General features: G+C 40.0%; 11 protein-coding genes across 29 annotated transcripts in view; 4 read left to right on the forward strand and 7 right to left on the reverse strand.

Moving 5' to 3' along the window:
- The window catches only part of magi3a (membrane associated guanylate kinase, WW and PDZ domain containing 3a), a 139,534-nt gene extending 118,711 nt beyond the window's left edge, over positions 1–20,823 (reverse strand). For all 4 annotated transcript variants that reach the window (XM_060895027.1, XM_060895028.1, XM_060895026.1 and 1 more), the window contains exon 1: positions 19,708–20,823. In XM_060895027.1, coding sequence (XP_060751010.1) covers positions 19,708–20,020 — 313 coding nt within the window. In that variant the 5' untranslated portion in view covers positions 20,021–20,823. The remainder of the gene's footprint in view (positions 1–19,707) is intronic.
- Positions 20,824–23,567: 2,744 nt separating this feature from the next.
- Positions 23,568–28,472, forward strand: si:ch73-206d17.1 (tyrosine-protein kinase STYK1). 2 transcript variants are annotated; one of them, XM_060895072.1, is made up of 10 exons: positions 23,568–23,677; positions 23,831–23,910; positions 24,370–24,504; positions 24,703–24,864; positions 25,945–26,126; positions 26,202–26,285; positions 26,381–26,607; positions 26,847–26,887; positions 28,089–28,185; positions 28,301–28,472. In XM_060895072.1, exons 2-10 carry the CDS (start codon positions 23,868–23,870, stop codon positions 28,470–28,472), a joined length of 1,143 nt encoding a protein of 380 aa, XP_060751055.1. In that variant the 5' UTR covers positions 23,568–23,677; positions 23,831–23,867. The 2 variants fall into 2 exon arrangements, with proteins under 2 accessions (XP_060751055.1, XP_060751056.1); XM_060895073.1 differs by having other exon boundaries at positions 23,597–23,677; positions 23,834–23,910.
- On the reverse strand, positions 27,829–47,258 carry tmem269 (transmembrane protein 269). Of its 7 annotated transcripts, none has more exons than XM_060895088.1 (8): positions 47,049–47,258; positions 44,589–44,648; positions 43,661–43,819; positions 33,911–34,058; positions 33,549–33,646; positions 32,548–32,691; positions 32,071–32,271; positions 27,829–30,653 (listed from the first exon to the last, which is right to left on the reverse strand). In XM_060895088.1, exons 3-8 carry the CDS (start codon positions 43,737–43,739, stop codon positions 30,544–30,546), a joined length of 780 nt encoding a protein of 259 aa, XP_060751071.1. In that variant the 5' UTR covers positions 43,740–43,819; positions 44,589–44,648; positions 47,049–47,258; the 3' UTR covers positions 27,829–30,543. The 7 variants fall into 7 exon arrangements, with proteins under 7 accessions (XP_060751071.1, XP_060751072.1, XP_060751076.1 ...); XM_060895089.1 differs by having other exon boundaries at positions 43,661–43,868; XM_060895093.1 differs by lacking the exon at positions 43,661–43,819 and adding an exon at positions 39,086–39,150 and having other exon boundaries at positions 47,049–47,256.
- A 102-nt stretch (positions 47,259–47,360) lies between these two features.
- LOC132862815 (uncharacterized) lies at positions 47,361–50,033 on the forward strand. 3 transcript variants are annotated; one of them, XM_060895103.1, is made up of 5 exons: positions 47,361–47,475; positions 48,046–48,119; positions 48,809–48,986; positions 49,174–49,358; positions 49,470–50,033. In XM_060895103.1, exons 2-5 carry the CDS (start codon positions 48,057–48,059, stop codon positions 49,566–49,568), a joined length of 525 nt encoding a protein of 174 aa, XP_060751086.1. In that variant the 5' UTR covers positions 47,361–47,475; positions 48,046–48,056; the 3' UTR covers positions 49,569–50,033. The 3 variants fall into 3 exon arrangements, with proteins under 3 accessions (XP_060751086.1, XP_060751087.1, XP_060751085.1); XM_060895104.1 differs by having other exon boundaries at positions 49,507–50,033; XM_060895102.1 differs by having other exon boundaries at positions 49,174–50,033.
- A 4,345-nt stretch (positions 50,034–54,378) lies between these two features.
- On the reverse strand, positions 54,379–165,580 carry hspg2 (heparan sulfate proteoglycan 2). 2 transcript variants are annotated; one of them, XM_060895024.1, is made up of 92 exons: positions 165,219–165,580; positions 136,244–136,370; positions 135,975–136,037; positions 124,637–124,746; positions 124,389–124,447; positions 124,058–124,218; positions 122,574–122,612; positions 121,997–122,125; positions 120,833–121,015; positions 120,101–120,220; positions 119,857–119,988; positions 119,002–119,146; positions 117,603–117,754; positions 117,269–117,409; positions 116,991–117,157; positions 116,704–116,883; positions 116,380–116,576; positions 116,080–116,227; positions 115,775–115,902; positions 115,310–115,396; positions 115,145–115,209; positions 114,962–115,023; positions 114,713–114,853; positions 114,237–114,410; positions 112,850–113,029; positions 112,586–112,704; positions 111,652–111,763; positions 111,454–111,567; positions 110,759–110,886; positions 110,598–110,681; positions 107,235–107,293; positions 106,982–107,049; positions 106,741–106,881; positions 106,455–106,646; positions 101,989–102,081; positions 101,810–101,899; positions 101,470–101,700; positions 101,254–101,367; positions 100,491–100,618; positions 100,114–100,200; positions 99,968–100,026; positions 99,637–99,798; positions 99,374–99,484; positions 98,931–99,031; positions 98,639–98,819; positions 94,901–94,960; positions 93,053–93,175; positions 91,849–92,010; positions 91,526–91,648; positions 91,280–91,441; positions 90,959–91,081; positions 90,674–90,835; positions 90,354–90,476; positions 90,084–90,245; positions 89,763–89,885; positions 89,526–89,678; positions 89,216–89,358; positions 88,937–89,014; positions 86,669–86,804; positions 84,590–84,744; positions 84,248–84,377; positions 83,571–83,714; positions 83,164–83,298; positions 82,901–83,082; positions 82,604–82,799; positions 80,806–80,985; positions 80,419–80,679; positions 80,166–80,328; positions 79,353–79,450; positions 78,928–79,194; positions 77,199–77,311; positions 76,943–77,090; positions 76,101–76,217; positions 75,944–75,961; positions 74,817–74,901; positions 73,630–73,774; positions 73,429–73,531; positions 73,222–73,331; positions 72,049–72,157; positions 71,634–71,732; positions 71,310–71,531; positions 70,907–71,151; positions 70,620–70,791; positions 70,110–70,232; positions 69,636–69,692; positions 66,992–67,067; positions 66,802–66,880; positions 66,209–66,289; positions 58,629–58,699; positions 57,554–57,637; positions 56,346–56,449; positions 54,379–55,722 (listed from the first exon to the last, which is right to left on the reverse strand). In XM_060895024.1, exons 1-92 carry the CDS (start codon positions 165,288–165,290, stop codon positions 55,550–55,552), a joined length of 11,814 nt encoding a protein of 3,937 aa, XP_060751007.1. In that variant the 5' UTR covers positions 165,291–165,580; the 3' UTR covers positions 54,379–55,549. The 2 variants fall into 2 exon arrangements, with proteins under 2 accessions (XP_060751007.1, XP_060751008.1); XM_060895025.1 differs by lacking the exon at positions 122,574–122,612.
- Positions 165,581–169,165: 3,585 nt separating this feature from the next.
- zgc:158263 (ceramide kinase family protein) lies at positions 169,166–176,956 on the forward strand. Its single transcript, XM_060895131.1, has 13 exons — positions 169,166–169,679; positions 170,598–170,693; positions 170,789–170,926; positions 171,952–172,080; positions 172,409–172,472; positions 172,707–172,852; positions 173,335–173,409; positions 173,791–173,943; positions 174,106–174,211; positions 174,962–175,065; positions 175,821–176,017; positions 176,289–176,623; positions 176,793–176,956. Exons 1-13 carry the CDS (start codon positions 169,553–169,555, stop codon positions 176,905–176,907), a joined length of 1,785 nt encoding a protein of 594 aa, XP_060751114.1. The 5' UTR covers positions 169,166–169,552; the 3' UTR covers positions 176,908–176,956.
- Positions 176,957–177,017: 61 nt separating this feature from the next.
- On the reverse strand, positions 177,018–185,208 carry LOC132862832 (glucose-6-phosphate 1-dehydrogenase-like). Of its 3 annotated transcripts, none has more exons than XM_060895135.1 (13): positions 184,802–185,207; positions 182,559–182,596; positions 182,376–182,484; positions 181,856–182,073; positions 181,260–181,418; positions 180,796–180,921; positions 180,520–180,613; positions 180,187–180,373; positions 179,872–180,107; positions 178,465–178,541; positions 178,278–178,370; positions 178,121–178,186; positions 177,018–177,189 (listed from the first exon to the last, which is right to left on the reverse strand). In XM_060895135.1, the coding sequence occupies exons 1-13, from the start codon at positions 184,913–184,915 to the stop codon at positions 177,177–177,179; spliced, it is 1,530 nt and encodes a 509-aa protein (XP_060751118.1). In that variant the 5' UTR covers positions 184,916–185,207; the 3' UTR covers positions 177,018–177,176. The 3 variants fall into 3 exon arrangements, with proteins under 3 accessions (XP_060751118.1, XP_060751115.1, XP_060751116.1); XM_060895132.1 differs by lacking the exon at positions 177,018–177,189 and adding an exon at positions 177,206–177,296 and having other exon boundaries at positions 184,802–185,208; XM_060895133.1 differs by lacking the exon at positions 177,018–177,189 and having other exon boundaries at positions 177,313–178,186.
- Positions 185,209–185,767: 559 nt separating this feature from the next.
- galnt6 (UDP-N-acetyl-alpha-D-galactosamine:polypeptide N-acetylgalactosaminyltransferase 6 (GalNAc-T6)) lies at positions 185,768–202,896 on the reverse strand. Its single transcript, XM_060895130.1, has 11 exons — positions 202,675–202,896; positions 197,785–198,268; positions 195,872–196,044; positions 193,110–193,259; positions 191,976–192,210; positions 189,828–189,945; positions 189,531–189,731; positions 187,775–187,906; positions 187,579–187,680; positions 187,294–187,452; positions 185,768–186,576 (listed from the first exon to the last, which is right to left on the reverse strand). Exons 2-11 carry the CDS (start codon positions 198,258–198,260, stop codon positions 186,463–186,465), a joined length of 1,860 nt encoding a protein of 619 aa, XP_060751113.1. The 5' UTR covers positions 198,261–198,268; positions 202,675–202,896; the 3' UTR covers positions 185,768–186,462.
- Positions 202,897–205,429: 2,533 nt separating this feature from the next.
- On the reverse strand, positions 205,430–214,857 carry nol9 (nucleolar protein 9). Of its 2 annotated transcripts, none has more exons than XM_060894951.1 (13): positions 214,728–214,857; positions 212,490–213,009; positions 211,441–211,663; positions 211,233–211,363; positions 210,561–210,705; positions 210,109–210,205; positions 209,088–209,185; positions 208,776–208,937; positions 208,383–208,635; positions 208,051–208,165; positions 207,223–207,397; positions 206,601–206,734; positions 205,430–205,961 (listed from the first exon to the last, which is right to left on the reverse strand). In XM_060894951.1, exons 2-13 carry the CDS (start codon positions 212,964–212,966, stop codon positions 205,833–205,835), a joined length of 2,139 nt encoding a protein of 712 aa, XP_060750934.1. In that variant the 5' UTR covers positions 212,967–213,009; positions 214,728–214,857; the 3' UTR covers positions 205,430–205,832. The 2 variants fall into 2 exon arrangements, with proteins under 2 accessions (XP_060750934.1, XP_060750933.1); XM_060894950.1 differs by lacking the exon at positions 214,728–214,857 and adding an exon at positions 214,059–214,377.
- zbtb48 (zinc finger and BTB domain containing 48) lies at positions 213,952–223,808 on the forward strand. 2 transcript variants are annotated; one of them, XM_060894949.1, is made up of 10 exons: positions 213,952–214,076; positions 215,756–216,487; positions 218,958–219,341; positions 220,046–220,138; positions 220,513–220,599; positions 221,187–221,341; positions 221,437–221,573; positions 221,885–222,049; positions 222,276–222,364; positions 222,789–223,808. In XM_060894949.1, the coding sequence occupies exons 2-10, from the start codon at positions 215,765–215,767 to the stop codon at positions 223,113–223,115; spliced, it is 2,160 nt and encodes a 719-aa protein (XP_060750932.1). In that variant the 5' UTR covers positions 213,952–214,076; positions 215,756–215,764; the 3' UTR covers positions 223,116–223,808. The 2 variants fall into 2 exon arrangements, with proteins under 2 accessions (XP_060750932.1, XP_060750931.1); XM_060894948.1 differs by lacking the exon at positions 213,952–214,076 and adding an exon at positions 214,645–214,794.
- Positions 223,805–233,357, reverse strand: klhl21 (kelch-like family member 21). 2 transcript variants are annotated; one of them, XM_060894952.1, is made up of 5 exons: positions 233,154–233,357; positions 227,698–228,787; positions 226,575–226,980; positions 226,171–226,243; positions 223,805–225,044 (listed from the first exon to the last, which is right to left on the reverse strand). In XM_060894952.1, exons 2-5 carry the CDS (start codon positions 228,722–228,724, stop codon positions 224,703–224,705), a joined length of 1,848 nt encoding a protein of 615 aa, XP_060750935.1. In that variant the 5' UTR covers positions 228,725–228,787; positions 233,154–233,357; the 3' UTR covers positions 223,805–224,702. The 2 variants fall into 2 exon arrangements, with proteins under 2 accessions (XP_060750935.1, XP_060750936.1); XM_060894953.1 differs by lacking the exon at positions 233,154–233,357 and adding an exon at positions 229,054–229,321.
- Positions 233,358–277,163: the final 43,806 nt, after the last annotated feature.

Raw genomic sequence — 277,163 nt, forward strand, 5'->3', positions numbered from 1 at the left:
TACACACACAACTGAGCGCTAAACTAAAGAACTTCTGAACTTTCACCTGCTAGTGTAATAACAAGAAAGACCAGAGCTCAGACCTGAGACTACCTCTAAGACACTAATTTTATGTTCTGGTGATGAGTAAAAGAAAAAAAAAAAAGGATAGACGTGTGCAGTAATTCAGATTTTAAGCTTTGAAGACAAAATGAACAGATACGCAAGATGCGTTAATTCGAGTCAGACTTTTAACGGCTTTGAGGCACGATTCTCAACTCATGCGTTCACGTAGTTGAGGTTGGACAATCTCGAGTCAGAACAACAGCTTTGAGATGTGATTATCTCGACATTAAATCATTTAGAGAGAGAGAGAAAGAGAGAGAGAGACTCGTTCTGGAAAGACTGGCTCCACCATGTAACAAAACACTTACAGTAACTCCCCGAAACCTGCAAACTTGCAAAGCTTGTTTTCAGTCAGAGTAACTTTACCCCTCTCAATCTCAGCAGGAAGGACTCCTCGCCTTGCACGTGTGCAACCACAGATGACCCATGAGACGAGTGCGAGCTTGGAAACTGCACAACACGAGGGAATCGTGCTGCGTGTGAAACGAACACAGCAGACGTGAAGAAACGTTCATGTTTCCCGAATCCACTCGCTCTCTCTGGCTCCCTGGTATTAAAGAGTGATAGAGATGATGCGCCAGAGGACAGAAAGCTGGAGTCATGTACAGCATGCCTGCCAAATCACAGCAAGGGGCATGGGATGATGACCAGAAACCCAATAAACCTGTACAACTGTCCAAACTAGGTTGGCGAGCGAGTCGCTCTGGCCTCAGCAGGGTCAAGCCCATGGGGAGCTACAAGAGCTACACGGGTGCCATTACTTTACTCAAGATCACAAGCACAATTATTATGATGCTCCTCTGTTAATTCAGCAAAAGTAACCCGGGACAAGCAGCTGTCGTATCCTGACTGAGGAGCTTTTTATCTGCTGTAGCAAGAAGACAAAAGAAAGGAAAAAGAAAATAAAACTTCGTGCTGGCATTAATTCGTCCGCTATAACGCTTCACTGGAACGTAAACACAAAGGAAATAAAAACGCCATCTGAAGCCATTCAAATCGTATGAGATCCGAACAGCTCGCAGTCTTTTGTCATAATGCGCTACATCAAAAAGCTTAAAGGATTAGTGTTACGGCTACACAGTCGTCCCGTCTATGGGAATTCTTCATCTCCTTCACTTCACTTCCCTCGGACTGTAGTGTATTTAACTAACTAACTAGCTGAAAGAAAGATTTATCTAAAATGTGGCCAATTTAACCCCAGGATTCGAACACTTTGTTGAAATTAAAATAAATAAGTAAATAAATAAATAAACAAACAAACACACACAACCTTAGGGTACAGGCAAGCTTCAGCTCGGGTAAAGCTAATTAAGTTCATTTGATTTTTAGTTTATTTTCCCCTTTACGGTTTATTTTAGTTTCTCTTGAAGCTTTTCAAATTGAAAATAAATAAATAAACAAGCGTTACCAGCACTCTTTACTCACCCACAAACAGTCTAAATAGTAATAAAACAAATACAACACATTATCTCTTTAACTTTAACTAAGGCAAGCAAGATTGTGTCTCAGTGCTCGCAGAAGCGAGCTGCTCACTCGCGCGACAGTTTCTCTGCCCTGTCAGATCGCTGCAGTTCGCAGCACCGTGCAATTTCAAATCATACGGGTGAAACGAACGATTGTGTAAATTAAAATGTGCCTTCACTGGGGGGCTGTTACCATGGTAACCCCAAGTTAGCGACCAGTGTCTTTCGCTGAAATAAATGTCTAAAACGGACAACTTTTGTTGTTTGTTTGGGTGTTAAAGTGTAAAAAAAGTCGTCCGTCGCTGTGGCTGGGGTGGTTGGGGGTGGCTGCTGCTTGCTGTTACCATGGCAACTTGATTAGCCATCTCCGCACAGGCACAGCTAGTTGGAGTATGATGCGTGATGACTTAAGCAGACACACGACCAGTAAGCATGATGTAAATTAATATCCAATTAACTGCCCAGAATGCACCAGTGTTTGTAACGGCATGAATTACTGCCTCAAAAAGCTCCAGGTTGCATACAGTGATTATAGATACAGATCACTACAGAGCAGGAATAAGGTGTGAAAATGAAGGCAATCCCTCGAAACACCTCGAGTCCCTGGGAAACTCTCCTGGGCAAACACACTAAAGCTGGTCACATATTTGCATAATACAGAGCTTCCTGAAGCAACAGGATTTAAACTAGATAAATAAATCTGGACAGATAAACGGTTCCCTGTACGCGCAGACAAAACCTGGTACACGTGCGCCGCTCTAACGTGTCCAGATTAACAGAAGAAAAGAAGAAAAAAACAAACAAACAAACAAAAAAAAAAAACGTGCTGTTAGGAGAATCTTAGGGCTTTTTTACACCTGGACACTTCATGTGTTTTCATGTGTTTTCTCTGATCCGATAGCTGTCTGATTTGTTAAAACTGTCCCATTTACATTAGGCCGCATAAATGCATCTTGGTGAATCGGATATCGATCCGATCTTTCTACCCCCGCCCAAAATGCTAATATATTTTACCTCATTTCCGGGGTAATTGAAAGGGAACACGCTTTGGTGTACAGTATGCGGTTGATACAAAAAACAGCATTTACTGTTTGCTGCATTTTCGCTGGCAGCAGCAGTGCATTTTAAGGCCCAACAAGACACCTGGGTGAAAGATCGGAGCAGCACTGATGGGAAAACATGTTTGTTTCTGGCACGATACACGACTTGCAAGTGACGTACTTCCGTTTAGGAGGAGTACAGCGCTGACGTATGTGGCTTGAACAACCACATTCATTTACACCTGTCCAGTTTCATCTGAAATGCGTCCCAGACCACCTCCTGAAATGGTCTGAACGATCGGATTTATATCCGTATCGAAAACATTTCGGAGGGCATTTAGACCTGGTCTTTTTAACATCGGATAGCGGATCACAGAAAACACATGAAGTGACCAGGTGTAAAAACCCCCCTTAAAGACATGCTAAAAAGAAAGAAAGTTATGTTAGTAGGTCACTAGCAGAAATGTCCTTGAGGAGATCGTTCAAGCTTGCCAGCAAAAATACTGCTAAATTACCGCAAAGTTATGCACCTAGCGCTAAACTAGGCGAAATACACTAAAGGACTGCGTCGACCTCCTCAGACCTGATGATCTAAAATTCTAAAATAAATAAGCTTAGGAACCGCACGCCTTCCAAACTATAACTTGTCCTTTTAAATACAGATGTGGTTGTGATGGAAGAAAAAAAAACCTTCACATGCTCAGATATGGATAAATCTTATCTACTAGCGCTGAAAAACAGCGAAATTGGTAGTAAATCTATATTTTCAGACATATTGACAGGTGGAATCTGATTAAAGGCCAAACTGTAAAGGTTTATGTCTATCGTGCTCTTTTCCAACAGTCTGTTATTAAACCGGCTCCTAATAACATGATCTATACGTGACGTTAAACTAGTTTATTAGCAGAAACACTGAAACCTCTTCTTTTTTTTTTTTTAAAGGATAGCAAATGTGAGCTAAAATATTGCCTGAAAACTCACTACTAAGATTAGGCTAGAATATCATATGAAGAAAATGAGTGTACAAAATGCGTGCCATAATACAAAGGTTCGCTAGTTGTAGGGTTTTGTAAAATGTTTGACTCACACATCTGGGATATGGGGGTCGATTCGCTGGTCTGTGTGCACGAAATGTACATTTTTTCCCCCCGTGCTTCAGGGGATTCATCAGGGTTCTCCAGGGTTCTTTAGGCTGACTGGCATCTCTTGGTTGTCTATATTGTGTGAATGGGTGTGAGATTGTGCCATGCAATGGGTTGGCACCCAGGCTAGGGTGTCTCCCATCTGGTGCCCAGAGTCCATTAAATTGGGATGGATGGATTGGATTGGCATGGATGGATTGGATTGAATTAGATTAGTATGGATGGATGGATTGGATTAGATTGGTATGGATGGATGGATTGGATTAGATTGGTATGGATGGATAGATGGATTTTACGTTTTTCACAGTTTAAAAAAGTCCTATCCCTATTACCTCATCATACTGCCCATCCCTATTTACTACAAAGTGCACTCTGTTAAAAGACAACTGTGGTGTTTTGATCAACACCACCCTCTAATTAGCACTGGGTAAACTTTGAGCTGGTCTTAAAAGCAATTCAATTACTGTACTATAGAAAAAAAAGTTTACAGCCTTAACATGGGGGAAAAAACCCTTACTGTAACATTCTCGTCCTTATAGAAAAGATAAAACACAGTAAATAATGTAGAGGAAAAGGAAAGAGAGACACTGAAATGTTTGCTGTATCATGTCCATGTCCTGTCTTTCAGACTTAAGCATGGATCTCAAACTGCCAGATGTGGCCCTGTTGTCTGCAGACAGCAATAAATTAGAACCGGTGGCAGTCTGGAGTCGTGACGGAGACGTCAAGGCCAGGCGAGATGCAGCATCCACTTCTGCCACATTAAAAAGCCCTAGCCTGGGGTGACAGGCTGCAGGGCGTCTGCTGATGAAGAGCTGGCATCTAGACAGGCTCGAGCGGAACCGTAAGATCACAGAGCACCTCAACCTCACTCGCATGCTCTTCTTAGAAAATTCACTCAGTAAGAGTTTGCAAGAAAAGCCCAAAACAACAACAACAACAACAACAACAACAACAACAACGTGTTACCCAATTCAACCTGGATTTTTTTATTGATTTTATTTTTCAATTTTATACAAAATTGGCTATGGGGCCAAAAGCTATAACTGATAAAAAGCACCAAAACATTCTTTATTAACCTCGACAGGAAGCAAGGACATTGTGAGAAATCGAGGATGGGCGAGACCGCTGACCAAATGCGACTAAGGTGAGACAGAGGAAAGGGGCGGAGCTTTCAACTGAGTGTCCGCTTATACTAATGAGAGCCAGATGCTAACGCGGATTAGAACCGTTTTTCCAGACGCACCTGACCTTTTGCCATATTTTTCAGTAAGAACTCGTAACGTATACAACCTTGATACAAACATCTAGCACAACCAAATGTGTGAACGTTATCAGGAGCTTTACGATCGTCACACAAACAAACCGGGAAGAACTTTCAAAAGCAAACATTTGGACATACAGAAAGATTCCTGATAACTGGTTGCAGGTTTGTATCCAAATACATGTGATCAACAAGTGAGATGCTTTTACTGTCCAAGATCGTGTTGCACGTTTTGATTTCGTTTTTTTCTTTTCCATTTATTTATTTAATACTTTCTTTTTTCCCCCTGACTTTTAGTATTTAGCTCCAGGTTCGAAAGAAAGTGCCAGAACATTTAAGGGAGAGGTGTGCGTGCCTCCACAAGAGCCAGGCTTTAACAAAACACCAAAAACAAGGCCAGAAAATATATTGCATCAAGATTCACTAATTTAAAAAAAAAAAAAAAAAAAAAAAAAAAAAAAAAAGATTAAAATAAAAACGGCAGTAAAAAATTTTTTTTTTTAAAAATTAAAAAAAAAAAAAAAAAAAATCAATACAATAAAGTGCTGCAGTCCATCACATTTAGCTTACAAGATCACTTTAGATTTCCTTTTAAGCGAGAAAACTCGAAGCAAGCAGCTTTTCCTACTTATGAGCTGCAGTGTGTGACCCTGAGGGCAAAATTGCTTCAAATAAAAAAAAGAAAAAAATACAAATACAAAAACTATTAAACGATACACACCCAAGGTTACCAGAGATTTGGTTTTGTTTGATATTCCCTAAAAGTTTACACAGCAAAAGAAAGCTAGCTGCGCTTAAAAACAGCAACAATAGAGTGGATTAAGGATACTGAATCACACCGATATCCATTTCTCTCTATATAAAGCTATTAAAGCTATATAATCCCTGTAGAAAACAATTGCAGGGAGCTAGAAAGCGACTCGCAGCATAAGCACCTGTTAACAATATAATATTTAATGCGTGACATCTCAGAGGAACACCGAGTACCGACGGACATTCTCCACATTCCTTGGCTATCTCTGATCCTAAAACACAAACACATGGAGAGAGAGAGAGCGCGAGCGCGAGTGCGAGCGAGAGAGAGAGAGAGAGAGAGAGAGAGATTACTCGCAATTTGTACTCGGCTGTGTAATCGGCTTCGCTTGTTTACTTGTAAGTGTATAACCTTATTATGGAAAGTGTTAAGCATGTTTGTCTGCTCTGAGAACGCCTTTTTCTAATAAACAACCCAAATAAATGACATTTTACTTGCTACAGAAGCGAATTTTCGAATAAGACGATTAAATAAAACCTTTTGTATCAGAAAAGTCTATTAAATGTGTTGTGTTGCAAGTTATTTTCCATCTACTAACTAGTTCTGGAAATATAACGTACGACGTAAAGCGCTATACACCATGCCCATGATTGGCTAGTGGTTTGGTGTGGTTTCCTCTGAACCCTTGACGTCTGGGCGTCTGAGGGAGTCGAGCGCTCTGGGGTATCCTGTCGTCCCCGTGTCGATCAGAGTTACTCTGCAATTTTGTCCCTGCCACCAACGGTAGAGGCATCGATGGGATTCAAACTTCTGCTCTTCCGGTGCTTTTCTAGTGCACCACTTGAGAGCATCCTTGTCTTTTTAGAAAAGGAAGCCGAACACGCTTGGATGCTCCTTGGCGCACTTGGATGCTAATAGGAACACACGATAAGAGTAACAGCAGGAAACCGGGGCGATTTTGCCGTCACGGACTAGCAACCCTTCGCTCGTCCGACCGAAGAGATCAGATCCTCTTGTTCTCTTACGGCTCACAAGATAAGAAGTCAAATTTCACCTAAAGTTAGAACATAAAATTAGCCTGTAGAAGTAAAACTTGTCACTCGTGCCCTGTGTCCTTTCTCAGGCTGAACAAAGAATCGAAATCGAGTCTATACCTTAGACAGCACATGTGCACCAATGGCATCATGGACACTTAACTACCTCTGCGCTCGACGACGACGTGTCAATAAGAAGAAATTCATCCTTGTGGCCATGATCTTCTACTCATCCACACACAGCATATGCTAATTCCTCTTCCAAGAGATTATTGGAGAGCCTTTGGAATGGAATGAAGTGCATGTGAAGTGGATCTGGGAGGCAATGTGAGTCAATGTGAGTCAACGGAGGAAGCAGTAAAGAACGAGGCTGGAATAAAATCATTTTAAAAAAAAAAAACGCACGCTGTTGGTTCACAAAAAGACAGTAAGAGTGACGCCACTGGGAAAGAACAGACTTTCAGGCCACACGTTAGGTCACGTGATCCATCTCCTCCTTCTGCGGATGCTCCTGTATAGATATCCTAGGAGTTTTCTAATCCTAGTCTTCAGAGGATAATAAGCTCACCTGGCTATTGTAGACTCTGTAGACCTATGAAATGATCAGGAGTTTTACATTACATCGCCGTTGTGTACTTGCGGGACCGATCGGCACCACGGTCGCGGTTGTTAAGCTTACGGAATCGTAAGATCGGAAGGACGACGATGGTCGTTTTCGATTAGACGAGTTTCCTCCTGGATTGTAGAAAGCAAAGCAATCAGCAGGGCATCAGGAATGAGCTTATCAGCGCTGCGAGGGAAACCATGTACACGAGGGGAATATAGAGAGGTCTTCTGTTACTAGGCTAATGTATACACACACACACACACACACACACACACACACACACACACCCCAAAAGAATAGAAAAACCATGTACCGTGTACAGCAGCCAATCAGCAACGAGCATGTCAGGTTCCGTTTCCGATTTCAGGGTTTTTTGCTCTTATAGTAACTTTTATTTAGTTCTCATATTTACTGGGCTACTATGTTTGATTCAGTAGCTTTTTTGTCTGACAGTCATGTTTTCATGTTTTGCTGTTTGTGTCGTCTCATTTTTGGATTTACGGTCATAAATCGTTTGTTGGTTTCTTTTGCAATTTGATTTGTTATGTTTATTTATTGGTTTCTATATGTCGTTTTATGTTTTGTCTTTTTTCTGTGCGTGCTTTGTTTTGTTGTTATTTGTGTTATTTGTGGGGGGCACGGTGGCTTAGTGGTTAGCATGTTCGCCTCACACCTCCAGGGTTGGGGGTTTGATTGCCGCCTCCGCCTTGTGTGTGTGGAGTTTGCATGTTCTCCCCGTTCCTCGGGGGTTTCCTCCGGGTACTCCGGTTTCCTCCCCTGGTCCAAAGACATGGATGGTAGGTTGATTGGCATCTCTGGAAAATTGTCCGTAGTGTGTGATTGCGTGAGTGAACGAGAGTGTGTGTGTGTGTGTGTGCCCTGTGATGGGTTGGCACTCTGTCCAGGGTGTATGCTGCCTTGATGCCCAATGATGCCTGAGATCACAGGCTCCCCGTGACCCGAGGTAGTTCGGATAAGCGGTAGAAGATGAATGAATGAATGAATGAATGAATGAATGAATGAATGAATGAATGTGTTATTTGTGGTTTTAGTATGTATTTGTTTTTTATATTTTCAGATTCTGTATTTCCTTTTTTTTGTTCTTCTATCTTGTCGTGGTGCTTTTTTGCTGCTGCTGGTTTTTCTGTCGTGATTTTTTGTAGCTGTTTTGTATTGTTTTTTTACTTCGTCGTCATTGGTTTGCTTCATTAACGCGCTCTGCGCTTCGGCACCGCTGGAATTCCAGACCAGCGTGGATGCTGAAGAACACAGCAATGATGCGCTCACTTACAGGATTCGCTCATCCACAGAAGCCATGGTGACAGCTCAGGGGTTATAAACATCTTCTACATACCTCCGTCTGCGCCTCATTCAGAATGCTCGATTACATGAATGAGACACTCGATCGATAAGCTGTTAACAAATCCTGAAGAAGAAAAATAAATAAATAAATAAAATAAATAAATAAATAAATAAATAAACGAGGGTCTATGTAGAGACACTGAGCGCTGTGCATTCTGATAACGACTCTGCATGCTGCTCGTGTGAAGCTACAGACACAGAGAAGTTGAGCAGTAAGTAAGAGTCCTCTGGCAAAAAGGCGGACATTAAAATAAATCATACAATGTCGTGTAAAGCCAGTGATGAAAGCCAATGTGTTTTTGTGCCACGGCCATTTGTTCCCATGTGTAACGATGTATCGGTGTAACGATATTTCTGGACCAGTACAATATTTCGTGACGCTAGATGGGGAAAATCCTTCCAAAGGAAAACAAAACTCAACCCAAACCTGCTTTAAAGCACCGAGAGCCAAGAGCCACACTATAACTGAGTCAACTCTGAGAGCGACACTGGTGCAGAGCGACTCAGCCGGAACAAAAGAGCCGAGTATCAAGTCACCCACTTCAAAAGCCCAGAGATGATGAGGGTGCATATGGTGTGTACACAAGGCCGGGTGTGTCCTTTCCACCTGTGCCTCCTGTGTTACTACGCAACACACACACACACACACACACACACACACACACACACACACACACACACACACACACACACACACACACACACACACACACACACACACACACACACACACACACACACACACACACACACACACACACACACACACACACACAACCGTACGCAAGGCTGTGGGATCTCGAGAGAGCCGGTCGCAAGATGGCAAAAGAACGTAATGACAACTGAGAGAGCTGTGCCGGTGTGATGCAACACACTTCCACACAACCAGTGTATATAGAGGTGAACGATTCAATTCTTGCACAAAATATGACGACACTAAATAGACGTCGCTGCCTGCGCCGCTATGAAACGACCCGTGGGGTAAGAGCAGGCTGGGGATGAATTTCTATCCACAGATACAGGAAAATGAGCCTATACTATACAACATTAACCGCTTTCACTTATCAGCATCCTAATGTCTAAACATAAGATTAAACTGGAAATAAATCACAAATCTTTGATCTCACAATTGATTCAGAATCCATTCGGGTAAATTATGAACGATTCACTGCTCTGAACGACGAGTCAAGCTTCTAATGAAATATTGTACTGCACTACTTCTTTAGAGACCTTTTGTTATTTGTCAATATACACTGACTGGCCACTTTAATAGGAACGGCCGTACTTCTGCTCAACCAGGCACGTGTCCAGTGGCAGCTCTTCATATTAAAAGTTTTCATGAAATGTGGCATGGAGGTCAGCGCAGCTGGGCTGGTTTGAGTATTTCAGACCCTTTGGCCGAGAACGCTTGCCCGACTCAGTGTAGTCCTACATCATCGAATCTTCAGGCACCTGAGCTACAAACAGAGAAAGACCACAACAGATTCCACTCCTTCCTGCCAGGAACAGGAGGCTACAGTGTGGCCAGGATCTCCTTTAAACAGACAGTTACAGACTGATCGTTGTGTAAATAATACATCAGAGTTATACTGGCTGATTTTGAATATATAACTCAAACAAATGCTAATTCTGGACATATCCCTTCAGTAGCCCTAGCGTGTGGCAGAAGAACTCGCCGGTGGAGCCGCTGCTTGAAATAACTGAGGAAAGTCGAATCGAGGAGGCATGTCAAAAAAAAAAACCAAGAAGTGTGCCAAGCACCTGTGAACCAGCACCGAGGACCAGCATGCAACATCTGTGGCCGTGTGAATAATTACAGTGCGAGTGCAGCCTTTGGGAGCGCACCGATCACGCTGACAATGATTACATCTCATCTCAGAAAGGGCAATAGAGGACGAGAACAATCCATATTCCTGCCCAAATTTCTCATTCTTATTCATGTGCACACCCGCCACATACAACACGCGCGCAAACAGGTCGCTCGAGAGGAGGCCGAGGAGCTGAGTGTTGTGATCGACGGCTAAAACCGAGTCGTATTTCTATTAACTAACGTTATAATCATGTAAATGCAACCGATGGTCAATTTTTTGTTTTAAAACATGTATTATTGTTTAGGTTGTGAACATTCCACTGCATTTACAAACCTAATACTGTACCAAAGCAGATACTCTGCAGAGCTGAGTGGGCGGGGCTACAGCAGTAATGTTTACAATCAAAACGTCAGGAGTAAACCAATCAAAACGCTCTTTAAGGGGATATTTTTTCGTTCGTAGAATAGGGTTCGACAGAAAAAAAAAGTGAAAAAGAAAATGACGGGGAAAAAAAAAAAAAAAAAAAAGCTTAAATACAATAAAATAACTAAAAAATCTGATTGGTCATGCTGCGTTCCAAGAGCGCCAATATTTCCTGTAACTACACAGGGATGTTTCATTGCTGTTTCCCTGTTTTCTTCAAATCAATCAATCCATTTATTTGTTTGTTCATTTTACAGTAGTGTTGGTGGAGTCACACTGCAAAGAAAAAGTGTCCAGTCAGATTTAAGAAAAAAAAAAAACTACATAATATTACCTCGCTCAACAAAACTCGAGTTCATTGGTTATTTTTATTTCATGGTTTATTTCCTATATCAAAAGTTTCTCGATGACTAGATTGATTTTATTCACGGCTCTGAAAATACGCGTTTACGTTCAAGACGGTTGTACAAAAACTAATTGTGTTAATTGTTCCTCAGTTCAATAACGTGGGACTGATGTACACCTTCGAATTAAGTCAATTCAACAATTTCGTTTCCGTCGGTGCGCTAGCAGATACGGCAAAATGATGTACTTCTGAATACGACATCTGATTTCGAGTAAAATCAACAAAAAATAAAAAAGAGCCTATTTTGCTTTCACAGAACAAACATCCTCTGCTCTCCTGCTGCTTGCCATGTTTATGCCATTAAATCGGTGCTTATCAGGAGGTAAAATCCAAAACCTGGCTGTTTGGAAGCAGCGGCTAGCTCGAGATGTGTGTAAACGAGCGTATGATGTTAGCATGAAGAGCCGCAGGTCATCGTATCAGCTGGCTTTCGTCTCCTGGCTGGATTAGAGTGCCTTTTATCATTGTGTTGTCTACACCTTGAAATATCAGCCGTGCTCAATCTAATGACCTTCATTCTGCTTTGTTTATTCAGGCCACAGCATCGGATCTGACGCTCATAAATACCAGGAATGAAGCTGTGTCGCTGACGGCTAATCGATTCCAGGAACTGGGGCACGGGCTTCTTTTAAGAAAAGATGCTCAGCCGTTGTGTGTCAATTCTGCATTTCATAGAAAAATCTCTCTTTCATCTCAGGGTGCTTTTAGTCTTCACATTAACAATGATCAGGAACCAGCTGATTTTGTGATTTATCCTTTAATATCATCATCACAGTCAAGGCCAAAAGCTTGAAGCAGCAGCTTGTTTCTATAGCAAAAGCTCATTTTCTCTAAAAATAAATAAATAAACAAAAAACACACACATTAACGCTCAACCAACAATCCACTGATGAAGTCTGGTTAATGAACGAAGAGAAGAAGAGACAAACACAAGCCTCAGGTCAAGCCCAAATCTGGGATCTCCTGCCACAGCCTCCCACGGGCACTCGTCCACTGGCACATTATTGCTTGGCGTGAACGGCGTTCTGGTGTGTGATAGCAGTGTTTGTGGCACTTCGTAAGGAACGACAAGCGTCATATCAACAGAGTGGCTCAGCTCATGCCAGAAGAAGAAAGGTGTGTGAAAGAGGGAGAGAGAGAGAGCGAGAGAGACTCTTTAATGTTCATAATAAAGGAAATCAGAAATGACTCAATAGGAAGATAATCAGTGGTTTAATCTTTTACACCTCCCTTGATTTGAAGTTACTGATACTTGTGATCAAGGTCTCCAACATAACCTCTGACCTCAAAGGCCACAAATCATAAGGCGGCAGTGGCGGCTCAACCAAGGGGGCAGAGGCGGCTCAACCAAGGGGGCAGAGGCGGCTCAACCAAGGGGGCAGAGGCGGCTCAACCAAGGGGGCAGAGGCGGCTCAACCAAGGGGGCAGAGGCGGCTCAAGTGGTTAACCCTCTCTGCTCCATGGGTGCTGTATCATGACCTGTAACTTAACCTCCAAAGCTGGGATATGCAAAGAATTTTACTGTGCTGTAATGTATACGTGAGAAAATAAAGGTTTCTTTCCGGTTCTCATTCTTAGCAGTGCAGGTATCACTTGCAACCTTTGATTACTGATGCAATAATTTAAATGATGTAGCCTTTAATATTTTTACAATTAGCTAGAGACATCTGACATCATAAAACTGAGCACTGTTTATCTACAAATAAGTGTAGAAAGGAGAAAAATAAACAAATTCCAATATTTTATGTAGACTTAGAGAGCAAAATTTTGATTAACTTATAGATTGAAAAAGCAAAAAAAAAAATTATAAAAACACGTCTTGTGACATCACAAAGTTCTAAAAATATTGACATTATTTTGTCATAACGACCCGCTCTAAAACCACCGGCACTTCGTAAAAGGAAAACTCCCTGAAACACGTTAAACACATCCGTACTGAATTATATGTGACGTGCTCAGCATGCTACCACGTTGGCTGCTTCGTTCGGCTGGATTCTTCCATTAAATCCCTTGATAAATGTGTAAAATCAGCTTTATATCACTGCAGCTGTTTCAAAAACACACACACAAGCAAGGCCTGTTTATTTCATTGTGGTAGAACTAATGAAAACAGGGGGTTCAGGGAAAGGTTGATAGAGACATCCTTATTGCGTCGTCCCTGTAAAGCTCACTGGAGCTGTTTATGAGGGAAACTCCAGAGCTGGCTGACTTTATCTTAATATTTATGTAAAGATCAGTGCCTGCGTATAAAGCTTGGATTATATACGCCAAGTGTGGCAGCAGCGCTAAAATGTGAGCCTGAGGCCTACAGCTATTGCAGGAGTAACGGTGTGGTTTTTTAAAGCCGTATTTCTAAACCTTTTTACAAGTAAGCTTCTACGGCTAAAGCAGCTGGCAACGGCAGACTGTCTATAAACCGCAGAGTCTTAAAGGAAGCCACATTAAAGCCGTCTCCTGTGCTCCGCAAAGCTCGCATAAACCCCCGTCTGCTCCTTAAACCTCTGAAATCAACAGCAAACACAAACAGTCTGGGCTTTCTAAAAACTCGCCCCAAATAGTAGGAAGTGGACTGAACCGTCTGATGCACCGTGGAAATGATTTTCCAATGAGCGATGGAGGAGAAAAAAAGCCTTCGATTTGGAGATTCACAAACTGTAAGAGTCACAATCTGAATGCTTAAGCCAAGAACAAAGCTGGTCTTGGGGTGATTAGTTGTGAAAAGGCAGAGAAAAAGAATGGGGATGGGGATGGGGTTCTTCCTTGGAACATTCAGGGAGCATTGCCTCCTCGAGGCTTTGGGGTCGCTGGTTCGAACCAGAGCTTGATTACCACCTATGTGGAGTTTTGCATGTTTTTCCCCCCCAAGTCCGTGTTTATTTCCACTCAGGTTTCCAAAAACGTAAAAGTGGAACAGCTAAACAATTTCGAAAAATAACTGAATATAAATGAATGTGCGACTGTGTATGTGCGTATGGTACCACGCAACGACGGCGTTCCAATCAGTCCGTATTCCTGTTACGTACCCAAATTTCTCCACCGTCACCGGGACCCTGACCGAGAAGAACTGCTTACTAAATACGAATAAATAAATCGTTTGGGTTGAAGACGACTTCAGTACTCGTTTGAAATCAGTGGTCAAATGCAACTGAACAAAAGCTCAGATCAGATCCCAGGACAGTTGCCCCCAAGAGAGCTAATCTGCTAAAGACGATAACAGTGGTTTGGATAACATATGATCTTAGGAAACAGTGCTGCTGCTGCTGCTTGTCTGTGATAAGACCTACAAAAGGTGTCGCCATAGGAACACCACAACATCTCTTGGAATGACATCATCCCTACTGTAACTTGATTCATTTCTCAGCAGTAATCCTCGTTTTCTTCGCACACTCCTGCCACACTTCCTTTGTTCTCCAACTAGTACAATACCTGGAAGCTAGCCCGCTACGGGAGCATCGAGCCGAGGAACAGGAGTAGGAACGTGTTGATTAACAAGGCGTGCACACCTGCAATATGATGGAAATCCACATCTGGCTCTGCTACACCATCAGAATACTTTGTTTTGTGACTATAATCCTAAAACATACCTTTTGACCCCAAAGATGCATAATGTATTATGATTGTAGTCCTGTCACAGATTGTCTGAGGTATAAACTTGAGCGTTTGTGTGTACAGGGTTTTACTACCAAGGTAACCAAGTTGCCAAAGCGCTTGGGGAGGTTGGGGTGGATCTGCCAATCATCTTTAGCGAAGCTGTAGACACTTGAAAGATTTAAACGTACTTCAACATCAGTTTTTTAATAAATTAAAATTCAGCATGTAATCAACCTTTGAAGATAAAGTGTTTACTCATCGCTGAGGGGTGCAACTAACAGAGGTTTTAATTGCTTTCCTTTCACTTTCTGTAGCACATGTCCTGGGGATACAAGGGGACTCGGGGCACTTGGATAATTTAGAGATGCTAATCAGTCTACAATGCTTTCTTTGGTCTGGGGTAGGAAATCTGAGAACCCTGAGGAAACCCCTGAAGCATAGGGAGAAAATACACACTTCACACACACAATGCGGAGGCAAAAACCAAACTCCCATGAGACTTTCCAATAAGCCACTGTGCCCAACGTTAGCAACGTTACACAACGTTAGTGTGTGTGTGTGTGTGTGTGATGTTATGTAGGTAGAATATGCATCAAAAGATTTTTCTTTCTCATTAATGAAATCAAAACTTTCCCCATGTACTATGATGAATATGAGCCTCCATCGTTCACATGGAAACTTGAGTCAACACAAGAGCACCAGATAAAAGGTTAATAATATCAGTTAAGTTAGTTCAAAACATCTATTCAACTGTCAATCAAACCTGATTTGTATGTGGATTGGATAACCTGCTGTTTTTGGGTGTGGGGAAGAAAAAGAAGACTTCTTTGGATATTTTTGAGTTATACATTCCTAAAGGCGTACGCCAGAGTAAAGATTTCAGAGCTCCTGCCTAAAGGTTGACGAGTCTGATGATAATTCTGATGCTGAAACAGCGGTGCTAATAGGCTGCCTCTCCACAGGAGACCTGCCTCGATGGCAACAGAAGTGATTTAATCCTACAACGCTGCTCCCAGCGCTCTGCGTATATCTCATACTCCATAAACCACATGCAGAACGACTTCTATTGATCTTAATAACTTGTTGAAGGGTATGTCAGGAAATTAGCCGCGAGTGTGAGCAAAAAAAAAAGCGAGAGAGACACGAATGGTGAGGACAAGAACAGAAGAAGATAAGGGATCCAAATTAATGTGGGGGATGGGGGGTATTAAAGGGTGTGCAGAGGGACCTTTAAAATTAAGGACACCAAAAAAAAAAAACCGTAACAGTGAAGCAGAGCGCTGAATGTACTGGAAGATGACACGACTAATCGTAACGAAGTATTGCCGGGAAGCAAGAGACATGATGCATGGGTCACAAAACTGCAAGTGAGAGGAGAAGAAGAAAAACCACACACACACACACACACACACACACACACACACACACACACACACACACACACACACACACGGCAGTAGGCTTGTTAGCCTAGGGCACTGTCTTACCAAAGTTTTGGTCATAAAATTTTGATACAGAAGCAACTCATCACGTCAATGACAAAAGATTTTCAAGAAGATAGAAGGATGTTACAGAAAATAAATTAAAACCAGGAAAAATAAAATCACAGGAGATGTGCAAAAACAGGGGATATTGTGTTCATACTAATTAACACCCTGATTCATTTGGAGATTGTTGGATGTGTTTCAGAGTCTAACAAGATATTTCCTCGTATGCTTTAATTGTCAGATAGTGTATTGCCTCAGAAGTCACACAACTAAAGTGCAACAACACCGCTTTTCCTGTTTGAGAGGGATAAATGTAGAAGATAAAGTTGTAAGTAGTAAGCAAAAGTACCAGGACATCTGCCTCAAAGTTCACATTAGCTAAGCTAAGCTAACTGCTAGCTTTATTCCTAAACCATCAAACGTTAGCTAGTGCCACACAAACTAGCTTAAGGTGAATAGCTTGCTGTCACAATACAAACCTCCTTGATAAAAAAAAAAACAAAAAAAAAAACAAACAAACAAATCACACACAATAACAGACTACAGTGAACAATATTAGATCTCGTTCTTGTGGTCCCATCTGTTAAAGGTTAGGTATGTTAGGAATTTAGATAAACTACTTCCTGCAAGCTGATGCTAAAAAAAGCAAAAAAAAAAAAAAAACAAAAAACAAAAAGCAAATAAACACCTAATCTTTTCACCACACAGAAAAGTAGTGATGAAACAGACAGAAAATGTGAAAAAGGGATCAAAGTTTTCTTCAGACATGCGGTGATTAAGTGGAAGGTAAAACTTTTCTTTCCTGTCAAGGACAGAAAAGCTAAATGCTAACAAGCTTCTAGGAGCAAAGTGACAACACCTCAGCTCATAGCTGAAATGCTTGGTGATGACTAATCACTGAATATTTTTAAAGGGTAAAACCGGTGTGCGCGCTACAGTGAACACTTTGTGAAAAGAGGATGAACATTTACAGGATATTGGTAGTGGTTCAGTCTGGACTTGCTAATTAGCGAGTCACAACATACATACATACATACATAGGGTAGCACACTGGGGATTTTTCTGGCCTGGTAGCTTATCTAATTCACTCCTGATTAGCCCACAGCTGAATCTATTTACTAGCTAGCCTTTCTGAAATGACATCCAGTACCCGAGACTACGCTTCGTAGAGATGTGATATCAAATGTACCACATGATCTGGGGCTGAGGCTTGTATAGCTCCCTAGCTCAGGTTTAAGGCATCGAGATCTCCCAGTAAACCCAGATCCTGGGACCTAACCTCTTCTAAATAACACGAAAGACTCATGAAAGATTTAGGAGGTGTGAATTAAAGATGAAACTCAGCAACAGGAAAGGAACACACACCCACAAGCACTGTGGAGGTGAATGCAAATAATAATGTGCGACAAGAGCTGGGCTTGTTTGTGGGTTCTGTGCAAACTGACCGAGCGTTCCTAAAGGATCCGGTCGTGTACAACAAGCAGCAATTATATTACTTGCAATTGTGATACGATTTTGTAAGGGATGGCAAAAGTTATACAAGCATGCCAGTGTTAATGAACAAAATATTTCGATCATGTAAATGCAGCAAAGCGTCAACACACCCAGCCTTAATGTCCACACAATAAGGGGCTCTAAACAATTGTCAGGGAAATATTCAACAAGGTCACACGTGCTAGCATTCATATGGAAGGTAGGATGATGAGGAAGCATTTTCAACACTAATACAAAATTAGCTGCGTCGTTTGCTAACACCGTAATATGCAATATATTCGATTTATTTGTTTTTAGACAGACAATGGCTCTAAACCACAGGTCTGATTGCTCCGGCACAGTCGCATTAAAACAATCAGCAGATTTCCAACCATTACTGCAAATGAAAAAAAAAAAAAAAAAAAGAGAATTCACTCCAGTTCCTGTAGCTCACACTCCAGGAAAAAGAATTAGCAATAGAAAAGAACTCAACTAATAAACGTACACAATTTCAGACGCGTCCAAGATGCTACGAAGGGAGCTAGTCTCATTAAAACCACGCATTTTTAGGATTAGCATCTTACAAGATTGGCTAATTAGCAAGACATTTTCCATATTGTGGCTAGAACTGAATTCAGGAAATTAACCAGGAACAATACGAGGGTGTTGATGAATTCTCAAATTTCACTGGCCAGAGCATGTTGATTAATTTTCTGCGACAGTAGTGCTTAGGGGAACGGTTTATACTCATGCTTTCATTCTAAAATTTGGTTATTTCTATAGAAACACAACCAAACGAATAAAGTGCCTTAAAGCATCTTTAATTAGCAACAACTAATGCAAAATATAAACATTTAGCAAAGGAGTCTCCAGTGCCAGAGCTTCCATGCACACACACCCCCACAAACACAGGTGTCTGACCTCATGCTCCTGCTTACCACACACATGCAATAAAATAAACCCAAAGGCATGCTTGCCTATGCACAAGGCTGAATGCGCGCACACACACACACACCCCTACCTCTGATCTTTCAATGTCCTAAAGGAATAGTCTGCTGTTTACAGAACCTTATTTTCAAGCCAATTGTCTCTATTAATCTAGCAGATTAAGCTCACACTCCTATTACATCACTCCCCTTTCAATCTTCAAGATACACAAGATGTGCACAAACAACAGACCATCTTATGTTGCACAACACCCATGTGTGTAAACGGATGATCTCAATTGTGAGCAAGAAGAAAAAGAAAAAAGAAAATTAAGAATTAATTTGTGCTTCCAAATCAGTTTTCTCTGACTGGCCAAAACAAAAAAAGGATGGATTGATGTGCAAGTGGAATGGACTTGTGCAAGGTCACTTTGGCAGCTTAACACACACCAGATCTGAGTAAAATATGCATCTGATCTGATTCAGTACCAACACCTGGTCGTTATAGGTTCTGATATCCAGCATCAGATCGATGCACCTGTTTGTGTCACCATGAAATGAGATAGTGTTAAAAATCAGACAACCCTAAGCTTTGTGCTGCCTGCTGAGGAGCAGACTGGCCTTTTGGAAACAAATCAACACGTTTTGATTGCAATCATCTTGAAGGCAATGAGCTGCAAACTGTTCATTAACTCTCGTGGTGTCACGACACTAGACATGAATAATGACGTTATGAACCATAAGACACGTGTTAAACGACAGTGTGTGTGAGTGGAGATGGGAGCGCGCGCGCACTCGAACACACACCGATGAACTTACCCGGTTTGACGGTCTTGAGGCGCACGGGCTCCCGGAAGTGGCGGATGACAGCGAGCGTGTCGCGGTGCGTGAGGCCGCTCACGGGCGTCCCGTTCACCTCGAGCAGCACGTCTCCTGGGCTCGGAGCTCTTCCAGCGTGCCACCGCAACGCAGCGGAAAAGCACGACGCGCCGTGACCCACGTGCGGAAACTCTCCGTGTTCGGCGCCGCCGCCGATCTCCAGCACCGAACTCAGCTCTCCAGCGCCCCAGGACACCGCGTACTCCTGCACTTTGTTCGCCCAGTGCTTCTTCTTCTTCAGCGTCTTAGACATCTTTTTCTCGGTTGTTTATTTTTCTACTAAAAAAACCACAAGAACCGGAGAGTCTCAGCGGGACCTCCGGGATGTGCTCGAGCTCAGCACGCGCGTGCACGCCGTAGCGCTTCGCTCGAGCGCGCGGTTTCCATTCGCCGCTTGACAGAAAAAAACTTTGCCGTCGACGTCGCTGGAAGTAGAAGTAGAAGAAGGAAACAGGACGGATGTTGGACAGAATTCCTTAAATATCTATCTGTGGGTTCCGGTTACTGCGATGTTTTCCAACGTAAAGCGAACTCGAGCTGCGCGAGACGAAGCGCGCGCTCTACAAGTAAAACGATACGATACTGTGTTTAAACAACATGCAAAAAATAAATAAAAACAACAGCCTGCTATAAACAATGTCTCTCTGCCTCGGAGTCAACATGCACAACAACCCCGCAAACACAAATGTGGACACGGTCCTGGTCCCCGTTAACACCGTATGTAATCGGTCGCGTGCACTCAGCGCACCTGCTCACGTGCGCTCCCGGAACACCGGGACATACCTGGCTCCTAGAAACGCGTTCGCGGAATTACCACCTAACCAGCTGTACCGCCAAGCACCGACGACTGCACTGGGAAGGGAAAGAAAAACCCTTCGCTGAAATCCCTCGTGAAGCGCCCTCTGGTGTCGTTTCACTGTGCACGCGCTGAACCCCGGACCGATTCGCCTTAAACCTCCTCGGAACGAGCAACGCTGTTAAAGTGTAAAGAAGTGCGCGAGAACTTTGTCGCTCGTGCTCCGCTTCGCCACTGTTTCCAAGCACATAACGAGTAGCGAATGACTGATGTTCAACACAACCAATAGCGAGAAAGGAGGATTAGTTTAAAAAGGGGGCGGGGTCAATCTAATGGGCGGGGCAATAAAGACGCCATAACAACACGTTAACTCTTTAATGACACGCTGTGAACAGATGACAGGAATAAAATTCTCCTTAATACTATGTCCATATTTCTTAGTTTTTATTATAAGATAAGATTTAAATCAGAAGCAAATCATTTGTACACAATTTAATGAAGCAGAGAAACTTTTTTTTAATAAATACGGCTTTAAAGTTTTCTTAATATACACTTTTGTAGAAATGTGTTCAAGGTTTTAAAATACACCATTAAACACCATTAGATTAAATACACAATTAATTACTAACAAATGGGTGGATAGACCTTCAAAAATATTAGCATATTAATATATACTATATAATGTAATATAAATATAGTTTTTTTTATTAAAATAAAAGCAAAATATCTTTAGCCAAATTATTTCAGCCAAAAAGAATAATGTTTAAACTTTTTTGGTATTTAATGATCAATAAGAGATAAAATGTTATTTTGATCATTCATTCATTCATTACATTTATTTAGATTTTTTTTTTTATTACAACTAATTATGCCTTAATGGTGTGAGTTACATTACCATCGTGTTGACCTTTATCCTGGCTGCCGTAAAACTGTTAGCAAAGCTTCTCTGTTTTTTATTTTAAATATAAATAAGGTTTATAGATATATTCTGAAAGCCTATGTGAGCATATTCCCAATGTAGCAGCAGCACCCCCTAGCGTCGCCACGTTGTACAACATCTACCTTACAATACCTGCAGTACTACAGAACACCTACCTATAATACAAAAATACAGGTACTATGTGCTGTAGCTGTATCTGAAACTTTAATAAACATGTATGTAAATGGTTGTATTAAACATTAAAGTAAAGTAAAAGTAAAGTGGTAAGTGAACTCCAAGGGCTTGTGAATCCTAACCAGGGAGTCCATGGTATTTTTGGCATTTAAAATTTAATACAAATTAAATTTATTATCAAATAAATCATTAAATATAGATATTAAATTACTGGAGGAAGATAATCAATATTTTTAGTTTTAGTACCGTCCCTGCAAGTTTAAACAGAAGAACAATTGTTACCACACCGCCATCTGCTGTTATATTGTGGTACTGTTCCACATGCTCTGTAAGAGGGCTCTAAAGGGTATCACACAGTGTCGCTCAAGACCTCAGGGGTACACTTTTTGTACCTTTAGTATTTATAAACAGTGTATTATTCAAGCTTTACTCAAATTGTTTTTAAAGATTCACATTTCCAGTAGAAGGACAAATTAAAATTCAGCACTATTTTTATCATTTTCTGTGAGTGCAGTATTATTAGCATAGTGGTTGACCTTTTCCTCATGGTCATTAAGACAGCCATTTTAACAGCCTTTCAAATACTTCAAGTAATCTCAAGTGGAATTTATTTGGACAGTGAAACCTTTTTTGGTTGACATGCTGGCTCATGGATACAGATACTTTATTAGGAATACCTATAAACATGGAGTTCTATGCAATTATATAGTCAGTCAATCATCTGGCAGCAGTGCAATGCAAACAAAAAAATAAAAGCTTCAGGTAATGGTCATATTGAATCAGAATGAAGAAATACATGCACAACAAATCAGAAACTACAGCAGAAGAGACCACTTCTGCTTCAGAATTACTACCCTCACTGGACCCCCTACAGTTCGCGTATCGTCCAAGCCGCTCCACAGACGATGCCATTGCCACGGCCCTTCATTTAGCTCTCACCCACCTGGAAAATAAAGACACGTATGAACAAAATGCTGTTCATAGACTTTAGTTCAGCATTCAATACTATCATCCCTCAGAATGATGCAACTGGATCCTGGACTTTCTGACTGGGAGACCTCAGTCATTCCGGATCGGGAACATCATCTCCAGCACCACCACACAAACTTGGAGCCCCTCAGGGCTGCGTGCTCAGTTCACTGCTGTTCACTGTGCCGACTCACGACTGTGCAGCAATGCATAGATCGAACCATATTATCAAGTTCGCCGATGACACGACCGTGGTGGGTCTCATCAGCAAGAACGACGAGTCAACATACAGATAGGAGGTGCAACATCTAACTGCCTGGTGTAGAGCCAACAACCTTTCTCTGAATGTTGATAAAACCAAAGAGACGGTTGTTGACTTCCAGGACCTACACTAAATACACACACTTCCAATATATATCCATAAATCTGTTTACATGCTGTTTTTGCACACTTTTTGCTATTTGCACATTCTGTCTGACATTTCAACTGATTGATTGCTGTTTTGCACACAACCCTGTACAATATCTCAGGTAACTGCTGCTACTGTATAACACTGTGTTCATTCCAGCGCACGTAATACTGTCTGAACATACAGTATTTACACTGGTCGGACTTACTTACTAAGTCCTTAGCTCTGTCTTTGTTTTGTGTGGCACCAGGGTCCTGGAGAAATGTTGTCTCATTTCACTATGTACTGCAACAGCTATACAGTATATGGTTGAAACGACAATAAAAGCTTCTTGACTTGACTTGACTTGAAATGTCTCAGTTTCTATTCAGTTCAGTTTGACATGACTGTGACTTGGATAAACTTCATTTTAACACCCAGCTCAAGGCTTATATGCACATATGTATCCATCCTGCTGCTGTAGCTTTCTTTAGGTAATTATTAACAGAGATAAAAATTCGTAGACCTTCATGGTCACTGCTCTCAATGTCAAAATCCAGCATTCAGCTCTGGCAGGGACTCATTGTGTCGACTTGTGAAAATAAAGCACGGATTTTCTTTGTAAGAAAAGGATATGGGCAAGGTAGGAGTTTTGGATTTGCTTAGTGTGATTTGATTCTGACCTATTTTATATGTAGACTCCTTTAAATCTCCTTTAATCGCATATATCCATATAAATAAATGTAACAGATTGTGATTCACAGTGCCTTAAAGCTTTTTGTGTCTTTCAACACAGCAGTTGTGAGAGATGCTTTAGATAAACCATCACACCAATGGATGTGCAGGTCACGTGCAACGTCTCCAGCCTTGAATGCGGTAACCATGGTCACTACGTTACATGCGACATTTATCGAGATCGCTATGTAAAAAATCAAACAGTAAAATAATTGTGTGGATAATTGGTAATCTTATTGATAACACTGAGATATATGAAGCCAATATTTTATTCACATCATTTTAAATAGATAGATAGTTAACCGTGACTCTTAATATGGTGTCTGTGAAGAATAGGCACACAATTTTTTGTCTTTTTTGTTATAGTAGTGGGAAGTGCAAGTAATTCTATTTGACTGGTGTGTAGAATTAATCCAAACCTCCTTAATAAATCAAAAACAAGTATATATCAATACGTTCAATACGTTGAATCAATACGTTTTTTAAATGAAACTTTAATTGTAATATGAATCATTAAAATAATGTGATGTGTCAGTCAAAAGGTACAGGAATAAGCGAGAGTGTGTGTGTGTGTGTGTGTGTGTGTGTGTGCGCCTGCAGGTCAATTAGCACTCATCATTATTCCCAGTCTCCTGGCTCTTAGCACACTGACCATCATATCTCGGATAATATGGAGCTTCTTAAAAAACAAATCATCAGTTCCAAAGTCCTCAGCAGTGTCTTTTGATCAAATTGGTAAGAAAAATTGCTGTTTGACATATAATTATGTATGAGAAACTGCAAACAACTAAAACAAACCTCAATACTCTTTCTTAACCTCTCTTGATCAAATCTCCCACAAGATCCTTATATTTAATGATTATAAGCCTACAATATTTCATGAGCCTTCTGCTCTATATAAGACTCTTTGACTTCTTCGGACTGTATCTGCAGGTTCTCTGCCTGGACACCGTGCGCTGAGCTCATGGGAAATGCCCACCCAGTGCATGCTGGAGGAGGTGGAGTTTGTGAAAAATGGTCGGTACGGGGTTACCTGCAAGGGCCAGTTAAAACGTGATGAAGTTACCACTGCTGTGAGAATTAAAATGTTCAGAGGTATATGGAACAATATAATAACATACGAGAAAGGTTTTATTTGCTTAAAAAATGTGTGTGGTCAGGGTTAGGGATAGGGTCCCAGGTTCAAACCCTGACCTGTGTGAAATGTCATACATGTTCTCCATGTGTTTGTGTAGGTTTCTTCCAGGTCATCAGATTTCAAACACGTCTGTACTGTAGTCGAAGTCATGACCCTAATGCTGCGTTTTAGCCAAACTTGTAATTCCCTACTTACTGTACATGTGGTAAAAGCCACCAAAACACCCTCTCAACTTGAATTTTGAAGTCACTGATATGAGTCTTTCGCAAATACCAGCACACCACAGCCATTAACGAAGTGTTGTGTAAACTCTAAACATACTTTTAACGTTCTTTACTTATAAATTAGTTTAAAGCAGTATTGGCTTTTCATGAATTAATATACAGGCACAGTACTTTGTTACATCCCTACCTGACCATATTAATCACTCTTTCGGAAATCCTCAAAATAATGCCTTTTACACCACCAACCAAGCCAGAGTTAAAGTTTCTGGAAAACAGTAAGACCTTTTCCAAAGCTTTAGACTTCATAATGAATACATGGGGGGCACGGTGTCTCAGTGGTTAGCACGTTCGCCTCACACCTCCAGGGTTGGGGGTTTGATTCCCGCCTCCGCCTTGTGTGTGTGGAGTTTGCATGTTCTCCCCGTGCCTCGGGGGTTTCCTCCGGGTACTCCGGTTTCCTCCCCCGGTCCAAAGACATGCATGGTAGGTTGATTGGCATCTCTGGAAAATTGTCCCTAGTGTGTGATTGCGTGAGTGAATGAGAGTGTGTGTGTGTGTGTGTGCCCTGCGATGGGTTGGCACTCCGTCCAGGGTGTATCCTGCCTTGATGCCCAATGACACCTGAGATAGGCACAGGCTCCCCGTGACCCGAGGTAGTTCGGATAAGCGGTAGAAGATGAATGCATGAATGAATACATTGGTTATTAATGTCATAATTAATGACATTATATACATTACACAAGTATATAAGTCAGTTGAGGTTACAATAGCTAGCAGATCGTTTCATCTGAGATTGCTATGCGTCCGTTTCAGGAAGTTCAAGCAGTCACAAGGCAAAAGAGTTTGTGGAGTTGGCCCTGTTCTACTCGACCATCTGTAAACACGACAATCTGGTCCACATGCTGTACTGCCAGACACAACGCTTTCCCATGTACTTGGTTTTTGAGATGAGCACTCCTGGAAATCTGTTGCATTTCTTATGGAACCTTCGAGAGGTAAGAATTGTAAGTAGTCAATAAATATATTGTATATTTTTAAAAATGAATAATATGTTCATTTCCAAAACACAGGGTGGACCTGGGATGTGCCATGAGGAAGAGTCTTTTTCAGAGAGATCTGTGTATTTAGTGGCTAAACAAGTGGCAACCGGGCTGGTACGTGTTTTGCAGCAGTGTAAACAATATGCATGTTGTACTTTATAAGTGCTATGTGATATACTGTGATATACACGGTGGTTTTCATGCTTCAGGATTACCTGCTGTCAGAGCACAGGCTTGTGCATGGGAACATCGCAGCATGCAACATGCTGATTGGCTCAGGGCTCCTAGTCAAAGTGTCCGGGTTGGCTTTGGCTTTCGAGTCGAGGCAGACGGAGACGGAGACAGTGGGAAAGGAGAGGACAGCGGACAGAGTTCCTCTGAAGTGGCAGGCACCAGAGAGATTACTCAGATTCCCTGTTACATCCAGGAGTGACGTGTGAGTCTACATGATTTTTCTGTTTATGAGTTATGAATGTTCTATGACTATGTTTAAATATTTATTTATTATATTACAATCTATTTAATGTTTTGACTAATGAGCATTAGATTTATGTTTGAAGCTTTCACTTGATGATGCTGAGATTCCAATTAATTTTATTTATGATTTTATATCAGAGTGCTTAATCCTTTTTTGCAATATAAATCTACATTACATTTTCTAATCCAATATCTCAGGTGGTCTTTTGGAATCCTCCTCTATGAGTTGATAACTTTAGGTAAGATAATTCAGTCAGTTTTCTACTTTTCTGCACACCTGACCATCAAAACTATGTGCTTTTTAAACATCCCATGCAAGATTTATTTCTTTTATAATCCAGTTATAATGTCCCAGTCTTTTGGGGATGGTTTTTCATTATTTTTTGGAGTGGGGATTTAATGAGATCAGGCAACGACGTCAAGTGAGGAAGACTACGGTGCATTAGGCGTTCCAGTTCATCCCAAAGGTGTTCAGTGGGGTTAAGTCAGAATCAGGGCTCTGTGCAGGACACTCGATTTCTTCCACTCCATCCTTGACAAACCATGTGCTTTGTGCACAGATGCATTGTCATGCTGGAACTCATTTGGTCTTCTCAGTTCCAGTGAAGGGAAACAGAGACATTCTATACAATTGTGTTCTTTGTTGGAGTTTGGGAAAGGATTACACATACAGTACTGTATGTTTGCATTATAGTGTATTTGGTAGCTGAGTGTATCACGTGTTGACAATTCAAATTGTTGGAGTAAAACGTTGGAGTAGTTCACATAAAGGCTGACAGAATGACTCCTGCTCTGTCATGTCATCTTTATCATCATCATCATCATCATCAACAACATAGAAGACATCTTAGATAGCAGACACACCTAATTACTCAGTGATAATTAACCCACCAAGGTTAGCATGGACAGGGATCAGTCGAGTGAAGACACAGTGAATAACTTTCACCTCGGGTGATAATCCAGAGACATGCTGTAGATGATGCTGTGGAGCAGCAGTGAGAACTCATTTCACACTGCAAATTTAGAACGTTTTTAATAAGCCCCTAATGTAATTTTCCCATAAGTAGATTAAGTTTAGAATATGAAGGTCAACATAGCCCATGAGCTTAGTATATGTAATGTTAAAAAAAATAATAATACCGGAGACAAAACAAAAATGACATCGGCATTATTAAAGACGTCAAATATAATCCTTTATAACAATATGATATCATATAGAATAAATATTCTTATTTAACATTAAAATCATGTCAGTCTATAGGTTATATCAAGAAATACATTCAATACATACATTAGATTTCACAGTCATTGTTATAACTGGTGTATTTTATTTATTATCTAGTAAATTAAATGCAAATGAAATGAAATCAATACAGTAAATAGCAGCTGTTTTTAGAAACAAACAGTCCCTACTGAGAGCCTTCATGTTTCTTCTACAAGGTGCTCCTCCGTTTCCTGAACTGGAGCCTTCAGAGACTTTCCTCCAAACATTGGCCACTTACAAACTAAAAAGACCCCCAAACTGTGGAGGAGCTCTGTGAGTCAAATCATATGTCACAAATCTGTACTTTTACTAGTGATCTAATAACAGCAAGGGAACAAGAGACTGTGGCCAGTGAGCTTGCTGAAAGAGCTTGTCATTTCTCCCACAGGTTTGACCTCATGAAACATTGCCGCATGTGGAATTTTAAGGACCGCCCGGCTTATTCTGCGATCATTAAACTGCTGGAGTCGTATATCCACCTGGCTGATACTAAACCCCTCCGTGCAATACAGTGTATGGACATTTCTGAATACAGAAGGAAGGCAGGAGTTCCTCCTTGAGCGTTTAGTGCACATACAAGGCTGTATTCAAAGCTGGTAACTTTATTCCAAATGTAATGCCAATATTTATTCTGGGAAAGTGCTACAGTGAATGTAACTGCTCAGAGAAGGTTACACGGTTGCTCAAGCCAGTTTTCTGGCCCCCAACATCTGAGACAGGGGTTTTTGCATCTAGACTTTTACCTTTAAACACAAGAGCTTGCATTTAAAGCTGATTAGTAAAGAAGGACCAAAGAGTCACTTAAAATATGATATAATATAAAAGCAAAGGACCATAGAGTCTAGTATATTACTAAAATTATTGTATATATATTCCTAGTTTCGCAAATTTGGTTTCAATATGGCGTCCACTATCATTGTTTGTCAGCTTATAGAATAGCACTTGATCCAGCACAGGATTATTATTATTATTATTTTTATTATTATTATTATTTTATTTATTTATTTTAATTTTATTTTATTATTATTTATTGCTATTATTTATTAAATAAATAACATTTATTTAATAATAACAATAATAATAATTGTTAGTTTAATCATGGCCTGACAATTCTCTTATGACTTCATTTTGAAGCCATAAGATACAAAATCGTGGTAATATGTATGTGGAGTAGAGTATTGATTCATGACTTTAATTTAAGTTGTTTTGTAGTATTACTAAAATAATGTCAGTATTTAGTAAATTCAGTCTATTCTCCACTAAAGAAAATCCACAAGCTGGAAAAATAAGCCGACTGAACTCTGATCCACTGTGTTTTCTTTTTATTTTAAGTATTGATCATCATTTTATTGATAAGCAGTGTCTTGAATTAAGATGCCGTGTTTTCGGTATTTAAAGGATGTTGCTATTTATTCATTCAATAATAATCTTAGATTATTATATTATATTAGAATTAAAATATTATAATATTACAAATATTGTATTGTCTTGTATTCATTTTATAGTTAGATGTATGTGTTTAATGTTGTTTTAATGATAATCCTATATATATTGTTGGGAATTTATAGCTCAGAACATGAATATCAGTGAAACATATCACAGCATGGTTATACTAAGACAACAGAGCTGGACTTAACAAGTTAAGCTGATATCACACAAGAGAAATGGGATTAAGGTTAGAAAGAGTTTTAAATAAACTCTGTTCTAGGCAATCTCTGAAGAGAGAAGGGAAACCAATCCTCATTTCATAGGACCACAATCTCAAATTCCCAGAATGCAAAAGATTTTACATTGTTTGCTGCACAAATTGGTCTCTATCATAGTTGAAATGTGAAAAAAAATAAAATAATTCAAAATCATAATTAATCCAGAAATCAAAAGAATGGTTATTCGATCATTAGCCTTCATAATACCATAATTGCTTCTATTATGCATCCCTGCCTACAAAGCTGACCAATAGGCACTGGCAGTAAAAAATTATTTGAATCAAATGGTTTTTAGCTGATCTTATTTTTAAAACGTCAGCGAACTAATAAAAAAAAAAAAAAACACCTTCTAACACCGTTTAGTTTTAGTTTTCCTATGATGAATACGTCAACATTTTTTCACACTCATGCTTTAGGTTCTGTTTTTAATTCCCTTTTAGTAAAATATTTTATCCACCAGTAGGAAAATCCCGATTATGATACATATATGTATACAAAACATTGTTTGCGTCAAATGATTCTCACCTATTTTCCTCATAAATAAAATTTACCAAAATACCGTCTTCCCACAGCATTTGCGATAGAATGCTTGATACATTTCCAGAGCGACTCACATCTGAAACCTCTGTGAACGCTACACATGGTTCACAGTTCACCCAAACACAAAAGTATTTTGCAGTCAGCCTTTTTTTTTTTTTTTTCTTTTAACAAACTGATCAGTCCTGTAGATCAGGCAGATTTCATCACTGCAACCCAAAGTTCATCACATCAACAATAATAATAAAAAGAAATACAGCATACAATGTCCAGAGTTTCAGGGATTGAACAGGATTTGATACTCCAATGCAGCAAAGAGCAGATGCTTCTGTTGGGCCACATGGGCTAACTTCAAGCCCGGAGTGTTTGGACAACACATCGTAGCCAGTTACACTTTACAGCTCCATAGGGACATTGGGAACAAAATGTAGGACACTGACCATAGCAGATAGTACAGACAGACAGGAGGGAATGAAGAGCAGAAGACCATAACAATACCTGGAGGAACGACAAACGATAAATGTTAAATAGCAATATGGCTGCTTTTAGCTGAATATAATGGTTATGGTTATCAGGCTTTCTACAAATTCCCTCAGTACACATGTATTTTTATTATAAGTTAACAAAATAATATTTTGTTTATTAGCTTGAGCTACAGATGTTTTCATTCCTGAACCTTCCACCAACAGAACATACATCGGCGTTGACATAGTCCTTGTCTTAGTGTTATGGAGGACTGGATTCAATTCAAGACACCAGTCAAACAGGGTAAAGGCCAGTTTACACCAGGGACATTGGCATCAAGCATCGCATGAGGGCCTGCCCATGTTTTACACTCCAAGAAGCAGAAACTCAAGCAGAAACTCCATAGAAACCCTCCACAATGTGTTACATTATGTGCCATCTGGAGTCAACATGGAGTCAATGATGGAATCGTACAAGTTGATAATGTAATATACAGACTGAATATGCACTGCTAAACAGCAGTAATCTTACCAAGCTGCTCCAGAAGTTAGCTAAAGTCACTAGCAAACTGTTATGAGCTTTATCTAGTGTTAGCTGCTTTGCTTTGTGTCATCACGTTTTTTTTTACTCTTAAAACGGCAAACAACTCTGAGCCAATGGTCTGTACAGTTTACAGCTGAACAACATATCTGTTCATGATGACCAAAACTCAATCACCTCATTAACAACAACCGTCATAAAACGTATTTATCATAAAGAAAATACCACGTTACGTCAGCGGCTTGCAAAAATAAACACATTTCCAAAAAATAAGTTGCTCAGATGTAACTTAAAATAAGTTTGCCTCATTTTCGGTTCACCCAAATGGAAATGGGCAGGTTAAAATTTGCAGAGTAGCCAGCCAGTAGAGGGCTTTAGATACAGTTTGGCTCTACTTTTTCACCCGTTATGTAATGATTTAAGTCCATCCATATATACAGCCATGGGAGTCATTGTTTTGGCGCCCTCTTCAGGACTATTTCGCAAAAACAATTATTCAGCACCTATTATGGTCTTCAATTTGTTCTTGTATCCTATTATATAATCCTGATTAGCTTTGTGAGGGACATTTATACAGAATGCTAGAAGTGGATGTTATGATCTCTTGTACTAGACTTATTCCAAAATTATGGTTAATCTCTCTCTTAAAACATACAGAGGGCTTGGCATGACTCCTTGATGCAATGCTTAGTGACACATCCAGTGTGAATTCAGGAATAGAGTTAATGCAGTAACTCTATATATATGATAACATTGACTTGATTTCCCTCATTGCGAGAACAAAAGGTGTATACAGTACAGGAAACTTGAAATAAACTTTAAATGATAGTGTGTAAGTACAACTTGAATTTGTACAAGTGCAATTTGAATTTATGTCTTGTTAAACAAAGTAGAATTTGAGCATTTGTACCTCCAGCATAGACCACCTTTTTCCAGGCCTGTGACTCCAGCACCCGGTCATGAGGGTAAAGAGTCTGGCTGCCCATGAAGACAATCATGGCCACAGCAGTGAGCCGGAGAACGGTCATGTTCCCTCCAGTCAGGAGAGACAGGCAGGCAAGAATGGCAGACGAGTAGATGCACGGCAGGCCACGATACATGAAAGGAATGCCTGCAAATCATTTTTACACATAAAAATCCAGTTCGTTTGGAAAAAACTTTTGTATCCAACAGGAATTTCTGATGTTAAGGGAACTTCCAAAACTTTTAAAACAAATGGGTGATGGGCATTTATCAGTATTTACATATAAGTATGAAGAAAATCATCAAAATCTTAGATCTGAAAACATTCAAGGGGATTTGGAATGGAACGATGTTCTGTGTTGTTATCTATTCAAATACAGAAACAATTGGCTAAGAAATAGCAGGAAATGTCAGGTTTCCTCACCGCTGGAGAAGAAACAAAGCCGAATAAACACAGACAGCATGTAGCACATGCATAGGATATTGTCCAGGATGTTGGAAGTCCTTAAAAGCAGTGATGTCGCTATTCCAAATGTTGTGAAATCTGCAAAATCATCCAGTTTGGCTCCTGTAACACAGAAGTCACAGATGACTGCATAGAAATCTTCTTTCCTCACTATGCTAAGATGGCTATTTTAATTCTCTTTTCATTACAGTAATAAACAGGAATGACAAGAATAACAGGTGCTCTGGGAAGGACTGACAGCAACAAGTCATTAATCCTCTCACTGTATTTTCTGAAGGTGTAATTTCACTTCAGTGCCTCTGACATTGAAGACTTTTTGGCAGCACCAGGTTATAGGAAATTTACAAGTCCGTCTCACACCATTTTGTACCGTTTGAAGTAGGGCATGTTTTGCTCACTGCCACATGAGTGCACTGGGATTCCAATCTGAAGGTCAACCATTTCAGCAATGTTAGATATGCTGGCAGGCCAAAGGACCGTGGATAAAGGGGACAATTGGAGTCAGAGCCTGCTGAATTAGGCAGCCTGATATGTAAATAAGTGATTGTACGACTGGCAAAAAAGGGAAGTTGGAAGAGGGCAATACAACACCTCATAGCAATGTCACACATAAAAACCAAGCTGAGATCACAAAGCATCCAAAAAGGCAGAGTACTCTGAGAGCAGCACAAAGCTATTTCAGGCATCTGTGCAAACGTGATCACAATTCCACAGGGTGAGGATCTGCCACGTTGTTTAGGCTCACAAGGTAAGAAAATAAGTATTAGCCAACAAAAAAAAAACTTGTTTAATCCTTGTTTATAAAGGAATAATTCAATTATGGACAAAGGGACAAATCTGAGGCAAATAATCATCAAAAAACCAGCATGTATAAGAAAGTAGAAGTAGGAAACTAATCTCTGCTTCAGGTTGACTTTTGCTACAACTTCTAACCAGTCCTTAAAGCACAGTTCACTCACCTAATGTGGAGCAAGCATTCAGTTGCCTGGCAACCGCGCCATCTGCCAAATCCAGCAGGTAACCAATCAGCACCAGCCAACATGCAGCATAATGGTGCCTATGTGGGAAAGGATTTAGAGGTGAAAATGCGGCACAGATTGGGTCAGAAAACAACAGCATTTTTAAAGCATGAAAATGTTTTTTTAATTCTTTATAAGTGACAGTAGAATAAATCAAATTAAACTCTGGGAATATTAATCCACTTTATGTAAATTATATAACGGTCAATGAACAAACGTCTATACTGTTAGAAGTAATAGTTGTAGTTGTATATAACACTCGGTATCAGTTTTACTTTAACTTTCGTCCACTAACACCTCACCCATTGAGACTGCTGAGAATGGAGGCCATCCCCATGACCATGTTGGCAAGAGACAGGGCATTGGCAGCATTTTTGCGAGCAAACTCTTTGAGCTGGACCCAACTGGCCCGTTCACTTAGGAACAGTTTGCTGGTGCTCTGGAAAAAGCCTGAGACCAAACAGGGGTAATGATTACACAGCGGCTGTTATTTTGACACTGTTATGCGATGAGCTTACAGTACAAAGGTGAAAAAATCAGGCACTAAGCTGATCCAGTTCAAAACAATGCACACATACATGCCCAGAAATAGTTACATTGATCTATCTAAAGCTTTGACCTATTTACACATCCCTACAACAATCCCCAAAAATATTTTCCTAGATATTTGTCTGGATATAAGATAATAAAGTGCTGTTTCTTGGAACAACAAGCTGATGGTTCACCTGCTGAAAAGTAGAGCTTCTGTCATAAACAGAAAATTGTCAGTCCATAACATTCCATTTACATACAGTGTACAGTGCATCCGAAACAAATGATTCACAGCGCTTCATTTTTTCCACATTTTGTTATCTTACAACTTTATTCCAAAATGGATTAAATTCATTACTTTCCTTAAAATTCTACAAATAATACACCATAATGACAACATGAAAGAAGTTTGTTTGAAATCATTGCAAGTTTATTAAAAATAAGAAATGAAAAAAAAAAAATCACATGAACATGAGTATTCACAGCCTTTGCGCAATACTTTGTTGAAGCACCTTTTGGCAGAAATTACAGCTGAAGTCTTGTTGAATATGAGGGTACAAGCTTGGCATATTTATTTTTGGCAGTTTCTCCCATTCTTCTTTGCAGGACCTCTCAAGCTCCATCAGGTTGGATAGGGAGTGTTGGTGCACAGACATTTTCAGATCTCTCCAGAGATGTTCAATCGGGTTCTAGTCTTGGCTCTGGCTGGGCCACTCACTGACATTCACAGAACTCTGGAGCAGGTTTTCATCAAGTATGTCTCTGTTCCTGCCACTGAAATACATCCCCACAGCATGATGCTGCCACCACCATTCTTCACTATAGGGAAGGTATTGGCCGGGTTGACGAGCGGCGCCTGGTTTCCTCCAGACATGAAGCTTGCTATTTAGGCCGAAGAGTTCAATCTTTGTTCCAGCAAATTTTGTTTCTCATGGTTTAGGAGTCCTTCAGGTGCCTTTTGGCAAACTCCAGGTCAACCATCATTAGCCTTTTACTGAGGATAGGATTCCATCTGTCCTCTCTACCATACAGGCCTGATTGGTGGAGTGCTGCAGAGATGGTGGATCTTTTGAGAGGTTCACCTCTCTCCACAGAGAAACGCTGGCGTTCCGTCAGAGTGACCATCGGGTTCTTGGACATCTCCCTGACTAAGGCCCTTTTCCCCCAATCACTCAGTTTGGCCAAGCGGCCCACTCTAGTTCTGGTTCTGGTGGTTCCAAACTTCTTCCATTAACAGATGATGGAGGACACTGTGCTCATTGGGACCTTCAATGCTACAGAAAGTTTTCTGTACCCTACGCCAGATCTGTGCCTCAATATAATTCTGTCTCTGAGGTCTACAGACAATTCCTTGGACTTGAAGGCTTGGTTTGTTCTCTGACATGCACTGTTAACTGTGCAACATTATATAGACAGGTGCGTGCCTTTCCAAATCATGTCCTATCAACTGAATTCAAGGATGATCAGTGGATACCTGGGCTCAATTCTGCGTCTCATGATAAATTCTGTGAATTCTTATGTATATGCGATTTTTTTCGTTTTTTAATTTTAATAAATTTGCAAAAATTTTATACAAACTGCTTTCACGTTGTCATTATGGGGTATTGTTTGTAGAATTTTGAGGAAAATAATGAATGTAATCCATTTTGGAATAAGGCTGTAACATAACAAAATGTAGAAAAAGTGAAGCGCTGTGACTATTTTCTGGATGCACTGTAAATATAATATTAGCTGCATAAAAAAGAAAATCACAGCTAGTCATGGGTAAAGCATCAGAAAAATAAGAAATGTTCTTGACCTGCTTGTTTCATTAACAATTACATTTAAAGAAAAAAATGATAGGTTTAACAAAAATACACAAACCACAAAGTCAAATGAGAACAGCAATCAATAACTTTACAGTAGGTCATTATGGAAAGGTATGACTGTGTTAGCCATCCAAAATTTATCTCTAAAGTCATTGAGGATCTGCTTTAGTGGTAAACAAGATCTTATATTTGAGGTGGTGGGGGTGGGGGTACAGTTAAATCACAAAGTTGATTCTTTTTCAATAACAGCATGACAAGTGTTGTATTCATTCAGTTATATTGCTTTTCTATAGAAACATTGGAGTATTAGAACCAGCGCAGTAATATGCTATGATTTGGCAGCACTAATGCCTGAGTCGCACTGTTATAGAAAAGTAATCAACAAATTCTGACCAATCAAGATGTAAGATTTTCACAGAGATGTGGTGTACTACACATTTTGAAATATTAAGGCTTGATCTTCTGAACTCAACTAATCTGTCATAACTCCCAGCTGTATAAACAGTGAAAAAAAAAGTTAAACTGAAAACTGAAAAAGAGAGAATTAGTTAGAATGAATTTTTGTAAGAACCAAGTTACAGATAAATCTGTCAATAAAAGCTGCATGGTGAGAAGAAATAAGACACTTTACGTAATATTCTAATAGTGAATTAAGACACTATTGTTTTTATTTAATATCATTCCAGTGCATTTATCCACTTCAAATTTATACACATAATGTCTTTCAACACAAACCAAAAGTAGATAACAAAAATGATCAATATTACTTTAATGTTGTCAATTTAAATAATGTTGAAGTTAAGAAGCTTTTGGAGAACTCAATTTTGGTCCATTCCTCTTAGCATATCATCTTAAATACCCCCCGGTTAATTGGACTCACAGTAGACTCAAACTTCTCTAAAAAAATTTTTTTACTGGGATTAAAGTTAAGAGATTAGAGGCATTGGTTATTTTGGCTGTACCACTGGGGCCTTTTTCTTGTTTAAACCTCTATCTACTTCCTGGATTCAGTTTCTTGGTAGTTTGGATCAAATCCTGCTCCATTATATCCAAGTACATCTCTCCATTCATGTTTCCTTTAATAATGTGTAATGCCCCAGTACTGTGTGCATAGAAACCAGCCCTGGACTGGTCTAAGAACTCTGAAGCTGTCTACAAGAAGAGCCAGAACCGACTCTACTTTCTGAGGAGGCTGAGGTCCTTCAGCATCTGCAGGACAGTGCTGAAGATGCTCTATGAGTCTTCGGTAGCCAGCAATCTTTTTTGCTGTTGCATTCTGGGGGAGCAGATTGAAGGTAGTCAACAGACTGAACAATGGATGTTTTTTATCCTTATGGCCAGTTGATGATGTGGGGATGGAGCTAGACTCTCTGACTGTAGTGTCAGAAAGAAGGATGTTGTCTAAGATACTGGCCATCTCACACAACATCTTCCGCCCACTCCATGATGTCCTGGACAGAATTATGAGCAAACTCATTCAACCGAACTGGTCCTGAGAGTGACACAGGAAATCCTTCCTACCTGTGTCCATCGGAGATTATAATTCCTCTGTGCAACAACATATCTCACTGTGCAACAATATACCTTTACCTGTATAGTTATTTAAATCCTAGTTTTATTTAAATAAAACTATGATTTACTCTGAGTTACTCTGTGTAACTGTTGATCCTGTTGCTTTCAAGTCATCCTGCAACTCTTTTCATGAGCCTCCTGGCTTTGCGTGTTGTGGCTCACATGTCCTGAGGTCATTTTTTCTCCTTCCTATGTATTTTTTTTTAATATGGCATCTGAAGATTTCAAAATGAAGTCAAAGTCAAAAGACGTGTAAAAATGAAGTGGATACATGCACTGGAACTATATTAAATAACAAAAAAGTATACAAATACAGATTTCCCCTTATTGTATGTACTGCTTTGATGATTATAGAAGCAAGATGTTTTAAGAAAATGAAAATGATCAATATTGCCATGATAATGTCCCATTAGATAGCTAATGTTATTAGTACATTATCACCACTCATGAATATGAGTTATGCACAACCACCGACCTGGGTCATACAGCCTTCTGTTAACAGAAATTTATTCCAACATTCTTTATAACTGTTGATTGTCATTTCAAGTGATTATTGCTAAGACTACCCTACTGCACATTTTGTTGTCATGCATATAAATGTGTAAAATAGGAACTATATTTACAGTACACCCTGCTCAGAAATGGCACAATTGAGAGCGCTGCATAATCACCGTCCTTCTAACAGGGAAAAAATGTTGGATCATAACTGTAAACAGCTTTGGGGGGAAAAAAGATTAGACACAATAGAGCTCTTCTTGGCATCTTAAAACTGCTAACTGACTTTGTGCCACTGAAATGCTGCAAAGGTTTTTAATGAAGAAATACAAAGATTTTTTTTGTCCTTAAGCAAATCAGTGGGTATAAAATGTAAATAGAGTTCTTTGTACGCTGGATAATCATATTTTCTTGATGGAGCACACACATACAATTAATACACGAAAAAAAACGTAGACATAATGTACATACATTTTAGTGTGAAACCTCAAATGATCATAAAAGTGATATTTTTTTACCCTAAAACATCATAAGACACAGTGACTTAAGCTCCAGACAAAAATACAGATGGGACTTTTTTTGACCCCAATGCAATTTGTATGCACTTCCAAGATTTTTGATAATGTATCCAACAATCACAGACAATGGCTATATTATAATAAAGTATGTCTGGTCAAGAAGAGCTCCATCATCAATAATTCTGTCTGGAGATTTAGCACATGAATCCAGTGTTTATCACATTATTCATTATCAGAACATATTAGAATCCTAATGTACAGCTGATCTGCAATTTTCCTTCTACACAAAACACTTAAGAGTAAAAGAAGCACAACTTTATTCCCTATCAATAACGGCATTTTTTTTAATCAGATGGGGTAGGCTGGAGGCATGCAAGGACACATGCAGAAATGGCTTTCGTTTAATAAACTCTGAATAATTCAAGTGTGACAATAGAGAACATGTAAACTAAGTGACACAATTATCTAGAATCTTGGTTTTTTTTATATATATAAATATATATAAACCTAACAGCTATACAGACATCAAGAAAGTTTAATGCAGGGTTCCTACTATTGCGTTTTGCAACCTGAACTTGACGTGATTCCAAAGCCAGTCGATTGCAAGCGACTCTTCATCTGAAAGAAAACAACCAATCAGACACAGCACAAGCCAACAGCACATCATTCACCAAAAATCTGCATGTAACGATTTTAAATTTAATTGTTTTCTTTACTTTATTGTGATCGGACCTCACCAGGCACGTGATTAGAAAGTATAACTAAAACTTTTGACTGTGGAGCTGGTGAATACTGAAATCATTATAGATGCCTTATAAGCAATAGGACAAATGTTAGCCAGGCTACATGGCATTTTTTTTTAAACAACTACATTATGTACAGCTATCATTTAATCAGTTTTGGTTGGTGAATTCAGTTGCTTGGATACATTTAATGGTAAATTCATGTAATAAACTGTGGTATACCTAGAGTAAAATTTAATTCCAAAATTTAATTCTAAAATAAAATTTAGTTACTGTTATTTACATTAAAAGTAAACAATATACTGCTTATGCATCATATTATAACATACAGCCAAATTACTATTATGTATAGAAGGAAATGTTCGGTGGCTCACCGCTCACTCACAGTGCAATAGATGACGGTGATATTGCTTTTACTTCCCTTTGTTTGAGTGTGTAAAGCCAGTGTCAGAGATATCTGTTAAATCATATTTATCATATCAAGTAGCTGTTTTACAGACTTTAACATTTTAGGAATCTTCAAAGCCCCAATAAGAAAGTACTAAATGAACACTTCTTTCATCTATTTCTATGTATACCTAAGTTATGCTAAAGCAGTTCTACTAATTTGCTAAATCCTGCTGGGTTCTGTCTTCTGTCTTCTTTATTGGAGGCTCAACAACCAGACATTTCTCACTGGGGCAATACAGTGTAATACAATGCTTTAAAAAGGCAATACAGTGTAAGTATGTATTTATTTTTTTACCCAAATGAGCAAAAAAGACATATGCACAGACAGAACATCAGTAAATACATGCTGATCTGCATAAAAACCACAAAAAAAAAAAATCATGTCCAATTAGGCAGGATTCAAGATATACAGAATGTAGAGGAGCAGTGTAAACATTAGCCAAGCATCTTACTCCTCCCCACCACCAGATGTTGCAGTCAACAGAATCCCAAACATTTATGGTTCATTTTCTGACTCCCCAGTATATAAACTTATCCAGATCATTCATTCATTGTGAAGTCTTGCCAAGCACGGCAGTATTGTAAGGGTACTGTTGTCTTACTGATTATTTACACAAAGTTTGACCCGTGCATTCTCTCATGGTTTACTGCCTTGGGTAGTCTGATTGTACATTAATGTTAATGGCAATTAAATTTGTGAGTTTAATTAATATGATTGGACTTTGTATTTTATGTACCATTGAGCAGGGATCTTCACACTGTCTGAGTTTTTTTTTTTGATACAGAAGACCAGCCTAACACCATGGACTATGTTGAAATTTGGGATCTGATTTCAGCCCTTGCTTCTAGCAGATCTTCATGGAGGAATTCATAAGCATCTGCCACAAAAAAGGTACCATTTTGTAGATAGTTTCAAAAGTGGGATTGGGGAAGAGTGTCCAGGAATACAGGTATCCCTTGTAACCAGTTAGTTCCAGTGGTTCTCCTTAGACAATAATGTCACTAATTGTGTCAAAATACTCAGTCTGGGAACAAACAAGGACCTCCTTATTTTCCACAATTTGGCTGGTATATATAGCTCTGCCAAAAATCTCCACTGCCTTAGGAATAACAAAAGTATGTTTAGGCAGGTTGACCTGTTTCTGAGAAAGTAGTGCAGATATCACACATCTTGAGAACATTCACTCAGCAACATACCATCAATGTCAGTCATTCATCCAGCTTTCATCCACAAACAAATGGTTAAAAATGTTTTAAAAAGATCACACGTTTCCAGTAACCAATACCACTAGAGCTGTTACCAAACCTAGTCAGAGTACAAGCAGAAATGCTTCACCCACCCCTCAACTGGCCTCACACACACACACACACACATTATATATATATATATATATATATATATATATATATATATATATATATATATGTTGTTAAAACACCACCGCATGCAAGTGCCACAAAAGCGCACTCCACCAATTGAATCCCGCGGTTCTGAAGAGACAGCAACACTTAAGCACTGAGGACAGTGGCTGCTGAGGGTGGCTACAAGGCGGGGCAGCCTAAAGCGCTCCAAAAAACAGGAGCTGCTTCTAACACCTCACCCTCCGGGAGTAGGCAAGCTAGGAAAGACTGGCATAGCGCTGTGAGAGATAAGAATTCAGCACTCTTGAGCGAACTAATGACGGATGTTCTTCTGTCCCTCTGTTTCCCCAGACTCACCGGAGTGAAAACAACAGACCTCTCCAGCACGCCAGCCAACCACTCCTGGGTTTACGCGCCGCTCCGGCACTGTAGCACAGCAGCAGTCCAGCACCCCAAACACCTCCCGTACTCTTTAGTGGCACTGCTTCCACCCTTACCCTGCTTTTCCACTTAAATGTAAGAGAACTTAAGTTTTCCAACCACTTCCTGATTCCATGCTTTTGTCACTGCGTCCCATCTTGCAGCACGGGTTTCTACACTGGTGGAGAATGAGGGCACCCACTAACTCTCACATGCCACTTGTTACTCCGAGGCATCCCACTCCAGAAGGCCACCTCCCAGAACGTCACCAGGAAGCTCCTCATGCTCTTCAGCCAAATGGGGATACCTAAGGACATCCTCGCCGACCAAGGCATGCCCTTTGTGTTGAAACTAATAGTGGATCTAGGTCGGTGGTTGCAGGTTAAACACCTCGGGACATCCATCTACCACCTGCAAACGGATGGACTAGTGGAGCAGTTCAACCAGACACTGAAGAGGATGTTGAAAAGGGTGGTAGACGACCGCCCTCTTCCACTCCATTGTCGACTTCGTCCAAGACATGCAAGGCCGCATCAACAAGGTGGGCCTGATGATACGAGAGCACATGGAGGCTGCTCAACAAGACCAACAGCAAGCAATTGGTCAGAGGGGCTGATCTTGTGCCGAACAGAACCCCTTCTTGGATGCTGGAATGTCAGCAGACTTATCGGGTCCAGAAGGCCCACCGTCACGCTGTAGAGGAGAAAGTGACAGAGATGCTTCAGGACAGCTTCAAAGAGGAGTCTGCTAGCCCATGGTCCAGCCCCATCGTCATTGCACCTAAGCTGGACAGGACCATCCGGCTCTGCAACAATTTCCGTAGGCTCAACCAAGTCTGGGACCTCGACAGCTACCCTCTCCCCAGATGGACGACCTAGTGGAATGACTGGGTAGGGCGTGGTACATATTCACCCTGAATCTGACGAAAGGCTATTAGCAGGTGTCACTAGCCCAGGACGCCTGGTCAAAGATGCTAGCAGACACTAGCAGTACTGAGTCTTCCCTTTTGGCCTACATGGGGCACCCGTCACGTTGCAGTGTCTGGTGGACATCGTCCTGCGGCCCTATCGGCGATTCACCGCCGCCTACGTTGATGATGTGGTCATCCACTCTCTAAGTGGTCGACTACCTGTACCACCTGGGGGAGCTCTTGGGAGCCCTCTGGAACTCCAGGTTGATGGTGAACCCCCACAAGTGCCATCTGGGGTGGGCAAAAGCCCAGCACCTGGGGTATCGGATCAGCCTCAGATCGGGTCTCCTTAAACAACAAGAGAAGTTCGAGGCAGTATAGGAATACCTCCGGCCCACTACGAAGAAATAGCTGATTTGTGGCTAACTTCTCCTCTATTTCCTTCCCTCTTTCGGACCTAACCAAGAAAGGCCAGGATATTTTAGAGTTTTGGAGACTTGTTTAAGTATGTTGTGGTCTGCTCTTGGTGTTGGATGGCCTGACCTGACCATGTTGGCAGTTTTGCACTTGTAAATGATTTTCTGGACAGTAGAATGGTTGATTACAAGTTATTTTAGATCTTTTATATCCCATACCAGACTCAACAATCTTCTTTCTGAAGGCCTCTGAGAGCTCTTTGGCTCTCACCGTGGTGATACAGCTCACTTTAACAAATAGAAGCAAACCAAACCAAATATCTGAGGTTTAAATAAGGCAAGCCTCCTTCAAAATGTTCTGTAAAAATGTTCTACTAATATTCACCTGCTGTGATACACCTGTAAGTAATTTTATCTATTTTAAGTACAAATAAATGTGGGGGTGTCCTCACATTTTCCTCACAAGAAATTGGATTTTTTTTTCAAAAACACATTTTAGAGATCACTTAAAAAAGACATTTCTTTGGTTTTATTTGTTTAGTTATAATTACTTGAATCTTCAAATATTGTTAAAATGACCAAATGCCCATATGTTTTACATGGGTCTCTCAAAAAAAAAAAGAAAAAAACCCTGACTCCAATCTCTTATCAGAAATTGCCAGCAATCCCACAAAATCACACCAAATTTCATTTTTGTCATTACTCAAATCTGTAGTGTCTTCTTTTTCTCAGGGGCATTTGTCTGGAATGAAAAGACCAGGAGTGGTCTTGCTTACCTTGTAAGGAGGGAACTCAACTACAAGTGACTGGGCCGTTGCATGCTATACCTTGTGGACTGGGAGGGTACTGCCCCGAAGAACAATCCAGGGCCAGATGACATTCAACCCAGCTGGCCATCGCGAACATCCAGACCGACCTGCTCCCAGGCTCAGGGATAGGAGAGGTGGTTTGGCTTCAGGAGCATCAGAGGCAATGTCCTGAAACGCCTGAACAGCCAACCAGCAGATGTCACAGTCCCCAGAGTTTTAATATGACCTATGTCAAACATTTCTGGTTCACTTCCTGGCTCCCATGTATAGAACATGCCAAGATCATTCATTTATTGCAAAATCTTCCCAAATGGTTATGTAGGGTCTAAACTTGGCTATCATAGTAAACATCCTTATGCTTTACTTGTTTACTTTTTTAGATTGCCCTTCGACCTTATTTCACTATGACTACTCATATTCTGGCTACTGCCTGTTCAATGCCATTGAAATGGTTTGCAAAATCACTATGACATTGTGATAGAGCACCTCTGCACATGGCTCTTCACTCCCTCCCAGGACTGGTCTGTTAAACTCAGATAAGTCAGATTAAGCTTTTTGTGCATTTCTGGAAGGCTGTCTGGTGTGGTTTCCTGGTAACAACTATTGAATTGGAACTGCATTAGTGACCAATGAGCAAGTGTGAAACACAATCCTGTTATCGACATATTCTGGAAAACACTGAAAACAAACTAGCAATATAGTTTGCATAAAATGGTTAAAATAATCACAAAATGGCTTTAACTTCTACAGACAAACAGCATAAAGATGTGGTGGAGCTGTCCACAGCACATGGCATCACATTCCCATATCCCTCCCCAACCCCCCATTCCTTTTACAGCAGTAAACAACAAACAAACCACAGAACAACCACAACTGCTACAGTATATGACACGGTAATGAACATGCTATCTAATCTTAAAGATTGGAATGTTTATGGAAACCATACCAGAGGATGGAGTTAACAGGATCATGGTGGTCTTTTTGGTCTCTATGCACAGCACAGCACCTGAAAAAGACCATATAACTTGTGTTATTATACAGTATATTTAACAGATCAGCATCTCTAGGTCTAGAAGTGATACGAATAACAAGTATGTGTTCATTAGGTGAATCAAGCAGAAAAGTCCAATTTGGTCCTGCATTTCCAAGTCATTTATTTCTCCCTTATGTTAAAACCCTAAACTAAAAAGACAGAAGAAATATGGTTAAGTGCTAGAATCTACTATTATCTTGGCAACTAGTTTCAATATAGATTCACTAAAGCACACTGAGCTCATTGTTACATTAATGGAACCAAGTTGAGCTGAAAATATCAGATTTTTTTTCTATTTCTAAGTGGCCAATTTTGGTCAGCCTGTGGCCAGTAGAACTTCAGATTCCTGTTCTTCACTGATTAAAGTGGAACCCAATGAGGTCTTTTGCTGTTGTAGCCGATCCAATGCAAGGCTCACCATGTTGTGTGTTCTTAGATGCGTTCCTGCTTGCCATCGTTGAAAAGAGTGCTTATGTGATTTACCATAGCATTTCTGTAAGCTCAGTCTGACCATTCTCCTCTGACCAAGGTTTTTCTGCCCAAAGGCCTGCCACTCACTTTATGGTGTCTACACCATTAATATTGGTATATATTCTGAATTACTAAAACTAGCCCGTCTGGCACCAGCAACTCCCAAGATCATTGGATGTGTTAGAATTTCACAGTATATCACCTAGCTGATTACTGACACATGCCTGTCAGTACATTGAATCAGGAGAAAATTGTGTAAGGTAAAATAATACAAGCAGAAATTGTGTTTCTGCTCATGACAATCATTTCATTTTTCTTTCTTATCTTGCTCAATTCTATATCTACTCTTTAGGCTGTAATAATATAAATGTCAAACCTAAGCAAATAGTTTTTAGTAATTTTTTCATATGTTGGTGACCTGAAAACTATTTGAAAGTTAAAAACTTTGAAAAAGACTTAAGCTCTACCCTCTTGTACAATCTTGTCATGCTTAATATGCATGAAAAGTATGTTTCCTGGTATAAATGAGTTATTATGTTACGTGTTATTATATCATTTCTTACCACGGTAGAAACATGCAGATTCATTTTTTTCATTCATGTTCAAACCCCAAAAATGTATTTTAAATGACCTCCATGCAATAAGATTGATATATTTCAAATAATAAGGAATAATATTCCAACAAATAGTGCAAATAGGGTTTTATAAAGCATGCACTTAACAAAGCGAGCAATCAGATAAAGCAATTAGATAAATAAAGTCTTTTTTTTAAGTCAGGTTGCAATACTTGTAATACTTGTAATACTAACACCTGTAATATCAGTGCAATCAATGAGTGCCTGTGATATTTATTCCTTAAAAAAACTTTCTTGGTCGACTGTAGCGTCTTGATTTAACTGTTCATTATTAGCTTACAGCGTTTTTAATGAACCAGCGCGGTGTGATTTATTATATATATATATATACTTTGTTACGCAGTTTAACGCGGGGACGCGCGCTTCAAGAGGGGAGTGGAGGGGGTGTGTGTGTGCGCACAGTATAAAGTTAATAAAAAGTATAAGTATAAAGTTTATATATATATATATATATATATATATATATATATATATATATATATATATATATATATATATATATATTATTAACTTTATACTCGACTCAAACAGAGCAAGATGGCGCGTGCACATACGCACACGCACACACCCCCTCCCCTCCCCTCTTGAAGCGCGCGTCCCCGCGTTAAACTGCGTAACAAAGTGCGGCGCGCGCGACCGACCTGATGTCTCGCGCTCCGCTTTCGCCATAAGTGAAACCGCGCATCAACCCCGTGCAAAAAAGCGGACCTTTATTTCCTTGTGTTACAATAAAATACGACCGACCACCTTACAGATCAAACGTTAAACAAGCACGAGAACAGATTGAACGTCTCAACGATTCCACACGAGTAGAAAGAGGGCGTGTTTCTATTATTTACACTACAAAAATAAAATAAAAAAAACACCATATTGTAAATAGCTACGGGTTTCTTTCCTCAGTAACACCATAGGTGTATATATCTATGAGGAACACAGCCAATAAATCTGTCAGTCCGTCTGTCTGTCCGTCTCCGACCTTACAGTCATTATAATAACAACAACATTATTGTAAACACATAATTCTACATTTCCTCACACCTGCTTACATTTATAACACGAAGCTACATTAAAAACCAGCCGAATAACTTAAAACTTTGATTAATACATTAAATAATATTAATGTCGACATTTAAATTAATTCATGAATATACACATATATATATATTTATATTTACATATATTTATAAATGCGACACAAGAGAGTTAGAAACACAAATTAAGACTAAGATTGTTTTATTTCAGGCTTATTTTTCTGTATAAAACTTACCAGTAAGGATAAAGTGCAGACTTTTTAAAAAATAATAATAATAGTAAAAAACACTGTCGCGTGATGTGTCTCCAGGTAGATTTTATTTCTCCAGGCCGAAAAATATCCTTTTTTTTTTTTTTTGGTTGTTTTTTTGTTGTTTTATTTTTTTTTTTTAGAAATGTTTCCTCGATGATCAATTATGTCACTTGCTCTGCTTCCATCACCTGTCAGAACCAAAGGCATGCACGATTTCAGCGCGACACTGTTTAAAGCTACAGCCCGATTTGCTGGAATATTCCACCGGAAATGACGCCCGGGTTCCTTCTAGATTTTTCTACGATGCAGGGATGACGCTCCAGAACCAAACTAAGGACAAAACTAAGTAGTGCAGCGAGATTCCGACTATTTTCCGACCGACTGTCTGTATCCGTTATCTGAAAGTCAGGCAAAAGTTCTGAGCAAACTCAAATTATTGAGCTGGACATTCATTTAAATCATATGGCAACGGTGAAAAAACAACAAGTATACACACCCCTGTTCAAATTACATTTTTTGTGTGATGAATGAATGAATTAATGAATTAGTTCATTAAAAAAAGAAAAATAAATAACACTCCCACGATCCCTGTTCCTAATTTTGCATGTTTTTCATCCCTGTGTGTTCAGTACAAGTTCTGTTTCCGAGTTCCCCGGATCGACCCTGGGCTCTGCTGAATACACTTTTTAATATTTTTTTCATTCTATGTCACCTATTTGTTATTAAGCATCTCCTGCATTGGCATTCATCTCTGGGAGTCTGTGTCATGACACTGATTGTTTAAGACATCCGTCCATCTTTAATGTCAACCGTATTCCAGTGAAAAACAAATAGAAAAGGTTTAATGATAAAAAAAACTAATGAAAATGAGAATAACCTGGTTGCACAAGCTTACACATACATTTTTTTCAGTGTTGGCTGTCTGACAGAGGTGATGCTTCCATCACCATGCTTCACCCTGGTCTTGTTTTTGTTCCAGACAAATGGATTATGCTCGAGACGTTTTATCTAGGTCTTCATCAGACCATCACGCATTTTGCCACACGGTTTAAGGTGACTTATTTTATCATTTATTATAACCACTGTTACAATGCTACAATGACTACAGTGGGTTATGGTATGGCTATACTATTTCATGTAGATGTGATTCCAAATTGATTTATGCCCACATCTGGATCTGGATTACGGTTATCACATAATAACTGGACTGAAACCTTGCTCTCTGCAGATCAGTGTATTTAGCGACCCAACAACCTGAACCATGTTTGTTAATAAATGATGATTATTATAAATGTTAAACATCAGAGAAAGTCAGTGTAATTGTATTCTGTCCCATCACAAAAATGGTTTCTTCTACTAAAATGTTTATTAGTTATATTAGCTGATAACTGATGTAATAAAGGAACTTCAAGTGTGTGTATGTGACCTCTCAGCATACCAGATCAGGTCAAGGTGACTATATTTGGACCTTTAGAGAAAATTAGTGATGGTTTATGATTGGTCTCTCAGTTGATGCACAGGACCAAATAAACCAGCAGAGGTTCAGTATCATTTAAGTTACAACAAATTTCATATAAATGTTCAGTGTCTCAATTAAATATCTGAGATATGATGTTTGTACTCTTGTAATACAGTCGCTTTTGTTTAGTGTATGGGGGAGGAGGTTTTGGCTTTCAAGAACCATGTGGGATTGAAATGTTGAACGCATTGTCTATAATCAACTGTCTGTCTATCTCTCACAGAACAACCTCCAAGATCCCAACCAGTCTGGCTTTAAAGCAGCTCATTCCACAGCTAGATCAGCCAAACTGATACGGTCAACCACAAGACTCTCTTGTCCACCCTCAGGAGTCTTGGGATTTGCAGATCAGCTTGGGAACGGTTCACTTCCCTTCCTACCTGGAAGGAGGCTCATATCAGGTAACATGGAGAGGAGTGACATCTGCTCCACACAGACTTTCCACTGGTGTCCCACAGGGTGCAGTACTTGGTCCTCTTCTTTTCTCCCTGTATACTCACTCTCTTGGTGAAGTTATTTCCTCACATGGGTTATCTTACCACTGCTGTGCTGATGATACACAACTTATCTTCTCTTTCCCACCCTCAGATTCTGATCGGATCTCAGCATGTCTGGCAGAAATATCATCATGGATGGCTGCTCATCAGTTAAAGCTCAATCCTAGCAAAACTGAACTGCTGTTCATCCAAGGTGATTCATCCCCAGGTCATGACCTTGCCATATCCCTGCACAACGATCCGATCTCCCCTTCAGCCACAGCTCGCAACCTTGGGGTAAGCACAGAAAATCAACTGTATTTTTCCTCTCATGTTGATAATGTGACCCGCTCATGTCGGTTTCTTCTCTACAACATTAGAAGGATTGAGTCATTTTTGTCCACACAGGCTGCTCATGTACTTGTTCAGTCTCTTGTCATCGCAGGACTTGATTACTGCAACGCACTGCTGGCAGGTCTACCTATGAACGCAACTCGTACTCTGTAAATGATCCAAAATGCAGCTGCACGGCTTGATTTCAACCTGCCTTTCTCGCATACCACCCCGCTGCTGCAATCCCTCCACTGGCTTCCAGTAGCTGCACATATCAGATTCAAAACACTGATGCTGGCCTACAAAGCCAAAAACGGACCAGCTCCCTCTTACCTCAAAGCCCTCATCACTCCTCACACTGCACCTCGCACCCTCTGATCTACCAGCACTGCTCGACTGGTTCCACCATCTCTCAAGATAAGAGGCAAATATATTACAAGACTCTTTTCTGTTCTGGCACCAAGGTGGTGGAATGAACTTCCCATAGGGGTCCGGACAGCTGAGTCGCTGGCTATTTTCAAATGGCGGGTAAAGACCTACTTATTTAGGAAACACTTCAACTAGCACTTCTTCCCCTATTTTTTGCATTCATTAAAAAAAAAAAAAAAAAAAAAAAACCTTTGAAACTTTTTTATTGTAACTTTGAACAATGTTTTAAACTCATGACATCTTAAGTATGTAACCTAGTGAATCAGCATTAATGTATCCAATGATAGAGATTTAAACACTTACTGTATGTACGTCACTCTGGATAAGGGCGTCTGCCAAATGCTGTAAATGTAAATGTAAATGTTGCTCTCCTGAATAGGAATTCTTAGTAACCCTTTTGGATATGTTTCCAGATAAACAATAGGAAATACATAAAGGACCTAAGAATTCTGGGTATTATTGAAGGGTAAACACTGTAATTACAATAAAAGGAAGCCCCATAGTTAGGACAAGTTTTAAGAATCCAGAATTATGGAAAAAATTATTCAAAATTTCAAGAAAAAAATAAACATTATGAACTCTTTTTAGTTCTCGAGTGGAACCACAACAGAAAACCCCCACAACAACTATGTCCAGAGGGCCATATTGACCATGTTGTCTCAGCAGGTAGGATGGCATACTCTCTCTCCCCTGTCTGTCAGAGTGACACAACGAGGTAAAAACAATAAAAGTAATAAAAACCATAAGGGCACTTATGAGCACATGAGGTCCTTGAGTAATGTTGTTTCATGTCACTAATTATTACATCCCCTGTATAGAGTCAAAAGAACAATAAAAGTTTTTGACTTGACTTGGTGTGTCTTGAAGATGGTGGTTAGTTCTTTACTCTATGTGTTATGCTGTCCTATGTGTTAAGCAGTTTAAAAAGGTGCTCTAGCTGTTCCACATGTCTGACATTCCTAGTGCATTTACATTTACAGCACTTGGCAGATGTCCTTATCTAGAGCAACTTACATTTTATCTCATTTATACTGTACAACTCAGCAATTGAGGATTAGGTGCCTTGCTCAGGGGCAGAGCGAACATGGGATTCAAACTCACAACCTTCCAGTTGGTAGGCTCCACATCCACATAGCAGCTGTCATGTGATAGGACAGAGCTGGCTAGTGGGTGGGAATTAGCAAAATATTAAAATCTGTTCATTTGGTATTCATTTTATATACAGTTAGGTCCATATATATTTGGACACAGGGACAATTTTCATAACTTTGGCTATGTATGCCGCCAGAATAAAATGAAAATGAAAAAAAAAACACGATGCATTTGAAGAGCAGATGTTCAGCTTTAATTCAAGGGGTTGCACAAAAATATCAAGTAAAAGGTTCAGGAACTGCAACCATTTTTATGCACAGTCCCCTCCATTTTCAGGGGCTCAAATGTAATTGGACAATGAATATAATTATAAATAAAATGTTCATTTTTAATATTTTGTTGAAAGTCCTTTGCAGGCAATGACTGCCTAAAGTCTGGCGCCCATGGACATCACCAGAGACTGGGTTTCCTCCTTTGTGATGCTTTACCAGGCCTTAACTGCAGCTGTCTTCAGTTGATGTTTGTTCGTCTTTGTTTGTGGGTCTTTCTACCTTTAGTGAAATACATGTTCAATCGGGCTGAGATCAGGTGATTGACTCAGCCATTGCAGAAAATTCCATTTCTTTTCCTTAAAAAAACTTTTGGTTTGCTTTTGCATAGTGTTTTAGATCAATGTCCATCTGTACTGCGAAATGCCGTCCAATCAACTTTTCCTGCATTTGGCTTAATCTGGGCAGACAGTATATTCCTATATACTTCAGAATTCATCTGGCTGCTTCTGTCTTCTGTCACATCATCAATAAACACCAGCGACCCAGTGCCACGGGAAGCCATGCATGCCCATGCCATTACACTGCCTCTACTATGTTTTACAGATGATGTTGTATGCTTTGGATCATGAGCTGTTCCAAGCCTTCTCCATACTTTTCGCTTCCTGTCATTCTGGTAAAGGTTGATCTTAGTTTCATCCATCCAAAGAACGCTTTTCCAGAACTGATCAGGCTTTTTTAGATGTTTTTTGGCAAAGTCTAATCTGACCTTTCTATTCTTGAGGCTTATGAATGGTTTGCACCTTGTTGTGAAACCTCTGTATTTGCACTCGTAAAGTCTTCTCTCGATTGTAGACTTTGACAATGACACACCTACCTCCTGGAGAGTGTCCTTCACTTGTCTGGATGTTGTGAATTGGTTTTGCTTTACCATGGAGAGTATTCTGTGATCATTTACTACTGTTGTCTTCCGTGGACAGCCAGAGCTTTTTATGTTGCTGGGCTCACCATTGCATTCTTATTTTCTCAAAATGTACCAAACTTTTGATCTGGCCACTCCTAATGTTCCTGCTATCTCTCTGATGGATTTGTTTTGTTTTTGAAGCCTAATGATGGCCTGTTTAACTTGCATGGAGAGCTCCTTTGAACGCATGATGTACAGTAGGTTCACAGCAACAGATTCCAAGTGCAAATACCACACTTTGTATCAACTCCAGACCTTTTACCTGCTTAATTGATGAAGAAATAGTGAAGGAATAGCCTACACTTACACACTTTTGGTCCCTTGAAGGGGGGTGCCCTACTCTCAAAAGCTGTAATTCCTAAACCCTTCCTCCAATTTGGATTTAAATACCCTCAAATTAAACCTGAGAGACTGATACCTAAATACCTAAAAATATTTGTGCCTGTGTCCAAATATATATGGATCTAACTGTATATTTCATAACCATTTTAAACGAATTGCAATAATACCTATTAGAGGACAAAATATTTCACATAAACTTCATAAGTGTATCATGTATAATGCTTTTTTTTTAGCGCTTAGGGTCCCTTAACCTACACAGCATTTACTGTCAACTTCACAACAATATCCATGAACTGGTAAGATGGTGGTGAGTGTGGTGTATACTGTACACTGAATGTGAAACTGTAAAAAAGCACAGCAGGCTTGTAGCTGCTTTTTAGCCAGGCAAGTTGCAAACTCAGACACCACTTTTCTCTAATTCAGCAGTCCAGTTATTGTTTCTCAAGCACTGAATTTGGCAATCCTCACACACTAATGCTCAGCTTGACGACCCAGAGAAAATGCAACCATGTAAGTGAGCAGAATGAAAACTAGGTTTGTGATGGACAAATGAATATCACTGCAGATAGAAAATCTCACTCAACTTAATATAAACAGTAAAAATGGATATCTCTTGAATAGAAGCGATCACGTTCAGTCATGAGATTGGGTTACTGCCTGTGTTGAGTTTTGTTTTTCTGTTGGATTTACCATTTTCATCCACCTACAAATAAACTGGCTATTCTACATTTTCCCTGTGTGAGTGTGTCTTGGCTTCCCATCCAAAGTGTATTCATGCATTATACCCAGTGTTCTTCAGATACCCTCCAGATCCACTGTGACAGGAAAAAAGCAGTTTCAGAAGTCGGCTGAATTTATATTTAAATGTATATTTATATGTAATCAAAAAACCAATAAAGCACCACTTCCTGACAGCTCCAGTCTTCCTGGTGCTTTTCTGATCCTCAGATACCTCCAACTTCACCTATCAAAAAAATATGATGGTGGATTATTTACTTGCCTCTAGATGTGATTGAGCATATTAATGTGTTTGGGATGTAACACAATAATAATAACACAAATAAATATGAACTGTACCTCTAAAATTCCAGCACTGTCAGTTCCTCAACCATAGCTACATCACTCAAATCCAAATCTATTATGTTGTAAATACTGTAACCACAAAGACATTTGCAGAAGTAATGCGAGAAATGAGACGCATTATATAGGAATTGTTTTCTGCATCGATTTAGTCAGAGGAAAAAATCAAACAGATTTGATTAGTTCCAGTGAAGATAATGCTACGTCATACAAAGACATTCGAAACAAGTGTGTACTTCAAACATTGTGGCAACAGTTTGGGACCACATACTGTATGGGTGTGATGGTCAGGGATTTACACACTTTTAGCCATAGACTGCACAAGCAAACTGAAAGAGTTTTATGCAGTTATAAGGAGATACAGTAGTAATAGCATGGGTCTGACTGTTTAACAGTGGTTAAGGTTCTTAGGTGGTGGTCAAAAGCTTAAACACAAGGATATAACCTTATGAGCAAGGCTTATATAAAACTATATAAATTGGTTAAAGAAAAGATCATAAAGCTCTGAGAAACTCTACTCTAGATCTTCTACTTTAAATGTTCTATATATACTGTAACCGTAACAAAACAGGTTTTTTTATGTGAGCAGAGGCGAAGTGGAAGGATTTCAGTTTACGCCACAGCAAATCCGGAACAGTTACATTCCTTTTCATTCATGTGTACTGCTATTGAACTGGGAACTCTGTGTATTTTAAAATGATTCTTAAAATGTTTTACATGAAAACATACTGTCCTTACATGCAAATGAAACACATTTTCATCTCCATCATTTTCATCAGAATAAAGAAATTTTGTGTCAGTACTTCAGTTCTAGGTTGGCATTAAGCAAAAAATACTTTTATTGCAAACTTGTGGTTTTTGCTACTTACAATACGTGTTACATTAGAAACACAGAAGCAATTCATTGGCAGAAAACAGAAGAGTATGTGCTTGCAGTATGTTTAGCACCATTGGGTTTTTCATATACACCAGTAATTTAGAGGTTAACGTATGGAAGGTTGATGGTTTCTCTTAAATATTAACCACGGGGAAAAAATCTCCCAAATAAAACGATCGCTCCGTTTCAATATTCGCAGCTTTTCTTATCTTTTGCATCATCGTCACCTGAGATGTGGAGTGTATTTGGAGTTAGGACCTTCCCAGTGTATATAAACCCAGTCCCTGCATTCTAGGGGTTTCTAAACCAGAGAAAACAGAGAGGAAACAAAAAGGATGCAGAGTCTTCAAGTATTAAACACAGCTCAGCGCACAAGCTTCAGACACATTATTAGGACCTAGAATCAACTCAAAGAAAAAAAAAAAAAAACAGGCTAGGGTTAATTAGCATCGTTCCTGACACAAATATTTAATATAGCTCCATATATTCATATGCATATAAATAAGAATTCAGTGCTGTAAAAACATCTTTTCTGACCACATATGATCTGAGCCATCAGTGAAGGCATGTCATGTATTTGTTTCTTAGATATTGTCTCTTTCTCTCTCTATTTTTTTTAATCATGGCTAAAAAAAAGCTACTGCAGGACTATGTAAACTGATATCCCGTGTTAATCATCCTTCATTACACAACACTTGGTGAAAGATGTAGTGTTTTCTTTTGGTTTATGCAGCACAGAGTAAAAAAAGAAAGAAAAAAAAAAAGATTTTTGGCAGCAGTAAGGCACCAAGAGATTATTATCAGTGTGTGAGTGTGTATGATAAAACACAAAGCAAAAACACTTTGGCTGTCTCAGAGAACCCTGTACGTCTCTTCTGTACTGTAAGTGTGTGTACGGAGGTTAAATCTGAGGTGAAATGCATTTGCGATCCGTGGGTACGTGTGTGAGAAGTCTCTTGTATTTTGTGTGTGTGTGTGTGTGTTGGTTAAAATGCAAATGAAATGCAATCTGCAGTCCTGTAGTTGTCTGAGATTCATGTCTCTCCTGCGGTATGTGTATGAGAGGTTTCTCAGTCTCTAGGTGGCGTTTTGGCATTTTTGCCTACGATGAGCAGCGCCGCACGTTTTTGCCGTCCTCAGCGTGGAGCTGCAGGTCGACTGGCCGTGACGGCTGTTCTCCTGGCCGGGCATTAAACAGAGACAGGTTCCTCACACAGCCCGTGATGCCCGAGGAGAACTTCCCACCAGTGAGAGTGGCCATGTCTGGAGCTCCACCTGTCGCCATGAACACACACACAAATAAACTAAAACTGTAAACGTCACGAAAACTGTCAGTCACTGAAGATTTTAACATCCGTCATGTTTTTTATATTAAACTATCAGACTGGGTTTCAATAAAAACAGCAATAAAAGACAAGAAACATCCATAGCATAAGTGTCACATGACTATTTATTTGCATACTGAAACCTGATTGGCTCTTCTATTTTTACTATGTAATAACACTCATTACCCCAAAGATTGCTGTACTGATATTTTAGATAATTTATCTGCAAAATTGAATATATTGAATATATAATTGAAACAATTATATATAATAGAAATAATTATTTCAATTATATATAATTGTTTCAATTATATATAATTTCGAGCAACCTGCCAGCATTTCCTTATCATATGACAAGGTGAAGACTGATTGAACACATGATTCCTCCAAGGCATGTGAAGTCAGACACCCACATCTTATTACATTTCTGCTGATGCTTAACAGGGCAAAGGAAAGTGCTATCTGCAATATTTCAAATATACGGGGTTAACATACACCCACGATTTGCTGTTATCACTGATTGACAGGAGATCATCTCACAGTATGGTGTAGTAATGTAAAGAGGATCCATACCCAGATAGATGCTGCCCTTTGTGTTTACCATGACACTCCTGCCGGGCGACTGTCCGTGCTGAGCCGTCCTGTCATCTACCTGGATGTAGCCTTGCTTTCCTGTCCTGCTCACAAGAAACCACAAGACCACACAACCATTTGTTCAGTGATTCATTCAGTTGCATTAAACGGATTAAAATCTCAACCTCAGAACAATGACTTTTTGATCCTGTCTCAGCCCCAGTCGTGTCACTGACTTGATTTCTTACTGTGTTCTGTGATCGATCTTGATTAGTTTCCCTACTGTGTCTCCCTACACTATCTTTGCCTTTGTCACACTCTTATAATGCTTTTTCTAGCTCAATGATTTCCTGTTTTTTTACCCTTGAGTATTTGATCATGATTATAAAGCTTTACTCCTGCCTGCCTGTGTTTTGACTACATATTTAAACTCATTCACTAACTAACCATAATAAAGCTTTACACACTTGTTACCTTCCTCATTCACCTTCATGTTACATTGGTCTTGTCGTGGTTGCTCTACAATCTTTGTTTCAGTCATCTGTTCTGAGATGTTACAATTTCTACTTATCATACTTTCGCAGTGTAAAGCCCAAGATTTTTTTTTTATTTTTTTTTTATTACAAATTATACAACGGATTAACAATAATACTAAAAATCCCCAACTACAAATAATCCCCAGGAAAAATGAGGTACTAATAATAAAACAATACTGTATATAAAAATGATTTGCTCTTAAAGTGTTTGTTTTGGAAATATTCATTCATTCATTCATCTTCTACCGCTTATCCGAACTACCTCGGGTCACGGGGAGCCTGTGCTTATCTCAGGTGTCATCGGGCATCAAGGCAGGATACACCCTGGATGGAGTGCCAACCCATCGCAGGGCACACACACACACACTCTCATTCACTCACACACTACGGACAATTTTCCAGAGATACCAATCAACCTACCATGCATGTCTTTGGACCGGGGGAGGAAACCGGAGTACCCGGAGGAAACCCCCGAGGCACGGGGAGAACATGCAAACTCCACACACACAAGGCGGAGGCGGGAATCGAACCCCGACCCTGGAGGTGTGAGGCGAACGTGCTAACCACTAAGCCACCATGCCCCCCGTTTTGGAAATACCACTTTCTAATTTACTAGTAAGAATGCAAAACATAGAATCTGTAAATCTCTAAATCTACATAAAGAAAAGTTACCTGACTGCAGTGATTTTGTGCCAGCGTCCATCATTAATGCGTTCCTTTGAGAGGATTTCTGCCTCCCCACTGCCCAGTTGGTAACTGTGGGGCAACGTTTGAAAAGTTTTTATGAAATTATTTTTAAAATTTTATAAAATGACAGAAAATTATATATATATATATATATATATATATATATATATATATATATATATATATATATATATATATATATGAAACATTGCAATGCAATTAAAATAAAGACAAACATGAACAGACTTAAAAAGTGACATAATTCTGTTTTGTTTTTGCATTTGACATGGTTTCTAAAGTAAAACACTTTTAATTTCAATTTTATTCCTATTATACATACGGAAATCTTAAGAGGCCATGCATTATTAATTTTATAAATTATTATCTTTCTTTTTTCCTCATGATCTCAACATAATTTTTTTTTTTTCCGTATTCGTTTGATCACGTATTCGTTTCGTACAAACTTTTTGTACGTTCTTTTGCTGTGGCTTTCATTAATTAAGTGTCGGACATTTATGTGGAAGTTGTCAATCACGTGTCCCTGATCGAAGTAAAAGCACATGCGATCATCCATGATCCTAAGTTACCTCTTTTGCTGCCTCTAAAACATGTTCTTATGCAGAGATCATGAGAAAATATATTCCTGTTCACGACAAAACGACGTTTGTTATGTCGAGATAACAAGAAAATTAAGTCATGATCATGACAAAACAACATTTATGTCAAGATAACGAGAGACCTAAGTCGTTATTACAACAAAACAGCGTGTTATGTCCAGATCACGAGAAATCGTGCTATATAAATCGTGCTAACGATAATCAAGAAAGAAAAAAAACATAATAACGCATGGCCTCTTAGGACTTCGATATATACCACACCAATTTGCCTACAATTACAATTTTACCTTCCGACCAATCAGAACAGAGAATTCAGCTTGGTGATATAATACTGCATAATAAAAGTATGAGCTACATCATATACAATCCTGAAACAAACATTTCTACCAGTCTGTGTGATTCAATTAGTCTCCAAAACAACATATAAACGATTTATGACTCACCTGAACACCAGCTGTCCATTTTGCAAGCCAAGACTTATAAAATCTTTGCCCTTTCCTTGCTCTCTTAATTCCTGTAAAGAGTTTTATAGTACAGAATAAAAGATTTTTATTTTCTATCATCTGCTCTGGTCAAGCTCAAGGTCACTTTAACATTGTGTTAACATCACTAACAAGAAGGACACACATGTATTTGGATGTATTTATGTATAACTCATAGCATGTTCATAAATGGCTAAGTTTCATAGATGCGTGTTTACAAAACAACACAATATAGTAGCATTAATGAATATATATATGTTAAGAGTTTCAGGTTTTGAGACATATTGGAAATGATGTTAAAAAATAATGAAAAATTGAAAAAAAGGATGTATGTTACTGTGTAAACAAGGTTAAACAAAAAAATTCAACAAATTTGCATGCAAAAGCTATTTAATAATTCGTTAGAGAGCAAAAATTCAACATACATTTGTGGTGATTTGTTAAAAAAAAAAAGGACCTGTTAAAAATAAAATTAATGAGTAGGACAAATAGAAACATCTGGAGTATGTGAACCATTCATTTTTTTTACTAAATATAATCAATATTATATCAACTGTAAGTTATATAATATAGGCTACTTAATATGATAATAATATGTTGTCTTTGTTTTGTTTTTTTTCTGTCTCAAACCCTGTCATGACTTTGGCTTGTTATCTTACTGTGTTCATCTGTTCTGTGATCGCTCTTGATTAGCTTGCCTATAATTTCTAAGTATCTTTGCTTTTGTCCTGCTCTTATCATGCTTTTGTTGTAAAGTTAAATCTAAGTCCTGTTTGAGATTTCTAGCTTAGGATTTCCTGTTTTTTTTTTTAGCCTCGATTGTTTATTTGATTATGGATTATACTACTTATGCTCCTGCCTGCCTGTGTTTTGACTCCATTATTGAAGTCATTCACTAACTGATCATAATAAAGCTGTACACAATTGTTTCCTATCTCAGTCACCTGCATATCACAGTGGTTTAGTCACGGTTGATCTACAACTATGTTTCAGTCATCTGTTCTTGAGATTTTATAGAATTTGTGGAATTTAAGGGCGGTTGTTGGATGGGATTTGTTGTTACTATAGAAATTATAACATATTAGAATGAATGCATTGATATAAACTTGGAATTTGACACCATCAGTGCTGCAGAGTTCTAATCAAGTGTAAGAAATTACAGATAAATGCACCCAGATTCCACTCCAAGATACACAACAAGAGAAGCTCATTTCTAAAAAAAAAAAAAAAAAAAAAGGCTTATGTATCATAAGGTAATACGTTTAGAACACTAAATGAATAAAACTTGATTAAATCATTAGTATTGGAGCGGCAGCAGGACATCAAGGATCGCCACTAACAAAGGGTCTACGTGACCGCGATAACCGTTTAAAGTGACCACTTGGTTAATAACAATTGTAACAATACTAAGCCAAGGTGTACATGGCCATGATTAACATTTAAAGACATCCGGCTAGACAACAAGGTGTATCTCAGCCACTTGGGAGACACTCAGTTCTTATGCTCAATATACATTCAAAGTGGAACCTCAATTAAACTACAAAAAGGGAAAACAGTATAAAATGCTTGAGCATGATTTGTCCGGTGGTCTTATTGACTCCGATGAACCCAAAGTACTTTATGTATTTTGTCACTGCTATACTGGAATAAACTTCTTGTTCTTCATTAAGATCTTCACCATCATCATTTTATTTTCTAACATTTTTTATTTCTTACATTGGCGAGCCATCAAAAAAGAAAAGTGGAAAAGTTCTTTTGCACTGTTTTTGATTCAGGGAACCCCCTCGTTTAAAAAAATCTAGTAAAGTGTAGCGTTTTAGTGTAGAATAGAACATAGAGTAGAGTTTATTGTTCATAAGCAGGAGGAGTTGTTAAGTCTATTCTGTACATTTCTGTTTAAGATTCTAATGGAACTGAATTAACCCTAATGCAGTGTGGTGACAGAGTTGTATGCGAATTGTTGTTTCTAAACTGTTGTAATTGAAGCAAAGTGCTTAAGTTTATAGGTTTCTTAAGTAACTGAAACTTGTTGTGTGTTTGTTATAATTCTGTTAAGATTCTAATGTAACTGAATCAGCCTGACGCAGCGTGGTGACCGGATTATAGCTAAAAGTGTTTCTAAAATAAGTGAAACAGTAATAGTGTAAAGGACCTGACGCACCGTCTACCGTCTGTAGACATCTGTATGTGGCATGTGGAGTAATCAAGTTCCTGAAATGATAGATTGTGATGAGAACTCAAAGAGATTCTCAGTCAGTCAGTAGTCAATACTCTGACTGTACAGTTAAATTCCCCATGTCTCCAATTCACTTGACTACAGCTATGCATGCTAATGAAGGAGCGGAGGAACCAATGACCTCTACTATGATCAGAGGGTTTAATCCCAATGAGCTAGAATCTGTGATAAATTGTATTGGTAAATTTGATCCTGCCAAAAGAGACCCATTAGATTTTCTTAAAGTCTTGAAGCAATATACAAACATTTACAGATTTACAGATGATGATGCGTGTGTGTTGTTAACTGTGTGTTTGCCTGACACTTTGTCTGGAGCATTAAATCAGAAAGTCAAAACTAAAACTGCCAAAAAGTTAGAGAGGAAACAGGCACTGCTTGAAGTCCTAGGTGTAATGTCAGTTGACTGGGATAAAACATCTGATGTGCACATGAGAAAAGGGGAGCATCCCGTGGCATTTTCAGGTCGATTATTGGAGACATTTAAAACTTTCAGTGGCAATCCTGACTCCGAATGATGTCAGTTTTAAATCTGCTTTTATTAACAAATGTGACCCATTTACCCATTCTGCTGTGTCTGTATGTTTGTATGTTTGAATGTTCGTAACCCATCTCTCTGATTATAATGACATCATTGCTAATATGACAGTTTTTCAACAACAATGCTAACTCAAAGAGATCCCATCCTGTGTCAGCAGTCGGTGTTAAAAATCTCAATAAGAGTAGAGCCAGCCAGGTTTCCTGGAAAAACGAGAACTACACTACTGGAGATAGAAAGGAAAGACTACCCCCTCGTAACCCTGATAACCTCCTGGTGTGTTATTCATGTGGCAAAGAGGGATATATTTCAAGGGAATTCATATTTTCCCTTAAGAGAACAGACCCCAATACAGATTTAAACCAGTTACAGGCTACAGTAAACAGACTGAGAAAGGAGCTCAAGAATCTGTGTAACATCTTGCCTGTTATTTTTCACCAAGCCATTCAACAAATTTGGCAAAGTAGGAAAAACAAAATGCATTCTGGTCAGAATGTGCACCATCACAAATTTGGAATTAGTGATGAAGTCATGGTAAAGAATTACCAACATGAGGGCCCATGGTCTGCTCACTGGGAGAGACCAGGCAGAGATTCAGTTCACAAGCTCCGTCACAAAACTAAAAACCGACAACCTGGTAAGAGGTGGTTCCACATACTGTAGATCCATTAATCATCATAAAATTTGTATATTTGTATATGTATAATTTGTATATGCTCCCAATTGGTCAAATAATGAAAAAGAACCAAATTGCTTACCACAGCTATGCAGATGACACCCAGATATACTTAGCCCTGTCCCCTAATGACTACAGCCCCATTGACTCTCTATGTAAATGCATTGATAAAATTAACAGTGGGATGTGTCAAAACTTCCTCCAGTTAAACAAAGACAAAACTGAAGTCATTGTATTTCCGAAATAAAGATGAAACTCTCAAGGTTAACACACACCTTGACTCTAGGGGTCTAAAGACACAAAATAAAGTCAGAAATCTTGGTGTAATTTTAGAGTCTGACCTTAATTTCAGTAGTCATGTGAAAGCGATAAGCAAATCAGCTTACTACCATCTCAGAAATTAGATGTTTTGTCTCAAGACAGGACTTAGAGAAACTTGTTCATGCTTTCATCACCAGCAGGGTGGATTATTGCAATGGACTCCTTACTGTAATCCCCAAAAAGACCATTAGACAGCTGCAGCTCATACAGAACGCTGCTGCCAGAATTCTGACCAGAACCAAAAAAATCTGAGCACATCACTCCAGTCCTCAGGTCCTTACACTGGCTTCCAGTTCCATTTAGAATAGATTTTAAAGTATCGTTACTCTTTTATAAATCACTTCATGGCTTAGGACCGAAATACATTACAGATATGCTAATTGATTATAAACCAAGCATACTACTGAGATCATTAGGATCAGGTCAGTTAGAGATACCAAGGGTTCAGTCAAAACAAGGTGCGTCAGCATTTAGTTATTACGCCACCTATAGCTGGAATCAGCTTCCAGAAGAGATCAGATGTGCTTCAACAGTAGACACTTTTAAATCAAGATTAAAAACTCATCTGTTTAACTCTTCATTTACTGAATGATCACTGTGCTGCTTCACACTGACTGCACTTTTTATCCAAATCACTTTTACTCCTGTTTTATTCTTTTTAACATATTTTAAACTGTTTTTATCAAAATCACATTTTTTTTTTTTTTAAAGTGTTCTTTGTTTTTATTATGATTTTATCGTGTGTCTCTTATTTTTACGTATATTATTTTTTTTTTCCTCTCTTATAAACTGTTTTCTAATTTCTATGTAAAGCACTTTGAATGACCTCTGTGTATGAAAAGTGCTATACAAATAAACTTGCCTTGCCTTGCCTAAAAAGCTGATGGCAGTCATAAAGGCCATGTAAATAGGCAAGTGTCTGTTGTATGTGTTTGTAATGTTTTTTTTGTGTTAAAAAAGTGGGGGGGGGGGGGTATTTTCATTATGTTTTCATGTGTTTTTCAGATCTAATAAAAAAAAATAAAGATGTGGGGATGGACTAGGATGGCAGCTCTTGTGACAGCAATAAAGTGCTTATCTACAATGGATCCATTCTTGGTGAACCTTACAGCATGGTCTCCAGACCCAGATGAACAGTGTATCAGAGAGTGTGACAGGAATGTATAAGGTCTTTTTGACAACAGCGTTCCTGAGGTATCACGGTGCTGTTACAACCAGTTCATCCACCTCCTTAGAGAACAGGCTTGTGAAATCAACCTAACGCATGTCGACAATAATTTTACAAGAGTAGAGTTTCAAACAGGAAAACATGCGTCACCACAACTCTTGATCACTTTTCTATCTTTGTTAATGATAACCAGACACTTTGTCAGATTAATGATACCTCATTTTGTATAATAACAGATACAGCTTGGTCAATAGGAAAATATTACTTCCCATATGTAAATATCACCCAACAAACAGTCATTGAATCGAGAGGAACAACTAGGTTTTGTGGAAGATATCCCAGAATTTGATTTTGAATGACCAAAATTGGATAATATGCTAATGTCATTAAAGGTAGGGTCTCAGATTTTTGAAAGCCAATGTTGACATATAAAATCACCAAAACAAACACGCCCCTAACTCAAATGGGTCCCACCCCTGTATTGATAGCTCCGCCCACACATACATATGCAACCCAGGCAACTAATGGAAAGAAATGTGTCTTTATCATAGCTGAAGGGAAAAACAATACGATTGCAGATAAACAAACAAGCAAAAATGACACACAAGCGTAATCATGTAAAGGACAAAGGCATATATTAGTTCTGTGAAACAAAGCAAAACCAACGTTACTCACCTATCAAGAAGGAAAAAAGCGCCTCGGCGTCTTAAGTAAAGTTGGTCACATATTCACAGATTGGAGTTTCCTGAGTCAATAACTCCTGAGCTAAACGCTGTTACTATACAAAACACGGTTGTAGCTGCGTCTCTACATTACTACGATAGAAAAGAGGTGACATGGAGGATAAAAACAAAGAAAGAAAGTGAAGAAAGGCTTACGATAAGGCAAGAAGTAGGACGTGTTAATATAGGATCAGCTTTCCAGCGCTGGAGAGAACTGAAGGAGCAGGAAGTTGGTGCATATTCACAGATTGGAGTTTCCTGAGTCAATAACTCCTGAGCTAAACACTGTTACTACACAAATAACACCTCTTTTCTATCGTAGTAATGTAGAGAGGCAGCTACAACCACGTTTTGTGTAGTAACAGCGTTATTGACTCAGGAAATTCAACTTTACTTAAGATGCCAAGGTTGTTTTTTTCCTTCTCAATAGGTGAGTAACGTTGGTTTTGCTTTGTTTCACAGAACTAATATATGCCGTCCTTTGCATGATTATGCTTGTGTGTCATTTTTGCTTGTTTGTTTATCTGCAATCGTATTGTTCTTCCCTTATTTGACTGGATTACGTATGTATGTGTTGGGCGGAGCTATCAATACAGGGGTGGGACCCATTTGGACTAGGGGTGTGTTTGTTTTGGTGATTTCAAATGTCGACATTGGCTTTCAAAAATCGGAGACCCTACCTTTAAAACCGCTTTCTGCTAATGTCACACATGCGCATTGAACGCTCTCTCCGCCCACATCGACAAGACACGCCCCTTTTTGCTCATTGGCTACACGTTTGTTTTGATTTTTGTTTTCGGCCCGACTCAGTTTTCTGAAGCATTTCTCAGAAATCGGAGTCCCTACCTTTAATGCTGAGAAAAGACGACCATATTGTCAAAGCTCAACAAGGTCTTGTGGGAAAATATAATGTTTTGACTAAACAAATGCATGATGGTGATTTGGTTATCGCCTATTCTGATCTGATTTGGGATGTAAATTTCAAAACTGCAGTTTGTGTATGCATCTTTCTCATTCTTTGTCAATGCATTATGTTATGCTGTATGTGTACCGTATTGAGACGGCAGATAATTCAATGATTTTAAGAAGAAAACCTGTGATAAGTTTGCCTTATGGAATGGAGCTATAACCAGTGTGCATGAGGTGAGGTTTCGATGACAGGTAAGATTCCTACTTTTCCTACTGGGCACCTGCCCAAGATGGGAGGTGTGACCTGTATTAAGGAAGTGAGAAATTACAGTTAACTGAACCCATATTCCACTCCAAAATACACAACGAGAAGAGCTCATTCCTAAAAAAAAAAAAAAAGGCTTATGTATCATAAGGTAATACATTTAGAACACTAAATGAATAAAACTTGATTAAATCATTAGTATTGGAGCGGCAGCAGGACATCAAGGATCGCCACTAACAAAGGGTCTACATGACCGCGATAACCGTTTAAAGTGACCACTTGGTTAATAACAATTGTAACAATACTAAGCCAAGGTGTTCGTGGCCATGATTAACATTTAAAGACATCTGGCTAGACAACAAGGTGTATCCCAGCCACTTGGGAGACACTCAGTTCTTATGCTCAATATACATTCAAAGTGGAACCTCAATTAAACTACAAAAAGGGAAAACAGTATAAAATGCTTGAGCATGATTTGTCTGGGGTTCTTACTGACTCCGATGAACACAAAAAGTACTTTATGTAGTTTGTCACTGCTATACTGGAATAAACGTATTGTTCTTCGTTAAGATCTTCACCCTCATCGTCTGATTTTCTAACATTTTTTATTTCTAACATTTGGACGGGATTTGTTGTTACTATAGAAATTACAATTAACACAACCATTCGTTGCGGCATCCGTAGTAAGCAGCTAGCTGGAGGAACGTACTTGTTTGGGTGTCTGCTTACGGAGAGCTGATGCCTTGCCGTGAGCATGTGACTTGTGCAGGATCAAGGCAGCTAAGGACTCCTGAGGTAGAACGTCCATGAGGAGTTAGTGCAGCAAGGCAACATGCAATGCATTCCAGCATTCACACACAAACACAAACACACACACAATGATTTGGCATGGTTATAAATCACAGAAATGAAGAAGTTAGTGGGAAAAGCTAACAGCTCAGCGTATCACATGCTGCTGAAATACAGGTCCAGGTTATAAAAGTCAATGAAATAGTAGATTAAATATAACAAGAGGTCAGATCATTAATCCATTCTGTCAGTCTTCTGCATCATAGAGTTTCAAAATGAACAGATGATCATCCTAAACCGCTGCAGAATATAATGAATACAACAAAAAAAATATCTGGTTGGAAAAGCCTTCTAAAAAACATTAAAATAGCTTTATTAAAATAACGATAAGTGAGGAAAATTTTACGAGATATAAATATCCTTTAACAACGTGTAACCCTGCCCTTTGCCTTAATACCTAGGGAGGATTTGTGTGTGTATTTTGTTGCTTGTGTGTGTATAGTGAGAACCTACCACCCCCTGCCACAGAATGAGGCCATCAGCAGAGAGAGTCTTTATCTCCAGCTCAATGGTCTCAGGTGTCTCAGGAGCACTGCAATAAATAAATAAATGAATAAGTGAAATGTATGAATAGTAATTTAAGATACAACTGAATGTTTTTTATCTTTAACCCTAACAAGTTAAACTAGTATGAGCTCCTGACCTGCGTGGAAACATGAGTTTGGGGAGGCTGAGGTAGCCGTCATCATGGAAATATGCAGCGTATTGTATTGGGGAATCTGCAACAGAAGCACAAGGTTTAGATTACACACAGAAAAGGAGGACAGACTACGCTTTGCTGCGACGCCACCCTGTGGATGTCCATGGAAAAACCCCGAGTATCAGATTATCGAACAAAACATGGAGGAAAATCAAGACGGTATATTTTATTGAACGGTATGTGTAAAATCAGCCTATTAATAAATACCACTGACGGATGTGGTATTCATTTATATGCACTTATGGTCATTCCTTGTACCCTTTCTGGATTTAAACCAGGTCAATACAAGTAATCAAAAAAATAACAATTCCATATTACCAAAATTTTTAATAAATGAACTGAATCTACCATGATATAATTTCTCATTTATAAAAATTTCTATTATTCAACCAAAAAAATCTAGTCTGTTTTAGGACATTTCAGGATGCAGTCACACACGCTCTGTCCTTTTATGCACAATCACACAGGAAGTTAATTAAACATGCAAAATTATAGATATTTAACGAAGTTAAATCTAATCTTATGCATTTATTCAAGGTCAAGTATAATTTCTAAAGTAATGAGTTATAGTACTGATTCACTGATCTAATCTTCTGCATTTATTTCCACCTTTTCCTACTTTATGGAGTGAAACAAACAAATAAACTACATTTTATTGTTTTTTTTGCATCAGTCATTAAAAAGAATAAACTAAAACTGGATTTCAACCACAATGCTGTTGAAAAGTAATGAACAGTAACTGGTCTTAATGTGTATATTAATTTTCGAGATTTTTTTATTTGGCTACTCACTACTGACTACTACTGGCTGCAAATCAAATTACGGTTCAATTTCTGGACATTTTTAGTCTTTACATAAAATATTATATTTAATTAATTAATTCATTCATTCATCTTCTACCGCTTATCCGAACTACCTCGGGTCATGGGGAGCCTGTGCCTATCTCAGGCGTCATCGGGCATCAAGGCAGGATACACCCTGGACGGAGTGCCAACCCATCGCAGGGCACGCACTCACACACTAGGGACAATTTTCCAGAGATGCCAATCAACCTACCATGCATGTCTTTGGCCCGGGGGAGGAAACCGGTGTACCTGGAGGAAACCCCCGAGGCACGGGGAGAACATGCAAACTCCACACACACAAGGTGGAGCTGGGAATCGAACCCCGACCCTGGAGGTGTGAGGCGAACGTGCTAACCACTAAGCCACCGTGCCCCCCTTATTATATTTAATTTTTCTATAAAATATGTGATAACAGGAAGCAAGGGTTCTAATGTATAAAAAGGACACTTTGGTACATGTTCAGTATGAGTAAGAGTGGGCCTGGTCAAGAGCCAGTCTCTGAAAGGAGGGCGGAGCCGAGGGGAGCGACTGGTAAAAGATCACTTAATTATAGTAATTATTGTTCTCTATAGTCGTGAGCTGGTGCAGAGAAAAAAGTAAGTAAGAAAGAGCCACGCTGTGTGCACGTGTGTCTGTATACGTGTACGTGTAAATGTACGTGTACGTATACGTGTGTGCGTGCATTCAGCGAAAGTAATAATAAAAAGCGTATTTTTGAGTCCACGCACCTGGATCCAATTTCCTCTGTCCTAAACCCTCCAAGCCACAACATTGCTACTGGAAAATAATCAACTTTGTGGTAAATTACAGCACACCATTTAGTGCATTGTTCCTCACATGTATACATTTTTGATGCCTAACAGATGCAGCATACAAGGAATGACCTATTTATTAGATACACAATGCTTATTTGTTTTGGTTAATAGTAAAGTAAGCTCTCGTTTGTTTAATAGTGTGTGCCGGTCACATGGCTTGTGTTGTTACAGGTGTAAACGTCTCGATTCGGATTAATCGACAACAAGAAAAAAGCACAGTGTGACAAGACAAAACATCTGATTTGCACGAGAGAGAAGAATAGTTAGGACGACACATACAGTATGACACTTAACACGGTCACCTGAGCAAGCATTTCTCAAAAAAACACATTCTCCTGATACTCCAAACAAAATGCTTACTGTAACCCCATGTCGTTTTTGGTTGATATTTGTGGTTTATTTAGTGGTTTATATTTAGTAGTTAGTAATGGATCATATGGATGATTGAGTTCGGCTGGTGGAGGTGAAGAAAAAAGGGGCACAAAATGTTGCACTGTTACTGACTGGAAACATTTTTTTTTTTTTTTACTGATTTAGAGCTTACTGATATAGAAACACTTTATTTCAGGAATCAGTTTATATGACTCCAATAACACAAAAGGATCCACTCCAAAGTAATCACTCCTCAACACTCGTTAGCAGTTTCTGAGAGAAAGTCAAGCCGACGTTTCTTTTTTAAGCCGCATGCACTGTGGTTGATGGGAAAACTGGGTTAACAGGGGTGTCACCGTTGCTGGACGTTTCTCCGAGACTGCTAACAAATGAAGAACTGGCTTATTAGAAGCATCATTTATTTGGACACCTAGAATCAGTGCAATTGGGGATTTTTTTTCCTGATAAATGTTTAGTTTTAATCAGGTTTGGGATGTTAGATGAGAGAGTTCTTCTGGTTAGTGTTGACTCAGGCAGACAGGACGGATACTGTACCGTTCACCCCGCTGCCCTCCAAATTCCACTGCGGCTCAGGGACGCTGGCTTCCTGCCCTGTGTGTGTGGAATACAGCCACGAGAGCGCACGGGTGAGACACACAGTTAGGCGTTAGGTCTGAAGTTAGGAGTGTTTACCTTCTACGAGCTCTGTTTTGTTTCAGCTCAGTGAGAAGTCGGAGGAAATGGTTAACCGTCAAACCAACCGAACAGTTTTAATAATCTCTTTAATAAGCTGTAAGGGTCAATCTGGACTGTGTGTCTTATAGTTCTATCAATAGCAGGCTTTCTAGGTGAGAAGATCATCTACATGCCAACATCATCAAATGAAAAAAGGAAGGGTTTTTAGTCATTACGGATATTTTAAATCATCAGCAGTACTTCTAGGTCAGGTGGAGGTCTAATACATATATATAATGTGTGTATAGATACACACAATGGCGTTGTGTTACAGAACCTAGAGACTGAACTCACCTTCTTTGCAGAAGACTCCTGAGTGACCTGCAGCACACACACAGTGACCGTTCACACAGCTGCCTCCGTTATGGCACTGAGACGAATACAGACACGTGTCTTTCACCACCTCACAGCGCTCTCCTACAACCAAAACCAGCACACATGGCATCCTGAGTTGTGCTTAGTTTGATCATGCTAATATACCATTAAACTAAACGTGCACTACAAAGACAAGTGGTTTTATTTTATCTGTAATACATAATATGTATAATATATTTCTTGGGCCAAGAGATGATGTCCATCCCATATAAATCCCTCGGCTCTACATCTTTTCAATACACACTGAGATCATTATTCTTTACTAAAGTATGATAAATTGTAATGAATAATATATATATATATATATATAGTTTTGTTTACGATTAAATAAACACAGGACTTGGTAGTAGACGTTTTCCCCCAGAGGCCAAATAATGGATTTCCTTTCTCATTTTAAATCAGTCTTGTGGCCATAAACTGCGATCTCACCATCATAGCCGTCCCTGCAAAGGCACTGGTACTCATACTCAGCGGTGGGCATGCAGGTGCCACCGTGTTGACATGGTCTGCGGTCACATGGGCTCACGTCAACACACTGACTGATGGCCCTGCTCTCTGTGAACGTGTAGGACAGATCGATTTTCTTCCCATTGATTGACACCTGAAGCAAAAACAGTCCAAAATGAAGTCTAATTTACAGCTGACAGAGTAGAAATAATATTAGCAGTAAACTGTTTGAAGGAAGACGTCGCTTAATTATTAACACAAATACGCACCTCTCCGACGCAGCCTTCAAAGAACATGCTGACATTGGCAGGTTTGGCCAGGATGTCCTTCGTGGGCACACCACCCAGGTACATGGGTGTGTAGACGTTGAGGCCCTGGGCCTTCCCAGGAGATGACCTCCTGACCTCGGGTGCATCATCTAGCTTCAGAAGGCCATCCTGGTTGATGCGCTCTGCTGTCACGTGGTGCCATTGTCCTATAGATACCTGCTCCTGACTGCGCAGTATGGCCTGGCCTAATGGAAATATAGATACAAACGGGTTTTACAGAGCTTAATTAACACTTACGGCACAGATGCTGGGTCACAATTTGTGGAGTTAAGTCAATTCCGACTTAGGCATGCAACTGGAAAGTTAACCTTGACGATGCATAGAGTAAACCCTGCATTCCTACCTGTGCCGAGCTCATAACGAAACTCCACATATCCGTCCACAAGTGAAAGAGTAACAAAGTCTTCCACCTTCATCTTCTTCCCACCGATGAAGAACATCATGCCATCTTCGTCCATGGGTTTGAACTCCATGTCAATGCGCAAGTCATTATGGATGTTAGTCAAAGGAGGGTACGCGATATACGACTCGTCGCTGTTGAACAGCGGCGTCGTCACCAGCGTGCCTAAAAATAAATGTAACAGAGGCGAAGATGATTGAAAGAATGTCACCAGACTTTCTATACAGTGTGTGTACTGTAGAAAAGAAACAAACAATAAATCCCTACCCTCCATGCATTTGTGTCCGTATTTGCCGAGGTGGCAGCGGCAGTCGTAGCCCACACCGTTGGGCCGGTTAATACAGGTAGCATCAGGGCCACAAGCCTCTGAGAATGGATGCAAGACACACATAAAATTAATATGAAATATGCTTTGCTACAGTATTGCGCAGAAATTTCCCTGAATCATCTGGTCAGGAGGCAAACAATGGCCATTGGATTTTATACTCTTTCTCTACTGTCAATCACAGCACCACTATTCAATCACTGGTGTCTCTTATGTCACGCCTATGGAAAAGTTTCCTTTAAATGTGTTACGATGAACAGTAGGTTGAAAAGAAGTACCCGGCTTTGCTTAACGTGTCTCAGAAAAAAGCATGTGCATTCCCACACTAACAGTGTACTTGAGTTTTTTGGGTCTTACCTGGATGGCAGTGTTCGGATGAGAGATGCTGGCAGTTGCTTCCGGTGAAGCCTCTCGGACAGCTGCACTTGTACAGACTGGCTTTTGAGTCCCTACACACTCCGCCATTCTGCACCACAAAACAGTCGTGTGTGTTTATGTATGTATACATGTATATGTGTGTATGTATATGTGTGTTTGTGTGTATGTGTATCCTCACACCATCTCACAAGGATTATTATTTGAAGAAATTAGCAGTGATGAGTGACAACGTGAGTCTGTTTTAAATATTTGTATATTTATTTTTGTTCCCACCTGTAAGTTATGTTTAGCTATTTTTATTTTAGGTAAATGTTATTTTATAGTAATTCTGAGTCAGGTTTTTTTCTTTATGACATGGACAGCAAAAAAAAAAGAGCATTTCACTATATCGTCGCTGTCAGGCGGAATCCTCGTATCTCCAAAACCGTTATTTTTCAGGTAATTAAAAAAACGCCATACCTTATCTGCAGTGCACAGGGTTTAGTCCGCGTTGCAGTGGATTGTCTTTCGCTAAATTCCTGTCCTCAGACGAGCACCAGAACTAGCGGGGGTCAAGATTTTTTTTTCTTTGAGCCCAGTGATTTGAAGACATTTACCTCAGAAGACGTGTTGATTCGTTATGACTCTTATTAAGGAGAAATATGCTGCGAAGCTCTCCCGCGGAGTGAGGAAGAGGTGGACAGCTGAAGTGTCCAATGGAGTTATGAGATTTGCGCTCAAGCTATTTTCAAGACTTTAGATTGGTTAATAACTTGTAAAAATAACAGACCCACGTGGGGACTGAACAATAGCATCGATATGTGAAAAAATATGAAATTGACCAAATTTGGACATACGAGGTTTCCGCCCGACAGCGACGATATGTTGTATTGTGTATGATTGCGTCTGTGACCAGCTGAATACGTATTCAATGTAACCAGTATATAATGTCAGGATTTCAGTGTGCCAGCTATGTAGCTTGCAGCTACATCCAGCTAGTTTGTAAGCTCCAGTATAAATAAATGTCCGTATGTCCAACGTAGCCTATCATAAAGGGACGTGGACAAGTTCATGTTAAAAACAGCACCGGAAACGCGATATATTTCTCGTAACAGGTCGTCGAGTGTAAATGAATAATTTAGAGGATGATTTGAATCATTAATGTGATCGAACCTGACAGGGGTAATCCTTGCAGGTGGGGCAGTTAGTCACACCGCTTGAACTTCTGTCCAGATCCTTGAAAATAACTTCGTCTCCTTGGATAATCAGCTGTTTAATGCAGCCTAAAGAAAGGGTTATGCAGTCAGTGGGGTAATACTGAGTAATTGCACGGAAATTTGTTCTGAACGAAAAAGACGCAGTAGAGAAGTTCTTCCTAACCAACAAAGCCGCTGTTGAGCTCCGCTGTTCTGGCGATCATGCTGTAGTTCGGATAGCCGCCTACAAACAGCTCCTCGTTCAGATCCAGCCCTTGAAATTTGCCCTGCACAGATGCACATGCAGATGCAGCAGATGTTTTCTGGATGAAATGCTTCCACATATCAGAAAATCAATCTTAGAGGATTAGCATTACAGCCGTACCTGAGAGGTGCCGTTGATGGGAGCTTCACCGTCCACTGTGATGGACCCTTGTGTGCCGTTACGGTAAAGCTGGACTGTATGGAACTCACCGAGCTTAATGGCAGTGGGGTAGCGGATGGTGGCCATGCCGGAGCCCACATCAAACCTGCACAACATGAGCAAAACAAGCCTTTTTAATTATACATACAACAATTATAAGATAGAGATGAGCCGGATACTCGGCTGAAACGAGTATCCGGTACGGATAAAGCACTTCTGCCGAGTACGAGTATTATACGAGTAATACGAGTCAATATCTGTGCTCGGATTGAATGAAAATCATCATTGTGTATTTGATTGTGTCAGCGTTCTTTGATAGACTAGTCACAGCGCCCCTCCCCTACAGTGATAGGCTAGTCACAGCGCCCCTCCCCTACAGTGATAGGCTAGTCACAGCGCCCCTCCCCTACAGTGATAGACTAGTCACAGCGCCCCTCCCCTACAGTGATAGGCTAGTCACAGCGCCCCTCCCCTACAGTGATAGACTAGTCACAGCGCCCCTCCCCTACACACATACAGATGTATTGTGTTGCTGTGTCTCGCTCTGCTCACTCACAGTCACACACAGAACAGCTCTCTGTCTCTCCCTCAGTCACTCGGGTTCGCGGGTCTTTTCCGTTAACGTTTAGGGTTTCTTCAGCTTTTTACTTCGGGTTGTAACGTTAATAATACGTACTTACTAACCAGTAGAGTTCTGGTAAACGTGGGTTTGTTCAGATGTGATGCTTGCTTGGTAGAATGCGACTCGCATTGCGTCTCTGACTGTCGGAGATTTTTTTCTTTTTTAAACCTTCAGCTGTCTCTAACCAGTAACCAGACACTGAGTGTCTGACACGTTTTTGCTGTATTTCATAAAAACATAAAGGTAGTAAGCTAGTGTTATAAATATTACAAATTAATTATTACCGGTTAAAACCCCGCCCATTTCAAGACAAGATTTTCCCCACCTACTTCCGGGTTATGCCCCACCCACTCCGAGTACGGATACAGATACAGATAATTCATATGGTTAACAGATACGGATACAGATACAGATAATGCTGTACTCGCTCATCCCTATTATAAGATAAGATAAGACAGTACTTTATTCATTTATTTGTGTGTTGTGATCAAAAAGTCTTGTCACAAGAACCCCGTGTCACATCTACCTGAACTCAGGGCGACCACCCACGAGCCCGAGAGAGATGAAATCAGCCCCCATGGTCTTCTTCTGCCCGTTATACAGGATCATCCCTGAAGGAGTGACAGAAATGTTAGAGGAGTACAAGCATCGTGTGTGTGAGCAAAAAAAAATCAGAATGTAGTGGGGCTTTGTGCCATGCTGAGGAGCAAGTGCGTGAGTGGAAGCTGAGGTACAGTCCTGTAAAGTGCTGAGATTTATGCCAGTCAGTGCCAACATGAGCAGCATGCCAGGGCACACTCTATAACTCAGACACAGGGATTGGATGGGAGGGAGATTGGGGGGTGGTGGGGGGTGGGTTTAAGGCTATGAGTGCATCACAATGTCTTTGGGAATATATATCCATGCCTTTTGCTTTAATGATTTCAAACAATTTCCCTCTCATCTCACCTCATATTAGCAGAGCCACGGAATTATTGGTTGTGCACAAAATACAAAGTTAGAATTCTATTAAATAAAGCTTTCTCCTTTTTTGTGAAATTTATGGAAGAAATCTTCAGTCTCTGTAGTTTTCAGAGATGGAAATTTTGCCGCACTCAAGACACTCAAGATTTCAAGAGAGAAAAAAGAAAAGAGAGGCTTGTACTGTAAGGGAACAACATAAATACATGCATACACATATATACCTGCTATAATGCAAGTGATAACAGGAATATGTGATGTGTCACCTTGTGTTATGGATCTTCCACGACATTAAACGTAACTATGTTGTATTTCAAGTTCACAAATTTCCAGAACACTTCAGAAAATGACTCTGCATTAAACGATTGAGAGAACTCAGCAGAAAGCTAATGCTCTTTGTACATCATGGTGGGAAACATGCAAAATCCTTCATGGCAGTGCACTGAAGCATATAAAGCATGGATGCACTGAGGAGGAACCTGAACGCTGCCATCATGCCTGCAGGTGACCGAGTGCAGCTTGTACAAGCCTGCAAACAAACCCATGCTGCACCCTGTGTACTGTGTGCTGTCAGGATAATATAGTAGCAAACAGTACAGGGGGTGGAAAAGCAGGCGGGGCATCGACAGTGCCCACGAGAGGCAGAGAGGAAGCCCTCCAGCAACGTGCTCACAATCAAGCACGACGACTCACCGGAATACAATACGAGACCTTCATACCAAAAGGTAAGAGTCAGGGCAGAACAGAAGAAAGGTTGAGTTCACAAACAAACATGAAGAATTTGATTAGATTTCAAACCAAACAAGGCCTAGTGTTGATTCTGGATAGTGTTCTGTACACAGCTGCTTACCGTCCACGTTGTCTGGTTTAAATGTGATATTAATCTTAAATGCTTTATAGGAGTTTTTGATGGTAGGAAGCTTGAGGTAGGACAGAGGCTCCTGACTGAAATATGGCATCACACGCTCTAGAAAAAAAAACAACACACAAGAATAATCAGACTCAAGCATCAGGACCTTGTGCCTCATATACTGTAGATATGACAGCTTATTCGTTTATTTTTAGTGTCTTTTCTATTATTCTATCATTTGTTAACCCACCCAAACCCTATCCAGTTCCTTTCTATGCTCTCATGACACTCAACGAAGTCAAAGTTCACCTAGATAAAGTAACCGCTATCAGAAACAAACGCACATCTTGCATGTATCGTGTCCTTTCCCATTCAGTGAACTGGCTTTTTGGAGTTATTTTTCATCTTATTTGAGTTTTAGGGCACTTTATATCCAAACTGTTGTATTAGTGCTTGCTTCAGGGCAGTTTGTTTAAAAACTATTAAATACTGTAGCTATGTAAATAGTGTTCAGCTAGTTAGAACTGGTAATCAAATGCTGGAGTTGGCAAAACCTTTGCTCTTTCTCCTGCCGGTACCTTGTACAGAAATGCTGGTTTGGACTGAGGTCCAGTGTGTGTTTGCGATTTTGTTAAGCTAAAATTTTAAATTGAGCTAAAGAGCTAAATTGTTGACGTTACAAATTCTGCATTAATGCAATCAAAAAGCCATAACTGCTACTGTGGAACTAGTCCTTCACACCACACAAATAAAACTGAAGTACTGCTTTCACTGCTGTATAATTCCAAAACACTGCAGAATTGCTTTTTTCCTCTAATAAGAAACTCGACTAAGCGACTCACCATGCACGTCGAGTTTGGTAAAGGCCTGCACTTTGCCCTGCTTGTTTGACGCCGTACACACATACGTGCCAGAATCCTCATGGGTGACGTCTGGGACAGTGAGCACATGGGCATCCTGGGTACACTTTGGTGGTAGTTCGTTCTCCAGCTAAAGGAGACATGGATATTTTAGGAAATTAAGTGTTTTAAAAGATGTATATGCATGTAACTGTTACTGAAAGTCCTTCTTTCTGTATTTAGGTGCCATAAGGTTTACCTTTGACCATGTGATGTTTGGAATGGGGTATCCAGTGGCAATACAGGGGAAAATCGCAGTCGAGCCAACGGCCACTTCCTTTGTATCAGGCTGAGCAGCAATCTGGGGCAAAGCTTTAAAAACACGAACATGTGTCATGATATAAAGACTAGTCTCACATATACATTTATACATTTTTTATTCTAGCTAACAAAAAAATAAGCAGAATTTTACCACAGAAACTGTAGCGACAACTGCATTTTTCAAGCAACAGTAATAATAAGCCTTGTAAGTCTGGTTATAAGGACATCCTCCATTTATTTGACCAATGAGAACTCAGTCCCACCTTTGAGGCTACTGTTTAAAAGAGAGCAGAATTGAATTTGCTCTTGAATTCACAGATAGTAGTTCAACGAAATAAAATGAGCACAAAGTAGAAATAACTGCTACTAGGAATGTCTCAATTTAAAGCTACTTTGTCTTCTGCCTAATTTCAGACACAATATTTAATTAAGGACTAATCAGGACCTCGTGATGTTGGCCCATATTGGACAAACGTTGGCAAGGTGAATTTAAAAAAGGATGAAAATCTGTTTTTCTTAGTGATTAAAAAATGATGTTGTCCTAAAATTGGAATCCAACCTTGACCCAACTGAATGATTAACGAAGGATACCAAACGACGTGAAAAAGTGGCTCTAGTTGTACGTTTGTACTTATATGGTGTATAGTTGCATATTGAGGTTTTGTTCTTGAACCTAGACGACAATAATAAAAGTCTAAACTAAACTAGATTTGTAAAGTTCGTCGCGACAAACTTTGATGTTGGCTTTGACGAGGCAAGTATTCGCAAAGGCCGGTGCTTTTTGAAGGTGAGAGGACATAAGGGTCAGTGTTACGTTTGGAGGCAAGCTGACAGAAAGATAGGGTGCCAAAACATTTGGAGGCAAGTGGAGACGAGCATGTGACGTCATCCGAATACTCCTGAGGAAGTTCCCCACATTGGGCTGAGTGTTTTGATATATCACATGCCCATGTTGTGCAAAATTATTTATTTTCACGTGACGTCATGTGACGTCATCAGAATACCCGTGAGGAAGTTCCCCTCATTGTTCTGAGTGTTTTGATACGTCACATGTCCATGTTGTAAAAAGTTTTTTTGATTTTGCATATTTTGGGGGCGGGGCTGCGGCACAACCGAAAGGCCAGTCGGTACACCAATTTAAACCTTTGTTCAGAGTATCACCCTAAAGGAGCTGGCCTCCAAACCTCCAAAGTGTATAATGGGAGTCTATGGGAAAAAAAGGCCATTTTGAGACCCGGTACCGGAAGTACCGGTACTCGGATCACTTAGAAAAGTAATAGCAACAAACTTCAGACCAGGGTCTACAACATATCCGAATTTGGTGCATGTGGCTCGAAAGCCCTAGGAGGAGTTACTCTTGATACATTTTTGTCTAAGCTTAAATAGGAAAACAGAATGTTGGCTTCTACAAAGCGACATAATGAGGAAATCTGCATGATATCACTAAAGCACTGGATGTGGTTTGAGGTAGTTTTTGGGTGAAACAGAAACAGAAGAAGCATTAAGGTTTATATAATAAACATATTATACAGTAGTAATCAGATCATCTGTACTGTATAGCTGAGTATTTAAAGTGTGCACTGTAATTTAAAGTAGCGTATAATATCAATTATTTATGGGAATATAATAATAATAATAATAATAATATCCAGAATATGTTCACATACACTGGATTTTAAGGACCACTTGGGACTGAACGGAGCCGACGTTGTTGGTTGCAGTGCAGCGGTACTGGCCGGCATCAACCTCAGTTACGCGCTCGATCCTCAGCATGGGACCTTTCACCTGCACATGATCAGGCAGCGGAGCTCCTACTTTACTCCAGCGCACGGTTGGAACAGGGTCGCCCTCGGCGTGGCACTCGAACTCCACCGAGGTGCCCACGGTGACCGTCTGCACCGACGTGCGCACGTTAATCATCACCTTGGGCAATGCTGTAGTGCACAGAAACACAAGTGTCAACAAAAGTCTACAGAGAATATCTACAGAAATAAAATACATAAAAAGGGTGGGCATACAAGAGGATTTGGTACTCGAGAAACGTTTAAAGTGCAATCACGTGTTCACAGCACGAGACGTGACACGGACAGACCTTGAATGGTGAGTTTAGCGGTATCCTGCGCCTGGCCAAACAGTGTGGTTGCTCTGCAGATGTACATTCCCTCATTGCTCTTTTCCAAGTTTTCAATCCTGCCAAAGAAGCCACAGAGATGAGAAACAGATTTGTGAACTTCGGTTCATTAGTAAAGAGCGTCGGAATGTGTGTAAGCTTATCCCTTTTAAAATGATCCTGGGTTAAAATCTAATACACCATCAGAACATGTTGATTAGCTGCTCGGGGAAAGTGAGAGGATGTTAATAGGAAAGGTGATAATGGTAATGGACTGGAATAAAACCAAAACTAAGATTAAAAACTGAAGCAAAAAACAAAAAAAAGTGTGGATTTTATTATAATTACAGTATAATAATTATTGGTTGTAGCAGTACAAGAATCTATGGCCTGATTTGTTTATTTATTTATTTATTTTTCAAGTAAATGGATGATCTGTTACTGTACTTCGTGTTCATTTCTATGTTAATCGTGACGTTTAGCCGTTCTGATGCACTACTTTTTTTGGATTAGAGTAACGGAGAATACAGCGTGAGCTCTCGCGTCAGTTTTTCAAATAAGTAACAGCATAGAAAGGATCGACAGCTGCTGCACATCTGGATTCACATCTGACTGGAAAACCAACTCGGGATGCTTAAAATCTTTAAATATTTATTGCATAATTTAATCATCATTTACTTTCCAGATTACAGCATATGATACAGAATGTGAAACATAGGACATAGTGGGTCGAAATATGGTTGTTTGTGTATAAAGAATCATGATTTATGTATGTGGCATGCCACCAGAGCCCACCTCAGAACTCCATCTTTAATGTGATGATTGTGTGGAAGTGGTCCTCCCTCCTTCAGCCACTCCAGAGTGATCTCTGGTCCTCCGCTGGCTGAGCATGTGAATTCCACCGCACTTCCCAAAGCCTTCACTTCCACCTGGGGTGAGACTCGGACCGACAACGATGCTACACACAGACATCACACAGCAATTGAATTTTAATAAGCATTTTAATCTGTAAGCTGTATCTTCAATGGACTGTCAATTAACTACTCACATCGTACAGACACTTTAGCTACAGCCTCGCTCCTGCCCACTTTATTGATGGCTACACACTTGTAGGTTCCCGCATCGTTTGAGGAAGCCAGGTTGATCTGTAGGTCTCCTCCCTGCACAGAAGCCTGAGCGGGCAGCCTGCCGTCCACTTTGCTCCATTCGAAACGCATCGGTGGTGTTCCGTGTGCCAGACACTGCAGTCTGATGACCTCACCGACTCGCACCGCCACGTCATCAGGCACAGTAGTGGTGTATGGCGGTGCTAAAAGAAAACCACACAATAATTCACTCATCTTCAGTAAGCACTGTAATTAATCCTTAATCCAACTAAAAGTCGTTGGGAATCCAAAGTCATCACAGTCAAAGTTTTTCAGATTTCTCAACTTACTTTCTACATCCACCATGATGGTGACTTCGCTGGTGCCCAGGTTGTTAGTGGCGTTGCAGATGTACTGCCCAGAGTCCTGTCGTCCCACACTGGGCAACACCAGACTGTTATTGACTATCTTATGTCCCCACGGAAGAGGTGCACGGAGCTTCGACCAGGTGATCGTGGGTTTTGGGAATCCTGCACACACACACACACACACACGGAGAAACATCAACACACTGAGGAACATCAACACATGGAGACTTTTGCCATCTGTTCATTCATACATCATTTGGAAAAATTCATGAGTGTAAAACACAACAACATGGTTGTTTTCAAAGAGGATAATATTTTCAGTTAATGAATTCTACCACTGCAGCTGGAGTTGTTTTTTTTTTTTTTTTTTGAGTTTGCAAAAACCATTTTAAACATGACTTGTTAAGACAATCTCTCAGTCTTCAGTAGTTAAGAAAATCAACAGAGAAATTTGAATTTTCTATCCTGTATTTTCGGGGGGCATGGTGGCTTAGTGGTTAGCACGTTCGCCTCACACCTCCAAGGTTGGGGGTTCGATTCCCACCTCCACCTTGTGTGTGTGGAGTTTGCATGTCTCCCCGTGTCTCCCCGTGCCTCGGGGGTTTCCTCCGGGTACTCCGGTTTCCTCCTCCGGTCCAAAGACATGTATGGTAGGTTGATTGGCATCTCTGGAAAATTGTCCGTAGTGTGTGAGTGTGTGAGTGAATGAGAGTGTGTGTGTGTGCCCTGCGATGGGTTGGCACTCCGTCCAGGGTGTATCCTGCCTTGATGCCCGATGACGCCTGAGATAGGCACAGGCTCCCCGTGACCCGAGGTAGTTCGGATAAGTGGTAGAAAATGAGTGAGAGAGAGAGAGTATCCTGTATTTTCATTCTGTATTTGTAAAACAGCAATCTTTGTTTGCCTGAACTTGTCAGAAGGTATCGATGTGCTTGCTTTTATATGCTATTGTTACTATAGTAACAACGTAGACAGAGCATTACGGACTATATACAGTATTTCCTCCCCATAACCTAAGACTAATAATAAACAGATTAAAAACAAAACAGTCATTGATATGATTTCAGTGTGGAGATTTTTTGATTATTCAACAATTTTGGATTGAGTCTACATTGTCAGAGCTTTGTAAACAGTCAGAGCTTCTACCAGAGCTTTCTGTAGTTTCTCTGTAACAAGCTGCAACATTATCATCTTATTTACATCAAGAGAAAGTGGATGAATGACTGGTTTTAGCTGATTTAACATATCATATCGTCGCTGTCAGGCGGAATCCTCGTATCTCCAAAACCGTTACTTTTCAGGAAATTTAAAAAACGCCGTACCTTATCTGCAGTGCACAGGGTTTAGTCCGCGTTGCAGTGGATTGTCTTGCGCTAAATTCCTGTCCTCAGACGAGCACCAGAACTAGCGGGGGTCAAGATTTTTTTTTCTTTGAGCCCAGTGATTTGAAGACATTTACCTCAGAAGACGTGTTGATTCGTTGCGACTCTTCTTGAGGATAAATATGCCGTGAAGCTCTCCCGCGGAGTGAGGAAGAGGTGGACAGTTGAAGTGTCCAATGGAGTTATGAGATTTGCGCTCAAGATATTTTCAAGACTTTAGATTGGTTAATAACTTGTAAAAATAACAGACCCACGTGGGGACTGACCAATAGCATCGATATGTGAAAAAATATGATATTGACCAAATTTGGACATATGAGGTTTCCGCCCGACAGCGACGATAAAAGGGGTAACAAGACATAACAGGATTCATAACAAGATATCATATTCATATTTACCGTGGGCATCACAGTGTAGAACTGTAGTTGCCCCCTCTACTACAACCAGCAGGGGCTCTTGGACGAAGGCAAGGGGCGCAGTCGGCACCTTGGCTCCACCGTGGACAGTCACCTCTACCCGGGTCTCTGATTTGCCCTGGCTGTTCTGAGCTGTGCATATGTATGTGCCACTGTCCTCAGGCCGTGCAACCAAAATCTGAAGGAAAAAATAAGCACAACAATAAAATTCGTTAAGATGTCTGCAATAAAGCATAAACACTGACACACAAAGAGGATGAATGCTACATCGATATGAACCTGCATGAGAGCGTTAGACTCCATGGGCACAGGGCTGCTCATTATGGTCCTGCGATTGTTATCCAGCCTGTGCCAGGTGACAGAAGGACGTGGTTCTCCAGCTGCCTGGCATTCCAGGTTAATAGGTTCACCCACGTTCACTCTGACTGGTCCTGAGGGTGTCACCGTGGCTTTGGGGAGTTCTGAAGCGGGGGCAGAGTAAAACAAGAGGAATTTTCACCATTGATAAAAGGACTAAAAATCTCTGACAATCTCTGACATACCTCTGACAATCAGAGACGCGATGCTGTGTGTGATTCCGTATAGGTTTCTGGCCACACAGCGGTATGCTCCCTGGTTTCCTGGCTGTGCACTGGAAATGGTGAGAACTGCACCGTCTTCACTTACCTTCACGTTACCTACAATAAAACAATGACTTTCAACTATCAACAGTTAACTGAATACACATACACAGCATTAGGGTCCCAAAGGACTGACTAAAATGATCTTTTTTTTTAATCATTTAACAGTAAATGGATAAAAAATACAAGAAGTCTAAAGATGCTGTAGTATAATAGGATTAAAACATAACGGCAAGCTATTGTATAATAATGTCGCTTAATAAGGCGTCATCGATTATTTACCAATAACAACACAGGTTTTATTCCTTAAGAAGATGGTGTTTATTTACCATGTAAAGGCTCGTTATTAGAGAGTTTCCATTCAAGGTGGACAGGCTGGGCTCCGGTGTGTAATCGGCACTTGAAGCTGGCCGACTCGCCCTTCTTCACTATTACGCTGTGGGGCTCGATGGAGATAATTGGGCTCTGGTGACCTTTTCCACAGGCAAAGCATAATAATTAAACAACTGGCCATAATATAATAAAACATAACATAATATACAATACCGCGTAAGGTTTAAGCGCATTACAGAAAGAAACGCTCAGATCCCAGAAGCCTTAAATCCCAGACTTTGAATTCGAACAGCTTGGACATTTCATGTAGCTCATACTCATCAGTGAGAAAGCACATCATCCTGTATTCCTTTCTTCCACCAAAATGCCTTCAGAATACCTTTAGAAACTAAAAATACCCATATAAAAATAACTGGCACCTTGTATGGCTTCTCCTAGAGCAGTTAGCATTAAGAGCCCTTTCCGACGAGACAAACAGTAGCTGTATGGAAGTTCATACCGTTCTGATTACTAGCAGAAATCCATCACTGAGGTTTTGGCTTTGGAGAAAATATATAATGTATTTTATGAGCCTGAATGTGAGCTGGAAAATATTAAACAGTTGCCTGTGTAAAAAATCCTCCGCAAAGTGCTCTAGACTGAGAGAAGTCGAAATTCAACGTGAGGTGCTTACGGACTGCCTCGGTCGTAACGGAGACGTAGACGGTTGCTTGGCGAGTGCTCGGGCCTCCGTACACCCCGCAGATGTACTCTCCAGTGTCGTCTGGAGACGCCTGAACAATGCGCAGCTTCGATCCGATAACCTAAGACGTACAACACCATCAAGGAAAAATCCAAATGGAATTTCTGATGTCTTCTTAATTATCTTCTTAATTATTATCTTTTATCCTGCTGTTAAATTATTGCTCTTTTGCTGTTGATACTGTTCACATTTATACTAATTATTAGTCATATGCAGCGTCTTAAACTGAAAAAAAACTGAAACAAAAATCGGACTTTAGTGAACGAAACAAACCTGGTGGTTCGAGGATAGGCCTAAACCATTGGGTCTGCTCCATATGACAGGAGGCGGAGGGTTTCCTTGGACGACGCAGTTCAGTTCTAGTGTCTCTCCTTGCACCACGGTGCTAGTTGTGCTTTGGATGGTGATATCAGAATGAACGGTCTCACCTGCAAGCAAATATTCCTTCATTTGAGATAGACTGTATGTTGTAATGTACATAACACCACAGCTGGTAAGTGACGTCACATACGGCTAAGTACGGTGACCCATACTCCGAATTTGTTCTCTGCGTTTAACCCATCCAAAGTGCACACACACAGCAATGAACACACACACGGAGCAGTGGGCAGCCATTTATGCTGCGGTGCCCGGGGAGCAGTTGGGGGGGTTCAGTGCCTTTCTCAAGGGCACCTCAGTTGTGGCCGACCTGAGAGTTGAACCCACAACCTTAGGGTTAGGACTCAAACTCTCTAACCATTAGGCCACGATTTCCCCCTGCATTAGAATATTAGAGTTCATGCAGTTAATACAATTTTCACTCTCATCTCACTCACTCATTTTCTACCGCTTATCCGAACTACCTCGGGTCACGGGGAGCCTGTGCCTATCTCAGGGGTCATCGGGCATCAAGGCAGGATACACCCTGGACGGAGTGCCAACCCATCGCAGGGCACACACACACACACTCTCATTCACTCACACAATCACACACTACGGACAATTTTCCAGAGATGCCAATCAACCTACCATGCATGTCTTTGGACCGGGGGAGGAAACCGGAGTACCCGGAGGAAACCCCCGAGGCACGGGGAGAACATGCAAACTCCACACACACAAGGCGGAGGCGGGAATCGAACCCCCAACCCTGGAGGTGTGAGTTGAACGTGCTAACCACTAAGCCACCGTGCCCCCCTACAATTTTCACGTTACAGTAAATTACAAACACATTACTGACCCGATTCGTTTGCAAATCTGGGTTTAATCCATGTGTTACTCATTAAATTGAGAAATCCCACAACGAGCTAACAAAGCTCTAATTTTCAGCCGTGTTAGTTTACTTATTTTACTACACATGCTTAAAACATGGCTAATAAACTCTTCACCTTCACACTGGTGGCAAAGTAATTGCCAGCAAATGTGGAAAAACCTACAAACATCCCCTAAATATATTTATTTTATTGTAGAACATCTGCATGTTATTGAATAAATTAGGAGTGTTCAAGCAGGCCTGGATTTATTTATCTACAACAGCCGGACTAATTTATGCCTCCTGTTGGCTCTGGCATAAGAGAGAGGAAACAAGCTGGAAACTTGGAGGAGAGGAGCAGTAACCTGTCCAGTCACTGCTGACCCACCAACTGGATTGTGTTGTGGTTAGGGGTCGAAAACACCCAGTGAAGGTTGGGGACCACCTGACGACCTCACCTCCAGGCCAAGGCTTCATCCATTAGAAATGGATGTATGTTAGCATCATTGATGTATTATATAACTGCTTTATTGCACAACTACTGTATATTCATTCATTCATTCATCTTCTACCGCTTATCTGAACTACCTCGGGTCACGGGGAGCCTGTGTCTATCTCAGGCGTCATCGGGCATCAAGGCAGGATACACCCTGGACGGAGTGCCAACCCATCGCAGAGCACACACACACTCATTCACTCATGCAATCACACACTATGGACAATTTTCCAGAGATGCCAATCAACCTACCATGCATGTCTTTGGACCAGGGGAGGAAACCGGAGTACCCGGAGGAAACCCCCGAGGCACAGGGAGAACATGCAAACTCCACACACAAACAAGGTGGAGGCTGGAATAGACTACAGTATATTACTTAACCAAATTAATATATTTTAGTAAATATTTAGGGCACATTTCCTTATAATAAATAGACCAATAATTGCATGAAGCAGGTCACATATTCACACCGTTTTCCCAAACAATAATACGAATGATGGGGTGCCAAAACTTTTGAAATCAGGATTTGAAAGTGCTATATTCTTCTTCTATATTTATTTTTACCATTCGCTCTGAACAACACAGCATGTAAGTCAGTGAACTGTCATCATGCTCAAACATGGTTTACTTTTTATCACGGTGACGTCGATGACTTCCTCGGAGGAGCCGACGGCGTTCGTGCCGATACACAGGTACGTGCCGGCGTCTGAGATCTTCATGTCTGGGATGATCAGGGTGCCGTAGTCAGTGCGATCCATTCGAGCCTAGTCAGGTTTAGAAGGAAACAAATTCATTCCAACACAAGAAGTATCTCTCTGTCACATTTAGTTATTAACAGATTTATTCATTTTCTATTGCGACCGATTTAGGACGTTACCTTACCTTGTATCACCTGACCGGGAATACAAACATTCACAAGACACTTTAATACACTGATTAGTGTGATAGCTGTAGAAGCAGCTCTATTATTCATGTGTACGATGGCTTTGATGTACTGTATGAGACAGAAATGTTAGGCTCTAGGCGTTGACTGAACAGTAACTATGACTAATTATGACTAATCAAGTGCGGTGATTAATAGCATCATTAATAGGAGTGATATTTATGTGAACATTAGAGCTGCACATGGTTAGAGCTGCTGGAAGAAATCCTACTCTTCCTAATTCCTAATCCTGCTCTTCTTTCAACGTGTTAACTTTTTTTTATAATCCATCTTATCCTATAAACACAGCCTTCAGCAACAATCCTTCCAAAACGACAAATATTCTCTTCTTGGAAGCTCTCAGTGAAGCATCTCTCCATGATATCAACGAAGAGTCTGTCAACTTTCAACCGAGTGTTTCAAACATTCAGCAACACTCAATCAATTAAGACAAGTGTCTAATTCTAAAAACATGAAATTCATTTGAAGTTATAGTTTGCTTTATATTGGTACGGTGGCCGGGAAGTGCAAAACACATTAACAAATCCGAAAACAAATTAACAAATCCGAAAACACATTAACAAATTAGAAAACAAATTCATTCAATACTGTTGGGATTTGTTAATGTGTTTCGTGCACCGATTCAGACAACCCGGAAGCGGTAGGTATAGTTTGTGAATGAAAACTTACCGATCATTGGACAAGACGACTGTCATTAAAGATATACAGGTGAATGAAAGGTGTCTTGTCCAATGATCGGTAAGTTTCCATTCAAAAACGATACACTACCGTTTCTGGGTTGTCTGACTTGTCGTTGTGTTTTCGGATTTGTTAATTTGTTTTGGGATTTGTTAATTTGTTTTGGGATTTGTTCATTTGTTTTGGGATTTGTTAATTTGTTTTCTGATTTGTTAATGTGTTTTCGGATTTGTTAATTTGTTTTGGGATTTGTCAATGTGTTTTGGGATTTGTTAATGTGTTTTGCACTTCCCAGCCACCGTATATTGGTGCTTCAGGTTACCGATTATAATTATCGTCATTAGTAAAAAAGTAAAAAAAACCTCTTCACTTGATGACCTGCGTTAAATATTGCAACAAAGGTCTGACATTGGATAAACTAGAGAGATTTTTTTTATTATTTTTTTTTGCAGAAAACCACAAACCCTGGTCAGCATTCTCATTTATTTATTGTCTCTTCTGCAGTGTTTTTTGTGTTGAAATACTTCACCATGTCTGGATCTGGACCTCCAGCTGATGAACCCTGGTCTAGATTTGTCGTAGTGACAAATTAGGACAAATAATAAAATAAGAATTTACTAGAGAGATGAGCACAACACGTGTTTTTATGGCACCAACAAACTGTCAGTTTTCTCCTGCTTCAGTCATTTTTAAGCGTTGAGGTGCAAAAACTCAATTAGAAATTACAAACAAGAATCTGGATGCTTCTTAAAGTACCTTGGCTGAGTATTTACCCACTTCCCTTCCTATTACCCCACAGCACCACCTGACCCCCCAATAAACATGACATTTTCCACATTTGCTACAACCGGGAACTAAAACAGACTCAATTTGGATTACACGGTACATCATGAATCTATTAACCAGCTCTTGACTAATTCTGGAGTATCTGGCAACCATTAGTCACATAATACAACAAATAGAGGCCACCTTGGTTCACTTAAAGTGTCTCAATATAAATACACTCGATCAGGGTCATTGAGAAGATAAGGAGAAGAATTATAGGTTGTATTTTGCAATCTTTTGTGTATAATCCCATTTTCAGTGTCAGGTCTTAAGGAAACTGTACACATTCCTATACTGTATATTAGCTTCTGGTTAGTAGATGATATCTGAATTACACTGAACAATTTTTTGGACTATCTGTTAAAGCATGCACTTAGAAAACAGCAAGCAAGGTGAGCAAAGTGAGTTGTGGAGGATGGATTGATGTGAGACACAGACAGATGGACAGACCTGCATCTCGTCAATACGTCTCTGCAACGCATCGAGATTGTTGGATTTAAATTGATGGAAACCGTGCGAGGGAATGGCCTGAACAGACGTCAAGACACGGGATGGAACAAACAAAACAACAACAAACCCACAAACAAACAGGGAAAGAAATGAGACTGTCAAATCCAGAGCAAGACCAAAGGCATCACCGAACAAACAGAGCTGATGCAGATGCTAGAAAAAGGGAAGGAATAAAAGGAGAATAATAGGAAATACCGTGGAGAAAAAAAAATGTCTTACCTGAGGAGGGAGGCTTCCACCTCTCTTCTTCCAAGTCAGAACCGGGCTAGGCGAGCCTCCAGCTCTGCAGTAGAGGCGTAAAGTCTCATCCTCATGAATTTCTACTCGCTGGGGGCTGACCTGCACGTGGGGTAGACTGGCACCTAAAATCAAGTCAGTGTTATTGCTTGTGCATATATACAGTACAAACTAAACAGGATTAATCTACCTAACAGAATCTAATACTTATAGCAAGAAACCCACATCCAAAAGAATTACTTCAGTAGTCATTGCAATACTCTAATATAGTTAGGATTTGTAATAAACATACTTTGGAGGGAGAGGACCGCCCGGGCTGTATGTTCTCCGTGTATGTTGACGGCTCTGCAGGTGTATTCGCCCTCGTCAGAGCGCTTCACAGAGGGGAAGGTGAGAACTCCACCTCTGATAACGGCACTTCCACTGATACGGTTTCCTGGGCCTCCTGCGAGTTACATTATAGTTACCATAAAGAGAATTTTGGTCAAATCTTCCTTGATTTTCATTGTTAGTTTCTCCAACATGTTACCTGTCCATTCTATAGAAGGAGCAGGGTTGCCAGTGGCGGTGCAGCGGAACTCAACCCGTGTGCCCTCTTGGGCTCTGAGTACCGATGGGTGAATCGTGACCGTGGGCTTTACCACTTCACCAGCTACAAGATAAAACAGTAATTAATTATTCACAGTAAAAACTGTGTTTTGATTCCAATTACTGGTCAACATTTAGGTACTGTGTTTATTCTGAGGACTAAATAACCAGACTGACTGAAGCATATAATGAATACAATGAACACAGATTAGTAAATGTAACATCTGGTAAAGACAAAGTTTACAATCGGTTCATTTTGTACCAGGTGAACTGTAGACGTAGAGGACCGCCCGGGCTGTATGTTCTCCCTGTGTGTTGACGGCTCTGCAGGTGTATTCACCCTCGTTAGAGCGCTGCACAGAGGGGAAGGTGAGAACTCCACCTCTGATAACGGCACTTCCACTGATACGGTTTCCTGGGTCTCCTGCGAGTTACAATTCAATATCAATTGTCATTTTACACAGCTTTGTTCATAATAGTTAAATAGTCAAATCTTCCTTGATTTTCATTGTTAGTTTCTCCAACATGTTACCTGTCCATTCTATAGAAGGAGCAGGGTTGCCAGTGGCGGTGCAGCGGAACTCAACCCGTGTGCCCTCTTGGGCTCTGAGTACTGATTGGTTAATCGTGACTGTGGGCTTCACCACCTCACCAGCTACAAGATAAAACAGTAATTAATTACTCACAGTAAAAACTGTATTTTGATTCCCATTACTGGTCAACATTTAAGCACTGTGTTTATTCTGAGGTCTAAATAACCAGAATGATGTAGATTGCAGCATATAATGAACACAGATTAGTAAACGTAACATCTTGTAAAAACAAAGTTTACAGTCTAGATTCATTTTGTACCAGGTGAACTGTAGACGTAGAGGACCGCCCGGGCTGTATGTTCTCCCTGTGTGTTGACGGCTCTGCAGGTGTATTCGCCCTCGTCAGAGCGCTGCACAGAGGGGAAGGTGAGAACTCCACCTCTGATAACGGCACTTCCACTGATACGGTTTCCTGGGCCTCCTGCGAGTTACAATTCAATATCAAATGTCATTTTACACAGCTTTGTTCATAATAGTTTCCATAAACAGAATTTTGGTCAAATCTTCCTTGATTTTCATTGTTAGTTTTTCTCCAACATGTTACCTGTCCATTCTATAGAAGGAGCAGGGTTGCCAGTGGCGGTGCAGCGGAACTCAACCCGTGTGCCCTCTTGGGCTCTGAGTACTGATTGGTGAATCGTGACTGTGGGCTTCACCACCTCACCAGCTACAAGATAAAACAGTAATTAATTACTCACAGTAAAAACTGTATTTTGATTACAATTACTGGTCAACATTTAGGTACTGTGTTTATTCTGAGGTCTAAATAACCAGACTGATTGAAGCATATAATGAATACAATGAACACAGATTAGTAAATGTAACATCTGGTAAAGACAAAGTTCACAATCGGTTCATTTTGTACCAGGTGAACTGTAGACGTAGAGGAACGCCCGGGCTGTATGTTCTCCCTGTGTGTTGACGGCTCTGCAGGTGTATTCGCCCTCGTCAGAGCGCTGCACAGGGGGCAAGGTGAGAACTCCACCTCTGATAACGGCACTTCCACTGATACGGTTTCCTGGGCCTCCTGCGAGTTACATTATAGTTTCCATAAACAGAATTTTGGTCAAATCTTCCTTGATTTTCATTGTTAGTTTCTCCAACATGTTACCTGTCCATTCTATAGAAGGAGCAGGGTTGCCAGTGGCGGTGCAGCGGAACTCAACCCGTGTGCCCTCTTGGGCTCTGAGTACCGATGGGTGAATCGTGACTGTGGGCTTCACCACCTCACCAGCTACAAGATAAAACAGTAATTAATTACTCACAGTAAAAACTTTATTTTGATTCCAATTACTGGTCAACATTTAGGTACTGTGTTTATTCTGAGGACTAAATAACCAGACTGACTGAAGCATATAATGAATACAATGAACACAGATTAGTAAATGTAACATCTGGTAAAGACAAAGTTTACAATCTATATTCATGTTGTACCAGATGAACTGTAGACGTAGAGGACCGCCCGGGCTGTATGTTCTCCCTGTGTGTTGACAGCTCTGCAGGTGTATTCGCCCTCGTCAGAGCGCTGCACAGAGGGGAAGGTGAGAACTCCACCTTGGATGATTGCTCTGCTGCTGATACGGTTACCCGGACCTCCTGAAAGTTACAATCTGAATTACTACTTCTTAGTGATTCAAACCTTGGACTATACACCATACCAGTTCCTTACCATCTTCCCATCTCCATCTAAATAACCACTGGATGTCAGGCTAAGCATTAAATAGCAAAACTCCCTTACTTACAGTCACTTACACCACAGTTGTGTTACAGCATGAAACATGTTAAAATTTGCAGGACAAGTGGTACACAAAAAAACAGAGTAGGAGAGTCAGACCTCATCAGTCCCAGTATCCACCAATACCATTGAGTTTATGAACCACCAGCCCCTTTCTTTTACTATTGCTTGCCTAAACTTTAAGATCCACAATACCTGGTCCACTCTTGGTGCAAGGCTTCTTTACTCCCTACTACAGTGGCAACACACATTTCTCCATCTACTTTTAAAGAAGACATCTGACTTTAGTCTAACAAAATCTACCTATTGGCTAATATCTTACATATGCTAAACCTTTCAATCCCAGTTATTAATCTTTCAGGAATTTTAAGTGACAGGCTCAACAGCTCAATAACCAGATCCAGATCATATAAACGGAGATAACCAAACATTCTTGATTTAATAAATGGCTGTTATAAATCTTAGTAAATTACAGTCAACTATCTACTTGCAGTGGTACCTGCTATCAACTATCTCCTTTTATATGCAATTTGTCCTCTACAGAGCATTCAGAATGCTGCTGCTTACCTGGCTGATAATATCCTGATGCTCTCTTAGGTGACCCCCCACTACTGAGGATCTTTCAGATCTCAATGGGTTCTGCCCCAGTTTATCTATACATTTATCTATGCATGTTGGTTCAGAACTAGAAAACTGCCACACAGTTAGTTCTCCTTGCTTCAGCATCCTGCTTCCTGTAGTAGAAAGAGCTTTCTCCACACTTTTAAACATCTTCCATTCCTTACTTAAAGAAATAACCCCACTCACTCACACCCTTGCAGACAATATCTCGAGCATTCCTATTCCAATCTTGCACCTGTTCAGTTGAATATTATGAGTATTCAACATTAGTTCCCATCTTACCTGTCCACTCAATTGAAGGTGCTGGGCTGCCGATGGCGGTGCAGCGGAACTCAGCACGTTGGCCCTGTTGGACTTTCAGGACCGTTGGGAGGATTGTGACTTTGGGCTTCATTACTTCACCAGCTAAATCAAGCAAAGACCAGTTAATCTCATAGATTAAAGCTCAATACCCAATCAGTAAGATCAGACCTAATGAGCTGTAATTCACGCTTGACCCTAGTACCGTTTGAAGGCCCTGAGAGGTGATAATTCTCTTGTTTTCATTATCATGCCTACAAGATGGCTAACTAGAATCCTAAGACTTATCCAAGGCAGAAAAATAATGATGAAAAGTGGGAAAGCTTGAGTCAAGTCTTTCTACTGAATGTAACTCTTTGCTATTTAGATGCGACACATGGTGTCTATTTCCATAACTGGTTGCTAATTGTCTAAGCAGGTGGTTTGCGTAAGTCTGCCTGACCAACAAAGCTGAATGAAGATGACCAAGATGAAAAGTGACATGCAGGATGAGGGTTTTGTTGCCATGCTGCCAGATTGCCATCTGTGCCAGCATGGCTGGGCATCGAGCCCCAGACTCCATCTGCTGGGATTCCGACATGACATAGCTAAAGAGGAAAACCTTTCACAGAAGGAGGAGTATAACTATGGGCCTGTGTAATCTCTGTGACAGCCAGTGGGTTGTTTAAAACACTTTGGCTATAGTGTTTCTTAGTAATTCTGACTTTAGAACCGTTTTTTACGGGTTATTGTGGGATAAACCAGTTTTGATGAATAGTATACACATCATAATGTACTCCCCAAATGCCAATTCCACATTTTAAAAATCCTGTTTATTCTGATCTTTGATAAGGCTGGGCTACAATCATTTGACAAAAGATTTTAACAGTAAACTTTGGAGTGTATGGACTGTTTGAGCCAAGTTCAGAGTGCTGCTTGTGTAGAAAAGTCTTGGGAAATGACAGTGAACTGTAGATGGAGACGGTAGTAAAACATGATGTTTGAAGCATGGTGGTGGATGTGCTATATTTGCATCCAATATGTATAAAACATGGTGAAGCAAGTGCAAAGTGACTGAGAGACTCCTCTTCTTTATTCAATGCAAAATGATATTTCCAAGTGTAGCATCAATGACATTCCAAGTAGATCCTTATAAAAAGCTAACATCGCTTAACTATCCAAAAATCTTCAAGAACCCCATTATTTTTCCTCGTATCTAGAAGACAGCAGGTTGTGAGTGAGTATTTATTACCATCGATAACCCATTACCACTACTTTTAAAGATCAATATCTTCAACGTTTTTACTTCAAAGTAAAAATCTTGGTAAGTAGCTGCTTAATATGTTGAATAAAACCCAACCTTATGTTAAATGCTCCACATAACTAGAAAGAAAAAAAAAAAAACAGAGAGGAATCTCCCAGTGGCAGAATCATGCAATCTTATTGGACCAATAATAGCCAAAAGATTAATAAGATCAAGTAATTACAACCTCTGCAAGCCAACAAGTCTGTCATCTTTGAGAACTATGAATGATAAACCTAGGTGCTAATGTACAGCACAGGTTGTCTACATGTATATTGTCTATAACAGCAGCTCTGGCACTAGTTCAGGCTGCAAGGCAAATGTCAGGTTTATATTAATGCACAAGTTCTAATATATCATCGTATATCACTTATTATCATCATATATCACTTATTAACCTGGATCGTACGGTGGACCGAGCTTGCGTTGGCATTACTTGAGCTAGTTTATTCATGCTAATGATGAATGATACATGCAACAGAGATGTAGAGAGACAGAGAGAAAGCCCATCACTGGAGCATGGGCTGGAGATCAGCACGGGAACTTACGCTGTCTATGTCCTTCAAACATTTCATAGGCTGTGTAAAACATCTCAGCCTTAGTTCCGTCTGTAAATGGTGGACACGTAAACACCGAGTGGTAAGTCTCCAGAGCAAGAAGGAAGAGGAAAATAAACAGGCTCTGGTGTCCTCCTAATTCATCCAAGAACATCCTGCTCACTCGCATAATATCGGATTTGTATATCTAGTCATAAAATTCATGATTTTAAATGACTGCATTGCATGCTCATACGGATGTTTTGCGACTTATCCAAAATATGACTGTGCCCGTTTTGACAGACCTCAGATTGGTTGTCATAAATTCTAATATAACTGTAATCTACCACGTAATATCTATGAACTATAGTTTATAGATCACTATGTGAATTCCATGTTCATGTCATGGACATGACATGGACATAAGGTTCTTGGATATTTACAATCACTTTACAGTTAAATTGTATGTATTTATGCTATATACAAATGTGCACACCGAGCGTGCAAGATGCATATATTACACAAGTATCTCACAGACTTGTATGCACTTTTCTCTGTCGCCAATCTACATTGCTGTAGCAAGGTTTATATTAGCTAACACGACATGTTCAAGTTATTAGCAGAAAAGACAAACAACAAAACTTACATGATTACTTAGACCACCAATGTAAAGCAGACTAGGATTTTTTAAAGTACAGGTACTTGAAGAGCTAAGTTATGCTAGCTAGCGATTTATATATGCTGTGCATATATAAATACAAACATATATATTGGTTAGCCTGCTAACAAATATATATGACTTGGATGAATACAAATCTAAATGTTAAAATGAACAATTACGAAACGGTTAGCTATTGTTAGCATTCGAAACCAACTTGCTCAGTTGGAGGGTTTTTCTAAGTGTCATGTTTTGCAACTTTCTTCTGGTGAAAAGAATTACGGGATTACTTTCGTCAAGAACGAGGCATACGTATAACATTCTTAGGCTTGTGATTGAAATAGCGGTAGTGACCATTATTCAGACATGTCGAGCATCTGAAGTCGATCATTTGGGAATAAAAGCAAGTCCTGTGGATTGGAAGTCAAATTAGATTTAAAAAAACAAACAAACAAACAAACAATATAAATAAATACATGTACATACAGAAAATACAAGCAGGAGAAAACTACCGCTAATGATGAAAGTAGAGAAAGAGCGCACATTGAATGTTCAACATTTTATAAAAAGAAAGCATGCAGGTTAGTATAAAATGCCATGTAAATCTTACACACACACAAACACACACACCTACACACACACACATACACACTTTCTCATAATACAGCTTGTGACAGACCCAAATCTATTCAAAACACAAACCTCTGACTTCACATCATTTAGTTTTATCTTTGTTTTAATAGTGTGTGCTCAGGTGGCATAATATAATTATTTATACATTTATTTCACAGATTAGATAAATAAAACACAGGATAACGAGTATTTGACTTTTTTTTTTTTTTCCATACAAAATTAAACACAATTTTTGGTGACAAATCAGTAGAAGGCAATAAAAAAAAGCACCAGACCGACTTAAAAATCAGAAAAATTGAAAACAATAATCTAAAAGAAAAATCATTTAACAAAATGTATAAAAACATTATGAATCAAAGTAACATTAAAAATAAATATGGCCCGAAATATAACTAGAGCACGTTAAAGTGTAGTATAAAAAGATAATTAGAATAGATTTACTTCCTTTTATTCATCCGTACAGTATAATGACTAGAAGATAAGAATCTGCCTCATGGTATGATCATCATCATAACATTGAAATGACAAAGAACTGAAATGTAGATATAAAAAAAGCTTCATGATACAAATAACATTGTATGAAACTGGAAAGAACGGATATGAATATTATACAGATTTAGTGGATGAATTTTTTTGTCCTACTGTTTTGGACATAGCACCATTTAAAAAAAAATATATATATAAAAAACATTCATTCCAGATTGTACAAAACAGTGATCACATGGTTTCCATTGGCGTGAGCTGAAAGAGTTGCAGTCCTCCTGGCTAGAAGATTCACACGCTGATCGTCCATCTATAAGCTATCCTTATTAATCCTCCTTAAGATAAATGACAGCTTGCAATGTCACTCCAAAAAGCCCCAGTACAAACAGCAGATAGTGAAAACCACCAACCACCACCACCACCACCACCACCACCACCAAGAACTACTCTAGCAGCAAGGAACCTGACACCATGGTTATGCCACCAAAGGCTGTGTGAGGTAATGAAGCCTTGGAGCCGTATTCAGAGTCGGCGCTTTAATAAAAAGTTCTATCGACATTTAAAGCAAAGATTCTTGTATTCAGAGTCGGAATTTCCCTGAAGCTCTGCAGTTGCCTATCCCAACAAATTTGAGTTTCTTCGCCCCATCATCTGATCTTGATCCAGTACATTTGATTATTTTCCTTTAGTTTAAAACAAGCTATTTAAATCATGATTTTAATTTGTTTCTTTTTAATTTGTCTAATTAAATAATGCTGGTGTTTTTTTTTTTTTGTTAAATCAGTAAAGCTCAAAGCTCACTTAGATTTCATTCAGAATTTGAGCCATTAAAATACAGTTCTTGAGAAAAGCTCAAGACTAACCGCCTCTAATCGAGATACCGTCTTCTTGCTGGGTAAAAAAAAAACAACAATAAATTCAAGGTCTTTTAAGGGACATTAATATTAGTGTGTATTTAATATTGGTCTCAGATGACAAGAGAAATATTAAGCTAAGAATCAAATGCAACTTACGCATCAGTATTAACTGCATTACACAATTTTAGATTAATACAAATATTTATACGAGCTCTGAATACGACCCAAAGACAGCGACGTTAAATAAAGATACCTCAAAACTGGACCCTAATAATAATAATAATAATAGATCTTGTAATGTACATATTGTAAGCTACAATTTAAGGAACAATTTTCCTAAATTGTTTATTTGTTAGAACAAATATGTGGCCTAAGACGAGTAACAGTGTGAACGGTTTATATAATACTGAATGAATTCAAACGTCTACAACAAATCTGTTCTAAAGTCCCAGAGGTTTTGTGATTTTCAAAGAATTACACACCTACGTACCAAATCTAATCACTATTATTTTAAGTCTTTCACTTTTTAGTACAAAACTGAATTAAAAAGACAAACGTAGTTCTGACTGACTTTAAATTCCTGCTTGTTCAAGTCTGTGATTCAGTTCAAGCAAAGAAAACAAAACAAAGTTGAAAAAAATGGTTGGTTTCATTTTCTTCTGTGGTATTTTTCTGTACTAGAATTTCATCGATGACATGAACCTCCCTGTTGTAATGAATCGATTTGGTAACTGATTTTTTTTCCCCTCAATCTTTCACAAGCTGTATTGATTTCAAGCGTAAAGGTTTGACGAAGGCAGAGGACGAAGCTGAAGCCGTTTGATTAGTAAGGGAACGCACAGACAAAAATACAGATCGAGATCCAATGCAGTAAAGTTATTTCTTGATGAACGTTGGTCAAAAAAGACAAGTGGAAAAAAAAAAAAGAAATAAGCCATGCTATTGCACAGAGAGATAAAACTTGACAGAAGCGCAAGCAAGCAAAAAAAAAAAAAAAAAAAAAAAAAAAATGGAGACCAGAGCGAGGACATGCAGCTGTCATGCTGGAGGATAAACTGACAGGTGAAGTGTGAGGGATCTTAGAGAACGATGACTAAGAGACCGATTCCAGTCACGAACCTTGGACAAGAAGGTGGGCGGTGCCCTCGTCCACGGCCTCCATGTTGGAGCCGGTGCACACGTATTCCCCGGCGTCTTCGGGGCGAACGTTCTGGATCGTGAGGATGCCATTGAAGTCCATAGCACGGTCGGGGAGTTTGCCGTTGCCCCGACGCGTCCACACAAGCGTGTACGCTTTGAACTGTGTAAAGGTTCAAGCATGACAAATAGAACAAATTTCTGTTTGCATTCCGTAACTAGACAAGACCCAAATCTATCTGAATGTAAAATGCAGGAAAGATGGAAGCCTTACTTGGCTCTTGGCTGTGCAGATGAAGTTCGCTGTAGCTCCGGGGTTGACACGCTGGCGTTTCGGCTCCTCGATGAACACCTCGATAGGTTTGGATGGAGAAGCTGGTAGGAAGTGTGGATGGATGGATGGATGGATTATTAGAGACAGTGGATTTATTTAGAGTTAAATTGACTTCTGCTGAATGAGAATAACGTAACAGCACAAGAATCACACAACACACAGGTTTCCTATAACTAAGTAACGTGCAGAATTTGTACATGTATGAGAAAATGACAGAGACTCTTCTAATTTAGTGCAGAATCAAACGACAACGTTGAACGAATAAATGGTTTGGAAGTGGGCGATTTTTAATGCCATCGGTGATTTTTTCCTCTCATGAAGTCCTAGAGTAATCTGAACAAAATGTCTCATTCGTGTACACCGTGTTTAACTCCCAGTCCTACTTGTTACGATGATCTCAGCCCTGCTGCGGTTGGTGTTGAGCTGGTTACGGCAGGTGCATGTGTATACGCCAGCGTCGGAAGGCAGAACGGTGGAGAAATGCAACTCTTCTCCTGTAAATCAGAACAGTTCAACACCTTAATGCAGATGTACACACTTGCTGCCAAGTGCAGAATTAATAAATGCTTATTAATCTACAACCTGAGAGTAAAAATGAACGCTTTCAGCTAGCATGATATTTTGGACCAGCTCGTGACGACAGTACCTTGTCTGCGTCTGTCGGCTGAGCTGGAGATGGGACGGCCGTCGTCACGTGTCCAGTAGAAATAGTGCGGTGGAGGTCCAGATGCCTGGCACCTGAGGGTGACCGAGCTGCCCTGAGACACCTGCACCCTTTCAGGGTACACCTTCACCACCAGAGAGGCAGCTGATGTCAAAAAAACAAGCACACCGTAAATCTCCATTATTATGTAAGATTAAGAGGTCAACAACTTGTACAACTTAAAAGGTTTGCGATGGAAGGATGGAAAAGTAATGAAGGGGTTTTTCAGCTTCATCTTGAAACTATGTTTGTTTGCTGTGAGGAACTCACTCACCGCTATAAGGCCGGCATTTTTCCCTCTGTTGTGGATTTCCAACATATCCGGGTGCACAGCTGTTTAAAATGTGACAAGTGACTTAGAGCCAAAGAAGAGCACACACACACACACGCTGCTCAGAAGTAAGAATGCATCAAGCTTACCGCTCGCAGTACTGGCCCGTGTAGCCCGGCTGACAGGCTGTACACTGGTAGTCTCCGTTACCCAGACTCTCACAAGTGGGCGAGAATCTAAACAAAATGAAAGACGTTCCATAAATTTCTCATAACAGCACTCAGTTCTATTGTCAGCTCTAACGGCAGTTTCAGTAACGGAGAGCTTCTTGCATGGCGCTAATTCTGGTTGTAATCAAAACGTCCGCAAAGCACCGACACCTCCTTTTTCAAATGGGGAGGAAAACAGATTTGAACATGTTACACCTTTATAATCAGTTTCATCAGAAAAGCCTGGTTTTATCAGGAGGTTCCCAGGTTGCACCACAAATATAATAATGTAATAGTGTTTTATTTTTAAGCCTCACTGGTTGTCAGGGTCAGTATGGGGACAGGCGCAGGGCTGACAGTCTTCTGGGGTGCCGGCGGACGCGTCTCCAAAGAAACCGGCAGCACACTGCTCACACAGCTCACCCATGGTGTTGTGCTGGCAGCTCTGTCAACACGGAGAGAGAGAGAGACAGAGAGAGAGAGAGAGAGAGAGAGAGAGAGAGAGAGAGAGAGAGAGAGAGAGAGAGAAAGAGAGAAAGATAAAGAGAGAAAGAGAAAGAGAGAAAGAGAAAGAGAGCAAGAGAGAAAGAGAGTGAGAGAGAGAAAGAGAGAGAAAGAGAGCAAGAGAGAGAGAGAGAGAGAGAGAGAAAGAGAGAAAGAGAAAGAGAGAGAAAGAGAGAAAGAGAGAGAGAGAGAGAGAAAGAGAGAGAGAGAAAGAGAGCAAGAGAGAGAGAGAGAGAGAGAGAAAGAGAGCAAGAGAGAGAGAGAGAGAGAGAGAGAGAAAGAAAGAAAGAAAGAAAGAAAGAAAGAAAGAGAGAGAGAGAGAGAGAGAGAGAGAGAGAGAGCGAGAGCGAGAGAGAGAAAGAGAAAGAGAGAGAGAGAGAAAGAGAGAGAGCAAGAGAGAAAGAGAGAGAGAAAGAGAGAGACTATACTCAGTGGAAAGAAGCAACCTAAGTTAAAACCCATTATCTATATCACTACAATGGCTCCGAAACATCTCCAAATATATCTACAAGTCTTCAGACTCTACATAACATTGTCAGATGGATGCTAGAGTAGTGATTGATGGCTGCATGGTACCGTGCAGATGCCGGTCTCTGGGTGACAGGAGTCAGAATGGCCATTACATTCACACAGCTCACAGTGGCCGAGGTAGAGTCCTCCACCTGTGCGTGTGTAGCCCAGAGCACAGTCCTAAAACACACCACACCTTGGGTCAGAGTCATGTCAAAGATTCCGCAAACTTTGCATCACACTGGTGTGGGTAATTGGGTAACTGGTGTAAACCAATCCTACCTGACAGGACAAGCCCCGATACCCAGGTGGGCAATAGCACTGCTCCACATCCACAGCTCTTTCCAGGCCGGTAAAGTACGCCACGGCGGTCTCCATGCTGACCCCTGAGATGCTGGACGAGCGCATGACCGTGTGGTAAGAGGCTCGGATCAGGATGTCATCCAGGTCAGCCAGAACCATCAGCAGGTGTTCCCGAGTGGCGGGCATGCCATCAGGACGCTGCCAGTACTCCTGCAGAGAGTAACGCACCCTCCCTGTCAGTCATTTCACCTTCAGACCTTTTTATAACAGTTGCCCCAGGAGTAAAGCTTAAGCAGCGAATGTTTTCGGTTCATCTTACCTCTCGGAAGACAAACTCAAACTGACGGGTCTCTCTCGTCCCCTGCCCCCGCCTCCAATCCCGTCGAGCCACTAGAGTGATGTCATTGCCCTTGAATTGAGAAAGCCATTGTGAGGTCAGTATTTTATTTATTTATTTATTTATTTAAATAGATGGCTTCCTTTAAAAATATGATTTACAATGATCTGGATGTCGACATCCTCTATCGGAGCACCTCTCGGCCCAGGAACGTACGAGATGGTGTATTTGAGCTTTCCTCCGTAGGCTTGAACCTGGTAAAGCAGAATAAGAAAACGATCACAGTTAAATATTAAGAACAACTGGGTCATTGCTGTCAGTCAAAATTAAAACACTGTGACTGGAGAGGATGAGAAAGTGTTACACAACATACATCAGGGATCGTCTATTATTCATGCCAATTGGGCCTTATTTAGGAACAGGTATATTCTTGAAAAATATTTATAAGCACGTTAAAATCCACTTATTCCAGCAAAACATATCCTGCATGAAACATATCCTGTCTCATGAATAGCACCACAGCACCATCATCGATCGTATGCTTTCGGCGGTGGGGATTATACATTAGAATATTTCCTCATCCACTTTGGAATGAATCGTTATATACTGTATTACAGCTGCAAAGGAGCAAACATGGTGGCAGATTAAATCAACACTGGATAAGTCTCGTTACCTGGTCCCCATGAAACCTCTCAGGAAGCTTCCAGAAGAGCACGTCGTCTGAGTGCAAGTTAAAACCTTTGTAGACTAGAGAGTACTGGAGCGCATGTAGAATGAAAGGTACCAGAACATGAACAGAGGACAGACAGGAAGAAAAAGAAAAAATGAAAAGAAAAGCTTTGCAGGACAGCAAGGCCAAGCAGATCATCAGAGAACAGGCTTTCGGTTTCCTTACGGCTAATCGACTCCAATAAAAAAAAATAAAAATTGTGTGTTAAATTACAATGCCTAAGATGTTTATTTTGTGGCTTAATACGAAATTCTACTCCTGAAAAATGTAGAGACAAGAACCACCCTAAGGTCGCCGAGACAGGGTAATCCTGGCATACCTTCTCGCACTCTGAAGGCTTGAAACTGATTAACCAAGTGTTTTACAATAATAACACATTTTGTTAATAATTAACTCATGATTCAATGGCTTGAGTGAATGTTTATAAAGACTTGGTAACCGTGCTAAGGTTCAGGATCGCTGCTCCTCCTGAGGGTGGTACTTTCCCAAGCATTTCATTATGATGATGCCACACAGATGACTACCTTGTTGGAGGAACCGGGTGGAGCAGCATTGGCAGGTTCCACTGTGTTTTTTCTGAGCTTATCCTGTCAGTAAGACCAACATGCCAAACCAGCATAAAACCAATGTAGAGCAATGTTGCATCCAATTACATAAAAGTGATAAAATGCATTAATGGGAACCAATGATGGCAACTACCATTCGGTACCTTGACTGGGATAAGGTGTGGAGAATGGCCTGGTGCACCAGGGTGGGGTCCAGAAGCCCACACTGATGACTGTAAGCCTGAAGGGAGTAAAGAAGGAATGGAGGCATGTGCACCTGAACGATCCTCTGAACTAGAGGTTCTGACTGGAACCGAGGACGTAGAACTGGAGGATGAAGAGAACAAGGAGGCAGGTGGGCCCTGCGAGAAGTTGCCGATGAGCGCCCAGATTTCCTCGTCGAGTTTACGAACGTCGTTGCTGGATGTCTTTGGGAAGGTGGGTAGAAAAACGTGAACAAAAGGAACCACGAACCAAGATAAAAAAAAAAAACAAAAACGGAAGGACTTCCCATAGTGTGCACACATCAAGACATGCAAACTGTGCTTAATCTCAGGGATTATGCATCAAGATACCAAACAACTCCATGAGTTCTCATCTGGGTCGATATAGTTGTCTGTTATACAGGCAGCTGTCTTGATTGTAATTTACCACTTTATCCATTACCTAAAGTATCTCCATGCAAAGTGTTACCAGGTTTCACTCCTGAACAACAACACATGACACTGTGCATGCTACAGTACAATTCAAGCAAGCAACAAAGACAATCATTTGGTCTCTAGCCAATCCCAGACATCATGAAGACACTGTCGCAGGTTTTGGGCTGATCTAATTTTCTTGCAACTTTATTTGCATTAAGGAAGCTCCAACTTTAAGACAAAAGAACTAGCCAAATAATCACTAATGCCCCTTTTCCCCCGAGGCAGTTTGAGTGCTGGTTCGGAGCCTAATTTAGAACCAGTTCTTTCTTTTTCGACCGCCAAAGCACCGGCTCTGAACCAGGAAAAGTGGTTCTTAAGTAGCACCAAAACGTTGCTGGTCTAGACTTAAGAACCTCTTGTGTCAGGGGCTGTGGGCGGGGCTACTGTTAGCGCTTTTGTTAATGTAACTTAAGTATACTGATGTTTAATACACTTTTACTTTACTGCAATATGATCAATTATCAGCACACATGATAGTAGGTAGCTACATGCTAAGGCTAACTTTTTTCTGTGTTAATGATAAAATAATGTTATGTACTTTCATAATTACAACCTCTGTTTATACAGATTACATGGAGCTGCACGTACACGTCGGATTCGCCGAGTTTGGATGCCAATGTAGGTTCACAAAGCCATGAGCATTAAGAGTAAAGCAACATCCGCCATTGTTGATGTTCTGTTTGTGTTTGCCGCTGCTGCGCTAACGTTGGAAAGGCAAACCAGTTCTTAGAAGGTTCACCAGTGGAACCAACTTTGAACCAGCACCAGCACTAGCTCTGAACCAGTACTCGGTTCTTTTTGGTGGAAAAGGGGTATAATATGAGACGTGGAATCCCTGTCAGTCATTCCAGAGTCACATATTAATTAGCTTAGCCATCATTTTTATTGTGGGAAATAAAAACTCTGTTGGTGTATTTTTGATTGGCATCTTCGAGTGTAGGGGGGGCACGGTGGCTTAGTGGTTAGCACGTTCGCCTCACACCTCCAGGGTCGGGGTTGGATTCCCGCCTCCACCTTGTGTGTGTGGAGTTTGCATGTTCTCCCCGTGCCTCGGGGGTTTCCTCCGGGTACTCCGGTTTCCTCCCCCAGTCCAAAGACATGCATGGTAGGTTGATCGGCATCTCTGGAAAAATTGTCCCTAGTGTGTAATTGCGTGAGTGAATGAGTGTGTGTATGTGCCCTGCGATGGGTTGGCACTCCATCCAGGGTGTATCCTGCCTTGATGCCCGATGACGCCTGAGATAGGCACAGGCTCCCCGTGACCCGAGGTAGTTCGGATAAGCGGTAGAAGATGAATGAATGAATGAATGAATCTTCGAGTGTGATGATAAAATGTGGAACTCCTTCATAAAATGTATAAAAATTGCTGTTAACGGGCTCATGAACTAATTTACTAAAGAAACGGCGTTTAACTTAACTACTGTTAGCCTGACTAGAAACTCAAAGGCGAACGACACCGCAGTATCTTACTAGTTATTTGTTTCACACACATTAGCAGAGGTGGGAGTAAGTCACACATGTGTAAGTCACAAGTAAGTCTCAAGTCATGAATGTCAAGTCAAAGTCAAGTCGAGTCTTTTTTTTAATATTTGTCAAGCAAGTCTCAAGTCTCAAATTTTGCGACTTAAGTCTGACTCGAATCAAGTCGAGTCCCCCATCTCTGAGTCATTTAACTCAAGTCCGAGTCAAGTCTCAAGTCATAAATGTCAAGTCGAGTCTTTTTTAATATTTGTCAAGCAAGTCTCAAATTTGCAACAAGTCTGACTCGAATCAAGTCGAGTCCCCATCTCTGAGTCATTTAACTCAAGTCCGAATCAAGTCTCAAGTCATAAATGTCAAGTCCAGTCTTTTTTTAATATTTGTCAAGCAAGTCTCAAGTCTCAAATATGCGACTTAAGTCTGACTCAAGTCAAGTCATATGACTCGAGTCATGAATGTCAAGTCAAGTCGAGTCTTTTTTTTTAATATTTTGTCAAGCAAGTCTCAAGTCTCAAATATGCAACTTAAGTCTGCTTCGAGTCAAGTCATATGACTCGAGTCCCCCATCTCTGCACATTAGTATAGCGTATGCCTTTGTTTAACAAAGTAACCCACTGCAACCGTATCAGAAAATACAACACCAAGTCACTGCAAAACTGAAACACGCCTTCCATTCATTCCGCTTTACCTTGGGAGAGCGTTTCATACGTTTAAAGGGAGTCTGCTTCTGAAATGAAGGTAAAGTACACAAAAATGCACAACCAAGATAAAAGATCCCACAGTTTTGTTCTTCACATTGTATCCAACGATTGGCTCTACAATGTTTGAGCGATCTTCCTTCTCAAGCAAAAAGCTCAAACTACCATTTGTATTGATTGTTTATGTCTTCACCCAGGCTTTTAGATTAGATCACAATAACCGGATTACCCAATCTAGCTCTATGAACCAGCGTTAATCTGTAGAAGACATTAGCCTAAAATGAAGCTGTTAGCACTGGTTTCCAAAAAAAATTCCAAAATAATCTGCTTTTGCCTGTAGACAAGATAAGCGAGGTTGAACGTGCAAATAAAAGCTAAGCACAAAGCATCAGAAAAGAAGAATTGCAACAGCGAGAGAGAAGACAGGTTTCTCAAAGTGTGTGGTGTGTAAAGATTAAACCCACTAGATTATACCTTATCTCCCTGGTAGCTAGATGGCAGCTGCCAGAAGTGAGGCTCCTGGCTGTGGTGTTCGAAGTTTGTGAACGAGAGCTGTGTTCCGTCTGTGGACAACTCGACCGAGAAGCCGTTGCTGATACGGTTGGTGCGTTGCCGGTTCACGAGAGCGAAGCCTTGGGCATTTCCAGGGGCAAACACGGTGGTGATCTAAGGATGAGTGAGAAATCAGATCTTAACATGTGTCCAGATATTCACTAGTTTTAAAAAGAGTGAAAGCTTAAAGCATGTCTGCAGGCCTTACCCAGTCTCTGTACAAGGACGAACTGAAGCACTTCTGAGTGACTCCCATGCAGAAGCACGGCATGCAGCCATCTTTGTTGGCAGGGCTGAGGTTGAAGGTGCCAGGCTTGCAGATGGAGCATGAAGGACCCTCTACGTTCATCTGCACATTGAGAACACACAAAGAAACGTAAAATCCCACTCTTGGCTGCACAAACGGTACATGTATGCTGAAAGGTGTTTGTATCGTTACATGTACGTGCCTTGCAGCGACAGTTCCCGTCTGAACTGCAGCCTTCGCTTCCACGCTGGTCACAGTTTTGGCATCTCCCTGCAAACAGGAACGTTCTGTTCAATCCGAGCCACGATCCAAAACAAACACGCTGGATTTTACAGTCCTAATTAATCTTTGTCCCATCTTTGAGATGAGTTAAACATGGTGAAGACAGGAACAGTGATAAAAAGTCTTTTTGCATATCTTACAATTTTAAAAAAATATGCGCAAGCAATACATACCACTTTCTGGAGTGCAAAACTGTCCACGTTCGGGATTACCAGTGTATCCAGGTGAACATCTAGATTAGATTAGATTAGATTAGATTAGATTCAACTTTATTGTCATTGTGCAAGGTACATGTACAGAGCCAATGAACTGCAGTTAGCATCTAACCAGAAGTGCATAGATGGCTTATTTACAAGTGGCAGTGTAATAAATAAGGGTATTAGGTTCTACAGAAGGTGTAGTAATATGTACATATAACTGAATAAGGGTATATATAGTGTGGTTTTTAGTATAATACAGTATGAAGTGGTACGACAGGTATAGCTGTACAAAAGGAATGTCAGTATGAATATATACATCTACATATATATATATATCGTTACTGTTGGGCGGAAACCTCGTATGTCCAAATTTGGTCAATTTCATATTTTTTCACATATCGATGCTATTGGTCAGTCCGCACGTGGGTCTGTTATTTTTACAAGTTATTAACCAATCTAAAGTCTTGAAAATAGCTTAAGCGCAAATCTCATAACTCCATTGGACACTTCAACTGTCCACCTCTTCCTCACTCCGCGGGAGAGCTTCGCGGCATATTTCTCCTTAATAAGAGTCACAACGAATCAACATGTCTTCTGAGGTAAATGTCTTCAAAACACTGGGCTCAAGGAAAAAAAAAAATCTTGACCCCCGCTAGTTCTGGTGCTCCTCTGAGGACAGGAATTTAGCGCAAGACAATCCACTGCAACGCGGACTAAACCCTGTGCACTGCAGATAAGGTACGGCTGATTGATTGAGAACTTAAAATTAAGCACTCTGACAAGAACATAAAGGGAAAAGACAACATTTGCTTCAAGTGAAAAAAGCACTTTCACCAAAATTTCTTGGAAATATTTTTTCTCTGTACAATTTGAGTGCCTTGGAACCAGGGGCGGTTCTAGACCTTTTTTAGGGTGGCTCCAGCGCCCTGTCTGTCATCTCAGCCACCCTAAAATTATAAGTATAATTTTTACATTCATAAATAAACATTAAAAATTACGTTAAAATGCAGGACATGTCGTGGATGGGAAAGAAAATTTATCAGTTTGATCCAAGAGCGATTTTTTTACTTTGCTTTTACGTGCGTGCGTTGTAGTCTTTCAAAAGTGCGTTATTTGAACGGAGAAGCACAGGTACGCGCATCGTGCACATGAAGTCAGAGCTGGATGCATTTATCTATAATGTTAAATCGCCGCAAAGACGGCAACCAAAAGCAGTGAAATTTCACTATTCTTATTACCAGAGTTATCATATAATATAAAACCCGCCTAAGCACTACTTCGCCTAATTATTGGATGGAAGTGAGCGGTTTCGGACGCAGCTGAAAGAACCCCCCCCAACTAAAAACTCTTCGGATCTACACGATTCACACAAATGACATATTTTGATTAAAAACGGCGAATTTTGCCGAAAAGCGACTAGTTTGCAGGTATGTAACCGCCCTTTAGATGTTCGTTTTGGAGCCTACTTTCCCTCTTGGGGTCTAAAAAAATGGCTTGGTAGCCTCCACATGAAGTAGTTTCCCCTTAAGACCCCTTGACTTATAACAAGCATGCATGCCAACAGTCAGGACCTGTTTCCTGTTATTTTCAGACTTTCTGATTAATTCTTCTGCTTCCTAATGCTACTCGGCCCCCACTTCCCATCTGATGTGCTGTCTTCCAATCTGCTCAGGCAGCAGTCAAAGCAGTTCATGTCTTTTGAAGCTCTTATGTCATGTTTCAGGTCAGAAAGTTTACGAAGAAAAGCCTCAAGTCTTGCCAAAAGGTTATGTTGTTTGTGACCCTGTGCTTTAAAAGAGTACTCTTCTCTCGTGAAAGATCTTGTGAGGATTTTTGTGGCAGTTTTAGGCCATAAAAGAACATCTTCCCTCTGGTTGAGACTGGAAGAGAAAGAGAGAGTGTGATACTGGCTCTTGTCCAACACCTGCCTTTTATCAGCAACGGCATAAAAGTACATGACCGCGTTCCTCTGAAAAGACTCTAGCCAGCTGTTCTTCTGGATAGAAGTCTCTGTAGTTGTTTCACTTCTTATAATGTTGACAGCCATAATCAGAGAGAGGCGTTTCACACCAAACGTTTCACACTAAACAGATCTTGGCACTCAGAAGTTCACAAAGAGGGCATTTGAAATGCTGACTTTCAACCATGCTGATAAATTCTGTTAGATACAAACCCCGAACATGTTTACGCTTTAAACCAGAGAAAAAGCATTAAAACAGAGATAATGATAATGATAAATGATAAAAGATAATGCTTTGTCCTAATTAGTCAACGATTGTAAGTTAACACAATCTGACCTTTAAAAATGTCTTAGATTAGAGATGTGAGTCTATATCGATAGAAATGTTACGTTTAACGATCATTTAGCGAAACCACACAGACATTTTGACTAGGGTTCATGAATGGATATATATGAATCTATAGTTCACAGAAAGAGAGAGAGAGAGAGAGAGAGAGAGGCAGGCAGAAAGAGAGAGGGCAGAAAGAGAGAGAGAGAGAGACGGGCAGAGAGAGAGAGACAGAAAGAGAGGCAGAGAGAGAGAGAGACAGAGAGAGTGAGAGAGATTGAGAAAGAGAGTGAGAGAAAGAGAGAGAGTGAGAGAGAGAGAGAGTGAGACAGAGAGCGTGAGCGAGACAGAGAGCGTGAGCGAGACAGAGAGAGCGTGAGCGAGACAGAGAGAGCGAGCGAGACAGAGCGAGCGAGACAGAGCGAGCGAGACAGAGCGAGCGAGACAGAGCGAGCGAGACAGAGAGAGCGAGCGAGCGAGACAGAGCGAGCGAGACAGAGAGAGCGAGACAGAGAGAGCGAGACAGAGAGAGCGAGCGAGACAGAGAGAGCGAGCGAGACAGAGAGAGCGAGCGAGACTGAGAGAGCGAGCGAGACTGAGAGAGCGAGCGAGACTGAGAGAGCGAGAGAGACTGAGAGAGCGAGAGAGACAGAGAGAGCGAGAGAGACAGAGAGAGCGAGACAGAGAGAGATGCAGGAGGTTATATCATCCATATGGGGCAGTGGTGGCTCAAGTGGTTAAGGCTCTGAGTTGTTGATTGGAGAATTGCCCCAGCACTGCCAAGCTGCCACTGTTGGTCCCTTGAACAAGGCCCTTAATCTTCACTGCTTCAGGGGTGCTGTATCACGGCAGACCCTGCGCTCTGACCCCAACCTCCAAGTTGGGATATGTGAAGAAAATGTCCCTGTGCTCTAATGTATATGTGACCAAATAAAGGCTTCTTCTTCTTCTTCATATGCAGCTTGGCCAGTCCATTATCTCCATAATGGTGGAAAACAATCCCATCATTTCCTACATACTAGATTACTACGAGAACTGGAGATCTTACCCCTCACAACGCCTTCCAGTATAACCAACAGGGCAGTTGCAAGTAGGCTGTCCATCTCTGTCCAAGTAGCAAGATTTCGTCTCGCTGTGGAAGACAGAATTGACATACATGGGAAATCTAGCACATGCTCATGTATGACAATATGGACATTTTGGACTAACCTGCTTCCAGATGTGGGTCCAAAACAAGGGCACGGCCTACACGCGTGTATACCGCCAGTCACTGGATCACCATAGAAACTAACTTGACATCTTTCACATCTGGGTCCAGCTGTGTTGTGCTGGCATTGCTGTAACAGGAAGAAGGACAGTGATCACAAGCATTGAACCTTTGGGTTTCATTCTCAATAACATGGTTTCAATATAATAGCAACAACAACAACCGTTTCCATGGCGACTGCTTATTCTCAATGACCTGTATGTCAGATGTACCTTAGAATTAAGCCTAGTAATAATACTGAACAAAAAACGTGTTATTTATCAAAGAAAAGCTTTTAATTGGTAATAATAGGTAATAAGTAAGAGGGGTTTAAATAAAAAGATAAATGCTATTTTAATTTTAATAAAAAAATAAATAAATAAATAAAGTATTTTCAATCAATTTAACATAACAATAAAACATGCTGACATCAGACATACTGATAATGGAAAAAAGTTAACTTTGGGGTTACACAAATGCATGTGTCTGCATATGCATGCATGTGTGTGTGTGTGTGTGTGTGTGTACGCGTGTTTCTCCATCTGCATATGTAGGCGTGTCTGTGTGTCTGCACGCATGTCTCCATCTGCACGAGTGTGTGTAAGAGTGAGTGAGTGAGTGAGTGAGTGTGTGTGTTTATAAAGGAACGCTTACACACCAAGCATGCGCCCGTCTCTGAGTCACAGCTGCTAGCGTGTCCATGGCACTCGCACTTCTCACAGGTGCCAAGGTAGAGTCCCGATCCCGTGCGTGTGTATCCCACATCACAATCCTGCAAACAAAGCAGACGTCACGATCGTGCTATTTGTGCTGGTTTAATGACTCGGTGTTTAAATTTAGTCCTGAGGTTTCATACCTGGCAGGACGGCCCTCTGTAGCCTTGAGGACAAGCGCACTCCTCCACTTCAAGAGCCCGTTCGTTCCCGCTGGAATGTGGCACCGCGATATCCATCTGGATGTCACCAACACTGCGCAGGACACAAGACATGACCACCAGCAATCAGAAAACAGCCTCGATATCAAAATCGAGAGAATTCTCCTGCCTGACTGGTCTAAATTCTTGTAATCGGATTGCTCGGGAATAGCAGGTTTAAATGAATGATTCGAACAGGCTACTGTTACTATAGCAACAGCTCAAGCTTAGATTTTCATACCTGATGCTCCAGGTGATCTAAACCTCTCACTCACTCACTCACTCATCTTCTACCGCTTATCCGAACTACCTCGGGTCACGGGGAGCCTGTGCCTATCTCAGGCGTCATCGGGCATCAAGGCAGGATACACCCTGGACGGAGTGCCAACCCATCGCAGGGCACACACACACTCTCTCATTCACTCACACAATCACACACTACGGACAATTTTTCCAGAGATGCCAATCAACCTACCATGCATGTCTTTGGACCGGGGAAGGAAACCGGAGTACCCGGAGGAAACCCCCGAGGCACGGGGAGAACATGCAAACTCCACACACACAAGGTGGAGGCGGGAATCGAACCCCCAACCCTGGAGGTGTGAGGCGAACGTGCTAACCACTAAGCCACCGTGCCCCGTGATCTAAACCTAATTATTAAATATCAATAACTGTTGATATAGTAAAGTCTCCAAAAATCTCCTGTGTTAGTCTACGGAAAGGTGTTTTTTGGTTATATGACTTGTCTTTTGATTTCTGAGAAAAAAAAAAAATCTTACGTGATCCATGTTTAATCTGTTTAAAAGTTGTTATAAAAAGTTGACTGAGAAATGGTTTGTGATTAAACAGATGCAGACAGAGAGCGCGGTACACGCACCTGCTCTCGGCCATGTTGTCTGCGTAAGTGGCTCTGATCATGAAGACGGAGACATCAGCCAGGGCCATCAGGAGGTGCTCTCTAGTGCACGGCTGTCCGTCAGCTCTCCTCCACGCAGACTGGAACAAATCATTTCGGATTCATCGTACGGGAAACATTACTCTTAATCCAGTTAATGGAATCAACCATATCTCCTCACAGCATGACAAAAAAATGATAAAGGTAAGTACAAATTAAATAAGCACTCGATCAGTATAGACGCACCTCCCGGAAGGGAACGACGACGGTGGTAGGGACTCGGGGCAGCGTCTTGGTCTGCGTGTAGTGCTCCAGGAAGATGCTGTTACCCTGGAGAACCACATCAGGTTTGTTTTCGATCACCACAGAGCGTCCGTGTGTCTCATAACGCACCCTGTACCGCAGCTCTCCTCCGTACGCCGTCACCTTTTCGGAGGAAAAAAAAAAAAAACCTTCATATTTCTCCATCATCTAGAGAAAGTCGTTCTTGACCCACAGATCGCTATTAGATTCGCTTATTGAAGCACACAGATTTAGCTTTGAAAGATTTTCTAATTCATTCATTTACTTTTAATGCCGTTTTTGTCTAATTTTAAAGATGGTAAACACTCCTGATGTGTCACATCTCAAAACTACACTTCATAAAAACTGAATACGTGTCACGTCTCGAATCGAATTCTTGATTCTGATTGGTCAGAATAATCCAGAATGATCCATTTTCAAAACGGCTGCACAAAAAATTAACTCACAAGCTGAAAACGAAATATATATATATATATATTTCTAATCTAATATACATCTAAAGCCATCCTTAAAAATATTTTGGTTTGCAGTAACAGTAAAAAAAAAAAAAAAAAAAAAAAGTACAATTTTGGTGATGGTGATTACGTAGGTATGAATTTAAACAAATTAGCATATCGTGACGTCACTGACTGGGTTTTCAACCCGTGCCTTCGGGCGCATCATTGCAAACCTCATTTTGACGCAGGCTATATAGACCACAAACAAATTTGTCTGAACGGTGACCGCGAACATTTTGTTTACTGCAGCCGCAGCCATCGTTACCAAGCGTGAACACGTTGACTCTGACAGTGAATGAGAGGATGAGACGACACAAACACACAGGCCGTAGTGTGACATCCGTTAAACGATAGTGTAAACATAGATGACGTCACGGATTTTTATTTAAAAGAAAGAACGTAGCCTTTGTTTGTATGTAGGCCTGGGCAATTTATATATTTACAATACTTACTAAAATATAATTAATATTATTTTATTGCTTTTGTATTAGTTGTTTGAAGAGTAAAAAAAAATTGGTCGGTCTTAACACAAATTTACAACCGGAAAGTCGGTCGGACTTAAAGCAAAAAAAAAAAAAAAAATAATTGAGTCGGTCCTAAATTGACAGGGTCGGTCAGGTTACGGCAAACAAGCATATTTTTAAGGATGGCCTAATTGTCGCTATGGTGACACTCTGTGTATTTTGTCTTTTATTCTTTAAGAGAACGGGGAAAAAAAAAGCTAGAACACGAGTGTGAACAGGAACACATATTTTTTTATGTTAGCAGATTGCTGTGAATTTCTAAGGAATAAAACAGTTCTGGATATTATAAAATAATACACAGCTTTGCACCTTGTCTCCCCGGAAGCTCTCGGGCAGCACCCAGTAGTAGATGTCGTTGGGGATGTTGGCGAACAAGCGATAGACGATCTCAGAGCCGCCCCTTTGGGTTATATCCTCTGTGATGGTGCGAGTGCTGCCTTCGTTGAGGAGAGAAAACAGCTGCCCGTTGACGCCACCTCTTACCTATAGATACAACCAGAAAAGCTCACTGACATGAGACTCGGGAGGGTCTGGAAGGGCATGCGGTGTAAAACCTGCGGCAAATCTAATACGCAGGCCAAGTGATCCGCTGTGGCGACCCCGAATAGAGAGAAACCGAAACAAGAACAACAACAATTTAAGGTAGAACCTTAAGGAGATTCCATTAAAATCTTACACAGACATAGATTTGGATGCTAGTAAGTTCTCGAACACCAATAATCCTGCTAGAAAACGCTTAAAACATGAACACCCTAGTTACAGTGTGTCAGGTTTAAGCTCGTTACCTGATCTCTGGTCCAGGTAGAGCTGGCACATTCCTTGGTCACTCCCATGCAGAAACACTGCAAACAGCCTTCTGGATTTCCAGCAGAAAGATGGAATGTTCCTGGCTTGCACTCGTCGCACAAAGCTCCAGCCACATTGGCCTGCGAGGCAAAACATTGCAGACGAAAGTCAAACAAAAGTCATTGCAAACAAGGTGAACACAGGCTGAGATTAAAAAAAAAAAAAAATCCATCAATTAAAAAGATTACCTTGCAGTTGCATGGTCTGCTGCTGGAACTGATCGTTCCTTTGTTGTCACATCGTGTATAATCTGAAAAAGGGTTAAGACGCAGCCCTGGTCATGAAATGTTTGATATAAATATATATATGAGCGAGAAACTCAGGATCAGTAAACCAAAAAGGTTTCCTAAGAAAGTAACATCATGCTGTACCTTCGCTGTATGGAATGCATTTGCCACTGGGCTGAAGAGGATTTCCAACATATCCGGATGCACACCTATGAACAACAACAACAACAAAAACATCAGCCTTCTTCATCAAATGAACCTCATTAAAGTGAGGATAAAAGAGCAGCTGGAAAAGCGTAAATTCCTCACTTCTCACAGCGGCGTCCCGTGTAGCCGGGTGCGCAAGCGTCGCATGTGGCCTGACTGTCCACATCCAGGAAGCAAGTGTCTGAAAACCTGAAAACAGAGACGGCGCCGGAACTTTTATACTCTAAATATTCAGGAGATTAAGTGTGAGTGAATGTGTGTGTGTGTGAGTGTGTGTGTGAGAGTGTGTGTGTATGTGAGTGTGTGTGTGTGAGTGTGTGTGAGTGTGTGTGTATGCGAGTGTGTGTACTGTATGTGAGTGTGTGTGAGTGTGTGAGAGAGTGTGAGTGTGTGCGTGTATGTGTGTGTATGTGAGTGTGTGTGTATGTGAGTGTGTGTGTATGTGAGTGTGTGTGTATGTGAGTGTGTGTATGTGAGTGTGTGCGTGCGTGTATGTATGTGTGTGTGTGTGCGTGTGTATGTGAGTATGTGAGTGTGAGTTGGTGGAGTGTGATAGGAAGCTCTAACCTGCGAGAAGTCTCTGTGTAAGGACAAGGACAAGGCTTACAGTCATCCGGTCGACCCCGACTGGGATCACCGAAGTAGCCGGGCCGGCATTTATCACACTGTGGACCCTCTGTATTGTGCTGACAACTCTGAGAGAGAGAAAGAAATAAAGAGAGAGAGAGAGAGTGAGTGATAGAGAGAGAAAGAGAGCGAAAGAGAGAGAGAGAGTGAGAAAGAGAGAAAAAGTTTTTTTTTAAATAAAAAGCCCTGATTATGAAAAACAAAAGCAGGTTCCAATAAAAACCAGATGTAAAGGTGTGATTTACCAGGCAGTGTCCACTGACAGGGTCACAGGCACTGGCGTGGTTGTGGCAATTACAGCCAGCACATGTGCCCAGGTAAGGACTCCCAGGTACCCGCTCAAACCCGGAAGTACATGACTCACAGGACAGGCCGGAGTAACCCGGCGGACACCTATGAAAGACGTGCGTTTTTTAAGAGCCAAAACGTTTATTTTAAAGTTACTGAAGTTAAGGTTAGGGTTAGATTTAGGATCACGCATAAACACATTGACGGTAATGACAGATAGTAAGAAGAGCCTGTGTGTGTGTGTGTGAGAGAGTTACCTGCACTCCTCCACATCTCTAGGCTGGCCATCTAGGCTGAACGCTGCGGTGGTGGTATCCATGACGATGTCACTCAGACCCACGCTGGCCATGCGGTTGTTGTAGATGGTGCGGATGCTGATGCTTTCCAGGTTAGCCAGGGTCATCAGGAGATCCGTGCGACTCACCGGTTGCCCAGACGAGTGTTGCCAGTTTTCCTGAAATAACAAACATCGACAATTTGTCAGAATCTAATCTGAGGTGCTCTGTTGTATTACACAACTACACAAATATGTAAAACCTCACTACATTTCCATTTAGCAGCATCTGTGCCTGGTGACTGACCTCAGTGAATTTGATCTCTCTCTGATTTTTAACATTGGGGATTGTGGGGGAGCCGCGGCGGTAAAGTAGTCTGTTGCCGTTACCCCTCAGCACCACGTCAGGCTTGTCCACTGGCTCGGAGCCGTCCCTCTGCAGCAAGTAGCTCACCTGATATCTCAAATATCCTCCGTAAGAGTCCACCTGCCACACACATCTCTCATCGTCATTGATTAAATCAGTTAAGAAAATTCTAATTGAGTTGAATTGATCTAACGTCGCTATGTTTTTCTGTAGAAGTGTGGACGGACCTTGCTGCCCAGGAACTGGCGTGGAAGAGTCCAGTAGGATTCCAGGTCCAAGAAACGGCGAGACAAATCCACCAGCTGGAACTCCCCCACATCTGGATTCACTATCATCTGAGTGGAGGACAGGGGCGGAGGAGTGCCTGGCCGAGACGGGAACGACACGTTGGCTCCTGAAAGGTGAGGATGAAGAGGATATAAGGAGATAAAAAAGGAAAAAGAAGTGGGACAGAAGGATACAGGTGCGTTAACACGATCCTATCCAACACCATGTTATCTGCTACCTTTAAAGTTTTCCTCCTCTGTGAAGCGAAGTGAGATCTGACTGCGGTAGCGTCCGGTGCTTTGGCAGTTCTTGGTGATGCCGGCGCAGAAGCAGGGCACGCAGCGACCGCCGACGTTAAAGTGTCCTTCGGGACAGTTACCTGAGAGGAAACACAGAGACACGGACATTTGATCGACATAATGAATAATATCCTCTTTCTCGCTTAAAGAAACCTATTACTGCAGTAGGTTTGTCAAACATTGAACACTTTTTACTGGGATTTGACCATTTTTTTTTAGACCTGTTACTTAAGTAATTAGTCATCGTAAGTGTTGGCCTGAGCTAAAGCTTACTGGGGACTCGAGACAGGGTTAACACTCCATCTGGAATGGCGAACACCAAGCCTTTAGCATTTATGGCTTCACACGTGTACGCGCCCTGGTCTCCTTCCTTCACATCACGGACTGTCAGTGTCCCATGGCCGTTCTCGCTGGTCATCGTAATCCTAGAGACACACAGAGAGAGATAAAAAGAGAGCGCGAGCGAGAGAGAGAGAGAGAGCGAGAGAGAGAGAATGGCATTTTAGGTCAGATTTAATAACTTGGCCCATTTTCTCCAATCTGAACTTTCTGATGTTAAAGGCATGTTAAAATCCAATAAAACAGAACAAACAATGGCGGCTATTTTCCATTGGGTTTCAGATGACCACTGCTGACATTTTAAGATCCCAACACAAAGATGTTGGAAAGAATGAGGAACCGAGAGTGTTAATAGATGATCATTATACAGCAGAAGCTATAGAGCATTGTCTCTGGCAGGATGACACCGCTGACCAAACGACAATTTTAGAGTCCTAAAATATCCTCCGGTCTGCTTCTAATTACCCACAAGCCTGAGTATAAAGCAACCAATTATTCTCTCCATTTTGTTTTGAGAAAGAAAGAAAGACAGACAGACAGATAAAGTCAGAAAGAACAAAAGAAAAAGACAGACAGTCAGAAACAGACAAGAAAGACAGACAGGCAAGAAAGTAAAGAAAAACAGACAGACAGGAAAGGAGTGTGTGAGTGTGTGTGTGAGTGTGTGTGTGTGTGTGTGTGAGTGTGTGAGTGTGTGAGTGTGTGTGAGTGTGTGAGTGTGTGAGTGTGTGTGAGTGTGTGAGTGTGTGTGAGTGTGTGAGTGTGTGAGTGTGTGAGTGTGTGAGTGTGTGAGTGTGTGAGAGTGTGTGAGTGTGTGAGTGTGTGAGTGTGTGAGTGTGTGTGTGAGTGTGAGTGTGTGAGTGTGTGAGTGTGTGAGTGTGTGAGTGTGTGTGTGTGTGTGTGTGTGTGTGTGTGTGTGTGTGTGTGTGTGTGTCTGTATATGGTAGCCTAGTGGGTGGTTAGGCTACTGATCAGAAGGTCATGGGTTCGAGTCCCAGGTCCACCAAAGCTGCCTTAACCCCCAATTTATTCTATTAATCTTTATATTAACCTTTTGTTCTATGTTTATGTTCTGTAAAGCTGCTTTGAGACATTGTCATTTGTAAAAAACGCTATACAAATAAACTTGAATTTGAAATTAAAAGGAAACACAGAAACAGACAGACAGGAAAGAATAAGAGAAAGAATTAATGAATGAAAGAAAGAAAGACAGGCAGAAATAATAAAAGAATGACAGACAGACAGACAGACAGACAGAAGATGATCAATGAAAAACTATTCAACCAATCAAAATCCAGTGGATCAAATTGGCTGAAGCAGGAAGGAGTCGTACCTGTTACTTGATGGAATGTGCCCCCAGTTAAGCCTCCAGGTAATGATAGGAATGGGCATGCCCATAGCGGTGCAGGTAAAGGTCACTGTCTGACCTCGTGATGCTGTAATGGACTGTTCTGGTGGACTGGTCACAACTGGAGCAGCTAAACCGATAGAAATAAGGGACACTCTCATTAGCACTCAGCCTCCTGTACGCATGAGGAAACTCAACACCACGGACAACATGCTTCTCCCAAATCAGTGATGTGGGACTGTGATGTATGTGGCTCATTTAGTGACATTTACTGATATAAATAATATATAATATATTGATCACAAATGTGTTTCAGTTCAAACATTTCAGTTATTTTAAGGTTTAAAGGATTTTAAAGTGTAAAGGTTTATTGTAAACATTCATTTTTCAGATTTCTCACAATAATCAGACTTCAGACTAAACATGTCTTTAACCCCCGTATTGCACATTTAAGGCAATTCAGCCAATGCGTAAAAAAAAAAAATAATAATAATAATTGAAAAATCAAACTGGATGAACAAAAAAAAAAAAAGTTACATTCAAAAATGTCAAAAAATGTTCAAATTTAATTACATTCACAAAAATGGTACTAAATTCCCTAAAGAAAAAAAAAATACTTCAGTTAATATATCGCATTGTATCTGAAGATATTTTTCAAACTTAATTTTAGAAGAAAAAAAAAAAAATTAAAACCTTTGAATGTATAAAGACATTAACAGGTCTAGAGAAAGACAGAGAGAAATACGAAATGAAGAGAAGAAGAAGAAATAAAGAGAGAAAAGCCATTGTGGTCGGTGATGGCTACCGAGTGGACGTTGTAAGAAGTAAAGAATGCCTTACCACAGGCGTACTCATCAGAGCGGTCAGGACAGTCAGGCTCCTCGTCACACTGGTAGCTGGCAGGAATGCAGGTCTGGTCACTCAGACACCTGAACTGCTCCGGAGCGCACACATCCCCAGGCTTTTTAGCAGCTACAGACACACAGAACGTTCATTAGGTCTTAAAAAAAGGGGGTCGTACATTAAAGGACCATATAAGGAAGTAGATTAAGGGACTGTGATAAAAAAAAGCGGCGCAACTTACGACAGTCGATCTCGTCAGAGTTGTCATGGCAATCGTTATCTCCGTCGCAGCGCCACAGTTTGAGAGCGCAGCGCCCGTTACGGCACTTAAACTCGTTGGGTTCGCAGGGTGAAGGAGTTCCTAAACACACACACACACACACACACACACACACACTTGTCGTTACTATCCAGAGGTGGGAGTAAGTCACACATGTGCAAGTCACAAGTAAGTCTCAAGTCATGAATGTCAAGTCAAAGTCGAGTCTTTTTTTAATATCTGTCAAGCAAGTCTCAAATACTGTATGTGACTTAAGTCTGACTCGAGTCAAGTTGATTTCCCCATCTCTGAGTCATTTAACTCAATTCCGAGTCAAGTCTCAAGTCATGAATTTCAAAGTCAAAGTCAAGTCAAGTCTTTTTTAATATTTGTCAGGAAAGTCTCAAGTCTCAAATATGTGACTTAAGTCTGACTCGAGTCAAGTTGATTTCCCCATCTCTGATCATTTAACTCAAGTCCGAGTCAAGTCTCAAGTCATGAATGTCAAGTCAAAGTCAAGTCGAATCTTTTTTAATATTTGTCAAGCAAGTCTCAAATTTGCGTCTGACTCGAGACAAGTCATATGACTCGAGTCCCCCATCTCTGTTACTATACCTGTGAAAACCTTCCATTCTCATAGTAAGTAATGGCGCTATGTTAAAATCTAACCTCAAGCGTACAGCTGTTCTTTCCACGCTTTAATCAAACTCTTACCGCACTTCTGCTCATCACTTCCGTCGCTGCAGTCGGGGTCTCCATCACACACGTAGTCTTGGGAGACGCACTGTCCGTTCTGACAGGTAAACTGATCGGCGCGGCACGGCCCGGGACGCGGGGGGGTTTTGATCTCTGCCGTGGTGCGTGGTATTGGAATGGGTGGAGGAGTAGCAGGAACAGCTATCAGAAATGGCATGGAGGACATCTTTAATTCGTTAATGAACCACATTTCACTTCAAAATGTTCAAATTTTAATTTCTTTAGTCGCGTACACGATCGTGCACCAATAGACGTGCGACGGAATGCTTTTTATAACTGGCCGCCTTATAAAAATAGAGTGGAATTGGATAAAAATAAAAGATAAATAAATAAAGATAAGATAAATAAAGGAGAAGATAAAATAAATAAATAAATAAATAAAATAGAAGCTATAGAGAATGAAGAAAAGATACATAGACAAAATATAAAATAAATAAATAAATAGCAGCTATAGAGAAAAAAGAGGAAGAAGAAGAAGAAGAAGAAGAAGAAGAAATAGATAAAGAGGAGGAAGAGGAAGAAGAAGAAGAAATAGATAAAGAGGAAGAAGAGGAAGAAGAAGAAGAAGAAGAAGAAGAAGAAGAGGAAGAAGAAGAAGAAGAAGAAGAAATAGATAAAGAAGAAGAAGAAATAGATAAAGAGGAAGAAGAAATAGATAAAGAGAAAGAGGAAGAAGGAATAGAAGAAAAAGAAGAAGAAAAAAATAGATGAAGAAGAAAAAGAAGAAATAGATAAAGAGGAAGAAGAGGAAGAAGAAGAAGAGGAAGAAGAAGAAGAGGAAGAAGAAGAAGAAGAAATAGATAAAGAGGAAGAAGAGGAAGAAGAAGAAGAAGAAGAAGAGGAAGAAGAAATAGATAAAGAGGAAGAAGAGGAAGAAGAAGAAGAAGAAGAAGAGGAAGAAGAAGAAGAAATAGATAAAGAGGAAGAAGAAATAGATAAAGAGAAAGAGGAAGAAGGAATAGAAGAAAAAGAAGAAGAAAAAAATAGATGAAGAAGAAAAAGAAGAAATAGATAAAGAGGAAGAGGAAGAGGAAGAAGAAGAAGAAGAAGAAGTAGAAGAAGAAGAATGAAAATAATAAGAACGTTGAACAAATAAGAACAAATTTGAACGCTTATACTTACTGCAATTAATCTCATCGCTCATGTCCAGACAGTCGGGTCTGTTGTCACAGACAAAACTCAGAGGGATACACACTCCGGTTCTACAGCTGAACTCGTCGCTGGAACAGGGCACAGGTGGACTGGGCTTCACTAACAAAAAGAGCGACAATCAGTGAGAGAAAATAAACCAGACTCGGGATACGGTTTGAATTCATCCTCATGCAAACACACCGATATTAAACGACTACAGATTCTCTCTTCGCACTAACGGCGCATTCACTTCTAGCGTTCTTTCTCTTCTCATTCGAAGAACCTGTGCTCAAACCACATGCAGTTCCTGTTTAGATATTTTATCAAGCATGTCACCGCATGAGAGCTCGAATCTTTGCGCTGAAGAAACAACATACAACGTCACAGTGTACGATCTACTGTCACACGCTGTACAGCCGTGCATGCAAAGCGTCTCATTCTTCTCGTCTGCTATGTGTGTCATGCACGTCCATGCATGAGAAGGTCCGTTCCTTGCTGGTAGGTTTCTCACGAGTGAAAACGGCCGCACTCTACAGACGCCGTGCAGCAGGCATGGCACACCACAAACCTGGAGAAGCTAGAGGTTCCACATGGACGGTCGTATCAGCTACAAACCAGACATAAAAATCATCTTTATCATCGCAGTTTGGTTGACTTGACAAATACTGGAAGGTAATAAACAGCCTAGAAGGCTACAAGCAGCAACAAACCTTATGTATGTCACGATATAATGATCAAACTGTTGAATGAAGTGTGAAAAAACCTCTAGGCATGCTAGGGGTTGCATAGACCAATAATCTGGTAATCCGTCTAGTCTCTGGACCTGCCTGATATATCCTGGTTCCACCAATCAGTTCCATCCTTTATCCATCGATTTCTCACCCCATATAGTACACAGTGACAGAAGGGAAATTATTTCTTACTATCAAGATCATGACATATGGGTTCCTGGTTCCTCTTAAAAGCTTCTTCTTAAAAGCCCTATTCGGACGGGACTAGTTTTACAGGGGGTCGTTAGAGAAATTTTAGTTTCACAGACGTACTTTGTGATTTTAATCCAGTCCGAATCTGCCATGTCTGTCTTTTTCTCACACGACCTGTGTAAAAATTCCAGCGCAAATTACCTACTGTTTTTCAGCAAAATCGGCGCTCCTCTGAGAAATCTAATCCCGTCCGAATGCGAATGTCTGTGATTGCCGAAAATGTTTTTTCCAAAACGCGTTTTCTTGTCTGTTTTGGTCAACGTGAACTACCGTATTAACCCTAGCGCACCGGTATTCAAGTTTAATGATCGGTCATATGACCATACGCAATCCACGCATCCTGGACATGTGGTTTGAGAAATGCTTCAGAAAACTGCGTTGGGGCGCCAAACAAAACATTAGTTCTTTCCATTAGTTGCCTGGGTTGCGTATGTATGTGTGGGTGGAGCTATCAAAACAGGGGTGGGACCCATTTGGGTTAGGGGCGTGTTTGTTTTAGTGATTCCAAATGTCAACATTGGCTTTCAAACAACGGAGACCCCACCTTTAATATCTCAGGGAGATTTTTCCTCATCATCGTCACCTCTGGCTTGTGCGTTAGGAATAAACTTTCGCTAAATAACCTGATGAATTAAAGCTGCTTTGTGACAATGTGACAAAAAGCGCTACACCAATGGAAACGACTCGAGTTCAATTCATGAGTCGCTGCTGTGGGATTTGTCGAGGCAGATATTAAAGAAAACATATCAGGACCAATTCAGCCAATTCTACACTCAGCTGAATGAGGCGACATTCTTTTGCTTTTCTAGACTGTTAACGGTTATTTCTATTCTCCTAACATATTTCAAATAAAACGCACTGTCGAATCCATTTCGTGTCGCGGTCAGATCGCAACGACACGAACAAAGCGTTATATTATTTCCAGACGCTGCTGCAGGCATCATAACCTCCTTCCATCTTTAAGCTACGAGTCTAGACGGCTACTTTTTATTTGTAGTCCTGCAACCCCAGTACACTAAACGTCAAAGCCGTATAAATGCATTAACATTACAATACTCAGGGATCTTACGTTCTCCCAGGCGTCTAAACTCGAAGCCCCTGACGGAGGTCACGTAGGATGCAATGGATCCATCGCTGACCACCGAGAAAAGCACACCTCGGATCTGGGATTCGTTCGAGTTGTCCTCAGAACCCACGTCCAGTTCCACGAACACGTCCTTACCGATTTGCCTTCAAACAAAACAAAACGTTAAGACGAGCTCTCGGAAAAGAAGAGTTGGTGAATCATTTGAATGAAATTGATTATTTTCCTATAACAGCATGGCTACAAATATTTCTTGCTTCTTTAATGTTATTTTTTTTTTTTAAATAATAGTTTCAGTACAGAAAGCAGTCATTACTTGATGAGCACCACATTGACCATCTGGGTTCCTGGTATCCTGAAGTACTCAGATTCAAGCTGTGGGATAGACAAACATTAATTACAAGCACACCCATGCAGCTGCCTACGTCAAGTCTGATTGTATACCCGTGCATTTCTGAGTTTAACATTAACCCAGTTCTACTCTTTAAACACACTGAGATAGATATATATATGGCATGTAGGATAAGGTTCGTTTTTAAAAACCAGATCGTTTGTAATACACACTGTGTCAACAATGGCAGCAGAGATTTCTTGGAAGGTGGCGGATTCGATGTCGTCAAGCTCAGGCCCGTATGTGAAAGAGTCCGTGAAGTTGACCAGAGCACGATAGTAAACTGCGAGTAAAGGACAATAAGAAAGAAGAAAATGTTAAATGGAGCAGGATTTTTCAAGATAAGATCTATTTTTAGGAGAAATATAAAAGTCAAAAGTACATAGACTCAAATTTTACACCAAGACAAAGACAAATAAATGTTTTTTTTTACACCAAGCAAGCTCAGGTTTTACAACAAACCTAATTTTTTTTTTTTTACAAGCCAAACGCAAGCAAGTTACATTTTAACACCTAGACCAATTTATACACTTCATAATTTACATTTTTACACCAAGCCACAAACAATTAAGCTCAAATTGTACACCAAAAAAAAAAAAAAAAGTAAATATAAAACTTTATCAGATATCATCTACATCCATACTATACATCCTTAAATGGATATATAGTAATTGTAGTACTTGCAGTAACTTGTCCCAGATCTAAACCGGGAGAAACCGTGCAGGTTATCACAGATTATCTCTACAGACTGAGCAAGCAGTTGATCTGTAAATAGCTGCAGGCTTCCATTGTCTATTCTCACTCACACACCAGCAGCTCTCTTTTGGGTGGGTATGACTCAAGTCTGGTTTCAGACTGACGCTCCAGGTTAAGCGAGCAAGTCAATATTTGTGTTATTTCCTACAGCTTACTGTTACTTCTCATGGTTGTCTTTGAGAGTCGTATTTTGTGTCTAATCTTCTGGGGTATTTCATTGTGCGGATGTGCATGATGTCTCGCTCTGAATATCGCTAAAGTTCCAGGGTGTACCGTGTGTTTGCTGATAAACAAATAAACAAACACTACTTGGTCAACAGATGATCAGTTGCATTGCTCACACAATTTCATAGTAAATTATGCCTGGGACTTGTGGGATTATTAGACGGAACAGATTTCCAAACACTGCTCAGTTTCTTTAAATATTTCTTAGAGCTTGAAGCTTTCTGCATCACCTTCTGCAGAAGGATGTCTCCATATGGATAACCTAAAGATTTCTACGTCCAAAATGGTTTATGGTCAAGTGAAAAAAAAGTGTTTTATCAAGTGTTTTATGCTTAATCCTGGACTCTTGTGCCCCTTTTCCACCAAAAAGAACCGGGTGCTGGTTCAGAGCTAGCACTGGTGCTGGTTCAAAGTTGGTTCCACTGGCGAACCTTCTAAGAACCGGTTTGCCTTTCCACCGGCTAGAGAGCCGTCACACAGAGCCGAGTCTGACGTCACCGTATACGTGTCACGTGTCCCAGCAACTTTAGTGCAGCAGCGGCAAACACATCATCAACAATGGCGGATGTTGCTTTACTGTTACTGCTCATGGCTTTTTGAACCTACATTAGCATCCAAACCTGGTGAATCCGACGTGTACGTGCAGCTCCGTATAATCTGTATAAACGGAGTTTGAATTCGAGAAAGTACATAACGTTATTTTATCATTAACACAGTAAAAAGTTAGCGTTAGCATGTAGCTACCTACTATCATGTGTGCTGATAATGTATCATATTGCGGTAAAGTAAAAGTGTATTAAACATTAGTATACTTAAGTTACATTAACAAATGTGCTAACAGTAGCCCCGCCCACAGCCCCTGACACAAGCGGTTCTTAAGTCTAGACCAGCAACGTTTTGGTGCTACTTAAGAACCACTTTTCCTGGTTCAGAGCCGGTGCTTTGGCGGTCGAAAAAGAAAGAACTGGTTCTAAATTAGGCTCCGAACCAGCACTCAAACTGCCTCGGTGGAAAAGGGGCATTACTGTTCTTAGCACCTATAAGAGCTGAACAACCTATAAAAGCAAAATAGATGTTTTCGGATGATTTTAATTAAATGAATCGAAACAGGATAAATGTTGGCACAGCAGCTTGGACTAGCAACCAAAATTGGTATGTTTGATTCACTTCCTGCCACGTGGTTGATTCAAATTCACATTGTTTCCGTCACCTTAATTGAATTGCATAAGAGTTTGGATGAAAGTGTACCAAGACCTCCATGCTCAGATTATTTCAAACTGTGTTTTTAGTACAGTCATGTGCTCCATGTTCTCAACCATCTAAAGAACCACAAACAATGTATAAGTACCTTTAACCAAAAATATCCAAAATACCATCCTTTCTCACTTAATACTGCTTGACTATTCTTAATTGTATACTGCAATGATTTCGAATCCCTCTATCCCGTTATCCAGAAGACGTTGAGTTTCCTTTAGAGCCTGGATCCTCTCCAGGTTTTATTGTCTCAATGTTTTTCCTTGCTACTGTCTCTGCCGGCCATCTCCTTATAGGAACTAAGTCTACATCTGTATTTTTCTACAGCTGCTTTATAACAATGTCTATTGTTAACAGAACTGAAATTCCATCCCACACTGGCACACGATGGCCACGTTCCACACCCTGCAGTCCAAGGGCAGCTGGTATTTCTGCAACGCCATTGTAAATCTACACAAAAATTAAACAATTAATCAAAACAATGAAGGTACAAGCAGAGAACGCGAACGAGGTCTAATCAATCCCTGCTGTGACAACACTACAAAAAATATAAGCACCCTCCAAAGGCACTAATCTCTGCTATGGACGCGGCTCAAACAGAAGCCCAGCCGCTGCTTAAATCATCACTCCATTCGATATCCTTTCCTCTCATTCACCAGCCCTACACTGCTAACATTTTCCATGTGGGAAATCCCCAGTCGAGTGGTCTTGGATGCCAAGAGTGGGGACTGGGGTAAAAACGTGGGAAAAAAAAGCATTCCAAACTTTTGATTCTCAAATGTTTTGGGTGTTAGAGCAGCATAGTCGAACTGTGGGGGCTTTATGGACCAAGATCTCAGTGGAACACATGGAGGCCTGTGTGCCAGACAAAGGACCGATTCAGGAGCACGGCTGCCTCAAGCCTTTTCCAGCATGCAACTTTCAACTCAACCTTCAGAGACCTCCTCTGTCTCTCGATGCACAGCCTTCACAGTTTGCAATAATTTAAAATGGGTAAGAGAAAAAAAAAAAAGAGAGAGAGAGAGTTGATGACTTCAGTTTTCCTCTGACATACTATTGATGCACAGTAATGTACTATAAACAGCTTTTCCTTTTCATCACATGGCGCTGGTCACTTAAAAGCTTCCTGGCATATGTTTATTTTTTTCTAAAGTACTACTAAAGTCAAATTCTAAGCTTGGAAATAGCAAATACCTTCATATCACTAATAAACCTTTAGGCCACGCCCACTTGGCGTTTAAAGCCAAATATACTACATACTACTCTAAGTGCAAATGATGGATAAGGTAATATTTGCATATGAGCAAAGGTTTGTTGAAAGCTAGGAGTCTTATGGGTGGCCTTGGAGCCATTTTTTGCAAACCAACATTTGGGCCTTAATTACTGTGTTGAACACAACAATCCAATCCTAAAGGATTTTTTTTTTCTGTTGTTTATGGCAAAACCCTAATTCAAGAATTTGCAGTAAGGATAAATAAATAAAACACCACTAAAAGTGTTCAGATACCATTAAAAATACCAAACTGTAGACAGAACGGTGCGAAAGAGAACGTATATAGACAAGCCCCGTTTCTGAGGTGTCGGATCTCCATCTGGTGATGGTGCTTCCGTAATGGGGGCACAAGTGCTTGATGATCAGTTCAACATGAAGCTTGAAATATTTTGGTCAAATAGTTAGAATGGACGAGTGGACAAGATTCACAAAGGGACACAAGCAAGAGGATGGCAGGCATGAAGTGTATACAGGATTCTTTTATAGTTTTGCTGTTTAAAACAGGTGCAAAAAGAATGCAACACAAATATGGACTTGCTTTACTTTCTACATCTTCATCCGCCACCACATCTGGAACTGATGGGGAATGGCTTTTAGAAACGGACTTAGAGGCCCAGTATAAAGTCACATTCCTCTGGTTCTGTGGTGCATTGTCAACAGGCCAGCGGTCACGTTCGGCTTAGAGTTAAGCTGAAGAGACGCAGATGGCGGATGGGGTCGATGGCGACACGTCAGCCTGAGAGGGAAAGAAATGTGCAGTCATCTGTCTCAGAGGTTCTCTTGCTGGGTCACTGCAGGCAGCAGGATATCCTTTAGTTCTGTGTATGGAACAAGCCTCTGCTTCTCACATCGTGTCTCCCACCCTCATGAGATCCACCCTCATAACAGGCAGCTTTAGTGTGACAGCTTCCTGTTTTCCAAAAAAATTCCCATAGTAATCTTCTCGTCACTGTGATAATTGGGCTAAACGGTTCTCAGCCCTTAGGAAAAATTCTGTTCCATCAGTTTGCTGACGCAGCAATGAACACACTGAAAGGAAAATATAACTAATGTAAATAAAATTGTTTCTATATGAGCAGCTCTACATAACCTAAGCCTAATAATTAAGTCCCTGTGAAAAGGCTTGAAACATCGTAGTTATTCGACATGCTGATGTAATTTCCACTGAAACAGGAAATCAGGGCAGGGTTTAGATTACCTCACAAACCGTACTTGACGGTTAGTACCATGGACGCAAGCCTAAGCAATAACGATGTTGGGTTCACTTACAAAGGATTTTTCTCAACCTCCTCTGGGAATCAAGGGGAAAAACCTGTCACAAATAATTCCTTCTTCAAACAACATACAGATGGGAAATTAATTCCAAAACACCAACTCGCAACTAAAAACCGACACATTTACATCCCGTACGAATTTTCTTGCTTTGCGGACTTTAGCAAGGTAATTGTTTTAAAAGTTGGAGGTGGGTCTTTTCTGCGAGAGAGCATTTGATAGGTTGGAAAATCTGATGAAAAGCTGCAGCGTAAAATGATGTCATCAGGACACGATCTGTATTAGTGGTAGAATGAGTGTCAATTTTGAATGCATAAACGTTCTAATTTTGTTCAGGAATTTTGTCACTGTTTTGGAAGACGCTAGCTTATAGCTTAATGCTAACGTATTCACACGGAAAGACAAAACCTCAATTTTAAAACAAAGTGGAAGGAGTCCCCAGTGTTAGCAATGAAGCCACTATAGGAAGTCATTAAGAAGGCGAGGTTTATACATTGAAGTTTCTCTACAACTATTTACAAAATGCTGCATTTTTTTTCTTAATTAAAGATCGTTTTGACAATGACACCCCCCCCACACACACACACCCAGCCCAGCCAGTCAGCTTCCATGATAACCTGCTCTAATTTGAGGCGATTATCTTCAAAGCAGTTCTTCTGTGAGATCTATATCCTCAAACAAATTACCAAAAAAAAGGACAGAATTCAAAATTGGCATTGACTGATTTTCCAACCTACAAAGCTTTCCTGCACTATCGGGCAGACCAACAAAGCATGCTTTCCCGACTACTTTAGAGATAAGGAAGCAAGAGAGACTTGGATCTTTTAAAATTTCTCGTTATCTCTGTTTCATGCTCTGGCCTCTTTTTTTTTTTTTTCTCTCAACAAAGAGCGCCGTTTGTTGGGACTGGCTGCCGGAAGTAAAGCCGTAAATAATTCTGTAAACTCCTAAAAATATTTTTTCTGATGACCGACACTCCTAGATTTTCTTCACAAAGCACAACGGAGCACTGGGTAATATTTTCTACCATAATTCACAAGATCAAGATAAAGATTAAATCTTAATGATGTGTTACAAGTTGTAAGGACAAGACGATACCATTTTAACCCGAGCTACCTCCATTAATGACTAGAAATAGACAGTGGGACAATGGTTCCTATTTTGCAATAGGAAAATACAACAGTGGAGCTGCTGTCTTTACAGCGAGTGGCAATATCTGGGTCTTTGAACAGCCGAAGTTCATGAGGAGGATTGTTTGGACAGCCGTGTGTGAGACATGAACTCTGTTCAGACAATGGGAGACATTTTGATCGCTGACTAAAGCACTAGACAGGGACCTTATGGAACTCTTTCTTCTCACTGAAAACCTAAAGCAATGAGATCAATACACTGGGTATTATCAGACCGAAACTTTATGAGAACAAGAACATAAGAAAGAGGGAATGAGAATAACTGTAGCTGCCAGGCACTAGCTCCTTCTGTACTACCCAACCACCCAACTCTCACAATACAACAAACGTCACAACTGAGAAACAAAGGGAGAGGGGGAATGGAGAGAAGGATGGCCTTTGTACTTCTTGAAAGACTTTAATGACTCTTATGCATCTCCATCAAGTGCTTTGACAACTGTTCACCATCAGGCAATTGTCATGGGAGGCATCAAGCATATGGTGTGTGTCGGTTTTGTTCAGTGTGAAATGTCTAGGATGTTCAGAGAGGTTGTGGTCATTCAAAAACGTTTAATAATTTTCGACAAAAGTTGAAAATCTATGACAGGGTAGTATGATTTGGCAACTTTTTATCTGTTTAGAGTTACCTAGTGGAATGTGCACAAAACAAGTTAGTACCCGATATCACTTATTCTGGAACAGCTATAAACTGAAGTTCCCTCAGCAGCTTGTCTTTCTTTCCTCACCTTTGTAATTAATAACAAAGAACTTATGTTGTTCAAAACACTGATACTGGAGACACCTTCCATAAGCATCTTCAGAGTGTCATCAAATCTTTTTTCCCCCGATGAGCATAAAAAAAAAAGTCATCAATGATTAAATGTATCGTATTAAATGTAAATGTATTAAATAAATCATCGTCTGCGCTATCTGCTCCGATATAAGATTACACCAATAAAAACAACCCCAAGGTCTACAGATGTGGCTTTTCTCAGCTTGGAGCTAAAATGAAGCCCAAACTAACTCTGCGGTTCTTTGCTCACTCTGAATAGCAACATTTATTTCTGTGGTTGTAAGTACTGAGATGACCTCATGCTCTAAGGCTGCATGGGAGCCTGTGAACATCACAAGTACTAGAAGATGAATCAGAGATAAGTTGGGAGATATCTCCTACTTTACAGAAACAAGACATTCTAAGAATATTTTTTTCTAAGAAAAAAGGGCAGAGATGGAGGAGTAGTTCATGGTTGGAGTTCGTATCTATGAAAGTAAAATACACTACCTTTACATTTATCTCATTTATTCAGCAATTGAAGGTTAAGGACCTGCTTGGGGGCCCAGGAGTGACAGATGGTGGCCCTGGGATTCAAACTAACTACCTTCCCGGGCAGTATTTCAATACTGTGACGCTTCCATTATTTTGCCAATGTTGGAGCCCTGAGCAAGAGCCTCAAAATATATATCAAGGACATATGAAGAAAAGCATTTCACCGTGCTGTAACGTACACGTGACAAATTAATAAAGGCTTCTTTTTCAGCTCTTAAGATAACCAAGCATTCTATTTTTTAAGCTACTTTGTATTCAATTTAGGTTTAGAAAGATATCAAATAGAATGTTTTTACTTAAAGGTGGGGTCTCCGTTGTTTGAGAAATGCTTCAGAAACGTTGGGCCGCCAAACAAAACAAAAACAAAACTAACGTGTAGCCAATGAGCAGAAAGGGGTGTCTCTCGTCAATATGGGCGGAGAGAGTGTTCAGTGCGCATGTGTGACATTAGCAGAAAGCGGTTTTAACATTGACACGGTGGATAAAAACAAAGAAAGAAAGCGAAGAAAGGCTTACGATAAGGCAAGAAGTAGGACCGTGTTAATATAGGATCAGCTTTCCAGCGCTGGAGAGAACTGAACGTCTTCCGCGTGAAACGGAGATAAACCTTTCACGGTACAACACACAGTACTACAAAAACACATTTGTATTACCATAGTATTACTTGTATTATTGTGTTCATTTATTGATAAAAATTTACCCTCGGTCAGCTGCCCCAACAGGTTCTGCCGTAATACTTGTCTGGGTTATACTTGGGTTATTCTTGTCTGGTGTATGTGTTGGGTGGAGCTATCAAAACAGGGGTGGGACCCATTTGGGTTGGGGAGTGTTTGTTTTGGTGATTTCAAATAATAACCATTTATGTATATATTTGTAAGTATGCTTCTTTGATTACTTCTTTGTAATCTCCAGAATAAGATTTCCTAGTTTGAAAACTGGTAAACATCATAATGACTGATCACGAGACCTGTGAATTTAAACATTACTGTTTTATTGATGGTTTGGATTTGAAAGCAGTTTGTTTTTGTTAGCTGCTTTATACCATTACAATTAAGCCAAACAGTAATAGTACAACTAGCTACAGCTTTCTTCAGATCATTGGTACAAAATGTACTTCCCAAGTGAGCCCTTATTTAGGTGACAAGAAGCTAAAAGCTAATGTTAGCAAGGTAACTAGGTAGAGTTGTGTTCGCTGGCTACCTTTCTCAGATCAGCTAATATTCATTTCATTTTGAAAGAGTAAGATGCTGTTTAAAGTTTATAAACACTATTTACTATTTACACATAATTTTGTGAGAAAATTTAAAAAAATGCAACATTAGCTTTCACCTCTTAGCACTTCTGGATCACACTAGCTTGATTAAGCATAGCTTTAATGATGAATACATTAAAGGTATTGTAGTAAATGCTTGTATAATGTCATCATTTTACACCAAAAATTCCCTTTTTTTGATCCAGGAGAATATTTGTAAAAATCTCTCTGAGCAATTCCTATAACTACTGTTAATGTCTAACGCGAAGAGGTGGGAAAAGGAAACATTAGACAATGTGTTATAGAAAAACAGGAAAGTCACAGTGATCATAGTAGACGGTTATCTTTTCATCACCCACAGGAAAAAGCCCACGGGAAAGCCAAAAAGACAGAAACGGGTCATCTAGACCAGTCATCACTATTGCAGGAAAAGCCATATGTTCAGTCAAAACTGCAAACAAGAACTGATCTATAAATGGTCCTTAAGGACAAGCTTCCTTTTAAACGGGGAACATGACGGACATTTTAAGCTTCTCATGAAAAGGAGAGTCTATACAAACGTCTTCATTACTGAATACATCAGCCCATAAACCGGTCAGGCTGAAAGACGTTTATCTTCAGTAACCCAAGATGCTGGAACTAATCAATTCGTCCCTCCGTGACTATTTGTCTGCTTATCAGAAAGTAGTCCCAGGATTCCTCCTTTTCAAGTAATGTTTACTTTATCCACATGTGGAATAGTCCAGCAGACAAATATATCAGTTCAGTGATCATGAGATCAGCAGCCATGTGCGAGCTCAATAATTACCCCGTTAGTCATATCCTTCAGGTGCTCGGACACAGCTGTTGGCTATTTTATATGATGATGGCATGTATATTATATCAGGAATCAGAGCAGTCTATACAGTGCCATATTGTTTAAATGATATTTCCAGCCTTGCAAGCAAAATGCAGTTCCTGTTTAAAATAGATAATAGCTTTATAAATAGAACTACAATTCTGTGCAAGATGAAATATATAGTGTGCTATAGAGCTCATATCAGTGTGGTAGTAATGGGGGTGACACGTCAAAGACAGAAAATTTACAGCGTAAAGACAAAACATAAAGACGCCGTTCAGTAAATACAATACAAGGCTTTCACAGTGTCTGCCCATGTATCCATTGTTTACTCCTGACTTCCACCTCAGCTTCTTATCGGATGAGAACAAGCATGAGGATTGTTTGAACCTCAGAGACAAATCTGGGACTGTGTTATGGAGAGGCCGTTACGAGAAGCAGTGAACGTCAGGATGTGCAGCAGACCACACTCAGGACACGACCCACACTAGACTAAGCTTGCTGCTCCCAATACGAGTCTTCTACAGTATCTTACGCACATTGGACCAACATGTGTAATCAGTTGCTTTTCGGGTGATTAGGTGACAGAAAACTGCTGATCCCTATTGTCTGGTTCATCACAGTAGCAAATTACTAATGAATTCAATGAAAGAGTGCTGTGGTAGATACAGTTCATTAAAACAAATTAATTCAATCGTTTCATTACAGAAACCAGATGACTTTTTTTTAAAAGAACTTGAAAGGATATTTCAGTAAACATGCTTATCTTCACTTATTTACATGTATTTACTTTGTGTCTTTACATACATAGCATATTTACATATTGGCTTTACTTATGTATTTTAGATCATTTTATTTATTTTAGTTAAATACTGTAATACTTTATTTATATTTACATGTTTACATTTTCTTTCAGTCTTTAATGTTTACATATTTGCTTACTTTACATAACTTGTTTTACATCTTTACTTAACATACTTGCATATTTAGTCATTTTATATATTAACCTTTTACATTTGACTTATATAACATAGTTGCGCTTACTTTTACAACATTTGTAATGTTGACACGGCTACTTTACATCTATACATTATTTATTTCACTCTGTAATTACTTAACATCTTATTTTCTTAGTTACTTCGTCTTTACTTATTAAGTGAACACATTTGCATACTTAAAGTTGGGGTGCATGATGTTTGAAAAATGCTTCAGAAAACCGAGTCGGGCCGACTAACAAAACGAACATGTAGCCAATTAGCAGAAAGGGGCGTGTCTTCTCAATATGTGGCGTAGAGAGTGTTCAGTGCGCATGTCTGGCATTAGCCGAAAGCGATTGAAAGATTGACGTGGCGGATACCTGCCGTTACGTCTGCCTCGGGTTCTAGGTGTTGAACGTTTTCTTCTGCGTGAAACGGAGCTAAACGTTTCACGGTACAACACACAGTACTACAAAAACACATTTGTATTACCATAGTATTACTCACTGAGTTCATTTATTGATAAAAAAAATCTCCCCTCGGCCAGCTGCCCCAACAGGTTCCGCCATAAAAGTTGCCTGGGTTACGTATGTATGTGTGGGGCGAAGCTATCAATACAGGGGTGACACCCATTTGGGTTAAGAGTGTGTTTGTTTTGGTGATTTCAAAATGTCAACTTTGGCTTTCGAACATCGTGCACCCCACCTTTAATACATTTACATTTTACATAACCTATTTACATTACTTACTTTAAATATTTACTTTCTATATGTATTTAGTTATTTACCGATTATTTGTACATCTCATAAGCCAGGACTAACAAATTCCGTTGTCTTCACATATTAGGAACAAACCCACATTGGTGTCCATTCACTCTCCAGACTTTATTAGGACCCATGCTCATTCAAGTGATTATCTAATTAGTCAGTCTTGCCTTGCTAATGAGAAAGGTCAGGAGAAAATGGTCAGACTGGTTCAAGCTACAGTAACTCAGATAACCATTCTCTATATTTTGGGTAAGCAGAAAAGCAACTCTAAAAAAGGAAACCATGCCAAATATTAGGTTGGAGTGTGAATATAATCTAATGCCATAAATTATATGCTTTTATCCAGAGTGACGTTACTACATATTGCAATGACCCTAACAGAAACAAAAAGCTGTCCTCACTTGTAGTCAAGTCAGCCACCGGTGGCTCTGGAGTACTTCCGTCCTCTTCTCCGCTGATTGGATCTGCAGAGAATGCAAAAAAAGACCTAATAAATCCTGCTCGTTATTAAAGCATGGCATGATCTTTTTTTTTTGGGGGGGGTTGGGCGGCATTGCTCATTAATGTAAATAAAACAAGTAATTATTAACCTTATGTATATGTTATACATGTTATTTATTAGGGTTTGTTATTATAATGATCACTATAAGAAACAGAAAACTCAACACACATCCTGAAGCCTCATCATTGGCGAAGTCTTCATCATCTTCAAGGTAGCGCCGATGCCTTGGCACGCTGGCCGCCTCGAGATCACTCGGAAACGGCACCTCGTCCCATACCTTCGAGCTCTCCGCCACCTAGAGCGAGAGAAGAAAGCTTGCTTTACAAGGGTTCATTTCTCTAATCATTTGTTCATTTTCTGTTTATTATTTCTGTAATATGCTGCATGGATTCATATTGATGTCCCACATAAACAGATAGAAAAGAGCTGCATGATCACAGATCGGGTGAGGTTTTCTCCAAGATGTTTTCAGACACTTCTTTGGAAGGAGAACCTTGTGCTATGCAATTTCCTGATACTTACTGGAATTAAACATTAGACCTGGCACTTTATAATTATAACCTTCCAAGTGAAGTAGAAAGAAATTTCTCACCATAAGAGTACTTTGTGATCGTGCACAATGACTGCATTATCACTGACCACAAACCAACCCCAGGATGTTTAATAACTACACCACAGTGAACACCTTTTCGCTTGGTGGCTCAACGTCAGATTTCATTTATATCTTTGTATACGTGCATAGCATGCCAATTCCCTTTCCCAGCCTCTCCATCAGGGCTGCTGCCCCATTTAAATGGCTCCAGCTAATAAATAACTTGATCTCCCAACCAAATCCTTTCTCTTCTCACCGAGCACCCTAAACCAACAGTCGTTTTCAAAAGAAAACCGCTGACTGGCAAAATTCTTTGAGCAAAGCTGCTCAGTGAGCCGTCGACATGATCAGCTCCTGCTCCACTATCCCTTGGGGATGGAGTCGAGCCAAAAAAAACCCTGGCACTCCATAAAGCTACACAATACGGCATGTATGATGTGATTAAAATGCAATTCAAACAGCAAAGATTGGTCAAATAAGTGGAGTACTATAAGGGATAGATATATTTCTGTCTAGGGTTAGGATTTGGACCGTCACAGGGAAACCATAAATGGAGCATGGAACATGAATGGAAAGGTCGATATTTCATTGAGTCATTGACATGAGTCTTTAGGTTGAGACAGTGCACACAGAGTATCTGAAGTCAGACCTATCCTTACTATACAAACATCTAGTCACCACACCTAGCTGAGACCAAGGTAACAAAGGAAATGATAGGAAGTGCGAGTACACATAAACACAGCAGCCGTTATTGTAGAAATCCCACTGTTTACTTTTCAAAGATGCCTTTTAACAATAGCGTTTATCCCGTATGAAAGCCAATGCGATGCAGGAAAAAAAAAAAAAGAATAAAAGAAAAATCTGGGCTCATAGTTCACAGGAGACATCTGAAACCACTGGAACATCAGCACTGTTCTGGGGCTTGCCCAGCTGTTGTTTACTGGCCTCGATCAAATCCCCAAGTCTAATGGAGTCCATGGTCGATCAATACTTGGAGAGAACAGCCAAAGAGAAAGCTGGTCTACAGCAAGAACACCAAGAATCCAGGACACATCTGCTGCAGAACGTCCCATAAGAGTAATAACAATTGGACAAATGTGGACTGTTACATGTGGATATTCTTTCCCATACACACACCCATCTATAGCAATCCCGACTCCTGCTTAAAGCTCGGTGCTATCTGGAAAGATCCAACAAGATGAAGAGTGTGAGAAGAGAGAATGTTTAGGTTTCCTTTCACCTAACAGCACAGCTGCAATATAAATTGTGACAGAAGATACCCCCAAATTATCAGCGAAACAAGGTCTTCTCTTTTCACACAGAAGTGGCCTGCTGGCACAACAACGTTTAAAGGTTCTACCAGTATGAAGACACATGAAAATTGCCTTGTCCAACAGTTTGAAGTCTGGGATCAAAGTAGGGTTGGGTAAGAAAGGCTATCCATCATCATTGAGTGCTTTCAAAGAGCTCTAGATGAACATCTAAACTCAGAAGTCTCTAAAGCACCACAGGCACCGAAAACACCTCTACATTTCATACTGCCTACTGAATGATTACATAAGGAGTGTTAGAGCATGGTAGTTGATGTTAAAGGTGATGCTTTTGTTAACGCTAATGGAGCTTTAAGTGAGCCCAAACAACTGAGCTTGAACTTCTTAGCACAATCTGGCAGAGGCTGGTCTTCCCAGGAGCAGTTGTTTAGGATCCTGCAGGATCTTGCTTTATATATATATATATATATATATATATATATATATATATATATACAGGGAGTGCAGAATTATTAGGGAAGTTGTATTTTTGAGGATTAATTTTATTATTGAACAACAACCATGTTCTCAATGAACCCAAAAAACTCATTAATAGCAAAGCTGAATATTTTTGGAAGTAGTTTTTAGTTTGTTTGTAGTTTTAGCTATTTTAGGAGGATATCTGTGTGTGCAGGTGACTATTACTGTGCATAATTATTAGGCAACTTAACAAAAAACAAATATATACCCATTTCAATTATTTATTTTCACCAGTGAAACCAATATTACATCTCAACATTCACTAATATACATTTCTGACATTCAAAAACAAAACAAAAACAAATCAGTGACCAATATAGCCACCTTTCTTTGCAAGGACACTCAAAAGCCTGCCATCCATGGATTCTGTCAGTGTTTTGATCTGTTCACCGTCAACATTGCGTGCAGCAGCAACCACAGCCTCCCAGACACTCTTCAGAGAGGTGTACTGTTTTCCCTCCTTGTAAATCTCACATTTGATGATGGACCACAGGTTCTCTATGGGGTTCAGATCAGGTGAACAAGGAGGCCATGTCATTAGTTTTTCTTCTTTTAGACCCTTTCTTGCCAGCCACGCTGTGGAGTACTTGGACGCGTGTGATGGAGCATTGTCCTGCATGAAAATCATGTTTTTCTTGAAGGATGCAGACTTCTTCCTGTACCACTGCTTGAAGAAGGTGTCTTCCAGAAACTGGCAGTAGGACTGGGAGTTGAGCTTGACCCCATCCTCAACCCGAAAAGGCCCCACAAGCTCATCTTTGATGATACCAGCCCAAACCAGTACTCCACCTCCACCTTGCTGGCGTCTCAGTCGGACTGGAGCTCTCTGCCCTTTACCGATCCAGCCACGAGCCCATCCATCTGGCCCATCAAGACTCACTCTCATTTCATCAGTCCATAAAACCTTAGAAAAATCAGTCTTCAGATATTTCTTGGCCCAGTCTTGACGTTTCAGCTTGTGTGTCTTGTTCAGTGGTGGTTGTTTTTCAGCCTTTCTTACCTTGGCCATGTCTCTGAGTATTGCACACCTTGTGCTTTTGGGCACTCCAGTGATGTTGCAGCTCTGAAATATGGCAAAACTGGTGGCAAGTGGCATCTTGGCAGCTGCACGCTTGACTTTTCTCAGTTCATGGGCAGTTATTTTGCGCCTTGGTTTTTCCACACGCTTCTTGCGACCCTGTTGACTATTTTGAATGAAACGCTTGATTGTTCGATGATCACGCTTCAGAAGCTTGGCAATTTTAAGAGTGCTGCATCCCTCTGCAAGATATCTCACTATTTTTGACTTTTCGGAGCCTGTCAAGTCCTTCTTTTGACCCATTTTGCCAAAGGAAAGGAAGTTGCCTAATAATTATGCACACCTGATATAGGGTGTAGATGTCATTAGACCACACCCCTTCTCATTACAGAGATGCACATCACCTAATATGCTTAATTGGTTGTAGGCTTTCGAGCCTATACAGCTTGGAGTAAGACAACATGCATAAAGAGGATGATGTGGTCAAAATACTCATTTGCCTAATAATTCTGCACTCCCTGTATATATATATATATATATATATATATATATATATATATATATATATATATATATATGTTAGTACACTTTCACAACTCTCTCACCTTCCAGAGAAGATGACAGAAAAGGAAGGTGGGGTCTTAAGCAGAGAGAGTGAGACATGAAATGAAATGAGAAGCTGCCCAAACATTGAGACAGTCATAGGCAAGATGACAGAAAGGTTGTTGTATGACAGAAAGGAATGCATGGAAAAAATCTCTCCCTCTCTCTCTCAAGCAAGACTATAGGAACCTGACAATGTGTATTTTTTGACAATTCCCTATAAGCGCCCTTGGGCATAACAAGCTTGATGAATGAAGCCTAAAGCAACCAGGAAGGAAGCAGATCATCTGTCAACAATTCTACACATTTCTCTCCACTGTGAGCATGTAGAATTACAGATGCTAGCTCAAACAAGCGTTAACAAGCTGTTAGGACCTGTTGTGGGGTGGGGAAGGAAAACAAGCGCTGAGGTCTGGGATGCATAACTTGCCTGGAAACTATAAATCTTTCCCCTGTGGGTCAGGCTGCTCTCCCACATGTGGATCGTGCCATGAGTTAGCCACGACTACTGCAGGCGTTCCACTGTGTACTGTCAATTTACACCACCTGAAGCTTACAGCTGTTTCCCCAAGCTGAAAAATATGCTGTGAGCTACCAGTGCTAGATGGCTCAATGACCTAGATCCATACAGTTTCATTCATAATCCATTTTCTAGAAAACATACCATTTAACCTTCTATGACTATGTCCTTTATGCATGTGCAATACATGCATGTGTCTGCATAGGAATGGCAACAAAATCAGCTGGATAGATTTTTCACCAGAGTTTAGATGTGAATCATAATTGGAATAAAATCAACAGGTCTTTACACATCATTCGAACACAGCCAGTGATTCAGTTGTCCGGACATCTAGAGAAAGTTCACTTCACCACCTAGATGCCAAAACAGTCTTGATACATACACTCACCGGCCACTTTATTAGGTACATCTGTCCAACAACTCGTTAACACAAATTTCTAAAATCAGCCAATCACATGGCAGCAACTCAATGCATTTAGGCATGTAGACATGGTCAAGACGATCTGCTGCAGGACAAACCGAGCGTCACAATGGGGAAGAAAGGTGATTTAAGTGATTTAAGACTTTGAACGTGGCATGGTTGTTGGTGCCAGACGGGCTGGTCTGAGTATTTCAGAAACTGCTGATCTACTGGGATTTTCACGCACAACCATCTCTAGGGTTTACAGAGAATGGTCCGAAAAAGAGAAAATATCCAGTGAGTGGCAGTTCTGTGGGCGCAAATGCCTTGTTGATTCCAGAGGTCAGAGGAGAATGGCCAGACTGGTTCGAGCTGATAAAAAGGCAACAGTAACTCAAATAACCACTCGTTACAACCGAGGTATGCAGAAGAGCATATCTGAATGCACAACACGTCGAACCTTGAGGCAGATGGGCTACAGCAGCAGAAGACCACACCGATACTAGTAAGGTGTACCTAATAAAGTGTCCGGTGAGTGTAGCTTCCTTATACCGTAAAACATTTAAATGTAAGGAAAGCACCTAAATGTAGTTACCCACCTATCAAAAAAGCGTGAGGCAGTTGGATTTGCTACACTAACCTGCCCCTATGTGGGAAGGGGTAAGATGTTTGACAGAGAATACTACGGTGGCCGGGAAGTGCAAAACACATTAACAAATCCGAAAACACATTAACAAATCCCAAAACACATTAACAAATTAGAAAACAAATTACCAAATCCCAAAACACATTAACAAATCCAAAAACAAATTACCAAATCCCAAAACAAATTACCAAATCCCAAAACAAATTACCAAATCCCAAAACAAATTAACAAATCCCAAAACAAATTAACAAATCAAAAAACAAAACAAATTAACAAATCCGAAAACACATTAACAAATCCGAAAACACAACGACAAGTCAGACAACCCAGAAACGGTAGTGTATCGTTTTTGAATGGAAACTTACCATCATTAGACAAGACACCTGTCACTCAAGATATACAGGTATGGAATCTTATGTGTAATGTGTAAAGTTCTCCGTTTAAATAAAGTTCTCCGTTCAAGAAAATAACAGAATTAATCCACAGTAACTCGTTCCATCCATCCATTCCAACTTTTCCCTGCGGCAGACTGTTAAACTTCATGTATACTTTAAGTGAAAGGTGTCTTGTCCAATCACAAACTATACCAACCGCTTCCGGGTTGTCTGAAATGTCGTTGTGTTTTCTGATTTGTTAATGTGTTTTCTGATTTGTTAATGTGTTTCGTGCACCGATTCAGACAACCCGGAAGCGGTCGGTATAGTTTGTGAATGGAAACTTACCGATCATTGGACAAGAGACTGTCATTCAAGATATAAAGGTGAATGAAAGCTGTCTCGTCCATTCACAAATTATACCAACCGCTTCCGGGTTGTCTGACTTGTTAATGTGTTTTCGGTTTTGTTAACGTGTTTTCGGTTTTGTTAATTTGGTTTGGGTTTTGTTAATTTGGTTTGGGTTTTGTTAATTTGGTTTGCACTTCCCGGCCACCGTAGAATACTTATGTATGCATGGTGCACCATAACACACTAGTGAAATATCTAGGTCGGATTCCTGTCTTACATCCAGTGTTTCTCAGGATAGACTCTGGCTCAACTATGATGCCGGTCAAGGATAAAGTGCTTATGGAAGATAAATGAATAAATAAATGTTACTGTGTTACAGCACCGTTCCCCAGGAAGAACATCCAGAGACTGGGAAAGATTCCAGATCTGTCTGACAGCAGTGTGCCAGTCTGTGTTGGGGTAGTGGTGATACCCTTACAACAATTAGATGCTTGATATTACTCACTCACTCATTTTCTACCGTTTATCCGAACTACCTCGGGTCACGGGGAGCCTGTGCCTATCTCAGGCGTCATCGGGCATCAAGGCAGGATACACCCTGGACGGAGTGCCAACCCATTGCAGGGCACACACACACTCTCATTCACTCACACAATCACACACTACGGACATTTTTCCAGAGATGCCAATCAACCTACCATGCATGTCTTTGGACTGTGGGAGGAAACCGGAGTACCCGGAGGAAACCCCCGAGGCACGGGGAGAACATCCAAACTCCACACACAAGGCAGAGACGGGAATCGAACCCCCAACCTTGGAGGTGTGAGGCGAACGTGCTAACCACTAAGCCACCATGCCCCCCGCTTGATATTACTAAGAATTGTAATTCAGTGATTGTTTTTTTTTTCTTTTCATATCTGAGCTAACCCCGTGGTTCAGTAAGCCGAGCGCTGTGGAAAAGCAGACCCAAATTGCTTCTATATAGGGAGTCTGCTCAGAAGTCTGAATCATTTCTACACTAACTTGACCTCTAACCAAAGGGCTTAAAAAAAAAAAAAATAACCAAATGTCACAATATTCCATGTAATGGTAATGTTAATCTTGGGGGGAAAATACTGAGTCAGAGTCAACTGTGAACAGATAAAGCCAATGGTTAATTTGCAAATGCTCCTGCCGGAGTTACTCTTAAAACCATGAATCAGAGTAACAATGTGACAAGTGTATAAGTGTGTTTGTAGTATTTCAGCATTTGGGACCAGACATAAGCAACATTCAGCCAGGAAACAAGAGCTGAATATATCGTGTCTGAGATCCCATAATGGGTCTGAAGTCATAAGCCAAATTCAGCTCTGGTGCTGGTAGAATCATGGGTATGTCATGTCGGTGGCTCGACTGACTGTAAATCCTTTTTATATGCTTCACGATAATATCCGATAGAGCAGTTAGAGACTAGAAATGCCCATTTAGATGCAGCTTAGTTAGACTTGACAACAAGTCCAAAGGTAAACAAGGATTTAGCCACACAAAGAGTGAGAGCAAGTCAATGTTTTCCAGAAGCACTTGAAGAACAGAGTTCAATTGGCCTGTAGAATAGAGTGCCCACATTAAGCAATATAGCCTAATCAAAACCTCCCTCAAACAGACCCCCTGTATCTGGCACCCTGGGTTCCACATACCTCCTCACACATACGGTCAAAATTGTCTGGGGTTGTTACACTTGCTCTGCTGTTTCAGACCAGTTTGTAGCTAGGAGGCAAGCCGTCGCAAGTGAGGTAGAATGTGGTGGAATTAGTGAAGGTGGTAAACCAAATCTAGGGGATGTTAAATCCAGTAAATCGAATAACTAACATCTATAGCCTGGGCTAGAAAGAAATAAGCCCCAGCATCTCCTTCATGCCACTTTTACTTACTGTTGGTGGTTCTATTGTTCTTGATTCCACTTTAAGACATATGTTAACAGAAGGTTAGTAGTTAAAGATGCCCTGCCACACGTATTTCATTACTTTTGAGGTAATGTCTGAAGTTTACCATGGACTCTAACATTTTTTTGTGGAAAAAATGCCTTGGTTGCCTTGTTTCAAGCCATTCTAGTGTGGTATAGAAAGCCTGCAGGAAGACTCAGCTCGATTTGCGCCAGTTCTCATGAATATTCAAATGAGCTATGCTGCTTGGCTCCGATTGGCTAACCGCTAGGATATGAGAGCATGGTAAGCGCAATAAGTAGCCTAGGCTAGAGGACATTTGTTTTCCAATCACCTTGAATTGCGACAGAATGGCTTCTTCACAAGCCCGTTGACGTTCAGCCATCCTTGCTGTATAGGAAACTCACTGAGCTACACGAATTCTGGGGGCGCGGTCTCAAGTGGGAGGGCTCATGAATAGTAATAAGCTCAGTCACTCTGACAAAATACAAGTAAAAAACGGTTTTGTGTGGAAAAGCACCTTTAAATAATGGTTACATAATTTGTGTAACATGTAAATGTGCAATAATGTAGAACACCTCGAACAAATCAGAATTTGCTAAAGAACAACAATTAGCTTGCAGCCAGTATAATCCAGGTAGACTACAATTCCCTTGCTGGCTTAAACTCCCTATTGATTTTTGATTCATGTCCTTGTTAACATTAAAGCAGTTAACAGCAGCATGGAGGTTTATATATATTTACAGTTCGTAGACTACTGATGTCACCTACATGCACACAAACAGGGAGACTAGCGCTTCCATTTCATGTAGTCTTAATTCCAGGACGTTGTTAAAAACTTTCCCCTTTCAAACAAATTCCACATCATTTTGATGTAACTGGAGAAATGTGTTGAAGGAAGAAAAAAAAAAAAAAACAGTACTGTTTTTGTTTGTTTGGTTCCTGAGGTGATTTGGACCATTTGTCAGTGGAATGACAAAAATTTTACCCTCAGCTAACAATCATCAATTCTTATTATTGTCAGATAGAAAGTTCAGAAATAATTATCAATAGGGAATATCATTACAAACAAATATCATGATAAATTATAGCACAAAATTCATTACGTTGTACCTTAAAAAAGGAACAGGAAACTTTATGAACCAATTAAAGCAAAGCAAAAAAATTTAAGAAGAATTCCTTTAATCATCCACCGTTACTCTTCTACCTTTTACCCTTCTAAATATCAGCAAAACAAGCATGAAGAGAAATGTGTGGAATTAGGCCAGCAGGATAATCTGGCAAGATGCAACTGGAAAGACTGCACAGCTCAACAGAGCTCATTTCCTCCTGCCTTTTAATCACACCTTATATAGTGTTATCATAAGACTTTGGCCAGTGGAAAGAATTCCTTTGCTCTGATGCTAGTTTTCGTGCTTATCCACCACCTCATTAGTTTATATCTTAATATGTAATACAGACGTTGAAGCTTATTACTCATATCAGTATGGACGAATGGACGCGCTGATGATTGACATTTCCAATGTTGACAAAATCAAAATCGTAAAATCATGGACTTAAAAGTAGATGGGAGATTTTGCGATTCATGGTAAGGACATACTGCTCTTTACAACAAGGATAAATAAACAATCATGGCAGAGTATTTTGAGAGTCTATAAATACCACGTTATTTCCGGTAATGGCGTCTAACTGTGACCTGCGGATAGAGAGCTCGGGTATCTCCGGTTTCCCCAGACGACAGCTGAGGTACTGAGGAGGCTGGGACAGGAGGTGGCATGCAAAGAGAAAGGGCTGCTCGTGTTTATTTATAACAGGACAGGTCCCTGAAGCGACGCTAGCTGCCATTCAGGAATTCATGTCTGCCTGTTAAAGGAACCTTGGCTTCACACTTGAAAAGACACTTCAAGCATCGATGCCACTATCCAACAAAACACAGGAAGGACACAATGCTATGGTGGAATAGTGTCTGACGTAGAAGAAGATGGCACAATAGTGCCTTGGGTGGGGGGGGGGGTATACAGGGTATTTTAAGTTACTTCACTTTGAAAAGGCTACTTCACACCTTTGGTATGAAGCACAATTCAGAACTCAACAATGTAAACAAAAGTGTCTTAAAGTACACTACGATAAATGTCCAGGGCCAAAAAGGCTCATGGTTTCCCACAGCAGCGTTTCACACTAGCATACTCACAGTAGGACCAGATAATCCTACACCACCTGTTGCTTTGGCCCGGGACCAACTGTACCACAGTATGCCGGGTCAAAGGCAGTTTCATCAAGATAAACAACATTTGCCTCTTTTCTCACTCAACAACTGGGAAAAATTATATTCAATCATGGGCTTAACCAAAGTGATGTACAAACTTCTAGCTTGATTTAAGCAGACTTTGTACAAAGAGGACTTTATTTTATGTACACACACACACACATAGCTGTTCTTTTTGTTCTGTCTTCCTCCTTTCTTGCTACTAACAGTTCCTGTCCTTCCGCGACATTAAACATAGCTATTAATAGATGACGTTATAAATGTTTGACACCATAATGACATTATAACAAATTATAAGAACATTGATTACAGGAAAGTAATCTTCAGGGGAACATCAGTAACTGTGAATGGCATCTCATTGCATTACGTCACCTTGTTGTTAACTTATTGAGTTTTATTTTTTACTTAACGTTGATGGCATGCTATCTTATTTTTAATTCCCGAGACTTAGAACTTAGAAGTATTTCCATCAAAGTTCCATTTGCTAATGCAAGTTAAGCCGACAATGATAATAGCGAGGACAATCCGAGTGGTGTCGAATGCTACCATGAATTACCCTGTAAATCCCTGTAATTTATTTCTATGTTACATAGTGATTTCTTGCCTTTAATGTCCGGTTATTCAGAAACAAATCTCCTTAAACCTCCAAAGAGCGCATTCTTCTGAGTTTGCTTTGGATACACTTCCAGCCTGGTGAGAGATGCTTTACTGTGTATAACCACCTGCTGGCTGTTCCCAAGTTCATGGTCAAAACACCAAGATCTATTCAGGGCCAAGATCATAATTAACTGGGATTGGGCTGGGAGCCTATGTGAAAGTTTTTTAGGAAGGCCACCAGTGTTGATGCTGAAAACACTGAAATAGTCATCTGAAAAGGACATGCGTGGGGATGTTTAGAAGCCTAACCGATGAGGCAGGACGCCCGTTTTGATAACAACGATGGAAAAAGCTTCCCAAGGATAACATTTTTGTAAAAGAGTTTTTAATCCCTTTTATGTACTTGATTATACATGTTTTTTCTTGGAAATGTGGATGTGAACAAACTTTAGAATTTCTTTTAAGTTACAGTCATGCCCTGTAAAGGTACATTACGTTCGATCCAGAAACAAATTGCCGACCCCAAAGGCATGAGCTACAGTCGAGTCATTTGCATAATCTGAATCGGAAGAACAGAAAATTTCTTTTAAGCAGCTGCATAATCCATCTATCTTTCCCCACGTACATATCGAACTACATGTATATGATTTTAACTCTGAATGCAACCCTATGGATAAAAAGGAGTGGATATTTGCCAATAAAGAACCAAAAACTATTAAGAGTTGCTACAGAATGCCAAAACACTGCATTAGCCCACAGATCAAACACTGGTACGGTGAGGCAAGTGTCTGGTGAGGACCTAAAGATGTCTAGCACCAGTGACCCCTTTCTTGACCAACTTGAGGTACACTTCCAGATAGAGAGGGGTGAAAATTCTCTGGAAGGTAAAAATACCACTAAAACCACATAGCTGCAGGTGAAATTTCAGCCATCACGCAAGACTTCTTGTCTAAAGTGGGTGTGTGCATGAGAGCAAACATCAGATTGTCAAAGACCTCTGGAGCATGACCGGTAAATTACAAATGAGTACTTTGGATACATACACTAATATGATTTAATATGATTGAGGATATTTTTTAACTTACAACGTAATGAACTTTGTGCTATAATTTATCATGATATTTGATCGCTATATCAATATTCCCTATTGATAATTATTTCTGAACTTTCTATCTGACAATAATAAGAATTGATGATTGAGGGTAAAATTCTTGTCATTCCACTGACAAATGGTCCAAATCGCCTCAGGTAACAAATGCCGCTCTGCCAGTTAAAATCTAGCCATTTTACATGAAAATCCACCACCTATCCTTTATCTCCAGGTACACTTAAGCATTTCACATAGAAACTTTGCATTTTTGGTCCACATTAAGCACTTTTTAACAACTGTACTGGCGCACTGCTTGGTTTTTGAGCATGTGGGTCAGAAAAAAAAAAACACCTCAGTAAGATTTTGTGTTCTGTGTTGCAAAATGCACACTTTTATTATATGTATTGCCTTTAGCAAGTCTTGAAGCATATGGAATATCAGCTATTCTTTTTTTTTTTTTTTTACAAGAGGATTGAAAGCACTGAAGCAAAGCCTGAGCTTCTAAATGAAATGTATTCAAAGCTTCTTTTGTTAAGCCTCGTAGCCGGCGATTCACTCTGCACAGCCCCCTATGTCCGAGCCATTGACGTGCTTTCATAGTGATTGTACTGTAGAAAGAACCATGCAGAAGCTTTTACACCTTCTCCAATTGGGTCACTACTGGCCACAAGTCAATAAACAGCTAAAAAAAAACGGCAGGCCTCAGGAATGGCTTTGTGGTAAACATCTGGTAGGAGCAGCCAGCCATTGCTTGGTAGGAAAGGTCTGATCAATACTGTGATTTGCTGAAAACACTTATAGATGATACATCCGATCTTTAAAAGTAAAGAGGTCATTGTAGTTAATTGATAACATCACAAATTATAAAATTTTTTGTCTTATTAACAGAGAAAAAGACAAAAAAAAAAAAAAAAAAAGAGATGAACTAGAGTAACTATAGCATAAATGTTCGTTATAAACCGGTAAAAGTTATGATGTGTTAGTGTTGCTAGCAAATTGCTGAGGTATAAGAGGACAGCCGTAGCAGACACTGAACAACCACAGAGTCCAAATTAGTTATGAAATCCTATCTAGTGGTCGTTTAAATATTTGAGACACATAAAAATGCCAGATTTATAAAAAGCGACCTGTCTAAGTTATCCTCTCCTCACCCAGTCCTGAGCAACCAAACAAAGATCCACAGAATCATGTTTATCGCTTCAAAGATTAGATGTGGAATATCTCCCTGATCATAGAATATCTGTAAAAGTCACTTGATATCTTTAAAAGTGGCCTCAGTGCTATGTTTGCCTGAATCCTTGGTTTGGAGGGCATGTTGGACAAATGGTAAAATTTACCTAATTTAAGAAAACCACTGACCACTGAGACAGTTGAAACTTGTCAGAGAGTTAACTGCCTTTAGTAAGTAGTCCGGCTAAAGCCATATCTAATCAGTAAAATCTTCTCCAACAGCTGTGGCACTCCCTGTTCTGAGAAGATTATACCTTCTCAAGACATTTCCCAGGCTTCGAGTGTAAACCGACCCTCTCTGTAACATGCCACTTAAACACCGCTTTGCCTCCTCGCATGCAGCACAACCAAAAAAAAAACAAAACAAAATGGGAACATTTTTTTGTGAGGTCAGCATGTGAGGGGGGGATCAGGTGGCCACTTTGTATGCTTGAAGTAGTCTTATCCTGATTGGCTTATTCTGTGGTGTAAATCCTTGACTTTAAGCTTTCTGTCATCTACTAACAAAGGATCAAGTAGTTGGCTACTCAGGATCTGCAGGATTATATCTTTTGTGAATGGGACAAGGAGGAGAATCCCTAAGCTCAAGGGGTGACGTTCCACCAGGTGCAAGCTTCTAAAGTTGGAGAAACTAGAGAATTACGTTTCTTGACATTTTTTTTTTGAGGACTGTACTCAACTAATAGCAGTTTTTGTATTTCAAATAGTAAGATAGTAAGCACGGTGGCTTAGTGGTTAGAACGTTCGCCTCACACCTCCAGGGTCGGGGTTTGATTCCCACCTCCGCCTTGTGTGTGTGGAGTTTGCATGTTCTCCCCGTGCCTCGGGGGTTTCCTTCGGGTACTCCAGTTTCCTCCCCCGGTCCAAAGACATGCATGGTAGGTTGATTGGCATCTCTGGAAAATTGTCCGTAGTGTGTGAGTGTGTGTGTGCCCTGCAATGGGTTGGCACTCCGTCCAGGGTGTATCCTGCCTGGATGCCCGATGACGCCTGAGACGCCAGGCTCCCCGTGACCCGAGGTAGTTCGGATAAGCGGTAGAAAATGAGAGAGAGAGAGAGAGAGAGATGAAGAAATCAATGTTTCTAGAAGAAGTAAATGAATGTTGTAACAAAGTTAAGTAGCAAAGTTATAGCAAAGTTAAGTATTCACTCATTCATGCCAAATAAACAAATGGTATTGTGTTCCTCCAACACATTAACTCAAGTTAAGTCCAATTTTAGAATTGGCTCATGACCATAACATTAAAATTCAGACCCATTAGATTCGCAGGTTATGACCTCAAAGTACAGTAAAAATAAATAAATAAATAAATAACCACCCTTTCAGGTTACTTCAGAGCAGACAGGAGAAACTGTGAGTGTTGGATAAGGGTCAGGTAGTGAATGAAAAGAGGGAAAAAGCTGCATGTCCAGAGATAAACAGTGACTCGGTTTTAGCACTCGTCCAAGGTCAACACAAGCCTTTCTTAGGGGATGTTTCTACACTGTGTATCATTTCCAGTGTCTGGATTCCAATAGGAATGTGCTTCAAAATACAAATATACTGTAAAACAATTTCCTTCAAATAGTAAGCTAACACAAAAAATCTGTTCCATATCCAAAGCATATCTAGAATACAAAATCTGTCAGCAAAACATAACAAAACAGTGTTATATGTAAAAATCTACCACAGAAATAAGTTCAGCCTGGGGCAACACTTTAGGTAGGCAAATATGATGAATAGAGACAGGTACTGGCATTTACCCACATAGGAAGGTTTAGAAGGAGACATCATTTGATGTCTGGCCAAATTGCCCCAAGGTTTAATTAAGTCTGAGTCATAATAGTAAGGTCTACTTGACGATTAGGTATGAAAGAAGTGCTCAGATTTTAGTAATTACTCTCAACAAACTGCAGGGACTTTTATTTATTACATATGTTTCATTTGAGTAATTGAAGTAATGCAACAATCAACACCTATAATAAAATGTACAAGAAAATCAAATGTTGTTCCAGACAACAATTGAGCAAGACTGCACCACACCTATACCAGTGTGGTAAAATCCTGATAAAACCACAGACTAAATTTAAACGTCACCCGTGTCTTACTTAGCCTTCCTTCCTAACAAGCCTAAAATAAACAAAGAAGCACTTAAAAATGCAGCTTAGAACAATAACCGTAGGTACAAACAGCCATCCGCATCAAATTTTGAACGTGAGGAGGAAATCTGCGGAGGTACAATTCCTAGGTGTAGATATTTATAGACTGTAAACGTCTCCGGGCAACTGAAATGGATGCAACTCCTGAAAGAAGAGCTAAGTAGCCTGCAGTCATTAAGATCAGTTGGCAAAAGTTTAACAGCATTGATAGTTTGGCAATTCCCCAAGTTGCAACATCTACAAGAGAATTCATCTGTCTGTAAAGGTTGCTGTAAGGTATAATTTAAAAGATGTGTTTGAACCTAGCAACACCTTCAACATCTGCATGCCAGCGGATTCGTCCAAAGATGCAAGAAAGCAAGGGGCCCAATCTTGGCCATTCATTAGTAGCAGATGTGAAGGGTTTCATTTCCTACAAGGTAATTACAAGTGCACACAGGTACTGGTTCACTCAATGTGCAAAAACTTTCCAGGTGGGAACTCTCACCAAAGCCTGTGAGCCCTAGAGCTAATTTAAACACCTTGTTCTTCTAAACACTTCCGTTTCTGGTCTCAATCTTCCAAGATTGGTCCATAAGCAGGCTGATTATCTGTAGAACGCATTGCCCAAGCCTCAAATCAACACAAGCATTTTTGTTGATCCATTACTCTAAAAGAGCAGTCGGGGCACATAATGACTTCAGGCCTAGCTGCACTTTTCAGTGTTTCTTAGCTTTTGCCCCAAGCCAAAAAAGGTGAGAACGCACTACAGCCAAAAGATTCCAAGAATTCCACATAGTGCAGTGGTGGGAAATTATGCTGACTAGCCGTTCAGACACCTCAGCCGGGGATGACAAAGCTATGAAAACTTCGGCCCTGTCTCGCCACCTCACAGTGCAAACAAAACACTGCCCATTCTTCTGTGATCTCACTAAATCTCTACCCTGAAAGTTCTCAAGTACTAGGAAACCCCTGCACCAACAAAACAACAGGCTGCAGTCGAGACATGTGCCCATTGGCAGGTTTTATTCTGCAGAAAATAATTTGGCAGCATTTGCAGATTTGATGCCAGATCTCAGCCATGGTGCGTTCTTGAAAATGTCTTTCGTGTTCATGTCAAGGCTACAAAGGCAACCCAGCTGGAGATACAAGGGCACAAGCTTGAGATGTTCCTCATGCTCCTAAGTGGCTGTTCTGACCAATAGGGCTTCCAACTTGACATAAATTTTTAATTAGCCACCTTAAAATAATAAAATCGCTCAATTTTTAGGCAGTGATAAACCTAGTACAGGGCAATTATGAAGCTTGTGTTTGTTTCACTGCGGTTTGGGAACGGCTGCAATCAGACTCGGCATGTTTACTGTTAGAAAGTTTATATTTGAAATAAGACTTTGAAAATGAATGAGTCACAGCATACCAATTTGACACAAATAGACTTAGCATTTCATTAAACCCTGGTACACCTACATCTTTCTGACTACTTTCGGAAATACACCAGTCTATTAATAATCAATAATTTCCCTTGCCTTCATGTGCAACATTATTTAAAACGAACAGACCAGAGACATAGCTAGGCGTGTGAGTAAACAGTAAAAATACATTCTATAAAAAAGTATGAGAGAGTTGCCAAAACAAGGAATGCTTTGGTGTCTGGTGAACTGAAAACAGAACATAGGCATCCACCTCATTTGTCTCATGGCGTCTGGTGGCATCTCTCAGCAGCCCGTTTCATGAGACACCACTCTCAAATCAAGTGAGTATAACCTTTTGCTTATCCCAAAGACTCAATATGTGGCGTGAGTTTATGCAACCACTTGTATGAAAGCCACAAACATTTCAGTTGAGTAACAACCCAGGGCAACTCTGAAAGGCCTGCACTGGAAAACTTTAGTAAAATTTTTATAAGGCATTCATTTTTTTTAGCGAGTTAAATGAATAGGTTCTGGTGTATTTGGATGGTTTTGGATAGAAAACCTATCCAGAAATCCCTGCAAATGATACACCCATTTCAAATGCAAGTTCTTGCAGATTGCTTATTGACATTTATGCAATATTGAAACAGCTGGTCTGCCACTGCTAATGTTTGGGAAGTATTCTTGACTGCATAAATACTGCAGCTGTGAGCCCCTGGGTATTAGACTCATATTGCATAATATCCCTCAGCTCCTCCTTCTGCATGACAAATCATACTTGCATCTATAATAAACCCCCGATGTGTTAGTGTATAGAGTGAACAAAATGTTTCTAAATGAAGTACGTTCTGTCCAAATTCAGAGAGATTATACAGCGATACAAGCACAAAGGCATATCCATGACAAATTTCTCAACCCCTTTTGGAGCAGCAGTTAACTAGAACCGTTGACCAAGGATACATTTGACATGGTGCATGGAGGGCGATTACAGATGGCAGCTGATGTGATTTGAATCTGCCAAGGAACACTCTCGCGATTCACATTCCTTCCTTATCGGGCCACAGATCCAGCTTTTTCTCCCACTGTTCATTCCTCTAGTGCTCATCTAACACTCAGACACACATACATGTAGAATCACATCTGTTTAACGCAGATGAACTAATCTGGGCTGACTGTTTGACTGAGGAATTTAGTCGTCAATATTAGTTTTGCTTCATATCGTCATTTCCGTTCTGTAGAAAAAGCAACCTGAACTGGTGTCAGGTAATCTCTGATGTCTTCCTGCTTTCACTAGTTAATACTGAATATTCTTCAATAAACATGACCAAGAACTTACTACGCTCACAGAAATGGCAAGCTGCCTTAAAAAGTAATCTTGGAATAAATATTAAGACATGTTTCCATGAACGTCATTCCAATGACTACATCATGATTCTGAAAGCCACGTTTGTTTTCACACTTGTAACTGAAAAAAAAAGTAAAACTGCACATACAAACACCTTTAAGACTCAAATGCCCGTTGCTAGCTAACCGTACGTTTGTTAGTTCACGTTTCCTTAGCTTGTGGGTGGAGTTTCAAGTTTCATTAGAACACTTTCTGAGAGATGTTTAACGGACTTTGGAAAACCCTGTAAATTTGGACGATCTGGCCATCGATAAAAGGGGCATGGCAGTAACAGCAAGGTATGTGCTGAGTAGGGCTGGGCGATAAAACGATAACGATATGTATCGCGATAGAGACGTGATCGATATCAATAAAAGTGGCGGGGCAGTAACAGCTAAAGGTATGTGCTGAGAGCATAGATGTAGATGTCACCATTTTTGGTTCCTCAGCATGAAGGTAATATAAAACCAAATAAATGAGCAATGTAAAATGCTGAAGGATTCTTTTCTTGCCACATATTATGATTTATGAGCTTTAGGAAGTGGCACACGTTAGATGGTGAAAGCTCAGGCTAAGGCACTGGCCTACTAATCAGAAGGTTTTGAGTTTGAATCCCAGAATGACTAAGCTGCAACTGCTGTGCTCTTGAGCAAAGCCTTTAACCCTCAGGTGCATAAATGAGATAAATGTAAAGCGCTCTGTATAAGGGCGTCTGCCAATTACCATAAATGTAAATGAAGTTGGATGCGAACTAAGTTTCAAAATGTTGTTGTAAGTTAACGTATATTGAAAGAGAAAACAATTGACTAATTTAATGACATATCATTATAGAATTATAATTATTTATAATTTTCATTGTCTTTGTTAAAAGAAAATTCTAGCTATAAACTTGATATAAAATGGAATGACACATACATCTCACTAGAGAACAACTTTTGCAAACTGTCACTCTGAAGTGTCTTTCCAGCGCTCCCTAATTGTCGAAATCCGTTTTAAACATTAAACGACTCCTTAAATGCTTCCGGAAAATTGTCAAACGTGTTACCATGAGATTACCATAAATATACACTTTTGACAGTGAGCACATTCATTGATTTTTTTTTTTCTTTCCATGAGAAGACTCTGATGGAGATTGGGCACAATGTGTGAAACCTCAACACGGAAAGTATTGCAGCTCTCCAGAAGTGAATCATTTTCTCTCATGGAAATATAAAGAAGAGGCATTGGGACGGTTATAATGTGGGATGTGGTTTTGGCAGGTCTGAGGGCAGGTGACTCTTGGGCAAATTAATCAATTCCAGTTCAAACCTGTCTGCTCTATGTTCTGTAATGACTTGCCTTTGAACATGAAATGTTCCTGAAAAAAAAAACTACAAGAAAAATATAAAGAAATAAGATGCCGCTGCTTTTATATACACTCCCTTCCTTAATCTTCACCTTGAAAGTTCCCACAGAAAAGCCTGAGTAAACGTACTCAAGGGAATGGGGTTTCCCCTTCCCATAGATAATTTTGGACTTTCCCTAGCAGAATGATGAATCAGCAGTCTTTTTTCCTGATCAGGTGAAGCAGTACGGCAAAACAATATCTGCCAGTTGGTCATACATCAAAGCAGCATGGCTGACCTTGGTATGGAAAAGCTGTGTATGGAGAAAGGCGTTCAGACAGACTTCCTCCCTAATTAAGGCACCGGGAGGATGCAGACTATAAAGGCATTCCCAGTGTGGCCAGATGCCAACCATGTGCCTTACCTCTTGAGAACATCCTACCTTTATGTGCCTTTCAAAGTGGTCAGTATTCTCCCATTGACCCCTGACGGGTATTTCGAAACAACTCCCTTAAGCCCTAATTCTTCTCAGATACACCGCCAATTTCATGCAGCAATTTAAACATATAAAAAATATAATGCAGCATCTGACAATCTGTCCATTATATTATCGAATACTACATAACAGCTGGAGTTTCAAATATGACTGGTCTCAAGTTGTAAACCACTAAATAGGAAAAAAAGCACCAAAGATACTACAGAAAATGAATCAAACAACTTTTATCACCAACTGACCTCCCAAAAGTCCTTCTTAAAGAAACTTTTTTTTTTTGAATGATCTCCACAGAAACGACAGGCACACTGAATATCACGATAATTAACAGTGCTTGGTGTTAATCTCAAATCTTGTTGTATCAGTAATTTGTAATTCTATTCTAACTTCCCAAAATAGCAAATGACTGCAGCCCAAGTACGCAGCACACACAGTTAGTGTAAAGTCAGCACAACAACCAATGAGGCCACAGCAGTGTTGAATCACTTCCACACAACAGCAGTATGACTGCAAACTAACAAAAGGTTGGCAAGTAGAGAGGCCTGAATGTGAAAATGAAGATGAAGATGGGTCATCTGTTCAGAAAGGTCTTTTTTCCTTATTTAAAATATACCAGTTGAATACAACTGGAGTGTAACTTTTGCCACCATACCCCATATCTAAAAGCAGGGTTAGCTTCCATACAAAATAAACCCTCACTCACTCTCTCACTCTCATTTTCCACCGCTTATCCGAACTACCTCGGGTCACGGGGAGCCTGTGCCTATCTCAGGCGTCATTGGGCATCAAGGCAGGATACACCCTGGACGGAGTGCCAATCCATCGCAGGGCACACACACACTCTCATTCACTCATGCAATCACACACTATGGACAATTTTCCAGAGATGCCAATCAACCTACCATGCATGTCTTTGGACCAGGGGAGGAAACCGGAGTACCCGAAGGAAACCCCAGAGGCACGGGGAGAACATGCAAACTCCACACACCAAGGCGGAGGCGGGAATCAAACCCCCAACCCTGGAGGTGTGAGGCGAACGTGCTAACCACTAAGCCACCGTGCCCCCCCAAATAAACCGAACATCCTTTATATATAAAGAAAAAAAAAAATTCTATTTGTCCCGTGTTCATGTACAGGACCTACGCACATCAAATATTCGGTGACAGGAAAAACACAATAATAGTAAACACAATAATAGTGTGTGTTGCAGGGCAGTGAATGTTAGGCACATGCTCTGAGCTTGCATGTCAGTGTTATTGTTGTCCTGATTACGGAGACTTGGTTGTACATTTCTTTAAATAAAACAAACTAACACTGTCTCACAATTAAAGTTTGCTCATAAAATCACACGAAAGTTGTTGAAGCAACAAAAAAAGTGACTGAGCTGGTTGTCTCTAATATTTCAACATCAAAGATGGCAACCTGTAACTTGTAACTTGTCAAAGGGCTAAAGATACGATGCCAATAAGTACACTAGGATTCGCTGGCATTAGAGCGACAAAGCGAGAGGTGGTGGGGGAGTGTTGGGGGAGTGTTGTTGACATGCTAATGTACCCCAGACTGCAGGACTACTTTGTCGCTTCTAAAAACCTATCTATCTAATCGTATCTAAAGCCTCTTGAGTGGGTCTCAGCATGAAGACAGCATCGGGGAGTCGCAAGTTAAACCACAACCAGCTCTGGGTTCAAAAGAATCCAGTTCTCCAGCTCTACGCTAAATTACAATGTTCACATGCGGTTTGTTATGGTAGACGGGGGTTGAACTGAAACAGTAGCAAAAAAACTGGAGACTTGTATCACGGTATATCGGAACCTGACAACTCAAACACCTTGCATGTGTGAGACAAACAGAAACTGTATCCACTAGTGACATTATTTTAAAAATGTACATTACCCAGGTTACATGTTGTGAAATAAATGATATGACCCAAAGGCTACAGAATTCCTTTCCATTTTTTTTTTGCAGAGGCTTAACGCTGATATGCTGCTTCATAATTATTTAATAACACACCAGGAGAACATTTTAACCAACCCGGCTACGTGGACCGCAGATTAGCAGTTCTTTTCATATCAGGACAGGTAAAGGCTTGCCTCTGATTAAAGGAAATAGAATAACATGCCAGCAGCTCAGTTTGCAAACGGCATTTACGAGACAAGAACACACGACCGATGTTTAGCTTGATCCTGATCCCGGCCTGAATAAGCAGTGGCCATTCATTTAGGATAGGACTGTGGCAGTGTTTACTCAGCAGTGTTGAATATTGGAGTGTACTGTATAAAGTATTGCTGGCGATTCAACCAAACCTAGTTATGGTCAGAAGGTATTCATTCATTCTAGGAAAGCAGCAATTTTACTGAAATAAATGAAATTAGAATTTAGATTTTGACATGCTGCGTTTTTATAAACAACTGTTTATAAATGCCATAATGTCAGTAGCAATATCACATCAAGATGTTTTATTCTGATAATTTGTAAATTTGCCAATGAATATTATTATTTTTTTTTTTATATTATTATTGCACCATTTATTTAATGTTGTGGAATGTCTGCGAAAAAAGTTCCTTTCTTTTATTAAAAAAATATGATGCACTTGAAGGAACTAACATCTTCGCAGATTTAATACTAAGTGATAACAGGCACTCATTAGCTTCTTTGGACTATATAAGTTTAATTCTAGATTCTAACCAAAGACCCAGTGATCAGTGAAAGGACATGGACATGCTACGTAAGACAGTACCTGAAATGGTCACAAGGTGTCGTGTCAAGTCAACCCAAGTCTGATGAAAGATCAATTCATCAATAAAGAACTTCGGTCGCTTCACATGTCAATTGAATTGGGAAATAATTACAAAGAATATGAAGAAGGCCAAAGTCTTTATTTGGCATTCGACCATTAGATATACTCTAAGTTGACGTGATATCAAGCATATGGTCTTGTGTGGCAGTTTCGTCTTTTCAAGTCACGCAGAATCAATCACAGAGACCGCCAACCACACACCAAGATCTTAGCTACGTGATCTGACGCCATGGCAGAATGCCTCGGTGTGACATAATGGGGTTTGGCAGCAGGTGGCTGGTGGTATTGCTGCAGGGGGTATTGGAAAAGAGACAATGGTGTGAGGTCTTTTTTTGCATCAAGCGGTGCTGCAAGTTAGCGCTAACTCGTGTCCACACTTGCAAGAAGAACTGTACCAGCTGAGATGCAGCTGTGTTTGCAGTCTGTCCCGTATCTCTGTGAACTCCACATAGATGAAAGCCTCCAAAACCCACAACGATGCATGACAGAATAACCACAGGCTGATTTGATCACACTAGACAGGGATGGAAGATCCCAGCCTTAGAAAAACTGTTTGGCTGAACATAATTACAAAAAAAAAAAAAACAAACTAAAAAAAAACAAATGCTGATGCATGGTATGTGAATACTCTTACAACCCGTGGGGTCTAAAGTTGTTAACCTCCCTGACCTCAATCTAAATCTTAGTCACACCTCATTGTAGGACAAACAAATGCAGAGCTGTCAGCTTTCCATGTGTCCTGGTATGTTTGCTTTGGGCCTTGCCTTTTACTTTTACAAATACAGTGAGCTGCCTTTTAGCACTCGTTTACTTTTATTTCAAATAGTACAGCACTCTCTTTCCTTATATGGCATGTGTACTGTGTGCTGAATACTGAAAATTATGAAACTTTACTGTGTTTTTATTTTATTTTAGATATTGCTGAAAAATGATCATGAGTCTGAATATCAGAATGGCTTTAATTTAAATCACAGGTTACTTTAATACACTCATTTAACACTTCCCACATAACCGAAACATAATAATAATAATAATCTGATTTAAATAATAAAAAATAATTATTTAAGATGGAAGAACACACGAGTTTTCTATAAGGAGGTTTGTTTAACGTTACAGAAGGGCTCAAGTTTCTTCATCATAGTTTAAAGTATGTCTACATTACTCGTAAATGACTCACTCGCTTTGAACGATGGAGGTGCTTCAAGGCAGACATTCGATAGCTCGTGCGCCTGAGTGGAACGAGTGCAAACAAAGATGTCTGGAGACAATTCAGTCTAATCAACGATGACAAAACTAATTTCCCCCCCGTGAGGTTCGTCATTGTTGAAAACTTCACTTGAGATTGTATATAAATGCTTACATTATAGGACGTACTGTGAGGTATAATGAAAAACTTAAGACTTGCACAGTATTGATGGGTTACATAAATATTAGATTTAAGTGTTTAAAACTGCTTTGAAAAAAAAAGACTTTAAAGTCATTAAGTGAGGCTGAGTTTGATGAAGCAAGTCATTAACATAGAAATAACTAGAAGAGACATCTATGGTATTTTTTAGTCAATCTTGAACAAATTGACTTAATAATACCATAGGTATTTTTTTTTAGTCTTCACACTGAATTAAATTACCTTCAATAGACTGATATTTTAAACACTACGAATAAACAATAATTTATAACTAAAAATGTCCAAATTGTATTTAATTACAGTTATTTGGACTGTACCTTAATTTGTATAATAATCAGCTATAGATTCTGAATAATTCAAATTCAGATTTTCACATTCTGATTCATATTTTTTCATTTTCACAACTGGAAAAAAAATCTCAACGAGACAATAATGCAAGCTACTGTTTTAAATTTGAAGAACTGAATTTGGGATCAATCTCTGGAAAAATTGTCCCTAGTGTGTGGTTGCATGGGTGTGTGTGCCCTGCAATGGGTTGGCACTCCGTCCAGGGTGTATCCTGCCTTGATGCCCGATGACGCCTGAGATAGGCACAGGCTCCCCGTGACCCGAGGTAGTTCGGATAAGCGGTAGAAGATGAATGAATGAATGAATGAATTTGGGATCAATAGTCACCAAGAACTGCATTAGAATTTTCTACACCTGATTAATATAATGTTTACAGACCTGGAATTTGACCAAAAATATAAGTCTGCTTACAAATTCAAATTATGTTGTAATTCATAAAATTAAAAAATGAATTATTCCATACAGGTCAGTCACATAATCAACAAAACTAGTATTTTTTTTTTTTTTGTACTAGTACTAAAAAGAAAAGTATTTTTTCTGATACACAGTAAAACTACAAGCTTTATTATCCCTAGATTTAAAAATAGTAAGTGATTTGTTGAAGCGTTCTGGTGACATTTCTTGTGTTTTCCACCAATTGATCGAATTGTTCTTACTGTCAATGACTTTTTAGTGCAAGCAAGTGCTCAGAAACACTGTAATATGGCCTAAGGGTATTTGGTGAGAATGCTGTTGGGACGCCTCAGGATTGGGTGGGGGTGGTGTTGGGAATGTCAGAGATGATCAGGAATGGGACAGGATTCCAAGCCTGTGAGGCTGTAAAAAAAAAAAAAAAAAAAAAAAATACAGCCTCTTTTTTTATATAAATATATATCAGCCATCACAATCAGAAGCTTCTAATCCCTGAGTGTTTGCCCTGAGTGTGAAACAATAAACCACCCAACAGTGACATATGTATAAAATACACACGGTGTGCTAAAAGTTATAACTTCCCCAACTGTCGCACAACACTAAACATGAAACCACAATTCAAAAAGCACTGTCCATGCCAAGGATGACATGGCTAACTAATGGTGGCAGATTACATAGGACTTTAAAAATGTGGGCGACCTAAAAGATGTCAAGGTGATGCATGGGATATAAAAAAATGATCTGTCAAACCTCCTGACACTGAGCTGTATATATGGCTGCAGGAATCCAGGTCAAGTGGGCCACCTATGCAGCATATAACCTGGGAAAGACTGTAAACCAAAATAGTTGTTGACTGTCATAATGAGGAAGCTAGACACATGTATCATATAGTCTTGAACACAAGGCGAAAACAGAATTCTGCTGAAGTAGCAACCTTCACCCTGTGCAAGTAAGCACTGAAATCGCAACAATTAGCGCAGGATGGACTCGTCCCAATTCTAAAGGAACTCTAGCTCTTTTTTGGCTGCAGTGACCTGATTTCAACAAAGGAACCAGGAGGTGTGATTTGGTCTAAAATATTTTTTCTCAAAATATGAAAGTGCTAATTTATGCCAGGTACAGGAATGTCCTCCAATTCATCTGCCATAAAAGATGCAGCGTACCAAGCAGTTTTGTTTTTAATCAAATAACTCAAGTTTTGTTCTCTTTAGACTTTCTGCGCTTATTACTATTCAATCAACTATACAATCATTATCAGGTGTAGAACCCACTGCTCCACCAGTTTCATGCAATTATGAATGATTTTAAAATACATTGATGATGGAGAGACCATTTCAGTAAAAACAGACAGCAATCGGAATCTTCGAGGCACTGAACAGATCCAGATTTAGATAGATTGAGATGTATACTGTATATCTAGCATGGATACACCATTTATTTAAATAGAATTATATTATAATTATAAAAATAATTAACCAATCAAACAGTTACAATTAAGATACTTTATTCTATTTATGAAAGAAATGTGCCAGAACACAGAGCGCACACAAAGTACACAATACAAGCATTCAATAAGCGGCGAATAAACTGCTGCTCAGAGGCGTTAAAGGATTGATCTCAGTGTTGCGACCAAATAACTATTGTCTTCAAATGAACTTTGCTCAGAGTTCAAAGACTGTAAACTTTCACCTCATAAAGTGAACTTAAAGGTTTAAACATTTCGATAGCTCAAGTTACTGTACTAAATCACAAAGTCCAGCAAAAGCAATCAAGAATCTAAGAAATTTACAGTTGATAGTGTTTTTACTTTTAAAACATGATTTCATTGCCTATATATGACGATATTAAAGAAAATCGTTAAGGAATTGTTCCATTCATAGTATATCATATCATATAGAATCAATTTATCATAAATTTAACATTTACCTATCGTCTTTATGTTTTTTGTTTATTCTTCACATTTTAGCATCTGTTATAAATCAGGATATTTTTACAGCTCCACCACAGAGAAATCACCAGCACAGAGATCCAGGCAAACAACTGTTTGCTAACAATGAGGCGAGGAACACTCGGTTGTGCTTGTAAACCAAAAGATCACTTAAATAAAAAGGTATTTATTGCTGTTTTGTCTAAGCCAATTGATACTTACGACTCTGAAATTCCAACTGCATGGCCGGGTTACTTCTAGCAACTAGCTAAATTTAATCCAATGAGCTGACTAATAAGTAGTCAATGCAAACTACAATTGGAAAAACATATTCCTAGTTGGGGATAATTCAATTACAGGGGTATTGTGTGAACAATAGTATTCTGAGAGAAAAAAAAACAGTAAAATGAAGGATGTGCACATTACCAGTGCCAAGTTGCCAATCGAATGAGTCCTTAGCTTCTTAAACATCTTAATTGATTATATGAGATGGACTGAAATAACAAGACTTTCCATTACCCAAAAATGTCCAGGGTAACTGGTGGTCTTGAGGCATTACTCATAAAAATAGTTATTTCACTCCATATTAAATTAAAATGCAAATCTCTGTACTATTGTGTGCAAATCACTGTACACATTCAGGCCTCAAATCACTCCTTTGTTTATACATGACAAAAATCTTGAGCTAGTTACAACAAACTAAAGGGAACGAAGGCTACATTTATATCTTTGATACATTTTCTTTAAGCACTTTAGGTAAGAAAAATTCAGGTGAGTTATGTGATATGCACTGCTAAAAAAAATTTGCTAAATCAAGCAGCTCATGCTATTGTTCGAGAGACTTTAAAACACATTATGTTTGTATGTAACATAAGCAATTTTAAATAAGTACTAAGGGGGGAAAAACACCAATATCTTGGCGATATAACGCAGCATTTGTCAATCTAAGACAAATTACTTTTTGAGTACTTGAAGTTTTATGGCACCACAGAATAACCTGTGTAACTGTGTCCAATATAATACAATGAGAGCAGCGATATTGGCTGCTAAGATGCCTACATGATACATTTAGTGGATTAATGCATATGATCATTGAAGACCAACACAAAGCAAATCAAAAATGTATAACTGGGTACAGCACAGCTTTCTGTAAGGAAAGGTCTATGTACTGTTTTTAAAAGGAGTCTCTATTGTTAGCGCATCTTATCACCTTAGCAGTCAGACAAAAACCTCTAAATAAAAGATTTTATAAATAAAGATTTTGTACAATAAGTTATATACCTGAAGATCTCTAAATGTAATGAAAAGTAAGGTGTTATTCTTCAATTAATAAAAAATTGGCACGTTTGGCAAAGCAGGATTCATGATTGATAGATAGACATGATTCCTTCCTGATAGATAGATAGATAGATAGATAGAGATAGATCATAGAAGAATAATCTCATGGATAAGTCACTACCGCTTGCTTAACTGTGTAACCTGATTGAGTTAAAGAACTAAGTAAAATAACGAGCAACAAAGCGGAGTGCATCAGGGGCGTACATTAAGACCCTTTGCGTTTTCTGTGCATAATGAAAAAAAGAAAGAAAAAAAAAAAGGTTTAGGACCTGTGTTTACACTCAAGGTATTCACACTCAAGACTGCACATGAAAATAAAGCTGAGAAAGTTTACAGGCATACACGACGTCTATGAATAGCTGGTTCCTATGGACAAGATTAGATCAGGAGGCGAGATTCCTTTCATGCACAAGAATCAGTGTAAAATCAGTGTCAGTGTGTTCCTTCGATTACTTTCTGTCTTTAGTACTACTAGGGGAAAAAAATGGACCATGACTTGTACTCTTTCATGGTACCACCCAAGTGACATGTTTTTTTTTTTTGTGCATTTTAGATGTTATAGCTGCATTTTAAAAAAGTATTAATGTGCAAAAGCAACAATTTGCATTTAAATACCCTTGTTTTCTGAGAATGCACGAGCCGTGTGTGTGCACTTTCTTTAGAAATAAGGACTTGTCACTTGGATAACCTACTGAAAGCAGACGCACAAGGTGAACGTGTGAATGCAAGCAGCCCAGTAAGTCATGATCTAGTAAGAATAGTTTCACTATAAAACAGTTCACTTACGTTAATGAGATGCGACCCGAGCACCAAGAGGATAAAAACACAACACGTTCGCGCTCCTGTCCGCGTCCACATTTTTTCCAGGCGGCCCAGGGACCCAGAAAAGCCTGAATTTCTCAACGCAAGCCGCCCGAGAGAAACTTTTTAAGTCACTTGAGTGGAAAAGCGGTGGTGTGTCCTCGTGCCACACTCATTTACTGAACGGAGCGGCGAGCGCGCGCGATGAGTCTTGCTCCCAAAACGGGTAGGGATTGTAATATCCGTTTTAGTTTGTCTGCTTCCTGTCTTTTTTTTATTCTGCGGACCAGAAAAGTTGTGCAAACTCGCAGTCCCGACACCGTCTCGTAAAAAAAAAGCGGTGCATCTGATAATACAACGAAGAAACGCCACCTAGAGCTAGATAAAAAACTGATAATGGGTTGCCAGATATGTCGTCTTTTAACGGACGTTCACCGAGATTTCAGTGAACCGTATATGTTTATGAGTTGTAAATATTATACGGTAATAATTAGGAAAAATAAATAAATTTACAAGTCAAAACGTCGTTTTTTTTCTGGACCAGCGAGAGCAAGAAATTTGACGAAACACCGTTAAACCGGTTTCATGATCAATCTGGCAACGTTAAAACTAATTTAGTACCTTTGCGGTTACTTTGTTTTGGTAATTACAAGTATTTTGTAATTGGTGCCAAAATAAAATGTTTTTTTTTATTATTGATATGATGCATTAAGGCTCATATTTCATGTTAAAAACTATATATAATCAAAATATAGTAATGCTGTACTGATTTGTGGTCCTGTGGTTAATCTATTTATTGTATTTAGCGCCCTCTGCTGTTTATTAAAAACTCTGCAGTCACTACAGAAAATAAAGCAGAGCTTCCAAAACTATGGGTCACTTACAGCAGTTGATTTACACATGGAGTCTTGAAAGAAACTCGCATCTCTTTTATTTGACTTTATCTCATTTAGAAATGAATATAAACAATATCCCAGAAGGATTTTTGTGTCTATTTTTTAATGTTACAGGGATTCACATTCAGACAAACAACACTTAATGTCAACACTTAGTGTCACAAATGTCATGCTTATGTTCTATTTTAGACCAGTTATTGAGTACTACTACAGTTATTTAGTTATTTAAAAGTATTTTTTAAAAGTTAAAAACTCTTATGTAGCCTTCAATCCAAATAAAAGGTCTGTTTTGAGTTACCGGACATCTGGAGTTGAAATGTTTCCTAGAACAACACTTCCTTTAGTTTTTAGTTATTTAATTTATACATATTTATGATACTGACATAAATGAAATGTTAAAATTGTACAGGAGTCATATATTCTAAAGCTGGAAATAAGAAATAAAGTAGCGTTTGGGTTTCGGGTTAAAGAAAATGAATGACCCAAAATTCATAGAGTCGTTTGCCCAAAATGTTTGGAATGGGGGAAGTGAATAATTGGTTGATTTGTTGATTAATTGAATTGCTCATTAATTTATTTGTTTATAAAAATGTAGAAACACCATGAGGTTGGAATACACCCTGGACTCAGCACTAGACCATAATAATGCACACTCAGAACTAGGGGCAGTTTGGTGACCTACAGCATGTGTGTTCAGCTTGTGTGTGTTTGTGTGTAAGAGCAGCTGTTTTAGATTTAAACATGAACTACATCTGCCTGAACATCTCCAATAAGAAAGTTAAAATAACTAGGCAGAAGCGAGTCATCACATTTCATTTGCTCTGAGGATCTTTGGCATTTGTGGTAAAACCCTAAATAGACTCCAGAAATGGGCACATTTAATATTCAGCTTTTAGAATCCAAGTCCTCAGCATGTTACATTACGCTAAAATCTAATATTTAACATTAGCCTGAAAAATGAAATTATTGAGCTTATGCAATACAATATATCACAAGATCTTATTAATGCATTAATGCACATTCAAACCAAAAAACAGTAAACATCAAGTTTGTGCTTTTCTGTATTTTGTGGTTTGATTCACGAATGTGTGCTTAGTCCATATACTTTTAGTTTCTCCTCCATTATCAGGGCTAGAATGACCCTAACCTAACCCTAACCCTAACCCTAGCTTCATCCCCACTTCTCTATACCAGTCTGTTCTTTGTAGTTTTCTTAAGACTGTTGGTGGTGCTTCCAAAAAAGTCCAACATAATCTGATTTAAGTTATTCATTATCAACAATTAATCTGATTCATGAAATTAAGCCTTTATATTGATGTATTTTTTTTACCAATATATGGGAACATAGTCTTGCTAACATATTTATATTATCCAGCCTTTCTCAGAAAGTTTTCTCCTGCTTTAACTCTCTGAGCTCTACTTATCAGCTTAGACTCTCAGAAGACCAGATTTTGTAATGGCAGATCTTGTAATGCCATAGCCCCAAAATTTTGCAATTGTGTCCCACAGGGACTCCAAAGTGACCAAAGCAGGTTTCTAGCTTAGGTTTATTGCTTCAAGTCTTCAAAACTTTTTAACACTTTTGTCTTCCTCCGCTATGTAGTCATCTTCTTCATCTTCTACCATACACACATTTACATACACATACACACTCATTAACATTCCATTAAATTAGGATCCATGTAGGATTTCAGTCATTAAATAAATATCGTAGGTTGGTTACGCCATCTGTATAGGACAGAGTGATATTTTAACTTGTCATAAAAGACTGTAGAAATCATTCTACTGAGTAAAGATAGAAAAATGAATGTTAATTGTAGGAATGTGATGATAATGATCTGTTTCCATATTTTCATACATCTGTATGAACTCATCGATCACTAAATGACTTGCATCTGTGTGCCGTTATAAATCTTAACTAGAGCATACACACGCCTGACAACCTTTAGTGAAATAGTTCCACAAAGTCACATCTGGCTTATTTTTCTGATACGGATGAAGAATTCCAGATGTTAACAGTGATCAGAAAATTACACCGCAAAATTCTGGATTAATGCTACAACAGTGACATCAAGCGGCCAAAAGTGTTATTGCAGCTGATTGAAAGAAAGAAAGAAAGCAAGAAAGAAAGAAAGAAAGAAAGAAAGAAAGAAAGAAAGAAAATCCTTTGGGAAATAATTTATGTATTTAATCATCATATGTACATGCACTTATCCGATCATGCAGATTTTCACACATTTTTTTGTTGTTGCTAGAATTAACCACATTAAATGACCCTGTTTGATGGACCCGAATGCATTTCATGGATTTTGATGCTTTTGTATCAAAGAAAATCTAGAATCACAGAAATCTAATCACGTAAATATAACTAGATATATAAAAACAAGCAAAGACGTAGGCAGCATTAGTGAAGTAAGAAGTGGAGGCCTACAAAGGGCCACAAGATGATCAAGAAAAGCTGGTTTCACAATGTTTATTTAAAGAGAATCATGTCTGTGGTATGGACCTATGTGCTAAAAAAAAAAAAAAAAAAAAAACACACACCTTGTCTTGTCAAGCCGGTACCTGAGTGTGTTGACATTAAAAACAAAACAAAACAAAACAAAACAAAACAAAAACATAAAGGATAGAGAAGAAGAGACTGGACTTTCCTTTTTTTTTTTTTTGTCCTCCTACTTTCCAAAGTACATGATTAACATTTAAAACTATATTCATCCATTTAAATTTATATCTATATATTTTTGCAGGTTACATTATGGTTTAGATTAACCATAGTCTTATTGCTAGCAGTTGAAACAGCTTCCCAGACTGTATACTAGCTTGCTAAATAGTGTATATATATATATATATATATATATATATATATATATATATATATATATATATATATATATATCCGTTAAATAAGTTAATAAGTATGGAATTGTTGTACACTAGTAAGGACGTATGGGCAAAAAATAAAACATAGCTAATAATTAACCACTCCTCTCCTTCCAAAACCTTATGTTTATGCAAAAATATTCAGCAGTATTATCCAATGGGATGGCGGTATGATAATTATTGCTACCGGTGAGCGAAGAATCAGGGAAGCGCGAGGAAGTTTATTTTTCTAATACAAAGAGAGCGGTATCGTGGATCGATATTAAAAAAAAAAGAGGGAAAAGCTGAGAAAATACCGATTATATCGTCTGTAGTAGTTTTTTCTTTAGAATGAGGTAGCGACACTGTGATGTAAGGAGTTGATAGTAGGTCAGGTGCTCCGTGTTTGTCTTTCACGAGACAGGTGTTGATATCAAACAGAAAACGGGACGCTCGCGCACACCGTGGAACAAAATGTCAGCATTGAGGCGAGAAAACAAGCTAGTAATAGGTGTATAAGTGTTTTTTTTAAAGCTGTTAGAGGTTCGCGAGGTGGCTGAGGTGATGGAGACCGAGTCGGTGAGGATGGAGTCGAGTGTGTGGCTCGGTAATAAACGGCAGCGCGCGCTGCTCAGCGGGTGGCGCTTCAGCTGGACCGAGCTGGACAAGAAGAACCGAGACAAAACCACCGGTAAGTATTGAATATGTTTCCCCTCACAGACGTCTTTCCTTCAGCTGTGCATGACTGATAATCCACCAATTTACACCATTAAATCTCATAACATGCATTTTCCCAAATAAAAAAAAAAGATCCGATTAATCCCTGAACTTTGCACGTGATTATACATTTGCACGTGATTTTCAAGCACGTCGGATATGTTTTACAATTTTTTTTTTGAAGGATTTTCCATCCTTCGTGACTCGTAAAGGTTCTCGTGCTATTTTTTTTTCCGATTTGTTTTATTTTCATATGATTTTATTTTGTCACGTGAACACACATTCGGCCAGTGATGACGTGGATTTGGATGCTTAAGCCATGCATGGCTGATAATCCACCAATTTACACCCTTAAATATCATGACATGCATTGTCCCAAATTAAAATAAAAGATCCAATTAATCCCTGAACTTTGCACGTGATTTTCAAGCACGTCGGATATGTTTTACAAATTTTTTTTAATTTAATTTTTGTATTTTTTTTTGAAGGATTTTCGATCCTTCGTGACTCGTAAACGTTCTCGTGCTATTTTTTGTTTTTGATTTGTTTTATTTTTATATGATAGTTTTTTTTTGTCACGTGCTCACGTGTTTTCACGTGATGACGTGGATTTGGATGCGGTTTTGCGTTAAAAGAAATGCAGCGTTTTAAAAAAGGGTGGGTTTAAATGTTATTTTAAAGTGTGGTAGGTTTTGTTTTGAAAGGTGTCGGAAAAGCGTATTGTGGTGTGATTTATTGTGTTATTGGTGATATGTACACACATTTACCTCAGCACTTTGAACTGTTTAATTAACTATTAAGATATTAATCATCATAATGTTTATATAAAAAAAAAAGTCTTGGGTTGTGCTGATGCAAACGGTGTATCATCTGTCGTGTGTGTGGGTCTCAGTTTCAGTGCCTGTCTCTGAGGTGGTTGCAGTACAGGAGGGTCAGGTGGAGATCCTGCCACAGAAGAAAGTGAAGGACACCGAACGAGACTTCACGTGTAAGTTCCAGCCTGGCGATGAAGCCCGTACCACTAAGTTTTCCTAAAATACTTCACTTAACTGTTTCTTCTTCTCTTGTCTGTCTGTGCCTTAGTGTTCTATGTAAAGCGCAGTAAGACCAGTGGTGGAAAAGGGCCACTGTGGAGCCTGGGCAGGTCCCAGTTCTCTTGCCCCAGCCGTGACCTCAGGGATCAGTGGGTGACACAACTCCGAATTGCACTTAAAACCCACTGTGAGTCGAGCAGCACCACAAACCCGTTTATCCTCCCATCTTTTGCTTTTAATAGGTGTTCTCAGTTCGAGATGCCCGTATCCCCCCCCACCACCACCACCACCACCACCATTCCGACGTACTTTTTGTTCCTGTCAGGCCTCAATGCCAAAATGAGAAACATACTCAGTCATAGGTGTCACATATCATGTTATTTGGCACCCTTTATGTTTCCTTAATTTAACAGTGGCTGTGAAATACTGACACGTGTATGTCCATGGGCTCGGGCTACTGGGCTCATACCTTCTGACACTATAGGGGTTTAAAATGAACTGTACAATGAAGCTAGGAATGCAGTACAGTGGGTTTTTATTTCACTTTGCTTATGGCTGTACAGAAACATTTCCAAAGTATAGGGCTTTGTTTTCATTTATTTATTTATTTCAGCTTTTGTTGGGTTGAGATAAAGAACAGCACACTGGATAAGATGTGTCAATTGCAATCACTTAGCATTGACTGAAGATATTTTTTTTCCTTTTCTCGCCACAAATTTTGCTTTCTAGCAACGAGGTACTTGTGCCAAGTTTATCAGGTTACTCGTATTGTAGAAAGACACCGTACTTCCTTCTTTTGTTATATTTACAGAGCACATTGTTTGCATTCTTCTTTGCTTCAATCACTGTTATTTATCCCCAAATGCGTCCAGATCTCCGTCTTTGTGTCGCCTGATAATTACAGCGACAACCGACACTAAGCTTAGGTCACATACTGTAGCAATACCATCACCTGGTGCTGGATGTTGGTGTCAGATTATTGCGATGTTGATGTTGGACTGATATCTGATAACTGTATTGATGCATCCCTAATCTAGTGAATAAATATATCAAGGAATAAAAGTGTTAAAAAAAAATGGAAAAAGTTTTGCAAATAAATTCTAAACAACACGACGAGGCACGGTCCGGGATATTTGAAATGAAAAATAGATGACTCATTTTAAGTGAAATGGTCAAAGTCACACATAAACCTTTGTTTTTCCTCTCTACCAGGTCCCTCTCGCCCACACAGGTTGTTGGTGTTCATTAACCCCTACGGAGGGAAGAAAAAAGCGCAGCAGATCTATCACTCCACGGTGGCGCCTCTATTCGAGCTGGCCGGCATCAGCTCTCACGTTGTGGGTAAGCCGCGTGCGACACCACTCAGGTATCTAAGATGTTATCAAGTCTCACTGAGCCTGGCTCTCAAGTGACACGCCGTGGGTCTTTATCAAGAAGTGGGAAGGAAATAGAACCGGGTGAAAAAAGAAAGGGGGGAGAAAGCTGGATCAATTATTAAGCTGACCGAATTACCGTCGAAACCCAGGCGCTATCAACTGTATGAGCTCCTCGTTTAGTGAAAAGCTATCCACACCAGGTGCAGTCGCTTCAGAGCGGTGACAGTGTTTACGTTAAGTTTTCCGATTCTCTGAGGTTTCAATACTTACCTTTTTAAAACCTCTCGCTTTAGTGACCGAACGAGCCAATCAGGCGAGAGACCATATCCTGAAGAAAGATCTGATCGGGTTTGACGGGTAAGTGACACAATATCGTACCATGTCACATGAAATAAGCCCTTAATCAACACCCACTGTTCACGTTAAAGCGTTCTGCTAACACGGAGCAGGTGACCTTCAGGCCCCTGTTTATTGTTACCAAGTGATTAAACCCTCTTAACAGCGCCTATAATTTCTGCTTTCGCAGCCGACTGTACGATCCGGCGCTTTACGTTACAGCACACATTGTTCGTTTCTTTTCTTCCTGTACAGTGTGATTTGTGTTGGTGGAGACGGGATGTTCAGCGAGCTGTTGCATGGCGTGATTGGACGAACCCAGCAGGAAGCGGGGATTTCTGAACATGACCCGTCTGCGATGCTGCAGCCATGTGACCTTCACATCGGCATCATACCAGCAGGTTTGTAATCGGATTGTTAGAAACGACTGTGGGCAAAGCCGAAAGGATATAAAACCGACGTGTGTGTGATTTTATATCTCTTGTACAACAGAAATTTGGAAACACTTACAATTTTTGGTTGTTACAATTACATTGAAAGACATATACTTTTTATCCATTTATAGTTGCTTTTAACGTTGTGGAACATCCGTGAAACGAGTCACTCTTGTTCCAAGTTAAACTATTCTTCCCTCACTAGACTTTTTCTTTCTTCTGTTTTGAGATTCATAAGACAAAACAAATGCAGCTTTTCATGTTTTCCAAGGAACTGCAAATCCCTGTCTTGAAGACTTGCCCATGTTAGAAAACATAAAGCAGCAGATTTTAACTCCTGACAGTTAACCTGCCGACACCAGAGACGCCCCCTCGACAAATGCTCAACGGAACGAGTACGCTAATTTTCTATGTATTTCTCCTTTTTTTTTTTTTTTCTTTCTCCGCAGGCTCGACAGATTGCGTGTGTTTTGCGACTGTAGGTGTGAACGACCCAGTTACGTCAGCATTGCACATCGTTATCGGTAAGAGTTTTGAGAGCATGAAAATGTGCCACTTCACTTTAAAGGTGCAATAGTTGATTGATCGATTGATTGTATTTATTTTCTCCTAGTAACCTGGAAGATGATCTGAATTTCATGTCTTAAAAAAAAATCAAATAAAATATGGACTATAAAAGTGGACTAATCTGTACATAATGCCCCTTTAAATAAGCCACATTATTTAATATAGGAGGGCAGTTATTATGGGAAAATGTTTTCATTATGCATCACCTCAGCATCACCGGTGTATCAGTGTTTTCATAGTAAATAAATAAAGCAGGTTTGTTCTGATAACCATAAGGAGTGCCCTTGACGCTTCGGACGCAGAGATTTAATGTTAGAAGCCAAACTGTTTGTTTCCAGGAGACTCTCAGCCTCTGGACGTCTGTTCTGTCCATCATCGTTCCACGCTGGCGCGTTACTCCGTCTCGCTGGTAGGCTACGGTTTCTATGGTGACGTGCTGGCTGAAAGCGAGAGGCACCGCTGGATGGGACCTCTCAGATACGACTACTCCGGTGAATTCATGACGTATATAAGCTAGAGATGTCTGACTATTATTGCTGTCTATATTCTACTACATCACAAGTTTTAAAACAACATTATTTTCTTCCACTCTCTCTCTCTCTCTCTCTCTCTCTCTCTCTCTCTCTCCATCCCTGTGTGTCCTCTCTGTTTAGGTTGTTTAGTGTACCTGTGCAACAGGAGCTATCAGGGAATAGTGCAGTATCTACCTGTGGACTCCCAAATCACCAGCCCCAGAGACAACAGTCGCTGCCTCTCAGGGTAAAGGCAAAAAAAAAAAAAATCCTCAGTATTGAATCTTCTAGGCATGATATCGTCTTAATATCGTCGGTCTGTACAGAAAGCCGCAATACATTATACTGGTTTCGGGTATTCAGCAAGCATTGGGTCGTAACACACGGTCTGGATTATGACTTTCGTAATGGTCACCTCCAGCTAACATCTGCCGAATCGCTGACTGCCGCTTTAATGTAAAAGAGGCCAGGTTACAGTGTACAAAGCTCAAATAAATTGCTTTTATAATAGAGACATCACTCAAAATAACTACGGAGTATTATTATTGAAAAAAAAAAATATATTACTGCAAATTAAATGAAGCTGTGGAAACTCAAAAAAAAGTGTATATTAAGTTCCTTTGTTAGACCCCACACGATCTACGTCCATTAGAGCTACCGTTAAAAACGTACAAAGCGCAGGAGGCTAAAGAAGGCTTTGTCGTGTTGCATGCGTCATCACCGCACTAATGGCCTGAGCTCTCGCACGCCGTTGCTACTCGAACGGAGCGGCGTCCCCGAGTCCTCAGTACTCGGCTAATGCGATCCCTGAGGAAACGAGAGCAAGAGCCACTTTGCTGAAGTAAACCTGCTGATGATTACACACGTGCGTAAAGAAGGCGAATTGTACACACGAGTAGAAACAGATTATAATTTACTGTTTGTTTAGTCCGATGCCAGCCTGTTCCACCTGTTCCACCTGTATGTCTACCTGTAAACGTAACCATGTGCATTGTAGGTGCAAAGTATGCTCGGAGAGCACCGAGAGGCTGTTCCATCGCTCGGAGAGCTGCAGCTCTTTGTACAGCAGGCAACTCGGCCAGTACAGCATCGAGTCAGAGGGTAAGACGAGTCACCCAAAACAAACGATATAAAGGTAGAAGAACCGCAACCGCCGTCACGTTATAAATCCACTCTCATCATCTCGCGGCAGTTTTCCACTACATACTGAAAACAAGACCTAGACCAGTGATGCGTCTGTGGAACTTCGGCTCGATCGCGGTAGATAACTGTAGTCTATATACACAAACAACAAGTTTATATTCCAGGCGGTGGGAAAAAATGTATCAACAGCTTTGTGAGAGAGGTTTTGAACTTCTTACGAAGAAGAATCCGTATTAAAAGTAAGCAAACGAAGAAGCAAAAGAAAATAACGTCAAATAACGACTACTAATAAAATATTATTACTTTTTTTTATCGGTAACCTTCTTGAATGTAGACCATGTAGCTGAAATCCACCCTGGTGGCAGGTAATAAAAAGCCCCCAGTACTGAAATGCGGGTGTAGAAGAACATGAAGAGCCTTTAAATGTAAAAAGATCTAAGATGATATGATTTATCATGAGTGGCTTTGTGAACACTCGACCAGGGACTGTGTGTACGTTTAGTCTTTTATCTGTTGACTTTAGATTGGACATTAAGTTCAAGCAGGATTTGTTCAGAAAATTCCATATTGCATGAAAATGAAATAGATGTTTTTTTAGCTCCCTTGTGTTCTCTGACGGCACAGTAAGGACTGACTGTAGGCAGATAAAAAAAGCAGCAAGAAACAAGCAGAATTTTATGACTAGCTGGTGTTTTCTCATGGTTTGCCCTCAGGCGAGTGGGTAAGTGTTGAGGGCAGATTCAGGTGCGTGTATCTCACATGCATGTCCAGCTCGTGCCCACGGAGCCCCAAAGGTCTCTCTCCTTCTGCGCACCTGGCCGACGGGACCGGGGACCTCATCCTGGTCAGGAACACCAATCCCCTGGGCTTCCTCACGTACCTGCACAGGCACACCACCACGCAGGATCAGGTGAAGGCGGCGGCGTTCTGTAGTTCATTAACTCTGAAAGTTAACAGTTGCTTTATTTTTAGTTCCGTTCTGGCTTAGAATTCCTGACCTCTGTTTTTTAACGTGGTTTCAATTCGTTTCCTCCTCGTTTAATTCCATATGTATGTATGTATAGAATATTTTTGTGTGTAAAGAAAATCCATTCTGTATAAAAGAAATTTGAACGCATAATAATAAACAGTAAGGAATATCATTTTGCGGTCACTAACTCTATAAAACCCCGTGGTTTCAGTTTGACCTGCCGTTTGTCGAAGTGCACCGCGTCAGGGCAGCGCGCTTTTGCTTTTCTCCCGGTGAGGAGGAGGACGATGAAGACCACCTAAAAGAAAGCCATAACATCACAGCAGGTGCACTCGGCGATCCCGAGACGGCACGCGAAGGAGACGAGGAGTCCGGCAGGCTCGGCTCTCAGCAATGCCTCGCGGGAAAGCAAAGGGACCAGGGAATAAAGGAGGACGGAAGGAAGAAGAGAGATTATCTGTGTGGGCTGTGCTCTAATAAGCAGTCTGCTGCGTCCGTGTGGAACTGCGACGGAGAGATTCTGCCATACAACGAAATCTCATGCAGGCAAGGGTTCATATACTAAGAGCTAAGAGCAGTTCAGCCATTAAATCATGCACGTGTCTCCGTTTCCTTCCATTGGTTCCCATCTCTATTCATTACTATATTTCCTAACTTGTATTTTTCATGGCTTTTCTTTTTTTTTCTCCTTCTTCTTCTTCTTTCCTGTTCCCAGAGTACACGGTCAGCTGGTGCGTTTGTTTGCCAGAGGCATCGAGGACGACGCAGGCTCCGGGAAATACCGTGAGGGAAACAGGAATTGCAAAGGGAGATGTTTTTTACACAGTTAATATTAACCAGAGAAACGTTTATGCTAAGAATAAATAACGAATTAACCAACACGTGATTTCATACTTTTCATGTTTCCAAAAAAAAATATTTTTTATTAAGAAATACACAGTTAACATAAAACACTTATATGTTTATTAATGAAACAGCAGTTTTTTTTTTTTTAAATTTAAGACTTAACTCAAACACAATCAGATGACTGGAGCACATTCCAGTTTATATCAGACCACTGGTTTATCCGACCAAGTCGAGTCACAACGTATCCCTCGGGCTACGCCGCGTACCTGAGGGCAAGAGTCACAACCAGTAGGGTCAGTGCAGTGATGTGCCGTAAAACACTAACTTACTGAAGAGATGACGACTGATTGGAATGTGTCCGGACCAGATCTGACTAGAAAATTGAGAAAAAAAAAAAAAGAAGGAAAAAAAAAAAGAAATTCCAACCTGCTTTAAATCACTTAAACACAATGGCATTTGATCAGTTTATTTGTACTCTGCTAGACCTGGTTGACTCAGTATGTTTGGCAGTTTGTTGATTCACTCTCTCTCACACACACACACACACACACACATAAACTAAACTAGCTTTCTTAGCTTTTAGAAAACACCCTATATTCATTTGTACATTTCAAACATACACACAGGGCTCCATAGAAATACTGTAACACATTTATACCGTACAACCGCAGCAGCAAAACCCCTCTAACTTTTAAACAAGTTCTATAACATACTGAACTTATTGCTTTTAAATCTTAAAACCAAAACAGCAAACAAATTAAAGAATAAATAAAGAAGGTTATGCTCACTGAATGGAATAATGTAACTAAACGTAACTAGCGTGCTGTGATTTGGTCAAAGGTTGGAAGAGAAATACTAGAGTATAAGTGCTTGCAAATTTCATTCAAATCACAAAAACACAGGCAAGAGAAGCGTTACCGCTAAATTAAGAGGTAAGGAGTGTAAACGATTGAAAGAAGAACGTAAAAAAAAAGGTTTCCCGCTGTACAAAACATTCATAGAGGGGGGAAAAAAAAATGATTTGTAGAAAATCGAGATCTTCGGTACACGATGAATTCATTCTTTCACCGATTGACCCCATTAAAGTTCATCTCCTGAATTTTTGTTCGATTTCTTTTCGGCGATCGAAGTCTTAACCATCAGTGATTGGATAATGATCAGAGATTGGAGTGTTGCACGGGATGAGGGTTGACCCACTTGTACGTTCCTCCGTAGTGGAATCCCACTCTCTTCATCAGCTCGTCCGCCTCTTTCGGCCCGCGACTAGCGAAGAAACGGAAAATGAACACGGTCATAACACTTAAAGCGTGGGAATTCGATTAAAACCTTCCTCGACGTGACCGAAACGTCCTACCTTCCGTATGTGTAAGGGATCGGTCGTGTCCTTTCTGCTTCTATCTGGTGGAGTAAAGGGGTGAAAATTCTCCAGGCTTCTTTGAGCTCATCACTGAAACACATACACAGACAGCAGGATGTGATGGACTGACTGCTCAGGATACACAGCAGTGCTGTGATGTAGAAATGTTGAGAAGGAGACTCGCCTGCGCACGAAGTGCATCTGATTTCCGCTGAACACGTCCAGAATTAGACGCTCGTAAGCATCGGGAAGCTTCACGTCCTGTATAAGGGTTGTTTTATTTAATTTTTTTTTTTAAATTGTATCTGCGCATATTTGACGTTATACATTAACGATGCACTATATTGCCAAAAGTATGTAGCCACTCAAGTTGTTCCTCAAACCAGGTCTTCATGGAGCTTGTTTTGTGAACAGAGACACTGTCAGGCTGAAACCGGTCCAACAGATCTGGTTAAGAGGACGATTTCAACTGTGTGCTTTAAACTTTGTGGAGACTCGGGGCCTTTTTTACACCTGGTCACTTCATGTGTTTTCTCTGATCCCATAGCTGTCTGATTTGTTAAAACTCTTCCACTTACATTAGACCACATAAATGCGTCTTGGCGAATCGCTCTCACTCACTCATTTTCTACCGCTTATCCGAACTACCTCGGGTCACGGGGAGCCTGTGCCTATCTCAGGCGTCATCGGGCATCAGGGCAGGATACACCCTGGACGGAGTGCCAACCCATCGCAGGGCACACACACTCTCATTCACTCACGCAATCACACACTACGGACAATTTTCCAGAGATGCCAATCAACCTACCATGCATGTCTTTGGACCGGGGGAGGAAACCGGAGTACCCGGAGGAAACCCCCGAGGCACGGGGAGAACATGCAAACTCCACACACACAAGGTGGAGGCGGGAATCAAACCCCCAACCCTGGAGGTGTGAGGCGAACGTGCTAACCACTAAGCCACCGTGCCCCCCTTGGCGAATCGGATATCAATAAATATATTTTACCTCATTTCTGGGGTAATTGAAATAGAACACACTTTGGTGTATATACTTTAATATACTTTTGTTTCTATATGTTTTACAAAGCTTTAGTTGGACGCTTTCATCGCTCCAAAGAGCAATAAGTGTCTGCGTGTCGTCCATGTTATTTGTTTCTGGCGCGATGCACGACTTGCGACTGACGTACTTCCGTTTGGGAGGAGTACAGCGCTGACGTACTGTATGTGGCTTGAACAACCGCATTCATTTACACCTGTCCAGTTTCATCTGAAATGCGTCCCAGACCACCTCCTGAAATGGTCTGAACGATCGGATTTATATCCGTCTCGAAAACGTTTCGGAGGGCATTTAGACCTGGTCTTTTTACCATCGGATAGCTATCGGATCACAGAAAACACATGAAGTGACCAGGTGTAAAAAGCCCCTTTGGGAAGGTCCACATATGTGTGATCGGCTGGTGTTTACATACTTTTGCCATGTGCATTATTAACCTTGTTTTTAAAGTTACAAAAATATATAATATATATCATGATCATCGTTCACATTATGTCACAGTGTCAGAAGTGAAAGGAATGATTGTGTATTTTTGCCTTGTATCTGCTACGGTAGGTCAGGTCCAGCTCCGTCTCTTCGGGGTTAAAGTACACACCAGGCTTTTTGCTCATCATTTTGGCATAAATAGCCTCGTTAGGCTGCACGCGCACAACCAGCTCGTTCCTCTGGCACTGCGAATTAAAGATGTCACCTGGCACATCAGTGAACTGCAGCCTCACCTCAGCCTTGCGCTCATTCAAGGCCTTTCCACAACGCAGGATGAAGGGAACCCCTGTTTCAAAGAAGAATGAACAAAATAGGCATAAGGCCACACAACGTTCCTTGCTGTGTCGTGAGAAACGATGTCGCACCTTCCCAGCGTTCGTTATGAATGTAGAGCACTACGGTGGCGAAAGTGGCCGTGTGGGAGTCTTTGGGAACGGTGGGGTCGTCCAAGTAACCCAGTTTAGCTTCGCCTTCCCCGTCAGGGTTCCCCTCGTACTGCCCCAGCACGACATCACACAGAGTCACTGGTGCTATGCACTTCAATACCTTCACCTGAAGGAGGTAAACAGACCTCAGACAATTTCAAGAATCACGTTCCCACTTTTAACCAATGGAAATATTTGTCGCTTCGTCCGTTTTTCAAGACGAGCTGAATCTTCTTCTTGTTAGTAAAAAGGTGTCGGATATTTTCATGATACCTTCTCGTCTCTCACATCGTCGGAGTTGGTGGAAGCCGGCTTCTCCATGGCGACCAGCGTGAGCATCTGTAGAAGATGATTTTGCATGACATCACTGTGAGGAAGGAAGGTGGAAAAAAAGGACGTGAAATCCAAGATTCATCCTATATCAGGGAATAACCAAGACAATAACCAAGCTAAAATGTTCATGTTTTGGTTGGAGGAGAAGAGTTCATTAAATTTCTCACCCCACAAAAAAAAAAAAAAACATTTTAAAAACATTTAACGGTTTCTTACCGAATAATACCAAAGTCATCAAAGTATCCTCCTCTCCCGTGAGTTCCGAAAGGTTCTTTAAAAGTCAGAATGACGCAGGCCACGCTGTCCCTGTTCCAGATCGGGCCGAATATTCTGTTCCCAAACCTGGAGGAAACCATGAGAATAATGCTGGACTGCAATTTGTGTGTTACAACCAGTTCCTGCTTTGAAAATATTGTAAGGAAGGTGCAAGATGCTAAAAGGTGCCATGTGGAGAACCTGTTTGTCTCAGAATATTAAAATCCTATCTTTATTAATATGCCATCAAATTTGTTGATGGACATTTGCCTAAATCTGGTTAAAAACAATTCTGGATTATTGTTATTACGATAGACTCAAAAGAGTTGCTTTTAAATGCCTACAGAACTACTCCAATCTTCAGAAAAGTCTTTTCATTGGTGTGTAACGAAAACCACTCGACTGAACAGTGTGAAATCCATCACCTGAGGACCATGAGGTTCTGCACCATCTCCTTCCCCAGATAGTGGTCTATACGGTAGATCTGATCCTCACTGAAAAGAGAAGAAAGATGTGCTGACAGTTCCTCTGAGCTCTGCAGGTCCCGGCCGAACGGTTTCTCCACAATCACCCTGTTCCAGCCCCTGCAGAGAGAGAGAAAGTGCGAGAGATGGCGAGAGAAGAAGTGTGTGAGAAAGATGTAGAGCAAGAAGCAGCAGGTGAGGAGAAAAGATAAGAGAGACACAAAGAGAGACAGACAGAACGAAACAGCGAGAGAGGGAGAAAGGGGAAAAGAAGAAAAAAAGATGAGAAGAGAGAGATGAAGTGGAAAAGACAAAAGATAGGGGGAGACAGAGAGTCACTGAGTGAAGGACAGAAACAAAGAGAGTAAGACAGACAGACAGACATGAAGATGTGAAGGCGGTCGTTTTAACAAACAAATTCAGGATATATTTCTATCAAAACATTCTCTTAAAAATCCTCTTAAACCGCCTGAAACAAGTCGATCTTATTTTCCTTTGTATTACTCAGGGTGTTGCTGCAGGGACAGTGAGAGTGTGATGTGTTGGTAGTCACTGACGTGTTGCTCATGCAGTGCTGGCGAATGTTGGTGGTGACGCTGTGATACACGGTGGGTGGCAGTGCCAGGTAGAAGATGTAGTTGGCACCTGTACCATGGCACAAAGAGTTCAGGTGGGACTGCAGCTGGGAGAAAGACTCTCCTTCTGTATAGCGTCCGGTCAGGTAAGAGTTCCTCTGGAAAAATGCTTCGAGACGCTCATTATCACCATCTTTAACCTGAAACCATGAAAACAAAATGATTTTTTTTTTTGCATGACAAGCTACATTTTTGTCTTTTTCAGTGCTTAAATAATAAATTATGTAATGGATGTGGCGTAAGAGGAATAAAACACTTCTGGATGTGCTCTTATAGTAAAAGCCATAAACTTCAGGGGAATAGTAACACTACTTCACTTCAGTCTACACTGATAAGCTGGTTGTAAATGATGTTGATCCCATTATGGGATGTTGACCTGCCATGTCCATAAAATTGTTCATTTCATGCCAATGACTAATACGAACACTTTATGGCCCTTCACCTTCATGTATGGTAAAGAGGCAGCGCGGATGTCATCCATGGTCAGGTGGGAACGAGCAAACCCAACAAAGTAGGTCTCCTCTGGTAGAAGTCCATCCTTGAAAAGCCACCTTAAAAACAGGATTAGTTAAATAACTGAACGCGCACACACACACATACACATTAGCAGTGTTCGGGCACTCACCAAAGTGTTGGGTAAATCTTCTTCTTGGCAAGATCCCCCTTTGATAGTGAGAGAAAGAGAATGAATTAAATGATTTGACTTTTTTGGCTTGTAATCGTTACTTCAGTGCCAAAGCTAGTGACACTTTCATCTGGCTCAATCCGAAGTTAACAGGCCGTGAAACATGAGTCTGCAAAACACACCATAAAAGAACCTCTCAAAAGGTCCCTCACAAAACCTGATTTACAACAAGCATGAAAATGCGAGCATGCTTTACTAGATCTCTGTGGCACAACCAAAATGAGGAAGTGGAGTTTCACAGCACAGGCTAGTTCGTTCCTTTATGTTAGAAGACAGTCGTGTTTTCATCTGTACAGTTTTCTACTAAACAAGACATCAACCATGAATGACACAGCTGCATAGTCAGTTCATTTAGACAACTGACAAACATTGTCTGATTGTAAAACAGTAGTGAGGTTTAAATGTACTTTGTAAAACTAGGCTGTTCTGCTTTCTCAAATAGAACAACTGGATGCTAATATATTTAACATGGCAGAAGAGCTACTGATTCACTGAAAGGTGATTTCACTATTCTCCTCATTCAGAAAGGATTATATATAAACTTAGTTAATAAACTCCCAAGATCCAAATTTGAGTAGATTTTTTTAATTAACTTACTGAAATCTACATTACAGTGCTGGGACATGTATTGTCTCATTAATACTAATACTTCACTATCCGTAATCACATTGCATTTCTGCTCCACACTGTACATTCTGTTACATCTTTTCTACCAATTATAATTGTATATAACGCTATTATGGCATGCCGTTTAGGAAATTATTCATGAGAGAATTGAATGAAAAGTCTGAATATATTGAATGGGTTCTGAATATATTGAATGAAAAGTCTGAATATATTGAATGGGTTCTGAATATATTGAATGAAAAGTCTGAATATATTGAATGGATTCTGAATATATTGAATGGGTTCTGAATATATTGAATGAATTCTGAATATTTCTCATTTTCCACCGCTTATCCGAACTACCTTGGGTCGCGGGGAGCCTGTGCCTATCTCAGGCGTCATCGGGCATCAAGGCAGGCTACACCCTGGACGGAGTGCCAACCCATCGCAGGGCACACACACTCTCATTTACTCACGCAATCACACACTACGGACAATTTTTCCAGAGGTGCCAATCAACCTACCATGCATGTCTTTGGACCGGGGGAGGAAACTGGAGTACCCGAAGGAAACCCCCGAGGCACGGGGAGAACATGCAAACTCCACACACACAAGACAGAGGCGGGAATCGAACCCCCAACCCTGGAGGTGTGAGACGAACGTGCTAACCACTAAGCCACCATGCCACCCGAATTCTGAATATATTGAATGAAAAGTCTGAATATATTGAATGGGTTCTGAATATATTGAATGAATCCTGACGTCATCAAGACGCACCCGTTATTTTGTACTTTAGGCAGAATGACTGAGTCAGCGATAAACTTATTCGCTGCTAGGTAGGTGGGTTAATATGGGTTTGTAATAGCAGATTTGGTTGTAAATTGTAAATAATTTTATTGTTATAAACTTTCAAATTACACTAGGTCATCTCACTGTATCCAAAAGACAGATATTTGCAGGTTTAAAGAAATTTAACAGTCACCAGTCTTGCGTGACTTTTCCAATACTTCAGGCATATTGTGTCTTACAACTGTCTGCAATTTGCTATGTACCTGTACTATGTATATTATCTGTACATACACTGTATATTTCCTGGTTACTCTTGTACATAATGCACATAATGTAGATACACACACATGCATATATATATATATATATATATATATATATATATATATATATATATATATATATAATTATGTATTTTGGATCTTATTCCTATTTTGCACATGCTATAATTATGCACATATTATGCACATAATGTTGTACATAAACAGAGATTGATCTGCATTTTGCTATGTACCTGTACCTGCTAATTTCTTAGAAGCCAACAAGCCAGTTTGATAAAAGTAGATAAGGGTTTAATGGGGTGTTTGGGGGTCATTATGGGATGTTTGGGCGCGTGCTCTCTTTGCATATTCAAATATTCTAATAAGGGTCGAGGTGTGGAAGTTTTCTATATAAATTTAAATATTTATATTGATAGTTTAACTGTAGAATTCAGCTCCAGCCCTAAATCAAGACATCGTCTACAGATAAAGAGTTGTATTAATTCGGTGACTCTCTGTATTACTTACCGAAGCGCCCATGATAACGAACACATGAGAAACCAGTCGAAATTCATGGTCATCATAGAGCTCCTTCCGGATCTCCCCAAACACCTCCGACTGAGAGCGCGCTAACCGACTCATAATAATACTCCTAATAACGACACTAACGGTACAAACAGTAGTTATGCTACCATAGAAACAAGTAGCTCGTGCCACCTTACTGGACTAACGGGCCAGAAAACAGCGCTGATGGAGATAATCCGATTTCAGGCCTGCTCGTGAGATTATTATCAAATTAGCAGTTTACTGCAAACGGTGATCGTTTCCGCATTGACATACATACACTATTTTAGTTTATGACCTAGTATGCAATTGAAATAAACCGGATAATTACGAGCACGCGCGAGGATAAGACAACACGCGGAGCATTCCCAGTAAAGTCAATACGAGCTTCCGGCCAATCGGATTTGTCGTGTCGTGACCATCCAACCAATCAGATGCATCGTGGGTTATGTCGTCATTCCGGCTCGCAGAAGCATGTAAACAATTGTAGGAAAAACCCAACGCCGATAAAAACAAAGGAAATATATAAATAAACAAATATGTAGATAATCATCACTAGCAGGAAAAGTCAATTGACAAAAACAACAACAAAAAAATATGCAAATTTTTAAATGCATGAATATAACCAAACACATTAAAAGTAGAATATAATGTATTAACAAGTCAATAAAGTCTATTTTTCCATTTAAATCACAGACTCTAGATTAAACTGTGTAACTAGTGATTTTGTTAATTATTAAACATTATCACCTCCAAGGTCACTTCCAACCCCAGACACTCCCTCTTTCCAATCATGCAGGTGAATTACAGAACAATGTAGGTATGAAAAAGAAGTACAACCTGATAGATCAGATTTTATTACAGCCAACAAAATGTAGACATCTATAAATATCCTCCATCTGAGAAAACAATGTGACCACAGTCATGGAGTAGATTGAAAAGTCACAAGAAAGCTTTAATTAGATCAAGGACAAAAAAGTATTCGTTTCATGTGTTCACTTAATAGTCTTAGAGCTGGTTCACAATCGTGGTCGTATAACTTAAATTGAACGTATTAGGAAGTTGAGTAAGACTGGAGTACCATAATCTTTGACTTAACTAAAAAAATCTTTCCTGATGAAACACCCAACCGGAGTTTGACTTGTAGCAGTAAAACAGAATGATTTTATGATAAAATAACATGTACCATGATTTATTGGCAAAATAAAAGGCGGCCTCATCCGCCTTTGAATAAAATTGAAAAAATAAAAAATACCTAGACAGTTTTAAAAACATAAATAAAATCTTTAAAAGTAGCATTTAGTAGGCTGAAAAGCATATTTTTGGTGAGCACATGTAAACAATACTGCAGTCTGATCTTTCTGTCCCACAGTTCCTCAGTTTTTATAGAAGGTGCTTCCACTCACATTCCTGAGTCAAATGACATTCATAACAGTTGGGTTTTTTTTTCTTTAAAGTTTGGTCCACTGAATAGAAATAAATGACCCAACATGCTATCAGTTCACACAGATGGGTGAGGTGTGAGCTCCAGTGTGCTTCACAGCACACAAGCCTAAGTTTTGTCTGTCCTTCTGGCGGGATTCCAGTGTGACTTCCAAAACATTTCAACATACAGTAGATGGAGATCAGCTTAACACCCAGTGCTGATTCATGTCTCTTGAGTCACAGTTGCTCATGACTATCTTGTCGTTCTTCAAGTCCAGGCACTTACCTGAGGGAGGATTTTTTACTAACTGCTCCTACAAAACAACAAAAAGACGTAGTATGATTAGTAAGCACTGCTTATTAGAGCAGCTGCAAAAATAAAAATATATTTGGACACTCATTTATTTGTGTAAAAAAAAATCAGTAGTCAAACTTATAAATTATAACAAGAAGAAAGACCTGGTGTTTGAGTTTGCTTTTAATCTTATCCTTGTAATTCTACTCATTTTCTCGTTTAACAGTTATTCCCTGCTCATCCGATCATTTTGCTTTGGATGCAAGTGCTGCATCTTCGTTTTGCTGCATTGGACCATTCTTTTTCTTTTTAAACCATCAGTGTTTTAGGTGTTTTGACACATCTAATCATTCAGAGCTCTATCATACATGACATGTCTTCCATGGTGATGCGTCATAGCTCCTATGATGCATAGCTCCTTTTTCCCAAGGAAATATCAGTGAAATTGGTCGATTTCTTTTTTGTACACAGCACAAAGTGGTGCAAAAGAAGCAGCACTGTTTGTGGTTTACATTCTACCCAGAAATAGAAACCTCTTGCACTCTTGCAATACAACATGCTCAGTTGTCAAAATCTACATTGCTTACTTTCCGTAATCGTTACAGCAATACTGCCAATTCTTGTCAACATGGCCCTGCACAATTTCTCTCTTTTTTTTTTTTTACAGATTTTTTTACATGAAATCTTGCCAGTGTAGTTGAGCTGAGTGTTCAGTCAAAAAAAAAAAAAAAAAAACCTCAGTGAAGATCCACTCCTGTTCAGGTGCGATGCTGGTACCACGACCCTTCAGCTGGCACAGCTCGATCTTCACTTGGTCAGGGTATGTGGTGGCATGCAGACACAACTGTTTGCCCAAGTTGTGCCTAAGCTCCTGGTGTGTTGAGTATTCAAAGTACTGAAAAGGAAAAAAGTAATAATGAAAATGAACATGTATATGTTTTTTCTAAACCTACATTCTTTGTTCTCTGCTTTTTTCTAATTCACATAAACTTAGTTTTTAAGCAATAGCAAATGGTCTTACCTGATTTCCTCCCATGTTGTGGCATACATACATAATCACAGGCTTTCCCCCGTTATTATTCTCTCCCACATCCAGACAGCTCTGAGACCCCATGTTTTTGAGCTGCATGGTGACAAAAAGATCACAGAGTCAACCCATATATGATGAACTGAAATTTCTTGAAAGAGATTGTAGGCAAGTTGAAATGAAGACTCACTGCGCCGTAATGAGTAGGGTTAAGATCGGGAATAAAAGCTTCTGGATAGACGTTTTTCAAATACCAGGTAAAGTTCTTGCAGCGTAAATTTTCTCGGAGGTTCAGCCTATCCGTGATATCACCATAGTTTTTCTGCAGGACCCAAAACAAGAAGTGTTTTGGTTAAACAGAAAAACTCAACAGAACTGGAGACCAGAGATAAGGACATTGCTCAGTTTAATGGCTTGCAACTTGACCAATGCTCAAACACTACCACTGGATTACACAACCCCCACTACATCACAATCAAATAACTTTCTGTAAGACAACCTGAGATGCAAAAAACATAAAAATAAAAAAATGTAAATGAATCTAAAACATAAGCCCATGCACCGACACATGCTAGTTATTACAAGCCTTATTTTACACTACCAGACAAATACCAAACTATTTACAGACTCCTCAAAAGACCCAAAAATTCTTCAAGGCTCACTCAAATATAAACTCTGAGCTCGATTCTAAAGTTAGAGACTATGGGATCCACTTGGACCCATAACCTAGAGCCCTAAAGCAAAAAACTCTGGATTTGACTTGGACCCTAAAGTTAGAGACTCTGGACATTACCCAGACCCTAAAGCTAGAAACTGTAGATTTGATTTGGTCCCTAAATCTAGAGACTCTGTATTCGACTTGGACCCTAAAGTTAGAGACTCTGGACATTACCCAGACCCTAAAGCTAGAAACTGTAGATTCAATTTGGTCCCTAAATCTAGAGACTTTGAATTCAACTATCTTTCTAAAGCTGGAGATTCTGTATTCGACTTGGACCCTAAAGTTAGAGAAGCTGGAGTCGACTTGGACCCTAAAGTTAGAGAAGCTGGAGTCGACTTGGACCCTAAAGTTAGAGAAGCTGGATTCGACTTGGACCCTAAAGTTAGAGAAGCTGGATTCGACTTGGTCCACAAAGCTATGTACGCCAGACATCACTTGAGCCCTAAAACTAGAGTCTCTAGATAAACTTGTACCCTAAACCTCACAACTCCAGACTTTACTTGGACCCCAAAGCTATGGACTCCAGATATGACTAAACCCTAAAACTGCAAACTCTGCACTTGCAGCTTGACTTGATGCAAATACTGTATACTATGTGAAAGGAACTCCCATAGGACAACACATGCAGCAGCTGTCTACAGAGAGAATGACATTTCACCACAAAAATGTCAGTGTGTCAGTGAAAAAAATGGATCATTGTTCCCCAGTTGTGCAAAAAGCAGCAGTAAGAAAAAAAAATTCATTTTTTACTTAATTTATAATATTACAACTCAGCAGCTTATCCACTTTTTAAAAACTAACTAAAGAAATTACAGTCCTGCTGTAGAGTAATACAGTACTAGATGAATTTTGTGACTTTACAGGTCAAAGTTCAGACAAAGTCAGCAGAATGCACGTGTAACAGCTATCAGAATGGACTTTCACGTGCTTTTCCCCTACACAGAATTGACTTTTACGTGTCATTGGACTGAATTCTGCATTATTGTAAATGCTGTAACTACACCATAGATGCCATGCCCAATAAAAAGCTAGTACATGACCAAGCCTGGTGAAGCCATCTTAAATGTGGTATAATCCTGGGATATAGCTGCAATCATTTAGGAAGGTTCATGGGAAAATCTGGGATTAAGACATATCTCAGTTTGACACTACTATTCCTTAAATGCTCTAATACAAAGCTTAATACATGTGAATGAAAGGAACCCCATATCACAGAGTCGTTTACCTCTTTTGCCATCCTGGCTGCATTCTGGTTGCGGCGGTAATAAATTTGTTTAAAATCGTCCATCCACACCTCAGCCAAGCGGACCTGGTTACGCGTGATGACTTCGGTTCCTTTGGGGAAAGTGTGCGGACTTTTGGTGCGGAAGACGTGCCCGACCACAGAGCAGGGGATGATCTCCAGCTGGCCTCCGCATTGCCACACCTGAGCAAATGTTTCCAGTTAGCTGACATGAACTACAATAAGGGAAGCTTAGTGTAGTAAAACTTCTCAGAGAGAGAGAGAGAGAGTTAAACAAACCCGGAAGGACATCTCTATGTTCTCGCCACCCCAGATTTCCATTTTGTCGTCATAGGTCCCGATTTCCTCAAAATAGGCTTTGGAAATGGAGAACAAACCGCCAGCAAAGGTTGGTGTTCTGGAGGGAGGAGAAGAGAACAAATGTAAACAGGGCGAAAACCAAAATCTGCTTAATATCTGTGGTGGGGAAAAAACTTGATGTAGGGAATTCCCCTGATTATGTTGCATCTGTTCAGCAGGGTGTTGGTTTTATGGACAGAAACAGCAACAAGTCACTGAAAGAAGACTTGGGAGGGTGGGGCTTTATAATGGTGGTAGAACTTTATAGGAAAAGCATAGATTATTTCCTACCTCCCATGTCCGAGTCCACCTTCATATTGGAGGTTGTTACATCATTCATTAATAAACTTAATTTCTTAACAGTGAAAAAGCTAAAACAATGAAAGCCAAAAACCTTTGGGACATTTGGTACAACTCTCTTTGGTACATAGCGTTTACCAAATCAAAGATTTGTCTGTTTTACGCCTCTCACACCATCCTGAAACTAAACTAAACTAAACTAAACTCTTCTATATTGTTCAGGGTCACTGCGAGACATAACCTTTATCTGCTTGGTGCTTCATACTAAATCTTTCTAGTTTGGTATTTTTCTCCAGTTTTCAATTCAGTCACCGATCTATTCTTTTATAATTCAAGAGTTATAAACCAACAAACTTCCTCCAAGGCAACTCAGCCAACTGTGTCTTATTTTACCAGTTTTTTATTTTTATTTATTTATTTATTTATTTTTGCATTTTTTAATTTACAGGACGTTAAAGCAAAATTAAGCCTACTGTATATTTGTTGGATAAAATAAAATAAAAAAAAAAGATTAAATACAAGATTTTATTATTATTATTATTTATTATTATTATTATTATTATTATTATTATTATTATTATTATTATTATTACTATTATTATTATTATTGTTATTACTACTACTACTATTATGATAATAATAATAATAGTAGTAATAATAATAATAATAATAATAATAATAATAATAATAATAATAATAATAATAATAATTATTATTATTATTATTATTATTATTATACACATTCAGATTTTCCAGACTGCAAGAATAAAAACATTTTTTTTCCATGTAGACTGAAATATAGAAATATGATTTACTGTTCAGTTGTAATAATTTCATCATTCTTCTTTATACCCTTCAGTTCTTCAGTCTTTTCATACTTTTAATTAGAACTGTCTAGTATAGGATCCAACATAGTTTCATTTTATATTAACAGAGTAACAAAAACACAATCTTTTTCTTCGTTTTTCTTAATCTTTGGTTCTATAATTTATTTCAGTGCTCAGTTAAAGTGTACTGTCCCTAATGCCACTTCTTATGAACCCTGTAAGACCCAAATGTCCAGCACACGGTATGGACTCATGGGGCTATAGGATATACTGCTGAGCTCTTCACAGTGCAACTCCATCACTTACATTAACTATAAACATGAAACCACATCTGCACTAGATTATTTTTATACATACTTGTCCCTATCTGTTTCATATGAAACAGACTGCTGCAGTCAAACACGGCCTTGACCGGTAACTACTCGTGCTGCGTGAAGACACTGTGACCTTATTGCTGTCACATGGAGCTATACAATGTGTGTGTGGAAGACAAAACAAAAAATTAGATAGAGAGAGAGAGCGAATTAGACAGTGACACAGACAGAGAGAAAGAGTGAGGTGGTAGTCTTAGTGAGGCACACAAACACACGCACACACGTACTCACTCATGCATGCCTGCATGTGCACAGAGAGAGAGAGAGAGAGAGAGAGAGAGAGAGAGAGAGAGAGAATGCACAGGAAGGTTATCAGGAATAGAGGGGATGAGCAAAAGAAAGAAACCAAGAAACTAGAAAAACTAAATATAAATATAAAAACAGTGAATATAGAGAAAGTGAGATTTTAACAGCAGAAGCACACACACACACACACACACACACACACAAACACATACACAAACACATACACAAACACAAACACACACACACTCACACACAGAGAGAGATTGAGACAGACACAAAAAAACATAAACAGAGACAGAAATAGTTAGAGAGAGTGAGAGAGAGAGATAAGAGAAACTCACTTGACAGGGTATGTCTCATCTTTGCGTTTTGCCTGCTCGTAGTGAGGAATTGCTTCCCAGCCAAACGTCAGGCTCCAGTCAAAGTTCCCACGGTTGTGAGCACGTGCAGTGGCCACAGGCTTGTTAAACCTGAACGTGTTTAAGTCGATGGTGGTGATTTCCGGGCTCACGACAGCCTTCGGCTCTTCCACAATTCGAGCGATTAGCGGCTCAAGCCAACCATGGAAACACTCGCCTGGAGTAAGAGCGAACAAAAGAAAAATGTTGCAACTTCATTCTAAATTACCACAAGTATGCGATGTGTGAGCATGAATATGAGCAGTGGCTTGGCAGGTTTTTCAAACTTCTCAGGTCTTTTTGTATGTCTCGAAGGAATCTTTGTGATTCACGTTGAGACATTCTCAGTCATTTTTTCCTTGTCTTCAGCTTAACACACCTCATCTGAGAGTCGTCTGAGAGGAGAACTTTGACGGAAATTTGGAACTGGTTTTCCTTGCTTCACTGCACCCTCATGTCAGAAGTCAGAAGGTCTTTATTGCCAAGTACAGTATGTTTTCACATACGAGGAATTTGTTTTAGTACAGGATCTCCACGGTGTAAACAGTATGGTGATGATAAGACATGAACACGTATATAATAAAGACAGTTGTATGTACAGTGGAAAAAACTAATGTGCAAATTCAAATATAGATGTGCAAATTCAAATATAGATGTGCAAATTCAAATATAGATGTGCAAATTCAAATATAAATGAGTACTTGTAAACAATGTAAGAATAGGGTTTGTTCTGTGTATGTTAGGTGTTCATCAGATGTATGTTAAGTGTTCATCAGATGGATTGCCTGAGGGAAGAAACTGTTCCTAGATCTGGCGCTTTGGTGCTCAGGGCTCTGTAGCGTCGACCAGATGGCAACAGTTCAGAGTGAGTGTACTGGATGTGAGGGGTCCAGAGTGATTTCCTTTGCCCTTTTGCTCACTCTGGAGAAGTACAGATCTTGGAGAGTGGGGAGAGTTGTGCCAATTGTGAGTCAAGACATTCACTTGAACCTCTTGAACTGAAATGCTGTTAGGTGGAACTGAACAAAATTAACGTAAGCTGAGTTAAATATAACTGTGAAAAGAAAATGATCCTACAGTGAGCATCGAGGAAGGTGAGGATCTCGCCCTGAGCGTGACTGGCTCCCAGCAGCCGGGCCGTGATGAGTCCCTTCCTCTCCTCCTGACGCACGATTTTAACCACCTTCAGCAGCTTTACATGCTCATCCAGCTCAGAATGCAGGTGACCTGCAACATGGAAATATATAAGAAAACAAACCAACAACAACCATATAAGCAAGGCAAGGCAAGGCATATTTCGTACACAGAGGTCATTCAAAGTGCTTTACATAGAAATTAGAAAAACAGAGAAATTATTTTTTTTTTTTTTGTAAAAATAGACACGCGATAAAATCATAATAAAAAACAAAGAACAATTTAAAAAAATAAATGTGATTTTGATAAAAACAGTTTCAAATATGTTAAAAAGAATAAAACAGGAGTAAAAGTGATTTGGATAAAAAGTGCAGTCAGTGTGAAGCAGCACAGTGATCATTCAGTAAATGAAGAGTTAAACAGATGTGTTTTTAATCTTGATTTAAAAGTGTCTACTGTTGAAGCACATCTGATCTCTTCTGGAAGCTGATTCCAGCTATAGGTGGCGTAATAACTAAACGCTGACGCACCTTGTTTTGACTGAACCCTTGGTATCTCTAACTGACCTGATCCTAATGATCTGAGTAGTCTGCTTGGTTTATATTTAATTAGCATATCTGTAATGTATTTCGGTCCTAAGCCATGAAGTGATTTATAAAAGAGTAACGATACTTTAAAATCTATTCTAAATGGAACTGGAAGCCAGTGTAAGGACCTGAGGACTGGAGTGATGTGCTCAGATTTTTTTGGTTCTGGTCAGAATTCTGGCAGCAGCGTTCTGTATGAGCTGCAGCTGTCTAATGGTCTTTTTGGGGATTACAGTAAGGAGTCCATTGCAATAATCCACCCTGCTGGTGATGAAAGCATGAACAAGTTTCTCTAAGTCCTGTCTTGAGACAAAACATCTAATTCTGGCTATATTTCTGAGATGGTAGTAAGCCGATTTGCTTATCGCTTTCACATGACTACTGAAATTAAGGTCAGACTCTAAAAGATTTCTGACTTTATTTTGTGTCTTTAGACCCCTAGAGTCAAGGTGTGTGTTAACCTTGAGAGTTTCATCTTTATTTCCGAATACAATGACTTCTGTTTTGTCTTTGTTTAACTATAGAAAACTTTAAAAAATCCATAGAAAACCTTATTTTTTTTTAAATGAATCCTATCAAGGGCTTTAGGATGTGATAAACTATATCAAGAAGGAACGATATTACAAAATATAATTGCAGTCAAATATGTCTGGAAGGATGCTTTTAAAATCTACCTTAAAGCTTGGAACCTTAAACCTGGAACAAGAATGGTGTTTTTCCTTTTTAAAGATCTTGGCAGGGATGGACAAATCATATATTTGTTTGCTAGCTAATTTAATAATGTATGCTAAGCTAGTTAGCTAATTAAATGCATTTTACAGATGAATAATAAATGTTATTAATGTAGTTCATGTGTAAAAAACTAATAAAAACAGCAAGTTGTAGTTGTTAGCATCGACTAACTATTTTCTGTCGCTATGTTTAACCATGATGTGACATTTTATTAGATTGTGTTTAGTCGGTGGTTTCAAAAACACCATACGGCTGAAAGAGTGTGAACCTCCGACCTTCACGCCTATTTGTTGACACACAAAGTTGGAAATGCACAATTGAATAAAATGTCTTTATTAGCGGTAGCATTAGTTTCCCTTCACTGGATCTGAGAAGTCCAAATGTGTTCCTGCATGACAATGCATTTGTACACCATACGTCCTGCACTGATCCCTCAGTCTGACTCAACCCCACTGAACACCTGACGCCGAATGCACCCCAGTCTTCCTCGCCTGACATAGTTGCCTGATCTTGCTAATGCTCCTGTAGCTGAATGAACACAAATCGCGACAGCCATGCTCCAAAGTCTTCCCAGTAGAGAAGAGGTTATTAGAACTGTGAAGGAGGACTATGTGCTCAACAAGCACGTAAGGGAGTGACGGACGTGTCCAAAACAGTTTGGCAGAATAGTTTAATATAGTGTAATATTCGTGCGTGCATGAATGGTTTGTTTTGGCTTTTTTGTGGCCTGAGGAAACGTTTGTACGGTGGTAAAAACCCCGTCTTAATTCATGTAGTAGAGCAACTCATTTAATATTTATTTAAATAAGATTCAAACCTGGACTTTGACTGAAACTATCACCATTCTAAGCAGAAAGACATGAACTTTAAAAGCATGACAGCAAAAAAAATCCAGGAAATATTCATAAAAGAAAAATGTCTGTCTCAGACACTGGTTTGAGTTGCTGATGGGAAATTAGTGCGGATCTTATAGTTATGAGCTCAAACGTGTCAACAGAGGAGAGAGGAGGTCTAGACGAACACAAACTCAGCATGACTCAGTTGTCTAAAAGCGAGTAAGCTCTTTTTCCATACTCAGAGTTCCCCTTTTTATTAAACATCCTTCCTTCGGTTTATATTTGAAGTCATATAGCAGATGCATTAATGAGCGACGTTTCCTCTTTTGGAAAGATTGCTTCACTGACCGTTTAATGCTTGAAACGTGGCTCTGGAACTGTGACGTGTTGTACAAATACAGTTACAGGTGGTTGGTGTCGTAGTGGTGAACTTGTTTGTACTTAGGGCAGGGCACTTAAATCAGCAATAAAACTGAGTGCAAAGCCAAGATCCTGGGCTTCATATTGTGCTAAAGCAGTTATCGGCGGTCTCGATAAACACCGCACCCACCTGCCGTGCTTGCGTCATCCACCAATATGATTTCTCGCAGCAGGGCAGCCGGGGTGGTGTACAGCACGCTGTAGACGGTGCGCAGCAGGGTGGACCAGGCCTCGTTGTGGAACACGATGATCACGCTGGTGTTGGGAAGGGGCGGACACCGGTGAAATTTACGCTCCACACACCTGAGGGAAGGAAATGAGTGGTTTAATGAGAACATAACAACACCAAGAAATACATGAAGAAATGAGTTAAAAGACGTGTGCTGTAAAGGAAAATAACCTAAGTCAGGGTGGTGTAATGATGCCTGACATAAGGGGAAGGTGATTATTTTCTTATACTTATTTTTACAGATACTTATTTTTAAGTAATTCCCGCAATTCTTCGGGAAAATTGTCGGAAAAATTTAAGTTATAGCATAACCTCTGACTGATTATTTCATTCATTCATTCATTCATCTTCTACCGCTTATCCGAACTACCTCGGGTCACGGGGAGCCTGTGCCTATCTCAGGAGTCATCGGGCATCAAGGCAGGATACACCCTGGACGGAGTGCCAACCCATCGCAGGGCACACACACACACACACACACACTCATTCACTCATTCACTCACGCAATCACACACTAGGGACAATTTTCCAGAGATGCCAATCAACCTACCATGCATGTCTTTGGACTGAGGGAGGAAACCGGAGTACCCAGAGGAAACCCCCGAGGCACGGGGAGAACATGCAAACTCCACACACACAAGGTGGAGGCGGGAATCGAACCCCGACCCTGGAGGTGTGAGGCAAACGTGCTAACCACTAAGCCACCGTGCCCCACTGATTATTTCAACTTCCCCAAAAAAAAGTTAAACAAGTGCTCTTTTAGTAAAGCTAATATATGATGGTGTGGAGTTATGGATATCAGTCATACCTTAGAAGCTGTTTAATTTGCAATAACATCACATCACAAAGTGTTTAATCTTTCTTTTCAGACTGTCACTCTTTTATTTGTTAAAGAACACCACATTCTCTTCTTTATGCATTTATAGCCACATTGACTGGAGTGAACCAGCCACAAATGTTTTAGCAGCTATAAACAGTTCTCTCAACAAATCTCTCGACTTCTTGTTTCCGTACCAGATTTAACAAGAAAACACGGCTTGAGGAGTTACTAAGAAACCATGAAGAGTGTTTCTCAGGACTTGATGATCGTTTCAAATGTCTTACACTGGAGAACTTCAAACTATGATGATTGTATGTTTCTTTCATTGTTAAATAACACGCTTTGTGAATCGACCAATCAGAATCTAGAATTCAGCACCGTTATATAAAAGTGCTTAACAATTTTTTTTTTTTTTTTTTGAATTCTGTAAAATTAAGCAGAAATGTATTTCTCCTCTACCCACACAGTCACTCAGCGTCTGGAAAGTACTTTAGCACAGTAATAGCAATTACAACACCAGTTTCTGTGACCGGCAATAAATGGACGTCTTTAGTGTATGAGATCATGCCACCTGGAACAACCCAGAGCTGCCACGTTAGTGTTGTTGACTCGCAAAAGTTTTCTAAAGAATGCACGTTATCTCTAAATATCCAGGGAAGCAAGATTTTTTGGTCTATTGTTGTTTTTTTATCACAACAGACACTACAAGTGAAAGCCTAACTAGCAGGTCCTTTCTGAAAACTCTACTGTACATAACCTTATCAGCGGCGAGTGTTTGGATAACAATCATGTTTGACCCTTGAGTCAAAACAGTGCTGCGAGAAGAAAGTGTGTCAATAGAGTGTGTTAACAAGAAACCTTGCTCTCTTAAAACACTATAAAATACCCAAGACTGAAATGTGATATTTTATATAGTCAGATAATGACTAGATGGACCCTGAACTAGGGGCGGGAAAAGGAAAAAAAAAAAATAAAATGCACAAAATGTTCTTACTCTGGTGGCCGTGTGTCTTCTCCAAGGCTGCGGTGCAGGGAGATACGATCACTAGCAAACTGGTTAAAGCAGTGCCTGGTCATGCCTTCTTCTTTCTCCTTCACTTCCTCTGGAGTGAGAGTGTCCTCCTGGAACCCGTCCCCTCCAGCACCCTTGCTCTTCGGATCCTGCACAGGCCTTTCGAACAACGGTTTGAGATCAGTTTGGGTGTAGAAGCCTGGGGGGCACATTTTCTCTACTTTCTCTTCTGCAGGGAGCTCTGGAGTGCCTGGTTGGCCTGGAATCTGGAAGGCCAGGTTGTTGACGGCACCACGAACTAATTCCAACATCCGATCTTTGCGGTTGGATAAGTCCTGGAACCAGGGATCTTGAGCACCATCACCCACATCTCTCTGAAGCAACACAAGGGCCAGCATGAAGAAAGCACCGCCCAGCATGGCCAGCTTCAGCGGCGAGACACGACGTCTCAGGCGCATCCTGAAGGCTGGAAAACAGGAGGCAGACAGAATAATATGGAGACGTGTAGCATACGATGCAAATAACAGAAACGCTGTAAATGTATCTGCATGGATGTATTATACTCATTTCAATAGCAGGAACAGTTTCAGATTATTAACAAATAAAGCAAATGGAATGAAGCGCATCAGGACCTACATACAACCACACGCTATGCACACACACACACACCCACGTGCACGATCCAATAGTGCCAGGCTCTGTTCATACCCCCCCCACCCCACCCCACCCCACCCCAGCTGTTCATTGTGCCATTGTACCAAGCAACACATCACATCTCTTAAACACACAACAGGAACAAGACGTGTCCCACGTTACAAAACTCTACACCCAAGTTTGCACTTTATATAATAAAATAATAAAAAAAAACAACAACTTTATTTTGTACTTTTCTTATTGTTAAAACATTAAGGTGACCAGTTCAAACACTGGAATTCCCACTGTAAACAGCGCAAACGTTAAAATGTACGATAAACCGACAACGAAATAATACACATCATAGATTCTGAGCTTTGATCTTGTTTGTTTTATTTCAATTTCAAAAGATAGGATTTGGGAAAATGAATCTGTTTGGTTTTTGGCACAGTAACACTTGCTTACAGTAGTAACTCGTTTTGGATGAATCCAAAAGATTCTCTTATCTTAAACTGAAGTCATACAAATATCAAAATAATTAGTGTAATCCTTCGTGTTTGTCACCTGTATTGTTTCACATGTTCCCTGTACATCTGGGTTGCCATTGGGTTCCTTTATTCAGTCCAGCCATATAAAAATGTCACTATGTCGATTAACTATGGTATGAGTAAATACTGTGAAGAGTGTGTTAGACTGGTTTTTCAGCCCGGGGGTAAAACATGATAAAATACTTCCTTAAGATAGATAGATAGGATGGATGGATGGATGGATGGATGGATGGATGGATTTAAGAATCCTGGTCAAAATTTTTTTTTTACCCAAAACTCCAAAGAAACCCAAACATCTAGACACAAACATGCTTGAAAAAGGGCTTTTGTATGTTGTTAGACTTGAGATCAAATTTCCACAAACAAAACCTAAACAAAAAACCCCACAATATTTGTTTAATATAAATCTACATTTTTTTTCCAATTCAAGTTTATTTGTATAGCGCTTTTTCGTGGGGTTTTTAAAACGGTCAGATTCATGGTAGATGCTAGAAACATTCGGTGTGAGGCGTAAATACTGTATAGACTGAATGGGAATACCACAAAACACACATGCTCTCTCTCTCACGCTCTCAGACATGCACACGGACACACACACTTTCTCTCTCTATTTCACACACACCCACACACTCTCACTCTCTTTCACACACACACTCTCACTCTCTTTCACACACATACTGTACCCACACACTCTCACTCACTCTCTCTTACACTCACTCACTCTCTCTCTTACACTCACTCACTCTCTCTCTTACACTCACTCTCTCTCTCACACACACTCACTCTCTCTCTCTCTTACACTCACTCACTCTCTCTCTCTCTTACACTCACTCACTCTCTCTCTCTCTTACACTCACTCACTCTCTCTCTCTCTTACACTCACTCACTCTCTCTCTTACACTCACTCACTCACTCTCTCTCTTACACTCACTCACTCACTCTCTCTCTTACACTCACTCACTCACTCTCTCTCTTACACTCACTCACTCACTCTCTCTCTTACACTCACTCACTCACTCTCTCTCTTACACTCACTCACTCACTCTCTCTCTCTTACACTCACTCACTCACTCTCTCTCTCTTACACTCACTCACTCTCTCTCTCTTACACTCACTCACTCTCTCTTACACTCACTCACTCACTCTCTCTCTTACACTCACTCACTCTCTTACACTCACTCACTCTCTTACACTCACTCACTCTTACACTCACTCACTCTCTTACACTCACTCACTCTCTTACACTCACTCACTCACTCTCTCTCTTACACTCACTCACTCACTCTCTCTCTTACACTCACTCACTCTCTCTCTTACACTCACTCACTCTCTCTCTTACACTCACTCACTCTCTCTCTCTCTTACACTCACTCACTCTCTTACACTCACTCACTCACTCTCTCTCTTACACTCACTCACTCACTCTCTTACACTCACTCACTTTCTTACACTCACTCACTTTCTTACACTCACTCACTTTCTTACACTCACTCACTCTCTCTCTCACACTCACTCACTCTCTCTCTTACACTCACTCAGTCACTCTCTCTCTCTTACACTCACTCACTCTCTTACACTCACTCTCTTACACTCTCTTACACTCACTCACTTTCTTACACTAACTCACTCTCTCTCTCTCTTACACTAACTCACTCTCTCTCTCTCTTACACTAACTCACTCTCTCTCTCTCTCTTACACTAACTCACTCTCTCTCTCTCTTACACTCACTCTCTCTCTTTCTCTTACACTCACTCACTCACTCTCTTACACTCACTCACTCTCTTACACTCACTCACTCACTCTCTCTCTCACACTCACTCACTCTCTCTCTTACACTCACTCAGTCACTCTCTCTCTCTTACACTCACTCACTCTCTTACACTCACTCTCTTACACTCTCTTACACTCACTCACTTTCTTACACTAACTCACTCTCTCTCTCTCTTACACTAACTCACTCTCTCTCTCTCTCTTACACTAACTCACTCTCTCTCTCTTACACTAACTCACTCTCTCTCTCTCTCTCTTACACTCACTCTCTCTCTCTCTCTCTTACACTAACTCACTCTCTCTCTCTCTCTCTCTCTCTCTCTTACACTCACTCTCTCTCTCTCTTTCTCTTACACTCACTCACTCACTCGCTCTCTTACACTAACTCACTCTCTCTCTCTCTTACACTAACTCACTCTCTCTCTCTCTCTCTCTCTCTCTCTTACACTCACTCTCTCTCTCTCTTTCTCTTACACTCACTCACTCACTCGCTCTCTTACACTAACTCACTCTCTCTCTCTCTTACACTAACTCACTCTCTCTTTCTCTTACACTCACTCACTCACTCTCTCTCTCTCTTACACTCACTCACTCACTCTCTCTCTCTCTTACACTCACTCACTGGCTCTCTCTCTCTCTTACACTCACTCACTGGCTCTCTCTCTCTCTTACACTCACTCTCTCTCTCTTACACTCACTCTCTCTCTCTTACACTCACTCTCTCTCTCTTACACTCACTCTCTCTCTCTTACACTCACTCTCTCTCTCTTGCACTCACTCTCTCTCTCTTGCACTCACTCTCTCTCTCTTGCACTCACTCTCTCTCTCGCTTACACTCACTCTCTCTCTCGCTTACACTCACTCTCTCTCGCTTACACTCACTCTCTCTCGCTTACACTCACTCTCTCTCGCTTACACTCACTCTCTCTCGCTTACACTCTCTCTCTCTCGCTTACACTCTCTCTCTCTCGCTTACACTCACTCTCTCTCGCTTACACTCACTCTCTCTCGCTTACACTCACTCTCTCTCGCTTACACTCTCTCTCTCTTGCACTCACTCTCTCTCTCTTGCACTCACTCTCTCTCTCTTGCACTCACTCTCTCTCTCTTGCACTCACTCTCTCTCTCTCTCTCTCTCTCTCTCTCTCCCAATGCACTTCTTACTTCTCAGTTTAAAGACACTTTTCAGGCTAATACACAGAGGCCACACGTGTGAGTAGACACTTCAGGGTCACTTCACGTTTTAGTGGCTCCTGTCATTACCCGTCCTGTAGCCATACCTACTCTAATATTATTATCTTTTTTTTCTTCTTTTAAACAAAGGCTAAACAAACAAGAGTCAAAGGTGGAGCAGAACTACGAGGATCCATTAGAAAAAAGCCAAACTCTCACCTGTAGCCTTGCAGAACAGGTTCATCTGGTATTTGACATTATTTAACCATGTAAGATATTAAGGTGACCTCAATTAGCACAAAATAACTCTGGAGACTTTAGAAACGATGTTTATTTAATACTTAAGGTTAATCTATGAGGAATGACCTAATAATGACTGTTGTTTCTGTCATAGAGAGATGTATAAAGTACTTCCTCATGGAGGGGGAAATAAAAACGGTGTGACTCTGAACAGGAAATCCGACTGATTAAATATAACCAAGACACCTTTCTTCATTGGGAGCTGGAAATAGATTCCTGATGTTGTTTAATGAATTAGTAAAAAAAAATTTAAAAAAAAATCATTGTTTACATTTTATATAGAACCTAAAAGATTAAAACCCCGCTATAGATCTTAAACTCTTGTCTGATTAAGTGTTTAAAGTAAAAATCATGGTAGGAAGCTGAGATGAAACTTTTCCTAAAGGACATTATTATGGATATTAATATACACGTCTTATCATCAAATCTTCCCAGCTTAAGACTTACCTGGACGTGGACGTCAGTCAGTGCGCGTGACCGGTAAACTTATTATTTCCTGATCGCGCGTGCGTCCGTGGATGTGTGTAAGGTGTGTGTGTGTGTTCAGTCAGGACGTGGTAAACTCTTTAGCTGTTGAAAGAACCTCCGAGCAGAAAGACAGCAGCACCATCGTCCTCCCGGTTTCTCTTTGAACGCAACAGGTGCCACTCGGCAGAGCGTTTAACGCGCGTCCGCGCGGTCCTAACGCCGCCAGCTGGCAAGGCGAACAAGGTGTTGCTTCACTATAACAGGGCGGTGCTTTTTTATTTTTATTTTCTTAAACGTTTTCTTCCTTCTAGCTGCTCTGAATAAGATGCAAAGAACACACTTTCGAAGCAAATGTCACCTGCAAGTTAATTAAAGTTCTGGAGTGGGCGCAATAGGATTACAAGCATTACCTCGGTATGATATGAATAATGAATAGAGAAGAGATTAAGTACCATCTCGTGTGTCGCGGTCTCGAGCTCTTGGGTTACCGACTGGTGAGAGTCGAGATTGTAAACTATTGATTGATATGTGAGTATTGAGACTGTGGCCTAAAATATGCAAGCAAAACAAGGTCTTTACTGGTGGTGAAGAAATGATGTTACACGTTGGACCTGAGCCGGGACTCGAACCCGGGTCGTCAAATGTTCCGAAGGTTCCATAACAACCCATGTTGATCACAGTCCCTGACCCCAATCATCAATTGGCTCTTAATATCCTAAGTTAATATGAATATATCAAATATTCATATTAATAGTTTTATATTAATATAACATTCATTCATTCATTCATCTTCTACCGCTTATCCGAACTACCTCGGGTCACGGGGAGCCTGTGCCTATCTCAGGCGTCATCGGGCATCAAGGCAGGATACACCCTGGACGGAGTGCCAACCCATCGCAGGGCACACACACACACACTCATTCACTCACGCAATCACGCAATCACACACTAGGGACAATTTTTCCAGAGATGCCAATCAACCTACCATGCATGTCTTTGGACCGGGGGAGGAAACCGGAGTACCCGGAGGAAACCCCCAAGGCACGGGGAGAACATGCAAACTCCACACACACAAGGCGGAGGCGGGAATCGAACCCCGACCCTGGAGGTGTGAGGCGATCGTGCTAACCACTAAGCCACCGTGCCCCCCAATTAATATAACATATTCATTTTATTTATATTAACATATTAAATAAGTTAATATGAATAAAACCCTTGTCCTTCAGTATGCATCCATGAAAAATGCATTCTTCCTGAAAACCCTCACCTGTGCAGGACACCAGGTGGGGTGGTGGTACTCTTGGATTAGGATTAGGAATCTCTGAGGAAACCCCTTATCAAGAGAAGTCCACTTGGGTAAGGTGTAAAACATTCATGGGTCTGATAAGTGATACGGCTCAACGTTGATGCAGAGATGATTATTTCCCAATACAGCTGCATCCTGAAGTGTTCCAATGTTGTGGAACATCCCAAAGCTAGCATTTTGATGTATATTAAATTCACTGTATTAATCATTCTGTTTATAGTAAGCTTCCCATTGACAGAATATCTGATGGAATCTAATCTCTATATCCTTATAGTCCAAGGATTTGCTAAACGTACACCAGTGGTTTTTTAAAATGAGCACAAGCTAGACATGATTAATTTAGTCTGCATGAATTGAGTTGAAGAACGAGACTTCACAGAGCTGGTTAAAGGTCAGAGGTCAGGATGCAAGGGGACATGGACGTGCTGCGTCTTCGGATGTCCAGCAGATTCATTATTGGTGTAAATACGGTGGATTCTGGCCGTAGTACTATCTGTGTAGGCCAGATAAGACAGTACTCAAGGCTAGTTGTTAGAGATGTGTAGACTTTTTTTTTTTCCTTAGCAGTAGTGTGTGTCCCTGGTCTTAGAGTTTATTATGGAGATAACAGTGACCTTAGTTTTAAAAAAAAAAAAAAATCCTAAATTATTGGATTCCTTTAAATTTAATAATGCAGTTTAATTGCTTTCAGGGGCAGGAAGTTGAGATCGCCTCTTCTTTTGTTCTTCGTCTTGTTCTTCATATACAACGAACCTAAACAATCCAACCAGGAGCTGACAAGCCTCTAAGCACCAATAATTGTACAGCTGTGTATCAACTTCCTATAACTGGAAAGAAGCGTCATATTTTGTTTTACGCCATCTAACGATTAGTGGAGACATCCTCCATGTCTGATCTTTGACATGGTTCAAAGAAGACTAAAGAAAAAGCTATATATTGTGAACAAAGAGGAATATGTAGGACTCATGTAAATACATCTTCCCAAAAATCCTACACACACATATTACACTAAATAACTTAATAAATTAAAAGAAAAATGCATGTTTTTCCCCATTGTAGACCTATTTTAGATATGACCGGAGCCTTATATACTGTTTGATCAGAGTTATTCTCGTTTTCTTTCGCTATTTCATTTGACTAAAGAAATAAAACGTTTCAGTCAAAAGCAATTCTCTGAGAACGAATCCTTTAAAAAACCATGCATAAAAAATAATGATCACGTTTAAAATGTTTTTAAATGCCATCTCTTTGGCATGTCATGGCCTTCAATCTCACTTAGTCCTTTTGGTTTTTTTCTCTCTCTATAAAAAGCAAGAGCAATACCATTAGTGAGGAGTTTTATGAGACGATATCTCCCGTCTCCAGGTGTTAACACACACTATAAGCTTGTGCAAGTGAAAGACAGAAATTCTTGACAAAAAAAAAAAAAAAAGTGAAACCCGTTTTAATATCTTGCAGTCTGTACAGTCTGGGAATGGTACCTGAAACAAACTGACAAACGAACAGTATGCAAGCAAACCTGTTACTAGTGATATTAGGACATATGTGAACATGTATAAAAAAGAAAAGAATAAAAAGAAGAGTAGCAAACATATCAGGCAACAACATTTTATCATAACTGATCCATATGGCAAGGCGCTGACTTAAGACTAAAAAAAAAAAAAAAACCTGATCATGCACCATGATCCATCATGCACCATGATCCAAGAAGCAAAATGTCTGTCGTTCTGTACATCCGGTGCCTGCTGTAGCCTTTTTATTTGGTTTATAAAACAAAACAATTACAGATACAAACATCATTCGTTGAAAGAGAAGTCCGTATAACGGGGGCTCAGTTATTGGGTTTAGCTTTGACAAAACCGGGTCTTGCGAGCCCTTTGAAGACGTGGACTTTTCCTGCACCGGTGACCTCAAAGCTGTAATCTGTGGTGACGTAAGGGAGCTCTGTTTCAACACCGTGCTGAAATGGAAAAAGAAAGAGACACTTGAAATTTCACGCGTGGGATATTTAACAAGGAAAACAAGGCAAAGATTTAGCTGGAGGGAGGGAGGGAGGGAGGGAGGGAGGGCGGGTGGGAGGATATAGAGACTTGACTGTGCTGTGCTGGAATAGTAGTAGTAGTAGTGTGTGTGAACAGGATTCTGTCTCAATAGAACGGTCTTACACAAGTTCTCAAAATGACCAAATCGGTCTCTGACATGAGGCAAGTCGAGGATTCAGGACCTCAGTGTCTGTTATTCTTTCCCCTGATGATCACATGGATGCTACTCACTTGCGGGTGCTCCTGTACGCGTAAAATGGCAGCCTGTGCTTTCCTCGTGCGTGTTACACAGTCCTGTGATGCAATATCAAAAGCTGCAGTGGGTTGGCTTTGTGTATGTCAGAGGAAGTGTGTGCTAGCCTTTACAAATATAAGCAAAAGCCTGAAACACTGACAAACACAGCAGTGTCTGTTAAACCGAGTCTTTACCCCATCGTGACCCTTGCCAGCTGAGCCCTAAAGTAATATGAATGTAATATGAGTAATAAGAAATGTTTTCCAGAATCTGACAGGATTTTCCATGTGCTAGAGTCTTGGCTTCGTTGACTTTTACGTACCTGGACAGTGAGGAGGAGTTTAGGCAGTGTGATCTCCCCTAACAGCAGGCAGTTGACCTGCCTCAGGGTCGCAGGAGGCACTGGGGTGACTAGAAAGTAGAGCCCTCGAGCCATGTCCACCCCTCTGAGGACACCTTCAACAAAGTGAGACAGAAATGAGAATCGACACTCAAGTCAGTTTTAGTCAGTTCTTATTTTATGAGCTAATTTTACACAAGGACTGTTTGACACTGCAAATGACAAACCACAGGTTTTTTTCCCTTTTTTTTTTTTTTTAGTAGGTGAAGATGAGCGACAAAAACAGAACGGCATGCGACGGAGCTTTATTGTCAGCCTCAACTGCTTTTTAGCTTCCAAAAAACGTCATGAAGCCGGCTTTTTGTTTTTAACGACTAGTGAATATATCATACTCTGAAAGCTCATGATTTGTTAAACGTATAAACCTGAGCACTGACGTGTTCTGTGTAGACGCTCTGATCTTTTTAAGAACACGTCAGAAGACAAGCTCATTGAGGTTTTGACTTCCCCACGTTGTCTCTTACAATACATCTCTGAAGATGAGGCGTAAAGATTTTGTCTTATGCACGTCGTTTCAGCCTTCAGCCAAGTGTTGTGTACTCACCTAAGCCCACGCACTGGCAGATGGGGGTTTGGGGCAGCAGCACAGGTCCACCTCTTCCTGCCACTTTTTCACTCAGACAGCACAGAGCCACTAAACTGGCGTTAGCGGCGTACAGGATGTGGTTGGGGGCCACGTCACAGTGCGTGACTCCGAGGGCTACAGCCGAGTGAGGCACCTACGAGGATAGACAGAGAGACGAGACATGATCTTAAAAAGTTTTCCATTTTATTTGTCAAAGGCGTCTCACTCGTCAAAGGTTCGTTTCACCATTAAAGCTATGAAACTCCTATGAGTCATTTGACATGCTAGTTAATGCAACAGACCACAGGAATAAAACAACATGGCATGCAATCAAGAGGTAAATAATCAACAACCAGAATCGACTGATCAACAGCACTATGCAGTATGCTGTACTATACTGTAAGGTGAGCTGTTGGCTCCTTCTCACTTTCTGGGTGCCTGATTGTTCTCACTGCTTACAGACTTTTCTTGGAAAACAGCCAGAACGTCTGCGAGAACTCAAACTGGGTTTGTGAACCGCTTATACTATCCATAACGTGCACACAGATCCGCCTACGCTCACGGAATGAATTGAAAAGTCTGACCTACATAATAAATGCAGACTTCAGCTTCGTTTGCTGAGTGAATGAGTGTTACTCGACGATCAGTATGTGCACTGCGTTCGGGAAAACATTAAAGTAAAACTAAAGATAAGTATATAGCGGTTTAAGATCCTGTTCACTGGAGCTGCACATTAAGCAGATTTTGTTTGACTTGGATTTAAATGAGTAAGTATGACACTGGTTCTGACAGCTCTTTTGTGTTCACCTGGTAGGGGGTGAAGCAGTGCAGGGGGCGGATGGGGTCGAGTCCTGCAGACTGTAGCTGGCTGAAGTAACCCAGCAATGCCAGGTCGCGCAGCTCGTTACTGCGCTGGTGACGCCTGCATGGAAAGGAGGAAAAAAATTAAATAAAAACTTTACAGCATATCAACAACTTTGCAGTGCTTTTCCTTCTTTATCTCTTAATATCCCTTTGTGTCAAGTCTGGAAAGCATTATAAACAGATAAACACATAGTGAGGCATCCTGCAGCACTAATCTTGGAGAAGCAACATCATAAATCATTCACAGCTGTTTGCACTCCATTCTCACAGCTTACATTTCCCCGGCGGTCCCGGCCCCTTCGAACTCCGAGTGGACGCTGAGGAGCACGTGACCCCGTGCTGCGAGCTGATTGGTTGGTTCCTCTGCCATGGCCGACTGTGCCAGGGGATGCGTGTGCCAGCCGTGTGCAGAGCGCAGTAGGTCGGGAGTGAGGGTATGGCACTGGGTTGTTTCGCCGTAGCTCAGCTGAACCACGTGGGTGACTGAGAAGAAGCGGATGAGGTCCACCAGCACCTGGAAGCCATGACCTGTGAGAAACGAACGAAGAGAGGGGAAAAACGGCTACTGAATTGTATTGGAGAAACATTTTGTGACATGAATACCACATACGAGTCTAAACTTATAAACCTATAATCCTATGTGAAGTGGTTTAATGGTTGTGGCTGACCTTTGACCCATCCCATGGTGTTAATAATAATGGGGTTCTCTCTGCTGTAGTGTCTCCACAGTGATTTGAGTGAGTCCAGGTAGCGGTCTAGATCGGACTGGCAGTCTGCCTGGCCATAAAACACCATGTGATCCGGCTCTCGCTGGTGTGTGAATGGAGGGCCTGAGAAAGAAAGAAAGAAAGAAAGAGAGAGAGAGAGAGAGAGAGAGAGAGAGAACACAACGACTGCTTTGTGAATAGCTTTGGTAATCCCATCAGACTTGTCACCTAGTCTTATGGATACAGCTTGTGTATGAGTAGTCAGATACACACCTAGCAGTGGCTCGGTCACTGTGATTAAGGACAGACAGCCAGGAGGTGTGAACTCGGTCTGACCTAGATCACACTCCAAATACTCTACACTCGCAGTGCTGCACACAAAGACAAACAAAAGCACAGATCATCATATCTGCCTGAAACCACCAGCACAATGTCTGCACGTGTTAAAGGATATAGGGCAGTTGAACCTGGAGCCTATCCCAGGGGACTCAGAGGGCACAATATCTCTTACACACACACACACACAACAGCATGCATTACAACAACAAATCCAAATATCCAACCTTTTTGAATAATTTTTTTATTGTAAAAACAACCTGTAATTTCCAGCTAGTCTATAAAAGTAGGTTTATTAAATGTAATGTATATATTTTTAATATTTATGTCCATATACTTTTAAGTCAGTCTCCAAGCCCAAGACATGTGACTGACAACGAAACAGCAAAGATAAAAAATAAATAAATAATAAAATATATATATATATATATAAATATATATAACAATAAAAAAAATATATATAACAAAATATAATTTTTAAAAATGTATTTATTTATTTATTTGTGTTTGTTATTTCATTATTTGTAAAAAATCTATGTTTGTCCATTTCAATTGTGTGTCAACTTTAAAGTTACAAACTAAAAGTGAGAAGAGGGAAAATTCTGTTTCTGGTTATGTCTATAATTGTTTAGAGCAGCGGTGTTCACTCTTATCAGCAAAGGGCCGGCGTAGGTGCAGGTTTTCAAACCAATAAGACAGAAGCTGCATCTAATTCCACCTGTTTATCAGCTTCAGTTGATCTTGGCTTTCCATAGACTCAGGTGTGGCTTCTTGCCGTTTGTGGACAATATTAAACACTCCTGTTTTAGAGGCGGTGTAACAGCACTTTAGTCACTGTGAATGGCAGGTATGCGGAGTAACACCCGTCATTCGGAGACACGCCTTGTGGTGAGAAATTAAAACCTGCTGTATGGCATGGAGTGTGGGTTGGTGGTTAAACCATCACAATGACACTTACTGGTTCAGCAGGCTGTTGATCAGATGTCTGTTGAATGTCGACTTGCCGGAGTTTTTGGCTCCGCACACGAGAATGACAGGACAGCGATCGAAATCCCCTGTGGATAAAGATTCAGCTCTGACGGTACGCAATTTCAGAGATTTGGCACAGATCTTTTTAAGTAAAGGTTAATGACCAAAGCGTGCATTTCTTTTTGTTGTTTCTTTAATGCCTTGACTGCATCAAGGACTATTTTCCATTAGTCCTTATAATATATAATAACTATTACAACGATAAAATCTTACAGTATCCGATTAATAATATCTACGTATAGATTATCTCCACCTTATACATCCAGGACATGGGCATTAAAACTGATGATGATGATGATGAAAGTGGAAGTGGTTTAGGGTTGTGCAAGTTTGAAATGAGACACCAAACTGTAGCACGTGTGTGTGGTAGAGAGTGTGTACCTTCCCAGGCACTGAGCAAGCTGCTGAGGGCTTCTTTATAGCTGTTGGATGCCACCAGACCACGTGCACAGGAACCCTGCAGCGCTGTGACGCCCACGGCTGAGAAAGCCGGGTTACACAGAGCCGCCTGAGAGCGCAGCTCCTTCTGCAAAACACACAATAAACACGCCACCTTGAAGATTCAAGACGTTAAGGTGTTCTCTACAGGCTTTCTGTGGTCGACGTCTGTATCTGTTTATTTTTTTCTGACAAACAAGAAATACTATCTACATAATCAAGACCCCCTTTCTCAGCTGTAACATTTTCAACTAAGATAAGCACCGCTACAAGCTGCCACTGTTGGGCAATTGAGCAAAGCCTTTAACCCTCCCTGCTCCATTGGTGCTGTATCATAGCTGCTCCTGCACTCCTACCTCAACCTCCTCAGCTGGGATATGCAAAGAAAAGAATTCCACCGTGCTGTAATGTATGTGTGCCGATAATAAAAGCTATTCCCCGATTATAAATCTAATAAAGTTGTTGTGTTTTTATTGCTCTGGTATAAATCTGTATAGTCCTCTGTATTGCTATAAAGATCCTAAAGTGTAGCCTGGGACATCCGTTGCTAGGCTGTGCACAAAATACGTTTTGACAAAAAACAAAAAAAAAGTGTGTGTATAACAGGACGCTCACCGAGTTGAGGCCAAAGAGATGGTTGTATTCTTCAAAGCTGCCCAAGAAACGCGTGAGTGGGGTGTCCAGTGGCTGAAGCAGCATCACGCATGAGTTTGCGTCCACCTCGCTCAGCAGTCTCTTCCGCGGTTCTGCAAAACGGACGCACGCCAAAAGTCATACAAAAAATCTCGAATCTTTGCCACACAGCTCTTGGGTCGACTCTTACCTGACGAGAGGTACTTGCGGACGAGGGCCTTGGCTTCCAGCTGGCTTTCCTTCCTGCTCTTGGTGGACGCTGTGCATTCAGTCATAGCCCTGATGGTGAGAGGACAGTGGGACGTTGGCGAGAATAGTGGATAAGGCTGTTGGCCCTGCTCTATGGTGAAGCCCAGGACTTCCACACGACCGCTCAGGCAAGTGAGGAGGCACGTTCCTCTGAAACACAGCGACTGCAAAGACAAGCGAGAGGGCAGAAATTCACAACTGCAACACTGAAGACTTCTTGTCTGACAAATTCTGGTAAAAGCAGCAGAATGTGCCTCCATGGAAGGAAACAACTCACTGTACTATGAGTATTCTGTTATAGACAAGCCTGCTGATAAAAACCACATCATATGGCATGTGGCAATAAAAAAATAAGAATAAATGGTTCCTGTATTCCATGATTTCTTTATATACTAACAAAAACAGAAGCAGATTTCTTTCTGAATATCAACTTTTATAACTGAGCACTGTTTACATAAAAAAAAAAATTAGTCAAGTAAGAGCTGAGGATAGATGTGGACCAGGAAGTGCACCGCTGTACCGAACCCGAGAATTGCTGTAGGAAATGGGGTGAGTTCAGTTGCACTGGAACTGCAGCGATCCCCGTGAACGCAACCCGACCTCAGGTCCACACTTGGTCAGGAACTAAAGTAACACGTGTGTGTGTGTTTTAGACGACCGTTATTGACAATGTAAGTTTCCACAACAGACGTGTTCAATAGAATTAATGATTAAGAAAGAAACATTGCTGTGGGGCATCAAGAACAATCCCACTCAGATTCAAACTGCAGTAAATGTGTCCTGTGTGAAAACAACCTAAACCTTAAATACTAAAAGCCTGGACACAGAATCTGTTCGTAGATGTTTCAACATATAGTGTTTAATATGTTCTCTTATGGTTTATGTGAATCTTATGCACTGTTTTTTTTTTTGGTGAACTCATCAGATCACAACTAAGAACACCATATTGATTATATAACTATATTGTGGTGGTGTTTTTTTTTTTTTTACCTGGCCTTGCTTCAGGATTAATACTGTGTGGTTCTGGGAGCGGTCATACTGCATGTGGTATTCGATCACCTCATCTTCCTTTAACTGATTCGTAACCGACTTCCCTTCACCTCCTTCTTTCTCAAAACCGTTCTGAAGAACGCTCTTGGCGTAGGACCTCCAGTCCTGGGAGTCCTCCGAGTCGCTCCCAACCTCCAGCTCAGTGCCTCCGTTGGTGTGGACGTGAGGGGAGGGTGCAGACACGGCTTTGCCTTTCGCCTGTGACACACGTCCATCTTCGGATGTTACGGTCGTGGCCTTAGTGTAAGTCTTCTGTAACCGCTTCACTTTGGGCTTCTGTCTGTGTACAAGTTCATTCTCAGACTTTGCTGTTGAAGGCCTCGGACTGGAGCTGGAGGGGTCCGCGAACCGGATTTTCTTCCCGTGGGTGCGCCACTTGTTTTTCACGTGGCGTTTCGATATTTTGTGCACTTTCATGGTCACTGCTTGTGAACTTTCATTGGCACTGGCTCACAAACACCTAGAAAATAAAGACATAAGGATATCAGCTGCACATGAAATGGCTTGAGACAGGATTTGTTTCCTTTTGCAGGTTTTAAGATTTACTCTGTACAGATTTGTACACTGTTGAACCATCGTACGTAATGGGAACAACGAATCACAGTCATCAGCAGAAGGTATCGCACATGCCCGAGTGGTTGATAAAATGATACTACATTCTCTTAATGATGGAATAGGACTCATGATATATAATGACAGAGCTGCGTTCTCAATCTCTCTGAGGTGGCAACATTCCAACACCCTAAGCTGGTAAAACCCCTGCTGGTCAAACCCCTTCCATTCTTGCCCTCTTCCCTCGTCCAGACATTTATATTCTAAAGCAAAAGGGATGATTGGAAGCAGGACAGGACGATGCACAGCTACTACTGCAGAGTAAGACCAATCCCTGGGGGGGCGGGGCATTTACAGTCTAGACAGAATTTAATTGGATGGACACAAGACTAAATACAGGATATCATTAATTGAATTTAATAGTTTTCCCTGGACTAAAGAGTAAACCATTTTTTGCACCTATCATATTTATGCCCAAAATCCTTAGGGACAGGTCCAACAAAGGCTTTATCATAGAAAAACTATGCTGTTTTTGCTTTTTAACCAAATTATTATTATTATTATTATTATTTTATTATTATTTTTTTTAACAAATATTTTTAACAAAATGCAATGTCATATTATTCAAATCTTAGAATAGTAACACAACCTAAATAAAAGAAAGAAAGAAAAATATAAATAAGGGACTTTATAACTAAATTATCCCTATTTTCTTCTGCTCGTCCTGCGTCACTCAGTGCGGTCCAATCCGAAACAGCACGTTAGTGGATAAATAGTGCACTAGACTGCTGTACAAACCAGTCTTTAGGTCACTCTTTAGGGCACCTTTATAGGGCGCGAGCAGCAATTTGAGACACAGCCGGTGTCACTTCGGTTCACGGGTCAATAATTACACCTAAAATTATGCAATAAATCCTTAGCGTGGCGTTTCAGGCTAACTAGCAAGCTGCTACTTACCTCTTTGTGCGAAAAGCGGTGGGTAAAGAACACGGAGCCGTGAACATTAATGCACTGTTTAATAAATAACTCAGGATTTATAAAGAATTATGTGGCTCCTTGGTGGCTAAAGGGAATTGATTAGCAGCACGTTAGCTTTAGCGCTCGAACAGAGCAGAAAAGACACACACTAACGCTTATTTATGCTCTTATGTGCAAACGCTTATACATAAAGACAGAAAAAACTATAATATCACCACAATATTATAGAAAATCTATACAATACAGCCTGCTGTCGTCTAGCGTAGGCTAGAAAAGCGGTATGGACCGTTCAAAGAGGTGGACGATACAAAAGTATCACGGAGTTTTTAGAAACAAGCTTCTTTTTTTCGCTTTTTAACATAATAAAAGTATGATGTATCGGTAGGGTTACATAACGACTTAAATTTATAGCTGTGTACAAACCGTTAAGGCTGGGTTTATAGATTGTTAATAAAACTAGGATGTTGAATAATTTCTCGAGCAAAATTTAAACCCTTTGCAGTATACCGCTTGGCCAACTATTTTAAGGTTCGTCTTGAAGGTAACGTAATTTCCTGCTTTTTTTTTTCTTCAACATGGCGTCTTTGCTTTTTTTTTAGTTGAATATAAAACATTACTTGCTCGATCTATTGTTAATCTACTACATACCACTTCGATGTAAGTTATTTTATATAAGACAGACCACCGCGCGAGGTTGTTGATACCGGAACCGAAGGTGAGCAGAATCACCGCTGACTTTAGGGAGCGTCACTAAAATACACACATCGTGATTAACGTCGAGTTAACAGAACCGAGCTGATAAGTGCAACCGTTAAGGCACTTAATAAAACGTAGTGCGTGCATAAAGATGCAATTTATTCAAAATCTTTTTTTAGAATATTATATTTTCACTCAGTTCGTAATCGCAGGCTGTATTTCATGCCTCAGTGCTAATACAGTTTATTATTTTTTTTTATAAAAATAATAATAATTTGTAGCATATTTTAATTGTGAATAACCTCGTGCAGGGTTTAAATATAAATATGTAGACATTAGAAATATTAACAAAATGTTCATTATATTGATTTTCATCAGATCCCTTTTGCAGTTCTTCGCGTTTGAATAAAATGATGACGGTCACGTGAGCATTAAATAACTCCACTCAATATTCTTTATGGGTTTGTTTTTATACAGTTGAACCAGTGGATGTTTTTTAATAATATATCTCTGGTAGATATAGAGTGTATGAAAACGGTCAAATTTGTATTTTATATATATATATATATATATATATATATATATATATATATATATATATATATATATATATACACACACGTGTATGTATATGTGTGCACGTGTATGTATATGTGTGTATATATATGTATATATACGTATATATACATATATATACGTATATATATAAGTAATAGAAATGGACGGGCACGAGCGTGTTTGGGGTCTTTTCTAATTTGCATATTTAAATTATGTTACTTTGTCAATAATTTTAGATATTTCTGTGTTCTTAGGCAATAAATTCACAATCCAATGCACAAACTGTTGTAGGCCTTAAAACAAGGTTTGGGTGGCTTCAATATTTAGAACTAATACATTTAGTCTCTTGTAAATCTCTTAATAATGTAATTGCATAATTGCAATGTATTTATTTTATTAAATTTTTTTTTTGCCCATATCAGCCAGTCTTCATGGAGAAAAGCACACTAGATGGTGCTCACGCTCAGTGGGTGTTGTCCGAGCTCAACCAGCAGAGGAGGCTTGGAAAGTTCTGCGACATGATGCTCAACGCACCGAGCGGTCAGGTCTTCCCTGTCCATAGCAACATCCTAGCTTGCTTCAGCGACATGTTTCAGGACACGGCTTCTTCCACACCGCGTACAGAGATCAACCTTCCACAAGAGTGTCCTGTTGATGGACTTGAGCTGCTGCTGCATTTCTTCTACACTGGTGATCTCCAGCTAAACAGCAATAACGAGGCGAAGGTTCGACAAGCTGCGAACGGCCTGTCAGTGCCAGATTCGCTCCTTCCTGTCCAGAGTTTGGTCGGAATTAACGGTTCATTCTGTAGCGAAGAAAAGCCACTTTACCCTCCACAGACTGTGGACACCAAACCGGACTTGACTGCTATGCCACAATCAGGAACTCAACAGGAGGTGAAAATCAACAACGAAAAGACCTCAATGAGGTCAGAAGCAGTAATTGTGGAGCTTGATGAGTCTCCCAGCACCAGCCCAGGCACCGTCACTCGATCTGGCAGGAGGGTGAGGGGCCCTAGCAGGCTGGTCAGAGACGACGCTGTTCCTGTAGTCTCAAAAGCAAAAAGAAGAACTGCAGCTCCTGAGGCTAAAGAAGAAGGCGTCATCTCAAATGATGGAGAACAGAGCAATACACACGTGCCAAGTGAGACTCAGGTGATTCATTCATGTTCAAATTTATAACATCATAATCACAATTCTCAAACGTTAATCATAAGAGTTCTGTGAAAATCAAAGTGGTCATAGGTGCCGTGGGCAGAGCAAAGCATTTTCCCAGTGATTCCAGTTTAATTAAAGAACGGTGCACAATTCTGTTTACCAGGTCATAGTTATGAATTAATGCTATAAAGCATAGGTATTCAACTAAAATTTAAAGAGGTCCAGTAAGAGAAAATTTCTTGAAGCAAAGGTCCGGAAGATCATAATGTCTGATATATATTTAAGTAGCCTAGTAGTTGTATCAACATCTGCAAGCAATCAATACCTGGCTGTCAAATCAAATAAATTCAGTACAATTCAAAAACATTTTGACAATATTTATTGTCACGTAACATAGAACTGAACATATGTATGATTGTAGATATGTATAACGTTCTCTCATTAAATAAATAAAAGTAAGGTTACATTTCAAAATAAGAGAAAATAAATAAAATGTGAAAATTGTGTATGTTTAAATAAAGTGCTTAACTTTCCCTTTTATATCTCAGTGAGAGAACTGAGCTCTAGCTTGGCAGGATGTTAAACCTGGGCTTGAATGGAGTCAGGGCCGCTCTCATACACATGTGGAGGTGCTCATTAGTGAGCCTGCAACCATATTTATATTTGATTATGTTCATTGTAGAGAAAGCTGCCTCGCAGTTGTATGTAGAGCCAAACATGGTCAGGATGTATAGGGCTACTTCCCTCAGACCTGGGAAAGCTGTCTCAGGGACGCTGTCTTCAGATTAGAGTGGATATGTTTGTTCAAAAAAATTTTTGTCGTCTCATAATGGTATTTCACAATGCCTCATAATATGAGACATTCTGGTGAAGTGTGACGTGTGAACAGAGATCAGTCTCCGTCTCACTCCTCTGCTTCTCTCCCTTTGTTTTCTACTTCATGTGTAACTTTACTCTAATTCTCTCTCACCTGTCTTGCGCTGTTGAGTCGCAGTGTTTACTTCAGGAACGCACAGACTTGATTGGTCTGTGCGTTTCCATTACTTTTTACCGTAAAGACTGCAAAAGTTGCGCCGGTTAAAACTCGTCAAGTTTTAAATCATAACCTTTTGTTTTGGCTGTAGGTCCGGGTCCGGATTGGACAGCTTCTGGGTCCGGACCCGGACCGCGGTCCGCCTGTTAGTGACCTATGCTATAAAGCATCCACAAGCCACTTAGGCCACGTTCACACTGCAGGTAAAAGTGGCCCAAATCCGATTTTTTTGGGGTCAAGTGACCAGGTCAGACTTCTTCAGGAGTAGTGTGAACACTCAAATCTGGCCCAGATCTGATTTTTTCAAATCAGATCTGGGCCACTTCCATATGTGGTCCTGAATCAGACCCAAATCTGATCTTTTCCAATGTGGCCTCAGTGTGAACAGCCAAGGCGCATTTGATGCGACTTTTACGTCAATCTACATCGACATTCGTCACAGTTATGCGCCGGCGAAAGCTTTTTTTTTTTTTTTTTTGCGCCGGCGAAAACGTGACACAAACGTGACTGGTAACGTGTGTTAAGAGTGTTATATAAAGTGGTTACGTGAACCAGCTCATAATGTTTGCATTGAATACATCCCATTATAGCATTACATGATATGTTTGCTTGCACCAGATGATACAATACTTCCTCCATAACCTCGCCAACTTTTTAGCGCAACGGCGTGCTGCGTGTGACGTCATTGTTATTGTTCGTTTGCGCATGCGGGTCAGTTTGAAACAGCAAACAGTTCACACTGGTATCTGATATAGGCCACATTTTATAAGGTAATGTGAACAGCCAAACAAAAAAAATCAGATCTGAGCAAAATATCCGAATTGAGCATTAAGACTTGCAGTGTGAACGTGGCTTTAGATCCTGTTATCACTTATGTTATAGCGGACAGTCGTTCCCTCACAAGCCTCAATTTCTTTTTCTCTTTCTTCTATTTTATGAGACATAAATGCAGCACTGTCCTCTTTCCTAGTGCACTGTTATAGAAAATTAATTCTATATCAGCACAAGAATTTGTTACTTGTTTCTGGCATCTCGGATTGTAATTCTGCATCACAATAATAATAATAATAATAATAATAATAATAATAATAATAATAATAATAATAATATGTTTAATTTATATAGCGCTTTTCCCAAGCTCAAGGACGCTTTACAAGGTACAGTATTTCAAAGTGTAACATACATATACGTCGGACATTTGCCCAGGACGAAGGATCATACATATACATACATATACATATTCGTCGGACATTTGCCCAGGACGAAGGACGATGGATCACATGCAGCTGCATGAGATAATAACAAAAGACAGGACTATACACAAAAACATACAGTACAAGAGATAGGACTCTACATAGTACACTTATAGTACATCTAAAAAGGGAATAAATCCGATGTTTATAATAACCATATATAAACTTTTCTTCTCTGCAGGACGGACCTGGAGCTCACGAGAACTCCGCCGCCGACGAAGACGACGAGGACGGCGTGGAGGTTTTCATAGAAGACACAGATGAAGAATACACGCCTCACGGTTCGCCCGTCGCGTCTCCTAAAGCTCCAAGAGGGAAACGTAAACGGAAAGGAAGCACGAGCGGCAAAGAAAACGGAGTCGGCTCTTCGAAAGAAACGAAGAAGGGCTCTGTTCAGTGTCCGACGTGTCACAAAACATTCCTCAGCAAATATTACCTGAAAGTACACAACAGGAGGCACACGGGGGAGAAGCCGTTCAAGTGTGACAAATGCGGGAAATGCTATTACAGGAAAGAGAATTTGCAGGAGCACGAGGCGAGGAATTGTCTCAGCAGGACAGATATGGTGAGATAATATGTGCTCGGTGTTAAAGGTGCCCTTCCACACAAAACCGTATTTACTTGGATTTTTTGATATGTGTTTGTGTTGTGTCGTGAATTTGAAAACGAACTCCTACCTCCCCGGTCAGCTCTAGCCACTTAAAAGAAATAAGGGGAGAAATCAGGTCAGTTGGAAAAGCTGGTCACTCTGACGTCAGAGTGACTGAGCTCATTACTATTCATGAGCCCTCCCACTTGAGACCGCGCCCACAGAATTCGTGTAGCTCAGTGAGTTTCCTATACAGCAAGGATGGCTGAACGTCAACGGGCCTGTGAAGAAGCCATTCTGCCGCAATTCAAGGTGATTGTAAACAAATTTCCTCTAGCCTAGGCTACTTAATGCGCTGGGTGAATGAATAGTAATGCGCGCAAATCCTAGCGGTTAGCCAATCGGAGCCAAGCAGCATAGCTCATTTGAATATTCATGAGAACTGGCGCAAATCGAGCTGAGTCTTCCTGCAGGCTTTCTATACCACACTAGAATGGCTTGAAACAAGGTAACCAAGGCATTATTTCCACAAAAAATGTTAGAGTCCATGGTGAACTTCAGACATTACCACAAAAGTAATGAAATGCGTGTGGCAGGGCACCTTTAAGGAATACAACTCTTCATAAACGATTCGGTTTGTCTATGTACTGACGAATCACTAAACCCAAATATCTTGTTAGATGTTTTTCTGTTCAAGGTGTCCCATGAGCTTTAAGAAGAGACAGGAACTGCGGACGCACACGGTCACACACACGGGCGAGATGCCAAATAAGGTGATTTAACCCCCAAAATTGCATCATACATTTTTTTTCTCTCTATTTTTTATTTTTTTTTTCTTTATTTGAGAATATATACAGCCTGGTATGTATTAAGTAAGGAATAAAACACTCCAGGACTTGCTGTGATTGGAAAATAATCAACGATGTTACCATCCTGAGGCTGATTATTTTTCTTCTATGTACATCTGTTTACCAATTAATAGAATTCCTGCTTTCATGCTTTGTTCATGCTTTTTTACTGTTTATAGTCACATTTGATGAGGATAATTGTCAAGGTTTTTTCATTCATGGTGGACTTTTGGTACGTAAACAGTTTTACTGGAAGCGTTTCTGATCCTGTTGTGTTACTGTTTCGTGTCTGTGTGTAGTGCTCGTCGTGCTCCGAGCAGTTCATGCAGAAGAAAGAGCTCAGAAACCACATGATTAAGGTCCATGGAGCTCCGAAACCGTACGCAGTAAGAACCGGATTTTTAATGTCACTAAAGGAAAGGTTCAGCTGAGTTTCTGTTTAAGTGTGTAGGGCTTTTAACACAAGAAACCGCACACACACACACGTGCACACGCACTCACACACACACACAAACACGCGCTCACACACACAAACACGTGCACACGCACGCACACAGACAAACACGTGCGCACACACATGCACATACACACGCATACACAGACACATACATGCACACACACATACACAAGCACATACATGCACACACACATGCACACACACATACACAAGCACAGACACATACACGTGCACACACACACACTCAAGCACAGACACATACTTTCTCACTTCTGTCTGTTATTTTCACACACACACTTCTGTCTGTTATTCACACACACACTTCTGTTATTTACACGCACATATTTTTCTGTAGGTTACTTGCTCGTACACAAACACACACACAAACACCCTTGTGATGAGAAGTGTTGAGAATGTTGAGAACTCCTGCTAATAATGATGATGGTGATCATTCTGTATGTTCTAATTCTTGACTTCATTCATGAATCTTCCTGTTTTCCCCCCCTCCCCCTCTAGTGCCCACTATGCCCCAAATGCTTCCTGTCCCGTACTGAGCTGCGACTCCACGAAGCTGCCAAGCACCGCGGGGAGAAGCTGTTTGTGTGCGAGGAGTGCGGCCACCGAGCGTCCAGCCGCAACGGCCTACAGATGCACATCAAAGCCATTCACAGGTTTCCTTTCCAACTCCATATCGAACATCAGATAGATACAGCAAGATATATAATGTACGTATACCATTCTTTTTTTTTCCCCCACTTGTCTGCAGGAAGGAGCGTCCGTTCGTGTGTGAGATCTGCAATCATGCCTTTACCCAGAAGGTCAATCTGAACATGCACCTCCGCACCCACACAGGAGAGAAACCGTATCAGTGCCACCTGTGCGGCAAGACCTTCCGCACTCAGGGTAATTCCACTTCCAACCTACTGAACCTCCAGGCTGACAGGAAGGATATTCTAACTCAGATAATTACTCAGTGCAACCGTGGTGAACAGAAAAGCATCTCAGAATGCACAGCTGAGGCTATATAGTGTGTGTGTGTGTGTGTGTGTGTGTGTGTATATATATATACATGCTTGTCTAGGAGACGTACAGGTAGATAGAGGTTACTTAGAAATATCAATATTCATTTCTACAGTTTTATATTAAAAGCTGTGAGGTTTTTAATTCGAATACAAGTCGTGTGTGTGTGTGTGTGTGTGTGTGTGTGTGGGTAGCGAGCCTGGACAAGCATAACCGCACACACACAGGTGAGCGGCCATACAGCTGCGAGTTCTGCGAGCAAAGGTTCACCGAGAAGGGGCCACTGCAGCGCCACATAGCCAGCAGACACCAGGAAGGTCAACCACACTCCTGTCACATCTGCAACAAGTCCTTCAAAGGTGAGCAGGCCTCCGGCATAAACGGGTTAATCAGGGGTTTTTACTTTTAATCAAATGCCAGCACGTGCGGCAAAACGTCTTCGGAACAAAATGTCGCAAACGATCCAGTAACGTCTTTGTCCTAAGACTGTTTTTCCAACAAACCAAAAGAGATCCGTATTTATCGGCTTGTATGACCTCGTACATGTGCAGCATGTCAGAAAAGCATCTCGTTTTCTCTCGTCAGCTGTGGAGCAGCTCCGCGTACACGTGCGGAGACACAAAGGCATGAGAAAGTTCGAGTGCTCTGAGTGTGGCTACAGGTTCACCAGACAGGTACAGACTCACCAAAACACCTAGATATCACAGTCAGGTGAAAATAAAAAACAAAACATTGTAACTTTGAACAAATGTTTTAAACTCATGGTATCTTAAGTATGTAACCTTGAGCCAGCATTAATGATTCAATGTTAGAGATTTAAGCACTTATGTACGTCGCTCTGGATAAGGGCGTCTGCCAAATGCTGTAAATGTAAATGTATTCTATTACGTTATCTATCACATCTGGAACCGGGGGTGGGTTGGCGCCCTGCTCATGGGCCCAGGGGTTTGTGATCAGTATCCCATATCCTTAATTGTTTGAGCCACCTTTGCCTTTATATAATGTATTTCCACACCAGTGCTTATTAATATTTTCTTTTTTAACATCACTTCATCGCAGACAGCTTTAGTTTAGTTCATTCTTTCGTCTCACTTTCAGGCTCACTTGCGCCGCCACTTGCAGATCCACAACCGTGTGGAGAACTACACCCCACGCCAGAGGAAACTGCGCAACCTTATAGTGGAAGATGAGAACACAGAGAGTACGTCTCCTCCTCCAACAGCGGGACAAGATACGGCAGACGGGGAGACCCAGCCAGCCGCGACAGAAAGCGCGGAGCAGCAGGACTCTGGCACTGTGAAGGAAACCGAGCAGGAAAGCTTCGGCATGGACGAAGTGATGGAGGTGCTGGTGACGGACACGTTTCCCATTCAGTCTGATCTGGTGGTAGAACTGCAGGGCGACGGGGCTGATGGGAAGGCTTGAGATAGGAGAAGAAAGCAGAAGCAAGCTGCAAAGACAAGGTCTGAGATCTTGATACACATACTTGCATACGTCTAAGTATTATTCAACCTTTTTAGGATACATGCAGTAAGATTTTAATGGTGTAGCCATCATCCAGCTCTCCAAGATGAACTTTTATCATAATAATTTAAAGAACTATACTAAAAGGGACTAAGGATTCAGTGCATTCGTAGCAGTGAAGGTCTTTTACTTTTGCTCGGTGCAAAAAAAAATCATGTCAAGTAACCTTCGATCTGTGAATTTACACGATTCGGACATTAGGAGACGATAGACAACGAGAAGCGGGGGCTGTCTTATCAATGAGTAAAAAAAACAGAAACAGAAGTTTATTATGAAATAGGAATCATAAAAATAAATCAATCCGAATTGTGTATATATATATTTTTTACACCTTTACATAAAAACAGACAGTTTTGCAGGAAATACATTTCTAGTGTCAGTATCGACGCTGAAGACGTAACGTTTTTCCATTTTTTACGATACGGGAGGACTGAAATCTTCGCTGAGACATCATGGGTTTATTTTATTCTCATTTCTGTATATACACTGTATGTATGTACATATTTTCACTTCTGTACATATTGTATGACACAGCGATGCGATTACATTCATTACTGAACATCTAACGGTACAAATAAACAAACCTCACAGTTCTGCCAGCAGTTTATTCCTTCATCACGCTTACAGACATCACTACACGAACCAAAACACGAGGCCTGGACAGTGACAAATTTGGCCACAAAGCTAAAAAAAAATGAAGTAACAAACAAGGACAAGTACAGTTTCTGTATAGAGTACATAATCAGAATTATTATTATTAGTCGTAGTAGTTAGTAATAACAAACCACACAATGTCTGCTGGAGAAGAGAATGACAGAAGACAGATTAACTTCTTCCAGTTATTTAAGAGTGTATTGAAAGCAAGCAAATAATGAAAACAACTCGGTGTCTTCATCTACTGTTTCACACCTTCATCAAAAGCAAACATCTACATAAACATCCATAAATAAACTTGCTCTCAAAATAATAATATTAATAAAAGACATAATAAAATATAATAAAAGACTCGAGTTGGACATTCGTAGCCTGTCCTACAGCCTGAAATGCTGTTTGATTTGTTCTGTGGGGTGAAGATTGCGGTCTTTGCTGCTAACAGCTGGACGATAATTGGCTGACGTGTTGCTCAATGAATATTCGTTTTAGATCCTGGTGTCTTAAAGTATATAATAGTTTAAAAAAAAAAAGATTTAAAATAAAAGGCTGTAGTAAAGTCTCAGATCAAGTGCATCTTTTCCCCCATTAAAGCATCACTGTGCTACTTCTTTGTTTTTGTTTTAACACTGATATTACATTAGTTGGAGTATGGCGAGAATCATGCTGGTGTAAACACAAATCATGGACACATCCGGCCCAGAAGTAACGGCATTCTGATTTGGGGAGCAAACTGGAGAGAATAAGGAACACGTTCCTCTGTTCAGGTTCCTTGCTCTTTGGTTGAGGTGAATATGTGATTAAAGTGCGTATTTAGCATCGAGTACGACAGAACCATCAGCGTGCTGGGTTCACTTCTCGATTGCGGTGGTTCTGGTTAAGCTCGTTGTTGAGCTCTTGAAGAGCCTGGTGGTGGCGATGGTGTCTGTGCAGGAGGATATCGTCTGCGTCTGGGATGTCCACCGGCTCGAACGTACTGAGGACCATTGGCATGAACTGGCGGAAGATACTGACGCTGCCATGCCAGAAAGTGGGCTGTGGGAGGCGGCCAGCCAGGCTCCAGGTGCGAGCGCCGGGATCGTACACCTCCACCACATCAGACAGCTCAAACGTGTTGTCATATCCACCCGACACGTACAGGCGGCCTCCCAGAACTGCCACGCTTCCACCCACGTGTACCTGTGAGGAAAATAGTAGTGTAATAATGTGTAATTCTTACAGGCGTGTAACTGGATTAGCATAATAAACTTAATTGTAATAAACATATTTCCCTATGATTGCTGTAAAATGAAAGCATCTCCCACCCTAACACTTCTTTAAAAAAAAAAAAAAGTCTCAATCAAAATGCAAAATGAAGCATTTTTTCCTCAAGCTTATTAGGTCTCTGCTTCTGCGGTAGTCAAGGCCTGGAAAATGGAGGTGAATCCCCCCCTTAAGTGATATATGGAGGATTCTTTTTTATTTCAGGGGGAATGAGTGTGTGGGGGAGGTCATCAAATTATCTGTGCATGTGGTAACACTCCTAATTTACTGCTTAATAAGAGTTAGTAAAGTAGTTATTAAGTTTAGGTATTGGGTACCATTAAGTGTATGGAGAATATGAATGTAGAATAAGGTAATGCAGAATAAGGCATTAATATGTGCTTAATAAGTACTAATAAATAGCCAATATTCTATTAATATTCATGCTAATAAGCAACTAGTTAAATGACCCAAGGGGGTTTGGGGGTTTGGCCTCAAAGGGGGTTTTGGGGGTTTGGCCTCAATGGCCCTCCAGTAAGCAGTGTGCTTTGTGCAAGTGACCGAGGGATGCAGGGTACAAATCCAACTTAAATTGCATTAAATCTTGTTGTTTTAATCAAAATTATGCTGCACGATTTTTTTTTTAGCTACATTTAAGTTCCTTGTTATAGGCAACTCTGCATTTTGTTAAACTTCCCAGTTTATTTCCATATATTCCCGTCAATTCCCATGGAAAGTTTCCAGCCTTGAAAATTCCCGGAATTTTGCAACCCTAACCTGGATAGAGATGTAAAAAAAGAAAAAAAAGAGAGAGCATGGACTAGACTAAAGACTCTTCTCCCAATCCTCACTTTTGTAGCCTATACGAAATCAGTTCTGCTTCCTTATCCACAAACATCTCCGAAATACTCTAACCATAGATGTATGAACATCACTAAGATCTGTTTGACTTGTTTGGATCATTGTAACCGTCTGGCATTTTCTACAAACAATTTTGTTTATCATACAAGAAGACTGAACAAATGAGGGTAAATGAGGTGATGGAGAAGGAAATATCCCTTACTTGGGTCATTGGGCTAATCTTGTCCCATTCGTTCTTCTGTGGATCATAGGTGTCTACGCCTGCAGAGTCGTCCCTGAAACATAGCAACTGAAATGCATGATTTCGCAAAAGATAATCCAAAATGTGAGAAAGGAAATATGCTTAACTGGTGGTGAAAATGAAAGATAAACTTTATTTATGTACATAAGAAAATCAAATCTCTAAACAGTTCTTTCTTAGAAAACTATTTTGGAGATTGTTCGTTAACTGTTCGTTAAAATCTCGCGTTGTCAGTGCTTATCGATATTTATCACGTTATCGTACTACTGCCTAATCTGTTAGTGAAGATCTGTTATCATTATATTTCCATTAGGACTCTTTTCGGAAAACTGTATGAACTTCCGTGTGCATGTTCTGTACCTCACCTTATGAAGTAGATGAGCCCGTTGAGAGTCACTGATTTGGGAGCAAAGGACCAGGGAGGCAGCTGGCCGCAGTTGACCAGGTTCCAGCGGTTAGCGTTGACATCGTAGCACTGGATGGCCATGGCGTCTTCACCAGTGAGAGAGCCGGTGGCGTAGAGACGCCCGCCACATGCTGTTGTTGAACAGTTATCCATGGGGTGCAGCATGGGTGCCAGCGTTTCCCAACAGTCCAGCACATGGTCGTAGCGCTCTGTGCTCTCCGAGGCCACCACGTACAGCTGGCCCTTCAGCACACAAGAGCTGTGGTACTCGCGTGCCTTAAGCATGGGCGACACCTCGGTCCACTCGTTCACACTAGAGTTGTAGCGCCACACGCCATCATAGAGGCGCGAACCGTCAGAGCCGCCTGAGGTGATAAAGTGGATGTGGTTAAAAGGTAGGCGTGGCCAGGGCACACCATGATTACGGGTTATTTTTTCTTCCAAATCCTCTTTCAAGTTAATAGCATGTGACTGTTCAGGATAAAAAGTGCACCACCAGTAGCACTGTATATGTATATACAGCTTCAGTATAACTACCCTCCAAACACTTGAGGACTTGTGACAGTTTGAGATGCTTCTCTGGTGCAAACATTATTCTGTATTCCTGTTTCATCATCTGCTGTTGTTTCTCTGGCAGAACACCATGTCCCCATTACCTAGGTCTTAAAACCAAACAGCTAGTAGTTTATTTATACTTGTGTGTGCTGCCCTTTCGTGAGAAGTGTTCTAGAAAGCTCTAAAGGTGGCAGACAATTTAGGCCATGAAGAATTATAGTTTTTTTTAATTCTTATAAACTGCAGGTGGATTACAAAGACGATATCTCATTTGATCTTATGCTGGGACGTATGGATGAAATAAAGACTGAATGATAAATACAGTCATGTAACACATTGATTGCTTCTGGAAAAAAAAAAAGCCGAACGCCTTTCTCATAATAGCAAGAATGCTGGTGTTTAGACCGCTCTTTTTTCAGGATTTCTAGAATATATATGTGAATAGATTTATATAATGGTAAACCAAAACACACCCTCTTGATAGGATATGGATAGTCCTGTGTCATATCAGCTTTGGTTAAACCTACCTGTGACATACATATCATTGCCTAGTGCTGCTATACTGTAGCCTCCTCCAAGATGGTCAGGAAACTCGGCCAAGTATCTCCATTGGCCCGTCTGTGGGTTGAAGCAGTCAACGGTCACAAGCTCATCACAGTCTTGGTCACAACCACCGATCATGACCAGGATCTCCGCGAGACCGGTGGAAGGACGAGGGCGCGTGCGCTGGCAGGGACGGTCATGCCGGTCGTACTCTCCTGACTGGAAGCTGCGGGCCTCGCTCACCAGGCGCAGACACTCTGGGTTTAGATAGACGAGTGGGTCACTCTCAACGCGGGCAAGTAGAAAGAAGCGGCGAACAAAGGGCAAACGGACCTGCTGCAGGAGCTCTGGCCAGTACTGGAGACGTCTCCGTGGATCAGCCTTGACCCAGCGTGCCGCCATCTGGTAAGCGGTCTCCTCTTTGTCCACACGCAATGCATCGTCCGACACTAGTTCAAGCAAGCGCTTCCAGGGCAAGCGCTCAAACTCCTGGCTCTTAGCCAGTTCCATAATGTAGTGGAGCACAAATCGCCGGGCACTAGTGGCTAGCTCACTGCAGGCATATGCCTCTGCAAAATCCTGGATCTCCAGGCAATTAGATAAATCAAGGCGCTGCTCCAGGAAAGTGCAGCATGCCGCTTTAACTGACGGGAACTGAAAGAGGTCAGCTGCCTTGAGCAGCACGTCCACGTTGTCACACGTAACAGTCACACGGCCCGTGTAGCAGAAGTCTATGAGGAGGCCAAGCAGCTCAGCTGAGACCTCATGTAGCGCAACTCTGTCCATAGCGCTCTCACGGAGTGTACCGGCAAACATGGCACGGAAGTAGGTACTGGCAGCGGCCAGAACTGTTCTGTGGCAGTGGAACTCCTTTCCCTCGGCACATAGCGTTACGTCGAAAAACTTACGCTCAGCACGCAGCTCGTGAATTCCGCGCAGCAGGTTGACAGCATGAGCTGTATCGAAGAACGGCAGCATGGAATTCTGCGTCTGTAAGGCCGGCTTCTCCATCGCAGCGCAGCTTTGTCAGATAACAGTCTCTTGTTGGGACTGGACTCAAAACACGCTTGTCATCTGTAAACAGAGAAACCACACATCGCAGACAAAAACAATTTAATCAATCCTATTATCCCTTAAGTTACTTATTTACAGAACGATGACGAACTCTGAGCTTAAAAGTATATACAGATTGTGTGAGATTGTCAAATTAAAGTTGTTAATAAAAATATAGTTGCTAATAAAATGTAGCATGAATTAAATAATAAAAAATAGAAAAATAATAAGCAGTAATTTGTGTCAAGTAACTGACTTCTATGTTAAAGGCACATTTTTCCTCCTACCGGTATAAATTCTTTAGATGTCTTTACTGCTTAAAGCACTGAACGCAAGCTGATGTGTCCGAAGCTTCTAGACTCTGATATCAGTTATGATGAACACATGTGACTGTGACTGTCTTAAGAAACAGCTCTTTACTGTCTGCCTAATCTATAAATACATCAGGTGTCCATTTTCACAGGGTGAGGAGGGGGAAAGTACACCTCATGCCATACAGCCTGTTTCAGTTAAGGTTACTGGAACTTTCCCTCCCCCAACCACCTCCGATATCCATAACGCTCATGGAGTAAGTCCACAAACAGGCGTAGGCCCTTCAAAACAGAACCAGATCCAGTAAAAATATCCATAATTCATAACTGCTGTAGCTAGGCTGGGACTAAACAAACGTCACAAGCTAATAGTTTGGAAGTATTTTAAAAGGAAAATAGAAACTTGACTCGAAAACATCAAGCAAATCGCGGGTCATGTGCTCCTCAAAGTGATGGGTTGCTCCATTACTCATCTCTTACTGAAAATATAGCAGCCATTTAAAGTTTGTTTCTTTAGTTACCTTAGCACGAGGAGTGTATTTATGTGTGTGACAGAAACCTATCATGATGACAATATTTACCCATTTGACCATGACGGTGTAATACATTAGCCATTTCTACAGTAACTACTGACAAGTTTCCAGTCAGCGATTAAAAACCAATTCCTGGGCTGACAACCTTTTAAATAAAATGTAAAGTTCTATTTGATGCTTATTACTTTAGGTTTAGATTCACATTAATTGCATTCAGGGTGGTCTATTTTAAAAACAGGTTGTGAAACAAGCAAGCCTGTGTGATAAAAAAAAAGGAGCTGTTGCCAGTGAGCCTAGTTCACTTTCCATACAGAGATCCAACAAACGTAGCCAGCACAACACTGAAAGACAAATAAACCCTGGAGAGGAGACAGAGACGTTACATGTTCTACATAATGCATAACAGTATAATGTGGTGATGGGTCTATTTTCATGTACAGGTTGATATGAGTCTTTAGAAAACCCAACCCATTTAGAGATTTGATACTGAGTTTCTCCATAATTCAGATTATTAATGCATTATTAAATTAAAATCCTTCAATTAATGCACAATTAAATAACTATAACCTGACCTCCACTAAAAGTACATTCCAAATTTGTAACACAAGAACAACAGATAAGCTGGATATACTCTGACTTTCACCGCCAACTTGTTATTCATATAAACAGTGAAAGGTCAAGAACAAAATACCATAGATTTAAAATGAATGGAGACAACATGTTGAAAATTTTTGAACTAGGCCTGACAAAAAAGTGAAGGACTAAGAAAGAGACCAGAATACTAGCAGGGACTGGAGCTGGCATGGGGACTGAAACTTGAGATTAGAAAGGTGGGACCAGGGCCAACTGTAAGAAACTTTATTATGCCTTGGGAGTTGGCAAGAGCAAGATTTATGACTGAGACTAGATAATAGATGGGCCCATGGACATGGGCTGATACAGGAGCAGGGACAAAGACCAAGCCAGCATCTGTGGTGGAGACTGAGCCAGGCCCAGAATCTGTGGTGGGGACTGACCCGAGGCCAGAATCTGGGGTGTAGACCTAACTGAAGCAAGAATCTGTGGCATAGATTGAACCAGGGCCACAATCTGTAGTGGAGACTGAACTAGGGACAGAATCCATGGTGCAGACTGAACTGAAGCCAGAATCTGTGGCATAGTCTTAACTAGGGCCAGAATCTGTAGTGCAGACTAAACCAGGACCAGACTCTGTGGTGGAGATTGAACAGAGCCAGAATCTGTGGTGTAGACTGAACTGAGGCCAGAATCTGTGGCATACACTGATCCAGGGCCAGAGTCTGGCATAGACTGAACCAGAGCCAGGATCTGTGGCATACACTGAACCAGAGCCAGAATCTGTGGCATACACTGAACCAGAGCCAGGATCTGTGGCATACACTGAACCAGAGCCAGGATCTGTGGCATACACCGATCCAGGGCCAGAGTCTGTGGTGTAGACTGAACCAGAGCCAGAATCTGTGGTGTAGACTGAACCAGAGCCAGAATCTGTGGCATACACTGATCCAGGGCCAGAGTCTGTGCTGTAGACTGAACCAGAGTCAGAATCTGTGTTGTAGATTGAGCAGATGTAAGATTCTGTGTCGCAGGCAGAGCCAAATATAATAATAATGTACCTCTAATAATTGTGATGGGGACCAGCTTTTATAATAGGGGTTTAGTGCTCCCTCATATCCACAGTTTGACAGACAGAAGTGGAAATATCGACCAACTTAAAATTCTAATTGGACGTGGAGACGATCCTTGCTACGGTCAGCTTCACCTAAGGACTTAAAAACAATGCTGGTAACCCTTCTTGACATTTGTTGGTCCAGAGTCATTGAGTTACATCTGACTCAATATCAGTCGGGTCCAACATCACGTCATTGCACAGTTCCCTCCACCTGCTCCCTTAAAACACTGATGCCTGCCTACAAAACCAACAACAGACCCCCAACATCCTGAAGGCACTTATCAAAACACACTCTACACTACATTCCCAACGAGCCTCCGGTATAGAATGAAGTGGCTGCCATCCTTCATGTTTACTGCTGTCTGCTTACAACCTCTAGAATAGCAGGCAGTACATAATCACATGACCCACCACATAGAGAAGGAGAAACACTAATTTGCTGGTATCAAACTACCATCATTAGAAATAGCATTTTCTAAATTTGTCATAAGATGAGAACTGTCAGACCTTTTTGAAATATATATATATATATATATATATATATATATATATATATATATATATATATATATATATATATACCGTATTTACAAAGAGAATGCTAGATCTTTACATACATAAAATTAACCATCCAGCCAATGGCAATTACACAGTGTTGCAACAAATATAGCAAATGCACAATAACACACTGTTCGCACCCAAAATTCCATGTCCATGTCAACTCCCCCAGTGGCAAAGGACATTTCCACCACTTTTTCCATGTCAACTTTTGTTGCTTCCTTCTCCAATATTTAGTACAAACATGATCACAAAAACATCCAAATCTTCTGAGTCTTTTCTTACTTGATAGAAAATTGTTAAAAAAATAAATAAATCAGTTTTTCTGAAAAACCTTGTCTTTAATAACAAAGTGAATATCCTATAAACATGCCCAGTATATTGCTGCTGTATATTGTACAAAAGTTCTAAAGTAAACTCTTTATTGTACCTGATGCACAATATTGTTATTTGCACTAAAATGCACTCACACTTTATGTACATTACTGATCTGTCATATACGCTGTATTCCTATTTAATACTCGCACCGTCTATATCGTCTCACGTCGTCTCGTATAGTCTGTTTTGTCTTGTCTGTTTTTGTCTTGTATAGTCCAAGCTAAATGTATAGTGTTATTTACCAAATTACTTGTGTGTGTCAATACACTTGGCCAATAAACCTGATTCTAATTCTGAACATGAAACCTTCAACTTTCATGCACCATCACACTCGTAGAAGTCCAGAGTTTGCTCTACTACCTTTTTGTAATTTTGTATTTTCACACCGATTTTGACATTGGAGATAACTGAAAAATGGTCAGAATCAGAATCAGGTTTATTGGCCAAGTGTGTTTACACACACAATGAATTTGGTTCCAGCTCTTTGTGACTCTTAAAGGTACAGACATAATGTACAGACAAAAACTTTTTTTAGGCAACAAACCCCGAATGAATAAAACCTAAATAGTTCTCCTTGTATGAGTGATAGCTGAAAATGTCACTGCTATTATGCTGTATTTATATAACTGGCTTGGCAAATGTCACCCAGTGACGTCATCACAGTACAGCTACAAACTTCTCTAATAACGGAAATTCAACACCACTAAACAAATTAGCACCAGTATCACTAAACATATCACAAATATTTCAATATTAGCGCTCGCTCTGTGTGTGCGTGTGTGTGTGTGTGTGTGTGTGTGCGTGCGCGTGTGCGTGTGTTATGATTAGACAGGAATGAAGCTACGTCCGTTAGCTTTAGCAGCTCAAGGAGAAAACCAGCACGCAACAAGCGACGCATACGCACTTTTTACACTTACCGAAATAATCACGGTGCTTTTTTCGTCAGTCGCCTCTCGGCTCCAATGGTTCTTTAATCAGAACTTATCCGTGGTTTCTTAAAGAAAACTTTCAAACGGCATTCGTCTTCTCCTCCTTCATCTCGGCGCCATATTTGCTCGAAGTGTCCGGCTCACGCGCGCCCTACACGCCCGCTTATTGGACACTCCGCAGCTTACAGTGTAACGTAGCAACGACCGTCCCAAACGGCACTACATTCCTTATATAGGTTCCCTACATAGTGACCAATCTAAGGGCGTAAACTCACTACCTAGTGCACTTTATATTCAGCAATCAGCAATTTGGAATCCAGCCTTAGAGAGTCGCAACCAGCAAACTTGCGAATTATCCAGGTTTTTGGTTTTAATTACAGTTTATTTAACGCATACAAACTCTATTGTACATTTTTTTTATTAAACTAAAATAGTTGTAGTTTTTTGTAGTTATTATTATTATTATTATTATTATTATTATTATTATTATTATTATTATTATTATTATCGGTTATGAGAAATGGCGACCCCTAACGTTAATGAATGGTAAGGTAGTTTGTGAAGCCTTTGTGTAGAGAAAATCCAGGTAATTTTAAAATGAATTATATTACTGTGCTTGTTCTAATTCTTTGTCATTTCTATAGTAACAGTTCATTGACAGGAATTTATTATTTAAAATGGGTAATAAAATCATGTTATTGGTTAAAAAGTGCTGTTATTTTAACACACAGGTATTTAACATTTATGAAAGGAGTCTCCAGTGTCAGCATTTTGTAACAGTAAATTTGTACATTTCTGCCAATGGACAGAATTTGCTTCAGCTGGAGAAACTGGCTTTTTGTACATCTTGTTTTAACAGATGTTCTACAACATTAAATGAAAATATGGCTGAAAAGTTTGTGGACACCTGACCACTCCACCCAGACGTGGTTCTTCCCCAAACTGTTGTCAATAAACTTAAACCACACAATTGTATAGAATGTCTTGTATGTTGTATGCTGTAGCATTACAATTTCCCTTCAATGGAACTAAGAGGGCCAAACCTTCCAGCAAGGCAATGTTCCTGTGCACAAGACATGCTTTATGAAGATATGGTCTTTCAAGATTGGAGAAGAAGAACTCAAGTGTCCTCTACACAGAGCCCTGACTCTCACTTAACCCCAAGGAACACCTTTGGGATGACCCAAAACATAGACTGCACCCCAGTCCTCCTCATCCAACACGCTTTCAAATCCAATGAATGGAAAGCCCTTCCCAAAGATCACTAACACTAATAAATTAATAAAATTTACTTTGGGATAGAAACAATAACTCAGTCGGCATCACCACTCCATTTTTCTATCAGACCATGCATAATGATGCTTTATTCATGACATCATTGTCAAGTCCTACTAGTCCTCGGTAAATTAACATGAAACATGTAAATTTACCTTCTTTGTATCTGTCTTTCATAGTCCTTTTCATGATTATTCCTCTAGGGATTATTGACTTTTATTTATTGACTGTGCCCTTTTGAGTTTGTCTTTAGTTATTATCGCAGACTGCTCTTCTATCGAAAAGCAAAATGCAGAATCCATGGTAGTTGTGGCTCAAGAGGATAAATCTCTGGATTGCTGATCAGAAGGTCAGGGTTCCTGTAGCAAACCCCTTAAACCCTCTCTGCTCCAGGAGTGCACTATCCTGCAGCTGCCCCTGCTCTCAGACCCCAAATTTCAAAGCTCGGATCTGCAAAGAAAAGAATTCCATTGTGCTATAATGTATATGTGGTAAAATAAAGCCATTTTTATACATTTGTAGCCTTTTCCCTCCACAGCTACAGTACAGTGTTGAGCTCTGAGTCAGCATTCTTAAATGCTGTGGTCCAGACACTGGCCAGTTAATGTTTGGATCCAAACCATATCAGGATGTTTAATCATCCTCTTCCCCTCCAGGCACTGACAAAATGACAAGCAACAATAAATAGTAGTCCGACTCAAGTCTCAGCTCAAAGTGAAAATCCATATCTCGATTTTGCCTGGAACATTTCTGCATGTATTTCTGCATCTTCCTGTTGTTCTGTGTACGTTTCCCTTCCTCTATTTCCAGCTGTCTCTGGAGCAGAACTTACCGTGTTTCATGCTTTTGTGACTTCTGATTTGTTGTGTTATTTGCTAGGTTCCCTGCTGTTGGGAAATATTTGTTCTCTTCTGATGGGATTAGTTGTGCACACTGCCAGAAATAATTCACTACAGACATACAATACGGGATGCTGGAGAATATTCACTCGAGAGAAAAATTAAAAATGGGTCGATTTGGAATGTTCAGAAGCAGCGACTGTATTGAAGGAGATAAACAAAACAAAACAAACAAACAAAAAAATGGATCATGATTAACGTTAAAGGTGAATATAAATGGTTTGTCTCAAAGCAGAGATGTTGCGTGAAGAGATGTTCCTCTTTTTTCTTTCTCTTAAAGTTCTTCTAAAAACTGTTACTTCTGAAAATTTTCCCAGAAAGATCAGAAAGCTCAAAATCTCATTACAGGAAGCTTCACCATATCAATGATTGGACAATTTTCATTGTAACACAACAGCTACATTTATCTTGTATGCAAAAATCACCTGACTGAGTTTCTGCCAAGTATTTTGGACTGTTTGCTGACTGTTTAATAAAACATCCCTACCTGCAATTACATCTATCTCAGCTTCTATCTTGTGACATTACAAATCTCAAAGCTCTTATCACACCCAACACAGCACCATGTTTCCATTGCTTGACTTGTCCCTTGACGTCTCAGGGTACAAGGAAGGTACTCATCAAGACTCTTCTTTGTTCTGGCATATAAAGTGTTGGATTGAACTTGTCCTAGATGTTTGAACAACTGAGTCACTGGCGGACATCTAAAGCATGATACAGTGAACCAGTGTCAGTGAATTCATTGATAGAGACTTAAAACACTTCTCTAAGTCGCTCAGGATAAAGGAGTCTCCTGAAAGACAAAAAATGTAAAGGTAATTTAACATAATCCTTTGATTTATAGTCACCAGCACTACTGTCAGCTCTGATGAAACAAATCATTCTGATAATCAGAAAAATTAGCTCATTAAATGTTTTTTTTTTTAAACTCTATGAAATTTTTTTAATACTCTTTTTAGGACTCTGTGTACTGCCGAGACAATGTTTCCTATAGAACATGTGCTTCTTTTCAAACTAAGGCAGAAAATACGCTTTAATGAAACATCAGCGTGTTATACATATCATACAGCACCAGTCATCAGTCTGCATGTGTGCACCATTGCCTGCTGGAACACATTTAAACAGTGATGTCAAGCTTCATCTGTGTTTGTACACATGGAGCTGGATCAAGCTTTTTGAGATAAGTGCAGCAGCAGAGACGCTTTTCAGCGAGGATTGTGGATGCTTACACCAGCCTTTCAAACGTCAAAGTAATAATGCAACACATTTACAGCAAAGCAGAAACCGGCTTTATTGTGTCCGGCGTATACTGGAAGGTAAATCTCAGAGAGCCATGGTATTAAAGCACAAGAGTGTCGAGATCATCAAGCATCAAAGGGAAACCAAATCAAATGGACTGGCGAAGGAAATGCTGATAGTGTCGTCTTATTAAAGTTTCTTAGAACAGCACTGCAGCACACTGATTAGCCGTGAGACACCGTTGATCAAACCACGTTCATCTTCATCCTTCAGAAATATTTAGATTCATCACATTCTCTACAGAACCATGCACTCAATCTGATGTGAAAACAACTGCTGTATTTCTCTCCTTAACCTAACTGACAACATTATTGTATATATAAGATATCATTATGATTTACAGTACACAAGTTCTGAGGAACAAAGCCGAAGCTGCAGTGACCAACACAATTCACTAGAGGGAACAGTGGCTTGCTTTTTTTGGCTCAACATTTTCTATCCTAACAAATGAAATCTGATCATAAAGCAAAATGAAAGGGATCCCTTATTATTGCTGTATTACCTAAACGATTTTCTTTTTTTTATCTTGTTGTTTGGTGATTATTTTATTGAGCAAATGTTTATTCAGTTTCACAATACAGGCTTTCGTTTTAATTAGCTTCTCCATCCGAGCAGCTCATTTTACATTTAGAACCTTTGGTCATGTTTAAAATCTGTTAAAGACGAGGTTGTGTGTAAAACCTTTCAAAGACAAGGTTGTGTATAAAATCTATAAAAGATGGGGTTATGTTTATAATCCGTTAAACACGAGGTTGCGTTTAAAATATATTAAAGACGAGGTTGTGTTTAAAATCTGTTAAAAACAAGGTTGTGTTTAAAATCTATTAAGGACGAGGTTGTGTTTAAAATCTGTTAAAGACAAGGTTGTGTTTATAATCTGTTAAAGAAGAGGTTGTGTTTAAAATCTATTAAGGACGAGGTTGTGTTTAAAATATGTTAAAGACAATTTTGTGTAAAATCTGTAAACGAGGAGGTTATGTATAAAATCTGTCAAAGACGAGGTTGTGTTTATAATCAGTTAAAGACGAGGTTGTGTTTAAAATCTGTTAAAGAAGAGGTTGTGTTTATAATCTGTTAAAGATGAGGTTGTGTTTAAAATCTATTAAGGACGAGGTTGTGTTTAAAATCTGTTAAAGACGAGGTTGTGTTTAAAATCTGTTAAAGACAATTTTGTGTTTATAATCTGTTGAAGATGAGGTTGTGTTTAAAATCTGTTAAAGACGAGGTTGTGTTTAAAATCTGTTAAAGATGAGGTTGTGTTTAAAATCTGTTAAAGACGAGGTTGTGTTTAAAATCTGTTAAAGACGAGGTTGTGTTTAAAATCTGTTAAAGACAAGGTTGTGTTTATAATCTGTTAAAGACGAGGTTGTGTTTATAATCTGTTAAAGATGAGGTTATGTTTAAAATCTGTTAAAGATGAGGTTGTGTTTAAAATCTATTAAGAAGAGGTTTTGTTTAGAATCTATTAAGAAGTAGGCTGTATTTAAAATTTGTTATAAACGAAGTCGTGTTTTAAATCAGTTTGATTTTATTTTGAAATGACATTGCATTGCCACTCACTAAGCAAGCACTTTAGCATGTCCTGCATTTCCCCATACATCAAGTGTTCATTACATTTTCACTTCCACCGTGCACACTGTGTTAGTTTTGATATATGCTTCGTTTCCTGGAGGCAGCAACTATTAATCAAAGAGATGAATAAAAATGTCCAAAGGAAGCAGTTTAGTACCTGTCATGTTTATTCCACGCTAATGTAGATAAAAAGCAATATTGCGACTGACACTGAAACAGCTGTCCTCATGACAATCCCCGGGAAATCTACAGACATGGGCCAAATGTGAATTATTGATACGAGTGTTAAATCGGTGTGGATGCGAATGCCAATGATGTCCTTATTCCGCTGTGTGCGCTGACAGACAGGAAGAGGTGACACCAAGGAGACTGACAGACAGATACATGCAATTATCAGGATTGATTTTAAGCCTAAGATCTATTACATGTCCGATGCAAATATATCTCACCTAATTGACACTTATTTGAATGCTCAGCCCAACTGAATTCGTGTCTTAGGTAAAAAAAACAAAACAAAACAACAACTTATCAGATTTGATCCTGATAAAGCATTGATGAAGTAATGATGTTGCAGACACACTATCGCACTGCATACGCTTATCATTAACACCTCTGCCTTATTGCCTGCTTAAAGCTTTTGCATTAGAGAAGCTGCACAATGCATGCTGGGATCATAGCAGGATATATACATGTAGGAACATATTAAAGCCTGCAGCTGGACATCTCAAAGATGCCACTCGTCCATTACGGCTCAAGAGACTGGAATTGAAATTTCAGTCGTTTCCAGAAGACAATGGTTATTATACATGAAGCATCATTTCCAACAAGCTCCCTGCTTTGACTGGAGAGCAAAGGCAACTCTGAGAGTAAAAAAAAAAAAACGAGCTAAAGTGATGATCAGATAACAGATGTTAAGACTTTTGTTCTCCGAGGAAGCTGAAAGTCCCTGAATCTTCCTGCTGGTCCGCCTAATGATGAATGCCTCACTATGAGAACTGCAGAATTCTCATTTAGACGACTTGCGGCATTACGTCTCTTAAGTGTTTATCTTTTCTCTCAGTTCGTTTGGAGCCAGTTCTGTGATATATTAGAACATATGGGATGATAATGCAGTCTTTTCCAGGAAATTAGATATTTATTGAACTCGAAACCACATCTTTTCCTCGTGCCTAGGAGAATGATAACGGACATTCATTGACATTCAGATACCAAATTGTCCGGGATATTGCTTAGCAACAAGGACGTCTCATCCGGTGCAAAAAATTTTGCCACAGGCGACACATGGCACATCTGTGATTCAAACCTGTGTTGGAGCCACAGGCAAAAGTCACACCTATCACTACAGTATGTTAATGGAAAAGGTCAATCACAATAGTAACCTCAAATAAACCTTTGAGTGTTATTCTTCTCACAGTAAGATGGGAATGTTTTTCTACTCATGGAAATAAAATAGCATTAGAATTATTAATATACTCAACATTACATATCGGTATTAATATCAATAGAGAAATTAATTAACTAACTAAAAGTAATCTACATTTCTGTCAGAAGTTTCTTTAATAGAAATTATTTCACCATGCTTCTGCTATACATCATCTTGGATGTGTGTTTGGTGCTGGGATTTTCCCTTCTTTTTGGATGGTACACTTAATCTAAGCTCCACATAATTTAAAACATCTATCATTATCATGTCTATTATATAAATTTTTTTTTTTAAAAATGTACTTAGTTTGTTGTATTTGACTTTTTTCTCTAAGAAGATCAAGAAAACTTTGTTAAGCATTGGGCAAGAACAATGATATCAGCCTTCATGAATGCATTATATATGAAGTCAGTTCTCAAACATACAGTATTAATAAGGAAAAATAAACAACCTACAGCATCAAATACAAGTACAAGTGCAGTATAACGTATACAATTATAAGAGTGCACAGGTGTCAGACGTTAAGGTGCGGTGTAAATATTTCACTTACCAACTGATGGCTTTTGACCAAGAATGGGAAACAACCTTAACTTGGAATTCTGCTTTTGTAAAATCAGATACATATTTTCATCTCATGTGATATCCTTTCTCTACTATTTCGCTGTGATTCTATCGTTCTTTGCTTGAGAATACATTCGGTAATCCCGAAGAAGGTAAGAAAAATACGTTATGAACTATCCTTCCTAGCTTGTTTCCATAAAAACAAAAGATTTATAAGCTATCCATATAAAAGTCTCTCTCTCATTACTTTCTGTTTAGGTCCTGTGGGATGCCAGGCCTGATGCACACAACTACACAAATCTTTTCAATTTTTTATTCCCATTGGTTTCCCGGCTACTCCTTTCCTCCCGTAGTATACACATCCAAGAACTCTGGTGTCTCTGGTGTACTTCTTCACATAATTTTTTCGCTTCCCAAAAGAGTTGACGGCCCTGTTTTCTCGATGCCGCGAGCATAGCTCGGCGTTAGTGGCACCGAAAATCATGCTAGCGTGTTGTTTTCCATAAGAACAAACAACTTAGCTGTAGCTTCTGAATCGAAATCAGTCTGCAGATTCATCATTATGCACAAAACATCATATAATATAATAACATCTCAATCAACCGTCTAACCAAGTTAATTAAATTTCACACTTGCATGGGCATCATAAAGACTATCTAAGGAAATAATCACAACAAGAATAGTTGTCTGAGCTGTAATTATAAAACTAGAACCTAAAGACTTGTGTTTACTGCATTACCTTATTTAATTTAACATACTAATTTAGAAAAAAGCAGTGAGATTGAATACAATCAAATCATACAGCGAACCAGTTGATAGTTAAAGGCTTTACTCTGGGTTCTGAGCCATATTTAGGACTCCAGAAGAGACTAATGATCCTCAACCAGATCTTGCTAATTTGATAATATGTCAGCCAGACTGATTCAAATTTTTTTTCCCCCAAGGTCCTTTACAGACCTCAGTCTCATTCTTGCTAAATTACTGTAGAAACTCAATCAGATCCACCACACTGACCCAGCCTTCATTAGAGAAAGAAGCCTGCTTCCATTTTTTCCAGGTCTTATGAATGAAAACCCGGATGGTTGAAATGTGGCGGAGGTAAAAATGTTGAAAAACTTTGGGGAGCTGATGCTGACTACAGAGGCTAGAGAACAGAAATGTGAGCATCATCCCTCCATATAAAGCGTGTCTGCGAGTTAAAAGGCAGCCCTGACACTTTCATCAACCCTGCTGACAGCAAACCACTGCCTTTCACCTTGAAGTCTGAATGTCAAGCTTTCGTTTCTCAATAGGATTGCAGCTGCCTGTTTTTTCTCTGGCATCAGCCAACAGGAGAACATGGCTGATGACGGAAAAGTAATCTATAGTATGATATTATCATGTACTGAACAAAATCCAGCTCATATATATGTGGAAAAGCCACAGGATGTCGATGCGTCTAAATCCTGGACGTTAAACATAAATAATATTTTGAATATTTTGAACATAAGAAATATTTGACCAAAAAAGTGCTAATGTTTAATTTCGGTTACTTCGTAAACTCGGCTTGGCGACTTCGTGAATAGATGATCAGTTAAATGCCTGAACGTGCTAGCTAGGTTTACTTTTCCTATGATTTGATCAACAGGATGTTTTTGCGCTACCGCGAAAAGAATAGTTGAATTTTTCTCCTAATATCCAAGAATAGAGGACCTGGGGAGCACTAAGAGCTCATTATAACATTGTACGACTCTAGTTGCCCATTTGTGTTAGCCTAAACTGTTTATCTTTAGATACCTATCTCCTATCTTCTTTTAAAAGAGCATACCTGACAGATCAACAAAAGGATCTTGCTGGAAACCCAAGGCTTATGATAATTATAGGTCACCTTGCCTGTGTTTTCAATCTATTCTTTCAGCAATCAACATTAATTACTGTGGCTCAGAGGGAGGTTTTGTTCGCTGATGTTCAACACTGAATTTAAAATAGTACCGTTATTTGACAAACATCTGCCATTAACGCCAATACAGCACCATCCATTAAATGGTGACACAGTGATTTCTGGGATCTTTGGGCAATCAGTAAGGTTTCAGAGGGGACTCTTCAGGTCAGAGCTTCAGGTATCATGGTCGTAATTGATAGCACGGCTCGGAGAAAATCAATACAGGCGGATACATGATTATATAATCACGAGGGAATATTGTATGGATTGGATGTGTAACGGGACAAAGAATGAAGAAAGCTTAGAAGAATGGACAAGGCTTTGCCAAAGCTAACCTGACTCAAATCTGATATCATTGTTAAAAAAAGAGTTGTTATCTAATCATCATATATATGTGATCTCATGCTGCCTGATCTGATGCCGATGCTTGATCCTGACACACTTCCACTGCTTCTACTGCTCTCACCCAACGGGGTGGTCTGATTCATCCTGATACTTCACAGAGCTTTCTACACAGGTGCTTCACTTTCTGCTCCTGTGCTCCTGGTTCCACATTAATAACCCTGACAATCTGCACATTTCCGAAAAACTCTCACCCTTGCTCAATATCATCTCACCTAAATATCTGTACTTAAGAATGGCTGCTTTAATCATCCAGGTTGTTCCTGCAGTTCAAAGACATGTATTGTAGGCTGATTGGCACCTCTATGTGTGATAGTCTGAAGAGTTTTGCCCTGTGATGGGCTGACACCTCATCCAGGGAATCCCCCACCCTGGGATTGACTCCAGGTTAAAGTAAGGGTGCCTCGTCATCTTTCAATTGGTTGAGTAGAGACAGAAAAACAAGCCCAAAGATTCAAAGCAGAAAGGTGAGAGTGGCTTTTAGATAGTCAGTTAATATCAGAGCATTCACATAAATGTCAAATTGCTCTGGCAGGGTCCTACGGCGTTAAAATGCAGAGGATGGTAGGTTTGCTTCACAGCCACATATTTCTGGTGTCAAACATGAATATGACTGACATCATAATATTGTAGAAGTCAAAATTCTACTCTAGACACCCATAAAAAATCAAACTAATCCAAACTCAGATTGTTAAGTTCACTTAAATGTGTTTTTCCTGAATTGTGCGCAGCGTATTTTTTTTTACTACCAACACTGCAAACGATACAAACAAGGAGTGAACAGAGCATGTCTCCCAAGGCTTCCTTTTCTGACTATAGAAAGCAGCTAAAAGAGTTCTCCTAGGAAGATAACAATAGCACAACAATAGCCATGAGTCAGGAAGAGAGTTAACTTGTAGACAATGTACATGCTGATCTTCCTTGTGTTTGTGTCCTTGGAGCACCCAGAGAGAACTTGAACACAGCCGCATATTTGTATCTTTCTCAGTGACTCACAGAGTGGGATAATGAGTAGCGATGGCTTGTTGTATCCTTCATCGCTCGACGTGGTGATTAAGTGCGTAGGATGAGACAGGAAATAGAAATGAATGGATGGAAGCCTGTCAAGTGCTCATCTGAAGCTCATTGTTTTTATTGCTCCGTGTGTAAATGAGAACACGTCGCTGGATAAATGATCACTTCAGACACAAAAGAAAACCTTTTGCTATATTCAGATTGTTTCAAATGCTTTTGGTTGCATTGTAATAGCCACAAAAAGGAACAAAATACATGCTAAATAAGTCATCTTAGATACCTTATTTTTCGCTTTTTCACCATTTGTTCAAGAAGTTATTAGATGCCACTTCCACCAGATTGTTGAATATATATAGTTCCTGTTCCTGCTACTTCAGAGACCTTCAGACATCGTGGCATTGAAATGTGATTAGCATGAATGTGTAGCTTTAACCCTATCAAATCTCAAATTTTACATTTCAGGCAGTTAATGAGGAAAACACCAACATTATGAAAACGGTGACCATACAGACATTTTGATTAGCATGTACTGGATTTCAGAATGGATTATGAGTAAGATGAGTAAGATGGGAAGATGTTTATTAGGTTACTGATTCTAAAGATCTCTCTTTGCATGTTTAAACAATGCATGTTTTCATAAGAGTTAAAGTGGTTTAGTAAGGGATGGGATCATTATAGCTTCACTTTAAGAATAATTCAACAGAATAAGAATAGTCTCAGATGTTATCCACCTATCCTGTTTCTGACAGATTCACAGGGAACCTAAAGTCTATCCCTGTTATTTAAGATACGGTATACTTAAATATCTCTGTTGATCCATGAGGCACTAAAAGTAAAATCATGTTCAAAGTACTTCTAGGAACATGTAGGACTTTTAGGAACAACAAGGAAACATTCCATTCTTCCATACATTCCAATAAACATGGTTTCTTGTCATTCATAAAGACTCAAATGTATAGAAATTGAATGTATGATGCAAATATGAAGAGCGTTATGTCTTTGTGTTTGAAGTTGTTTTGCTCATGCCCCAACACACAAGCTCTTGCTCATATTTCAAGGTGTAACGGGTGCCGTTTGCATATGTAAAATATAAACCCTCAATATATTAAAATAATTCATACCCACAATGCACACTTTAGGGAAACTGCTCTTTACTAAATAATAATATTACACAAGACAAGCTAAGATAACACTGTCAACAAAGATTAGCGAAAAAAATACACTAATCAGCCATGTCATAAGAAGACATTGTATGGATATGTATGGATTCAGCATGCAAAGAAAACCAAAAAGTAGGTTAAGCTAAAAATAGATTTTTTCTACTTTTGTCCAATGTCCCCAGATGCATTTGTCAATCTCCTTGTCATTTTTTTTTTTCAAAAGGCAGAAAACATGAGCTCTGACAGCCCAGAACCCAGCAAAGGCTCTGGAGGTAAACAGGAGATGAAGGCTAAGTATATGGATGCAGTGAAGCATGCTAAGGTCCACTGTGAACTCTGACCCAAACTACTGCTTATGATTAGCAAGCAAAGTGGAAGCCTTGTTGCGAGATTAAGTGTTTTTTTTATCTACATAAAACTAGTCCTAGTGTCAAACACTTCCATGCTTTTTCTTCTCAAAAAAATTAATTCATTAATTCAAAACTGGTGAATAGTGAATGGTTGATGGGAACAACTGTGATTAGAGAAAGCTTGTTGGGAAAAATGGTGATTACTGATTGATTGTTGGGAATGATGGTTATTAGTAACAGGTTGTTGGGAACAAGGGTGATTAATAACAGGTCTTTAAGATCAGTGGTGGTCAGTAACTGCTTGTTGGGAACAATGGTGATTAGTAACATGCCTTTAAGCTCACTGGTGATCAGTGACTGGATGTTGGGAACATTGGTGATTAGTAACATGCCTTTAAGGTCACTGGTGATCAGTGACTGGTTGTTTGGAACAATGGTGATTAGTAACATGCCTTTAAGGTCACTGGTGATCAGCGACTGGTTGTTGGGAAAAATGGTGATTAGTAACATGCCTTTAAGGTCACTGGTGATCAGTGACTGGTTGTTGGGAAAAATGGTGATTAGTAACATGCCTTTAAGGTCACTGGTGATCAGTGACTGGTTGTTGGGAAAAATGGTGATTAGTAACATGCCTTTAAGGTCACTGGTGATCAGTAACTGGTTGTTGGGAACGATGGTGATTAGTAACATTGCTTTAAGGTCACTGGTGATCAGTGACTGGTTGTTGGGAACGATGGTGATTAGTAACATGCCTTTAAGCACACTGGTGATCAGTAACTGGTTGTTGGGAACAATGGTGATTAGTAACATGCCTTTAAGGTCACTGGTGATCAGTGACTGGTTGTTGGGAATGATGGTGATCAGTAACAGGTTGTTGGAAACAATGATGATCAATGACTAGTTGTTGAGGTCAGTGGCGAATAGAAACAAGTTGTTGGGAACACTGGAGATTAGTAACAAGCCTTTAAGTTAAATTAGGGTGATCAATGATTGGTTGTTGGAAACTAAGATGCTGAGTGATAGGCCAGAACTATGATTAGTAACATTATTAAAATAAGCTTGCACAGATGCAACTCTGCCAGGTTTCACACTCTATACTTCTTTCCCAAATTGAGTAACTGGCAGCTGGTATGTGAAATAGAGAGTCACTTCTATTTGAGATTCAAATCAAGTCAAGAAACCGCAGTATCCTGGATATAAAATAAAAAGATGCTATAAAATATAAATGTTTGGCCTGGTCAATGGACAATTATTGTTAGTATAATTTGTTTGATGGTGGTCAGTAGCCAGTTTTGTACTTCATCAGTATAAAGCATTGCACTCCCTTTAGCATATTACAGCACCAATGGGTTGTATTCTTTATTTTCCTGATGGGTAGCTCAAAGAAATTTATTCATGTCATGCAAGAATGAAAAAAGGTCTATGTCAGGCTGAACAATTCAAACTAAGACATGCCCCAGCCTGGTTAAAATATGCAAAGACAAAGACATGGTGTAAAGTGAAAGAAATATTGCCTGAGTATGGAATATGACAATGACAGCGTGACTGCTGTCTCCTCCCAATGGGCTCAATCTGGTTGCGCTGGTAGGAAAAGAGATGATACACCACAGGTGACTGCTCCAGCCGTCTGTCCCTTTGCAGTAAGAACAGCTTTGCAGCTTAGCAATTCAGAGAAACGTTTAATCGAGCTGGAGCGTAGAGTCCTAGATGATGCTAAGTAAGCAGCGAAAGTCAGTCAGTCATTAGTACATGCAAAGCACTCTCAGCAAGGTCTAACACAACTGTGTGCATTCACATTAAGACCTAGGGCAGGTAATAGTATCTTTAACAAGGAATTCATGGAAAACCAATGGCTTCAATCATTGCTCATCTTCTACACACTCACAGACAAATACACATGGATTAAATATAACTACAAATTGATTTGCTTTGAGAGGTTTATTGCGTTCCTTTTTTTTGTCACACTAGCACTCAGTGTAAAGTATTTTAACAGATTGAAGCATGGATGTAGAACAGTGCTAGCAAGACAATGATGTGAATTTATTAAACTCCTGCAGTCCTTTGTGCAGCATCGAGGTCATTGGTACTGAGATAGCTTTTGAACTTTAGTTCACCTGCTACAACACAAGCAACTGTTGTAGCAAATGTTAAAGCATTTTCTGTTTGTTTGCATGAAGGTGCATTATAAGTTGCTTACCCTTTGCAGACCTTCCCGCAGCTCTGAGGCAAAGCAGAAGATCTCATACTTGGTTGCCCGAACTTGGTTGTGTTTTATTCATAATGAGTGTCATCTGGGTGTTTTGATACCTGCTACAGTATGTGTATTTTATGTGTATATTTGGTCAAATTTGGGTTTAGCAAACACCATCTTCTAATGGAATGTGGTGCTATATAACGCGACAGAGACGTGATTCATGTGAAAATACTTGCTAATTTGAACAAACTGTAACGCTGACTCATAGCTCCAGGGTTCCTGGGTCTGTCCTGAGCTTGAGATCATTTTGCTGTGTGAAATTTCAGTCTCAAGAAGAGTAAGGATAGAAAGCTTACAATTCATTTCAAGGCATTTATTCTAAAAATGTAAAAAATATATATATATATCCAGAACATCTTCGGCGCTCTTTGAGAACACCTATAAAGCACATTATCTTCTTTTCCCCTTTCATTCTTTATATACTTGGTGCTGGGCCCATTTTTCTCCTACAGTTCCTGCTCCCTTCTGCTCAGCTTTTTTTTAATACATGAAAACCCCAGGATCTTCTGACATCTAACTATCTAAAAACTAATTCTATTCAGTTGGATCTATAGTCTGCTAAATTACTGTTAGTGGGTCTATTTTAGCCATGTAAGCTCAATTCTCTTTCTGACCCGTTCAATCATGACATTTCTTCGCATTTCAGCTTTTCCCCTGCTTCTTGTTCAAGCTGGTTCTGTTTATTTTTATTTTTTCACTGGCTATTTTTGTGTGACCTTTTGCTACATGTCACCTGGGCTTTTTTCTGAGGTCTGTCTCATTCAAGCAAGCTGGTTCAATGGTGGCGTCTAGATAAACAAAATGGCAAACACAGATTTCAGCTTCTGGCTCTACATGGGTGACCACTAGTTGCCAGGTGACATTTATAGTTGCTCTTGGGTCCAGTGGCAATTATTTTATAAGCACTTGGCTTTGACTTATGAAATATTGAATCCAAGACCTGAACCACCATTGACGACATATAGCCTTTTTATACTACATCAAGCTGAGACTGAAAGGGGAAGGTGTAGAAATGCGGTGATTATCTGAACAGGGCCAAATGTTGTGCTTCTGTATCAAAGCCAGTAGTCATTTTTATACAGTATTTGTCACAAGCTTATCTTTATTTCCTGCTATCTTTCATTTTAAACAGTTTCTACACAAGCCTGAATGGTAAAACTGTTTGTGCAAAAATGTCAAATGATGTTAATTATTTAGATTTTAAAGATGTCTTAAAGAATCTATGCTCTGGGTGTAAAAAATGCTCACCAGCAGTATAGCATCTTAACATTCTTTTCATTTTCTTACACCTATGTGGTTGCTGATGGATTTCTTCCATCCAAGGATGCAAATTTCCTAGAAACAATTCAGGCAAAATCATTCAGACAAAATAATATTTACATTATTTTCCCATTAACGAAAATGGAGTCAAACCAGACGAGACAACATTTGTCCAAATATCCAACAGACTACTTCATAGAATGAGAGAAACTCGAATCCATCACCACGCAGTTCACCTCAGGGGAGATTTTGGGTTTAATTAATATTTGTGCATAAAGACATGCTTTCTAACTTCAGGTTAGACATGTTGCTAATGATGAATTGAATTGAATTCATGTCCATGCAATATTCTAATTCTTTAATTCATGAGTGATTCTATTGTAGTTTTAACAGGATGTTTTAACTAGTACTGCTTCTTAACTATTATTGCCAAAACATCGTCTCGTGGGATATCTTCAATTAGAAGAAATAAATTATTTTATTGCCACAAGTATGATATAAATGTGTCAGAACTCTGTTGGCTTTCAGCCTGACATGTTTTTCAGTCTGTTGTATAAGTTTACACAACATTTTATTGGTTGAAAATCATGCAATCAAATTTAAGACACTTATGAACAAGCACTTGGGGCATCTCAGAAAGCAAAAGAAGTTTGATCTCAGCATTTAATTTGAAGATAGAAACACTCTCTCTCACTCACTCATTTTCTACCGCTTATCCGAACTACTCGGGTCACGGCGAGCCTGTGCCTATCTCAGGCGTCATCGGGCATCAAGGCAGGATACACTCTGGACGGAGTAAGATAGAAACATTTACGTGAAAAAAAAACTCTTTTGATATTTAAACCTTTTTAAAAAGATAAAACAGAAACATTTATGAAAAATTACAAATTCTTAACGGTCTGAATTTCTTCTTGTATGTGAAATATGAGTGATTAACCACTACTGTGAAGGGTGACATGACAATGTTCGGTGCTGAACACGAACACAATAAAACATGTAGAAATAATTTTTTCTTCTCTGGTAAAACGTGACATGACTTGAAATGACATGACTTTTAGCTGTTGCTTTAACTTAGAGAAGTATCTAGTTAACTTGAAGTCACGATTGCTCAAATTAGATTAGCTTTACATGGAGTGATGTAGGAGCATCATGGAGAGTTTCTTTAGATATAAATAGAAAAGTGTTTCTTTAACTGCCTAATGCATTAAGCAGCAGGATGCTTACTAATCTTTTAAAGATAGCGCTACAATGACTTAAGCGAAATGAGTAAATGGGGAACTTCAGAAGTCATCCAGAAGTCAGATGTCTTCCAGTCTCTAATGCTCACTGTCATTTAAAACAGTCTGATGGTAAAATTAAACGATTCCTCATTTGGACCTCTCAGCATTAGGGAAATTTTGACAAATTGAAAACATCATTCATATAATTCACTAGCACCTTGCAATTATATCATGTTTTAAAAAAAGGATCTTCCTCTATGATTAGCATGGTGTTATACTATCATACCATCATACCGAATACATATTTCGGGTTAAAGATAAGAGACATTTTAAAGACAGCCAAAGTGCCATTTACAATCTATGTAGATATCTCAGATAAAACTTAAAATCTTAATATTTTGAAATGAATTACCTGTAAAAACTTCATATTATCGTAACTTCAAACACTTTAAAAATCTTCTTTTTTTTTGTCTTCATATGCGAATTTAGTCACCATTTATTTACCAAGTGTCGATTATGAACGGTAAAAAAAACACTCAGTGCATCATTGAAAAGTGCATCATCAGGTTTTTCTGAAGATCATGAGAAGAAGAAAAGTGAGTTCTGTCATTCTTTGTTGATCATTTCTTGATTATTTAAGCAGTTTATTAATCTTGAATAGGTGTGAAGTCTTGCGAATCCATATGCCGAGCCTACTCATTATCCCTTAAACTTTGGCTTGTTTTTCAGACTTGTCTTTGCATTACACTGAGACAGTGTTAACCATTTTAACCTTTTTGACACTGATGTTACATTTGATGACATTTACTTTAAAAACCTTTTCATATGGGCCATTGGGACATTCAATGCAGAGATGTTTAATGCTGAACATAAGCAAATCAGACACAAATTGTTTGGCTTCTGGTAAAACACTTGATTGATTTACATTGTGACCCCTGCATGCCTTGATTTTGTGGATATTTAGGTTGCAATTGTTGGATCCTTCTTCACTTAGAAGTCTCATTGTTACATTTCCTACAACAATGATATTCAGAAAACTACAATTTTTAGCTGGGGCATAGAGCTGATGGGAAATTCAGAGCCTGTTTTCTGCTGAGTCCATGGAAAGTGTCCTGATTGGATTACCATGAGCCCACAAACATTATACATCACCCAGAAGGCATCGCATCATCCTCATACTTTCAGTACACAGAACCAATTTGAGTTCTAGAAATGGTATCATGGAAAGCATAGAAATGAATTCATATACGCTGTGCTGCGTTGAGTGCATTGGAAACTGCACTGTGAGTCAGGTGGATTCTGATGTGAAGGTCTCACATGGCCTTAGGTGCAGTCATACTCTGCTGCTGAGGAACTGTACTGACCTTCAAAGTAAGAGTATAAATGGGGGACGGAAAAGGCCGTAAGATAATTATAACCTTAATTTGAAATGATAATAGCCTCATAACTAAAGGGTGTGTTACTTGGTAACCTCTGAGTGAAGACAGAGAAGATCTTGAACCTTGGCTGGTTGGGTTTCACTTATACGAGGAGCTGCTTCTAGTCATTATCGACCCAAGGACAGGATTAAGAATGAATTCAAGTCATCTGAGAGTTTTGGTTCTGAATATAGAACATAGAAAAGAACCAACAATAAGAGTTTTAATGGATTTCCACTCTAGGATGTTTGATTTATAAATGTTTCTAAAAGAACTTGAAATGTCTAGACATCATATTGACACATGAACTGACATATTTACTGTAATTAGGAGAAAACAAAAATTAATGAATTATGACATGATAGTGAAATGGGCGGAGCTTAGTCCATCTCCAGAGTTAAAGCGAAATAAAAACGCTTATTTTAACCTTTATTTATCTGTAAATGTGCAATGACAGTTTGGATGATGTTTTAGCATGATGTGTAACTTGGTTAACTAATAGAACATGGATCTCTTTTTTGAACCTGAGATTGAGTTACTTTCTGTGTAGAGTCTTTTCCAGGATTTCCTCTGGGTTCTCTGGTTTCTTCCTTGTTGGATTGTCTACAGTAAATTGCCCCATTGGTGAATGAGTATGTGAAAGTATGTGTATGGTACAATGGCCTGGCTTTCCATGTAAGTTTTATTTACTACTCATGTGAGTGAATGAATGAATGAATGAATTAATGAATTAATGAAAATAAGAATTTCATTAATTTCATATTCATTCTATATGCATAGTATTTGTAAGTATATGTAAGTATCTATAGTATTCATTCTATATGCATTTTTCCTCAGGACAAACCCCAGAACCAGACTTAAAAAACACTTCTGTAAGTTGAATAGGATAAGAGTTAAGTTAAATGCCATAAATAAATGCCATAAAGTTAAATGCCATAAATAGAAATAGAATAGAAATAGAATAGAAATGCAAATAAAAACGACTTATTATTAATATTCTATTATCTTATAATAACAGATGCATAATGGGGTCCAAAAGTCTGAATCCAGTAGTGTTTCTTTTATGTGTTCTTTTCTAATTTCATTGCAAATGATTTTATAAGTAATATATTTTGAAAAACGTTTACAGGAATTTCAGAATTTCTTACTATTCGTTTTGTCCCCTTTTCACTTTTAATGACTCCACTGATGATTCATGTTTTATCAAATCCTTCAGAATGTCATCAGAACATGTGCTTTATTGGAAAGGATAAGGTTCAAGGGAAACCTGACCTTTTTGTTCAAAGCAATTAATATGGTCAGTATCACATATTTAGATATTTATATTTAAACAGAGACCTAGAAATAGTGCAGAATATTGAATATTTATTTCTTACATTTATACTATTAAATTCTTTGTATTTTCAGTTGATTTGCGATTTTAAATGAAAACTCACAAAAAAGCCCAGAGACTCATATTCTAATAGAATTGGGCATCATTTTGAATTTTTTTAATTTCATTTTTTAAATTTACATTTTTATTTTTGCTTTGTACATTTTAAATCACCCTATGTTTAAAATCACATTAAACAAACATGTTTTTCTGAAGAAAAAACCCCCAAAACAAACAAAAGCTTATCTGAAATGGCTGATTTAGACATTCAACATCTATCTCTTCTTTTATTTCCCCAAGTGCTGTTTCTTAGCAGTAAAAGAAACAGCAGGCATCCTTAATGAAAAATCATTCGTACAGTAACTTCTTGCCTCCCAGAAGCCCAGAGTTGTCCATTAGGGTGAGAATAAAATGTTAATGTGCAGCAAAGAGGACACTTTTCCATTTGTCCCTAATGAGCTGGCATTTAGGAGCAAGTGCTGGTGCTCGAACCACATGATTCCAGAGTCCTGACCTATTCCACTCGCAGTCAGCATGAACTGTGACATCTCTAGTTTAATTCAGAACACTTGGATGTGCTAAATATCTCATAGTTCACATACTTGTAAATTGGAAGGTGGAAAAGAAAACCTCAGCTGAATTAAGCGATGATGTTAAGCTTGACATGAGGTTGCAGGCAATGGAGGGAATCAGAGATAGCAATCAATGGCTTAAGAGATAGAAACTCGACTGCATGCTTACGTGGCATGTTTCAGCACTGATGGAGAACTCAAGGAGACTGACTGATTGCATCGAATGTTCCCGGAAGATGGAACCAAGTGGCAAACATGAAGGAAAGTCATCAATGGGCAGTCGTGAGTCACATAGCAGCGAGCCTCTTATGCACATTTTAATAGAAGTTAACCCTTTAGGCTCCTGTTAAACTAGGACTTTTTTCTTCTTTCATTTCCTGGATACATACCTTTTACTTCTTATGCCACAGGAAGTCTCGAGCTCTCGTCGAAAATAGATGATCTCCTGCTGCTTAGTCACCGCGAGCTGTTTTATGCTTGAACGTAACATAACACCGAATGTGACGATACATGCAGATAAGATTGACGGGAACAATTTTAGAGTTAACAGATTTTAAATAAAGATCTAGGGACTCTAATTCTGTTGCTGATTTTTGAGTTGGAAAAGTTGTCAGTCTTAGAAGGAATATAGTAACATCCTCACTTTTCCATTTCCATTTCACTGTTGGAATGAGGTTATAGAGTAAAGAATTATAGTACAGATAACAAACCATGACTTTCATATTATTTCATTCTTTATTTTTTTGGTTCTAAGATTGTCACAGACTAGCATTTTATACAGAATGAAGCATAAAATGTTTCCTAATGTCAGTAAAAACTAATTTTTTCTGTAATTGCTCAGTATTTCCACCATCTTGCACCATGATCTATATCTTGTGTGGCTATGTACACATTACACAATTGCACCGCTCTGATTTGACCAACTGCAAATGGACCAGATCTATTTTTAATGTGAATTCTCCAGTCCACAGAAATGCCCCACATGCACACATTTAATATTAATATAGTTTCCCTTCAGTTTTGTTTGACGCAATTTTGCAAATATCCAGTAAATTACCAGTTTCCCCATTTTACTACTGATTATAGTCACCACTCTTGCTGTCCTCTGACAGTGAATAATGCGTCCTCGCTGGAAAAAGGTCACGTGAATTCTCATCTGACTGTTTGCATTTATTCACGAGGCCATGACATATATCTGTTGAAAGTGGCTCGGGCCTTTCTGATTTGAAAAGTGGCTAGAAAAAAACCCTTTTTGATTTGTGCCACTTCACTTTGACACAACAGCAACTGCTCATAATCTCAGGTTAGGGGTTTTTTATTTGCAAGACATGCAAGATGGCAAATTTTGATGAAAAGAAGGACCTTTTATCTATACATAGGAAACATCCGATTATACAAATCCCTGTCCATTATTGAAAAAAGTATTTAGGACATAGAGACACCAGACATGCCTATTTAAACATACACCGTATCAAGGACCTTCTCTTCACGGCTGTTTTTGGTAATCTCTTGAAGAACAGGACACCATTAGCATTTGCTTTCTCGCTGCCTCTGATCCCTCGTTCGATTAAATCAGTCGGCCTTGGATATCAGCTCCTCACTTTCATTTCTCTCCTATCAAAATGGGTGATTATGATTTGCCCCTCTGTGTTTCAGCTCAGCAGCCGAATAAATCATGTAGCTGTAAGGGAAAAAAAACAACAAAAAAAAACACCACCGCCATAAATCAAGATTACCGTGTCAGTCTGTGCAAATGTACAAGTATGAAATAGAATCTGATTTATTTTTGCACAAGCTGTTGCTGATCAAAGCCACTTCAAACGCATAAAAATTAATGAGTAAAGAAAAAAAGTTCCTGTTGGTTATGGTTGATAAGAATGGAGTGAACAAAATAGGACCTTTTTGATAATAAGCATAATAAAAAAAAATAGAAGAAGAAGAAGAAGAAGAAGCTGTCTTCACCATTCAACTAAAATGCCCCCCCCATTTTTTTTTATTTTATTTTGGTTCAATTTCAAATAAATTTGAAACTAAACTAAACTAAACTAAACTAAACTAAACTAAACTAAACTAAACTAAAACATTATATAAAATTAACTACAATAATGTAAAACAATACAATAATAACAACTTATATTACACTAAAATAAACTTAAAAATGTAAACCAAAATAAAATTAGATAAATAAATAAATATATATATATATATATATATATATATATATATATATATATATATATATATATATATTTATATATAAAAATATATAATTTTATATATATATATATATATATATATAATATATATATATATATATATATATATATATATATATATATATATAAAACATATACAATAAAATGAGCTTAAATATGTAAGCTAAAATAAACAAAAAAATAAACTAAAATTTATTTAAAAAATGTAACTCAAAGAAAATTAAACTTAAGCAAAATATTCTGGCATATGTTGTAATATTAAAAGACAGTTTGTTAATAACAAAGCCTTGTTAAATTTCAGGATGTAGAGTAATTAGCATCAATTTTATTAAATCTCAGAATTTTTTGTAGATTTAAAACTGAAGAAGAAGTCTTTATTTATTTTTCACATACGCATTACGGAACAGTGAAATTATTTTCTTTGTACAGTATATCCCAGCTTTTCGTAAGGTCGCGGTTGGAGGGCAGGGTATTTCTGGTTTAGAATCGAAAAGAAACAGCAATCTATCTGAATGAGATAAACCGTAACTTCAGTGCAAGTGGGATGAAGCTTTTGAACCAAAATACTAATTAAAAAGCTTCGATGTTGTAGGAGTATTAACCCAAAACGTTCCTATGTGATACGTCCGATGTGATTTACGATGTGGATTTTCATGTTGTCCATAAATAATTCCTTTCATTAATTCACCACACTAATGTCCAGGGATGCTTCATTTTTTTTTTGGTGGAAATGGTAATGCTTGCACTGAAAAACCATCGCATGCCCTCGTTATTCAGTATGCATCATTTATAAACGAGGTCCCTGGAACCCTACTAATCAAGGCTTGCATTTAAATAAATAATAAATAAAAGGCAAAACATACACTGCAAAATATGTGAAAAAAAAATGAAAATATGAAAAGAAAGAAAGAAAGAAAGAAAGAAAGCAAATGATGTTTACTTCCTCGTCCGTAATACAGGCCATATTCTTTACAGTCTGTTTTGTTTTTGTTATGTTTAGTTTTTTGTTCCTCCTGATATTCACAAGCTTTCGGTGACATGAACTCCGTATCTGTTACCCATTTTAATGTAGCTCTAAAAGTCTTACAAAACAGACACACCTCTGACAGGACTTTTAACTGCAGTCTGATATAAACAAGTGCACATCCAATCTTTGCTGTGTGTGTATGTGTGTGTTTGTGTGTGTGTGTGTGTGTGTGTCTCGCCCACACGCACATCTGTGCCTTTGGGCATGTTTGAAAGGCTGATGTTGATTAGCATGGCTTTGAATAACTGACCGTGGGTCTGCTCGATTAAACACCTGCAGCCTCGGCCTCATCACTTCACAGAGATTTAACACACACGATACTCATTTCCACGTGAAAGGAGGAAATTCACCCTAATGACCTGCAATACCTATTTTTATAGCGCGAAACACCTGCAGTCGGATCAAACTCTTAGCCGGAAGTTAACGCTGAAATTTCATAACACAGATTAAGCAATAATTTCTACAGGTTATTTTTTTATTTGCTCAGTTTATGGGTGACACCAATTATAACTAAGTATACAGATATTTCCATTTGGATATATGATCAAAAGACTTAATTCCCAGTGAAAATATTCTGTAAGATTTGTTCATCATTTGTTCTGAATTTCGTTCATCCAACTTCCACTGCTGTATAACTGACCTGGTAACACGTGACTAACTACAGTCAGTAACTGAGTCATTCTTATCTGGGAATGAAAAAGAATCATCATTGACTGACATAATAAAATTGGTGGATATTAATCAAGCCAACATTGGGATGTTTCTGTGATCAGAAATCTCAAAAGAATCAAAAGAAACTTTTTGGATGGAGACTTTTTAGGTGCTCTATAATTGAATATGATTTTGATTCATTGTGCCATGATTCAGCTTTTAAAGTATAAATAATATGCGGTATTTCGGCGCTAATTCTTTTTGCACTTGACCCAATACCTTTGATGTCCACTTTGATGTTTCCAAATGAAGTGGAAGATCCTTCAATCAAATATGTGTATGATTACATCCCTAAAATTAAAAATGTTTTAGCACTAATCAAGAACGATGCCTTTATTCTCAATTAAGCTGTCCGTTCGAATCAACTTCTTTTTAAATAATGCGTAGGGAAAAACTTCTGCTTGTTCAGCCTGGAATTATCTTACTGTTATCAAAAGCTCAGTACAGCCCAAGTGAACCTTGGAAAAGATCCTCTCCAGATAATTCCAGTCCTTTGAGGTTAAATCAGCAGTTTGATACAGGGATTCTGTCCAGTACTCTTTCACTGCCCTTTTATTCTTCAAAGCTGACTTGACAGGGTTCGGTTGGGTTCAGATTAGCTCTGATATCCTAAAAAAAAATCTCTATTGTCCTTGAAAAGCTGCAGGTGAAACGTCTTTACCATGCTCCACACATCTTGCAGTATGAGAGAGATTATTTAATATCATATGAAGGCATTTTTTTATTGATTACCTGCTAGCTCAGAACTCTATGCTTACTCAAGCCTTACTTAGTTCTCTGCATTTTCTTTCCTCGCATAAATTTTCATACTAATGAAAGCAAGGACGGACCTTTCAAGCTGTAGGATTATATGTTAAATGATTTTTGGAATAAAACTAGAGTGTACTCTGTTTGTTTAGGGCAGCATGGTGGTGCAGTGGGTGACATTCTCACATCCTGGTCTGTGTGGAGTTTCAGATTGTGTCCATGTAGGATCTCTGGTTTCATCCCATGTCCGAGAAACGTCCAATGACGTTACTAAATATTGCCCCTATACATTCATGAATGAATGTCAGGAGTTTAAGTACTTGGGGGCAACAGTCCAGAGTAATCGAGAGAGTGTGAAAGAGGTAAAGAAGCGAGTGCAGGCAGGTTGGAATGGGTGGAGAAAGGTGTCAGGAGTTCTGTGTGATAGGAAAATATCAGCGAGAATCAAGGGGAAGGTGTACAGGACAGTGGTGAGACCGGCCGTGCTGTATGGTTTATAGACAGTGTCACTGAAGAAGAGACAGGAGTCTGAGATAGAGGTAGTCGAGCTGAAGATGTTGAGGTTCTCTTTCGGAGTGACAAGATTGGACAGGATTAGGAACGAGTAGATCAGAGGGACAGCTCATGTTGGACGTTTGGGGGACAAAGTTAGGGAGGCCAGGTTAAGATGGTTTGGACATGTTCAGAGGAGGGAGAGTGAGTATATTGGTAGGAGAATGTTGGACATGGAGCTGCCAGGCAGGAGGCAAAGAGGAAGGCAAAAGAGGAGGTATATGGATGTAATTAATGAGGATATAAAGCTAGTGGGTGCAAGTGTTGAGGATGCAAAAGATAGGGATACTGTAGGTGGAGAGAGATGATTCGCTGTGGCAACCTCTGAAGGGAAAAGCCATGAATGAATGTATGAACTGGCATCAAATTCAACACAGCCGTGACCAGGATAAAGAGATTATTAATCAGCCTCTAAAGATGGAAGCTATAGGTAGAATTGAATCAAACCAAAATTTTATCTATAGCATGTCTGCTTCTAAACAGTAATTTACATGGAAGAGAGAACTACACCCTTTATCATTCTAACCGATGGATGTACTGTGTTACTGTCATTTTTTTAGCCGCAGCTTGCAACTGATTAGCTTTTTCTAACAATAGCAGCATTCATGACAGTTGAGAAGATTACAGAAAGTACACATAGTGCTTCCTACGAGTGTTATGAATGTTAAGAAGTCTATAAGGTAATAAAATATTAGCCAAAATGTGTCCATATTACCTTTCTGTGAGGAGCACGGAATTGAACACTTAATCCATTAGTATTAAACTGATTATAGACCCATTCAAATGCTGTGGAGCCATTATGTCAGACTTGTAAAGGTACTGTGAAGGTACCAAATTAAGTACTCAAATTAAGTGTCTGTGGTGTAAGAAGTGTCCAAGCTGCCAAAATCTCCACCCACATGCCGTATATTTTTAGTCCCGTTTATGAAAGCATATGTACATCAACTTCCCTTTAATTGCTCCTGTCTTTTAATGCCAGCCGTGAATATGAAATAGACATGAATTCTTAAAGTAACACGAGGTTTATTGGAACCAACCAAGTACGGGATTGAAATAGAAACTGACGAAGACAGCTGGGGAAGTGGTGAAAATCATCAGGCGTGCAAGAGAGCATGAATAACCGAAGTGTCACCAAGCCGTATCTTTCTGGCAGCGGCCTTAATGCCTGCCACCTCTGACTTCTCACAATCACTTCACAGCAGTCAGAACATCATTCAGGACTGCGTTAAAATGCCACACACCCCGTAACGTACACTGTAACGTAGCGGACATCTTCTTTCTCTTGGCCCTACCTCTTACCTCTGGGTCTTATGTTATTTTTTACATATAATTTGCATATTTATGATCCTGCCGCATTAATATTCCATTTACAGTAGTGATATTATAAATACTCCATGAAAGTAAATTCACACAGACAAAAAAAAAGCACATAACACACACTATTTATGTTTATACACACTATTATTACCTCAGTTAGGATACTAGATGTAATAAAGTTCAAAAATCTTTCATCGCTTTTCAGTTTTTACCAAGTAAGCAGTTGGCTTCTGCACTTTTTAATAACTCTTTTCTATTTAATCTTATGAACCTTTTATCTAAACGTTGACAAAATTAGATATTTTGTCAACGTTAGTGGGGGAAGTCGGGGAAGTGGCCTAATGGTTAGAGAGTTTGACTCCTAACCCTAAGGTTGTGGGTTCGAGTCTCGGGCCGGCAATACCACGACTGAGGTGCCCTTGAGCAAGGCAACGACACCCCCCCAAACCCCCCAAACATAAATGCCTGCCCACTGCTCCGGGTGTGTGCACTGTGGATGGGTTAAATGCAGAGAACGAATTCTGAGTATGGGTCACCATACTTAGCCGTATGTCACGTCACTTTCACTTATTTGCAATCAACAACCCAGAGCCTTAACTTGGGTTGACCTTATTATCACATTGACCACATACGGTACATTGTTGTTAAAACTACACCATTCTGAGCTCCAAAATTCTACTTCAAAGGAACAACTGTGTATCTAATGAATAGCAATTTCTTTTACTGACGCACAATTGATAACTTGCACACTTTGATAACTTTACACACAGCTAGGAAATAAATCCATTTGTGTAAACAATCAGGACGAATTTTGAGCTCATACAGTACAGCAAGAGGAAGCTTGGAGCTAAGCTATTATATTTTTAAATGAAAAGTGAGAAATAGAGCATCGGGTAGAGCTTCACACTGTTGCATATGTGGTGTCTTTTAACCTTGAGAAAAAGAGCGACTGTTGAAAAATGCTAAAAGAAACACATGAGAAAGCTTTAATAAGCCAGGTCTGTAGCTGTAGAAGGTGAAAAGCCATTCACAAACATACTGTTCCAGACTTTTTCCAGACTCTTTATCTGCATGTAATGGAATACATGGCATAACCACTGGCAGCTGTAAAGCAGGTGGTCATTAGGGGTCATCCAGAGTAGCACAGTAGGAAAGGAAACTGGATGTTCGCTGTCTGACTGAGCGGATCTGATGCTCATTAACTAAGAAAAACTATGAGTAATGAAAACAGGAAAACTCTTGACTAGTCAGCAACAAACTTGGCAACAGGCATTTCACACGGTGAAAAGAACTTCCACACAGTTATAAAGAAGTGCAATATTGGATTAACCACGCAAAAAAATGATACGCATTCATTCTATTCTCTAGAATTTCATCTAAAATTCCCAAACGAGATTTAAATAAAGGAAGAAAATGAGTCATAATCTATGAGACGGAATCAGATTAGAAGTAAAAGGAACGATCGAGATTTAAATCTCTAAAACACAGCAGAGTCAACAAGCACAAGAATTTAATGAATTAACTTATTTCTTAATAAAAAAAAGAATTCACCCATTTGTTGTTGTCTCCTTCACTTTCTTCTGAAGTTAGAATGAAAAAAAGAAGCTAGTGCAACATCCTGAAGTCTTTCCTGTGCTAAAAAACCGTAAAGCGCTAATAAACTCTTACTACTCTACCTGTAAGTAGGATGAACTAGACAGTAAAAAAAAAACTACACTGTTGCTGAACCTAATCTCTATCTAACAAATTTGTAGCCTAGGTTTCCTTACAGTAGCACAGAGAAGATGTTGGAACATCATTTGGTTTCTAAGTTTAACGGCAGCAACTGATTACGAATTTAAGGAATCTTTGGTCAAACATGGAAATCTGAAAAATATTTCATCTATCTAGAGACCAAACTTTTGATTTTAAACACATTAAAAATGCAATTATTATCAAAATTAAGAGGGAATAACTTAGGTAAAATTAAAATAATCATCATTACATGATATTAGTCCTGTGTTTTATTATAAGAGTCTAATAAATCAATATTAGAAGAAATTTGATAAGACTTTCTCAATTTTCTTGTCTGATGCAATCATACGTATGTTACACAAGGTCGATATTAGATTTCAGGATTTCTTATCCTTCAACCACTAGGGAATAAATATAATTATTTTCCAATAACAACTCATTCTGTTATGTTTTTATTGCTTACTTGAGAAATTCCATAACTAATTTGATATAGTCAAAAACATTTATATTGCATAAACTGGACAAGGAGTCAAAGAGCGATCAGGTGAAAAAGTAACAGTATCCTTGATGTGACGACTGGAAACCTTCACCAAAAGAGAGAGAACATTGCTTAATGGCCCTACCATGAAAAAAAAAAAAAAGCATGCATGACTCAAGATATAATGTGGTTTCAGTCTGAAACCTTCCTTCAGCTGCTACTGAACTGCGGGAGGTAAACAGCCATTAGTTCGATGTATAAAGAAAGGTCAGGGTGCTGCGCTGATTTGTTTGGGTTTGAGTTCATGACGTGCTTTTGTGGATGTCATGTCTCTGCCTTTTGTTTTGGTTTCAGTCCAGGCTCTGCCCCCTGCCTTATCATTGAATTATTACCCTAATGTGTTCAGCTGTTCCATGTTGCATATCGATTAATTTGTCTATTTTCCATCCTGTTTCTTTGTTTCAGTGCAAAATCTTAATGACAGTTATCTTGCGTTTCCAAGCGTTAGTTTCTCTCTCATCTCTCATCACCCGATTTATAAAAATAGCTCTATTCTAGATTAACGTTGTCTTACTGTAATGTTGCTATGAAATTAGCTTATGACTCTTGTCTTCTGTAACAACTGACCCTTGATTTGTTATTTTCTCAGCACAGGGGAATTTCTGTTAGAAAGTCTTCACAGGAAAAAAAAGCTGGATTACACCTTTAAATCCCGTCCACATTAAATGAGACGAAGCATGTTTGCAAACAGATGTGCATTTTCTATTAGTCTGCCATTAACCAACAGCCACTCGAACAAGCCACAGCTGCTTACTGGCAATAAATCTTCAGACAACAGCAATTATGTTATTTGCCGAACAGATATGTATATATTCGCTCATAAAGCAGGTAGTTATAGGGTTATAGGGTGCAAAGCCCTGAGGAACGAGTTCCAAGAGAGATGTGTGCACCAGAGGGACAAGTTGACCTGAGAAAAATAAACCCACTGGTGAGAAGAAGAGCAGAGAGAAGAGCAAAGACAAGAGTTTTTCATTACATAGCAAAGGGAGGGCAGAACGGCGGGGGCACCCACACACACACACACACACACACAGCACAGACTTCATCGCACTGCTGGGCTCATCTGTTGCGTCCCCCCATTGCAGAGCTCCAGATTTTAATGTGATGCAACAATCCTTGCTTCTGGGACACCCGAGGGCACAAATGAATCATTAAGCCCACACATTTGCGCACATATACTTATTGTATTCACTCACTCACACACTTATTCCCACACACACACACAGACACACAAGCACTGACACACATATCTCTGTGCTGAAGATGTTCTGACGCACACACTCAGAGACATACACTTGAGAGACAGCACAGTATTCATGTGGACAACAGGGTGCAGCTCGGCGAGTACGCGTGTGCCGATCCCTCCGGAGGAGCCTGTCACGCCGTCACACTGAGGATGCGTCTAGGAGCATGAGCGCCTTCGGGAAGGAGCATGACATGGTGTGTGAGAAGGCGGTGGCCCTCATAACCGACCTCTGCATGAACGAGAGCCCTCTGTTAGAACACAAGACCTGCGAGGAGTTTCTCCTTATCATCAACCAGGACTACAGCCTCAACCAACCCGGTAAACTACCTTTTTATTCTTCTGCAGTCGTGTAATTTAACAAGTATTCATTGAGAAGAACTTTATTTTATTTTACATTGATACAGAATGCCATAGTATTAAACTAGAGGTGCCATCGAATTAAATGTCATTCTATTTTTTTTGTTGTTAAATACGATCACATTTTTGAAAATTGTTTAGCTGTCTTTAAGTGCTCACAAATTTTAAAGCTTTGGCTGTAGAATATTATCCAGCATGCTGTTCTGTAGACGCTTTGCTGTAAAGCGTTTCAGGACAATTAGTTCTGTCATGGCTGCAATCGTGGTCCCTAAAATCTCTGCAGACTTTCTTATGTTCCACTACTACATCATAAAAACTCTCTACCGTTTACATTACAATCAGATCATGTGGACGCGATTTCTGATGTTTATTAACATAATATGTTACCTCCAGGTAATAAAGGTTACTAAATTGAGCCTCAGAATTTAAAAAGCTGGCTGTTCTTTGCATCATAGAACCTGAGCAAGCACCGGTTTATCCTCGTAAGGGTCTTGGTGGATCTAGACCCAATCCTTTGAACACTGTGCTGAGAGTGTAAATGCATCCTGGATGAGACATGAATTTATTGCATATCACTATGCACAAGTTTTCAGGGAGGTGAGAAGACTGCCACAAAGACAACCTGTGATACCACACAGAGAGCACAGGATCAGACTAGTGACATGATACATTTATGACATTTAACATTATGACATATCCACCTTTATTTCATTTATACAACTGAGCAATTGAGGGTTAAGGTCTTTGCTCAAGGGCCCAGCAGTGGCATCTTGATGATCCTGGGGTTCAAACTCAAAATCTTCCCATCAGTAGTCCAACACCTTAACTTATGAGCTTCCACTTCCCCATTTAATTTATCCAAAATATCCATTTAATTAATTTATCTGGGACTATAAACGTGAATATTAAAATACCATACAATGATAATGTGTGGCATTAACACATTATTAACATGCTGACAGCCATACTATAAACTAAGCAATGTTTAACCAAAACATTCCTCAAAGGTTTTTTGGATGAATTTGGATTAATAACTTCTTAAAGTGGCTTTAATTGAAACCTTTATAAAAGGGAAACAATCTACCGTTTAGATCCTGTAGCGTATTGGTAAAGTGGATGCAGATGCAGAAGTATCATAGTAGACTGAGCACAGCTTCTGTAGCAGATCTTTAGTAGAAACTTATTCTGATATCATATATTTATGAAAAGGGAAACATTTTTCAATGGCTTTTTGTAGATCGCAGGGTATTTAGTAATAACAAGGTCCAAAAGTTGTTTGACGTTTAACATTTCTATTACAGTATAAAACTCGTTATCGACATCTTACCAAAGCATTGTGTTGGAATTCATGCGAGGTCTCTGTGAAGAGTAAAGCCCGGCGTTTTTGATTTGAGCGATCTCAGACAGTTTGACATTGACGAGTAGTGTTAGACCTCTGAGGCAGTGCAGATGGGAGAATCGGTTATCTTGACATTGTACAATCTCCTTGGAGAAAGCTAATGGTAAAAAAAAATAATGTTTAAAGATGATTAGAAAGAGAATTATAAGTTAATTCTCCTTTTTCTGTTCAAAAGTGATGTATGTTATCTTTTGAAGTCCCCTCATAAAGCAAACCTCATTTATAGATATCCCAGATGTCCCAGTAATGGTTAAGCATCAAAAGGTGGCCAAAACTGTTGGCACCCTTCAGAATTTTATCTCCGTGGATCTTCACAGAATTAGTTCAATGCCAAAACCAAAGAACTCTTTAGGACACTGTAATGAACCATACAGGTTTTTTTCAAGCTTAGGAACCATAAAGGGAAGTTTGGGTCCTAACCCTAAGGTTGTGGGTTCGAGTCTCGGGCCGGCCACGACTGATGTGCCCTTGAGCAAGGCACCAAACCCCCCCCAACTGCTCCCTGGGCACCGCAGCATAAATGGCTACCCACTGCTCCAGGTGTGTGTTCACTGTGTGTGTGTTCACTGCTGTGTGTGTGCACTTTGGATGGGTTAAACGCAGAGAACGAATTCTGAGTATGGGTCACCGTACTTAGCTGTATGTCACGTCACTTTCACTTTTCACTTTTGTTTTATTATGAATACAATTCAAAGGTTTGTGTTTTTTAAACAGTAAATTGGTTTAGAATTGTCTGAAACAAGTCCATTGTACTGGAACAAGGTCACTGGTGGAAAAATTAAGTCAGGTGGTGTTAACTGCTTGATAATTCGAATCAATTTCGAAGCAAACACAGTGCATGAGTGTAACTACAACCTACAGAAGATTTCTGTTGTAAAACATTTTGCAAGATTGCGAGAGGGAAAGGTGGATTACGGAGCAGATAATGTCTTTACAGGGAGATGACACGAAGACGTATTGTAGATACTGCAGGTACTGCAAATCAGAAATACGTGACATTATTCTCCATGCAAAAACTGAGATCCATCTTTTACAATACCCAATATGTCTGGACAAGTTTCCCATCTTTCTGAGATGTAGTTTGGCTAGAAATTGGATTTTAAAAAAAAGAAGAAAAAAGCTACAAACATTACGACTATATCATTAAACATTGGGTAACCAATTTGTAGGTAACCAATACTCACTCACTCACTCATTTTCTACCGCTTATCCGAACTTCTCGGGTCACGGGGAGCCTGTGCCTATTTCAGGCGTCATCGGGCATCAAGGCAGGATACACCCTGTACGGAGTGCCAACCCATCACAGGGCACACACACTCTCTCATTCACTCACACAATCACACACTACGGACAATTTTCCAGAGATGCCAATCAACCTACCATGCATGTCTTTGGACCAGGGGAGGAAACCGGAGTACCCGGAGGAAACCCCTGAGGCACGGGGAGAACATGCAAACTCCACACACACAAGGCGGAGGCGGGAATCGAACCCCCAACCCTGGAGGTGTGAGGCGAACGTGCTAACCACTAAGCCACCGTGCCCCTAGGTAACCAATAGCTCATTATAAATGGGCTATTTTTATGAATCATGAATATAACTGTGTTGTTCAATGAGCTCACACTGGAGCGCAGTGGTGTAGCACATTTTATCCGGCAGTCCCGAACTTTTTCCACTGCTTAGGGCAGTGTTTCTGTGTGACTAACTGCCTGTGTCAGCTGTGCTCATATTTGACGAAAATGCCTTGTGAGGCAGAGGCTAAACACACATCTGACAGCTCTGAGCTTCTCTGGCCTCCTTGTCACACATAAAAATAGCTGCTGTATTACTGGGAGTGAAGGGAAATTGATATACTCAGTTCATTTAAAAACCTGTTCAGTGTTAGGGGTATTAAGTTTTTAACACACAGAGATGGGAGAGTTATAGTTTCCATGCACCATTTTGGATTATTTGTTATGACTGTCCTATACTCTTGGCTGAATCGTGATCAGACATTAGTTTACACATGTGTGGAGACTTTAATGAGTTTTTGTTACCCAAGGCTATACTAGTATGGAGTAAATTGACTTTACTTTGTGTATGATCATATACAAGTAACACACACAGTAATTGTAGAACTCCAAAATCATTTTGTGTAGGGTTTTTTTAATACTCCTAAAACTGGTATATGTTCATTTTTCAATTTTTCCCATAAAGGTTTGACACAGTAACAAAATGGTAAGTTTGTCCATAGGAATAAATAAGGAATTCTGATTTAATATCCCAAAAAATATTGGAGTGGTGCATCTATTAAAGGTGTAACAGTGCAATTATCTGAATTTCTGTTTGTTTAATGTACTAAAAGCATGGCCTACATTGGAGGATTTGTTTATGAATCATACCACAATGCCCCCAGGAACAATGGAAAGCACTGGGTAAAAAACACAGAGGTCAAAATCCCAACACTGTCAGCATGTTGAATGTCACAGCATGTGTATTCTGGCTCTGACAGTTCCTCAACCTCAGCTAGATCACTCCGATTCATATTTACTCACATGTACAGATGTGCACGATACTTCTGTCTTTAGGCCCAGTCATGCAGTGTGTATTTCTCTTTGTACTGTTTCTTTAAGTTCTAATGAATTTAATTCCCAAAAATACAGTATAGACAAAATACTTGCCTAATTTAATGGTCACCATTTATATTAAGCTTCATATCTGACCGCTTACTTGTGCTTGTTTTCAATGCATCCTGCTAGATCCAATGTCTAGTATGAGACAGATGACCTGTGATCCAATCTAGCAATAAACAAACAATAAAGAATATTCTTTAGTCTATCTGTACTTATTTCTGGACAATGTATATGTATTTGGTTACACACAGCATCTACAGACAATACATACAGTATATCAGCCAGAGGAATTTGTAATCCCTGATGATGATAGACAAATAAAAATACTTTTTTTTTTGGTTATACAAAAATACACTATCGGAAGTGAGAACCTTCTGGGCAATGTGACAAAGGATCCCAGTTTTACATACGACTACTTGGACAAACACCGGGTGTCACTCCAAAACAGACTGAGGACTATCAAAGGAACTGGCACACACCATGAACTGAGGCTTCATGCTTTGTAGAAGAGATTTTCTGCGCATAAGCAGCTTGCTAGCTGTCAGAACCGGCAAGAACGGTCATAGCAGTCACTGTGTTCTTTGCTGGGAAGCAGGTGTATTCTGTGCAAAATAAATAAATAAATAAATAAACAAACAAACAAACCCAGGCAAGATGATAAAAAAAAAAAAAAAAAAAAAAAAAAGAACTGGTTCTTTTAGAGAATTTGTTTACATTGGCTTGGTTAAAAAGTCTCTGTAAATACTTTGTGGGGTTATAAACACAAAAAAAAACCCATATTCATTATTTTAAGCTATCAGAGTGTCATTCCTTTTGGCTGTACAGTTTATTATACTGTCTTTGTTTCTTATGACATCTGTCAATAGTCATAGTCTGGCTTTTAAAAGCAAGACCGACTTTAAAAGATGAATGCAGTATTAAACGAAGCATCATCTCAGGCCTGGTTCGGGATATGAAAAACGTTGGATTGGTCGGGTGGAACGAGTGGAACGAGTGTTAACAAACACTCCCATTAATAATCTGTAGAAATCTATAAATGATGAATTTGTGCTGGAGATATTAAAATAAAACTGTTTGATCATTATCAGAAACACAACCCAGACAGTCACCATCTAATCTTTTAGAAATAAACACTAAGACATAAAGTCATTGATGGATAATTGCAGGTGAAGCCTATGCTTACAACACTAGCTTTTATTAGTCCATATCTCATGATATCTCTGCCTCGTGGTAGCTTTTATTACGACAACATTTTTGTTGCTGGAGGATATTAGCATGGCAAGATGATTCATTCGATTCTTGGCGTCTGCTGCTTCCCATAACAAATGGACAGCAAGCAGATGTGCATTAAAGGTAAACATCAAAAACAGAAAGAAAAAGCTTTCTATAATGTATGCATGCTCAGTGCTTTCTTCTTTGACGATAAGTGGAAGAGCTGGATGCTAGCCAATCTACACACTAACACCCAGTTGTGGTTCTGGCACCGGTGACAGCAAACCAAATGCAGAAGCAGAAAAGGCTAATTTGCATGATTATTATGTGTCTCAGTGACTCTGGTGTAATTGTTACTGTTGTGTGCCTGGGAGAACAAGGCGGGACGAAGCAGAGCTCTGTCAGGAGAGAGATGGCTGAGAACCAATTTGAATGATTTAAGTACATGCTACGCTTGATCAAGAACACGTTAGCTGACTCACTGATATTCAAGCATACGGTATGCTTCGTGCGAACGAACGGCTAAACCAACCTACCTCCGTGAGCCTAGATCCTTAAAGAGAGGTCTGTAGCAAACAGCAGTCCAGTATGAAGCAGCAGATAAAAAAGCAGAGGCGGACAAATGGGTCATTCTGCCCTGTGGAAAAAGGGTGCAAATAAGAGCCTTTAAAATGGAACACATCTTTCATGGAAATGTGCAAAAGCCAAAAATGGAATAATAATGTTTTTTTGACCTAGCAGTTGGGCAAAATATCAAACCATAATAACACGTAGGCCCTGAAAATAGAACTTCAGAACATGCAGCTTGCTGGCCAATTTATTAGGAATTTATTAGGATAGTTGCCATTTCGTGCAACTCTCTAACTGTCTAATCGACCAATCATGTGACAGTAGCGCAATGCCGGTACCAGTCAAAACGGCAGTTAATGTTCACATCAAACATTAGAATGGGGAAAATTTAATCCCAGGGTCCATGACATGGTTGTTGGCGTCAGACTGGGACTGAAACATTCTCTTATTTTCGAGAAATTACAGAAATCTTTTCGTTCAGTTTCTTGATGTTTCCTGAGAAACTGGTTTGACCTGACAGGAACTTAAATAACCTGGTGAGCAGAAAAGCATTTCAAAAATCACAACACACTGAACAGCAGCAGATTACGTTGTATTCTACTACCGTCAGCAGAAATCTTGTTTTCTGTTGATTTGTGCACAATAGTCTCAATTTGGTGTCAACAACCCAACCTGCCTTATTTGATTGCCACAGCCATCGTATCTGGCCACATGTATTCCTTTATTTTGTTTTATTGTATTCTATTGTGGGGGGGCACGGTGTCTTAGTGGTTAGCACATTTGCCTCACACCTCCAGGGTTGGGGGTTTGATTCCTGCCTCCGTCTTGTGTGTGTGGAGTTTGCATGTTCTCCACGTGCCTCGGGGGTTTCCTCCGGGTACTCCGGTTTCCTCCCCCGGTCCAAAGATATGCATGGTAGGTTGATTGGCATCTCTGGAAAATTGTCCGTAGTGCATGAGTGAATGAGTGTGTGTGTGTGTGCCCTGCGATGGGTTGGCACTCCGTGCAGGGTGTATCCTACCTTGATGCCCGATGACGCCTGAGATAGGCACAGCTCCCCGTGACCCGAGGTAGTTCGGATAAGCGGTAGAAAATGAGTGAGTGAGTGAGAGTGAGTGAGTATTCTATCGTATTTGCACCGTGTCTTGTCTTGCACCATTTTCACAAGTTTGCACACAAGCACTTTATTTTACTTTTTAGCACTTAATTCTGTGTTATTTTACATGTAGCTTTAGGGTCTTAAAAGAACATAAATACTGTATGGTTGATATGACAATAAAAGCTTCTTGACTTGACTATATCTTATAATAGCTAGCTCCAGCATGATATAACACCATACCACAAACTACAAACCCTTTCAAAACGGTTCCATGCAAAGGAGAGTGAGTTTTTTACACAGTCACCTGAATCTAACAGAACACCTTTGGGATGTGCTAGAACAAGAGATTCACAGCATGAATGTGCAGCTGACAAATCTGCAGCAATTTTCTCATACGATCATGTCAGCATGGACCAGAATCTCAAAGGAATATTTACAACACCTTGTGCCAATGAAGAATTCATGCTGACCTTCCTGAACGGTGCTCAAAATGAAGAGGCTGGGACGTGAAGTGTAAGAGTAAATGAAGTTAAAAAGCTACAGTTCCAGCAGAATGATAATGCACAACACAGTGAAATAAACATCAGGAGTATGAATGGTTATTAGACAGTAAATATTACACAGAATATCAAGCTAAGAAGTAGAGTAAACTTGATAGCACATGCCTTATTGCAGGGGTGGCCAACCAGTCAGAGACCATTTTTTTACTGTGTTACCGCAAAGAGCCACATCATACACATGGGCACACATGAACATCACCTTTTTTTCCCTGCCATTTTGAGAGCGAACTTGAGACAGATTGTTTACTCAAATGATCTTGCTCCTACTGGGAAACTTTGAGGTATTTTCATCCCACTCACATGTGCGTTTGACGAAAATACCGTATTGAACTCAAGCGAAGTGAACACGCACATTAAAAAGACACAAATACAAACTTCGGGATGAACGTAAGAGCCGCATGAAACTGGTCAAAGAGCCGCATGCGGCTCGGGAGCCACGGGTTGGCCGCTCCTGCCTTATTGTATATGATAGTAGACCATCAGAAGTCCTGACGCATCCGCTCACATTTCCGCAGTCTAATTTGGATGGTCAGAGCATTTTGATCTGGAGGTCATCTTTAGTAGCTCTCATTGTTTTATCAGAACCACCCACTCTCCTGTTAAATATTACAAGGTCAATTCTTGCTCGATTGGTGCTGTAATGAATGAGAATACGGTTCCATGAATAGATAAAATGTGAACCTAAAATGTATCAGCACAGCACTGCATCTAGCACCAAACAAAAAAACATTTATTGTGCTAGATTAAAACTTTTTTCTAGTGTACGTTTGAACCTGATCATGGAAATTTTAGTAATTGAAGTTTTGCCTTGTACCTCTGAGGTTGGGGGTTTGTTCCCGGTGCTTTGGGTACTCTGTTTCCCTCCCCCAGTCCAGTGACATGTGTTGTAGACTGATAGGTAGTTTTAAAATGTCTATAGTCTGTGAAAGGGTGTGTGAGTGTGTGGCGATGGGTTGGCACCGTGTCCAGGGTGTCCACTCCCTTGTGCCCCAAGTCTCCTTGTATAGACTCCAGGTTCCCCATGACCCTATGTCGACCCTGTGTTGAGGCTGAAGTCTGAGAATGTAAGAAAGGCTTGATGATGAAACTATTAAGCAATGTTCCGAAATAATATCATGGCGTTTCGTCAATGGAAGAATAAGAATCATTGGAGGTTGCTGCATAGAGAAATATCAGCTGAAACACAAGAGCGTTTCACTCTGCGTAATCAGTTGAACTATCACTGAAAGGCTGAATGAATCAACAGTCTGTTCTAGAAAGAAATCATCCCCAGCCTTGCTTCTGAACGCCACGGGTGTTTCCAGAACATCCTAAGTAATATCTTGTTAAGCCAAATAATTTGATGTGGATGCCAACCATGAGACTTTATAATTAAGTCTTTTTAATTTGGAAAGACAGGAAGAGCTTAGCCTTGCTAGTGCATTTATACCAGCAAGCCCAGGAAATAACATTTAGGCAGTATGAATAATTTAGCTGTGGTGCTATGCCACATGCAGATCATCATGTTAGGTAAGCTGTGGATTGATACATTCTTCTATTGAGTCAAGGATTAGACTGAGTAAAAGCAGAGTTGGTGGCCAGCCAGGGGAGGATCTATCAAAGGACAAAAGCTTTATTTAATCGGATTTGCATGAGCTTGTGAAGAATTAGACGCTACACAATCGCTTGTTCAGGCCTGACTTGCTTGCCTGTGATAATCTTGTCAGCTTTGTCAGCAGAACCAGCTGTTTACTGCCTAAATTGTCCCTTAGCTTGCTACTCCTTTACACCTTAGTCATTTTCCCCAGGCTATGTGGTACCAAGGGAATAACATCACTTTTTTTTAAAGACAATTCTCAAGTCCCCGAGGTCCAGCTTGTTGGTTTTGACCACAATTATATATGCCTTCAGAGAAGTGAACCCAAACTGATGCATTTTGGAGAAAAGATGAAGAGAGGTTGCATGAACTGCAAGACATTTGAAATGGCTTATAATTTCCCCAGAATGCCATTAAGAGTTCAGCACCCAAATACGCTGAGTTACTTCTAGGAAAGAGCTGTACAATACAATAGAAAAACACATTATGCTGTCTGTGTTGAATTCAGTGCTCCCTAGTGCACGGCCCAGAGCTTTACAAAAGCTTGAGGGTAATTGCTTGACAGGGGCAATGAAGGAGTCAGTGGCATTAGCAACACCTTCTGCCCTGATTGGCTAAGAGCATTGCAATAAAATTAGCAGCAAATGTGACTGCTACCTAAGGCCATGCACGGCGCTGACATTTATACAACAATCAGCAGTTAAACTCCTTGGAAGGGCTTATACAAAAACCTTTTAAGATCTGAACTCTGTTATGGAGCTGTAATAGCTATTATATTAATTTAATTACATTTCATTTAGAAAGTATTCAAACTCATTCACCCCATTTCCATATTATCGTGAACAAGCAAAGTTTTGTGAATGTATTAGAACTACACAATTGGAAATCTCACAATTACATAAGTACACAGAGTGCCTGCTATGACACTTGCAATAGATCTCAAGTGTATTTAATTTCTAGAATATCCTTGAGATGTTTCTGCAACTTAATTAAAATTTGTCTGTGGTACATTCGGTTAAATGGATATGTTTAGAAAAGAAATACACATTTGTCTACACATAAACCTCCACAGCTCACTGTCACATCCAGCTCCATTGCTGATCCAAAGCCATCTTTCTGCAATATGCTCTGGATCCAGCACAACTTCACATTCATCTTATTCACCTAAGCACAACTAACACACCTGTTTCCTGTTTCTAGTCATTATTTCTATTGGATTTAAGTGGGTGTCTAACATTTTCTTTGTACAGTTTTGTCTTTTTTTTTTAATCCACTTTAAAGTAGTATGTTGTCAAGACACAAATTTGGAAGGAACATTTCTGCAGGTAGGAAGGTCAAGCCAGGGGATTAATAAGCTCAGAGCCACAGTGACTCTTCCTTTAGCCGGCAATCCATCTATAGTAAACAAACGAAGTATATGTTCATTATTCAGAGAGGTGACCAAGAAATCTATGGTCTTGTATGGAACTGGTACTGTAGAACATGCAAAAAGGACAACAATATCCTCGGTTCAAGTCACAGGATGGCTCTATTTTTGCCAAAAGGAACCTGTATACTGAGGTTCATCTCCAATCAAGAACCCCACTGATGCTTGTCCTGCTCCCAACACACCTGTCCCTATTTCATAAACAGCATAATACTTACCTCACTTAATTCACTCACTCACTCATTTTCTACCGCTTATCTGAACTACCTTGGGTCATGGGGAGCCTGTGCCTATCTCAGGCGTCATCGGGCATCAAGGCAGGATACACCCTGGACGGAGTGCCAACCCATCGCAGGGCACACACTCTCATTCACTCACACACTCACACACTACGGGTAGAGATGGCAATCAACCTACCATGCATGTCTTTGGACCGGGGGAGGAAACCGGAGTACTCGGAGGAAACCCCCGAGGCACGGGGAGAACATGCAAACTCCACACACACAAGGCGGAGGCGAGAATCGAACCCCCAACCCTGGAGGTGTGAGGCGAACGTGCTAACCACTAAGCCACCATGCCCCCCCACTTAGCTCAGTTATGTGTAAAAACCCTGAAACTATCAATCAATTGGACCTTCTGAGCTTTAAATTCCTGCGTTAATCAATCTGCAATATCACCCTATACATTTATATACGAGCAAACTGTCACTATGATTCACAGACTCATTGCCAAGTAAGAGTTTACTCAATAATGTTTTGAGATTTAGTATGATTAATACAACATCACCATAATGCAGATGAGATCCAATGTTTTGTAATAAATTCTCTTATAAAATAATCTTCCTGGCTTACGTGAGGTTAAAATGTAGTGTTTTACAGCACTGAAAATGCATCTGCCCCAGTGGCAATTTAACATCGTTAGCAGTGTTATACTCCAATTTCCTGGAATCTGTTGTGTTCAGGAAGCTGTGTTTTCTATGAAAGTGCCATTTGGAGTCCCCTTAGGGGATATGTCTTTCAAACGAGCACAGCCGAGATGGCAGCGCACAAGAGATGAAAACAAATGGAAGCTACGTCAGGATGTATCAGGGCTTCAGCAGACAGCAGTGGCTTTAGAATAATTCTATGAGATCATTGCAGTAAGAAAAAAAGAAGAGCTGAAAGTCTGAGAGCGTGGTTTGAAGACTTCAGCAGGAAGGAATTAGTGTTGGGTCTGAGGTGAACTCGGAAGTTGCTCTGACCTGTTAATTCCTCAGGATCTCTTGGTTACACAATTCCACTTTGTAGAAAAAACTAAAAGAAACCTTTGTAGAAAGGACATTTGCATTTACATTATTTACTATCCAGTGTCACTCAAACGAGCATGAGGTTCCCTCCTGAGTCTGGTTCTTCTCAAGGTTTCTTCATCATATCATCCCATGGAGTTTTCCCGATAATTACCATTCATTGGGGTCTCTCTTCCCTCTATCATGGACACTTACACCACACGCTGCATCCGCAAAGCCAACAGCATTGTGGATGACCCCACACACCCCTCACACACACTCTTCACCCTCCTGCCATCTGGAAAAAGGTACCGAAGCATTCGGGCCCTAACGACCAGACTGTGTAACAGTTTCTTCCCACAAGCCATCAGACTTCTCAATAACTGAACTGAACTGTACTGAGCACAACATACACACACATCATCTGTATGGACTGCACAGACCCACACAAAACACAAACACTGACACATCAAACTTTTTACATGCTGCTTACAATCCATCAAACTGTTTACATACTGTTTTGCACACTTTTTTGTTGTTTTGCACAAACTGTCCAACATTTCATCCGTTTTGCACATACTATACAATATTTCAGTCATTTGCTGTCTTTTGCACAATTCAATATATTATCCCAAGGACCTGCTGCTAAGAAACTGTGTTCATTCTAATGTTACTGCACGAAATATTATTTGAACATTCAGTATTCACATACAGTATTTACACTGGTCGGTCGGCGCTGTTTCTGTTTACTGTTTATTGTCTTTTGTGTATTGTATTTTTTGTACTTTTTGTATTGACTGCACTGTCCTGTCTGTCTTGTCCTGCACTGTTTGCACCAGGTTGCACAGTTGCACTTTATGTGGCTAAGACTACTTACAAGTCCTTAGCCCTGTCTTTGTTTTATGTAGCACCATGATCCTGGAGAAACGTTGTCTCATTTCGCTGTGTACTGCAACAGCTATATATGGTTGAAATGACAATAAAAGCTTCTTGACTTGACTTGACTCAAGTATAACACCTCTGTTAGTTTATGGTGTTCCTGTTGTGTTTAAGTTGCTTCTGTTGTCGGTACTTCTGTTGGTTGCTATGCATTTTTCTAATTTTAACACTAGTGGTTAAAGTATTAGACTTGTTTTCATGCATAATGTCAGAGAATTGAGAAGGTCTTGATTCAATTAAATTCAATTACTCGTTCTTGATCTATAAAGTCAGAAGATGAGCCTCTTCATCAAGTCTGAGTGCTTATAGATAACTGACTGCTAGTTCACGATTGGAGCCCTCGCAGCTGCTCCAGTACTCACATCCACTTGAACTATATACACAAAACTATGACCCAATTTAATTTTGATTGCCTAGTGTGACCTCACAGGAGCTCTACGGCTAATAAATACTTCACATGGGAGATGGACTAATGTTAGGCCATTTCAAATGAGCCTGAAATTACACACTGCAGACTGCCAACAAAGCAAATACATATGCATCTTTTTTCCCTTAATAATTACAGGGAATATTCGACTAAGACTAGTTTATTTTGAATTCAGAATTCTTGAATGTGCCTCAAAACCCATAAAATATGATAACACAAAACCTATCCAGCCAATGACAGCATTCATTAATAACAATAAGGTGCGTATTGATGCAGCACTGTTGAATACTCATTGGTCAGAAGGGTCTTTTTGTTGTTCTGTAAATGTTTTCAGCAGTTCAGATCACAGCTTTATATTAATGTGCTAAAAATATTTTCTAAAAATGTTTTTTTCTAATTCCTTGTTTTTGCCTTGTCATTATTAAGAATAAAAAGAGAGGCTGGTGAAGGAACAGCTGCTTACAGTTGGTATACCAGGAACTAGCTAATTTCATGGAAC

The sequence above is a fragment of the Tachysurus vachellii genome, chromosome 19, assembly GCF_030014155.1.
Source record: "Tachysurus vachellii isolate PV-2020 chromosome 19, HZAU_Pvac_v1, whole genome shotgun sequence".
Classification (NCBI taxonomy): domain Eukaryota; kingdom Metazoa; phylum Chordata; class Actinopteri; order Siluriformes; family Bagridae; genus Tachysurus; species Tachysurus vachellii.

What these genes read in the sequence shown, in the direction of transcription:
- hspg2 (XM_060895024.1), bottom strand. Translation starts at nt 165,290, where the DNA reads ATGTGGACGCGGACAGGAGCGCGAACGTGTTGTGTTTTTATCCTCTTG. An exon ending in CTCTGATGAGTACGCCTGTG is followed by an intron (nt 119,147 to 119,856) that starts GTAAGGCATTCT and finishes CTATCGGTTTAG; the next exon opens with CTGCTCCAGTTGTGACCAGT. An exon ending in CGTTACGACCGAGGCAGTCC is followed by an intron (nt 83,715 to 84,247) that starts GTAAGCACCTCA and finishes CCTGTGGAAAAG; the next exon opens with GTCACCAGAGCCCAATTATC.
- klhl21 (XM_060894952.1), bottom strand. Translation starts at nt 228,724, where the DNA reads ATGGAGAAGCCGGCCTTACAGACGCAGAATTCCATGCTGCCGTTCTTC. An exon ending in CAATGATATGTATGTCACAG is followed by an intron (nt 226,981 to 227,697) that starts GTAGGTTTAACC and finishes TTATCACCTCAG; the next exon opens with GCGGCTCTGACGGTTCGCGC. An exon ending in GGGCTCATCTACTTCATAAG is followed by an intron (nt 226,244 to 226,574) that starts GTGAGGTACAGA and finishes GCTATGTTTCAG; the next exon opens with GGACGACTCTGCAGGCGTAG.
- zgc:158263 (XM_060895131.1), top strand. Translation starts at nt 169,553, where the DNA reads ATGGAGACCGAGTCGGTGAGGATGGAGTCGAGTGTGTGGCTCGGTAAT. An exon ending in CACCGAACGAGACTTCACGT is followed by an intron (nt 170,694 to 170,788) that starts GTAAGTTCCAGC and finishes TCTGTGCCTTAG; the next exon opens with TGTTCTATGTAAAGCGCAGT. An exon ending in AATTGCACTTAAAACCCACT is followed by an intron (nt 170,927 to 171,951) that starts GTGAGTCGAGCA and finishes CCTCTCTACCAG; the next exon opens with GTCCCTCTCGCCCACACAGG.
- tmem269 (XM_060895088.1), bottom strand. Translation starts at nt 43,739, where the DNA reads ATGTTCGCGATGGCCAGCTGGGTTGAATGTCATCTGGCCCTGGATTGT. An exon ending in ATTCTCAGCAGTCTCAATGG is followed by an intron (nt 33,647 to 33,910) that starts GTGAGGTGTTAG and finishes TTTCCCACATAG; the next exon opens with GCACCATTATGCTGCATGTT. An exon ending in GAATGCTTGCTCCACATTAG is followed by an intron (nt 32,692 to 33,548) that starts GTGAGTGAACTG and finishes TCTGTGTTACAG; the next exon opens with GAGCCAAACTGGATGATTTT.
- nol9 (XM_060894951.1), bottom strand. Translation starts at nt 212,966, where the DNA reads ATGAAAGTGCACAAAATATCGAAACGCCACGTGAAAAACAAGTGGCGC. An exon ending in CTTGCTCAGTGCCTGGGAAG is followed by an intron (nt 210,206 to 210,560) that starts GTACACACTCTC and finishes CTTTATCCACAG; the next exon opens with GGGATTTCGATCGCTGTCCT. An exon ending in GCCGGGACCGCCGGGGAAAT is followed by an intron (nt 208,166 to 208,382) that starts GTAAGCTGTGAG and finishes CTTTCCATGCAG; the next exon opens with GCGTCACCAGCGCAGTAACG.
- LOC132862815 (XM_060895102.1), top strand. Translation starts at nt 48,057, where the DNA reads ATGCTCGAGACGTTTTATCTAGGTCTTCATCAGACCATCACGCATTTT. An exon ending in ATTTTGCCACACGGTTTAAG is followed by an intron (nt 48,120 to 48,808) that starts GTGACTTATTTT and finishes TATCTCTCACAG; the next exon opens with AACAACCTCCAAGATCCCAA. An exon ending in TGGAAGGAGGCTCATATCAG is followed by an intron (nt 48,987 to 49,173) that starts GTAACATGGAGA and finishes TCCCACCCTCAG; the next exon opens with ATTCTGATCGGATCTCAGCA.
- galnt6 (XM_060895130.1), bottom strand. Translation starts at nt 198,260, where the DNA reads ATGCGCCTGAGACGTCGTGTCTCGCCGCTGAAGCTGGCCATGCTGGGC. An exon ending in GAAGACACACGGCCACCAGA is followed by an intron (nt 196,045 to 197,784) that starts GTAAGAACATTT and finishes TCCTTCCCTCAG; the next exon opens with GTGTGTGGAGCGTAAATTTC. An exon ending in CAGCCAGGATGGCAAAAGAG is followed by an intron (nt 187,907 to 189,530) that starts GTAAACGACTCT and finishes TGGGTCCTGCAG; the next exon opens with AAAAACTATGGTGATATCAC.
- zbtb48 (XM_060894949.1), top strand. Translation starts at nt 215,765, where the DNA reads ATGGAGAAAAGCACACTAGATGGTGCTCACGCTCAGTGGGTGTTGTCC. An exon ending in CGGGCGAGATGCCAAATAAG is followed by an intron (nt 220,139 to 220,512) that starts GTGATTTAACCC and finishes GTCTGTGTGTAG; the next exon opens with TGCTCGTCGTGCTCCGAGCA. An exon ending in GAGCTCCGAAACCGTACGCA is followed by an intron (nt 220,600 to 221,186) that starts GTAAGAACCGGA and finishes CTCCCCCTCTAG; the next exon opens with TGCCCACTATGCCCCAAATG.
- si:ch73-206d17.1 (XM_060895072.1), top strand. Translation starts at nt 23,868, where the DNA reads ATGGATGTGCAGGTCACGTGCAACGTCTCCAGCCTTGAATGCG. An exon ending in GTTACATCCAGGAGTGACGT is followed by an intron (nt 26,608 to 26,846) that starts GTGAGTCTACAT and finishes CCAATATCTCAG; the next exon opens with GTGGTCTTTTGGAATCCTCC. An exon ending in CTATGAGTTGATAACTTTAG is followed by an intron (nt 26,888 to 28,088) that starts GTAAGATAATTC and finishes TTCTTCTACAAG; the next exon opens with GTGCTCCTCCGTTTCCTGAA.
- LOC132862832 (XM_060895132.1), bottom strand. Translation starts at nt 184,915, where the DNA reads ATGAGTCGGTTAGCGCGCTCTCAGTCGGAGGTGTTTGGGGAGATCCGG. An exon ending in CCTCTTTACCATACATGAAG is followed by an intron (nt 182,074 to 182,375) that starts GTGAAGGGCCAT and finishes TCATGGTTTCAG; the next exon opens with GTTAAAGATGGTGATAATGA. An exon ending in CAGATGCACTTCGTGCGCAG is followed by an intron (nt 178,371 to 178,464) that starts GCGAGTCTCCTT and finishes TATGTGTTTCAG; the next exon opens with TGATGAGCTCAAAGAAGCCT.